Genomic DNA, 288358 nt, shown 5'->3' with positions numbered 1-288358 from the left:
TTATGAAAGGAAAATATATGTAAATTTAAATAGTCAAAGTTTTGCATAGTAACATAATATATTTAATCGATAGATCATTACAATTTCTATAAAAAAAGTAACGTTTAACGATACGAAGCATTTCAATGTTACATTCATAAAGGTAGATAAATACATAAGGTGGGAAAATTTTTCCTTACCACGGTTAACTGCACTGTATGTATTTTTTATATCCCAAGATGTCTTTTATGACTATCAGGGAGTAAACTTTCTGTGACCATGACTGTTAATTCATTAATAAAATATACCGGAAATTGAGGACAACAAGGTACAATTCTGCACTTGCAACAGTATGCTGACGGTAAAAGCAGGAAGGCTGGACTGCAAATTACAAGTTTTGTAGCGGTGATGTGTAATTTTATACTTAATTTTTAATTATACGTCTTTAAGTGCAATATCGTTGGTAGGTAGACTCATTTTCCGTAATTAGACACAAATTTGGTCCGTTTTGCGTAAAGTCCTGGGTAATTTAGCCAGCCTAGCTCCTTCCAGAAGCACAGAAGTCTCTTGGGCACTTCACAGGCTTCACGGAGCACTCTTCCGAGGATTTCCGTACGTTGTTTATCCACAGGCTCGCATTCCAGGGCTACGTGGGTGACTGTTTCCTCTGCGCTGAAACAGCCTCTGCACATGGGGCTGTCCATCGTGCCAAGGAGACAATGGCCCGTAATTGTCCCTATCATTGTTTTGAGATTGGTTCTGTTTAAGCTTAGAAGTCGCTTTGTCACAGGTACACTGCTGGCAGAGCCATTTTAACTGTTGGCCGCACTTCGCGACCATCGTGCAATATTGTAACAAACACAATAATAACATATAATCAATTGTATAACCTAAATGGATAGAAAGTAATAAAGATCATCTCATTTGGAGAGCATCAATTCCCAATGGCTCATCGTTAAAGTGTAGTATTAATTTCAACCAAAAGTGTACTTTAGACAGCTTATTCACAAAATGACATCGGACATTTCATCCGTAACGCGATGTGACATCCGATCATCTTAAAAGGTGGAAAAACATCAGGCAACGACAAGAAATTCTTGGTAAAATTAATTCAATACAGTCCGCGCGTCATAATTCATTGCCAGCGAAGGCTGTATTTATTTGATGCGGTGGGCTAATGTAAAATTCAGACCTGTTTATATTGTGTATTTATGAATTCATTATTTACTTATTGCTGTGACAATTATTTACGATCCAATGTAATATTAAGTAATTTTATATTCATTCTAAACATAACTGCTTGGAAATGTTTACATAAGTTCTGAGAAATTCCTTAAAATTTAAGAAATTGTTCTTTTTTTGTTGAGGGCAGTTGATTTCATTTTTTTTATAAATAGTCTATATCAAAGTAAGAATACTGGATTCTTATGTATATTCGTTAAATTATCGACAGATTTCATATCTGTTTCATGATCGTTTGTTTTTTTTAACAGGCGTGTAGTTGATCAGCTTTCTGTGCCTAAGACACGCCATCGACTTTTAAGGTCTAAGGTCTAACTGAATGTTATATGTGTTATATAAAGGCAGTAAATGCATTTATGTACATCCAGGTTCAAAACCATGGCCTCAAAGATTAGTGTCACTTATTGAATCCTCTAGAGTCTAGACAAACACTGCTTGGCCTCGAATATAACTAAACCTATATCGTAAATACGGAACTTCATTGGATTAATGTGTGATTATTTATGTATTTCGTAATCAGCTTACATAAATTATATAAAACAAAAAACAATTATACTAAAGAAATAGCCAAATACAAAAAGAAAAAAATCAATAATTATTAATAAATACATTTAACAAAGGAATACCTACTTCGGCTGTGTTATGTGACGTGAGAGTATGTATGTGAGTGTGTATGTGGGGTATGCTCATGAAGATTTTTAGCGTTATGGATATTCATAATACTCGTTTTAACAATATCCCATAATATTATATTAAACTATTCGACGCTTATATTTCAGCTTCCTATTAGAATGATATCCAAATTTTAAGTGTATTACACTTATAGAATCTTAAGAAAATTCTAGTCGTCAATCTCCACAGATTATAACTGGCAATAAAGCAAACGTTGCGGCATTTTTAAACTTGGAAACAAACACATGAATAACGGGCACCCGTTAATGGAACTAACGAAGGTGTAATGAACTTTTGTATCAAAATTAGTAACGCGTGTATCGACATTGTTAATAGCCGTGAAATATTTACTATGAGTCTTTGTAAATTATTTTTTTTATTAAGCAAAAACTATTGCTTGTATTTGTCGTGGATTCGACAGAGACACGTTTCTGCATCTTTTTGCCTTAAAGCCATGCCTCTCTCTCCCTTCAATTGGTAGCTTATATCTGACCGTCGAGGTCAAGAGAATCACCTGTAGCAGAATATCTGTTTCTGCCGGTTTTTGTCCAGCGCCTCTCTTACTGTATAGTTAGAGGATCATGAATCTTTCACTTGATCGGTCCATCAGGTTCGTGAATGAACACGTGTTCTTTTGCCAGTTCGAATCAGTTTCTCCAAGTTCTCATCGTAGTAGGCATATGGCAGACAGGCTAATCCGTTTTTCCAAAGTCATTTCTTTCAGCGTTTGATCAAGTGTGAATGGAAATAGAAAGAATAATCCATTGGTATATATACTTCGCGCATGGTCTTATAATCTATATAAAACAAAGATTTAGCTTTATTTTAAATATTCTTTGTCTCAAACCAGTTCTGTTAAACGGATTACATCATTGTTCGTCAGTGTTGTGGATTGACATTATGTCCAGCCTTGAGCCTATATTAATAGAATAAAAACTTAAGTAACAAAAGTTCAACTGTGGGCGATTTTAACGAAACTTAATGAAGTACATTGTTTTATTTCTATATGTGGTAAAACCAGTCTTTACCTTCTCCGGCCGAGCAAATAGTCGTGTGGGATGGTTTTCGCAGTTTTTTTGTAATAACGTTTAATGCTTTGGCGGCTACTATACCGGTACTACCTTAAAAATATGTTACACACAAAGTGATTTTTTTTAACGACAAAAAAAACTAATTGGGTTGGTACTTAAGACTATTCCGAACTTTTCCAACTATATCGACTTAAAATAGACTATCGTATGTAAGAAACGTCGTTGTGTTTGACAACGGGGAGTAATGGCAAACGGAGAGGAAAAACCACTTAACACAAAATGCTCCAACCCATGTTGTATAAAAAAGTAACCCATAAATCGGTTGATTCATTTATACTGACTCTAGGCAAGGCAACTCTGCTGATTTCCTGATGAACTGATTTCCAATGATTGAATCAAACTGCGCCAATAATTATTACATCCAACGACGACACCCAATTTTTACATCATGCTTCATTTAACGGGGTATGAAAACTGATGACTAAAATCGCTATTTATTTTACGGGGTTACTTCGTCACCTAAAAAACCCTCTTACTTCTTAGTAAAACATAAATGTTTACTTGTTAATATTAGTATAATTTTTACTTTATTTTACCCTTGAAACAACCTTCAAAACGAAGTCGTAGAAAACCTGAAACACCTTGAATTTTTTAAATTTTGTTGTAATTAACCAAAACATTTTACTTAATTATTTCTGCAATTAACTTAATGCAATGGTAACAAAAATACCCACATCGTATGCGAACCTATAAGATAATAGTAATTAGTTTTATAGCTAACTACATCCGAGCGATATCGGCGCCACAATCAATGCAATTTAAATAATATGATTTATGTATGTCTTCGGTCACTGTTTTAATGACACAATACACGTAATATATTACGTCCGTTTGTTTGAGATTTTTCCATTAAAACGTTGAAAGTAATTATTTAGGAAGTTGGTGGAACAGGTAGTCGGTGTCAGCCCAAATTTTCGTATATGTTAGACATCCTTCCCATCAGGATATTATAACCAGTAAAATTAATCTAGCTAAATTTTATTAAGCAATCCAATTTTTATTTTTATTTCATAGACAGGTGTCAGGTAGGTAATCATGATTCCGGTTTCGACAGGAGGCAAACGCGTAGAGTGATAACTCTGCCCTCCATGGGCGCACGACGACACTTTTATAATTGGTACGCTCTTTTCTTAAAGGAAGGGTCCTTTAAGAAAAGAGAGAGAAGAAGAGAGAAAAGAGAAGTCGAATTGGTTGTGAAGTACAACAATGGGTAGCTGGTTCCACATCGTGGTGGTGCGCGGCAAAAACTGGCTTAGGAAACGCTTAGTCACAGAACAGTTTTCTTCACTATACCGATCTAAGATTTGTATATAGAATAGTGGTAAACGGCTGAACCTGTTAGAAGGGCTCTAAAATAAAAACTACCAGTATAAAGTATTATTGCTTATGTATTTTGTCTGCCCTGCTACAATATCCCTATTTTGCTAAACTGTAATATAAATATTTAGAACTTATAGAACAAAGAAAACATTAGTAGAATTTATATAGACAGAGTTTCGGAACCTTTGGTTACCTTCAAAACAAACGCCAAACTTGTCAAAACGCAAAAATGTCATTGGGGTGAATGATATATGACAGATGCAGAATATGATCATACATAATCATAATAGAAATATGATTCTGTTATCAAATATTTTAATAAATCGATAATGAAATATTTCGTAATACTATGTTATTAAAATTAAATTTATTCATAATAATTGTTACAAAGTCATTGTATGCTAAGATCTAGTTACGTGTCATTGAGGTCATTGAGGATATAGAAATTGTTTTAATATAAAATTCATGAGTTTATGTAATACTTGGCGAAAACTTCTCTTCCCGTCTAGGTACAACTTTATCATGTTATATATATTTTTAATATATTATAAACTAACAGACTGGGCCAAGCGTCGCTGTGGCTAAGGTTTCTGTTATATTACATAGTAGTAAACTATTTAAGGGAAACGGTAGGAGAACTTATGTGAAAGGTAGATAGTTTATGTGAATCATTGGTAGGTACTTTTAACGCAGCGCCATCTGATAGAATTGTATCAAATAATAAACAAATATTTGCAATGAAATAATACTGCGGGTATAAATTAAGTGTAGGCTATCCTATCTTTTAAGTTAGATCAAACTGCTCACGGTGTGCAAATTTGATTGATATCGGTTCAGTAGTTTAGGAGTCCATCGCGGATAAACAACGTTACACATTATTTATATATTTTATAAAATATAATAAGATTATGATCAAAATAAATTTTTTACTATATTAATCATAAAGGCTAGTTTGTCTTCAAAAATTTCTGAGGTTGGTAGACGAAGTTCTCTGTCGTTCGCTCTCTTCTTAAGGAATTTTACAGTACTGTAAACACAAAGAGGCATAAAACAAAATATGTGAGACACATTTTTCCTAACAAGGGCAGACCTTGATGCCCACTCGGCGATATTGGCGGTTTTAATATGGGTAATTGCAGCCTGATTGAGAATTGTCCGTCAGGCGATCCACCCACGTTTAACCGATTAATAACAGTGATATATAGTTGTCTTTAGTAAGTTATCATGAGTTATAGATAATTCGGTTTTCATAATCATTCTTCCAAACATATCTTATGAAAAGCAAAAACAAAAGAAATTAAATTATTTTAAATATAAATTAATTTCTACCGGCATTATACTATAGTTAACATGTATTATTATTTTAATTTTCAGCCAGCAGTTGAGAGTTTCTATAATCGTATGGATCGTAAATTTCAGTTATTTGAAATTTAACATCGCAATGTTAATAAATTAAAAAATAATATAATAATTCTTTAAAAAACATAAACCTTCTGTTTGCGCCAATACAATTGAAATTAATACTATCATAAGACAAGGTAAGTAGATGATGAAAATAATTGGAATTTTCAAATACTGTTTCGTTTTTTCGTTTCGCCCTTTAACGTCTCCTACTAATATTAAAAACACGAAGGTTTGCAAGTATGAATTGTTGTTTGCTACTCTTTCACGTAAAACCTACCTAATGGATTAAAATGAAACTTTACTATACAGGCCAATATCTCTAAAGATATTGTATGAATTGTCCAAAATATCAAGTAAGTATTTATACATGTAATGTACAGTGGAAATGTTTATCTTAAATAGTCAATTAGTATTTTTCTACGCCACGTTAAAATAAGTTACTCGAAATACTAATCCTGTACAGAAGAAGTCGCGGGCTCCAGCTAGTATATGATATTGCTCATATATACCAAGACTCTTTGTAAGTCAATAATCTTCGAGTGACATTACAACCCTTTGATTTGTAATGTTAACAAAATAATTCGTAAAACCTTTAATATGCAGTCTTATGTCTATGATATTATAAAAGGGGATAATTTGTATTTTTCAATTAACAATACCGATTTCACAGTAATAAATCACTGTTCGTAAGTAAAAAATACCACGTATGTATTTGTAAAATAAACATTCAACCGTAGAAGACTTTATTCATAAAGGTATTCGAATTTCAAATCTGTGACTATTTGATCTGCACCTAGGACTTTTAAACAACTCCCAAAAAATGAAGGATGAAGTTATTGTAATATAACCTTTTGAATGACTTTCAAAGTCATTTTCAGGATCTTTGTTATCAGGTTAACAGTTACGTAATATATGAACTACATTTAGTATTAAGCATAATTTACATAAAAGAACAACTGAGTATGTGGCTCTTAACTATTGAGATGTGATGTCATCGACGTATTGTCAACTCAATATAAAGGTCAGTGCCGTATTAAATCAATCAACGAACGCGCCTTTATTAATAAAAGGTGTGTGATGTATGAAGAAACAATCTTATATAAGTAAGATTAAGTTATATGCAACAAAGAGCAGTGTTCTCCTTGGATTCAGCGTGCGACTATCACCCGGAGGTCGTACGTTCAAATCCCAGTTTAGGAACCTGGCTTGTGAGGACATCTTAAAATTAGATGGCGTGTCTCGCACAGAATTAATTAACGGGTACATAAATCTGAGGCCGAGACTTAAAAGGTTTTAGCACCATATTATATTTAAGTCTCTTTTCACATATGCGACTCTTTTCTGTTGTTAACAGCATTTTATTCCTCACAGATCTTTACATCTAGTGGGAGTGCCATGCTGTTGCTTTCGGGCTTCAGCCAAATGGGCAGGCACGACCGGGGCAGTACCACTGTCTCACAGAAAACCGGCGTGAAGTGATGCAATAGGTTTATCTTATTGTACTCGCGTTTCGTTCGGTGAGTGAGACTCCCGGAGCCCATCCCCCCCCCTTCCCCAGAGTATGACGGTGCAGTTTAAAGAAAGATTACCCCAGGGGGGTACCACACGTGGAGAATCCCCCTCTGGGCGTCCATCATCGGAACAATCAGTATCCGGTGGTGGATGCACAGGCTGCCCTTCGTATTCTGGGGTGGGCAAAAACTGCGCTCTAAACAAAACATCCAGTTCTAGTTTTAGGTTCCGATCTCGGGGCAAACGGAAGAATTCGCCGAAGGCAACCCCTTCCACGCTCACAGTGGACTTCACCAATGTTAGGGGGCTCAACTCAAACCTAAGCGCGGTTCACTTTCACCTTGAATCTGCGAAGCCGGCCTTATTCTTCCTCACTGAGACTCAGATATCCTCCCCGGCTGATACTTCTTACCTCTCCTACCCGGGGTACAAATTGGAACATTCATTTGTGCCGCGGGCGGGAGTTTGCGTGTACGTCAGAGAGGATATCTGTTCTCGTCGCCTTGGGACGCTTGAAGGAAGGGACCTATCTAATAACCTCTGGCTCCGCATAGACTGCGATGACCATCCGCGATTCTATGCGTGCCTGTATAGGTCCCATAGCGGAAATGACGAAACTGACCGACTCATCGAGCACATCCAAATGGCTACAGATTCCCTGCTTGAAAGGGTTCCTACCGCCGAAATCGTGATACTTGGCGATTTTAACGCTCACCATGCCGATTGGCTGGGTTCTGAAACCACCGATCACGCGGGAAGATCCTTTCACGACTTTGCTTTAGCCTACGACCTGACACAAATGGTCCCTGCGATTACGCGAATACCAGATGTGGACGGTCATAAACCCTCTTTGTTGGACCTTCTGCTGACTTCGCATCCGGAGAACTATCAAGTCTCCGTTGACCCGCCATTGGGTTCATCGGATCATTGTGTGGTCCGGAGTACTGTGCCATCTACGCGCCCTTCGCGGTCGCGCTTTTTGGGTTTTCGCCGTATTTGGCACTACAAGTCAGCAGATTGGGACGGGATGCGGTCTTTCTTTGCGTCCTACCCTTGGGGGCCTATTTGCTTTTCGTCTGAAGCTCCAGATTCCGTCGCTGCCTCTGTCGCCGAAGTGGTTCTGCAGGGAATGGAACTCTTTATTCCTTTTTCTGCGGTGCCGATCGGTGGCAAGTCTCAGCCCTGGTTTAAGCATTCTTGCAAGACAGCCTCGCGTCGAAAGCGAGAATGCTTTAAGGCATGGGCAGAAGCGGCGAAATCTCGTGATGCTAATACCAGCGAACTCAAAAAAGCATATAACTCAGCCTCCAGGTCCTTCAAACGGGAAATCACTAAAGCAAAGTCAGAGCACATTGCCAGATTTGGCGAGAGATTGGCCCAACTCCCTTCGGGGACTCGAGCCTTCTGGTCTCTAGCCAAAGCTGTCCAAGGGAATTTTTGTCAGCCCTCCATTCCACCATTGCACAGGGAGGATGACTCGCTGGCCCACACTGCGAAGGAGAAGGCCGACCTTTTAGGCTGTCTCTTCGCGTCCAACTCGACTTTGGATGACCGAGGGAGATCACCACCGAGCATTTCACGGTGTGATTCTTCGATGCCGGAAGTTACATTCCGGCAACGTGCTGTCCGTAAAGCATTATCTTCCTTGGACATACATAAGTCGAGCGGGCCGGATGGTATTCCTCCAATTGTGCTGCGTACTTGTGCTCCCGAGTTGGCTCCGGTCTTAACGCGCCTTTTCCGGTACCTGTACTCGCTTGGCACTGTCCCGGAGTGCTGGAAGATCGCATCGATACATCCGATCCCTAAAAAAGGCGATCGCTCCGATCCGTCCAACTATCGCCCAATAGCGATAACCTCCTTGTTCTCCAAATTAATGGAATCCATTATTAATTGCCAGCTCCTGGAGTATCTGGAGGGCCACCAGCTGATAAGTGACTCTCAGTACGGCTTTCGTCGTGGTCGTTCGGCTGGTGACCTTCTTGTATACCTTACGCATAGATGGGCGGAGGCAATTGAGTCCAAGGGGGAGGCTCTAGCGGTTAGTTTGGACATAGCGAAAGCCTTCGATCGGGTGTGGCACAGAGCACTACTCTCGAAGCTTCCAGCCTATGGGCTTCCCGAGAAATTATGCGATTGGATCTCCAGCTTTCTGGCCGATCGGAGCATCAAGGTCGTCATCGACGGAGCATGTTCCGACCTTAAACCCGTGAACGCTGGGGTCCCACAAGGCTGTGTTTTATCCCCGACCCTGTTTCTTCTGCATATCAATGATATGTTGCAACTTAGCAACATTCACTGCTATGCGGATGACAGCACTGGGGACACTCTTTACACTGGCCGGGCAAGTATTTCTCGGGCAGATGTCGATGAGTACCGGAACAAACTTGTGTCTGAAGTAGAAACCCTACTACGTGGAGTCTCTGACTGGGGCAGACTAAACCTAGTCCAATTTAACCCCAAAAAGACACAAGTTTGCGCGTTTTCCGCTAAAAAAACACCCTTTGTCGCTACTCCTCTTTTCGAAAACACTCTCCTTAAAGCCACAGCCAGCATTGGAATACTTGGCGTTGACATATCGAACGACGTTCAGTTTCGCGGTCACTTGGAGGGAAAGGCAAAATTAGCCTCCAAAAAGCTCGGTGTGCTCAGCAGGGCGAGACGGTACTTCACTCCGGGCCACCGCTTGCAACTATATAAAGCGCAAATTCGGCCCCACATGGAGTACTGTTCCCACCTTTGGGCGGGTGCTCCCCAGTACCAGCTTCTTCCACTTGACCGTATTCAACGAAGAGCGGTTCGAATCGTTGACGACCAAAATCTCTCCAAGCGGCTTGATCCTTTGGCGTTGCGTAGAGATGTGGGGTCTCTCTGCATCTTCTACCGCATTTACCATGGAGAGTGTTCAGAGGAGTTGTTCGGATTAATACCTGCAGCTGAGTTTCATCATCGGACGTCGAGGCAGAATACGAAATTCCACCCGTATCACCTCGACGTCCGCCGTTCCACAACTGCACGTTTTTCCAGGCAGTTTTTGCCGCGCACCACCACTCTGTGGAACCAGCTGCCAACTGAAGTATTTCCGAACCAATTCGACTTAGGGTCCTTCAAGAAAAGAGCGTACCAATTCTTAAAAGGCCGGCAACGCACTCGCGAGCCCTCTGGCATTGAGGGTGTCCATGGGCGGCGGTATCACTTAACATCAGGTGAGCCTCCTGCCCGTTTGCCCCCTGTTCTATAAAAAAAAAAAAAAAAAAAAAAAAACATATATTCCGTATGTGGGTGCTGGAATAATACTAACTATAACTTTGACACTAATGATGAGGATATTTTTCTCCTCCCCAAAGAGGATGTGAGGAAATATTTGAAGAGGTGGGAGGACTTTGACAGTAACAATCTAGTTTTTTCTTTGAAATATAATGCTTTAATTCTCGTTTGTTTAATGTTAAATTTCAGTTTTCTTAAAAAAATGTACTTACTTATGTTTCTCTTTCATATATTGCTAATTTATATAATCTGTTTTGGCTTTTTATATTGTCTAAGTAATTGTTTTATAATGTGTATGTAAAATTACTAAATAATAAATAAATTACTCCTCTGGGTCTTACATCACAGAATTGCTCTCTGCACGAATAGGTTTCGGAGTTACTTTTTCTTTATAGTGTAACCAGCGGGGTACATCACTTAACATCAGATGAGCCTTCTGCCCGTTTGCCCCCTATTCTATAAAAAAAAATACGTTTTATTTAAGTCTGCGCGGCCCCATGAAAAAGTTACTCGTATAAGAATTAAATTTCATGTCTGATACACCGCAGTATAAACATTGTATTAAAAAGCCTTATTACCCGTATTTGAAGTAATCTACTGGTGTCCTCAATAGCTCATTTCCTACTCATGTAATATTTAATTTCTAATATCTAATCAAGTAACGGTGGGGTACATTTCTTTGATTTGCGGTAAACGCAGGGCAGTTTACGTAATATACTTTCACCATATATAGATCCTCAGATGGCTAGTTTGGCGTTAGGTAAGAGCCGGATATTTTAGGGCTTTATTTTAATGTTATCGTATCGACTGTGATCTGCAGAGCAATCTTAATGGGAGAGAAAGATTTGTATTAAAATTGATTTCAGTATATTATTTGTGTAGTTGTGAGGCTTGAATGCCAACCATGATTTACCAGAAGCTTATGATGGCGGAAAGCTAGATAATGCGCAACATCCTGGGTCCCACAAGAAGAGTTCAAAATAATACCAAAATATAAGAATTGCTATACAGTTGTATATGCGAATATTAGGCCCGAGGAATACGATGGCACACCTTGACTGCATGGGCCAAAATTGATGTAGTGAAGGAAGCAGACAGGTCTCCGACCACAAAGCCAGCTTATGTTCTCCCTTGGAGTTTGTGTATGTGAACTTTTTCAGCGCCTTTTCTATATCCGGGTCGGCCAATTGGAGTTCCCAGATATCTATTTGAATCTTCTCTCAGACTTATTAAAATATCTTAATCATTATTTTGAATTCTGTATTTTTTCACACACAGCCCAAACTCATTTAGTCCAAAAAAGAAGACTCGATTTCATATTTTAATAATTTAATTCGAAATATGAAATATAAGTTATATTACCTAGCTAATAAATTCTTATTTATTCTTGTATTCATTTACAAAGCATTATTATATATCGTTATCTGTTTTGCAAACCTTGTTTGCATAACATGTGACGAGTGACGCAAATAGAAATTATATTGTCATATTTACTGTCTTGGTCAAGTTTTTAATATAAATATTACTAACAATTTACATTAAATCTGAAACTGTGGTCCATTATTGATCAGGCAACAAATTATTTAAAACCTTATATTGTTTTATGAATATTCTATCTCCACACGAGAGCAGTTTAGTTCATCCTTGCATACGTAGGTTCGAACCCCGGCTCTACGCCAATGTACTTTCTTCCTATGTGCACATTTAACACTCGCTCTCACGCTGAAGAAAAACATAATGAGGATACCGGCATGCCTTAGACTCAAAAAGTCGACGGCGCGTGTCAGGTATACAAGAATAATCTTGCCAATAAAATAAATTATCAGTAAACAATTGCAGAAATCTAGTTTCATAAGTTTTCTCCTAAAGGCGGTATATTGGATATAAATAAATTTATTATTATTTATTAAGTACCCTAACGAAAAATACAAAATAACTTTAACTTATCATTTATGCTACAAAAACTACAAAAAGCAAATAACAAACACTTAATAAACATACCATACTACTAAAAGCGCCCCTGAAGAGCATTATCAGACAAAAACAAATCCTTTTTTACTTACTTAGGCAGTGAATAGGATATGTCTGAATTTAAAACTGACAGAAAAAGAATATTGTCTTTGAACGAGGGCAGCTAGCGATGAGCAAGGTTTTCCGTTCAGGAAGGAGGAAAAATTACTCTCGCAATTGTCAAGCCTTGGACCTTGGCTGTGATGTACAGATGGATTTATTTGTTAACGGGTAATTATTAATTTTATTACTTAACTTAAAGTGATGAAAGGTCAAAGTTGCAATGATTTTGCGAATTTACATTACGAAAATATTATAATCGTAATAGTTCCTCCTAGGCTTCGTTAAGTAAATAAAATAAACATTAGTTACAATAAATTAGTTTAAGTAATTATCTATTTTATTTTTGTAGCCTAAAAATTATTTCCGTTTCAACGTAATAATAATAAAATTTTATTCTTGACAGAAATATGGTTGGTCTAACATTGTGTTGTGGGTAGCTAGATACAGCTATTCCTTGGTACATGACGCACGTTTAAAACAGTTTTTCAAAAAAAACTAGTCTTAGTGATACATATAATAAAAAAAAAATTTTATAAGACCTTAATGTGTGTGAATGTGTGCGTATAATACGCTCTACTTGGGAGTTGTATTGAGCGTGCGCTGCGTCTTAGTTTTTGGAACCTCCAAAATATAGTAAGGCATAGAACATATATTCATAGAGAAATATTTAGGTTGCTATATTTATTTGTTACAGTATACATTGGTACCTTTAAGGAAAGATAATATGCATGATCTACAATGGCTCTAATGAGAAATTTTTACACATTCAAGGATCATTCGGCGTTGCCTTTTTTATCGTTAACAGCGTTTTAAACAGGAAAATATACTTGTATGTGTAAATAATACACACAAGTATATAGAAATCATAGAATCTACTTTCAGAAGGTTGGAGACGGACAAAGGAAGGTTTCGGAAGGTTGGACAAAGTATATCAATGAAATCGAGTACATAAAAGATTACAAAGTTGGATTATTGCGATGACAAGTAGACAATAACGCAGAGTTTGTGGTCGGATGATTTATGTAGCAACTCATTCGCACGGCGGCGTTTACAGTTTACAAACGGTGATTGTAATCTTTGATATAAGTTTCAATCTCCCAAGCGGAACAACTACCGACATTTTTTCACTAGAAATAGCGGACTCTGATGATATTATCTATGCACGATTTTCATTAATGCAAGTTATTTAAAATGATATTTTCGAATTTAGAACGGAATAGAGGCTTTATCGAATCGGTAAAAACAAGATAAAGCAAATACTATCTCAGTACACAAGTTAACACATCTCTTTCGCAGTTTGAAAATAGATTTAATTTAAATTTAGAAGACTTATAATATATATTTTCTTTAAATTAAGAAAATTAAAATTTTGTTCGAAATTTAAAATGCATCACCTCTGTATAAATCCCTTTTCGAATATACTTTAAGATACAAAATAATTGCATCTAATAAAACTGGTAAAACAAATGCTATGAAAATCTATGTATGGTAAATACATTAGCCAGTGTCCAGCGCAGGCGCAACTCAGTACAGCGCATATCGGAAAGGATCGGATTCTCACGGCCAACCACGATATTCGCGGTCATTTGTCGCCGAGCAAGTGAATCTGATGGATATGGCATATGTTTTATTTTTCTTTAGTAAAAATTCGTAATAAACTACCAGAGAAGTATGAATTATTTTTATTCTTCAGAGCCAATAACCAATTATGATTAAATAGTTTTCTAATTACAAAATGTTAAAATCTTAACTGTGATTTTCAGTAAATTAGCTAATAATTAACAAATATTAGTTCCTAATAATAATTAAATTATTTGTTTGCTTAATATTTATAATTAGTGGACTCAACAGACACTGTCCTGTGTCTGAATACAAAATCAAACAATCTCGAGTCTACTAGAACGCATACAAAAAATTTCCTCAAAGTCGGTCCAGCCGTTTGGGAGGAGTTTAATTAAATACATGCATAGTAAGATCTGCGAATGGCAATAAAATTTTAAGGTTTATGCTCTATATATATCTATATATGCTCTCTTATAAGTGACTTGGCATTTAAATCTTTAATCTTATCTAAAAAGAAACTTAGAGTTTCTACAACCGCTTGTATCTATTGGCATACCTGTAAGTCTCAATTAGTTATAGAATTTGTTCACATTAATGTGACAATTCACTAAATATTAAATAGCAAAATAAATTAATGTAAATTATTTCTTTAAAATACAAACAACTCTACTTCAGTTAGTTGCCTCATCCAAAGTTCGCCATCACCTAGAATCATTACAGTGCGCGTACGCCTCTTCGCTCTTCTTGCTCAGCTTATTTATTTAAATATGCGTGAACTTCGCTCGAACTCCTTTGTCTAGTGCTTTGTTACTTAAACAGGCTTCTTCCTATTGCTATTTTAGTTATTGGCAATTACGTTTACTTTATTTCAAATTAGGTAAGAAATAACCATTTATCTACTAGAAGAGGCCACGCAATGAATTTTTCGTGTTACAATAGTGTTGCTGATATATTATCTTTTAACATCTAAACGGGATAGGCACTTTTGTGACCTTTAAATTAACAAGGTGACCAGACTAGTAGCTGTCCGTTTATTTTTGAGTTAAACAAATTGTAAACTACCTTACACAAGTGATAATTCTAAGTTATTATTTATTTAATTATTATATCATTATTATGTAGGTTAAGATATAAATAATGTATAATTGTGTCGTTCTATTTCAAGTAACGAACTCTGTGTATGAGTTTACAATTTGAGTACGGATTGTACAATCGTAAACTCAACTTCAACTCAAACAGTTGAATCATAAAATATTTTGCGAACCTTAAATAAAATAATACCATTACCGCGGCAAAATTCCTGACCCATGCTACAACGTTACTTAATTTAAACTTTTAAATTATCCCTTGAGTCGTTGTCAATAGGGTCCATGTTTACGAGCGATTGTTTTCTGCTAACACAAATGTTTGTAAGGTACGTCTTTCAGTACTCAAAAGGCGTTTTAAAGGTTTTCTTGGGACCAGTAAATTAATGAAGAGGTGAATATGAAACGAATAATTTGTGGGACGACTCATCCCTCAGGCACGTCAATGATTGTCCCACATAAAGGGTAACTTAATTGCAAATTATTGTACCCACTTTTCGAAGCGGCATTTTTTTTCCTTAAATATTCTGTTAAATCAATTACAATATTTTTATTAATAGTTATGTAGTTCTGTCAATATATTACTGTTATATATGTTACTGTGAAACCTTAGAATTACGCGGTTATGGTATTCAACAAGTTTTTTATGTTACAGGGGGCAAACGGGCAGGTGGTTCATCTCATACCGCCTATGGAGCCTCTCAACGCCAGTGGGCTCGTTGTGAGCGTTGGTGAGCGGTGAGCTGCCGGCCTTTTAAAAATTAATACTTACGCTCTTTTCTTGAAGGAACTTAAGTCGAATTGGTTTTTAAATACTTCAGAGAATAGCTGGTTTCACAAAGTGGTGGTGCGCGGCAAAAACTGCCTTAGAAAACGTTCAGTTGTGGAACGACGGACGTCAAGGTGATACAGGTGGTATTTCGTATTCTGCTCAGACGCTCGAACCACTCCTCTGAACACTCTCCATGGTTATGAGGATCTAGCAACTGAATGTTACGATGTAACCTTACAGCCATCTTCTTTCTTAGCCCGTTAATACAAAGGTAAATAATTGGTAAGTGTAATTACAAAGTTATCTTTAATTAACATTACATTAAAATAATGAAGTCAATACGATTTAACCGAATTCGCGGTTAAACAAAAGCTTTCACGGAATAAATACTAAGAATGTTTAGACTTAACCAATATAATAAATAAATGTTCCAAACACATTGAGAAGTAAAGGCATTATTTCAATGGTGAGAATTTACAGCCAAGGGTTCGTCGTCTTGGCATCACAACTATAAGCATAAAATTGGCTGCGATTACTGACCAAGGTAAATGTGTGGGTGAATATTATTGGCAGGTCTCCGACGGAAAAAGCTCGCTATACCCTCACCGATTACCGGACCACACTAATATGTCCTCATATAGGGATATAATCTGGGTATAATGGTATAGTCGCAATGTGTGAGCCAAGCCTTAGATTCTGGATCCAGGAAGGTTCCACAAATAAAATATGTGACTGAGGCGACGGCGAGGTGCCGGCGAGATGAGGCTGCACAGCCTGGAGCGAAAGAGAGAAAACATGGAATTTACTTAGTGGAAAGGAGAAAGTTATATCACTTGGCTATCTAGAGAAACGCGAGCACCTCATTTAATCGGTACGCGCTTCGTTCTTATAGTATACGGAATAATTTCAGATGGCATTTGAGATTTAAGCACTATAAAGTACATATCATATTTTCCTGGCAAAATAACTATGTTGATGACCTATATACCAAAGACATATATGTTTATAATAAATCAATAAATTGATATTTAAAAGGCAGCCATTTATACATTCTATATAAAAGCTTAGATACTTTTAATTGATATTTATTTATATACAAACTTTACAATCAACAAATTTAATTTTTGTTAAAAAAAACCGGTTGAAACCGGTTCGAGAATGACATTTGAAAGTTTAATTTCTGGAAAGGACTGACTTTTTTCGACGAACAAAGTTAGGAAGATATATTTTATAAATATTTCTCAATAAACGTATCTGGTATGTTACAAATTTGAACTAAATTTTACTACAAAAATTAAACAAAATAATTCATAAATATTCCATATACTATAGTTTTAAGCGCTTACAAACAAAAGTAACTTATTGCGAGATGCCGGCGGCTCAGCACAGGTTACATATTGTCATAAACCCACACAGTGTCGGGGACTATTATCCGGCCGAGTTGTATTACGAGGAAACACTACTAAACGTCGTTCAATACGCAGCAATTCATCTTGGCTGGGTAGTACTTAACATTGCGGGGAAACGGCCGCTGTACCTTGATCTCTATTGGATAGTGAGCTCTTACATTTCGAAATCGATTTTCTATATTAACCTGTATTAGGCTTAATTATTATAATAACCTCAGATTTCTTTGTATCTCATTCTCACACAATGACCATCCATTACTATAGTTATTATTGTGTGTAATAAAATATTCAACAGTAATCTTTAAAAAATATCTAACTGTTTTATATGTTTGAACTGAAGTTATAGCATCAAGGCTTATTTTAATAATAGACTATTCCAGAAGGCCAATTAATTGTCGAATGGCAATAATATTATTAGTGTAACAATCCTGAGTGATCAAATAAAGGATTTTGAACAAAGAGGTCGGATCAATGAAACGGATGCATACTAATGTGGGATAAATACCAACACATCACGGCCTCCGCACACATACATACATTCTGCACTGTTAACACAACACACGGGCATTTCAGGGCTACCGCTTTTTGGTCGATTTTGGTTATTTTTTAACGTCGGTGGACTGGATACAATAATTTCTTGTTTTGAACAGCCTTTCACGTTGATGCTTTTGTTTTGGGATCTAAGTGCTATCATCAACCTCAGGTTTCAGTCGTTATAATTTTATATTTTAGAACTGATGGCCGTGTTCGTCTGCATGAAATCCAGTTAGCTATTCTTAATACTGAAACTTATATCATGTTAATCAAAGGCTAAGACAACGTTTAGTTATTAAAGTTAGTTAGTTATATGTTTGTAACTAAACAATACGTTTAGTTACAAACATATTGGGAATATTTGATTAATTAAACATTATTGAACTGCTTTAATATGTGATGAGAAGCCTGGTGTAATACTTTCTGGTTTCAGGTGCTTAAAAACATTCAAAAATAAACCTTGGCGATTTAAAAGACTGACGAGTTTATAGCCATTTTTTCTCATCCGTTCTACGTCCTTAATTTTAGAAACTGCCTGTATATAAATATAGTTTACATTACAATCATATTCTTTAGATTTAAAGTAATCTAGGCCCAACCCATTGGATTTTCCTAATAGATTGGCATTACAATGTGAAGTATCAATTCTGTCAAAACAAATAATATAAACATAATATTTTAAAAGTTCTCAATAACAAGTTCTGCAACCCTAAGCTAAGTTTGCGTCATTGTAAAAATTATGTGCTTTTGGTAAATGCTACCGGCTCCCGCAGTAACAAACTCATACATTACAGTCACTCGGATCTGATGCTCACTGGTTTTTGTTTCTCTTTGTTATATTACGGAACTAAATTCTCATGGACACTACGACGTGTACGTTCTTTATAATACGAATTACTTTGATAGCTTAAAGCTCTATACAAGTGCTTTATAATGAAGTTTTATTAAGGGAACTACAATTATTTTAACTATACAAAGTGATATGAATTAGCCAAATTGAGTAAAGCAGTCTGGATGAGATTTCCATACCTAAAGCAAAACTCTATAGAAAGGGGTATCAAAAGTATTTTTTATTAATATGAAAATAATGATTATGCAACTATTTTAATATCACTATTAATTGAGGCTTTTGTTGTATATATCATTACCATACATATTCACGAGTTGCACATTAAAAAAATGGTGTTACCAAGACATTTAAAATCGTAAATATTTAGTATGCATTCACACATGTTATAATGTAATATTGAGTAAATATTTGTATGTATAACTCTTCACTTACAAATGATTCATTGCATTGTTTTATGCATTCAAAAAACGCTTAATGCATCTAAATCTCCACTTAAAGCGTGTCGATCGGACACAATAAATAGTGCAATCGGCGCCAGTTCTAATTCGTTATGCCGACTTGTGTTTTGCCAGATCCTTTCAATATTCTTCGGGAGTACGAAGGGTCACCGCGTTCCCTTGAGCCCGGAGGCAAACCAGTTCCAACATTTCAATATCACACCGATATAAGCGATACAGCCAACCCGTTTATTTACGCCTCGTACATCACATCTCCGTGCCCTTCGACTAATAGTGAGCATTGACTTGACTATGGAATGTTCCGGGACTGGTATTAATTTATTGACTTACCTTTAAAGCTGCCCGCGAGTACTTGGCCTATGTTTTGTTTCTAATACTTTTCACATCAATACTGCTACAGAAATTTAGGCATAATGTTATAAACACTGAACAATTTTTGAACTTTTTTTCTTTTCATAATTAATCAATAAATTCTATTGTCAATGTATTTACGATTTATACTATGATAGGTAAAATTGTTTTTCCTGTGGTATTTTGGTAATAAATTGTATCAATATTTCAAAGTTCTTTGCTGTAAAGAAATAAACGTAAACCATATTGTTTATCAACCATAAAACATAATATTGTAACAGGACGATGTAAAACTACAATAAATTATAAGTTTCATAGTACCAGCAAAGCTGGTAAGGCTACATTTCTCTCAAGAATCCCGTAAATCAAAGACAATGTTATCTATTAAGGAAGTTCAGTACATCCAATAAATTTGAAACAGGCTGAGTATTCAAACAGCTAATTCCAGAAACCTGCCGCGCTCTCTATTAAAATAAAACTATTGAGAAACATTTTGAATTTAAATATTACGTCGATCACTGAACCCTAAAGACGTGATCATTAACCACTTTTCATAGGCTGAGTAGAAAGTCAATATAACTATTTAATGAACATAATTTACGGATTTAGTAGTAAACAGTTATGTATACATAAATGCAAAAAATTATATTATTTTTGACACCTAAAAACCGATTTTGTATCAAACATTTGCCTATACTATTATATAGAAGGGCTACACTAGGTGTACTATATTAAGACATATAGCCAAAAGCTCCTAAATCGTAGTCGATACAAAATGAAATCTTTAAATTTTGTAAAAGCTCTTGTGGTATTTTAAATATCGAATTCCAATTTCAAATTTCAATTGTTGTGGACGCACTTATTGGCGTATATTCGATAATAGTGAGCAAATACGAGGATGAGTTATCGTTGATCTAAGGTCGTCGGCCGCAGTACCGTTCTACTTGCCCCTCAACGCGACGAAACTAAACACAATGATACAGTTCTGTAACTATTTTGGATACGGCATTATTTGTTTATAATTTTGATATTATGTGGCTCGTATTACAACTAACGATTATGAGCAGAGTTAACCTAGTAGTTACATCGTCTTTCAGGACGTACGTTCGATACCCAGCTGTGCATCAATGGACTTTCTGTCTAAGTGTGCATTTAATATTCGCTCGAACGGTAAAGAAAATCATCGCGAGGAAGCCGTAAGCGCCTTATACACGAATAACAACGATGTGTGTCAGGCACAGAAGGACTACCAAATTGCCTAGAAATTATCATGGAATCTGTGATATGTCTAGACAGGTTCAAACTAAACCATCAATTAATGGCTATCCAGCTCCTTCTGAGCCTTAGCTTCCACAAGTACACTTCGTAATCGCAATCTATCCAGTCCTTCCCGCGTCCAACATCGAACCCTAATTTCAAGGTCCTTGACAAGTCCATCCCCCCAACGCAGCCATTGGGTTAGACATTTGGGTTCTGACGTCCGCAATTCGTTGTGTATGTCCAAAAACCTGTTGCACTTTATGAATTGGACGATGTTGATGTCGTCATGAAAGTTATCAAAATCTAAATTGTAGGGAATACGCCAAACACCATTGTTGCAAACAAGGCCATCATCACATTGATCAAAGAAAATTCCGCTCCAAAATAAGGAGATCAGTTTCAGGATTTTTAAATTATCTGGCCTAAAATCAATAAATCGTTATTAATATTTAAACTCATTCAAAACAGGTCAAGTGTATGAATACGTATTCTGACAAGATAAAATTTCAATAACATTTATGAATCTTTCATGACGCATCCAAATATTGGCTGCTCCGAAATCTATTAGAAGAATTTCAACGTGACCATTCTGCTAATCAAATTTTGTAACTGCGGTTACAATATCATTATTTTTTCAGAGGATCAATTATTTTATACCGTTAAGTACAAGAATATACTCGACCGTTGTTTATTACAATCAATTATGTGCTGAGAAATCCATAAAGCTTTGATCAATTCCATAGACACTAAGATAAGGCCAAATAAGTAAGTTAATAAGTTATCCTGTTTATTCAGGACGGGTAGAAATTTTGAAAAATATTAGGAAAATGCGTTTTGGAACCACTGTAAAAAAAAAATATAAAATATAACATGTTATAAAAATAATTTAATAACTAAATAAGTTGTGTGACTCATGGAAATATTAATTTTTTTTCAAAATTAATAAGTTATAATAAATTAATTAAATAAGCTTTATATTTTTTGCATCAAAACCTACATCTCAGTATCTCCATTTAAATTTATTCCTTTATTATACGCCAAATAAATAGACTCGTACACCTTCGAATTTTATATTGCATGTAATTTATAGTTATTTAAACCTAAATTCATTTTAGTTAGAGAGAGTAATAATAATCAATTACAAAAATAACATTAACGACGTGATAATAGCATTACAAAAGAAGTGTTAAGTTGTGAAAGCGTGAAGTGGCGCCATCTCTATTCATAACTAGGAAACTGGTCTTTGTGAACTTTCGCGATCTGTGACACGGATTATACACATTGTACTTATTTCCCCATGATAAGCGTTGTATTATCTATGCGAGGAAATAATCATAACTTTCCCTACTTTCAATTCCTTAACAAATTGTTGTGTACTTTTAATTACGCATTCATTTAATACTTTTATAATAAAATTATGATTAGGTATGAATTATATTACTGATGTAGTGAGTTCAATTTGTGCATAAAAGAAATACGCACTTGATAATTTAGATTTAATTACTTTACGTTACTAGTGCTTTGTAAGCACTAGAAACGTCAGGACATAATAATACACAATTAAAAATCGCGATTTGAAATACGAATAATTAAATATTACTATTACAGTTTAGTATCAGAATTTAAATCTACAATTATATCAAAGTTTGCTTACGTGGTCACGGTTAACTGTCACCGTTGCTCGGTAAAAACAACAATATTACTGTTAAAGGTTCGCTTAAAGCTTACCGTTAGCTCATTCAAATAAGTTTAAACCTATTGCCTTAACCGTGGAAAAGACCTGCGGACATCACGACGTACGTTATTAATTTTGTATATTTTATTGATATTGTTGGAAATACATAATTTTTCGATAAATAAATAAATAAATATAGCCTTTATTTACAATGTTGTAAGTTACATTTTAATCTTATTTCTACTTTATATACAACTTATACTTATTAACGAAATTTAGTTAAGGTAAATTTAAATATTATCATAATATTTCTTTTTAGACACCGGTTTCTTGATTGTCTTTCTTTTCAGCATAGGCCTCCTCATTTGCAAAAATCTCCAAATTGCAGTAAATCCTAAAATTTAACAGCCCCTTAGTCGAATTTTTAAATCTATCGATATCCTTGCCTACTCCGATAATATTAAAGTTATTTCATCTAAAAAAAAAACATTCACTCCTTAGATCGTGTAAGTTAATTCGACAATTGAAATCCACCTTTATTAATATCAGTTTTGAGACAACACACTAAGCTCATATTTGGTTCACATAATATTAATATCCAATTACTCAGAAGTTATCAACAATGGCCGCAATAAAAGCCATAAACGTCACGATCTTTGGTGTCCCGTGGTGTGCGGGAGATCTCTTAACGAGGCTAAACCACGTTCTACACAGAAAATTTGCTAATAGATACGCCATAGTATGGACGAATGATTTACCCTCCATTTACACATGACTAATATACGCTAATTTTATTCATAAACCTATCCTTAAAGACAAAGCTTATTGTAGTCTCTTTTTGTTAATAGTACTTACGCTGTAATGGATAGAGACAGCATTGTTTTACTTTTTGCAAAGGAATGTAAATTTAAACCAATTCTACGATTGACATAGAGAATGTCACAAAAAATAAATATTCAATTGTTATTGTAGTCGAAAACCGAATATGTATATTTTATATACAATATAAAACTAATTTGCCGCGCCTTTTTAAAAAAAATTAATAAAAATTAAAACTTTAGTCTATATTTTTGATTGTCAGCACATTACTTATAATTTATTAATGTAAATTGTACCTTTAAAAAGCACTGTAGTAGAAGTTGATCTGTTGGATAGTCTATGGGTGGCCTAGTATGGCGACGACAGGCGCGCGCGCAGGTCAGTGGGGTCGTTGACCGGCCCGTTACGCGACTTACGTAACGTAGCTTACGGGCTCGTAGCTCGCATTAGTTCAATCCCGTAGCGCTTATATTTTGCAACACCATTCTTGCGCTGTAGAACGGTTAATAATAAGTGGCGCTACAACTCTGAATGGTTCTTGGCCTCAGATTCTGTGTCATTAATCTATGATTATTTTCTGTATTAGTAGACGATCTTCAGTGCGTCACAGGTTAATAATTTTTGAATCTGCCTAGTTCCGTACAATCTATACTAACAGGCAATGTTCATGGCCATAAAAGACAAATTAGTGCAAAACCGTCTAAACCTTCGACTTCAAGTAATCTAACACTTAACCTCTAAGCTGTCTTGACGTAATGTTTACTTCAATATTACCATACTATTTAAATACTTTAGTTAAAATTCAACAATCCCTTAAAAGCACTGATTGCTTTTGGCTATAATTTAATTTTGAAAAGCTTTATGCGTGAGATTGGTTTTCACAAATAATGTTTAGGTGATATATTCGAAAACACTTTATTATAAATTATGCCAATTTTAGTGGTTATTCACTGAGTGCAGTGTATATACTTCTTAACATCGTTATAATTACTACTTTACTTTAATATTAACATCGTAAATATTAATTACAATAAACATTAAGTAAATATATTCGTCATACAAATTGTTAATTTAAGCTTGTGGCACAATTAACTTCAAATTATTGTTACACTCGTGATACAATCTAATCTCAAAATGAGTGTTTATGTTTCTTAATACTTTGCTAAATGATGTTAATCTGTTTGTACTTATTGTTATCGTTTCACGAACGTTGTAAAAAGTGTCCGTTATTATGTGAATGTTATTTTTATTGTACTTTTCACTGCTTGCTTTTGTGTAGCGATCGTGTGACTTTACTTTATACGCGAAGAAATAACGTAAACTATTAGGGATCGTAAAGTGTTATCGATATGTAACAAAACTAAACTTAGTCGTAATAGGATACATTATTTAAACTCATTATGAATAGAAACATCGAATTAGTTCAAAGTCTAATAGCTCGTCATTTCGTTTATTGATTTATTCCATTGTTAAATTACTTAATTAAATAATTATAATGATTTCTCATAAGTGAACAGAAGCTTAAACGTATTTGTATTAGGAGAAACCTTAAGTGTAACTGAATTAAAAGTTCTACTTTTCAAATCGGTTTATGTTTATGTTTAGGTCTGGTCTGGTCTGGTTTTAGGTCTGGGCCTCAGATTTCTGTATTTGTTTCATGTTAAATTGTGCTTGACATACGCCATAGACTTTTTGGGTCTAAGGCAACCCAGTTTCCTCACGATGTTTTCCTTCATCGCTCGAGCGAACTCTAAATGCGCACATAGAAAGTAAACATTGGTGCACAGCCAGGATCGAACCTACGACCTCAGGGATGAGAGGTGCCCGCTAAAACCCACTAGGCCTACAGTGCTCACTGCTCACCTATTAACAATAACTGTGTTACAAATTATAACAGCTTTAACATTGCATAATATTATATAAATCGTGATATACAAGATTTAACAGCGCATCTATACATCGAAATAACATCAATTTGCTATAAATTAGACGTAATAAATCAAAATGAACACATTAATAATTTTATCCCCTTTATGAAGAGAGGACCAGGCGACTCAAACTATTATGAGGATCAATAACGAATACAATGGCTCTCTAAAAGGGGGCTCATATTTTTATACTCACAAAAACCTAACTCTTCCGTGGACCCTCTTTGGATGTTGTGAAGGTTCTTTGTTAAGAAATAAGATTGAATATTGTTTAACAGGATACTTGATGTTCGCAGTCTCGAGATAGCGCTGTGATCATGTGAGCTTTATGCAGCTTTTATACGGTGCAATATCGGTTGAGCTTTGAAGGAGGAAGCTTTTAAATCATCTAGTATTGATTGTAGTGACTACCGTTAGGTTTTTACATAATATCTGTCTTTTTCGAGGGTGAATACGCAGACACGCTTACTAGGGGTCCAAAGTACTTTATTTGTCATAATACTTTTTCCATATTTTAATATTTTGCCATAGTTAGATTTATACTTTGATTTCGTAGAAAATGGAAAACGTTCATCAATACTAGATAGGTCTGCTAAGTATTTATCGATCGTGGCTTTGTTGCTTGTTCTAAGACCTGTATGAATACTTTAACAAAATTAGTATTGTTATAGAAATAGTTATTATAGAAAATTGATACACATTTCGTTTTTTTTTCCTTTTTAACGATTAATATCTAAAGTTTTTGAATGCCGTCGTTGACTGTAAAACCTATGTTTCCAGTGAATATTTTTTCTGGTTAACAAGTAAAAACATTATTCAAATCATTTTATAGAACCGTAATATACTAGTAGGCTTCCAGAACTACCACAAACTAATAAATATTCTGTCATAAAAAACAGATTTTTATTTTCACAAACAGTTAAAATCTTTCCCTATTATGGTTATAATATAGCAATGGCGCTACCAGATTTTAAGGACTGGGCTTCAGATTTCTGTATCTATTTCAGGATCATTTCTCAATGTAACAGCAACTTAGTGATCACTAAGCTTTCTGCGCCTGACAAATTCCGGTTTCCTCACAGTGTTTTCCTACACAATTCGAGCGAACGTTAAATGCCCACTTAGAAAGAAAGTGCACAGCCGGGCGGGATCGAACCTACGACCTCAGGGATGTAAGTCGCACGCTGAAGCCACTAGGCCAACACTGCTGCACTATTTGTCTTATAAACACTATATATATCACTGCTACATCTGCTGCACTGATATATATAGTGTTTATAAGACATATCTCATAAATTTTCGATTAAAAAGCAGCATATTGTGAAAAGATTTACATGGCATGTAATATGAAATAATACGCCATAAAACCATTGTATAGGAATAATTATAGTTGCGTGATGTGGCATGTGAGTTGAAGTGGAAGCCTCAAGGCCACTGGACGTTGGCAATCTGTCACCTCATCTGTTGCGCGTACGTTCGTGTACTTGATTTCTCAATACTATTAATTACTCTATGAGGAAACTGTAATCTTATTGTTCTCGTATGATTCGATTGTATATATATTGTTCTAGAATAATCGTTTTTGGAATTTAAAACTTTGAATTAGTATGAGAAAACGATCGTTGTATTTTTAGAAAATTATTAATTACATTTAAAAAAATGTTTGTTTAATTTTAACCGACGAATAAAAAGGCCAAGAAACCTTTGTCGTGTCCAACGTTCCAAATTTAAAAACACAATAATTCACTTTCCATGAAATTCCACTAAATATGACCCCAAGTGAACGGGAAAAGTATGAAAACTGTCGTATTGAGGTCGCTTACGACAAACCGTCTCCCTTTATTGCCCCTTTATTTATTACTATGAAGATTGAAAGGGGAGTTGTGGACGGCGAGATGATTGTGACGAGCCCTTTACAGCTTGCCATATGGGTTAGGTACAAAACATGTGCACTATGTACCTACGCCCTTGATGAATCAATAAAATGCAATCATAACATCCAGCCATGCGTGCTAACTGTTCGTACTATGCACATTTATATGAACTGGTTGAATGCTCAGATAAGGTACGATTTCGAATGTGATTGATATGAATATTATATAAATACAAAAACAACCTTGAAAATATAAATATAAACATACATATATTTTCTTAAATGCCCCAAATTGTACCGTTCATCGATTTTGTTTAAAAGTCCTAAATGTATATGAAATCTATTATGTATAAAAAATTATCGATTTGATAATGATCCTCAGTTATTTTTTTATATAATGGTGAGGCTTTCAATGTACTGGAAATTCTTATCAAGCGTAACAGAATTTACAAACGATGGTTGTAGATCTGTATTTTTTAATTAAAGGGTAATAATTTATTAACCTTAAGATAACAAAGAATAAAGCATTTACAATTTTCTTAACCTACATAGTAATAACATAAAGAAAAAAAAAGTTATTACAACATAAAGAAAAAAAAAGTTTGGTCCCTGCAGTGTACCTATACTGTATAACTTACTATTTGCCTGACCAATCGTCTGATTTAGAACGCACCTGTATATCAAACCACCCAAACTCAATACGTTGATACATTTTAACTTTTCATAAAACCAATGCACTTCACCAAATTTATGTATGGGGTGGCTCCCCATAAAGTTCAAATGTGCAATAACGACTCGGCCAGTTTAAACCGATATTACCCGCTCATATGAAATATTGATGATCTATAACCGTTAACATAGTGAAGCGTACAGAACGCTGCATTATAATCGGTAATAATGCATTTTGTTTTAATTGAAAATCAGTTCTCAAAATTATATACAGAAAGGAATCTTTAGGGGATATAGTTAATGAAGCCCTGGGCTTGATTCTCTGGGAAATGTATGGTTAACTATGCTCAAGGCTGACTTCAAATTACTATAAGATGGACTAATACGTAATTCAGATTTGTTATTAATCATGGTTATTCCATCCATCCAGTTTGATTTTATTTGAGTGACTTTTAACATTGCAACTGATATTAAAAAACGAAGACAATACCCAAACACATCATGTGTCCTAACATGATTCACGGTAAAGGTTGGGGCGATTTCCCAATACAATATTCAAACAAGATATAAAAGACGTACTCTCAAAGATTAAAGTTGCGCAGATATGGTACATTTTGCTGTTTTTATAAAATCCATTTTTATAATATAGGGCATGGTGTGTTTGCAGCGTCGAGTGTTCCAAATTCAAATTTAGATTTAACTGGACTTTTCACAAGTTCTTGGTTTATCATTTTAAAGACTGTAAGATATGGTTGAAGTGAAAGCAGGCCTGGCTAAAACTCGGCGCTGGCTACTCCCAAGATTTGCCAGGTGCATGCTTTCTGGCAATACGACTTCCGTATAAAATGTATAGCAATATTAAGTATAAGATTTTTTTTTGTTTATCTAAAATGTATAAGTGACTAACACATTTAACTTTAAAGAAACCATTTGATACGTGAGTAAATAATTAATAACAGATTATACTTTAGATATCGTTCTGTGCAAATAATCTGTTTGGAAGGTAACTGGATTACAGTCCGCCATAGTGCGTATCAGCGCAATATATCGTTTCGATTGAGCTTTTGGCGTATCATTCGCGGAATTATGCCATCCCCTCGTCACCCTCATAAGGGGTGATCGACGTCACTTCGATCTTTAGTTACATTTTCTTTTTGTATCGTCATTCTTGTTTTTAAATCGATTTTTACAGTGTTAAATCAACGTGGATTTTAAATAACGCTTCATTACTTTGGACGCATATTTAGCATTTTAAAGTTTCGATTAGTCTTGCTTAGCGAAAGACAAAATGCCAAAAGACATGTAATAATAATAATAGTAATAAATTTTTTTCCAATTTTTTGATTGTATAGGAAAATGGTTAAGATTTGTTGTACAAACTTCTTGCTTGTTACTCTTTCTCCATACGCTTCTTGCTGACGCATATATATCTTTCCCTTGGTCCATTCCATGGACAGGATACCTGTCCACCTTTTAGCTGTGCATCTGCCACTTCTGTTTTGGATATATTGCAGAATATCTATTCTAGACTATATTTATTCGTATTTTTCGTATCCGTAGCCGAGGCATTCTTTTTTTTTAATTCAAAACAATTCTGTTATTTTATCAAATAAAAAAAATACCCTTGATAATCCATCCATTATTAGCTATTTATGTTTTAAGTTGTGTGAATTTTTGCTTAGTTTATTCTAATGATGAGTCAATAAAAAATTTATTGTTTATTATTATAAGTTTTTTACGAATTATATGACGATATAATCAAATACTTTGTACTGTTTAATTTTTATTAGTCGGTAGAAACACCTAAAGCAATATCAACAAACTCCTTTGACGATACGGAAAATGAGGAAATCCCAAGCATAACATTTCCAAACGATTTTTCTTTTCTTTTAAATCTCGGCGATTAGATTAGCATTATGACGTTTCCAAGCAACCAAATACATATATAAATAAGGTGTGCGTTAAAAGTGCAAAGCCACATTAGATATATAGTTACAATTACCTAGAATGGAACAAAACAAAAACATATGTAGACACTGAAAAGGACTTAATAAAGTAGTTATCGAACTCTCGAAGCTCTCATTAATTGAAAATATTTCTTGCCTATGAAGAAGAGGATTGAACATCACGCCGCTGACTAATGGGTGAACCTGTCCGCTTACGCTTACGGTTACGATGTAATCGTACTCAAACGGGAATTGGTATGTATTGGACGTTTAGGACGTACAACACTTTCATTTACAAAAATATTCGCTAAAGTGGTTAAAATAAAGAATGTTTGTGCAATGACTCGTACGGCGAGACAAAGAGATCGAAGCGAAGTCCGTCAATAAGTCTCGCCTCGGTCAGGGTTGGTAATTGACGGGGGTGAGGAGAATTATTTAGGGTTGACAAACACGATAACTTAATAAACTGAGTGCTATTATATCGTGTTATTGGTTTTGTGTGTGATTTACTTTTGTTTTATAAGAGGATGACAGGAAATGCGTTTTAGTATTGTTTTCTATAAATAAACATACATTGTTGAGATTAAAAAACCAATGCATTGACATTATAGACAAATTAGTACGGTCCAATATAATTATTTTAACCGGCTTAAAACACGGAAAGTGGTTATCAATTGAATGTTTAACTTTTCCGTTTTATAATTATAATGAAAAATGCCACCTGTTCATCCTTCTATATTTAATTCATAAATTAATAATGCAATTTTTTTTCGCTGAGTTTCATACCAGGAGACAGCCCTACAACACGGGCAGTTACACAGCTCCTTCCCCTAAAACATTGTCATCTGAATTTGTGCCCGAAGTAAATAAGAGTCCTGGGGAGTCCTTCGGTTTAATGGCGGCAGATTTATAGATTTTCCTGATGCCCCGCCGGGCCGGGATTAAATTACGCCAGCGTATTGGCCGGGGATATTAGCGCTACCATTTGTTTCGCACTTCGCTTTCAACTCATTAAACGATCACTTGGATTTGTATCTTAATTGTTGAATCTTAAGGGAATATACTTTATTGAGATCGGCTTGCCCAATACTAATGGGTCAAGCCTGAATCAGTTCCATAGAAACGAAATTAAAAATAACCCAAGCCAAAATATCGACTCGGGAATAATAAAATGTTAAATTTATATTTCATATTTCTTTTGTTAAGTGACTAAGAAATATTCTTTAACTGATAGATTACTTTAATGATCCTTGGAGCTCCGAAAAATTCTACAGTGTATAGAAATAACACTGGCTAAATTTGGAAAAAATAATTAAGTATTTATTAAATACCATATATACAATTTAACAACAAATCTTAAATTCTCATTTTAAAAATAATCTACCTAATGCTGTCTAGGTACACCACATATACAAATGCTTTTTTATATCTATCAACCAATTACTATATAAATAAATTATATTAAAAATATAGTTATCATTATAATATTAGAGAACAAAATAGTTTAGAGCTTCATTGCGTTGATACAAAAGGCTATTATTTATTCTTCTGCGAACCGTCGAAGTCATTTTCAAGATTAAAACCTACCTGATGCAAAAAGAAATAAGACTGACATCTAAGTACCGTTAAACGGCGCTTAAAAACAAAAATATCTAGTCTGTAATCTCGAGCGTTTTAATAACAGTTTTCTTCTGTTTTGTCCCCTCGTTCGCAACCCTTCTGGGGGCAACACCCCCACCTGATTTTTAAAATCGCAGACGGGTTAAGTCGTGGGACCCGAGCCATTAACAGTACGCTGAATTTAACTATGTTTTTTTACGTTTTATTAATTATAAGTATTGGGGTTGGTGTCTGTTTAATTTTTTAGTTTATTACGTTATATTTCAGAGGTATGAAAAATTTAACATAAGTTATAATTTTGTCGGAGAAAAACAAAACAATCCATTTAGTGACCTAATATTTTCTGTAAACGAATGTTGTTTAATTCGATAAAACTTATGTCGTAAAAACGTCACCATAAACCCATAAAAGCTACGCATCGGATGTCTAGACAATGCTCGTATATTAGCGTCATATATTTTATTTATATAAAAGTACTTGTACTAACACCCCTGTTAGGCTTTTTGCATCGGCCGCCCCTTAGCTTCAAGAGACAAATACTTGTGTCCCTTCAGACGAGACAGTCGTCTAATTTACATTTCTACCACTATATTTATCAAGAGGTATATTTGAGGGAGCCTTCTGATCATACCCTCCCTTTGATATGTAACTCACATTATGCCTTAGTGTTTACATTTGAACAAAGAATCTCGATTTCAACTCCGTGAAATGCTTAAAATTTATTTATATATGAATATTGATGTCACATTGAAAAGCAATTAGTTTCTTCTCAATATCAGAAATATTCGATTGTTCCTCTTAAATTATGTTCCCAATGAATCATAAATCAAAAGAGTTGCGGATCAACCTCTTGTTCCTATTACAAGATGTACAAACGCATTAATCATTTACAATTACGTTAAACGAGCGAAGGCTCTGACGGGATAGACTGTGGCCGCATTGTGAATAGTACTCAACTGACAGTGGACAAATAACAAAACTAGGTTAATCTTTTGCCTCCCGGAACGTCGGGGTTTGAGTATCACCCCTCGTGGCTCTCTTTCCGCAACCGTTGAATCTGAAAGGGACGGGAAATCACGCCTACTTCGAAAAGGCTTTTACAAACGGGAAGTTACACCATATTTTGCCTTTATCACCCGGTAATACAGTTTACATTCAATTGCTGCGACCTCATTCACCTCAGGAATCCGAAAAAATTTCAGTGAGCTGTAAAAATCTGAACTCTGCTTCGTTACCGATTGAAGTCTTTTTTGGATGTTTTGATCGGGATTTGTGTATTATTCATATATTTGCTCTATCACGTCTGTGTCGGGAGATGAAAATGCCATGAAAACTTTGGCCTTGTTTCGTTTATGATATTGAATTTAAAACTCATGTTTCGAAACACACATTTAGTAGTAAGGTTTCATAACAATGTAAATGCAATAAAGGGATTATATAAAGGAAGATTTAATAAAAAGAAGAGCATTAACAGTTTAATTCTTTGATTGCTTTAAAAAGAAAACTCCAGAGCGATTTTGGCCCGTCTAGACCGTTTAAATTATACCAAGATACGAATTCGAATAATAAAAAGGTAACATTCCACGATCGAGGTGTATTGAAATATTATAATACAGTTTAACCTATAATTTGATTAAAGCGAAAAAGAAGGATGATGGATCATCAGATTGGGGTCGGTAATGATCCAGACGCATTTTGTTTGGTTTTATGTTAGGTCAAAACAAGATTCGAGATTGCATCATCTTGATGAAATTTAAAACTTAGCTCAGTGTTGAATTGTTTAGCTTGTGTCAGTGCAAAGCTTATTTCTACATTATGACATTTTACTTCCCTTATGAATACTGTTTTGTAAACATAATAATAGGACTTATAAGGTTGGTTTAAGTTTTAAATAGGTTCGCGTCGGTACGCTATGAATGTGTTAATAGTATAATTACAGAAATGTAATACACGAAATAAGAGTAATATTACAATAGTTTTTGGTTTTAAAATTACACTATATGGGGGAGGGCCTTAAATATGTATATAAAATAAGAATATGTTTATTCATTTAACAAGAATTCGTGATAATGTGTAAGATTTGGGAACCCTTTTAAGTAAAAAATTCCTATGTGATTTTACATGATTTCCAAATCTTCCATAACAAACTTCACTAAAAAATTCCTAATAAAATCTATAGTTTAATTATTTTTGCTTTTTCAACAGTTTTTAACACGCAGTTTTTAACTGAGAGTGTGAGTGTGTGAAAGCTTATAAGAAAGTGTGTCGGTGCAAGAATACAAAATACCATCCGTAACACCTTGAAGTGCCCATGGGCGGCGGGGCGGTAGCACGTAACATCAGAAGAGTCTCCTGCCCGTCTGCCTCCTGTAACATAAAAAGAAAGTGATTGACTGAGTGAGTGAATGAATGAAATAATCTTCATATTAGGTTTCAAGATCAGATGCTCCTCCTTAAGGAGATTCTGAATGTTGGGTGTATACTTAATTAAACACAAACTTAATTAATATTTTCAATCATTTAGTTGGTTTTGTGCCAGCTAAGGCACTTTCATTTATTTATTTCATATATACCATGTGCAGTATCACCTGTAAAGCCATCACGTAACATTCATCAATAGCCTTGACTTCTGTGTTGTCTATTTCAAAGTTGATGCCATACAAGTTTTTCGTTAATGTGTCAGCAAAATCTATTTATTGTCTTATTATAGAATTAATCATGAAAACTGTTTTTTGTAAGTTTAATATATTTATGATAGCCAAATTAGATACATTAAAATGGATTTATCTGCAGTGTGCATTTTTAGCTAAAACGAGAAAAACCCCGGCTTGGCACCGGATTATACTCTGCAGTGAATGAGAGTAGGAACGGAAAAATTTTAAGACGATAACTTGGCATGTTATAACGACAAATAATTCCAAGTGCTCACGTTTTTACTGTGATTATTTGTAGCATTTTCGTGGTTTTAATAGAGAATGTACTAGCTTGTTTCGACTTCGCACTGGACATTGTAAAATATTTTAGAAATAAAAACATGCTACTTATGAAGGAGGATTCACATTTTTTAAACAGCTTTTCAATTGCAAAAATATAATGCTTTGTAATTAGTATAATATTTCGTCTTTTAAAAGCATTGTTTTATTATTATTTCCTTCAGCTTGTTAATATTAAGTACACACATAGGTCTTGAAATTTCACATTTTTTATTTCTTCATCAATTTGTGCCTGATGATACATTTCAATTGTGGTTTCGTTTGCTTAGCTCCTGCGTCCGTGGACGGATCTGGATGAACGAGGTATTGTTGATTTGCAGCAAGCTATGAAGATCCTATTAGAGTATTTCTGTTCCAGATTTTTTAAATGTCTTCTATATAAATAAAATTTATTAAGTCAATTTATTTTTTTTTTCCAAAAATGCGAAATATTGTTATTTGATAGATTTTAGTGCATTACAAAATAACAACACTTACAAAACCACTTTAGCAGAACATATTCAAACTCCTATAGATGTGTACACATAATACATATAAACATATAATTCATGTTATCTATATTGTAGTCTTACTATTTCAATATACAGTTTACATTACAAACAAAGGATCTAAAACGAGCCAAAGTGCGCGGGCGCCGCATATCTATCATAATGTTAACTCGAAATAATTTAATTTTCCGCGTAATTGATGCTCGTAAGTTATTTCGACATATGCATAGGGTATCCATGATATCATTGGAGTACAGTAAAAGCAATTTCGAGCGGAGACGGTTGGCAGACAGCCAGGAGAAATAAGCTTGCTACACTCTGAAAACACCAATACATACCTTGCACGTATAAATCATAAAAATATGTACATAATGTTTTAAATCGTGACCTCTGTTTTCAGAACTATAGTGCTCAATAAGTTCGCCATCTTTTTTCTGCTGAAAGAACACGCGCGAAGCTTTCACAATGCAAAATCTGGCTACGCCGAATTATTAACGATGCGCATAGCAGATCCGTTTTTATAGAAATAATCTATGACGTCCTTAGGCTTCGAAGATACAGATTACATGTATATGATTATTTACTTTCAAATTTAGAATTAAATTTACCTACGGAAATATAAGAATTGAAGAGCTGGCTTTTAATTAAAATACAGACTTTTTACTTCTACTACAGTCTACCTTTATATTCTAGTCAACAAAGCAAAAGGCGCCGTATTCTGATCTCTTTCACTGTTAAAACGTCAGAGATCCTTAAAACTAACAATCGACCTTCGAAATATTTGATCGATTCTCACAAAATTTTCATGAACATTAACGTCAGACCTTTATTTAGAACCAACGTATCGTATTAATAAGTAAGTAAAGTAAGTAAAAAAATGGCGACATCGTCTTCATAGAATTGTGTTGTTTAATAATTAGAACGCAAAAAAACAACTACTGAATGCCATACGTGACCAATACTTTTCTTTTAATATTTGATACATATTATTTTGATATAGCTATAATTCTTTCATTCGCATGTCATCCTCGATTCAACTATTGAATTGTTCCATTTAGATAGACATAAAACCTCCTTGCTTCAAAGTGACAAATTCACGCAGATTTTGTACTTTTGAGGGTTATGATACTTCAAAAAGTGTATTTGTCAATGTTTCTAGTTGAGAAACGCATACAATTTAAGATCATTGGCGTACAGCCAGACACATCTTCCTTAAGTTATGTGCCTCCTAGATAAAAGTTAACATAACTTTTAAGCACTACAGTTGTCGCTTAGCAAATCAGCTATTATCATGCATCTGTTGGCACTAGGGCTCAAGTACTTGTAAGATGATAACTGGTTTTCTTGGCTATAACAAGAATACCGTAATTTTATATCATTTTTAGTATAAAACCCGCTGTTAATGGCACGAGGAACATGGAAGCTTTAATTTTGTAATTTGATAAATAACAATGAATTGCTCTTAAAAAAAAAATATTTTTTTTCACACAATTGTGAAAGCTAACGACACAAATTTATTTTATTATATTCTTTATTTTATGATTCCCATAAGAAATATCTGAGATTTATACTGCTTAAAAAGTATATACAATTAATTATAAATCAATACGTCCTATCAATTTTTAGTTCTTTAATGTTTAGTTATTTCCCAAATGATACCTTTTAAAAAATCCAAAGTGTTAAAATAATCAAATTCACAATACATGAATAAATTCAATCCAATTTCTATTAAAGTAAGACGAACGAAAAACGAGTAGTGTTGGTCTGTCTAATAGCTTCAGCATGTGACTCCCATCCCTGAGGTCTACGTCGTGCCGTTGGTGCTGTCTCTTTTAAGTGTGCTTTACCACTCGCTCAAATGGTGGGCACTCTGCAACCGACCGTCGTCCCGTGCGGACGTCTGCTCCAGTGCTCTCACGCTCGCTCCGTGTGAGTCATCGCCGCTTGCCACTGTGTACAGTGCGCACGCGCTCTCCGACTGCTGCCTTTGCCGCCTGCTGCGCTCTCATTGGTCGCTTCGCGCCTTCGGTGGACAACGGGCTTTGAAGGCTGCAATTTATGATCGCGGGTTTACCTGCGGCCGCTCAGATAGCCACCTAACGGTGCCAAACGGTTATCTGTCGGTTAACGCCTTGTGCGGGAGTGTTTTGTCCGGGGTGCAATCACCGTGCCTTTTTCAAGGCGCGTAACAGCCCCTCCGCTTCCTCCAAGTCCTGTTGGCGGCCGGGCCTCTTAGTAGGCACGCGATAGGGAGTAGGTACTCCAACTACTTTCCTTGCAACCGGCTAAAAACAGGTCCACTGTTGGACGGGTCCTGTCACATCCGTAGGGGCTCTATTTACCCAAACTCCTACGGGCTGGTTAGGTCGGTGACAAACCACACCTCCGCTATCACCAGCGGAGACGCATACACGTTAGGGCAAATCACTAGCTTAGGTACTCACTACCAGTAGGCTTAGGTACACACTCGTCGTCAAACTGTTGGCTTCCCGCCTTCAGAATGGCGTCCGAGGACCCACCTGACATGAGCAGTTTAATGCTCTTTTTAAACAAACGTTATCCAGACGTTATTCGGGCCTTTAATGAGTCCGTTGTCGCTGACTCGCCGCGTTCGCCGTCACCGCCGCCGCGTAAGGTGAATAATAAAAATGCCTCCGCGAAGGCATCGCGATTAATTATCGACCAATCCGGTTCTCGCACGCGCATCGATGAATGCGGCACTACCTCACGCACCGACCAATCAGGGTCTCGCTCGCGCTCGCGCTCACCGCTCCGTGCGGAAAGCGTAAGCGATGAGTTAATAAGCCAATCACGGCCTTCGTCGCGCATGTCGACTCAATCCGCCCGGGCGGAATCATTAAACGAAACGTCGTCGAACGAGTCAGACGGCTTCGAAACGGTAGGGCGCAAGAAAAAGCGCTCGGCTAAAGGCGGTCCTCCGGCCAAGAGGCCAACTCAGCCCTCAAGCCCTCCTAAGAGGGATCTTAGCTCCCTTTTATCGGGAAAACCCGCGCCGTCCGCTCCCGCGGACCGTATTAAAACACCGCCGCCCGTTTACATTAGGGACAAGGGTGTATGGCCCGCCCTCTCTAAGCTCCTCGACACTAAGTCGATAAATTACAAAGCCCGTACGCTGCGGGATAATTTATGCGTACAGGTGTTTTCATCGGATCACCACCGCTTTCTAACCTCCCACCTTCGCTCTGAAGGTATCGGAGGACATACTTTCCCCCTACCCGAGGAGCGCGTCCTCAGGGTAGTTATCAAGGGCATTCCGAAGGAAATAGACTCCGGGATAGTCCAAACCGACTTAGTTGAGCAAGGGTACCCCGTTAGGGAGGTATTCAGAATGCTCCAACGCACTACCAAAGAAGAGTACGATATGGTACTCGTAGTGCTAGATCTCACTCCGAGCGGGAAAAAGATATTCGGTCTCAGAGAGTGTTGCAAGCTCTCCGGACTGAGGGTCGAAACTCCCCTCAAACATTCATTTACACGACAGTGTCATCGCTGTCAACTCTACGGGCACGCAGCCCGTAACTGTTTCGCCAGGGCGCGTTGCGTTAAGTGCTTAGGCGACCATGGCACCGCGGACTGCAAGCGTACACTTCCGTGCGCCGAGCCGCCGGCGTGCGTGCTTTGCGGGCAACGGGGGCACCCAGCGAATTATCGCGGTTGTCCTCGAGCCCCCAAGGCGCATAAGCCGACGTCTAGGCGCGCGGCGGGGCGTGACGCGGCCCGCCGTGGCACGGGAGCAAAGCCCACTTACGTGCCGGCCCCGCAGCCCGAAAATAGTCCCTGGGTCAAGCCCCCGGCAACGGAGGGCCCTCCCCAGCTCACGTCAGAGGCCTTCCCGCCTCTACCAACCAAAGCGGCACCTGCGGCGCCTTCCCAGGCGCCAGCGCTAACACCCGCCATAACGGAGAGGACCACCCCTAAGGCGAGCCCTCCTCCTCAAGCCCCCCGCCCTCCCGCGGAGGCATCTGCGGAGTCCGCAAAAGTTCACAGCGCATTTAATCTTGCGCTTAGCGTTGTAGGCGCGTTAGACTTGGATGCCCTAGTTGCATTCCACGAAGCCTATACGTCAGCTAAAGATGTGACCGCTAAGGTTGACGTCGTTTCTCAGCATGCCCTGCTACTTCAATCCGTGCGGCAATTTGTACAATCTAACACACCGAAATAGCTACGACCACGTCTAGGGTCAAGGCTCGATCGCTGTCCGTAGTGACATTTAACGCAAACGGTTTCAAGCCGCAGGCAGATTTGGTCCGAGATTTCCTCGTTCGCCACCAAATAGATATTTTCCTCGTACAGGAAACGTTTCTTAAACCCAGCGTCCGCGCACCTAGATTCGCGAATTACGTCGCGGTTAGAAACGACCGACCTACGGCGAAAGGCGGAACGCTCATCTACTATAGACGTGCGCTTCACTGCTCGCCGCTAGACCCGCCGTCGCTAACAAACATAGAGTGCTCTGTGTTACGCGTGGCTATGACCGGTCATCAGCCGATTATTATCGTGTCGGTGTATCTCCCTCCATCTAAGGACATCCTAGAGAGCGATCTTAGGACTCTGTTTGCGCTGGGCCCCTCGGTCTTATTGGTCGGGGATCTCAATAGCAAGCACGGGGACTGGAATAGCTCAAAAGAAAACCCTAACGGGCGAGCCCTCAGTAGGCTTATTGACGTGCTCAATTTCAATGTCATAGCCCCCATTCAACCGACTCGTCGCGGCATAACTTGTAACGGCCTTCTCTCAACGGACGTCTTAGACGTAGCGGTTCTACGAAACGTAGCACTACAGCCGCGTAGCGTAGAAGTGCTACACGAATTAGACTCAGATCATTTCCCGGTTCAATTTGAATTCGGCCCACCTAATACCCAAGAGAAGAGGTACAAGTCCATTGTCGACTGGCAGAAGCTAGACGAGGCCCTCAAGCCCGTCGAAACTTCTGACCTCTCTAACATCCCCGACGATTTAGTCTCGTCCGCTCACGCGTTAGACGCGATCTCCTCGGTCACAAATTACATTCAGACCAAGGTCGCCGAATCGTCCCGGAAGGTCCCAGATGAGTTCGCTCAACGCTGGGAGCTTCCCCCGGACGCGAGGCGTCTGTTGACCGAGAAGAACGCGGCGACTCGCGCCTTCGCCAGAGCGCCGACCGACGATAACCGCAGAGCACTCCGCGCCTCGCAGCGCCGAGTCAAAGAGCGCATGCGTGAAATAAGAAACGAACGCTGGGACCGTCTTACCAGCGAATTGTCACCTTCGCATACGGCCTATTGGTCTCTCGCGCGTTCCCTTAAAACCGACACGGTGGCTTCTATGCCCCCTCTCAAGCGTCCAAATCTGACTGACGCATTCGATGACGACGAAAAAGCCGAGTGCTTAGCCGTCAACCTAGTGGAGCAGTGCACGCCGTATCTCGACCATAGCGACCCGGCGCACGTCGAACACGTGAACCGCGAAGTCGAACGCATAGTCGCACTGCCCCTCTCTCCCGAGCCGCTCCCGCCTACGTCGATCGCCGAGGTCAAAACTCTAATCAAGAGTTCACTGCCTCGTAAATCTCCAGGTCTCGACGCCATCTCGAATAAGGTCCTCCGGTGCCTCCCGCCCCATCTGATATGCTTGCTAGTGGCCATATTCAATTGCCTACTCGAAAACTGCACCTTCCCGGCGCAGTGGAAAGAGGCCATTGTCATAGGTATTCACAAGCCGGGCAAGCCTCGTAACAATCCCACCAGTTACCGCCCTATCAGCCTTCTCAACACGCTGAGCAAGCTGTACGAGAAGGTAGTGAAAAAGCGCCTCCTAGACTATGCCCTAGAGAAGGGGCTCTTTCCCGATGAGCAGTTTGGCTTTAGGCCGGCCCACTCGTGCGTCCATCAAGTCCATCGGATCACGGAGCACATCCTTTCAGGGATGAACAGCTCACTGAAACCGAGAGCCACGGGTGCGCTCTTCTTCGACATAGCGAAGGCGTTCGACAAGGTGTGGCACAACGGCTTGATTTACAAGCTCTACCACCTTCAAGTGCCACTGAGACTCGTGCGTATCGTACACGACTTCTTGTCCGACCGTTCAATTCGCTATCGCGTGGAAGGAACGTTATCGTCTCCTCGTCCAATCAGGGCCGGAGTACCGCAAGGCTCGGTCCTTTCGCCCCTTCTCTTCACGCTGTATACCGGCGACATCCCTAGGGCTCCGAATGTGGAGCTAGCCCTCTATGCCGACGACACCGCTCTCTATACCACTCATAAAGACAGAGGTGTCATCGTGGATAGACTCCAGACCGCAACCACGTCGCTAGGCGAATGGTTCCGGAAATGGGGCTTCCAATTAAATCCCGAGAAAAGCGTTGCAGTTCTCTTTGCCAGGGGCAACCCCGGTGCTAACGCTAATACTCGGGAAAAATTTCTCCTCAAAAAAGAGCCATTCCAAGCCATTCCATGGCAAAAGTCCGTCAAATATCTAGGAGTCACGCTCGACAGCGGCATGTATTTTCGTAAGCATGTAGCCGCCGTTCGCAAGAAGGCCGCTTTTGTCCTCTCTCGCCTCCATTACCTCCTAAATAAAAGGAGTCACATGTCCCTTAGACACAAGGTAACCTTGTACAAGGCCTGCGTCCGACCGTGCATGACTTACGCTAGCGTAGTCTTCGCGCACTGTGCCCCCTCGTACATCCACCGGTTACAGGTGCTACAGTCGCGTTTCATGAGAATCGCGACCGGCGCACCCTTCTACGTGAGAAACGTCGATCTCCACTATGACCTGGAGCTCCCTACCATAGCCCAATGGATGAAGTTGGCGTCCAAACGCCACTTCGACAAGACTAAACACCATCCCAACCCACTGGTGCGTAAAAGCATCAATTACTACCCCTTCCCGACTAAAAAGGCTCGTAGGAGGCCCCGACACGTACTAACGGATCCGGATGATCCAATCACAGTAGCTAACGATAAATTAAAAGCCGCCCGCGCGGCCAATAATAATAGCAGTAGCAATAGACAGATTAGGGTAAAAAACCGCCTTCACCGGGGAAGGCGAGGACCTTTACTTCGCACTTCGCTCACTCCAGTGAGCTTCCGTCCTGCCCTTCAGGCGATTGACCCCCCCGCGACGGCCCAAGCCGAGGTTCGAGTCTCACAGGAGACGCCCTTGCGCGAGTCGCGGGAAACCCCCCCTTTCCGGCTGAGCTAAGCTCGCCAAACAGCCCGTGCTGAGCTGTAAAGGCCCTTAAGGCCAACAGCGAGATTCCATTCAAAAAAAAAAAAAAAAAAAGCTCAAATGGTGGAAGGACCCTAAGTAGTAGTCAACTTTTTGGGTCTAAGGCATACCAAGGATATTGGTATGCCTTAGACCCAAAAAGTTGACTGGGTGTTTTAAGCACTGATAACTGATCGCCTTGTCTTATGCCTTGAATAAAACAATGGTCAGGAAACGGATACAAAAAACTAAGGTCTAGACCTAAAAAGCTTAAACCGCTATTCTTTTTTAATATGAACATCCATTTGCTCCATTTATCAGATTTTGAAGATTAGGTGATTGCTCTTCTGTACCATCAACAATATCTGTTTTATCTAGTATATCTGCTAGCTACAGCGGCGAGACTTGCCAATTAAAACGATGACAATTTTAATTGAAATCTGTATTATATAGGAAAATTAATTTACGTGCCTAATATACGCAGCGGGAGTAAAGAGTTTTGGGTACAACACCGGCAAAATCAATTTGAAAGCGGAATATTGGCAAATGGCCAGCGTCCACAAACGGACAGCCGCAAACCTGAATATTATAATACAATACTCGATCATCAATCACGTTATATTTACTCCTCGCTGTATCGATTGGCCAATGCAAGGTTTGGAAAATCTTAGTACATCGATGTATCCTTCTGCCGCATAATACGACTCTTAGTGGTACTTTACGTTCTGTTATTTTTAGCGCGTTGCAACAACGAAATTTAATTTGATAAGCTAACGATTGGTTTAAGGAAGAATAATAATTTTTAGGTTTTGAATGGATTTTTTATTATTTAATAATAATATTTTTTCAAGCCAAACCTAACTATTTATTATTTTATTTTATTTTTATAGAGCAGGGGCAGGAGACTCACTTGATGTTAAGTGATACCGCCGCCCATGGACACTCTCGATGCCAGAGGGTTCGCGAGTGCGTTGCCGGCCTTTTAAGAATTTGTACGCTCCTTTCTTGCAGGACCCTAAGTCGAACTAATGATTTATGCATTCGTAACCATAATAAACGTAATTTAAGACTAAAAAACCTGGATCAACGAAATAATGTATATATTATACAGGAAAAAAGTCGAAAATTTATATCGAATGAATCAATTATATCGAAATAACGACCATTAAAATTACTGCGAAATTCTTTGGTGAAAGATTTAAAAAATGCGAGTGATTGGTATGAATTTGCCTGAAGGCATGTCTGTCATTTGGTAAATATCTTTGGTGAGATATGCGTGCATGTAAGGCTTCTGAGGAAGCCGACGGCTACGAATCAAAAATCGAAATATTTATAGTTAACTAACGCGATTTTTACAATTTCATGCTAATTTTACGTGAGATATTCTCAACTTTTGTAAGACTTTTTATCGAAACGAAGATCTACAGAAATATCACGCTTGTTTAAAAGAAAATATTTTCTTACAAATTGTAAAATGTAATTAAAATAAATAAGAAAACCATCATATTATTTAACTAGTTCAAGAGAAACGCCAGAGAAAAAATTGCAGGGTTGTGTGTTATTCTTAAAATGTGCATTTTTTAAACTTTTTTCATCGTAAATTGGCATGCCATAGACGCAAATTTTAACTGCTTCTATCTGGTGCTGGATGAAGAAAAAAACAGGTCCGAAACATGGAAGACAGGACTAAGGATCGTAGCACCACAGTTTTCTTAATAAGTTTTGATTGTAATTGTAACTATTGATTTTGATCAAGTAGGATTTTTAAAAGCCGGCAACGCATTTGCGATCCCTCTGGCACTTACATCAAGTTTTTCTTCCCGTTTGCCCCCTGCTACATAAAAAAGTACAAGAGAGATCCCCAATGACGGGAATTATTTTAAATATTTTTTTTTATGTAGAAGCATTAGCCGTATACCGTATTTTATTATGTTTTGTATTAGTTTGCTCTGCCCTGCGATACTGCATAGAATAAATATGTAATCGAAATTTAAATTCAAATTCTAAATATTATTCTGATGTATGAATAGCATATTGAAGTGTCATGAAGATTCAAAGAAATATATATTTTACCTCCAACCTAATCGTTACAAGTAGCTGGGGTTGCTATCCTCCACACTCTACAGACAGGCAATGTTCTAATAAACGCTATTTTATAAAACTGCTCCCCATCTAGACTGTAGTCTATGGTACTTATTTCTTTTGCTTGTATATTATTCGATAAGTATTAAAGGTAATCTGTATTTACATTATTGGAATTTAGGTTGCTTTATTAAGTTTCTAATTTTTGATTGAATTTAGTCCTTAGCTAGTTTATTATGAATCTTTTTATTTTCTTTATTGTATAATTTTGTGTATATATTGATTTTGTTTCTATTATAATTCAGCAGCAAATGTTGGCCTAGTGATGCGACATGCAACTCTCATCCCTCATATGAGTGGTCATAAGTACGATCCCGGTTGTGCACCAATGGTCAATATATATATATTTAACTCTTGCTCGTTTAAGAGCATAATGAGGAAACCGGAATGCTTTAGAGATAATCATGGAATAAATATAGTTATACGGTTCCCGCCCTAAAAAGTCTTAGCGCCATTGGTATGTTATTAGTATTTTCAAAATGTTTATCAAAACTTATTCTGGAAGGATTAGGGTTCAGCAATATGGCCAATTATGAGTAATTTGGTGAATGTTAAATATTTAATTAATAATTATATTTTGTGAATTTCTCCAAACATAACAAAAATTATTAGGCCCAGTAAATTTCGAATGTTCGACATGTAAATTCCACCAGCACCCAATAAATGATATTAATTCTGTGAAAAAGAATTTTCAACCGCTATTCTTCGATACTTTACAAACATTATAAAGTCGATATTCAGAGCGAGAACATCGATTATAATCGTTCCGGTACTTTACGACTTTATTTCTGGCCGGCATGTTTTCTTTGACTGCGTCAGTTAGGTTGGGACTGAACGTTCGCTGTATCGGATAAATATTAATAAAGCTGCCGGCCTCGTTTCTGAGAAGTTGGGAGGATCTTATTTTAACCGCAATAGCACCTATAATTAGCAACATCCAAATTACTCGTGGCGTAGGTACGACTTGCGCCAGTTTGGTATTACGTGTCGAATATTTGAATCACTTCTAATATTATAACTAATTGATCTTTAAACGACCTACCCGCGACTCTTTATCCTTTTTGACATTGAAGAATTATAGCCAAATACCCGGAGCGGCAATGACAGGCGCATTCGTGGAAGTCTTTATCGAGTACTCGTGAAGCAACAGGCAAATAACGCGCAGGTGTGTCGACTACAAAAGATTTACTTTATCCTCCCCTTATCAAAAGAACGATCAAACTAAAACAAATGAATGAGTCAAGAGAGCCAACGACCGCAGTTCCAGGGTGATCTCTCGAAATTCCCGAATAATTGTCGACGCGTAAGGTGACGCCGAAAATAACCCACGGCATGAGTCGTTCCCTCTTTCAATTAATTTTATTTTTATATTGACGAAATGGCTTATTTGTTTCATATAGGGTGAAATTGCGGTCTCGAGTGTTTGGATCTAGGCCAAAGATCCTTTATATATTGTCGAGATAATTAAGCTCTAGTTTTCATTGTTTGGTATTTCTCGCTGGAAATCGTCCTGTTTTATTATGAAATAATAAATATAAATGCAAGCGGCGTAAATAAGGTAATAAAGTGTTCCACTTTGGATTCCAGTATCGTAGTGGTACAAGTGAGACCACCGCACGAGGCGGCCGTTGGGAAGCGATGCACACCGCCGACTGACCGTGGGAACGCTACCGTATACGGTATGTTGATAGTAGACATATATTGTACTAGCGGAACTGACCTTTTTGGTCATTAGTCACAAATTAAAACAAGAACTGGATACACCAGTCATTCAAATTCATAGTAAATATAAAAGACGGTATCTAAATCAGAACAAATGAACGAAATGCTCGTTTAATATAAACTAGGTCGTGTTATATAAAAATATATTTCAATCACCTTTCGAAATGGATTAGATTTGCTTGCTATTTATGTAAATTATTTGTTTGCCTTTACAAAATTTTATATTAAAAAGAACGTTTTTAATTAAGCCAAGTAGACAACGCAAGTGGATACTCATTAGGATAATTATATTGGCGATTTACTGCGTGTTTATGCCCACAATGCCACATATCTTAGTGTGTCCGAATCGAGGTTACACACAAACAACAGATCGTACAAGTACACTCGGTTCGCGTGGTAACAACGTTCACGTAGTTACAGTATAACCTGACTAGAGACTTTTGGCCTGCAGAAAAGCATCTCTCTCACCCGTTCGACACCGGTTTCCTAAGCGGGGGAGGCAGAGGAGCGGATCAAGCTATACTGGCCATTGAAGCGTGCGGCAGACGTCATCCGCACACGAGCCCAGCTCACTCACACATGTAGACTTGACCGTGGCATTCCATCAGCATCCACACTTACATGCACACAGCGCACCTTATTAAAACGAGACGCGAATCGACGACTTATCGGGCAATTAGTCGTGGTCGGCGTCAAACGGTGCGGCGATCCGGATTCTTGTTCACCTTACACTGTCCCTTATCTTATCTGTTTGAATTGTTAACGTATTTGGACGCGACTATATGTAGAGGTCGCTTCTTAATGAATCCGTAATTAACTTGAAGTCTAATTGAGGTGGTTAATTAGGCGTTATCTGCATATGCTTTTTGGAAATAATTAAAGTTAAAAAAATAGTGGCATAAGGGTTGTTTATTGTATTTTTATTTTAATGATCGTATGTGTTAATAGCTTAATAAAAATGTAAAGTGGTAATGTAAATCGTGCTTATATACACAGTCGTCATTGCAAGTGATTCAAGTACGTTGGTGAGGGCGCATGTAGTCGGCACGCGCGCCGTTTCCACTGCGCAAGTACAGTTGATAACAGCCTCTCAAATTGTCAACTTATGAATTATTATTCTGGTAATCCGATTAAAATAAAACATTACGTGCCACTGTTAATTACATCTGCTGTCTGTTTTCACTTAATTGTTCATTACAATATGCGTATTCATTTCGCTATTGTAATGTTTACCACATTGTACTGCCAAATGACAAATTGCTTGGATTAAAACCTGTTTTAAAGTATACTTCATCTAAAACAAACATGCAATGAATAGTTAATTGGCTCATATCCGGACCTCAACAGGTTTGAACATACGAATTAACGTGATTAAATCACATCGGATAACTATCGCTTGGATCGCGTTAAAGTGTTAACTTCTAACAGCTTGTCATACCGTGTTACGATTGTTGATATTATACGAAGATAAAAAGATAAACTATGTGCCTTAACGCTTACATCATAAAAATAAACAGGCGTGGCTAAATTTATACGAAGGGAGCATTTTGTAATTACAGAGATAAATCTATTAAGACATTCGAAGAGGGTTTGATATATTTTCAGTTGTAATCGATTATTTATAAAAATTACTATTTTAAGTACAAAGGAGTACGATTTGTTTTCGCAAAGAAATTGTTCAAATACATCAACTGACCGCAGATGACAACTTTGATTTGTAAATGCAATTGCGTACCAATTCTTAAAAGGCCGGCAACGCACTCGCGAGCCCTCTGGCATTGAGGGTGTCCATGGGCGGCGGTATCACTTAACATCAGGTGAGCCTCCTGCCCGTTTGCCCCCTGTTCTATAAAAAAAAAAAAAAAAAAAGATACAGAAGAATGTCCGTTTTTATAACTGTAACAATTTCAAATAAAATTACTACGTTTGCTTGTTATTTGTACGCTGTCGTGCTTGCATGTTTGTTTTACTTATCTTTGATTCCCAGTACGATATCCCGCGAAAATTTTGAGGATGGCACATTGATACCGCTGATCTCCAACTTTTTTTTTGTAAATTGAACAGATACAGAAGTGTGTCTGTTTTATACGTTGAAAAAATATAAAAACTTAAACACTATGTCGATATATATTTAAATGAAATAAACAGTAATGTCGAAACCAAAGCAGCCAATTATGCTAAATTTATAGTATTTTCTTGATAACGCCTAACTTTATTTACAATTTTATTAGACCACCCGCGGTTTAACGGACCTGTCTTAATCTATGATACTATTTAATTTGTACAATATGCCAAGAAACCGTCGTAATAAATTATATTCGAATAACGAATGTCTTTATAAGATCTATAAATTAATTTGTCATTCTGGCGCGCATACATTGTAGCTGTAAGTAGTTATTTCGTGTCAATACTTTAAAATATTATTTAAATTTGTTGAATTTATTGTTAATATAATATTTAGTTTTCAGTTTTTTAAGAGAGAAGTGACTTGTAATTGTGATGTAATGATTGTGATTGTTTTGTTTATTAATTTTATAAAAACATGTCAATCTGTTCAAGAGGTCTATAAAAACTATGCAATGTTTTTTGAGCTAAAAATCATTAAGTTGCCTTTTTTGAATTTATTAACGTTAAAGAATTTTGTCTTGTATGAAGTAACTGTATTTAATTATTATTTAATTTATTAATCACTTCGTTTTGATGAATACAATCTGAAATTTGTGTTACAAAAGATTTAATAAATAAAAACTTTAAAGTCAATTAATTACAACTAAAAGGCTTAACTAGCAGTATCCAGTACACATGCCAGGAAACTTAAAACCAAGAAGCTTTATGATCAACACAGATAAGTAAAGACAGTACAGTATTCAGAATCTTGAATCTTAGAGCGCGGAGTACGGAGTGTAAGATAGGACATCGCTCGTAAACTCAGTGTAGAGACACAAACACAAATGATACCAAAGACCTAAGAAGAGAATAGATAGGTCACTACATCGATGACGGCAGTGGTTCAAACGTCATTGGGATATTATTGTTTATTGTTTGTTAGCTCCCCTTATCCGCTATTAGATAACATTACGCATACAACCTTATTTTAAACGCGTGCCACAGATGGTACCGTTTCCATGGTTGCAACATCTTTTTCACGGTAACTATGGTAACAATCGCAGTACCCAGTCCTCGCTTTATAATAAGGCCGTTAACGATCAAAGACAGGGCTGTCTTTTTTATTATGTTGCCAGTGTCTACAATTTATTTTATTTGTGTATATCATATGAGGCACAGATGAATAGATTTGGTTTTATATTAAATATAAGCGCTTTAGACATCTCTTTCTGATACACTGTAGATATAATTTGATAGAAAGAGATAGACAGTATAATTATAGGTTTTTAATGATTATGACTTGGTAAAGGGGTTATTTACCACCTATGAAAGTATAAGATAAAGTTTTGGTTACTTTAAACTTAAATGGGTACTAGTGAAACGGAATAATTTCGTACTAATTCTCTAATTAGATTTTTTAGGTCTATGGTGTTCTAGCTCTGTCTCGCTGAAGGTAGGCAGTTAGGCTCTGTCCGGTTTGCAGTAGGCAAGATCCTAACTTATATAGAGGGGTACTTTTACTTGTCTGCATAGCAATGTCCTCATAAGCGCAGTAGTATTTAGCTATTTTTTTTTAAATTTGTATTTAGCTTATAAAAGTTATTAAAAAAATACAATTAAATCCACACATTTTGCTTGCCAATGCACAGTGATATAATGGAACATATATATATTTTTTAATATGACAAGCACGAAGACAAAATAAAAAAATTATGACAAATTTGTATTTGAATTTAGAAAAGGTTCGTATTGATTGAATTATCATTACGATGTCAAGGCAATTCGCGATTATTGGTCAATCTTTATATTAAGTATTATTTAATTTGAGAATGGAACCTTCATACTAGATTAGTCTCATGAGTCAGAGGCTGTCATTGGTGGCCCCATTGATATTCCATGAGCGCCGAACGGCCTTATATTAACGTTGGTCACACCCACGCATCCAGATAAATTTCCTCGTTGTTTCTACATCTCATATAAACATCGAAACACTTTATATACAGTAGGCTCACGGTTAGTTCTGGTTTGACGCAAGTTGTAAGCGATTAGATAAAACACTACCTACGCGAACGGTTTCATATTCTGATAGAGATTAGACTTATTGTGTTCTAAAACTATTCATTAGAAGTAACAATAGCTGGGCTATTACATAGGTGGCAAAATACTTAAAATTTTAGTGTAATTACTCATTTAATGTAGTAAATGATTGACTCCAATTCGGCCTTTAAGCTAAATAGAGAAATTACAAGACATTATAGCACTTACTGTCTCAAGAATAAACGCCATACCGGTATGTTATATTCATGATATTTGCTTAGAATGAGTTATAAATAATCCTTATTTTTAACTTAACTATAAGCCTCAAATAACTAAATCTGGTTTACTCTTCTGAAATTAACTATGAATCGTGATACTGTTCTTTAAATATTGACGTGACGTTATTCGTTCAGTAACAATCATTTTTATTATCGTTTTTAAGTATTTTATTCCACACAACACAGTTTACATTTTTTTTCATAAAACAGCAAATAGGCAGATTGCTCACCTAATTTTGAGTTATACCAATGGTCATAGAAACATTTCCAAAAGGTAAGTGCCGGCTTTTAAGGCCCTTACATACACTAATATTGTCGAAGCTATAAGCAACATAAGATTAGTCTTGTCGTACATGTAGTTGGTCATCCTATCCCTAATACCCGCTCAGGCCTGTACCTTGTTCGTACCTCTAGCTAGACATGCGTATAGCACTATGCAGGCCGCAGTCAATGAACCGGCAGAGGTCAGGTGAAATTATCTCGTATGGACTGCCTTACGCGACATCTGACTCACAATGCCCGGATACTGTTTTATCTTCTGTTGTACTTGAATATTTGAGGTTGCGTTGATTTCCTCTAAGATACCTTAAAAGTTTAAAACGTTCTGAAAAAGTTTAATCAAAATAATCTTAAAACGCGTGAGAAGAATTAATTGGTTGACTGACTTGTTTGTGAGCTTTCATTGGCAGAGTGTCAATTATTGTTTTTTAGTATTGTGATGTCACTATATGTATGTTTATAGCGAGGTTATAAATGATCAATATAATGTGAGGGTCCAGGGGTCGGTTATACTGCGACTGTGCGCACGACATCTTGCCCCTTATCGCAAATCTTTAGCCGCTTTCGATGCAACATAGATACTCGTAAGAATACTGCGAAGGTTTCGCTTACTGTATCTATATAATCTAAGCACATAGCTACGTAGGCTTTATTTTGCTTATTATTTATGTAAAATTCGTAAATGTTTAATCTGAAGGAAGGATGGAGATCAGCTCGTGAAAGAATTGATTCGACTCATTGGACAAGATGAGGCCCGTGTCTCAAAACAAAATAGCTGCTGATTTGAGCTATAAAAGAAAAAAATCTTAAAATGTTATCGCTTAGATTAAAATTATGTTTATTTGGCCCAGTGGTTGTGATTCTCATGCCTGAAGCATGATGACCTCACACGCCGTTGTGTGACAAACAGTTGACGGCGTGGATCAGGCACAGAAGGCCGATCATCAACTTGTCTATTAAGAAAACTTAACAATCACGGCACTAGTTGACTAGTACGTAATTGACGAATTATAAATGCTTGCATAGAAATACGATATTTGAATTTTAACACAATATTATTAATAATTCATTGAATATGCTACTTATAAACGAATTCTAAAACTTTTAATTTTTCATACATCCGAACTGCGACTGAGGGCTCTTCAAGAAACAAGCGTACTGATACCTTATAGGTCGGCAACGGACTTCGGATAATTTAAATGTCCGACTTAACATCGTATGAATCTTCAGTCCTTTTGCCTTTTTTATAAAAAAACACGTTTATTTGTAAGTAAATTTATATTTCACACATACTTAACGAAATTTAAGAAATATAGGATAACGCGACATACATTACACAACAGTATTTCTCTCGTTATTCTAAAGAGCTTTCACTTTACATAACAATTATATGCCGCTTGTTGCGTTGACGAAATCAGTGCATCATTTTATGTAACTACTTAGGTAAGCATCGATGATGAAACCGCACTTGTATTGTTTGACACTTCCGTATATATTATCTAAAACGTGTGCCAATGTGGGATTATTTTATTTAATATAGAATCAATAAGTTTCATTTTAATTATATTTATAAAAATATAGTGAAAATAAATTTATAACACGCAATTATAATAGTATTTACAATATTCTTAACCTACTTCATTAGTTTTAATTTTCTATTGATCAATTATAATTACTATGTAGGTTTCGTTCATATTTTATAACATAACGCTGAGTTTTGACTCTAACTACCATAAAACAGCGTAAAATCAATTTCATGGTGTCATATTTATTTACCAGCCTAGCGGCTTCAGGGAGGGACTTTTACCCCATCGGTCGGTCGCAGGTTCAATAGCCGGCGATGCACCAATGGACTTTCTGTCTATGTGCACATCTACCAGTCGTAATACGTGAAGGAAAACATCGGGAGGAAATCAGCAAATCTGATGTCAAAAATCGACGACATATGTCAGACAGAATCCTTTTAGGTTCGGAGCGCCACGAGATTATTATTTATACTCGTTTAGTTTTTATAAATGAAGAGGTGTACACAAACATTACCTCGTACGTATTTTTTTACAGTAAACTGCACCACACAGAAGCTATAAGACCCTACAAAAAGCATAACATTAACGCCGAATAAAACTTTTCGTTTGAAATAATCAAGGTACAGTGCGATGATGCGGCATTGAAGTGTTCGCGAAAAAAAAGATCCAGTGCCAACCGAAATGTATAAAAATAAACGGCAAAGGTTTTACGGAGTGAAATCTACGAACAAAAATATCAACATGCTTCGTGCCCTGATGACGAGTGGATAGGGAGGTGACGCGAATTATAATTATCGACAAGGCTTTACGACGATACTTTTTTACTTTATCGTTTTATCGAAATGATTTATAAGGAACATCCATCATATTGACGACTCGTTTCTATGAAAAAAATTTAACGATAATATTTAATTAAATTCTGGGAGTTCAGGCTCTCATTAGAATTCTTCACGGTACTCATCAAGAGGTTGATATGTTCGGTAGTGAGCTGATCAAATTAAAAATTGTATTTAAGCATCCATCATGTAATCTTAAACTATGTAAAAAAGTTTTTTTTTATTTTTGGAAATGCAACATTTAGTTTCGTTCCATATTAAAACGCCCGTCAAACTCCAGAAAATATATCATGTCTTGTACTTTACAAAAAAAATCATCAATGTAACATACTGTCCAAATTCAATAAAACCTATTTAGAAACCCTATCGTTAAATACCAGCTACTAAAACAATTATCAAACAATACCGTATCGTATCTGTATTGTTCATTTTTTGTCACCACACTTGACACTCATAATTTAATCACTCACATACCTTTGTCACTCTTAATAACACAAACAATAAAAGCGAACCAGCAATTATATCAGTGAGTCGATTAATTGCTATTGTATTCATGATTTATCGATAGCTACATTTATTATGGTAGTCATGACTTAATAAGTGCACGTTATAATTACGCATTGATAGGACTTGTAAGTGATGACTGCATGCTTTAAGCTCGTGATAATTTTCGTTGTATTTAAATGTTAAAAATACTATTTATTGGGTTTGCTTCAAGCGTTGGCCTATTCACTTTTTCTGCTCAAAATAGCCTGCAACGCATCTTTGGATATGTTGGGTTAGTATGGGCTATAGTCGAAAAAATTAAAAACAAATTTGTCTTAATTCTTTTTTTAAACTTAGAGATACGTTGAAATGTGGGGTCACTCAGGATCTTCTACCGCATTTACCATGGAGAGTGTTCAGAGGAGTTGTTCGGATTAATACCTGCAGCTGAGTTTCATCATCGAACGTCGAGGCAGAATACGAAATTCCACCCGTATCACCTCGACGTCCGCCGTTCCACAAATGCGCGTTTTTCTAGGCAGTTTTTGCCGCGCACCACCACTTTGTGGAACCAGCTGCCCTCTGAAGTATTTCCGAACCAATTTGACTTAGGGTCCTTCAAGAAAAGAGCGTACCAATTCTTAAAAGGCCGGCAACACACTCGCAAGCCCTCTGGCATTGAGAGTGTTCATGGGCGGTATCACTTAACATCAGTTGAGCCTCCTGCCCGTTTGCTTCCTGATCTATAAACAAAATACAAACATAACTAATACTAATATTAAGGAACGTAAACTAACCAATTGTATGTATTAATAAAGCCTTAATAATAATAATCATGGGTTATAGTCAAACAAGTCCTTGTTAGCTATTTTTAAGGTATGTTTATGTATATTAATTGAGTTTCGGAGTGAAAATAAAAACTGCACTTATAAGAGATTCGCATTTAGTTTATTAGTACGTAAGTGAAGTATAAATTTATCATTTATCATAGATACAGTGGTAATATATTTCTTGCTACTTTATTGTACGTGATCTGATTTTTTAATTAGCTTAACAGCGAGTGGCGACTCAATCAATTGGACTCAGTGTGAACTTCACGCATTTCATAAATTTATTATTGTTTTTCGCCACATCCGATTAATAACTAGTTTTGTGAGTATTTATGGAATTCGACAACTTGCCGCGCATTATGATGCTCCTAGAGTTGATTGCAGAACATCATGCATACACGCTTATGTACTGACATTGTTTACTTAAATCTACTAAAATCGTGTTCGTTTAGACACTTCTAAAATATCGGAAATCGACTGGAGGACTTGGGTTGCCCCAAATAGATATAAAAGATAAAAATAGATAAAAATAGATACCTTTAACAAAGATATTGATTACCAGAGTAATATATTCACGAAAGCACTGAAAAATAAACCGTTGTTTCCCTTCACTAAAGGCGGTTGAATTCGACGCTGTTGCTTTTTCCCATTTACGAGTTTCACGGCGACCGTTGCCTGAAACTTAAACGTATCCGGAATATAAATGTTTGATCGCTCTATCCCGGTTGCACGTGAATGTTTTTGCTATTTGCATCCCTCTCTGTCACCAGATAAAAATGTAATGTCCGTTATAGTTAAAATTGAAAAATACAAGACAACAAAAGCATACATTCTAAATTGTGAGGTATGCAAGTGTAATAGATACGAATTCAGAAGCACGCTTCCATTTTCTAGTTCCATTTTGAAGTGGAAAGAGGAAGATGTTGTCTTTTTCGAACCAGTGGTATTTAAAATTCTCTATCCCTGTTAGATGATTCTAGATTCTGGACTTTCGAGTCTTGTAACAAACACAAAGAGACCAAACAATGACTAAAAGAATAATTCTAAAAGGAGTGGACGAATGAAGTTTAAACTCAGAATTCTATTTTTAAAATATCTTTAGAGCACATATTAAGCTAACACAAAAACAAAAATGTACTGAAATGTTGTCGCATACGACATGAATATTGAGTACTGACAATTTTCTTTCTTTTTAAATAAACACATTTCAATACAGATTATAAATGATAAACAGAGATATTCACACATAGTATAGATCATTGATCAGGAAGCGCAGACGCAGACGTTCATTAAGAAAGTTATTACGATATTATCTCCGATGAAGAGGCACGCGAAGAACTATATAATTGCGAAGCCCTGAGAAATCTCGGATCAAAGCTAGTTATTCCTCGGTAGCCATTCCGAAAGTTAGTAGGAAGATCATTGCACCGCGTTCGCAAAAGCGGGAATGTAGGGACATCGTCCTAGACCGGTTTCATACTTCGTCCACTTTGCAGTCTCATTTACTTGCTGAATACACTCAAATTTTGGTTCTATATATGAATTCAGATCTTTCATTTTAGACTAAATATTAGGAATCATATAGAATAGACAGTATCAAAGTTTCTGTGATGAACTCATTGGCGGGACATATTTTTTTTTTTTCGTTTAGTTTGAGATTAACGTCCGAAATATTTGTTTCTTGGAAGTCATACTATTCATGTTGAATATTTTATAAAAATACTATTTTATTTTACACTCCAAGTTCTGCGTAAAAGTAACGTTAGTATATTAACTATTAATAATAACGCGATGCATTCTAAAGTATACATATATGCTTAAAGTAATTATAATAGTTCCCGACACTCAATCAGTTATTCATTGCTTCATATGCCTTCATACATAATACAGTACATAAACCCTAAAGATGTTATTAAGCTAACATAAGGGTTAATTAAGGGAATAACGTGTTATCAAATTGTTCACTCAAAACCTCTTATTAAGGCCATGAAAAATACAACTTCGCCAATCTAAATAAAATAGCTCATACATTATGTACTATTCCGACATACACTCGAATTACATTAAAAATCATTATTTACTACTTCCAATGAAATTGGGGATTGACTTGTGAATTTGTGTTTAATTAACGTCATAGCAACAAAAGATTATAAATCAATTATACCAGGTCTTGATTATACTAAATGCATTAGAGGTTCCACGTGTCTCGCAACTCTGATGCCGTTAATTTGCGTACGTGATACCAATAATATCTCCGAGTGTATTCTAACTTATAACACCTTGTAAAACTTGGGTTTGTAGCTTATGGATTATTATAGATATGTAAATAAATTATATTACTTTATTTCCTTTAGCATAGACTGTAACATGAAGTTAAGGTTCTATATAATAAGGGATTAGCATTACTTTCAAGTATACAATTTGAAACCTTAGCCTATTTAATAAGTCTGTCTTTTCAGCAACGCGTTTTTGTCAATTTCCAATTTCTTTTAATTGCTTTGCTTTATGTTGGTCTAGTGACTTCAGCGTGCGACTCTTAACACTGGGATCGTATATTCGATTTCTGGGCGATGGAATGGACTATCTGTGTGCGTATTAACACTCGTACGGTGATGGAAAACATCGCGAGAAAACCGGCTTAAAACCAAAAAGTCAACGTTGTCTCTCAGACCCAGAAGATTGATCGCAGATCAAATACAGAAATCTGAGGCCCAGTCCAAATAGGTTGCAGCGCCATTGGTATATACACACATATATATATAGCTAGACTCTTGGTAATATGGCCCGTTTGTAAATGACAGATTTTTTTATAGAACAACGGAACGGAACAAGTGATACCGCTGCCCATGGACACTCTCGATGCCAGAGGGCTCGCGATATTTCTTACATAGTCATATTAAAAAATATAGAAAAAAAAGAAAAACTAAAATAACCTAATACAGTATATTAAGTTTATCTAATCATTTCTTTATAGTGCTATATATCTTATACAGCATTATAAAGAGTTAATAAAGCTAAAGAATAGTGCTCCTTGAATTACTATCACTTAAATGTATCTTCAAACAGCTATTCAATTATTTACTTGTACAAAAGCTGTTTACGTAGGTCAATGAAATGTGTGAGAAAAACTAGAGACTGAAACAATACTAATAATTTAACGCTTTCCCTTGTGATTGTCTCTTGGGAAGTATTTTTGATTATTTTAGAACCGTCAATAGACATGTTGTTTAACGAATCAAATCAAGTTTCATCTAGTAAGTACACTAACTTTGTTAACAAGCGAAAATCTTTAACAAATTATATATAACTTTATCTTAAAGTCTCAATAAATTTGTTTATATGCTTGGAAGCAATCCATATTGTATACCTACTAAAACTAACCTACAGGCTACCAACTACCGTATTAAATAATGAAGAGCGGTACCTACATTCTATATTCTGTACTAAAATAACAAATACAAACATGACACTTCTATAATAATTCTATGAATAGCAGAAATAATATATATAAACATCTAAGTTAATATAAGCAACGGAAATCTGATTATCCAAATTCAAACTTTAAATGTATTTGCTTATTTGATTTATAGAATCTTTTTAACTTAATGATCGCATTTTAAAGATAATAATGCGTAAAGATAAAGAGCTTCTTAGGACCATCAACTCATAAGTAAACTTAAAAGCTTGCGCCCATAGGCTATTAATTATGTGAAAGCTCATATAAAAAGTCAATACTGAGGACATGAAGCTCTAATGGCGCACTTTGTAATTAAAATGCTTCGTTTGAGTGGCTTATTAGCGAAATGGATACAAAAGCGGTGATAATGAGGTCACATTAGCTTTTTTATTTACCGATATTGGTATTTCCGAGGCAGTTTTCTTGCAAATTCAAAAAAGCAATTTAACATACGCAAAATACTTGTTTTATATACGTAGGCAGTATATAAGCCAGTTTTCACGTAATGATTTGTATAAAAGGTTTTTTTAATGTAATGAAATGTTTAAGTATTTTAAAAGATTTTTCTTTAGTTTTTTTGTAATTTTTTTTTTACATATTTGTTTTGTTTAATAATCGGTTGGTTTCATATTTGTCTGATCTCTTGAAATGTATTTATATATAATCTCTGAAATGCATCAGTGTACCGAGCATTGGCAAGCTTTTATCAATCAAAAACAATTTTATCTCCTAATGATTCCTAGATGGGAAAATTCGTATAAAAAGCGTATTTGGTCAATAAATTAAATATTACATTGTAACAATAAAGATAGTTAAAAATCGTCACTATTTGTGTAACAACAGCATCTAAATGATTGATTCTCAAGCCTTTTTATGCCATGCCTTTCTAAAATTCTTATGCCTCCCGAATCTAACATAATTTTAAATATTATAAACTAAGGTAATGACTATAACTATAATATACTTTACTTAAGAAACTCAAATAGGTGAAAGGAAGAAATTACTAAAAATGTTAACGAAACACAGTAGGTAAGTACATTTTATAAACATAATGAAAAACTGCTAATCTAATTCCAAATAATGTTAATTAATTTTGGTATATCCTCTTAACAATGGGACGTGGGCCTCACGTAAACATATTTATTATTAAAGGAAATCACCCGTAACCTATTTATTTATACCTGATATAAATTTAATTATCCATACACGATGAGAAACTATAGGTTCCTAAAAGTATGATTATGTACGAGATCCACTGAAGTGAGACCAAAGCCCAATAAGTGGACTAGACAGAAACCGTTGGAGAAACTTAGACACGACGTTCAGACGCAATAAACAGAAAGCAATTGATCAATACTAAAAATACTAAAGCATAATGTAACAGTGTGTCGTAACTGTAATTAAGCCAAGGTGGTGTAAGATGGAGGGATGCCTCCTTCAATGTTCTCAAATCTCATTTCCATGCAAATGAGGGGTGATGTGTTATACGATGATATAGTCAACTACTTGTTACTTAAGGCTATGGTGGTCAAATCTTGAATGATTTAGATAAATTAGAAGAAATTCAAATACGATATTGGTAAATGACAAGATTGTCGTTCTTGCTCTCGAAAGCACGGTTTAACAGTTCCATAATTATAAACAAATGGTTATAAATGGTGAAAAAAATCGTATTTAGTGAAATTTGTACGATACTTGAGTTATTTAACATTAGTTAAGTTACATATATATTTTGAGCAGTGTTGGCCTAGTGGCTTCAGCGTGCGACTGTCATACCTGAGGTCGTAGGTTCGATCCCCGGCTGTGCACCAATGGATTTTATTTCTATGTGCGCATTTAACGTTTGCTCGAACGCTGAAGAAAAACATCGTGAGGAAACCGACATGTCTTAGACCCATACAAGTCGACGACGTGTGTCAGGCACTGGAGGCTGATCACCGCCTATTAGATATAAAAATGATCATGAAACAGATTAAGAAATCTGAGGCCAAGACCTAGAGGTTGTAGTGCCACTGATTTATTTTTTATTTTTACTAATATTTTGGTAAATAATTGGAAGGGCAAACCAAAATTATGTAACAAATCAACGAACAATTTAAAAGTGCTACGTAAGAAGTACATTTCTATAAAATATTTTTTATTTCTTTTCAATAAAACATTAAATACATATGTAATAATACACTTACAATACAAAATTTGAATTCTTTTTGGAAAGGACAAAAATTTTGGTGAAAGACATTCTTGATGGTAATAAAAAATCTCGAACCCACTTCTTTTTTATTTTCTATCGGTTTCAGCAATTCAAACATAATATACCTATAACTTAATTTCTTAACGCTAAAATTCTATTGAGGTATAACAATAAACAGCGTAATTTCGCATCGGATCCAAGCAATGTCACTGTACCTTTAAAACAATGATCCATAATGCCGAGGAAATAAGGTTCATATTCTCGTTTTAATTTTCTGTTCCAGTGATTATGCGACGTAAGTCACGTATCCCACAGACCCCATGTCAACACAACCAAATTCGTGCGTTAATTGTAATGCGAATAGATTTGATGTTGTTCTTGATAATATATTGGATCTATGGAAAAATCTATAAGATCTACATTTAAAGGTTTTAGGTATTTATTTCACATTAAGAATACTAAAATAAAAAACTGTTTATTTTATACTATATTTATACTAGTACTATAGTAACTAAAATTATATACAATGTGGGTTTTTATGTAAATATAAATTACTTGTGCTAATCAAACATTCAGTTACATGAGAAAATATGCTTAGTAATAATACAATAATACAAAAGGCTAGCTTATAAGCTAGTAGTATATGAAAAAGTATAACAGTAATAGAAAAAAAACTTATTAAACAGACAACGTTTAAAAAATTAAGATTATACAATCATCGATCGATGTGACCGTATTTTAAAACAATATGCCTAGATTTTTTATATGAATTGATTGTTTATATTTGGGCAATGCTATATTATATTATATATATACCAGCTGTAAAGATAATGTGTGTATTTCTGTAATATATAATATATTTTTTTAATGAATTATTAGTTAGTTAATCAACCCAATTTTACCTCTTGACTATAGTAGGTTTCTAATAGTGAAATACTGGCCGTAAATTTTACAGTAAGTCATTTGTCCTCTACGCATATGGCGTAAGCATGGTTTTGCATTGATTCTTTGCTACATTTTATTGCGAGCATATAGCGGTCGCTTTATAAATCAAAACAGACACAGCAATGTACTTTGTTTATTTAGTGGTTACTTCAAAGGTCCACAAACGTTTATAGTTGAGTAAAACAGTATTATACTAATACAAAATCATTTACGTTATATTTTCTATCTATTTATGCGCCTTTCAAAATACCACCATAAAGGACTTGTATAACCATTTATTTTAAATAAAATTTAATTCAGATATCATTGTCCTCATCATTCAGACTTTTTATTAGACCCTTTAAATTTAAAAACTAAAATTGTTGTTTTTTGGGTGAAAATAAATAACGAATATTTTATTTACGAATAATATTAACGCTTCAGATTCCGTTGATAGATTGAATCTCGTATTTTATCATTTAATACTGACTATTTGACAATAGAAAATCGTTCCTAGTGTTGTGATTCGATAAGTTGGTTTAAAGAGACGAGGAAGTTTGTAGGAACCAATGATTTTTCTTACAATGTGATTGATTATAAAAGTAACAGATACAAATTGAGTCCAAGAATTCATATTTATTAAATACCAGGTACAACATCATGTAAACAACGTCTAATTCAAATTGTAATTAAACTGGTTAACATTACACATGAATAGAATTGTCCAGAATGGCCTCTGTAGCATAATGGATTAATAGCATAGACAAGTATTCCTATATCCAATTACCTTAGTTTACTTCAGATATTACATAAATGGGCCATAACCGACCCTTAAAAGGACGTTATTTTAAGACGTATAGTATTAAAGGCACATATGGACATAATTTTTCCATTTTACATAGAAATATGTTAACGCCATGTTAAAAATATTAAAAAAATAATATATATTTCTTAATTTACAAGTAAGATCTGTGAGTTATTTTAGTCTCTAAAACTACTTAAACAACATCGACGCTTTGTTAAATCTTAAAGACACTACCAGTGGAATGAAGCTCGCATTGAGTTTTGATAGTTAAAATTTACTTGTAATAAAAGTTGGTCAAAAATCGATATAAGCCGTCAAATCGATCGTGGCCACTCGACACTCGGCAGTCGTTAGCGCACCATCTGCAAAAGCACGTGCCCCGAACACCTTTTGTCTACGAGTTTTTTACCAAACTATTTTTACACTAAATGAACTGGCGCGCATTGCATTTATATTTTATTAAAAACTCCATCAAGTCGTATTGACTAGATAACCAAATATATATATATATACTAGTCCAATCGCCTAAATTTATAAAAAAAACCAGTGTCGTTACAAACCTCATAGACTTTACTCCATTATTAGTGCGAATACATACCATAAATTTAATGTCTTAATGGCACTCATACAATTCGTACTACAGCTCCGATTAAAACAATCTCACAATCGAGCGGGTTTAACCACTAAGCTTACACTGCTAATTGAATAATGAAAATTGATATCTGAAGCCGTACTGCTTTCATTCAACCTATGACTGATTCAAAACTTGTAAAACATTTCCAGTTAAAGCAATAAAATTATATGGCTCACTACGTGTGGCAAACTAAGGTAAGCCAGCATAATAACAGGAACTTAATAAGAACAAAATGAAGATATCACAAGCTTCTTGTTTTGAATCGGCAGGTGATTATAATAACAGACAGGTTCTAATAAAATTATCAAGCTAAAACTGCAGTATAAAAGATGCAAATGACAGAGTAAGTGATTAATTCTTATATGAAGGGCAAATACGAAGGTGCTGTTAAATGTCAAAAATAAAACTGTATTTAAAGAAAACACTTTTTTAACGGATTGAAGCTATGTATTATTGTAAACTTATAATTATTTAAACATAATTTTAAATTTATCCGACGTTTCGCGTGCTTTACAGCGTGCGTGGTCGCGGTGACTGAAGACAAAGTGTGCTGAAGAATATAACTAGTATTTAACAAAATACTACGGATAATATTTATTTTGTCATCTGTGATATGTAAATGATATCATCAGCGCTTTATTAGTATCTTGTTATTTGTTAGGTTCTGTTACAGTACTTCGCTAAACTAACAATTTATTGAATGGGTACAATTAGGTCAATTACTTTATAATTCTATTTCAATCAATAGTCAACCTATTTAAACACTCAATTTGAACAAAGCAGACATATGTTCGACACCTTTCATAACCGGTCGAACGAAGGACATCCGCTTTTTGGAGGGTAAAAAAATCGGGCTCAACATTCTCACAGGAACCGCCGCGTATCCGGTGCGCAGGCGCGGGCGAAATAAAAACGATCATTTGTTAATGTCGGACCATACTCCAGGTACATTACCGCGTCTCGAGGGTGCCTCGATACTTACCTGCTCTTGAATACCTTGTTATTTAATTTATGCCAATAACGATTGTTGTTTAATTTATACCAATTCGCTTTATTGATTTTACCAAATTTATAGGCAATTACATATAACGCGCGATGCCTCAAGAATTTACCAACAAAATGTCATGGAAAGTAGGTTCCCATGACCCATCCTACATTACATTCGATATGTATTACGAATGCAAGTACGCCTTTGACGCAATGGTGTCAAACGTCACACTTATTAATATTACGTAAATAATATCAATTTTACGCATTTAATAAACTTTCAACTTAAGCGATCCCCCCACTGATTAACACGGCACTGCCGAAATAATTAAGGTTAAACTTTCCAAATTGAAAAATTACAAAACAGTGATACTTAATATACCTTAACTAATACAAGTTGTATATGGCGAAAGCGGCAATTTTGTTTTAACACTCAAAAAGACCTCGACAGTACGGTATGATGACCCCTAATCTACATTCGTACAAATGACTTCCACGCATGGACAACAACAATAATTCGAATGTCTTCTGAGACCAAATGAGGAGAACACAATAACAACCTTTGTCACCTTAATATAAGATCGAAAATGGTACAAAAATGTCGCATGTTACTAAATTAGTTCTGTCAGTAGATTTGGTAATAGGTAAGTGAAAGGTTGTACGTGAGAAAAACATTGGTCTAACAATGAACACTTCGTCTTCTGGAACGGTGATCGATTAATATGAATATTTCATTGGCCGCTTGTGAAATGGAATCAAGTATGTATTGTACCTGTTCATATGAAATACTCGTTTGTATACAGTTGTTAACAGAAACAACAATAATATTGTTATATTTGTGAAGTATAAATAATATAATATAGTAATACCAAAATTAAGTCTTTATTCGAGTGTCATAACACATTTGAAGATCATCGATACAAGCTTGTGCCAATTAGTTTTTATGATCAAAAAAAACATAGGAAACCTTACTCTATGATGTTACAGCGTGAATCTTGGGCACGATATCAAATTCTGGAATTCCCGTTTAGCTGTAAATTGCAACTCTTTAGTCTTGACTCCACATTCTACATCAGTTTTATTGGTATATCATATAGCTAATCAACCGTCTGTTTCTTTTAGGCTTTCCTCAATTCACCATGATTTGAATGGGGCAAAATTTCATGGTTAAGGTTTACATAAAGAATTAAGTCTAATAAATACACGATAAAAATACGATAGTAATTCTTAAGACTAAACAAATGAACCACTGTTTTTGATGTTCTTTGTCTATCTGACTTTGTCCTTCTAACAGTCATGCAATGCCACACTTAACATTTCATGATTGACCTGCCCCGTCCTTGGTAAAATTGTCGAAGTCAATATTAACTGAAACCTATTTTCCAAGAAACCTGTCTACATTTAGGTTTTGTAAGTTTCGCAAGTTTATTTGCAAACGAATTATTAATTTTTGAATTTACTATAATGATAACAATTATTATTTAAAGATTTGTAATAAAATATTACTTATTGATGCCTTTTTACTTTCTAAGTACATAATAAGGTACATAACAGGTTTAATAATTGTATAAAGTTTAGTTCTTGAATTCTATTTGATATAACTAAAATATTTGTCCCTACACCTAAATATTTTAACTTTATTTCTACTGAATCTATGTATAGAATAGATTTGGTTTGACTCTATTCTACAGTCGTCAGACACTATCTCTTAACGATGGTCAGAAGGGTCGGACAAGATTTTGTAGATGCACCAAATGTCTCAAGACAACGTCTGTCCTAACCGCTAGTATTAGGGTTTTTTTGTTACTGTTTCACAATGTATGAATAAAGTACCAAATAGCTATGCAACACATAAATTATTCAGAAGATAAAAGTTCCCAATAAGAAACTTCGCGTTTCATGACGAATCTGTTAACAATAGTGTTTATCCAACCAATAAGTAATAAATAGCTTATTTGGAACTTATCAGGACATTGTGAAACAGATCCTTAATATATATATTATATATATTAATATTATATTATATATTTATTATGGTATATTGCGTAGTTGATACCCACTTTTTTGTATGCATGTTCTATGTAGTTCTCACAATATAATGTAACGCTGATTTTGTAACTTTGGAATCATGTGGAACAAAAACACATTTTTGGAATCGCCCCATTAGTTCAGTTACTTACAATAAATACCAGTTTACATACGAGATGTGGTTTGCATCACTTAAAAGCAATTAGTATTATTAAAAGCATTTATGTATAAACAAAAATATATCGTAATAAAAGCACCTCCATTACATACGTCGGGAGGATAAAAGAAGAAGATCGAAAATAAAACTCCCCGTGGGCGGTGGGGTTTAATCCCCAAACATATTAAGGGAATATACGCATGTCGACTGTGGACTGTACGATTTTTCGCAATAATCGGCAAGATATGACTGCTGATTTTATGAAGGACATTTTAGTAACAATATTAAGAAAATACAATCTGTAAGGCATTATGAGCATAATAAATTAATATGTTGTAAAGTACTATTTCCGTTCATTCCACGCTATTATTTAAGACGGTTCAAAATATATATTAAGTCTTTAGTGATTCAAGAAATCATCTGTTTAATTATTTATACATCGAATTCTACTTGTTTTCACTTTGTATTTCATAGAAAACTGTTATTTTAACCTAGTAAAGTCATTTACCCTTAAAAAAATATTAAAGTAAACCAAATAAGATTTATAAATTTTATCGATTTCAAATCTTTGTTTAACTATGAAGTTGACAAGACAAAACTTGCTCAATTGAAGATTATTTTACTTGAATAAAAGAAGATCGTAAAAAGTGTATTAACAGATTCAGTCGAAAGCGCTCCTGAAATGGCTTTTCTATTCAATTTTCGATAGAGATTTTTTACCAACCCACAGTTTTGCGTACGGCGGAACCAATAAATCTCCTCTTGAGGTAAGGGGCGACTTAATCACTCGACAAATCCGTCAACTAGTCACAAGATTTGCGACACATTCATAAGAAATTGCACTCAATGTCTCGCATATAAAGTCTATATTCCTGTATGAAATGTTTTGTTAGGAAGGTGAAAATAAGAAGTGGAAATAAATAGTATCTTCTGCAACCATACACTCAGAGGAGATTAAAGTGGATCGCTATAACATAAATTAGGGACGCCGCAACACATTACATCTAACAAAACAAATAAAATAACTAAACCACAAAAATGTACAAATTAAACGGGTGCACAATTAAAAAATCAAAAATCCAATTTCATTTAGCGTCGCCCTGAAATTTAAAAGCTGTGTTATTTCCGCCTATTAGGGGTAGGGCGGGCGGTGGGTTGGTATCGGGCACAAATTAATAAACATACCGGCCAAGGCCATCAGCCACACGACCTTTGCCTCATCCTTGCTCCCTTTAAGCGTTTAATCATATAACCGTTGAATTAACTAAACAGATCTTCAACTTACATAGTTAAACGTTAAACGTTTTTTTTTTTATAGAACCGGGGGCAAACGGGCAGGAGGCTCACCTGATGTTAAGTGATACCGCCGCCCATGGACACTCTCAATGCCAGAGGGCTCGCGAGTGCGTTGCCGACCTTTTAAGAATTGGTACGCTCTTTTCTTGAAGGACCCTAAGTCGAATTGGTATAATATAAAATACATTTTACATTGTAACGATTTTACATTATGTAAAATGGAGTAAATCCTCAATTCTCTATAACGGCGCAAAGAAAGTGGGCTCTTGCACGGCCAAAGAAAACGTTGTCATTCAAAATCAGACCACGTGTACAATATTTCATCATCAGGAAGGGTCTCCCCTTCCCAGAGCCTCCCCCGGCCCGACCCAAAAACTGTATCTGCACTTGACATGGGAGAGAACGAGACAGATTAACCGTAGAGTGAACAAAGCTGAAATATGTTTCAAGCTCTTACAGCATACGGATCTCATTAGCACTTCAATAGATATCTTTAAGTCTACAAGCTTTTTTATCAAAATAAATCTATCCATGTATACGTAACAATAATTACGTTGACTTTGCAGAATCAACGTGATGCAAATATTAATGTTAACATCGTAAATCCAAATACAATTTTGCCAAACCAATTGTGTCAAAATTAATCCACAAATCACTTAAAATTAATATTATAACTTATAAAAATAAAATACTTCCCTACATTACGCACACATCAACACCACTGTCATGAAAAGTTTGAGCAGTAATTTATATGACGGTTTAAATAATTACTTCGCGTTTTTGGCTCAATTTGTAGATGAGGTGGTGTATCCGTGCTGTTGACATTTATGCGAAACGCCGAGGTAAAATGATAGAGGGTGTTACATTTATTCATCATTTAATTGATTTTTATTTCAGCTGATATTATTATACTGTAACATCGTGTTGATGTGAATTATTTTACTGTTTTGCTACTAAGAGATAGATTCTTTCTTTACAAAACTTTATGAAAGTAATCAAGAATTAATTGTAGACGTTCAGATCAATCACCTCATAAAATTATTAATTGAATAAACACAATCGTGATTTTGTTTTGTAACTTGTAAAAGTTATTATTATTTATTCATTTTTATAAATTGTCTATTTTTTAATAATAATTATTATATTTTCCCCCCATTTGCCACAAAAAATACGATCATAGTTAAGAAGGTATTGGGAGACAGGTTTCCAAACTAGGTAAGAATCTGTGATATGGATAACCAGGCTTCCATTCCACAACAAAGTCATACTGAGTGATAACATAAAGGAGATACATACATATAGGTATGGGTAATCAAACCAATTTAAATGTAAAAAAAAACAAAACAGTCAACTAGATAAGTGTGTAGAAATAATGTATAGGTGTATGCTAGGGTGTGTGTGTGTGTGAGAGTGTGAGTGACTGTGTGTGAATGAGTGTGTGGGAGGCAATTTGCTGTACAAAGACATTGTTTAACATTACGATCTAACCTAACATAACCAAGTTAGTAATAATTTAAAACTAACCATATTTACTAAAAAGGATATTTAATATAAGAAAGTGTCACTAATTACAGTCTCTATTAAGAAGAAGACTCTGTTCTTGTGTACATTTTTTTTCCAGTTACCACTGTTAACTTAAGACTAACGAGCACCTACATGCTATGTATATTCTTATATTATCCTCTTTAAATAAGAATTGTTTACTCCTTAATTTTCCGTCTTATTAAATCCTATTTCACTGCCATCTGCTGCGAAATAGATTGGTTGTCAATAAAAATGTAAATTCGTTTCAGCTCAGGGCTAATTCATTTCCCAATCGCACGTCACCGGAGATCGATGGATTTCGCTTAAATTTTTACATTTTCGCACTGACCAGACTTTAATTCACCTTTATGTTTTAAATCTCTAAAGTACATTTTGATTTGTGGTACTATAGAGGTCGCGCACCACCACTTTGTCGAACCAGCTGCCGACTAAAGTATTTCCAAACCAATTCGACTTAGGGTCCTTCAAGAAAAGAGCGTACCAATTCTTAAAAGGCCGGCAACGCACTCGCGAGCCCTCTGGCATTGAGAGTGTCCATGGGCGGCGGAATCACTTAACATCAGGTCTCCTGCCCGTTTACCACCTGTTCTATAAAAAAAAAGAGGTGATATGACTCTCAGACTATTTAATCCTTTAGCAGGAATGAAAATTAGTATAAACCTAGGACCTAGCGTTTAAGTTATTTAAAACTGACTATATACCGTATTTTTTAGTACATTAACCACACTTTATATGTATTAGTAACAAACAATCGAAAACGCAAATTTGATCCAAAACCAGGCTTACCGTAGTCGCGGCGATACGGCTGACACCCTAATCAAATAAGTACCTTTTACGGGGATCGGATACAAAAAGGTTGAAAGTGAACTCTAAGCGGTGGGAGCACAGTTTATAATGGGCATAACTGGCGGAGTCAGACTAGCTTCCGCATAAAACGTATTTGTAGGAAGGACGACCCAGAAAATGGGTATAATATACTCACACTACGCTTCCTCCTTTCCTCCCGTCCCCTAGGAGCCGGCTGAAATTTATATAACAAGCTATATCGCCCCGATTCGGTTATTGTCGACAAAATGCCTTAGATTATTTAACATTAAAAAACCGTCCGAGTAATCGCAATGATTTTCAACGCAAGTTTTAATAGCACTCTATATATAGTATGTCAGCTTAATTTTAATGACCTAACATACATATATTTATTTTCTTTTTACAGACAAGCAAGAAACATATTACAATAAATGAAATCATATTTGAAAACTTTGATTTTAAATAGAACCACTGGTCTCTATAAAATGTTATCGGTTTCAATACATTAATTTCTCATATCTCGCGCCTCATGTAATGAAATTAAAAAATCTGCTCCTTTAAACAATTTCCCACTCAATCACGTTAAATGAGAGGGGGAACCACCCGGGGCAGGCAGCTCGAATGTTCATACTGAGTGTAATCTGCCAACGCCTACTACTGGAACAATCGAGTTCACATCGAGTTTTCACGGGGATGATAAGTCATTCTTAATTTAAAAATCAGTCAATAATATATAAAGCTACCTTGCACAAAGAATTAGTCTAGCTATTCAAAGGGGGAACGCTGCTAGTATCTTCGGAACCTTGCCTAAAGGGACTCCTTTTAATAATATTTTTTAATAATTAAATTTTAAGGTTAGTTATTAGATATATTTTTAGTTTGTAATTGTATATTAATATAATTATAAGTACAAATATAAACAAATAATATTCTATATGATAGATTTTATTAATTACTGTTCCTTTCCATAATGTAGTATTTTGTATTAGAGATTGTTTTTTTCTATTTTAACCTGCTGATCCTTTATCCGATGCAATTTTCGTTCGATGTAAAATTATTTTTCTTTACTGTTCTGTTTCCTTATCTTTGTCTGTGGCAATAGGCTCTGCGTGAAGCTATAAAAACCAAAAAATACACTTTTAACTAAAATATAGAATTATGACCTCATTTAAAACACTAGCTCATTCACGTCGTATCTGAATATTATTTACATATTATTTTTATTAAATACTTACTAGCTGACACTTCGCACTTCCTTTCGCCTTAATATCTTATTTTTCCTTTTAGTAGCCATAGAAAAATGTTACATATGGAACGTTTTGCTAACAAAACCGAAATAATTTTTTTCATTTTTTTTACTCTCTATAAAACCTTCCTCAAAGTTCACAGGGTAAATAAAAAAATACTCGAAATTGTCCAGCCATACGCTTGGCAACATATTTTCCGATTCAATTTTATTTACATATAGATAGACAGCACTCTATTATATCGTTTTACATCTCGAAGGATAAATAAATTACCTCCGATAAAAATATGGTTCATATGCTCAGATCTCTTGCGACCCTTAGACGACCTGCAGACGATCATATGAGCCTAATAAAGATTATTGACAGAATGTAACCTTGACTTTTGTAATAATTGTATAAAAAACTTAATAGATATTTATATTTTATCAAAGATATCTCATAACAAAGAAAGCAATTAAATACAATTTGATGTTTGAAAACGCAAGTGTTTAAAATTACTAAGTGTGTTCTATTTGCGCAATACATAAAGAAGCTTAGAGGTTCACAATGGCTGGAATCGCATCTTATGTAGTACGTGATCTGCAAGACAACTTCCGCATCCGGTCTGTCCGACCCTCGTACTTACCACTATTACAATTTATACCAATGTACTCATAAATTGTTAATAACATAGTTTGAACGATTTTATTGGAATGGTTCGTGGTTCTCTCGATATCATATGTCTATAATAAGTTAGACAAATACTTACGTCCATTTATAAACTCAATTTTATTGCTGTTACTATAGTACTCTTTTGCTTCTTTGTAAGAGAAAGAGAGTAGAGAAGTCTTGCTTGATTTTGCTAGGCACCAACACTATGTGGAAGGTAGCTAGCAGCTAACTACAGAAGTATATCCGAACCAATTAAACTTAGTATCCATCAACAAAACAGACAACAGTAGCTACTCGGTAGCTATGTGAGCGTCCATGGGCAGCGGTAGGTTATAAAAAAAGAGATTTTACATTGTGATAAAAAGAGACAGAAGTACTCGATGAAGAAGAAGAGCGTGGCGTGATATATATAACATACAAGGTATTCTCTACCAATCACAACTATGTTGTAATAGGATTAGTATCATTATTATTAAATTTACTCAATCGTAATGTCTGTTGCATTATTATTAAGGGTACAAAAAGGGTATTGTATGCTATAATTTTTACTTAGTTGACCAGCTTTACATTGAATTAGTCAAAGTTTCATCGTTCCATGCTTCAGTCTTCTGCGCACCAATATGTTATGTTTTCGTCACTCTAATCTCTTCAAGTTCTTTTTATTAAATTACTATCTGCCCCCGCCAACTTAGTTTCGCCATAATATGATTATTTTACATAGCCTACCATTATATATGTAATACATACATATGAAACACTTTTCTAAGCCTTACCATACATTAGCCTTACCAGCCATACAGTTTGCTTTTTCGAAATTAAAAGTTTTTTTGGGTATTTCTATGCAATTTATCCAATTTGTCTCTCCATAACACCGGTTTTTTCAAAGGAATAAATTTAAAAGTGTTGCACGAGATATTTGTGCTTTTTGACAAAAGTTTTGAGGAAAAATCGATATTTTAATTGACTCAACAGTCGAATAGGTTAAACGTTAACAAGCAGGCGACTACAACTATGACCTAAATAAACTGCGAGCATCGCACCAATTCAATTCAATCCAATTACTGCACATATATCGTTAGTGCTGCGATCACACTAGAGGCAAATAATTCCTTTAATACACAGAAAGGAATATTAACAATGTAACTTTAATTCCGTCGTAGTTAGTTTTATACCATAGTTAATCTTAAGACATTATTTAAAATCTTAAGATATATTCCAGTATTTAACGATCTGTCATATGTCCAAAATGTATATTGTCAAATTAGAAAACGGTCAAAAGCATGCGTGAAATGACAGCTCTGTTTTCGCCAATAGTTGTAGTCCCTTCCACCAAATGTTGGTTAGTCCTAGATGCCAAGTTTAAATCAACTATGTATAAATCTACTCTATCTTACACAAGCACCGCTATAGCCATTTCTGGACTCAAAATCAAATTTAATAATAAAATAGACAAAATTATTACTCCAGTTGTGACCTAAGCATAACGAGTGCCTCGGTCAGTTAACGGAATACGTATATAATATGCTATCACAATATTTTACATGCACATAGTATTGATTATAAAAAGCTTTTAATATTGCCACAGCAATTCGCTTTGTATCTGCGATCACTATTTGTTTATTTCAACGAGTTTTTGTAATCGCTAAATGTAGCGAAAAGCAATTACTTACATACTATGGGTGAATTTTGAATTTAGAAAAATTTTTGCTATTACCTATTATTGGTTTTATTTTAACTTATTTAATTTTATAATTACTTAATTAACTTATATAATTGTTTTATTTTTTACTATTTGCTATTATTCGTTGTTAAATACGTATCAAAAACGACCACTACTTATCAATGATCTCCTTTTTATTTATAAGTTACCGCATTGTCCGGAGGTCCAGTGTTCAATTGACGACTAAAACTAGAGACTTATCTTTGTCTATTATTTTAATGGCACAGATTGACATGACAATATATGTATGATGAAATGGTAGGGAAGAGAAGAAGTCACAGGAAGGTGGAACGAGAACAACACCTTGATAATGGTAGGTTATGGAGGAGGAGAGGATGTATCTAACGTGTCGAAAAAGGAATTCGATAATGAATTGGGTTTTTAAAAACATTATTACCCTATGAAGACCCATAGGCTTAAATGCTCATATTGAAAGCAAAATTCATTGGTGCACAGCCCAGATTCGAGCACACGACCTCAGGGTTAAGAGGCTCACATTCGAGCACTAGGCCAACACTGCTCTAATTTTAACATACACAAAAGTAATAAGTATCTTGATTAAGACGTAATAGTAGTTTACTGTTAGTCCCCAAAATTGGATGAACGAGGGTTACACGAGTATAATATGTGCACAGAGGTCAGGTCTAACGGTGACCTAAATACGATCCCGACAACTCAATTACAAAGTACGATTCGTTATGCTACTTAAACTGACACTGATGTAGTAAAATGGCTTCTAGATGTCTATTTAATACAGAACTTTTTAAAGGTAAAAACGGCCAGTAACTTTTCCAATCAACCATGTATAATGGATATGTAACTCGTAGAAGATGAGAAAATTAAAAAAAAAAAACTTAAGGGCACCAACCCCTCGAGGCCGATCTCCTTCTGGAACATACGTACGTCATGCCATCACGCAGAGCTTTGCCCAGTACAGAGGGAAGTGGATATAGTTGTGCGCCATTAACACTACCGTCAGAAATGAAGAGTATGCTACGCTGTATCATTGGCGTCAACATGGAGTCATATTGTGAATATATGAAAGCTTTTACTGGCAGAAACTAACTTGATGTTTCTGACAGTTTACATGAACGTTATATATTCGTTCGGATTTATTACTGTACTCAGTTCCACAGACTATATGGTCTATAGGGGACCAAGACTTTATTGCTACTTGATACTAAACTATATTCGTGAATAATAGGCGTAATTGAAATTTTCCACGATTAAATAACTTACAGACATGGCGCATTTAAAAAGGCGGTGATGCTACCACTATTGCCCTTCAAGTCTGGATATAAGATTTCTGTATGTTTCGTGATCATTTGTTTTTTTTACTTGGTAGGTGGGTGATCAGCGTCCTGTGCCTGACTCACGCCGTCGGATTTAAGAATCTAACATTTTTTTTTAGACAAAAAGTCTATTTGTTGTGACATACGACCTCGGGGGCCAACTGATCTTTATTCCTTATCGGAATGAAGGTAGCGTTCGATTATAATTCATAATTATGTAATCTATGCTAAGAGTATCAGAGACAGTATTGTATTGACACATACCAATACTTGACAAAACTATAAGTGTTTAACCTTTGTAAAATTTTGCATGGTCGTACTTGGGACTGCTTGTATAAATCTTATACTTATACCTATAATTGTGAGGCATCTATCTATATCTAATCAGTTAATAGAACATTGTTTCGTTTGCAGGTGTATGGCAAGGACGGCCCAGCTTGAAATATTCATACCCAGATCGATATGAGCTTGCCCGAGGACCGAGAGCACTAATCAAAAGGTAATTCCAAGCTAATATTGTATTCGGAGCAATATTTGCTACTACACAAATGCTAGACATACTTCAATGAATTTTAATGTGTTCGCTTTACGGTCGATACAAAACCTTCTGTAAGGGAAAGGTCGAGTTGAATTGCGCGAATAATTGCATAGTGCACTTAAAATGTCTAAATTCACGCGCATCTCTAGTTAAACTAAAACAGTGTAAATAAGTTTAGCGTGGTTTAAACCCTGCGTAGTCAATTGCTTTGAATTAAGTTGCAAATTTAGTATGTGTATTATATTGTATGAATATACTGATCCTTATAATTAAAGATTTATGAGTTCTTGACAATCAAATAAGCAGTATTTACAATTTTCTAAAAAAAAATCTATTTTTTTAGTTTTTATTCAAGTTGATATTCAACTATGGTATCCATGTCATCACAGAGTTTTGTATGTATTCAACTAGAAAAGACGAACTGATATTGGCTTAATAGGCAGGATTTATTTAATGAGCAAAAACTCGTGTTATATATAAAGAAGTTAATTAAGTGAATTTATTCTTCCGGTCTATTTTCTTTTCTTCTTTATTTTCTTTTCCTCTTAACTTTATAATTGCGCCTTATATCCAAGTCACATATCGCTTTTTTAAAACACAAAACGTACTTGTATCATCTAAGAAAATACGAAAAGGTTTCTCGTGGGCACAAAAATAGATCCAGTAGGCGTCGGATATCAAACGTAAAGGTCGGGAGTGACGATCTTATATTTCATCTCTTAACCATTTAATAAGTAAAGGTCAGAATAATAGTTATATATATATATAATGTTTCAGCGCCTTTCAGTGTATTAATTACAGCCTTTTGACTTAGTGGATGACATTTTTTCGTCGATTACGAGCGACGTTAAAATATATTTTTTGTTAATTTTTGAACACGTCTGGCTTATATTTACCGCCACTGGCTTTTTATTACTGTTATAATTAAAATATTCTCTTCATTTCAGCCAAGGAAGATGGTGCGTCATCGTGACCTCTATTAGATGTCCACCGCAATCGTGCCTCAAATAAAACATAAATAGATAGTTACCCACCTCGTTAAATTTACTATACAATTTAATTCTATATATCCACAGTTAATATTTCTATCCAATTTTCCTGAAATACTTAGAGGAAAACTGCGGTATTGTAATAATGATATCAGGAGAACATTAAACGAATCTAAGGTAAGCCTCCACTCTGTTGCAGTTGAGACGGTAGGCTGTGGCGCCTCTCGCTTCCAGAATTAATAACTTTCTCGACCCCTTACCACCCACACCCTAAAACACCCACGTATCCACCTCGCCACGTTGCTCTTACTATGATCATGTAGGTCGACGGGTATTATCAAACTTAATTTTCACCATAATTTAAAATTTGTAATACAATTATACAAGGCTAGTATAGTGAGGGTAGGATGTAAAGATAGTACGCTTCTGGAACAAATAATAAAGTGGTAAAAAATTTTTCTCAAAATTCACAATGTTATTATGCCTAGCGTTTACATTCTTATTGCTGTTATTATTTTTAAGATTTTGGTGTAGTTTATTGTTAGATATTATTTCTAGTGTTTAATTTGAGTTTTTTATGTTAATTTTACAGCACTTCTTGTATTTCACCCTCAGTTGGTGTTTTTTATAAGTTTTCCAAAGAAATTGCCTGGAAAAAATTGCTTGTTAGCGATAAGGGCACTCTTAAAGCCTTATAGACTTATGCAAAACAAACCAGTATAGTCTTTATCACCGCCAGCTTGCTTTTAGGATTTGTTTCTGAGACCTTGCTATTAGGAAAAATATTTTTAGCCATATCTGTATACAAAATATAAACTATTTGCTCATACTGCAATGAAATTCAATGAAACTCACTACTAAACGTAAAGACGGCTTATATAATAAAATTTTAAGTTTTCGTAACATAAGTTCCTAATATTTTAAATTTATAACTCGAGCTTTCGTAGTAGAAGACATCGTTCATCTCTCTCTAGGGGTCGGAAAGCCTTCGGAAGTTTCAGGAGTATTTCGGTTTGCCTCTTTGACTCTATTTGGCTGTGTAATGATTTGGCACGCATGTAATTCGCTGAAAAATTTATTTCTTTGTAGTGTCTGATAATGCAGGGTTTGACACTAGCATTTTGTAGATATTTCTAATTCCTTATTTAACACAATAATAATTTAACAATAAAAAACATTCCATTAAAATTTACCTTATTAACGATCATCAGGATTATTTATTAGGTATAAGGAAATATTTTTATTAAAATATAATAACAAAAAAATTTAAGCTAAACAATAATTTTTTTACAGCAAAAATATTTTATCTAATTTTTTATTACCGTTTTAAAGTTAAGTTGTTTCAATGAACCATTGATTTTATACCAAACAATACTTTATATCAAGAACTCTAAGGTACAACATTGCATAATATTTTCAATGTCAAACAATTCCTTTTGCACATTTCTTTCTTTAAAGTGGCGGAGAGCCAGTTCTTCTCTTCCGTTCTTCACTTTTCACTTAATTTGAGAACTGGCAGTAAATGTAAAATGAGAAGCATTCAATGTATATTCATTTTTTGACGTTCATAAGTGTACATGCTACCTACATGAATAAATGATTTTTAAATTTGAATTTAACCTGAACGATTATTTTGTAGGTATAAAAGCTATACAGACTATTTTGTAATTTTGCTATCGTGATACATCGTACTTAATATATGTATTGTCATAAGCTAGTAATCCCATAAATAGAAAAATATAAATTAGGTATAATATACAAGTTAACTTACGGCAAATAAAATTATTATTTATTTTAAAACGTGTTTTACCTTCAGTATCGCGCGTTGAAGTCTTTCACTCAGTGCCAATTAATTTTGAAATTTCTTAAAATGATTAAACTTAAATTTGACCGTCCTCATAATGTATAAAAATATATGTTTACTAATCACAAGAAGCCATTAGTGTACTAATGATATTAGAATTTAAAAAAAAACAGGTTTAGGACTGATAGGACTCAGAAATATGTCCATATTTAGTCGAAGTAGGTTCCGTTATGATTCCGTTGATCCAGTTTTCACCACCTTGTCTTTTTATTTCATCCATCCATTCAAATAAATATTTTTTTTTGCAATGATGTCAAATATTGAATTTTATAATTACCATAACCTAAAGACTTTTTAATTACACAATATTAACATATGACTATCGCAGGTTTAATTGCTAGCTAAAACAAAAGGCTAGGAAGCGTCAGGTAGCGGTGGGGGGCAAGTAGGGAGAGGGGGGTATACGATATGCATCACTGCAGTCGTTGAGCTGCATTCCACGCGCGGGCGAACGATAATATTATTATGGATAATCTTATCTTAAAATGTTAATCCATATATGTAGATATATAAGTCACAATTTGATTTTGGAACTAAATTAATCTTTACGTTCTAAATTCAAATTCTGTGTAACGAGCTTTACTGTTTGAGATTTCTGTCTTTTTGGTGGGTGCTTTTATATGTGAGGTAAATATATAGCATTAGGTAAGGGCTAAAATAATTTGTGTTAATACACTATAAAACTTAATATACTTTAATGCGATTTTAGACAAATAAGTGTTTTTTTCGTTTTATAAGAAAAAAAAATATTTTTAAGAAAGGCGAATAAAAAAGGTTATTTATTATTTCACAACTGCAAAACCAATTCATAATTTTCTTTCAAATTAATTAATTATAATTCAATAGGTGAAGGAGTATAGAAACATGGGTACTCCCCCCATCATATTATTTTAACAGTTAAAAGTGTCTCTTTTCATCATAGTATAAACACAATTTGACAGAAAGGGATAAATAATTTGTATCATGTATTTTGGCTGGTGGCGATAGAAACCTAGCAAATGTCTCTGACACTTAAGATTGTTAAAGTAAAATAGGATCAAATAGAACATACGTAATATTATCATATTATTGACTTGTGGACAGGCGTTATCCTGAACACTTCTCTCACTCAAATTTCGACATTTCATTAATAACAAACATATAAATATTAAATAGGATTATCCACATATCACACAATTAACTTTCAGAATCGTCAGTCGCACTTAGTCCGGTCTTTCTAATTTACTCGACGGCCGATCGTGAACACATTGATGCGACCTTTAATATTAATATTGCAAAGGATTGCGTTTAAAGTGCTGGACTGAGAAAATAGTAAGCATTTAACAACAACGTGTTGTTCTGTGGGCTTGTCGGACACAGGCTGATCTTCATTTGTCTTTAAACGATGATAAAGAGATAAATGTAATCCAAACTAAACAACTATACCAAAAATCTGATCTGATAGAATATTATTTATAAGGCTCGTTTTTTAAAAGAACGTGTTTGCCGTTAGCAAATAAAATGTACACATGCACTTGTCAAGTATTCATAGATTGTCGATTAATTCTTTAAACACCCCCGGGATCAATACTCGGAGAAATAATAATTTATGTAGGATTGTCAGCCGATTATTCCTTTAATAAACTATGATTGTTTAAGGCAGTTTTTGCCGTGCACAATCACTATGTGGAACCAACTGCCCACATATGTAGTTTAAATTAAACCAATTCGACTTATGGTCTTTTAAGTAAAGAGCGAACTAAAATGCCCTTTACTTCAACACACACCCACGCTAGCGTGACCCCTGAAACGAGGTTAAAAAGGTGTCAAATATATGTATATCAAGTCGAATTGTAAAGCCAAAAGCAAGACTTCTGCGCTCCTATTCACTTCTGATTCACGCAGTGAAGGCTATACGTATAATAACTTAATTATTATATTCTCTCTTATAATCATTATGGCATCGTTAAATTTTACGTTTTATGCGTGAACTTACTCATTTTATTTGCCGTAGATACATTTGAATTAAGACAAACATTTATACGACACTTTGATAACATGTAAGCAAATTAAATTGTTATAAATAATTGTATTCGAAGTCCATTTGTATCTACTATAAACTCAATTAAAGCTAAAACTCGCTCAACAATGTTAGTTATTGGTTTAAATACTTTTTTAAGAAAATAGTATTAACAAAATAAACAGCTCTATATCCAGCCTCAAAAGAGATTCGTTTGATAACATTAAAAAATATATTGTCAAAAACCAACTAAAAACATTTCAATAACGTTGTTGCTATGTCGAAAGTCATATCGCGGGCCACTCCAAAATCCAAATTGTGATTAAAGTAACCTAATACACACAATAACAACTCACACGTTTACCGCCAACCGTGCTCAATTTGAATCAAAAGATTATAAGCCAATTTAATACTATAACTGCGATTATATAATCTATTACCGGGAAATAAAGCTCAACGTTGTATGACAGTCAGTGATGAAATATCATGATATGGCTGTGTGCCTCCGTGAAAGCTACACATTTCATTTATAATAGGTACAATGAGCGCGTCATATTGTACACAACACGTCCACTACCGAATTCATTGACTCGTCTGTGTGTGCTGTCAAGCTAATCTACACCTTCATCTGCTAATGATAAGATCTTTATTAGCGTATTTTGTTGTGTATGGAGAATATGTTGCTTTGTTTGTGTGAACCGCAACGGTTCGAAGTATCGAAGAATGCAGAGCGTGAATTACCATGTTTAGGGACTTGTCAGTTTGACAATTTTGCTCTTATTTGGTTTTGTTTGGATTAACGAGAGCAATTAATTGTACAAATCTTGTATATTTATTGGCGTTGTTTTGGTTATACTGTGATCACTGGTTGTTTACTATCAGTTTTTATTTATGTGTGACCTAATTTAAAATTCTTATTAGGTTATGTAAGTAATTTATATTAAATTTGTATAAAATTATATGTAATTCAAAAATATACTTCAAACTTTAGAAAAAGCTTTAACTGAAAAATAATTTTATTCGGTTACTATCGAATAAACAATTAAATTATTTATTTATTAAAAATTATAGTGACAATCGAAGAAGCGACAATGTTAACCGACCAACGTATCAATTACTAAATTGAATTAGCGCTGTAAACCGCGCGGGCGCTCTTCGCCTGCCGCTACAATAGCGATCACAACGCATCGTTCGCATTAGCTACTGACAGTTTACGTACATGTGTGTATCACACTAGTTACGTTTACGTGACGCTCACACATATTTACCAATTTATACATGCAACAGATTCAAACAAATATGTACTTTAACTCTCAGAAATAGCGGCACTAAAGTGTTGTCAAAGTTGCAGTTTTATAAAGTCTCGCCTGCCACCGCAACGGGTGGCGCGGTACGGCAACGTCGCTCGAAAATTTATTGTGACATTTATTTCACACAATACTTAAAACAACTACCGCTAGCGACATCTATCCACGCTGTGAGGATTTTAAGTTCGGCCTTTAGACAGAGACGGCAGCATTTTGACTATATCACTTTCACGGTCTCGTACTTATAGCTAAGCGGTTTGCAGTGTACAGTTTGTTTGTGTCTGTAAACAGCGCGCCCGCCGAGGTGTACCGCGCATGAATGAAATGGATGACCCGGAGAATGAGAGGGCGTTCTACGATTTATTTATGAGGAAAAGGGATAGATTGCGAGCGCGAAGCGTGCAGCGTACATCGTTTATCAGATTACATGCGAAGTATCGCGAGCGTGGCGATGTTTTGACACGCGATAATCATGAGATAATGCGGGCGATCTCAGCGTCGTTTAGGTTTATATTTGCTTTTTATAGGAGCAAGTGGAGTGTTGGCACTAGCGTGTAGGTAGAATAATACCAAAACAAAAATAGCATGCGTTGTATAAATGACGTACGCCGCCAGGTGACTTTTCAACTTCGCACGCGATCTTCGCAAATTAGCCCGACTTACGCACTTGACAAATGTTTCCTTCGCTGCGCTGTTTAGCTCACCAATCATAACAGCTAATTTTCATTATAATTTATTGCTCAGATTTATATGTTTATTTCCCTTAATTTTATTGCCATCAATATATTTAATAATATAATTAGTTGTTATTTATGTGATATAAAATTGTCAAAGCCAACATCCCCATTAAAATAATATTATGCCAATTATTGGTATATTGAAATCTATAGAAATAAGAAAATTCTTCATTATGTATGTTTTTTAATATTTATAAGTTTTATAAATAGTTACCTAATGTAAAAGGTTTAAATAAATAAAAATAGAGTAATAAAATTAAGTGCAGAGTTTTGTTTCTTTTAAATTACAATAAAATAACCGTACTTTTTGCAATTTGATTATCAATTTTTCTCACCAACGCCATCTATTATCAAGTAGCACTGAATAATACTAGGACTTTTACTAAATTCAATAAAATTTGTCCTAACTATTTAAATCGTCGGTTATAATATTCCATTCAATATTTCACATATTTTATCCACAAATTATATTTGACGTAAGCAGTAATAGCATTCAATAATCAATTATTTTTTAAGTATGTCGCAGTAAAATAATTTAGTTTCAATGCAGATCTTAAAACGTTTCAGTCGTTATCAAAGTACAGCGTATATGTATAATGTTAATGGAATATTTCCGTACGTAAAACAAATATAAATAGAGTATGTAACATTTAGTTTATGCATTACAAATTCCTTGACCGTTATTTCTGGACTGATGTTTATCTTACCGCGTGCTTCGTAACATGTTGTTCTAGTATTGAATTTGCTATTGATTTCAGTACTTTTATTTATTAATTGTACTTATTAAATAGATATTTTCATTTGTCTGTATTCATTTTCTGCTATTAACAAATCTTAAACTTATCTTTTGGCACTTATTAATAAAAAATATTATGACAGTAATTACTTAGAAAATAATTATTAGAATGACTACAAGTACCTGGACTAGATTTGTAATCAAAATATCATAGTATGTTATTGAATACCGCGTTTTAACAGCGTTCTTCCGAGAGTGATAGTTTTATTATCGTCAGGTCTGCTTTTGGCTCGGCTTACATATTCTGATGGCACGTAAATCTTCAATTGATTTACGCATTACCACGTACTTTAATTTATAACTAGTCAGATTTAGCTGAAACAGACGCGTTGCGACCGTATTAGACCGTTTCCTATAAGTCGTAAACTACAGAACAAGTCTATCGCACGTGTACGCTCAAGAATCTTCCACATATTAATTTCTCATCAATATCTATATATACTAATTGGGCTACAAACTTTGAGGCTGGGCCTCGGATTTTTGTATCAGCTTGATGATCATTTGCTAATCTAATAGGCGTAATAAGTACCTGACCACTGATCAACTTTCTATGTCTGAGATATTGTCAACTTTTTGGGTCTATGGCATGGCGGTTTCCTCACGTTATTTTCCACCTGTACGAGGGTTTCAACTGTCTGTCTATGTGTGCACTTATTTATGCAAGAGCTTCCTCTTGTTCACAACACGTTCTTGTGTACTATTATTTTCCACTTATTACTGTTTAGAACTTAAGACTGAGGTGCACTAACCCTAATTCACTAGTTCAAATGGTTTTCCACTATTGAAACTTCTCACTAGGCCCGTGGTGACAAGATGTTGAATCACTCCGACATTTAGTATAATTTACTTTTGTTATTCTTAATACGCTTCTTAGGCTTTCTTGTAGATTTTTCGTGCCTAGATTTTCGGGTGACTAAGTAATTTGGTCTTAATTAAAAATGCCTAACCTGTAAGACACCAACGCAAAAATGTATAATCTTTATCTATGGTACTTTCGCGCCACTTAAACGCTGCAATGATTTATACATTTCCAGAAGAAATTTGTACGATTGCAATACAAAATTGGCACTTGGTATTCTGGTCTCATGTGATTTACATTGAACAGACATCGTGACTTAGTTTTTGATCAATTTGACTGATTTATGAGTAATATAAAGAGTGATGTGTGCTTTACGACCTCGAATAGAGAAACTTTTGTGTGGTCCATTATAGCAAGGTTTCCCTTAAAACTTATTGTTAATAAGAATTCACTCATAGAGTAATTTAGGATTTTGAATTTCAATATTATACACTCTGAATACATGCGTATGGTAAATATTTTTTTCCTTTTTAACTTTGAACCAAAATTCTCGAAAGTATGAAAAAGTATGCCATATGTCAGAACTGAAAACAGGACATCAATATACATTACAAAATCAATATAGGTCAAATAGGTTTTGTACCATAGTGAAAATAATTCCTTCAGATTTTCACAGTTCAGTTATTGTAGTGTGAATAAATTATAAATGCGCGGAACTTTTCCCAACCAATTTCATTTGACCCACTTTCTGTCGATCGGCTCGTGAATTTTCAGGTGTTTCAGGGGAAATTATGAAGGTATGAGAGCTCAGGGTAAACTGGCTGTACAGCGACCCACTTATGTTAGCAGTCTCTCTTTTGTTGTACCCGATTCCAGGTAGAGCCAAGTAACTTTTGCGATTATTAACTCAGTACTAATACACACAATTTCCAAGTCGCAATTAAGGATTTAATATTTATATATAAATTATAGGTTTATTAATAATATTTTAGACAGAGTTACTATATATAACTAACAAGACTAGTTATTTTCTATTCTATAGAGTCAGTGGTAAATTTTACGCGGGAAAATAGTGGCTTAATGACAAGTCATTCATTTCTCGAAAAGCATATCTTCTATTCTATATTAATGTTGATCTGATATTATACCTGGTTAGAGTGAAAAGTGAGTACATTAAAATTTAATCAGCCTGTGATTACAAAACAGGCGCGAGCAAGGCGTTTAATGAAACAGTAAAACAATATTAATTAGACCGACTTTCTTATATAATATTTTATAGCTTCGGTGAAGTAAGTGTTTATATTAATTAGATGAGAGAAAAAAACATTTTAAAATTTATTTAAGGGTTATCTTTAAATTAAATTAACCCTAACATATTTTTTACAGGTGTGTTAAATATGATGTATGTGTTGATGCCACCCACTACTAGGTGGCGCTACCTCACCGCGTTTAACGACAAACTTTTAAAGGTTTTAATCAAATTATATAAAATGGTTCTGGTTGCCTACAGCAAAAATCCTGAACTAATTTGTAGAGTCTTAGAGTAGTGACTTTAATTTTCGGTTAAGTTAATTATTGAGGCATTTAGCAGCCACATTTTTTATCATTGATCGTTTTTGTCTAAGAAAAGAAAAAGATCTGTGCCTATGTAAAACCAGTATGGATTCGCCGAAAATTAAATCCAGAACTTCGGCTTATAAACCATGAAACTGCATGCATTGATGGTACGATGGTTAGTGTACAAAGGAACTTTATTTTGTATGAACATTTCAGCCCCGGAGGCATTTCAGGTTTCAGTTGTTTATGAGATTCAAAATGTGAAATAATAATTGTGGCATGTTTGCAGGACGATTTCTGAATAAAACGACTTCAAATATATCGAGAATCTAAAAATAAACCTGACAGAATGTTGCCACACGTTCACAATTTCCTCTCGATTCTCGTCAAATATGTAAGATATTGACGCCAAAAATAACATCTACCCAAGGTAAGAAATCTAACCTAAATTTAAACAAATTTGTTATATTACACTTAATCACTACATAGTATAAAAAAAGTCGCTTTCTCTGTCCCTATGTCCCTTTGTTTGCTTAAATCTTTGAAACTACGCAACGGATTTTGATGCGGTTTTTCTTAATAGATAGAGTGATTCAAGAGGAAGGTTTATATGTATAGTAACATCCATTAAATAGTGGAGAAGTACTGTTATTTTTAAGGTTTCTAATGTGATGTCGTAAATAATTACATTTTTTTCGATTACATTGCAAACGCAGGCTGAACCCTACGAGTTTTATCAAAATAATGTACTAAGTATTGTACACATTGAAAACTACTACACTACACTAAAAATGCACTAAAAATGTACTAAAATGCACTAAAATGTACTAAAAATGTAGGCTGATTAAATCACATCAAGGAGAAACGAAGTTCGAGGGGGCAGCTAGTATTATTATAAACTTAGATAATACTATAACATAATAAAGTACATCTAAACTATTATTTTCCAAAAAAAATCATAGACTAGCAGTGTGTAGTTATTTTATTTACACTTAATTGCCCATAGGATAAAATGTTATAAAGATCTTTGCAACAGATTTCTGTAATCTGTTTCGTAATTATTTGCAAGTTCATAGGCAAGTAGGTGACCAGCCATCCTTACCTGACCTGACCTAATCTAGTTTGACCGAGTCATAGATGCAGAAAAAAATACAAAGATCTATCTAAAGAAAATTCTATTGGTGCACAACCGAAGTCCAAACCTCTGGGATGAGAGTCACACACGGAACCAAACGTAACCCATTACTGCTGTAGTGAAATCAACCGCCCATATATCAGTGATATTTCCCAGACCAGCTAATGAATGATAAGGAATAAAATATTGGCAATTACCAATCTTTTGGAATGGTTTTCAGGTGCTGGAACTTCGGATACAAGGTCACACACACACATTTTTGCAAAGTAACATAATATACCTTAAAATACACCTTCATAAAAAAACCTTATTTATTTTGGGTAAATAAAAATAAGTGAAGTGAAGTTTGATTCAAGCGTAATATCTGAAACTATTTAAAAAAACTAGGGTGTTCCGAAATCACAAACGTTAGCACCGTCTCACCTCCCTCGGCCAAACATGAAATCTGTCGCTGCCGGAAAAATACAAGACTTTCTTCCAACTTTGACTTTGATCCCTTTGGTGTAGAAACTCTTAGGCCGGTGGGTTCTAGTGCTCAGGCGGTAATTTAAGTTGGTAGCCTGGTACCGGCTTCTTGTGCTTCCTCGCTCAACCAATAAGTAAGTAAGTATCGGAATACAGCGAGGAAATGCCGCTACAGGGACCAATGTTACTAAAAATATTTTGTATTATATTAATCGACTTTAATATTTGTATTAGATTGGGCGAGACACAAAAAGTGATTATTAATAAATGGTTTATATTTCTAATTATTTCGGATAAGTAATAAAATTACATTTGAAAGTCTGTGTTGTTAATTATTGGTTTATTTTTCTACTAATGTCCATAGCAAATACATACAGATCATCATACAGATATTATTGTATGTATTAGCTCAATGTCAATGCAACAGACACATATTGTAGTACCAGAGAGATATCTAATTTAAACACTTACTAACCAAATGAACGCGCTTAGTAAAATTCAATTTCATTCAAATCAGTGAAATCCACTGTTTTATTTACAAATTTGTTTCGTCTCTTCTCGATGTATGCAAATCACTTGCTTGCGCCACATTCGCACTACGGGGGACACCCTCCTAGTACAATTAAAATATGCAAATCGAAGTTATTACCCACTACTTCTTTCGAATTTGCTGGGGAAGTGTTATTATACTTTCGCATCGAAGTGTAATGTAATTGAGATCAGGTTATTTTTCGTTAAGTTCTGTTTTTAGAGTCAAACTTAGAAATATTCTTGAACTTTTAAAAAGTTGATGTAAATATAATATAAATAGTTTTTAACTCAGTATTTAAACATAATTGTTAATACGCCGGCAATGCACTAGCGAGCCCTCTGGCATTGAGAGTGTCCATGGGCGGCGGTATCACTTAACATCAGGTAAGCCCGTTTGCCCCCTGTACTATAAAAAAGTAGTTATAAATGTTATTTTGCTAATAATAATACCTATACCCAAATAAATAAATGAATACCTCTGACGACAATATTTAGCCAAAGAATATGATAAAAAAGTGGTTTTGTAGAAAGAAAGACGATTTTTATTTAATTCTGAAGTCAATAAGGGCAATAATGTGAGCAAAATTTCTTTAAAAATAAAATATATATACTTGAATATCCCGTCTTAAAAGCTTTAGACAAATTTACTTAACTTTAAAATATTAAAAGGCAACAATTGTAATTGATTTACATTTAATGGTAACCTAAATTATAATCGTAACATCGTAACTATAGGTTACACACATTATAGAGGTCAGATAGGGTAAGCTTCAGTGTAAATTAATAATATGTAAATTTCTCGTTCAGGCGCTGTAAACGGTGCTTCAGCAACAATTCTGTATCTTCATTATCATTATTAATTACTTACGTACTTTGATGTAGCATTTAATGATACATTAAATAGCTGACTAATTGCATAACTCAGATATTTAGATCCAAGGCAAAAGAAACCGAGGAAGACCAATGATCCGATGGGTCTATTTTAAAAAAGGAGCAAGTGCACTATAGAGAAGGACAACCAACGACAGACTACAGTAGAGAAATCTAAAAGATGCCTATATTTGAAGACAAGCAAAGACTGGCTCGACTAGATTAATTATAATATTAAGTAAATAAATCAGTGGCGCTAAAACCTCTTTAGGTCTTGGCCTTAGATTTTTGAATCTGTTTCATGATTATTTTTAAATCTAATAAGCAAGTAGCTGATCAGCCCCCAGTGCCTGAGACGCGTCGTCAACTTTTGGGTCTATGACTTGTCGATTTCCTCACGATGTTTTTCTTCACCGTTCGAGCAAATGTTAAATGTGCACATACACACACACACAAAGTCCATTGGTGCACAGCCCGGGATCGAACCTACAACCTCAGGTATGAGAGTCGAACGCTGAAGCCACTAGGCCAACACTGCTCATCAATTATAATATTTAATATACCAATATATGTATAAGATAGGTGTAATAACTTGGTTGTTAGGAATAAAGTCTTCATTCATTCAAATAGAAAACTTTGTTTAAAACTGCGCGTCGTTACGTTTTAGTTCCTTTTTGTTTGTTTGTAGGTCCTTGTTGCCAAATAGATTATTGCAAAGTGTAAAAGCAATACGCCGTTATAAATAGCCGGAAATCGAACTCTCAACTTATATGTTACACTATAACGGATAACCACTATGTCTCTTTAAGCTTTTATTTCATATAAGCCAACCAAATCACGATTATACATTTATACTCAATTCTCCACATTAGTCACTAATTAAGTTACGTCCTCCAATAGTTGCCAGTGGGATGATTCATAAAGTGATCACAATTCACATTGAGTCACAGGTCAATACTCGTAGGGGATGCATAGAGGGTGCAGTCCACGTGTCGAAGGGCCATAATCCCGGAATAAAATACGCTCGTGTCTGGCTTAATTGAAAACCTAAAAAACACATATGTATCGTGGAAAAAGAATCACAGTTTCTTGAATGCTTTAAATTTTATTCGATAATATAGAAAATATAATAATAAGTATTTCCACGACTTATTTATTTATTGTTGTTTATTTAAGAAAAAAATACAGTACAATAGGTACATCTCTATACAATTAGAAAAATAAAACATTCGTTATATCCACAAAAATTTTCACTGATAAAAATTAAGATTAAAGCTAAGCAAAAAAAACATGACAGCACAAAATGTATAAACCAGAAGAACGATAAACATGCTAGTAATAAAGAAGAAAGATACATATAAGTCTTAGGACATTAATGGTAGTTTTAACTTATTTTTCAACGAAGCAGTGCGAAAAAGAGTCGATTTTAGTTGCAGAATCAAAAGCAGAGCACAATCTGTGAAGTGGTTCGCCGAACCCAATGTTGGTTCTGGGAGTTAGGTTAAAGGACTTTCGAGAAGTTTTGTCCTACGACTATCAACCCTGAGGGCGTGCTTTCAAATCATGGTTGTGCACAAATACTGGCACATTCGGTGAAGGCGAAGATTGATCGACGATGACGATGAAATATATCAGAGTGCAGGTATCACCTGTGTCTAGAAAAAAAAAATTATAAAAAATCGGATGCATCTGAAACCAAGATACAGAGATAATTAAAATATTTATTTGGATTAATATTTCTCCAGTTGTAAAACACAAACTAACCCCAAACAAAAACCTAACCTTTCCTAACAAAAGCAAATCAACTAAGGACGAAATCCTTTCGATGTTGTTCACTCTCTTGGAATTAGGAAAACTCACTATTATCGCTTTTCAAACTTATGTATTGATTGTAGTGTGCGCGAGAATTTTTCTTTAACAGTTTGAAAAAGGCTTAATAGCTAGGTAAAAGCAAACGATACTGGACAAACATCATGGTAATTTACATTAAGTCCCGCCATTGGAGCAGACATTCTGAATACATCGATTTGATTATGTCATTATTATTGTATTTTAATTTGTCAATTATTTGGTGACATACTTCCTAATTAACGACCATAGTGTTATAACGATTGCCACAAAAAAAAACGACTAAGTTTTTCTCGCGCACGTACCGACCTATGCCGCCAATATTCGTGCTAAACAATAGACAAACACTAAACACCATTGGAGGTACAACCCTTGCTTCCCACACGCCTGAGACAGCAGGCTTCTTGCAAGTCGCCTGACATACGCCATCGACGTTTAACACATGTGGGTTTTCTCGCAATATCCCTTTTCCGAAAGTCAAACATACAAAAATACCATGTAAAACTTTTAATCGATATCCCTATTACCGTCAATAAGGTTCCATTTACAATCATTAATTATATTATACCTGTCGTATTCAATGGCCGAGAGTAATTAGCTTCTATAATAGATAAACATATGTACAATCCACAAACAGTATTAGCGAATATATGTGTATGGTATCGATTGCATATCAATGAACACTTTGCATTAATGAAATTATTGCGTATTATGTAATTGTACCGAAATGTTTAGCTGGTATATAGGCTATGTAAATTAGTTAAGATATCGAGTAAATAGATAGGCTAGTGTCCTGATCGTGAGGAGGTCTGTTCGAATTATCGCTATGCAATTGGATTTTCTTTCTGCGATCGCAACTAGCTCGTAGGGTAAAAGAAAATATATTGAGGAAACCAGGCTTAGACCCATGTCGAGGTCATCAGGCTACTAGTCTATTACGAAAAAATGATCACGAACCAGCTACAGAACTCTGAGATGACACTTGAGTGTTAAACATCGTTAGAAGAGAAAATCACTAAATGAAAATCGACTATCTAATCCTTCTGCCCTTATGATTAAAAGTATGGATAGATTTTCTAATATATTTACATAGTACATAATCTGCAGCTTAGTAATTGAACGTGAATTAGTACTTCTAGATAAGGCATATTAAAAATTTAAATAAACTGTGTTCATCCGTAACACCTTACATTCTAGCTAAATAAACTATTCTATAAACGTATACTTATTTATTTATTTATTCAGAAGATTCACAGCACAATACAGAAATAGATTTATATATACATATATAACATTGTGGGCCAGTTACAAACCTTCACAAATAGTTCATTTTTTTATATATATATAACAAGAAGGTAAACATTTCAAACATTTTTAGTGTCAAACAACAATAAAAAAAAAGAAAAAGAAAAGCAAATGAATACTACTACTATACCAATGTACAAAAAGAATTCATATATAACATTTATTTATTAGTACATAAAAAATAAAATACAAGATTTAATGTGACATACACCTACAGGGAAACTTAAAAAAACACGTCGAGATAAAAATAAATAAAAAAAAAAGGAAAAAATGATTTCAAAGTGTGCTCTATCTAGGTGCCAGAACATCTAGACGAGACAATAATGTAAAGGTACTAGTCATATTCTAGTAGTCTCCCAAATCCTAACCAGTTATAGCATATTCTTTCCAAATCTCAATAATTGTAAGGACAAAATTTACGTTGACAAGTCCATAGTAGCCAATATAGTAAAGCTTCTACAAATAAACAATAAAGGTTTCATTTCTATAGTAGAAAAAAACTTTGCGATTTTAAGACAGTGGATAATTGCCAGTTATTCTCGTCCATTCATCACCACTTGATAACTGGCAGTACTTATGAATTTAGAATCATACTTTTTTTCATAAGTGTACATTACCTACATGAATAAATACACATCTAGTTTAACTCCAACACACAATATTGTATTTATATAAATAAATTATATTTTGTCATTTCCAAATTCATACCTAATACCTTTGAAAGACAATAATCGGATGAAGCCTTGTCTTATCTAGATATTCATAGAAATATTGTGTGAATCGTCGACAGACGGGGGGCAATCGAATTATGTTCCCATTATTATTTGGGAACGCTTTGCTGTGTTATAACAGGGGTGATTTGTGTCCAACGTAATATCAATAGCTTCAAACCAATTACTTAACTTTGATTCGTTTACATTAATAATATTTTCGCTATTCCTTTTGAATACTAATTAAAGTATTAAACTCACTTAGTGGAACATAACGCGCCCACTGAATAACAAAAATATTTACAAGGACAAGGACATGTCTAGTTGTGTTGGCGCAGTGCTGCTATCGTTAAGGTCCCGTAAACTAAAATCAAAGTATCATTTATTCATATAGGCCATGTACGTTGTGAATGTATGAAAAATAATTGTTATTACAGTTACTACCAGTTCTTCAATCTTTTCTAGATTGTCAAGTTTTTTATAAAAATGTAAGCACTTAAAGCTATTCCATCATGCTCCTCATCATATAAATCTGTCGAGTCCCTATAAAGATAATGAAATAATATAAATATAGCAACAATATATCTTTAAGTTCTTGTTCTTAAATAAAATTTTGCAAGATTCAAATTCGATAAATTGTTCTTTTTTTTTGAAGTTCTATTCAATTAGGACACGACGCGCGCTCAAAAACATTGATCAAGTACAATAAAGTGCAAGTGACCATCAAAGATAATTAAATTAACCGACCAACAAATATTTAACTAAAACCCGCATCGCGTGGCCACAACCTTGATATTGTTTATAGAATTAAATTCTTCCCTATCCGTGAACCAAATAAGTTATATAATTACATATCACTTCATTGTCGTGATAAATACTTTCTCACACTTATCATTTACCAAATCTACGCCACTGTCCATTTTAGATAATGGTGCGAAAGGGATGGCACCAAGGGAGATCCCCTGAGCGAGAACGGAACAGCAATATAATAACATATATTATTATAGTGCCCACAAGCCAAGCGGATATTGATTATCTGCCACAGTTGAGAGCCAACACCCCCTCCCACTGCCTCCACCCTGGGTATCAATATGTCGTATAAAATCCCGTTCAAGCCCGAGTTTCCACCGTATACCGGCTACAAATGGTGCATTTTCCTGCTTTTCTCTGAAACGATATAACCCTTTTCTGAACGTGTTGGATCTTCAATATTTGATCTCTGTCTAGCAGGCTGAGCGGCATGTGACTGCAATATTTCTATCTCACTCGAACACATTCCGTAATCATTTTCAATGCATTCCCTTGCCATGATTTTCCCGCGGCACTTGCGAACACAAGTATTCTACCATTTTGCGTTCATAACACTCCGAAACAAAGAACTCGGAATTACAAATTTTGACTTTTTATTTCTAATTAAAAATTACAAATTTATATAAAAAAATTAAACTGCATTAAATCGCTATTGAAACTTTTATTCGTCTCCATGATAACAATTGATTTGAAATATAAATAGTGTTTACATAACAAAAACGAATTAGCTTACAGTTATAGTTAAATTCAAAACCTTTCCGATAACTTCGAGCGGGGATTAAAACTTAGTAATTATTCGTTTCAAGTTCACCCAATAAGTCTCGCAAGATTCACCTCTAACTTAAAAGCATGGCATGTCTAGACACAACTAGCGAACAAATTTTGTACTACAAAAGTTTTCGTGGGGACGCCCACATTGATATCGTTACATCTGTGTGTGTAAATGTAACCTGTGAAAAATTGCTTTGCCTCCGTAAGTGGCACACAGATGTCGCTACAAGGGGGTGTTGTTTTCGTCGTGTGCGTGTGGGGACAGGGCGGGAAAGGGGTCCGAGTCGTGAACTAAATAGCTTAGTGTTAACACATATTGACATCAAATTCACCGCGATGTTATCATTTATTCAGGTAGCTGTAAATTCATTGTACTTTTCGTTAAGGTTTAAATAATTTTGCGTGCCGCTTAATTCCCGCGGTGCGACATTTTTACTGCACGAGCGTGTCAGCGATTAATTATTTTCGCCGCTTTGTTTAACTTACGTTGACTTTGCTTCAGAGTTATTACGAATTTTAATTGCCCGCTAAAAGTTCTTTAGTGAATCTTGTATGTATAATTTGTAATTATACACGCTAGAAGCAGGCGTAATGTTCTTTTTCGTGCTTTTGAGAATAAAATTAGAGTTAATATTTACAAATTAGTTGAGTTGAATTTTAAGTTTTGTTATAGTTTGCTAGTTGCCCGCTCCGTTCATGGCTCAACTAATACTTTTATTACGAATGATATAAGATGCTTTAGCTGCTGCTTTATTTTAATTAAACTCAGGGTTAATATGATGACGTCATGATGATGTGAATATTATATAAAGTAACGAAAAATGGTATGGTAAAATTGTATTTTAGAATTTGTAGAATAATTCACCCATTAATGCGATAATTAAATATGTAAGATGGCGCCTGGATAGATAGTACGGGTGACCTCACAGCTGGTACTTTCTTGACTCAACGAATAAGTATCGCAATACTCAGAAGAAATGCTGCCATCTTTAAATGTACACCTGCAATAGGGACCTTTTAAAATTTGTTTTAATTTTTTTCTGTGACCTACATAGTATAACTTACATAGTAATTAAAATAATTAATTTTTAATTATTTTAATTACTATGTAGGTTAAGAAAATTTTAAATACTTTTTCATTGCTGTGATATCACTTTGACCAATTAATTATAAATAAGGTTTAATAATAATAATCAGTTACACTACAACCTCTTTAGGTCTTGGCCTCAGATTTCTGAATCTGTTTCATAATCATTTTTTAAATCTAATAGGCAAGTATGTGATCAGCCTCCAGTGCCTGATACACGTCGTCGACTTTTTGGATCTAAGACATGTCGGTTTCCTCACGATGTTTTCTTTCACCGTTCGAGCAAATGTTAAATGCGCACATAGAAAGAAAGTCCATTGGTGCACAGCCGGGGATCGAACCTACGACCTCAGGAATGAGAGTCGCACGCTGAAGCCACTAGGTAATAAATAAGGTTTAAATTATAAATAAACTTTATGGAAAATCTATATTACTGTAAAGTTAGCGTTTCGTGGCCTATTATGAACAAAGAACTGTTCACTTGAACGCCGTTAAATATAATATTCGTACACATTTAATATCTGTTTGACTTGATACCTCAAAAGCCTTCAGTCTCGTATTAAGGGACAGATAATAGCAAAAATCATATTACAAATCGTTTTATCACAAGCTGTGGAGTTCTTTTTCGCGGTATAGGGATTTATCTCGTAATATGACGTTGACAGATAATACAAAAATATCTAGAATATACGGTCAAAACGGGTGCGGGTATCTTAATGAACTTGTAATAAAATTATTGGCCACACAGAGGGCAGTTAAGGCAACGCCCTAACTACGGAGAGTTAACCTGATAGTGAGGTAGGAGATTTTATCGATATCGATAGAAAGTGACCTGGAATTTAAAAGTAGCTATGATATTATGATTATAATATATTTACAAATATATAGAAATTTAATTATATTAATATACAAATATATTATATTGAAAATAAAATCTTCGTATTGTCTGACTTATGGTATTACTTTAGAGTTATCCCTCTATGAGCTTCTCTGTTATAATATAATTAAAATATAAAAACCTACACGTCAGCTAATGTATCAAGAGCCCCCGTCCAAATTCCCTTTAGAAGTATGGAGAGTAATTAGACCATAACTTTTAACAACAAAAAAAATAACTTAACTATTTTTATTATTATTACATTATCATTTATATTTTTATACGGCTGATTATGTGGGTTTTTATAATTAATAAACTTGGATCTACCACTTTCTTAAAAATTAATACATCATTTATTTGCAAAGTTGCATTTTATTAAATACTACTTTTTCAAGAAACTGACTTACATACATCGACAAAACAGCACAACACTACCCCAGTAGTATCCAGAGAGGCTACAATAAAATGTACCGAGTGAGCTACAAGCCTGAGCAGTTACTCCGTTCCCCACACTCACACCACCACCACCCTGTAGACATACGCGCAACCACCCCACGCACACATCCATACATATGCATATCAATCTATGCACAAATCGTAACTTCAGTTATTAACAGTCTGTTATCTGCATGAATCTGCCTCTATTAGTTGACTAACCTGTGTTTAATTAGATTTAATACGTAATCTGTGTTGATACTGTTAATATTAAATTGTTCTCATATATTATTACTCAAAGTTGTTTATTAATAGCTAAGGGTTACATCAGCTAAAATATTTCTAGGTATAGGGCTACGCCGTCAAAATTCAGCAAGCAGCTAATTTAAAAAAATAATGAGCCTCAGATTTTTTATCTGTTCCGCGGACATTTGTTGTTCTATTAAACTCATGTGTAGGCGAAGAGACTTTTGTGCCTGACAGCGTCGACTTTTTGAGTCTAAAGCCGGTTTTCTCAGGACGTTTTCCTTGTGCGAACGAGTGCTTATACGCACATAGACAGTTCATTGGTGCACAGCCACTTGGCAAAAATTGCTCTTAGCGAGAACTATGATAATCATAACGTTTTTGACCTACGAGAGTCATCTAGAAGTCATATTTCTTGCTAAGTCATAATCATAACCATATATGGGACGATCAATGTGACGTAGAAATTCTTAATTGGACAAACTCCTCCATTTTCTTTTTTCCAATTATTCGGTACCATTATAGTTACTCCACTTCTTTCTTTACTCTTCTCTCTTTTTTCCTCGCAAGGTGTGTTCGGTCCGACTCTTGTCCTCTCAAATGTTTTCTAACCTTTTCACTTTCATAATATAAGTATTTCTAACCCTATCTTTTTTTGTTTATGTCTAACTTCTCTTTGACTCCTATATATATAAGGAATATAAAAGGAATATATAATCCTAAATTACATGGTGCCCTAATAGATGTGAAACAAAAAAGTATTTTTCCTAATATACCATTGAAAGAAATACTAATAAATATATTTAATAACTTAATTTGTACAAATTGTTTGCTACATAATATGTATTAATCAAAAATCTATCACGTAACACTTAAGAAATTACTTTTATTAGCCTCATTAAGGCGTATAATTGTTTATAAACATTTTGCTTATAAAATGTTAACATGAAAGGTTTCCTACTTGGGAAGTTTTGAGGAAAAATGATTTCATCAGGTTTCTCTTCTTTGTTTAGGAATTCCAAATTCAATGTTTACATGGGTAACACTGGAAATGTTTAAAACTGTTAGAAACATTGCTAATGAAAATTTTTTTGAAATTAAATTTTAGAACTTTATCGAAACCTAATGAGGTACGCAAAATTGGAAGAAAAAAAATTTAGTATACTGCATTGCTAAACTCTTGTTACTTATTAAAATTTTCGGTCAATGATTTATAATGGCTTTCGTTGTGGGTGGGTTGTGGGTTCTCAACAACATAGCTATGATATATAGATATATGATAGGCTGCGAACAGCATTTCTTAATGAAGCACCATCTCGTGCCACTATTCACAATTGGTTTAACGAATTTAAGCGTGGACGCAATCTCAACGATGATCCGCCTGAGGGATGTCGTTTAACAGCGACTACTGAAGATAATATCAGTGCTGTGCGACGCATGATAGAGGAAAATATGACCTATGAGCAGATACGGGCAAGCCTAGCCATTGGTATCAAAAAGAGTCAAGTTCAAAAATTAATGAGGTGACAGCGTACGAAAATGCCATAAAGAAAAATAGGCCCACTGCTTTTCTCAGCGGTTTCATCGAATGCGACGATGTATATAGAGTAACGAAGATTACTTCGAAGAACAAAAGTATTGGCAACTTTCTGCACTAAGACGTTTTTCATTTTATTTAAAAGCTACTACATGACCAATGCTGGTAAATCGTTCTAGGCCACTACTGCTTCAAGACAACGTTAAACCTCACACTGCTGCGTATTGAATCCCACATAGCACCACTAGATTAAGATTATTCAAATATATGAATCGATAAATTAAAGAAGTAATCAGTTACACGGTTAATTATAAGTAATTAAAACATCTTCAACCCTGGCCCTTCTACAAATCATAACCTTAAAAGTCTACCCTACTTCAATGACAAAAAATATACAAGCAATAATCTACTCTATGTCTAAACAATACAGTCAATACTTTTAATCGACATCGGGCGAGGTCGCAAACATCTACATTGTATAGTTATGCTGGTAACAGGTCGCGCACCGACTTACACCCTCCGCCCGCCAGACGGAGTACATCGAGCTACAAAAATACATTTAAATATCAAAATATTACAGATAAATGACATAAATCTACGTGGTTTATGGAACAATCATATGGACTGCCTTGAATTTCTTAAAATATTAAACTTAAATGAATCTGATCACAGGATGTTATACTGAGGTATTTCATATTCCCTATCTTGCTACAAACTGCTCAAATATTGTGAATCTATATAAGAAGTTAGCGAACCTCAACTTTTCCCTTTTTATCTCCAAACGCGTCTTCGAAGGCGTAAAGTAAATAGAATTTTTAGATTACATAAAAAGCATACACATACTAACACATCGCACTCATCATACATTTCAACACACGCAACCAAAAAATGATTACTAAATTGTATATTGGATTATTAATAAACTGTTAAATAACAATTTTTTTAGACCTTTGTTCTTTTTAACAACTCTTCTTGAGTAAAAATACTTATTATTATTCTCGCAAATTGTGTTCGGGCTCTAACCTTTTGGTAATATAGATATTTGTACTTTCTTAAACATGGTAGGTTACTGGCCTTACGTCATCTGTTAATGATATGCGGAAATCTACTGAAAGTAACAGTAAAATATTGTATAACATTAAAGTAGGGATCCCTACGAAAGTTATAAAGACCGGCCCTATGATTCGTAATGTTAAAATTTGTAGAGTTCCAAGGTCGCATTAGCATTAAGAATTTTGAGAGAACTTAATCAAAAGTGCATACAATAACGTCGGGATCGGTTATCTCTGTTGAAAGTTTGGAGAATTTTGGAGAAAGGACTTTGTGAGACTAACATCACATAGAGCCAGCCAACTATACTCTGTAGGTGTCTCCAAGTTGGCGAGTCATATACTCATCGCCATTACTTTACCTAATAAACTCTATAAAATTACATAGTCCTTCAAACATTGAATGTTTTTAACAATACAAACAGGTTTTTCATTAAAATATAATTTAATACGTTATCAAGTATGTTTTTGTATCGTAAATTTTTTGTGTTTATAATTACATATTTTCTTACCCTTTAAGGTGTCAAAATACTTATTAAATGAGTATAAACCACACAATTTAATATTTTCAAATTATTTAATTTATATTTCGTTAACCGTGCATAATGACCATCTAAAATACATTGATCCCTACGTGCGTCATCATGTTTTTATATAAAAATGTTTGACTTGTTTTTTACTACATATACAATCATTTTTTAATATAATGTACCAGTAACTTAAAAAATCCAATAAAAAATGAGAGCATGGTAAACCTCATCCAATGAAGTTTTAAGTGATGGGGCATGGCACATTTCTTCTGATTCATTGCTAATTTTATTTTATAGATCAACTAGAAGAAAAGATACTTCAGCTCTTGAATCCTACATGTTGTAGACCAACCGCCCGCTTACATCTTGATTATAAATTTAGGTTTTTGGCCTTGATTGGCATTAAAGGATAAGAAGTTAACAATCCGAAGGTAAAATTATAATCGCCTGAACTGTCTGACGGCGTGTGTCTTTAGAAAATTGATCTAATCGCCTATGAAAATTGACGTTATAGTTTCTTGCTTACCTTGCAAAGGCACCAATATCCAATATAGGCCTATACATACATTACGTGTGTATGTGTAATATTCTTGTTACTGTTAACTTTATACCCATAATCTTTTAAATATTACTGTATAATAATAAAAGGTAAAATAATTAAAAGGTCCTTTAAAAATCGTTGAAAAATATTTCTCATTTTTTATTTTTACCATAAAATTACATAGTGCAAAATGTTTTTGCCGCATCCATAATATTCGTAAGTTATTGTGATTCAGTCTGAAAGTGGTCATCTGAAGGAGAAATTACAATAACAGAAGATGTGAACACCCTTCAATATACATTCCATTAAATTCTGAGTGCATTGATTCTCGTAAGAAGATTAATAAGAATAGATTTATTTGATCAAAAACGATACGATTAGTAAGTACAGGGTCACCCCAGGCAATTATTTACATATACATTATAAACTATACATGTACATTACATATAATATTATGTACAAATCGAATTTAACAGAAAAAGATTTAAATATTTAAAAAAAATATCTATATAAATCCTCAGTCTATCACTGTCAGTTTACTCAAAAGACAATTGAAAAGGCCCGTTTATGTATGAAGTTCGTTGAGTATTTTAATGTATAGTCATGTATGCCCTATTCAAACCGTTTGTTTTCGCTGAGGGTACAAATAGTAAGTTATAAAACTATTCGGACATAACATACCAAGGCCTGTGTTTCGCGCTTACTGTTAAAGTGATGTGAAAATATTTAATATAATTATAAATATATTATTTAAAAATTGGTGTAACGGGAGACACAGTATTATTATTATGAAGTATTTACAAAAAATATAATAATATTAATTAAAAATTCATAAATAGGTAAAATAAATTTTAAAAGTTTAGTCACTTTGACCTTTAATGATGGTGGAATTTCTGAAACTGGTACAATACCTGGCGTTAACTTAAATATTCAATTTAGTGAGACTCTAAATCTCTAAAACCACAAAGAGAACAAAATTAATTTATAAATGTTTAACAAATTATTATGAGACTTGCAACTACAGTTTTTGACTTACAAACTTATTAATTTTATATGGGGTATTTTTTAACTGGTATCGATCTGGGAAATGGAGCTTTTTGCTTTTTGTATTTATGATTTGAAATCACCTTAAGCTTTAATTTTATTATAATGACAGCTAGTACAGTTAAACTTCTATATATAATGCACATAGAACCATAAAGGCGACCATCAACTAAACTTACACGGTCTGCCACGCCGTTAAATATTTGGGTCTAGAGTATGCCGGTTTCACACCCTGTCGTCTAGTACGATCGAGATAGCAATTAGTTTATTAATAAGAGTTGCACGCTCTGGCCACTAGGCCAACACAGCTCAAATATCTGCAGTTATTAAAAATTACAAGAGACGACACGAAAGTGAGACCCCTTTTATCAAATAATTCAGAATCTTTTCGCGTTTGACAAACCAAAGATGAAAGAAGTTTAAGTGTTCTTGTAAACGTGGCTGAGATGGGGAGAATCGTTACATCCCGTAGGGTTACCAGGTTTCCAAATTTAATTCGCAGGACATAACCCCGTATGTAACTCTTGACATTACGTCTTGTCTATGCTACGTCTGGGACTAAACCATCATTAGTTATCATATGAAAATTAGTTCAATCGTGTTTCTTAAATTAAACACGGAGGTGATAAAGAGAAAACATGTTGCGTGTTTGTTATTTAAAATTATATAATTCCATTCAAATTAATAGAATCATTCCCATCCCAGAGTTTGGATAGTATCCATAATTGTAAATTTTTGGTTCATGACGACAAAATTCAATTAAAATTTAATATAAAGGTATACAAAATATAGTTCTTCTAACAATAAAAGCAGATTAGTTTTTAATTAACCCGGGCAGTCAATCGTCTCAAATAATCAACGTTTTATTCGACGTGAAAACAGTTTTCCTTTATTTTTCCATTCTGGCAACCTTATTCCCGGAAAAATTCCCTGAAAGTGAGCGGGTGGGCGAGGCGGGACCCAGTTAATGATCAAAACGCCTTCAATATTGCGAAAGCATGCCCTTATCATTATAATTTATTCACGAAATAGAAACTTTGTTCGTTGTCTTTTCAGGCTTTTGATTTGAAAAGATCATTCTATTTACATACTTAATTAGTATAAGTTTTGAACGGGCTTCTAGTAAGAAAATTCTTCTTCCTTACAACTCTTGTCAGGCATGTCCTATAAAAACTCCTTTTCTTTTAATCAATGTTGAACACTGTTTTTACTGATAAAATTATTCAGCATGTTCATAGATTTCATATAAACAACAATAAGTATATCACTTTAACAAATGTAGAGTTTGGGTATGAATTACATTACTCTTATAAAGGTCTAAACCAAGTGTTCAGAGTCTAAGCGGCTGAAACTTTCCTTTCCGCAGTAAAACTTAATGTAAAACTAACAGATGCGCAAACGATACTTGTTTTTGCTGTTATTACACTGCTGCTCTAGTTGGAAGCGCAAATAGAACTCAAACATATAAGAAGCAGTGGAAGTGAAGAAGGCTTTGTTATCGTGGATCCGCAAATGCTCGACGAAGACATTAGATGAAGCCGATTTTGGAATTACATAGAGTGGCAAAATCTCTACGGCAGTTGTGGCACATGTACCGTAGCAGTCGTCCGTTATTGGAAACAATTATGTTTGTCTTTTTTGTATGGAGAATAATAAATTAATTATCGCATTATTAAATATTAAAGTAATATTTTTTTTTAATTTCTCTCAATCTAAAAGCAACTTCATAATATTACTAAATGACAGTGGCAACATAATTATGACGAGTTGATACAACATTCTATTTACAGTAAAGTACGTGGAATCTTATTTGGATAATGAATTGTATCAAGACACCATGCTACCTAAAAGAAATAGATTATCGAACTCACTCTATATAAATACATACTCAATTTCACTCACAGAAGTTAAGGAAAGGTTAAAGCCGCCCGCCCAAGCTCTCCCACCGCCCAACATTCCCGAATTTTCCCAAAGTATCGCTTAATGCAAGTTTATTATCTCTCATCGTTGAACATTAATTAATTCTTTACCAAAGCGTCACTTTTTAATTTTTTGTGAAGGATTTTATTCAATGCTCTGTTTTTATTCAAATGATGTCTAGACAATGCACCGATGTGGAATTTTTACTGAGATAGACTAAAATATCGATTTTTATAGTTATAAACATTTTTCATACGAATGTATTTTTGTAAAGGTTATTGAACTTTTTACCCTACCGATATAACTTTAAGATAGTATAACTTTTAATCCAGTTTAATGACTGTAATTATTAATTAACTTTACGGTCAAATATATATTATGAAAATTGTAACAAAAAAGACAATCGAGCTATCTAGATAAAATTGCCTTTGTGTTAAAACAGTTTTATTTAAATATCAGTATTAAGTTTACAAAGACAGTAAATTATAATATTAATATACAGAACGGACCAAATCAAAACAAAAAATATTCGGCATATTTTTGAAAAATTAATTGTATTATCTAAATTTCCATGTGTCATAATTATTAAGTACAAGACAAATAATCAAATTGATCGTAAGCCAGGCCGATATAAGCATTATTAATTCAAAACCCGGGTCGGCCTCCCGCTCCCCGACCCACCCCAAACTCGGTCTCCAGTGATTGCGGGGATGGCCCAAAAAGTTACTATACCATCTTGTAATGGAAAGTATGGGTCTAAGATTTAGCAAAATCTTATCAATTTCTCTTTAAAAATGAAAACGTGATTTTATTTGATAACTACATTTTTGAAACATCATCGTCACTGTAGTCATAAAATTTCATTAAAGTTAAATATAAGAGTCAATTTACTTTTATGAAATTGCGTCTAAATTTCTTAAAATGTGTACTCGGTTTAATATGTGAAAATACATGTAATAAATCAAATCTCATCTTGATAATGATTACTGTTGGCATGCTCCAAAGAAAGCTACTAACTTTAATACAAACGAATATGACATTGAAAGTAAATCCCAAAATCAAATGAGGACAAAACTTTGATCAAGTATTTAAAGAAATCGACTCGCACAATATGTCATTAGAATATGAATCGCGGCGCAATTTACCTTTTCCCACGTCATAAGGTGGAAGTTCGCATGAAAACTTATTTTCCATTCGCAGACTTCGATACTATCTGTCACGGAATGCAAACTAATTTACCGATGAATTGTGTATTAATAGCCCCTATTCCTGAAGCGTTAGAGTCAAGTATTGCATGAATGTGTTTGTAGGGGTTTTTTTGTTTGCGAGCTCGGGGAGTCATCCGCCCTCCACCCTGCCGGCACTCTACATGTTATTTACGTGTGAACACAACACCACCAAGGGTTCAATTTATCTGACCTACTGGGCCTCTAACTAATATTACGTCCGAAATGGTTCTACATTTTTTCCGGGACAATTTTCGGATCTAAATGATAACCGTTTTTAACTGTATTTATAATAAATCATCGCTTACAAAAGTTTATAAGTATGCTAGTTAAACAAGGTTTGCGAAGATCTATCAATTATTTAAAACAACCGCTTGTAAGCGAACTTTATAGCCGAGTGGCTAAAGCTGTTTATTAAAAATGTATTAAATTGGTTATAGCAAATAAGCCCGAATGTGCTGTTTTGAGACACTGGGTTCATATACATGCCCATGTACCGGGTGTCTCAAATCAACGTAGACTAATGAATTAAATATTTAAATATTTTTAATAATTTTACTAACATAGTTATTAGTTTTACTATACTAACAACATATGGACTTATTAATTGGTCTAAAATATATGATTTTCTTTTATTTATTATATTTTAAAAACCAGACAATTTCATATTCTCGCTCTTAACTGATACAAAGATTTCGTAAAAGAAAGTTCACATGGAGTGCGAGTTACCACAGTGTGAGTGGGCTCACACCTCCATCCCAACAAGCGAGCAAGTGGCGAGCAGATTCACGATTACAGTAATTTAAGGGAACCCGTAATGTATGATGGACTGGAAATATTCCATAATATCACAAGTGTCGTTACAAAACCTAAGCGAAATATTTTTCTCGGGTAGAAAGCCGATATTCCCCCAAGAGTTACGACATTTCAATTTGCCAAGGCGGGCGGAAAATGGAATTACGATTGAAGCGAGTATGGCCGACTGTCGCCGAGGGCTCCATGCTCGCAACCGACTATACCCGAGCTTACACGAAGTTCCACGAAAGCGCACACTCCCGCCGCACCAAAGCTCTGTATTGATTAGATGCGGAACGCCCGATGCTATATAAATTAGGCCGCAAAATCTGAATTAAAAAATAAAAATAAGTAATCAAAAAAACAATTTTTCGTAATTGTACTGTTTTAAGTTTTGGGCTAAATTATGTCAAAATGTTTTTTTTATAGAATAATATAAGTTTCTACTAATTACGTAGTAAGTGTTTAAAGAAAACCTGGTATTTATTTTATTAAAGTTATAAAAAGACAATGTATGTTGTTATTTTTTTATGTAATTAAAAATATTATTTGAATTAAACTGTACTTTGCTCCAACAAAAAAGTAATAAATGCTTCTTAAGATTTAATAATTAATAAACTGTTTTCTGAAAATAATTAATGTAAAAGCCTACTAAAAGTAACCAGCGTCGGTATTCGGTAGAATAATGTAGACGAATAAATATACATTACATTATTAACGAATGTTGGCCTCGTTTCCCGCTCTCTTTGTTCGTTTCACAATTTTCCCGTGCGATTAATTGAGAATAGGTTTTCTCGTGCGAGACTCGAAGGTTCAAAATAATTTGTCGTTTGTAGCATTTTGTTCCCGTTGATCGGCGCCCTTCTTCAATTGAACTTTGAACTTTAATAAATAGGATATAGAGTTTAAATTCTATTGATAGCTTGTACAGCGAGTTTCATGATTTGTGAGTTTATAGCAACGGTGAAGTGTCGGTGGTTAATGGTGGCAGAGTGTGGCTCTCGCGACGACGCGACGTATTGAAAAAGTTTAACGCAAAAAAGGCGTTTATGAATACCAGATTTTAATATCGCTATTGTTTCACATATACGATTTATTGCTTGGGTTTTAACATAACGTTAATTAACGAAATTAAATATTACTCTCGACTCTGGAGGAGGTATATTCTATCTATGACTTATTTTCTCAGCTTTAGTCAGTGGTTCCCTGTTCCGATAACATACCGTCAAACAAGATCACAAACGTTAGCAGTAATAAAAGCAAAATATTTTTTTAATATTTTTCGTTTTAAAATCTATGACGCATTCATGATCTGATCTTGATAATAAATAAATATAAAATAAACATAAAACATTGTTGTTAAATTTATTTCGCAGCGTCCCTAAAACCTATCACCTTTTCAGTAATTCAGCTCAGTATCTCTGGGTGGGGTAGAGTAGGGGCCCTCCCTGGGGTCATGAAAGAAACCCTTGTTTTTCAGAAACCCTCACAAATTGTACTATTGTATCTTTATTTATCTGTAAATCAATGTCTTGTGGATTGCAATTTTGTACTAAATTATTATCAAATAAAATAACACGCGTTCGTCGTAGTGATTTTAATAATGTAGTAAATTGTTTTTTTTTTGTCAATATAGATTAGTTAAAATTCAGTTAATTATAACAATCCTAACATATACTATTAAACCATGTTTTAAATTTAAAAAGCGAAGTACACATTTCGACCAATCACAATTCACAACGACGATAAGTCGTTATGTTTTTGTTTTTATATTTTTAAATATCAGATTAATATCAAAATAAATATGTGCTATATAAAAAGCGAGACTTTTATCATGTTTTTGAAACAGTCAAAGTTGCATATTAAAAAACATTTGTAAACAATAAAACTCGTTCGCAAATCTATAGTAGGGGCTTCTAAATGGGTCGATTGCGTAAGTAATATTATGATGCCTTCCCTTATTACTGGGCTGGAAGAATAACTAATATATTAACAAGAATCAGCTTTTTATTATATAGTAATGCCTGTTTACAGAGTTACATAATTCATACATTAGATAAATTAAGTTACAAATTAAGAAGTAATAAAATCAAATATGTTTGCGGCAGTAAAATTTTCTATATTTATTTGTTTAGTTTGCAGAAAACGTTTTCTCAACTTTTAAGCATTAACCATTGTAATATATATATGCTAACGATAAATAATAACATTGGAGTTTACAAATAAATAAAAAACAACTCAATAAACATAATATGTAGATGCTAGTTACACTATTTTACTCAGACTAGAGTTTGACGCCCGGGAAAGAATTCATTTGAAAAATAAAATGTTGCATTGTTCGAGCGACGAGCTAATTGCAAGAAATTGCGATTATCGAACAGAATCAGAAATTGTATTACCCTATGTCGTGTTTGGTTATATAATGCCACTTTACTATTATACAATATATACCTATATATGTATGTATAATAAAAAGTCCTTGTATCCATGTTTTGCTCACATAGCCTATCAGATTAGTGAGGGCGAATGTAACGTTATAAAAACGTAAAAATCAACAAAAAGATTACGTTCACGCTAAACAGAACTTCCATTTCAGCAAAGGATCCGCATATAACCTTAGGGCCTCTGATATATTAAATACAATACTGAGCTATGCTATACATAATAATGTGTGTTATGCGTTCCTAATAAACTTACTTTGATCTCCACGTAAAATATATTTTAGTTGAATTAGATGTTTTTTTCGTTTGTATGCCTGTTGCCTCTTCAAGAAAATAAATATTTAAAAATATTACAATTAAAACATAATGCTGTATTTAAAACACTTAGTATTGAAACCAGTATTTTAAAAGTGGCGCGAATGTATTCGCTTTAAAAATAAATATCTTTTTAATTATATACACCAAAATTACATAGTAAATACTAAAGGAAGCTGGATCCAGTTAAGATTTAACTACGTATCCTATGAGTTAAATCTTAACTGGCACCAGCGACAATTAACAATTATTGTAAGACTTTAAAAAATCTTTCCATATATGTATACATTTTTTTATTCTTTTACGAGGGCTACCGGAACACATTTATTTTAATCAATAAAGATTGCCACTATTTTCACTTTTACTTATATATATATCCATAATGTTTATTTCAAGGCTCCAAAGTTATAAAGACCGTCTCTGTTAGCGGGGGATGTGGGGTACACCCCTTCTGATTTATGGTAACATGTCGCGAGGAGCTACCGCGTACAGCAAGCTTGCTTTTTGTCATTAACCGATTTTTATTCTATTTCGTTCCTCTCATAACTGACGATGTTATCATTGATTTAGCTTTCTCATATTACTAAAAGATTATGTACATATAACGTTCCTTTTAAATAGCGTTTAAACTTCATAAAACTATTGTATATATATGATAATAGATGGCACTGTTGTCAATCGTATTTAAGTGTATAATAATGTATGAATTTAAACCAATTGTAAATTGATATCATCTTCAATAAAAGTTATTTTAACTTACCTAATATTTACAATTTGGAGTATTCATTTTACTTTTGTATTCATTATTTATTAAAGAAACTAGACGAACAACACGCCATCTATGGTCCAGTAGCTTAAATAAACCAACATAGAATTTATAAAAAGGACATCTAACGGCAGATGTGTACACTTGTACAAAATTATTTAATCTCACAACTGCGACTGGTGCTTGTGAAAGTAGTGTAAGAAAATCACAACATTTTTAAGCCTTCTATTTTTACGGGTAGTTGCCATAATTGTGACCATATAATGTATATTTTATAATTTTACATATATAGTACAGTTATAACATTTTAATCATATTAATTTGACCTATTTCCATCACAACGCAGTATATCAAACGATAAACACAAAACAGGAAGCCTTTCTATCTAATTGGAACTTGTTAAACTTTTTGCACTTAACCTATCCACTACACAATTGCATTTATATGTATATACACCTTTGCTATAAGTTACTGTTGAAACATTTGGTACCTATAGGATATAAAACAGATTGCGAAGACATGCAATGGCCAAACTTCCTGCGCCTAATGTAACACAGGTTGTAATCCACACTAAATATTTGCAAACAAGGACTATTACAAAATGGCTGTTTTCACTTATCAATCAGATTATTGGTAATATAAGTGAAATATATACATATTTCATTTGTTTATTTTCACGTGATGGCCTAGTGTTTGACCATGGCAGTATTGGCTAAAGCGTGTCTCTCTCACAGAGCTATTGCGTTCGAATTATAGCCGTCGCGTAAATAATCGTATCGTATTTTCAACTTCAGGGTCCTTATTAACCTGACTGAAAACTGACTGTTTGTTTTCAAAAAGCCGGCAACGCACTCGCGAACCCTCTGGAGATTGAGAGTGTCCTTGGGCTTGACAAGTCTCTTACCCATTTGTCCCTGTTCTATAAAAAAAGGAACCAGGTCTACCTTAGGCTTTTAATAAGCGTATTCAACTCTCATAGCCATGAGCTTAATTATAAAGTTAAGGCCCTTAATACCCAAAATGATTAAAATAAAGCTTTATTATCCTCGATTGATTATGATAAAAAAACAAAAGTGGCAATGGGCAGGTCATATAGCAAGATGCACAGATAAAAGGTGGACCTTTAAGATGATATGGAAAGAGGAAAAAGCAGCAGAGAGCAACCTAAAAAGATGTTAAGAAGATTTGAAAAAAAGATATGAAGGGAAATTTGGAAAAAAGCTTTTTTACTCGTGACCACAATCAGTTGTAGGAAGGAAGTTAGGATATCAAGTATAAAAAAAATGATTAAGAGGGCTTTATTATTTTATTATTAAATTAAAGTAATTATTAAATTAGTTTTTTAATTTTTTTTAACCTTTTAAACCTGGTAAATTTCATACAAACATTAGAACAACAATTGAAATATTTCAGTGAATATCGCTTTCAATAAATTGCCGATTGAATTTATATAATATATGAATAACACTTTCACGATACATAACTGCAAAAGTTATTCTTGATCATTCAGCGATTAGTTCCGTTAATATGTAATAACACGTAATATATAAATGTAACATTCGAGTAAGATTTTTATTGTATGGATAAATGTAAAGAAAAAGTAAAATTTACTTCAACTCGAGTTCGAGTGTAGAAAAATAATATGTACCTATTAATATTCTATATTTATTGCACATACACAAAAGATATGTTGCATATGCTTGGTTCAAAAAAATTATGAGGTATTCGAAAGAAAAATCAAAATAAAATAAGGGAATTTTAATTGGGACTTTAAATGTTGTTAAATACCTATTAACTACACCTATAGACGACCGGAGACGTCTCTATATTGTATATATACTTACATATCAAAATAATGATCTTCAAAAAAACTCTTAGGACATTTATTACAGCCAAATAAACCTTTTCTTTATAACTTTCTCAATATTACATACATATAGGTTAAACTTTGTTTTTTGAAAGTGTTTATAATGCAAATATTTTGAAGATTTCTCCATGTTTTTAATACTCTACGAAACCAGTTATGTCTAAGGGCTTACGGCAGCAATAAACCAGTACAATAAACCATTAGTTACAACTTTAGCAAGAATACATATGTCGTTTAATGTTGAGTTTCTGTTGACTTATCTTAGTGCATCCATGGCTTTAAGCATTATCATAAACTGCAGAAAATTTCATTGTGATTTTTTATAGCAAACGGGCAAGAAGCTCACTATGTTTTAAGTGATACCGCCTATGGACCCTCTCAATGCCAGAGGGACCGAAAGTGCGTTGCCGGTCTTTTAATAATTGGTACGCTCTTTCGAAATACTTCAGTGGGCAAATGTTGCCACATACTGTTATTGCGTTCAGTTGTACAAGGGACAGGCTGTAGGCACTTTTCTGCATGTGTTTCATTAAACAACTTTAAAGGGTATATGCCTACTATGAAAGCATAGACAATTTTGAACACACGACATTAAGAGTCACGCTGCACTAGGCGCTGCGTGTACTTTCCTCACTATGTACAAACTCTGATGCTGTCGGAGCGTCGTTAGTTTGTCGGAATCTAAGTCACTCCGCGCACTGATGTCGGACGCGCGCGCGTCTTTTTTTCGTATATACTTTCTATCAGTTATAACGCGATAAAACTGTGAGTAAAATCATTTCTTATTTTCGGCAATATATTATATATTTATCGATATAAGTTGACAAAAATGTGACAAAGGTATATGACTACATATACCATTTAATGGAAGTTTTTTTTTAGAAGATGAATTTCAGATTTAAAATTAGTTAGTTTTAGTCTAATTCATTAGATTTCTTTTTTATAAATTCCAATGAATATGTAATGATTAAACATTTGCCCTTAATATGTCGCGGTGCTATTGTTTCAAGAAAAAAATACACTTTAATAATGGGGTTATTATTTGCCTTATTTCAAAATCTGACAACAATTTACATTTCGGTTTAGATATAACGTAACAGATTAAAAAATATGCATTCTCTACTGGTTTGGGAGAAACTGCTTTTAGTAGTAACACCGTCCATACGACCTCTATTTTTTTCCTGTTTTTTGTTATTGTGATCTTAATTAAGTATCGAATTATGCCTTATGATGAATGAAGTACGTAAATAATAAACATAATAAGCCCAGATCTGGTGCTTTTATTGCATCTTATACATGCGTGGACGCTAGATGTAAAATACAGCGTGTAAATAATTAATAATAATGCTGCTAGAAATCAGGGTCAACTAAAGAAACTTAACCAAGAGTGTTAGTAATAAAGTATTTAGATTATATATTTACCTATTATATGTATATAATAAACCATACTACTAAGATTATGCCACGTTAGTTAGAAGGGAATTGCCTATAAATAAAAGCATATGTTCAAGAATCAGATAAAGACATCTGGGGCCTCGGCTTAGAGATTGTAGCGCCACTGGTTAGGTTTTATAGTTCGAAGAGTTTCGAGTTTATAGAAATTTTCTCATTTCAATTTCACAATAAATTATCGAAGAAAGCGTCGCAGTTTGTAAACCTGACTAGCACAATAATTGTAAAATAGAAAGTACAACAGTTACCGTGTCAAGTATAATGCGGTCTCTGGATATACCTCAATCGACAATTAAATTCTAATAAACTGTTAACTTCTATAAAACCTTCCTTACTTTGACTACAATTAATAATAACAACTTATCTAATTTGATTTACTACTTATATAATCGTAGTACAAAGTCAAAATATATTAGGTAACTTTTGTAAATACGCAAAAAAGTTAATGACACTAAATTTACATTAACTGCCAGCTCCCAAAAGAAGACCGTATAACACACACATGCTGGCAAGAAATTCGCCACAGTTTACATATTATAACTGCAAGCATTTGAGTTCTCGTGACACGTAATTATGATAACCTGAAAACAATGTTTAGTCTTTATCAGCTGTGGAAAATATCAAATGTTCCAGCCCAAATGTCCTTGAGTCCTTGAATGCACCAAATAAAATAACATTTGTTTATAAGTCTTAGGGCCTGTTGCACAATGTCCGGGTAATTTCCAAATAAGTTATTTATTACTTATTGGTAGGATACACAGTATTTTTGCGTTTCACGACTGTCAGATAGTGCTATTCGTCATGAAATGCCAAGTATCTTATTTTAAACGTTTATCTTTCGAATAATTCATGTGTTGCATAGCTATTTGGTACTTTATCCATACATCGTGAAACAGGCCCTGAACAAAGTAACATACATATGTAGATAAAACCTTAATACCTGAGTTGTTTACTCATTTAAAACATTAAGCCGTTTCGATAATAAATAAAGTATTTATTTGAAAGTCATAATAGATTTTGACCTTAACAAAAAAACAGGTAATCTTTAATTGTTTTCATTAAAATAAAATACAACTTTATATACAGAGTTGACCTAGTAAGCTAGTAGTCATCGTGTGTCTCTAATCCTTAAGTAGCAGGTTCGAATTCTGGCTATGCTCTAATGGATATACCTTCTATGTGCGTATTTGACACTTGCTCGTATGGTGAATGAAAACAACGCGGGGAAACTTGCCTATTTGACAAAAAAAACTATCATAAAGCAGATTTTTTCTCATAGAACAGGGGCCAAACGGGCAGGAGGCTCATCTGATGTTAATACCGCGGCCCATGGACACGGCCATGGCACATGGCTTTTTAAGAATTGGTAAAGAAAGTAATGGATATAGAAATCTGAAGCCAAAAGCGAACCCAGTTTTTTTATACGTCGAAGCGCAAAATTACATAGTTCACGCACGTAGCAGTAAGAAATCCGAAATTACCTCCATTTAGATATATCTTGTTTAAACTTTGAAGGGGTTCGATAAAAAGAAACTTATACCTTATACGAAATAACACGCTTCGCCGATTTTGTTGATAAATCTCTCTTATAACCACCGTATCTGGGTTATAAAAATATCATCATTGATTCGAACTATAGAAATCGTGGTGAAAGACGATAATTTAATATAGGTACGTGAAACATGTACGAATAAGTGCAAACTGTACTTTGAGGTATTTTTTTTATTGATAAAAAAGCTTGCCAACGCTTGGCACACTGTTACATCGCTTAAAAAAAGAAAATCACTAAATACAATTTTAAATGTAACAAACACATATAGGCAAACATGACATACACGAAGAGATCCAACATTAAACAAAACAAAAAAAAACACTAGTAAAAAAAATAAACTTAAAGAAACTAAACAAGTTAAATGAGTATTATATTTGGTCCTTGATATATATTTATCTTATTACATATTACATTATATATTGATAAGAGTACTATAATTATTAAGATTGAACCGAAAATATTAGGAATTACTCGTATTTCGTACTGAGCTTGAAACTTATAAACTAAACTATAAATTTATTATTTGAAGAAATAACTGCATTGGTCGTTAAGCACATAAGTAGAATAACTAAAATATTATTACGGGTTTGACAGTATTCTGTAATAAACCTATTTTTGCGTAAGTCATGTCGTGGTTTTAACAATGTTGCTCAACACGAAACATTACCATTGTCGTATCATAAAGACTTGTTTTATTTCCGGTAGTTTTTACTTGAACACCAATAAACACTCATTTGAAGTTTTGTTCAAAACTAGATTTCTTTTAAAGCCTTTTTGTGCAATAAGAGGCAACCGGGCAAAAGGCGCCTGTTAAGTAATACAGTCCACCGAATCAGGACATTTACTTTTTCGTATTTTAAAGTAGTGGTCGTACTATGAGAAAATACTATAAATTATATGGATAATTTTATTTAGATATTCTTTAAAGGTTACTAAATCAGACAAAACTGACTGAATACTGTTATGTAGAGTTAATGCTAAAAATGTGCCATTATGCAAATTTAATTTTAGACTTTGTTTAGTCTAAAATTAAATTTTAGACTAGACGACTAAAAAGTAGCGAACAAAAAATTTGTAAGTGTTTGGAATTATTTTGAAATATTAATATTTCGACAATTCTTATACGTATTAATATTATCTATTTATCTGTTGGTTTATAAGACCGTATTGACCTAATAATATAATTCAAAGACAACTTCCCTACTATTTTAACTTTGCGAACTCTAAGCTAACATTTAACTTATTTTGAAATATGAATGAAAGGTTTACTGTGACACTCCAATGTCAACGAAAACCAGATCTAGCTTTCTAGTTAGTCGAACATTTACTTCCAGACATTGCTCTGAAGACATACTACTATAACATTAAAGCGTCGTTTTGTGATAGGAATGCAGAAAGACTAGATTTTACGTACGTATTTATGTCGTAAACTAAACATTACCACTAATTAAACTTGCATACCTTGATCCGTTAAACAATATTAGTTTTATGTGAATTGCATATTAATTATATAAAATTATATTGAAAACATAAGAAAATTTGCATTGCTCAGAGATATTGAAAGTTCACGAAAATGATATAATTTTATGTATCACAGTATCGCTTATTACCTACCAAAATCAATACTTTGTTGCTACAATTGTTCGGACAGTTAAGTTACGAATTCGTGCATTTACACGGCACTATTAGCATGTAGAAATAACAGCCATAGCAAATGTTTAATACCACGGAAGTTGTATGTAACAAATCTTGTAAATAGACTAAAACAAATATTCTATGAAATGCGTAAGAACCACCGTAAAATGTTTGCACAGCGCGTGGTGCAATACTGGACGAATGACGCTAAAGGCTGTTGTAATTTGTGCAATTTCCACACCGTGGGCTGTAGTTAGACCTATGTGTACATATGTTCTTTAATAACGAAGCGTAAATGCTTCGATCAGTACTGTATTTGAGCGTTTGTCTCTTAACCCTGGGTTTGTCAATTTAAATTACGGTTCTTAATAATTTACACTTGCTCGATGCTCGATTACACGATGAAGGGACACATCGAAAAAGCGACCAGATGACACGTCACGTTTTAAGAATAATAAAATTATGTACCGGCACACTTTTGTGCCGAGACCGTCCAAGCACCTCGCGACGTCCCAAGCAACGGCCAAACGAGTCTCGCAGGAGACGCCCTTGCGCTAGCTGGGAAAAAAACGGAATTTCAGGCCGAGCTATGCTCCCCAAAACAGCCCGAGCTAAGCTGTAAAGGCCCTTAAGGCCAAAAGCAAGATTCCATTTTTTTTAAATCACCCCACTTTTATTTTAACTTCATACTAGATCAATGTCTTGATAACAGAACAGAACTTTAAAGTGTCGTAGGTCTTTTAAAGGATGTTTAATCGAATTTTGAAAAATCTATAGATCCGACTATTTTATTCCATACAATCCAAATTGATAAATTTGGTCAATGTTTTGAGTTTATATGTCATTTTATCTCCTATTCTATGATTGTGATAGGCAAGTTGACATTTATGTGATTTTAATTTTCATTGTACTCTCTTTGAACGATGTACCTACGGTTGCTGTAAAGGGATAAGAAAATGATAAAAACGTGACAGATACGCATTTAATATTATATAACAATTTTATTAATTATGTAATTATATTAATTATCAGCACGTTGTTTGAATGATATAAATAATTTCGCAACTTCATTATTGAGATAAAGTGTCTGCTGTATATAGCTTACATTTGATAGCGTCGTGTAGCATATGTATTTGTTTATTTCAAGTTATTGGGAATATTTAATTGTACTATATTTTTACGGCAGGTAAGATAATTTTATATATATATATAGCTATGTACTCGTGTTGTTTTCCTATATACAAATACATAAATATAAACTTGCTATAACTTATTTTGCGTTTAAATTTAAAATCTTATACAAAAAATTCAGTTGACAATCTTTAAGTTTTAATATTCTTAAGTTAATAAAACTTTGAACAATAATATTGTAATAGATATTTAATATGTTATATATTAGAACTAAGATAACATTATCTTCAACAGCTGTGCAACTATCAGACGTACTGAAGTCGCTCGTGTTACTTTCATATTATAAATAAAAAGTGATAATATATTATGACCTCATAATGATAAAAAATTCAATCTTTGGTGTGTGGTTGCAGGCTATTTTAGTCATTATTTGTCGTGTTATTTTAATAGTATTGAGTTCAAGCGTGTATCATGCATTTATTGTGGTGGAAATATTATTGAATTCTATTATCTATCAACAAAGGCTGACGAAGATATTAAATCAAATTAATTACGTTTTGATAAGTGGAGTGACTATTGTTTTTCAAATATTTTCTAAGAAGGTAATGTTATAAATATATATGGGAAATGATCCTAGCTTATAAAAAAATCTTATTTTAAATACGAAAAAATGTTTAATAGCTGTGTTAGCCTGTGGGGTATGGTCGATCTGAGAAACTCGAACCCCGGCCACTAATGGAACATTGTGCCTATGTGCGGAATTTATATTTAAAACTTGCTCTCATCTTGCGGAAATCAACACGTCTTAAAACAAAAAAATTAAACCACCATTTCTCTTATATTTTTTAAGAACTGTATTTGAGAATTACCTTAATTTATTTGTTCTAAACAGTGATCGTAAATAATTTATGCGTCAATGATTATTATAATTACCAATTAATAGTACTAGTATGACCTATGAAATGACCCTAAGATCAGCATTTAATATCTATAGCATATAGAACTTCATTCTTTGAGGATTCTTCTAAATCACACTACGGAAACATATAAAACCTACTTACTACAAACACTTAATAGTTATATAATTACTTTTTTGGGTAGGGAGGTTTTAACAAATTTGATTATATTAATAGAGCTTGATATCTTAGTAGATAATTTACTGATGATGAGAAGATATTTGGGATTTTTGGGAGACATACTCAGCTAATTTGATATCTGAATCATGATTTACATAAACCATTTTGCCTCTCTGACTTCTTGCTGCTATGTTAAGATTTGTTAAAAAGTATACGTATATATTATGCATGTTGTGGTACACATTACCGTGTATTGTTTTTTTCGAATAATAATAAATATTCTGGTGTACCTTCAAGGATATTAATAAATGTAAACAACAACAACCAACCAACTTTGCACAAAAAATCAGTTTTATATCGCGCAACGGAGACGTAAACAGACCAATATTTCAGCATTGACATGTTAAAACTATCGCGTAATATACTAATTATAATATAATTATAGGTATTTACTCCATGTATTAAAAATATCCATAGCGCTAAATCATCTGCATCATGAGCAAATCCGACATACACATTTACGTACATTCCCTCACTTTTGCACCATCACACAATACAGACGAATTAGGTATATGTATTGAATAATTTTTACTAATTTTTACATTTTGTAAATGTTGTATTGCATAATGTAAAACATACAGAAGACAAACAAAATCTCAATAATGAGCAAATTAGGAACAAAATATCGATCAATTGACTCGATCAGTACATTTACTGATAATCGGAGCATTCCCTGACAGATATCTCTATATAAATTATATAGATTTGATATAATCATCATATCTATGTAATTTATGTTAGCTGTAGTTTTACGAAATAAATAAATATTATTAAGACAAACAATTTAAATGGTATCAAGGTGATTGCATTCTTATAATCAAGAATCCAATTATTATTTACCCAAATAAATTTATGTTAGCACAGCTGTTGGATTGCATTGCTATTAAATTATTTTCTTTATTTCAGACAATCATGATGAACACATTGATGCAGTGGCTTTTGCGGTTTCTCGTTTCTCTATTGGCGATCATAGTCTACCCTTTGACGTACTTGTTGAATTTAAGAAGAAACAGAAAATGCCCACCGCCAAGAAACCCAATACTCTTAAAATCTGCTACAACTCTGGCGATGATGATAAGAAACAAACAGGTAATTATTTTTGTGGTAATTAATCGTTAAGCAATAAAATTGATTTTTTTAGTATTTAGTCCAACGGCACTTCTAAAACCCAGAAATCAATGACGTGTCTCAGACACAGAAGGTTAATCACCTATTAATATTAAATAAAACGCATATATCGAAGGCCAAGACTCATTTAGGGTTGCCATTGTATTATTATTATTATTAAGCGTAAGATTCCGCTAAAACTATGACTCCCTTGTGTCAAAATCCAATAAGATACTTTAAGAGAGCAACTCTCAACCCAAGTCTCCCGATTATGCACTTTGTTGTACGGTTGAATTCCCTGAGAAAGCAGGCATGTATATAAAAATAATCATAAAAACAGATGAAGTGTGAAATTATGCGTAATTTAAATTTCTTATTACAACCAACCATAAAGAGTTTTAAAGTATTTAACAGATTAAATAATCTTACTATTTACCAATATTTATAATAATATTCGTAAACAATTAGATTAGATTTAGTGATTGATAATTTCGTAAGAGAGTATATAACACGTAACAAGCAAGCTCCTGAGACAAAATACCAAAACTAATTTATAAAACACCAAATGCAATTGAATAAACGAAATACAATGCAAGAGAAATCGTAAATTATAAAGTTATACGGGCGGAAGTAACTCTATTACGAAGTACCAACACGTGCGCACGCTATACGTAAAATTGTAATCACATAATATTTACCTATAACGATAAGTTTCATCCACATTTCTATATATATCTATAAGCTTTAATTAAAATAACGTTTACATTATAGATAACTTCAGAAGACGTAGTACGAGCCTACATAGAAAGGTGTAAAGAAGTTAATCCGTACCTAAATGCTATTGTGGAACCTCGATATGATATAGCCATAAGAGAAGCAAAGTCCATAGATAAGATGATCAGTTCTAACGATCGTTCTACAGAAGTTCTTGAAAAGGAGTTCCCATTACTAGGCGTTCCTATGACAGTGAAAGAAAGTATTGCTGTGGAAGGTAAGGATTTGAAAACTTTTGTTCCACGCTTGTATGTAGTAATTGGTATAAATGGTCTATTTGACTATAACGTTTTGTTAAAATTCGTTCAGCGGTCGAAAACAAAACATAATATAATATCGTTACTTATTATTTTTTTGTACTCTTCTCTTCATCTAAAAGAAAAGTTAAATCTTGTAATTTTATTAAATTTCGTATAAATATTCAGTCAATGGTATTATTTATTTTAAAGGTAGCAGAGAAAGTTGTTCCACTATTGAATACCGGTCTTAGTATGTAGATTTCTAGGCTTATGTAAATTAAATTTTGCCCTATTTTTTGTTTAATTGATGTTTATTAGTCCAACTAGCATGTTCGTATACGGAAGCATTTTCAACTTCTGCAGTCTCAATCTCAATGGGAATATTACCCAAAACATACGTCCAATTATATTTTGAATCACACATAAGCATGTCTTGCCTTATCACAAGCCTATAACGACTTTTCTTCCATATTTTACTATATAATTCCACAATGTTGTTAACATCTCTCATATTTCTGTCTTATTAAGTACATGTGTACGGATTTTTAGGTATGAGCAATGACGCCGGTACAGTCCACTCTTACCGTAAGCCGGCCACAAAGGACGCTGAGATTGTACGCCTAGCGAGAGCAGCCGGGGCCATACCTATAGCTGTGACTAATGCTCCTCAATTGTGCATGAATTGGGAGACTTATAACAACGTCACAGGACTTACAATGAACCCTTATGACCAGAAGCGAACCGCGGGCGGCTCTTCAGGCGGCGAGGTATATTTTTATTGTTTTACAACCGAGAAAGTACCTATCGTATGGAGAACTTGTAGGAATCATAATCCTCTTTTGATCCATTTTATTTGATTAAAATTTGATGTATTAGGCAGGAGGGATGTAGAAGTTAATACCTACTGCCCAATCTCTAATACCTATCTCTACAGCTTTCTACTGCTTGGATAGAAAAAACTTGACATTTTTTTACATTTTTATTTCATTTAAGTCAACATCCAAGAAGCTTATTTAGTATGTACGAATATATATAATCTAATTTAAAAGATGCTCAATATAGCAAAAAAATGAATGAATGGTTTGTTTATGTTTTTGTAAGCATCAAAGCCGCATCTAGCCTCCTTGTAACAAATATAAAAATACTTTACGAATTTACGACGCTTTGAAGCACTTATTATACTTTTATTTAAGACTGAAGTATTGCAAAAGTTTGGGTTTTCTTTTCAGTCGGTGCTTATAGCAGCTGCTGCGTCGGTGATCGGTGTGGGTTCGGATATTGCTGGTTCTTTACGTCTTCCTCCTATGTTCAATGGAATTTTTGGACATAAACCTACCCCCAGGCTTTTATCTACTGAAGGTAAGCGTTTAAACAACGTTTACATTGAGCATGTTCTATAATTTTCAGAAAATTAGAGTTATTTTATATTACACTTCTCAAAAACAATAAAATAAGAATTTCTAGTTCAATAAGTGCATACTAATAAGGGACACAATTATATATTTTTTTACTTAAATTACTCAGGAATTCATAGTTTCATTGCTTTGTAGGTCATGTACCAGATTGCCTGGATCCTGATTTTGAAGAATACTTTACACTCGGCCCTATAACCAGATATGCTGAGGATTTGACGTTATTACTCAAAGTATTGAGGCAACCGACCGGCCCTGAAGTACCTTTAGAAAAACCGGTAAGTTTATTTAAGTATATTTTGCCATATACACGTTTTAAGACATAGATAATCTTATTTTTGCCCATGTACCATTAAAAAAAAGTTAACTTGTTTTAACCATTGTCAGATAGTACTTACAGCCTGACAAGGATTACTTATTATTATATTTCGAAAATATATTGGTGTAACCTAGTCTTACACATATGTAAGACTAACAGACAGTAGTCTGATAGCTTCAAAATAATAGGTAAATAAAAATACAATTTCACGTAATTATACCTTTATTTTATATGTAAAAATTAATAAAATTTTGTTTTAACAGGTAGACCTGACACGATTGAAATACTATTATATGGAAGGCGATGGTGGCAATGTACTAAATAAAATAGGACCAGATGTACGAAAGGCTATGGATAAAGCAAAAGCCTATATTAACAGTACTTACAATTTAGACGTTCAAAAGGTAAAATTACTGCGGCTTTAATGATTCAATTTTAATTGCTTGTTAAGGACTATGTTATTGATTGCGTTTGTCATTAAATATACACTGTCAAGGTTTCAAACAAATGTTTATTAAAAATATAAAGAGTGGAGGATATAAATAATTGCAAAATATTCTACTACTCTATGACTTGACCAATTCGAGTATTTTTCTTATTTATTCCTTGAACTCTGAGGAAGTTTCTTATGAACACTTTGTTTTTAGTGGAAAAATATAAATTATAAATATAGTTTACACTTAGGTTTTTAACCCGTAAAAGTGAACAATCTCTATGAGATAGCAAAATATTTCATATGTTGGTAAAAAATGGAACCCTAAACTTAAAAAAAATATACTAGGGTTATAGAACACCCCCCGTGTTCTATAACCCTAGTATATTACATACAGTTAATATAAAAATAATAAATAATATAAAAAACAAAGCTGTGAATTGAATGAATCTTATTACACTGTTGTAGCTAAATCAAAGTCAGTAGCGTTACAACTCTAAAATTTCGTAATTTGTTTTACAAATAGACAAGATATCTAGATTACAGCTCTGTGCCTAAGTTGTTAAAATTATATATTTTTAAGACATCAACGCGCTCAGCCTTTTGCGTTTGTAACAATGTATTGTTTGACTTTTATTAATATATTTTTCAGCTCCAAATCGAAAATATACATCACATGTGGGAGATAAGTGTCAGAGTTTTGTTTAAAATCAAACACGTTAGAAATATTTACACTGACCCAAAAGAGAGGGAGCAGTTGATATCAATGTGGCCTGAAGTATTGAAAAAGTTCTTAGGAATGTCTGACCATAACTTAACATGTGTCGCATATGGGCCGGTTCAGAAATTCTTTGACAGTCTACCAGATAGGTACTATACAAAGTTACTGTCAATATTCGAACAAATTAAAAGGGATATAGCAGTAAGTGTATTTTTGTCTCGTTACATACATTACATACGGTTTTCCTTTGCCTACGGTAATTTAAAAAGTATTATTTATTAATAAATCCTTCACACGTTTAATTATTAATAACTTTTCGCGGGAAAAAGCACGTAAGCGTCTATAAGATTTCAAAACTCAATACATCGTTATCGATTCAACGACAGGTACAAAAAACGTCGCCTACCGAGTTTTCTATGACAAATAGATTAATAATAAAATCCATCAAAAGTACTGCTCCACGATAAAAGTGAAATACCTAGTTAATATTCAGATGGGTGTTTCATTATACGTTTTATTTATATTTTTTTTTGATAATATTAATGTTATTAAAGGTCTATTATAACATAATTATAATAGACATTCAATAAGTATTTCAGGTGTAAATTTTGGACAAAATGCTTTATTTATTAGGGACATAAGCAGAAACATTCATATATTACGATATTTAAAAAAGTCTATGTAAGAAAATAATTCATATTTACTTTAATAAGTCATTAATAAATTATGTACATATTTTCCACAGAAAGCGCTGTCAGACGACGCTGTGCTCTTTTTCCCGACGTTCCCGAATCCAGCGCATCTACACTACAGAATATTCTATAAATTCTTGGACTGTGGATATTTGACGATATTTAACGCGCTGGGGTTGCCATCTACCAATTGCCCACTAGGTTTAACCGATAATGGGTTACCAGTGGGAATGCAGATAGTTTCAAATAGGTGTAATGACCACCTCACTATTGCAGTGGCTAAAGAATTTGAGAAGGCCTTTGGTGGCTGGGTCCCGCCGAATAAAGAAGTTTTCGAAAGTGTTAAGACTGCATGAATTAAGTCTAAAATTGAGTAGAAAATTATACGAAGGTCCTATATAGTTTTCTAGGCGTTAGGCGTCTCTTTCACGATCTACGTTTATTATAATAGGTATATAATTTATGTCATGCCAGTACAATTTGACAGTTACCAGGCCATAAACACTTATAAAAAGAAAAGAATTTGACAGTACTTAACATTGATTTTTCTTTTATTGTGCAAAAGAGCATTGTGATATTTAAAGTCTTGCGTTAATAAATTCAAAATTAACAATAATGTTAGAAAAAATATTATTGTGATGTTAGTGGATCTGACTCAATCAACCTTACTTGTAGGAAACTTGAAAAGATTGACTTCTTAATTATCACTGTGATTAGTTAGACATAATGTAGGTGTATTATAATGTAAAACCCTAAGAAATACCAAAAAATATATCACAAATTAAAATTATGAATCAGTATAATTTATAGATTTAAGTTTTTTTAATGTCTTAGTAAAAAATCTGAGATTTTTTATCTAACTTTAGATATACCTAAAACCTTGGGCAGGAAACTTCAGGCACAAGGATCTCACTAAATTAAAATAAGTAATGAATATAGCAAAATCTATATTAAAATTATTTGGAATTCAAGTTTTAGTTTTTCATTATATGTTTAGAAATTTAAGTACTGTGTTTTGTTTACAATTTCCTAAAATCTATCATTTAAATTTCTTAAGTGAAAAATTCCATCTTTTACTTTTAAACATTATGTATGTTACATTGGGGACATAATACAAGAAAGGCCAAGGTGGGGCATGTTACAATAAAGATGGGAAAACACTGGTTTAGAGAGTAACAGCTACGTACATAGATTATGTTGAAGTCCTGTAACACCCTATGGAGAGCTATAAGGCTAACACATAATGCGTTGCACATAATGTTTCTTGAGTGATCTATTACAATGGGTGATCAAATCCAATACCTTCTGATTATTTGTCATGAGCGTTATGAGAACCACTAAACCACAGAGGTAATCGACAGACGTTATAATAATCAACTAATTATTACCTATCACAAAAGTTACTAACCTATAACATGTTAGCCGCATGAATATTTTTTTTCTAAAATATGATTAAGATCTAGAAATTTTCTAGAAGTATTCTAGTGAGAATTTGAAATCTAACAAGATATAAAACATTTTAACAATACATATTATATTCATTTCCCGTCACACGAATTATTGCGCTTCTGCACAGTTAGCTTTTACTAGACTTCAATCTACTTATACATAAATTTAACATTATAGTTATGTTATTGAATCGTGAGTCGCGAATCGCGATTGAAATTCAAATGTCCATTGTAAATTCATAAATCTACGTAATCATTCATCCATCACCTTAGTGAAATGATAATTGACATCGGTGCAAGCGTCCGCAACTAAAGTGTCAACCGTCAATATTGTCAATAGTCAAATAAAACCATGAATATGAAAATTAAAAACTTGACGCCAGATTTTTACACATAATTTACGCACCATAAAATCATACATTACACTCAATTTTATATTGTTTTATTGATTTATAATATCTAAAAGCATTATTTTAATTTATTTGTTAAAACTGGCACGACGCACGCGCACTAGTTCCATTACCCAAAATCTCCCAGCGCCATATTGAGAGAGGCGGACGTTTTACGATTTCAGTGATAAAAATTGTGGTTAGTGCAATAACTTGAAGTGAAAGACTTGATCGTGCCCTATGGATATATATTTGGGTACGTAAGGTGAAAGAAAATGGATCCTTTAAGTAGCTAAGAGCGTAAATTGATATTAACAAATGATATCGTAACCTAGACAGGAGACATAGGCCGTTCTAGTTATCAGTAGATTACCATCAATCCGCTGTTTGCTCACAGTTTTAATTATATTATTACACACGTGCGGGGAATAGCTATAGGTTTCTTGAATCTAGTTACATTAATAAGATTAAACGAATGCTTCACAAGGTTCCACGGTCGTATATAAACGGATTTCGAAGTGTTTATGTCGGCAGTTGACAGAAGCGTATATGTATATGACCGATCATAAGTCACCACACCCAGTGACCGGATTGTCGGTTTTAGTATTTATTGGTTTCTAGTTCGGATGATTGTTCACGCGCTATCGAGTCGGTGTGTGATTTTGTGAACGTTCGTGAACTTATATCGAAACGTTTGGTGATGTATGCAGTGAATTGATATGTCGTTTCTAGGAGTGGTGTGCCTCGGTTGATAGGCCTGCCGAAAGGACACGGCTCCACGCACGAGGACGGTGTGCGGCCCTCCGCCCAAAGGAAACATGGAGTGCTGCATGTCAGAAGAGGCCAAAGAACAGAAAAGAATCAATCAGGAAATAGAGCGGCAACTCCGAAAGGACAAACGCGATGCGAGGAGAGAACTCAAATTGCTTCTCCTGGGTGAGTCATCTCCAGAATTTGTTATTTATAAAAAAAACGTATAAATCAATTATATTGGTAGCCTCATTCAACACACAAAAGGTAAATATTAAATTATGGCAATTACTTCTTACAATAACTGATTATTAATTGATAATTCTAGGAAATCTGTAGGAAACTAAGATCTTTTCTTTTAACCTTAATAATTAATGCATATAGATTGATAGGTATACAACTATATAATTAATTTAGGTTTCCTCCTGTAAATGATTCATTGTTTGCAGTTAATAAGGATATAGATATGGGGATCATAAAAGAAACCCTTTCAGTTATTGCTAATTTATTACAAGCAAAATATTTTAAATATCAATATAGATTTAATTAGTATATGAGATACGCTATATTTCAGTTTTGGGTGGTAATTATAAATTGCTAGTTAAGAATTCTCTGTTGCTTTCATGGTCTCTCCTTGACTATCTGCTCTAGTACCATGTCTTATAAGAAACTAATCAATTTTCTTGCAAAAATAAAATTTAAAAGTCCTTTAGACTATGTTTAATCTTAGTGACAAAGTCACATTATGAATTTTGAATGCTTTTCAAATATGTATTTATTTTATCTGTTAATTATCCATTGTCACTAGGTATGTATTTTACATATCTATATGTTTTCTCTTTAGCTATGATAGTAGTATATAGATAACCTGTAAAAAATAATGCAATATGATTTCAAATAAGAAATACATTATCTTGTCTATTACTTAGTTAGTTTTAATATTTGGTGTTAATTTTGAACTTATAAAAATATTACTTAATTTAAAATTTAAATTATAATAATTTAGGGAACATACTAGACTAAAATATTATATTTTTTTTAATTAAGTAATTGAGCTAACAATGCTGTAATCTGTATTTCATGACATTTATTATAGGGAAGTATTTAGATTAACTAGGAAAATTATAGTTTAAAAACTTTTAAAACAGCCAGTTGTGAAGGTTATTTTTTGTTGAATTTCATTGTAATTTTGAATATTAAACATTAATGTATATTATGTTCTCGAAGCTTTGTATATAATCTAGCATCTTTTATAATCACACAAATGACTACGCTTGTTGTATTTATCCAAAGAACTTAATTATATTATCTATGAATTACTGAAAATTTTAGTTAGTTATTTCAAATACATGTCTACTGAGTGACAACAAACATATATGAAACATGTTTTTAAGGAATCTAGATAATTTTTGTTCCCACTATATCTTTCTGTCTGGTTGCTCATGATCAAGAATATAAATTTATGAAATATAATTTAATGATTTGTCATGACTCTTCAGTTCGTATATGTAAATAGCCAAATAACTTATGTCAATCATTATAATTAAAGGTATAAGTTTCTAGTGCAAATAATTTTAATAATGCGTAAAGATATTCATAATAAGAGGTTAATTAAATTAATAAATATACAAATGAAATCTTTAGAAAACATTCCAAAACTAAACCACCTCTGTGACTCAAACTTTTGTTGACTTATTCTAAGTATATGCTGAGTTCATGTTAAGGCAAAACAAAATTGTTCTGAGTCAGAAGTAGGAGATAGCTGAACAAAACATAACAGATATATATATATAGTTTATTTTCACCGTATGAGGTAGAAGTCCTGTGAATTTTAGAGAAAAATTAAAAATCTATGCACAGTCAGGTTTAAACATAGGACAGTAATAGAGTAGTACTGCTTTATACGTTCAAAATATATCCTTTGCAAAATACAACAACAGGTATTTACCCTCTTATTCAAAGAAACAAAATCCCTTGTGCGGTTTTAACTAACATACTAGTTAGTCTTGTTTGTTAAAATTTATTTACTGTGATTAGTGCTTAACTGTTCCAAAATCTTTAACTGCCTACAAGCAGAGATACCATAAATGTTAGACACTTTATTTTATAATTATTTAAATGCCTCAATTACAATTGGTTACACACCCAGTGTTAAAACATCGATTCTTAAATATTATGTAAGTGTACATATAACAAAAAAAATACTATCCCATAGATACTATCTGTTTACTACATACATACATACAACAGATAGATATACTATCTATCTGTTTTTATCATACATTGTGACCTGGTCCAGGTACTGGCGAGTCGGGCAAATCCACATTCATCAAGCAGATGAGAATCATCCATGGCTCGGGTTACAGCGACGAAGACAAGCGTGGCTTCATCAAACTTGTCTACCAGAACATCTTCATGGCCATGCAGAGTATGATACGCGCCATGGATCTTCTCAAAATATCATATGGAAATCCGTCCAATGGAGTAAGTACAATTTTCAATTCAGTTGACGTATTTAGACAAAGAAAGATTAACTTCTTATTTTCTAAGTAATGCTTGGTCCTTATAGACTTGATATAACAATTAATCGACCCTGCAATTGTATCACAGTGAAACAAACATACAGATTTTCTGTTTATATTTTACTCTATGTATATATTATTAAACAAGCAGCAAACTCACCACTTAGTATAATTTTCTAAGAAAAAAATCGATTCAGCCGTTAAATAAAGCAGGCTAAAATCCTTGCACCCAGGAACTATTAATAGAAATATAATCTTTTATTAAATATAGACAGGATAACTGCCTATCTATTCTCATTACCATTTTGCTACAGAATATTGTGCAATAATGATAATACCTAAATAATGGTTTAAAAAGTGATTTTTCTAAATGTATATTAAGATAATCAAATAAAAATAGGTAAACAAAAAGTTTGAAACGAGCAAAAATAAAATGACAATATAATGTAGAAGATTATAATAATTAGTAGGAAATATAAATTCGATTTTTAATAAATACGTTCTTCAGTATATTCTCTTTACAAGACTCTCTTCTCACGTACTTATTTGTAGTAGTTAGGCCTTATTGATTTTTTTGAAGATTAGAATATCCTACAAGAAAATTTTAAAACTTTGTATGTAATCTAAAAAATTCTGAACATGGATGTTTTAATCTTTGTTACTTGCTTTAGTTTACATTAACGAAGAGTCACGGGGGTTCCAAAACCTTACAGATATATTTAAGTGATTTGATTTGACAACGACAATTTAAATCAATCTATGTTATAAACCCGTTGTTATGACCGTTGAAAAAATAAGATAGGCAAGACCATATGACAACGCATTTACAAAAACTTTAGCCATGAATCATGATTTATATAACAAATTTCTAATAAAAATATATATTGTCACTAAACTTGATAGAATATTGACATCGCTTTTAATAATACCTTGGTTTTAAATTTGTAATAGGATATTCATGGAACATGACCAGATACCGCGCTATCTTTCACCTCTTACGAAATGTTTTACTAAACGCGAGGTAAAAATTGAGATAATTCTAAGAATTATATAGATATGAAGATAGGAATGATATACGAGGACGAATGATATGAAACTCGTAAGAATTTTTAATAGATAACTCTACATAATAATGTCATGAAAAAATGCGACTCGCTACAGTACATCTGTGTAGAGAGTCCTATTTTGAATAGGTACAGATCTAAAGATTATCTATGGTAAAGAGGTTATTTTTTTTGGTATACTGTAAAAAAAGATGCCTATATTGTCTATGCTATGTGCCTGAGGTAAATGCATTTATTCTATATTTAAAAAAAAGCCCGGAATGGCGCCTTTATATAATTCTGCGTGTTCAAACAAGAGCTAGTTGCGTACCTGACATACGATTTTTCTGGACTATGTGTCAGTTTGTCCACAAATATATAGTTATATATAGTTTTGTTTAAAGAATAAAAGTATTAAATTTGACAAACACAAGTGTCCATACTTTCATTACTGCCCTTAAAACAGGCGGAGGTAGTTCACAAATTTACTTCACAAAAATGGTACCGAGATTCTCGCAGCAATGACTCCTATCGTCTCATAATAAATCTTATTAAATTACGACATACAAATCTGTGATGTATTGGATTTAATTAGAAAAATACATAATTAAATCTATTTAAATAACTAACGCGTTTCAATTACTTTTCAACAATAATGGTTAGCAAGTTGTGTTGTACGCGCGTTGTAATTAAATCTGGTTCATAAAACCAAAATATGAGACTGCGAGGTATTTAAACAGTAATAGTAGACAATGAGGCAAATTGCAATAATAATTGATAAGGTTTTTGTGGTCCGATTTTGGTTAAGTACGGAAATTATAAAGCTATCCAAGTCAACAAATTGCTATTAGACAACCTTGAGGAAATCCCACTGATTTGTGTGTGTGATTTGTTAAAAATACTTAACACAACACAAATTATGAGTATCGCTTATAGTCTATAATGAGTAGCTCAAACATCACATTTTTTATAATATAAATCTCAATAAGACGTTCATTTAATTGCAAATTAATACGAGAGTAAAAAGGACAAAACAGTTTTAAACCTATTTATTGTTAAAATATATATTGTTTCTGAAACTCCTTTATCTTGGAAAAAGCTTAGTATCGATGTAATTTACGAAGGTGGTAAATATATATTTTGCGAATATATTGTATGTACATTATACATACAAAAATTTGTGTATCGACCTATGTATTATTAATGTAAGTCCTTTTAGCCTTGATTAAATACTTTGAAAGTTTAATTCTTTGACTATTTTTATTATAATTACTTACAAGACAGTAAATCACTAATGTAATCGTAGACGTTAATTTTTTAAAACTACGGTTAAACATTAAAATATAAAATGATTACTAACGCATGTTTTTTACGTTATGTTATAATTAATAGCAATCAACGAGCTTATAATTATCATCTAATTTGTTAGCAATAAGACTGAATATATTTGCATTTTCAAATAAAACCATATTTTGTACCATCTTCGTTCGTAGCTAGTAGTAAACATATAATGCGTATGTTTGGTTCTATCCCTGGCTATCAAGTAATTTAGCTTAGACTAGATTTATTTGCTTATAATGAAAAATGACCAATGTTAGAGTCATGTAAATAATGTTCCAAATGTTTTCAAATTATTCATTATTTTAAAAACAATTGTTAATACACAATTTTTTATGGAAGAGCTTGATTTGCATTGTTAGTTGCTCAGTAGAGAAATAATTTCCGACTTTAAAATTAGTAAAGTTTTACCGGACTTTAGCTAAGATTTCAGGGTCAAAGATGGATAAATATATTCTTGTACAGCTATATAGAAGTCTCTACCTCGCAGACAAGTATCAAAGTGAAAGACCTGATTTTAACAGTACCATCAAAAATTTCCAGGAACAGGCGGAGTTGATATCGGCGATCGACTTTGAGAGCGTGACAACATTCGAGAGTCCCTATGTCGAGGCCATCAAGGGACTATGGGCCGACTCCGGTATTCAGGAGTGCTACGATCGCAGGCGGGAGTACCAACTCACCGATTCAGCCAAATAGTAAGTGTCATAAAAAAACGTATTTATATCTTCACTTAGCAATTAATTTCAAATGAACTAGATTTTGAGTTAAGTCTGCAAACTTTTGAATATTAAAGTTTACAAATTATTTGTGATTTAGTACATATAACTAATAGAATTTTTAATTACAGTACTGTTTCTAGACCTACAAATATGTATGACAATACAATTTTTATACCTTAACACGTTTGTTTAAAATAACAAACATCAATTGTCTAGCGAACATAAACTATGATTAATGTCTGTTAATGTATGAATTATCATACTGACATCAATATTTTGTTTCATAATCAACACAATCGCATTAGGTGTAATATACCCACGTCATATTTTATATTCACCCAATTAATCACACAAAAATCTTAGCGGTACGAGTTCGATTCACAAGGATATAAATGTTAAGGCTTACATAAGTCTTCAAATAAGAATAGTAGAACCTCTGGAGGATTTTTAAGGTGATAAAATGACAATGGGTTCGATTCCCAGAGTGAGAAATGTTTATAATTCCGTATGTAAGGGACCGTTTTTCTATAGCTACTTGCAGGAGATTGATCGTGTCGCGGCACCAAACTACTTACCGACCGAACAAGACATTCTGCGCGTCAGAGTGCCTACAACGGGCATCATCGAATACCCATTTGACTTGGAAGAGATACGATTTAGGTAAAATGGTGGCAAAATAATGCATGATCGGATCTCTTCTACGGGTATGGGGCATCGCGTGCATGTGCTTTAGATGTTGCATGAATTTACAGCTATTTAAGTGATCTGGAGAGAATCGAAAAAGCCGATTTTCTACCCACGGAGCAGGACATTCTCCGAGCTCGACAGCCGACTACAGGCATTCTTGAATATCCTTTCGATCTAGACGGCATTATATTTAGGTACGTTTGGACCGTAGCTTGCACGTTTTGATTAGTTGGCTAAAGATTTCATAATAGGTTTTGGAAACCTTACAATAATGTAATCAGCTTATTGTAGGCAAGGTCGGATATGGACCTCGTGTGACGCGATAATCTTAAATACAATTATATTCTTATGTACGTAAAACATGCCATTTATATATACGTACTGCTCGTTAGTAGTTAAATTTGCTAAATGGTCGTTTGTCTTACGAAAATAGTTATTTGATGCAACATAAAAAAATGTTGTTTCAAAATCACAGACGAATCTGATTCTCCATTAGTTATTACGTTGAAGTAAAATTTAAAACCAAATATCCTTGCCACGAGGCCAAGGGATGAATCGATTTAAATCTTGTAATATGTTATTAGTAAGTTTTTCTCTGTACATCAAACTTGCATATATCAAAAAAGCTAAATTTATAATTGACAAAAATTGCTTTGTTTAAGATTTCAAAATCATACACAAATAAAACCACGGAAATTTTATAGTTCTATTTTCTTAAATTCTAGACTAAAAATAATATAAAATATTTAATTTAATTACAGTTTTTTTACTGTTATATAACGAAAATATTAAATAACTTTGAATATTTAATTTAATAAACTTGTTTGGTCTATAAAATGGTCATTGCACTTGAAAAACTAATAAAAATACTAAGAATTAAATATATTTAATTCTTGGATTCACAAAAATCGCGTTTTACGATACGTGCCGGGCTATTAGCAATTTTGATACGAAGTATGTATAAAAAATATCTAGTGAAATCATTTATAAGATCAAAGCTTATCGCTAAATAGCACAAGTAATGCTTAAGCCTTCAAAATTTGCTTTGTGATAATATCGCGCTTTCTATTGTAAGTTTTGCAAATCAGGCATATTTGGTGAAGAGACATTTTGATACTGTTAGTTCGAATGTTTGTTTTCGTTTGAGTGCATATTTATAAAACTCATACTGAAATAAGAGGGTTTGAAAATTATGCCATATACTAGCATAGCATTTTCCATATTATTATGAGCTTTGTAAAAAACTTGCCAATTAGAACGTACACAGCAATGATCACTAATTGTCAACGGTTTATTTATATAGTCTTGTTAACCCCTATCGATTTACCATTTGCTCGAACGGTGAAGGAAAACATCGTGAGGAAACCGACATGTCTTAGACCCAAAAAGTGGATGACGTGGGTCAGGCACTGGAGGCTGATCACCTATTTGCCTATTCAATTTAAAAATGGTCATGAAACAGATTCCAAAATCTGTGGCCAGGACCTAAAGAGGTTGAAGCGCCACTGATTTATGTTTTATTATCCCCTATCAAAGCATGGGAAATAAATCCTGTAGCTAGGTTAGCTTCATGTCTGATACAGGTCGTCAATTTTTACAAGTGTAAATCTACAAAAATAATTTCGACCTTGGTCAAACAAAAAAACAATTCCTTCACCAAATCTGCCTGTTGTCGTGTTACATCTTGAGAATATTTTAATTATTATATGATCTTTAATGATTTCATTAGTCCCTGGTTTACTGAATTTATCGACGACGATTCGCTACTCGCCTGCGTCAAAAGATTGACTGTAAAAAGGGAAACGTTCTGTTATAGGTATTATAATCATATGTATGATTAACATTGTGAATAACTGTAAAATAACAAAAACTGATTTTAAAAACCGGGGTGGTGTATCATGGTCGCAAGTTGGCAGGTTTTAATGCAATTTTCCGACAGTTAAAATTAAAAAAGTAAAATTATTAAATACAGTGTGTTTCACATTAAAATTATAACGCACAAGAGCTCAACGTTATTAAACAATTCAAATTATGAATTAAATCAAGGTTTACAAAAAAACATGATATTGGACATAGTAAAAATACAATGCATGGTTCCTATTGATAATAATAATTCCTTTTTACAAGAGACCTTGCCATTGTGTGTTACTCCTCTGTGCGAAAAGTAAGGAAACGTTTAAAACTCATTGTATACGTACATCGTAGGCCGATAGCAGAATTCATTGTTTTAAATATGTGAAACTCCAGACCACGTTCGGCCGGTTTGTTTTACATTAATAAAAATTTCTATAAATCTTGATCTTTTAAACCTTCCTATGAACCATTCAGGACTAAATAATCTGTCATGAGTTTCATACCTAATCTATGTCGCACTGATGCGTCGGTAAAAGCGAAAGTATTAACATATTTAGGCCGAATAATTATGTCCGGAAATCTCATAACAAAAATTAAACAGCACGCGTTAAAATATCTTATTACTGAGTTATGGATGGGGTAATGTTTAAACGCTTCAACTAGGACACGCACCGATATGGCATATATCTTGCACGTATACTAATTGTTCGCTAACGAGATATTGTTTTTAATATATACACAAACGAAGCGTAAAAGGTAATGTAATCTCAGTAGTTGTTTTTAACGCTTTACAGACGTTGCTTTACTAATATTGATGCCAGTCTCTATAACTTCTTTTTATGTTTAGAGTTATAAACTAAAAAACCAGTGTTGCTGCTATCGCGTCATGGCCTCAGGTTTCTGTATCTCTTGAATATGGTAATAAGCCGTAGATTTTTATGATCAAAGAAGCCGGTTTTTCTAACTATAATATCCTTCACCGTAAAAAATAGTGTCTGAAGTTATTATACAGGTGAAAAAAAAAGTGTAGTATGTACACATGAACTGTTAAAATGTTAAGAAGCACCACGAGCTATAGAGATTGGTATGGTAGGAATTTTTTGATTTTCTCTGCTTTGTGTATTGCTAATGCTTGGTGTAAGTTAATATAGTTAATAACATATGTTTGTTTCTTTATACGTGTTTAATGTAAGTAAATGGGTAATTTTTGTATACGTTTGGCGATATAAATTGAATTAACTTTACAATACTGACAGTTTTTTTGTGAATACAATTTTTTTTAATGTAAGGAAAAAGTTTTGCGCGTAACAAACGCTTGCAGATTACGTATACATATTTGTCGTATTAGTATTTTAATATTTTGTCAAATTTAGTAAAACTACTGTTAACCAATTTTTACTTAAAGGGCTTCAAAATTAAATTTTGGCTAGTGATATGATACTGAACTCTTGTCATTATCTTAAATAAATTCTTAAGAACCCAAATAGCGGGATTTCTAGTTTGTGATGTTGATTTTTGTAGATTTTTGAGGTAATAATAATTTTATGTATAGAATGGTGGACGTCGGCGGACAAAGATCGGAGAGAAGGAAGTGGATTCACTGTTTCGAAAATGTCACATCCATCATTTTCTTAGTAGCACTTAGCGAATACGATCAAATTTTATTCGAGTCTGAAAATGAGGTGAGTGAAAAAGTTATTCCTTTAACAATTATTGTAGATGTTTTTTGCAGTTTACTTTTTTAAAGCTTGATTCGCACATATTATAAGAGTATAGCTCTTAGCGTAAACTCAGTCATAGCAATAATAAGTCATAAATATAAACGGAATGAATGTTTGCATCTCTGTTTCATTAAACTGTATTACATCTATTTCATAAATAGTTTACGGTAATCGAAGCCTATAGTTCGGAGTGCATCAATACTTATCACAATTGAATGCAATTTCAGAATCGAATGGAAGAATCAAAGGCATTGTTCAAGACGATCATCACGTATCCCTGGTTCCAGCACTCGTCGGTTATTTTGTTCCTCAACAAAAAGGATTTGCTCGAAGAAAAAATCATGTATTCGCATCTCGTCGACTATTTCCCCGAATACGACGGTAGGCTTTCGTTAATATTGTATTTTTCAAATCAGTCACTTTATTATTTCACAGAATCAATAATAATTGTCCCCCAAAACCTAATATAACCTCGCCATATAAATAGGTTTTTGCAATTAGCGCCATCTGTTGGCTTGATATGATAAAATAGTCTTAGCCAGTTATAACATCAAACTTGGTTCAGCAGTCAGTTTTTTATTATTTATTTGAACCACAAGTTAAACACACATACATACGTACATACGTTTGTGTGTTATAGTGGATATAATCGATATGAACTATACTACTATATTCGGCGTACTACTCTCATCTCTGAGGTCGTAGAGTCGAACCCCGGCTGCGTACCTACCGATTTTCTATGGACTCTCTTCACACCAGCGAGTACGGTGAAGGATTACATCCACCTTATTCCAACTCGCCTTAGAGCCAAAAAGTCGAGGGCGTGTGTCAGGCACACAATTATCACCTACTTGCCTATTAGAAATAGCAAATTATCACGAAACATTCAGAGGCATAAACGTTGTAGCACCACTTGTTTTTCTTCATAAGTGATTTATATAAAACATGTTTTAACTTCATTTGCTTAACACACGTAAATGTTATTTAAAATGCCACGTATTTATAACAAAATTCGTTTAGATAAATAATTGTATGAGTGACTTTATTAGGGCCGAAATGCGATCCGGTCCCTGCGCGGGAGTATATACTTAAGAAATACCTCAGAGAGAACCCAGACCCCGACAGGACGTGTTATTCGCATTTTACAACAGCAACAGGTTTATATCGTGTAGTATGCTAGACGTGTGCGCTAGTACGCTGTGTACGCTAGTACGTACAACACGTACGTAAACGTAACTTGGCTAGATTAAGAAACTAACTTTGTTCGCTAATTATTGATTTAAATATAATTATTTAAGTACTGTTTCGTCGATTAGCTTCAATTTAAAAAAAATAGGCCAAATACTTGGCTTATATATGCAGTACTTAAATTTTTTTTAAGTCAGTAATGATAAGAAAAGGATCGTAGCTAACGCTAGTTGCACTGTTAGGTCCGCAACGCGATGCCAGCACTGCGCGTGAGTTTATTCTGCGAATGTTCGTCGATCTGAATCCCGACGCTGAGAAGATAATTTACTCGCATTTCACCTGTGCGACGGGTAAGTTGTTTCAATTATTTCATGAAAGTTTCAAAGATATAAAAAACCTAAGGCAATTATGGAACTATCATTGAAACCTGCACTTGATATATGTGTATTGTGTATTTAAGATTACTTAATGGTTGTGTAAAATCATGTTCTATTTGACTTTATATAATGGTAATGAGAGTGAGAGATACAACTTCATACAGGTTTACATGCGAGTCAACACAGTTTATCATTGACAATTTTGCTGTAAGTTTAAGTAATGAAATAATTTTAAAAGGTGTATTTAGTTAAGTTCTAGTGCGTTTTGAATATTCAAGGATTGAGTAAGAGCAGTGCAGTTGGTAAGTCCTTTGTTATTTAGATTTTGCGCTAAAATTTGAGTAGTTTGCTTTGTGTGTGTATATAGAGTATGCATATATATTTATTAATTGCGATTATACATGTATAATAATATATTTTATATGTCCAACAGTATAGTTTCAAACAGCTCCGATGTCCTTTTTATTTATTTCTTTTAAATATTTAAGCTGTGTTTCATGTAAATCGGTTTACCAAGATGGTGTAAGCCAGACTGTGGGGCATAAATGATAAATATTTATGTTTCGTCTCTTTTTTTCTTTTTCAAAATCTAGCAAGAGTGATAAGGACAAAATCGTTTTTTAAGTTTATTACTATATGGTTTATATGTTTCTATGTACATATTTTCTGTCATACGTAGGATTTTATTTACTTCTATTTATTTTTTATATTTTGCATGCTGCTTTGGATATTTATAAAGACACTGAAAATATTAAATTAGTGTTCTGTGCCGTGAAGGACACAATTATGCAATCAGCGCTAAAAGAATTCAATTTGGCATGAAGCGGTTGTTTAGTTAAGGTGTTTAATAATAAATATTTATTGCGTATTTTTTAATATTCTTTTATTTGCCCTAACAACTCATGCACAAAACAAAGGTAAGGATTTTTTCTATTTTCTGTATACATTATTTTTTATACTTTTATTTCTGTTAATGTTTCGCATGCAAGTGATTTCAGCGCAAAATCTAAACAAAAAAAGTATTTCCCTCTTAACTTAAGCACTCTATTGTCTCTTTCTGTCAAATTGTTTCTACGCTGTGTTGAGAAAGACATGATAACTAAATTATAAGATTGTAGTTAGAGTCTAGAGTGTAGAGAATCTATAACTGCCACATTAAACATGGGTCCTTGAATATTAAGCATCTATGGGACCATCCCAAACCATTTCGGAAGAAAACGTTTATTTTAGACATTATAATGGCAAATATATTAATTAAGCAAGCGATAAAAATGGAGGAGGAGATGTAATGTTTGAATTGTGTTTGCAGACACCGAAAACATCCGATTTGTGTTCGCGGCGGTGAAGGACACGATCCTGCAGTCCAACCTGAAGGAGTACAACCTGGTGTAAGGCCGCGTCTGGCGCCCGCACAAATCTGTGATTGTGTATAACACGTAATTTAAACATCATCATTTCACGACAAAATGTAAAAAATTCGCGAACTGATCGGGTGGACGAAAGTTATTCATCTTAAACAGATTTATGACAAGTAAGGTTAGATTGTAAGTCATTTAACCTAATTAATGGGCACCGGCGGGCGGTGCCGTTTCAGGAACTTTTTGACATGTTTTTTTTTTATGATGAGGTAATTCACAATTTATGTACGTGTCTGTATCGGTGAATATTAAATTGTGCATTTTTTTTAAAGCGAGCGGCGAGCCGTGGCCTCGCCGTCGCTGCTTTTAGTCATTGTTTTAGGATTTTTGTAAAGTTTGTTGCCATAATCTTTCTACTAGTATACGTGAACGTCCAGAGGAATGGATTCGAACAAACTAGTCGGTCGAAGGGCGTGCCGCGGCCCCTTCGTATTGTATATCGTATTTATTTAAGCGACGAAGCCTGTCCTTCCTCCCTCGCGTCCCGCGCACTACTGATTCTCTTCGTTTTGTACATTGGAATTCTATTGACATGTGTATCGTTTGAGCTGTTTTGTTTCTACAAGAAATGAATTGACTTAAAGTTTGCGTTACTAAGGCTTCGCGTTCGCGACGGTGTCTCTTCTCACGTCTGTTGGAGAGTCGGAGCCGACGGGCGTACGTTAGTTGTGTAAGGACATTTTTAAATGCATTTGATATAAACTTTTTTTACTAGGAACCCAATACAATGCGATAACTGTTAAACTGAAACTGATGTTTTTTTGCACGAAAGCTTAACACGGAATGTAATATATTGTACATTTGGGTCTAAATGTGCCGAGTGAATTGAGCTGACAGGTCAACGCCGAGTTTTGCTATTGGCACACGACTGACGAACGATGTCGTTGCGTGCTCGCACTGAAGCGCGAACATTTTATACGTTGTTTTTGATCTTCCATATTTTAGAGAATATTTTTATTATTATATGCTTAATTTAGTGTGTTGCTTCGTGTTTACGGTTAGTTATTTTATGTATAGTAAGGAAACCGAGTTTCTATTTCGAACATGTAACTTATTTGTATTAACTTATTTGTTGTTGTGACTCTGTAATATTCTTGGTTATTTTAAGCGAGGACCGATACCCGATACTGTCAATAGCAAAACTGTTTGCTTCTCGATATACATACATCTGTCCGAAATGCTCAAAATCATGTGAATTTGGAACTTAGCGCACAATATTGGAGTCTTTCTATTCATGTTACCCATTGCAATCTCTGTGTATGCCATGTACATAGTTGTTTGTACAGCGATGTTTTTTTTCTGTTCGGCGCACGGTCAATTCCTAAAACGCTTGCGTGCCGAGCGATTCCACCATCTGTGACAGTCGCTTATATATTTTTGTTATACTTATTGTTGAATGCGTATATATTTTTATTTACGAGGTGGGCACCGTGTGCCTCGCGAAGCGTCGAAGTGTTAACGATGACGTCAATTTCATGAGATTGTTTTAATGTAAACCAAAGATATAGCAACTTTATTAAATTCTGTTTCGACTTTTATTTACAGTCTCTTAAATCGACGTCACTGGACTATTCAGATAACAGTACATTAGTGTACGTATAGTCTACGCTGGGTCCTAGGGAAACTATCGTATACTATAACGAATCTGGCCCTTACGAGTTGTAATCGTTTAATTTTCTATGACTATTTGATCTTTAACTGTCCGTTTAATTAATGTTCCCTTGTTTACGCGATTGTTTACTTAGGGTCCATCCATTCTCACAGGCTTTACTTGTAAGTGTGAAGCATACATTATACGACAGTAACGCTAGTTTAACGGACTGATTATTTAATTATAAACGTACTTATAAACACCAACACAGAGGACCAATAAGAATATCTTAAAATTATCTCTTATTTTGGTCGTATAGTATATGTCGGAATATTAATTGCTCGAGCACAAATTATTTTAAGCTTCACTAAGTTACCCTTCAAGCACAAATGACAGAATGAGATTTTATTTATACGTGTTAATTTATGAATGTTGAGATGCGACTCGAGATGGTCTCGGCACGCAACGCCTGCGCCGAACGATGCCGATCTTCCTTTCAATGACTGAATTTACCGGTGTGATTTTTTTACGATTGGGCGATAACTACACAATATTGCTAAACTATACTATAGTCTAACGTTGCTTTACCTTTTGCGTGAGATTGTGAGAATTTTAGCTTAAGTTTCGACTGAAGATGGATGCCTGTATGTAATATTGTAAATTATAATTTCTCATAAAATATAATTTTTTTCAGCTACGTTGTTTGTTTTCTTTACTGCGTCATTTAATTTAAGTTTAAATCTAATTTATAATCCATGACCATTTCATGGAAACAATAAAGTAATAGCGATTCGTTTTACAGTTAATTATTTTACAGCAGTCATTTGCTTTATGGAACTGATTTTACCATATGATAGTACTGCTCGTTTAGTGCAAGCGTGAAACGATGCAAATTATCATTGAACATTTTATTGCACGAACATGACGTTCATAGACAGACCTTCACCAGACAATTGTTCAGTTTTTGACACGCTCGCAATAAGTGCGGCAGAAGTGGCTTTAAACAATTTTAGATGGCAGTACGCCTCGTTAATCCTATTTAACCCGTCATTTTTCTGTGGTGTCAACGTTTTCTTAAAATTTTATCAAAAAAGCATAATTATAGGACAGAGCACATTCAACCCATGGGTTTTGGAACACACTAAACAATTCGTCTTATTCATAAGTGATTTAACGGATCTGTTGGATTTCTTGGACTGGTTAAGAACTCAAAGATTTAATAACACAGGAAAATATCTGGTGATATGTAACACTATAGCTGGATGGACCTGTGATGAATCTGTTGCCGTTAATTTACTTTGGAAATATAGGATAGCAAATGTTATTTTTATCAAATACGACGACTTTCAAAAGCCAATTGGCTATACCTATTTCCAAGATTCCACATGTCGCAACGGCCCACCCATAGAAGTAGAAAATTGGACCACATGTATTCGATCCAAAAACTCAACAAAATGCCAGGATATGTTTCCTATAAAGTTTAAGAATTTGCACCAGTGTCCTTTAATAGTTTCGACTTTTGAACAAACCCCATACATGATGCTAGAGAATGGTACTCCGACTGGAGCCGATGGTGATCTTCTAAGAGTTATCATCAAGGCCTTGAACGCCAGCCTTATAATGGTAACACCAAAACTTGGCTCTGGTTGGGGAAAACTCGAAGAGAACGGTACTTGGTCGGGTTCTCTTAGTGACGTTTACTACGACTGGGCCAACTTTTCAATGACATCAGCCAGTATCACCCTTCACCGATATAGATATTTTCAAATGTCCAAAGATTATAACACTGTCACGATTGTCTGGATCACGCACCCCTCAAACCCAGAACCGTCATTATTTAAACTTTTGAGGCCATACAGGAAGGACGCTAAAATAATTTTGTTTTTAAACTTTATTGTTATCATGATCGTAGTCGCCATCTTAAAAAGTAAGTATTGGGCAAGTATTCGAAATAGGTTTAAAATTAATGATATTCCTGATGGAATAGTCTTTTATTCTTGGGAAATCTGTGTAGGCTTGCCAGCGTCTAAGTTGCCGAAAAAGTGGAGTTTGTTGTATTTTACATTTCTATGGATATTGCATTGTTATTTATTGAGAACGTTATATCAAGTTTACCTCATAAGCTCATTACAGTCTGATGTGCGCATAGATGGCTTTGTGCGTATTGAGGATGCCATTACTGCTGGTTATCCATATGGAGGCGGCCTGGCTCTTAAAGATTATTTCATAGACAATCCTTTGGTCTATAACAACTATAAAAATATCGAAAGTAATCAAGTATATCCCACAATGAAAGAGATATCTAAAGGCTTAAAATTCGTCGCAGCCGTTAATAGCGAGGCTACCAAATTGTTTCTTAGAAAACCGAAAAGAAAATTGCACATCTTGCCTGAAAGAGTTATAAAAAGCCCTACAGTAATATTTTTTAAAAAGTACTCCTCGCTAGCCCAATCTATTAATTTAATTTTGACAAATCTAATAGAAGCAGGGGTTGTGCAGAAAATTTATAAAGATAATAGTTATCTTCGCAATGATGTGGATAAAGACGCCCCCAAACCAATAGCATTACACGACTATTCCGGTTGTTTTATGATATTAGTAGGTGGTTGGCTAGCTTCCTTAATTATGTTTTTAATTGAAAAATATATGTATCACAAAAAACATACACTGATGAATAAAAGGAATGCCATTAAATCAATTTAAGTTAAAGCCTATACCTAATGGTATAACGTAGTTATTAAAGTTTGTAAATGTAGAAAACCGCTATTAAGAATTTTCCGACACGCAAACATGTAATCACTGCACACTAAGGGACTCCTTAAATAAAAGTAATAAAATGTAATTCGTACAATATTCCTTTTTCAATTTACCCTAAAAATGATAAATAGTAAGATAATTGTATTTCATTGGAAAATACATTAATAACAGTTTATCTGTAACATCACTTTATTAATTTATAGATTAATGGACCTTCTGTCACTTCACTTATAATAAAATATTGTAGTGACCCCTAATGTAATGCATATATTTCGTAGTTAGTGGTCAAAATCATTCAGACTGAATGTGAATTATATTGTGTTTAGGCTGGTTAGCGAACCTTTGAATAATAATATGTTTGAAAGATATCCAGTTGAAGAAATAATAGAATTAATGGCACAAAACGCTGCTCAAGTTGCTTACCATAGTTTCAAGTGGCAATACACAACTTTGATATTATTTAACGCTTCATGTTTATACGGACTTGACGTATTTGTGAAATTATACGACAAAAATATTAAACTATACAATGTGATTGAATCCGTACCGGACTTAAAAAGTGTAGATGTTAATCAGTTCATCTTATTCGTAGCTGATGTGGCAGAGACACAGGCGGTCATAAATGCAATAGAAAGACAAAATCTTAATGCAAATGCTAAATTTATAATAATTTGTAAACATCGTACCGAATGTAACGAGGCTCAAGCCGTAAAAATACTGTGGACTTATAGAATTTTTAACGTAATATTTATTAAAAACGAAGATTCTTTGATTAGTGGGTATACATACTTTCGAAATGAACGTTGTGATCACCCAATACCCCGGAGGCTTGAACATTGGGACAAATGCATTAATTTTTCTAAAAAAGTTATAAAGCTTTGCAAGAAGCAGATGTTTCCACCAAAATTTAGGAATTTTCACCGCTGTCCTTTGATTGTTTCGACATTTGAACAACGTCCCTTCATGTACATTAATGATGGTGTACCGTATGGTGCTGATGGAGATTTGCTACGTTGCATAGTGCATACTCTGAATGCAACGCTTGTCCTGATTTCACCGCGTGATGATGGCGGCTGGGGAAGTTTTGAGAATAATACTTGGACTGGTTCTCTTGGTGATGTTTACAACGACCTGGCCAATGTTTCAATGACATCAGCCTCAATTACTTTCAATCGATTAAAATACTTCGATATATCTATAAATTATAATAGTTTGGATTTAGTTTGGGTCACCCATCTGTCAGAATTTGAATCTTCATCGCATAAGTTGTTAAAACCGTTCACTGGAAAAGCAAGAGGGCTCTTTGTAGTTACATTTATGATTCCCCTTATTATACACATCCTTTTAAAATTGAGAATTATGGAAAAGATCAAGACAAGATTCAATATAGGTTTATCATCAGATTCTTTTCTTATCTATGCATTACAAATAAGTTTGGGTTTTTCTGTAACCAAGTATCCGAAGAATTTTTATAAACACGTGTTTCTATTTTGGGTATGGTACTGGTTCTTTGTAAGAACTTTGTATCAAGTATACCTTATACATTCCCTGCATGCAGATGTACCTCTAAATACTATAAATACTTTAAGAGATGCTATCGAAGAAGGATACCAGTATGGAAGCAGTCCGGCTATAAGAGATTATTTTGTTGATGATCAATTTATATATAATAATTGGGTATTTATAGATACCGATGAAATGTTTTCTACTATGATAGATTTGTCTAAAGGTAAGAAATTTGTCTTTGCTATTAACTCGGTGTTCGTTAAATTGTTTACGCGTAATACGCGTCTATCATTACGTATTCTGCCACGTAAAATATTGAATAGTCCGACAGTATTGTTTTTTAAAAAACATTCGTGTTTGACACACGATGTTAATCATGTACTGACGCGTTTTTTTGAAGCTGGTATACCAGATGCATTATATGACAACTACGTTTATAGGCCTAAACAGAAAAATAATACACAAGAAGTACTTTTTTTTAAACATTTTCATACTTGTTTTGCAATATTGGTATTCGGTTATATATTATCCATCGCTGTTTTTATATTAGAGAAACTGTTTGGCACAGATTGTAAAATATTCAGAAATGTCTATCGGTAAATTAACATTTTAAAATAATTCTACCTTGTTGCGTGTCTTTAGCATATATTTCTTGTACTAAAATGTATGTTATTCAATCACTACAAATCACCATGAATAAAATATAATCACTAACTGTCGTATGTAATTGATAGCTTTTCGTAAATTATGAAGCATAATAACTATTCTGCTTTATTCATTATTTTGTAAGTATTAGGCGTTTTAAAATTTTTGAGTTGATACTAAAGAGTTGATTAACGAACACCTTTGAAACTGCTCTACAAGTAGACTTACGTTTAACTTAATTATCTATTAGTTAAAAAAAATAAAAATACGTAACCTGATTAAGTAAAAAAATCTTTAATGAAAAGCATTCAACCGTACAAATTATCCGGCTAGTTTAAAAATGTCTGGTGTATTAGAAAAAGATATTATAGAAAGTTTAAACACTGACTTATTGGCTGAAAGTGCTGGATATATTGCGTACCATACATTGAAATGGCAATTTGCAACCTTAGTTTTATTTAATGCTACCTATTTATATGGAGTTGGTGTTTTTGTGAAAGTATACGGTAAAAAAGTTAAGTTGAACACTATTTCAAGATCCATGAATGATAATCATTTCGTAGATGACACAATACAATACGTGCTATTTTTAAACGATATTCCAGATATTGTTTTGACGTTAGAAGCACTGAAATTCCAAAAATTTGACCCAAATTCGAAATTTATTATTGTATGTTATGATGAAAATGAATGTGATGAGAACGAAACTATACCAATGTTGTGGAGTTATAAAATCTTAAACGTCATCTTTATCAAATACGAAGATAAATCTGTAAGTGGCTATGTCTATTTTCCAAACGAAAATTGTTACCATCCTACGCCTGAAAGACTTCAAAATTGGGAAGACTGCATTCATTCATACAAAGATAGTAAGCAAGTTTGCACAACACGAAGAATTTTTCCTCTAAAGCTAATGAATTTCCATCGTTGCCCGCTAATAGTTTCAACCTTTGAATTGAATCCATATATGTTTATTAAAGATGGCATCCCATCCGGAACTGATGGTGATGTGTTGCGGATTACTGGAGAAGCTGTCAATGCAAGTCTAGTTGTCATCTCACCCCGTGATGGCATGGGCTGGGGATATCTTGTCAATAATTCATGGATTGGTTCTCTTGGTGATCTTGACAAAAATATAGCAAACCTTTCCTTCACTGCTTCTGCTACCATGAATTTAGAACGCTACCACGATTTTGATATATCTACGATCTTTAACACAATAACAATGGTCTGGCTTATTCATCCATTGAGATTAGAATCATCTTCAGTAAAATTATTAAAACCTTTTACTACCAGTGCATGGTGTTTTATATCGATAACATTCGGGATCTTCGTTTTATCACATTATTTTATCGATCACAGTGTATGGAGAATCTTGAATAAAGTGAAACGAATTGATAAATTTTCTCATTATTTTATTGTCTATACAATCCAAATAACTTTGGGCGTGTCCGTTACCAACTATCCTGTAAACTTTTGCAAAAATCTGATTTTATATTGGATCTGGTATTGGTTTCTAGTAAGAACATTTTATCAGGTTAACCTAATATATTTCTTGCAAACTGATGTTAAAGTCGATAATATTCACAGTATTCAAGATGCCATAGCTGAAGGATATAAATTTGGAGGCGGTAAACCTCTTAAAGAATTTTATTCAAATGATCCATTTATTTACAATAATTGGATATCTGGAAATAGTAACATAACTAATATATATGCTAGTTTGGCATATGTAACAACAACTGAAGGTGAAAAGTTTGTATACGGGGCTAATATTGTATTCGCAAAAGTATTCCGGCGTAATACTCATGTGGAGATTCATGCGCTTCCCAAAAAAATTGTAGAAAGTTACTCAGTGGCTTATTATACAAAGAACTCTTCAGTGACGCGTCCAATTAATTTGGTGTTTACTCGATTATTTGAAGCTGGAATCGTGAAAAAAATATTTCAAGATTATACAACTATTTTGCCTGAACCTCAGGAGAACGCTAACATTCCCCTTACGTTAAACCATTTTACAGGATGCTTCGGAATATTAATATTAGGATGGGTTTTGTCTTTTATCGCATTTATTTTTGAGATACTTAACAGTAGACGATTGCGTAAAAAGCAGAAAATGTTTGCTAGTTAAAATATTGGTAATGTTTTAAAATGTAAGACTCCCTTACTAATATTGTATGCGTAATAAATCATGTAATTATAAAAAAATACGGGGTATTTTTATTTCCACTTGAAACTGTTTTCGAAATTCCACCGGCATAAAATGTATGTTGTATATTATTGTGCACACCATTGAATAAAAAAAATTACAACTTTGCAATAATTTACAATAAACTATGTATTGAATAAAACATATTTTTACAAATTTTTTATCTTCTATGCCGTTGTAATTTTTAATGATTTCACAATCAAAGGAATATAAACGACCAGGGAAATATATTTATTTATCTATTTAAGTTAATCCAGCTTACCGAAGTTTAAATACATATGTACAGGGGATATTTTAATCACACGTTTAGCAGTAGTTAAGTATATCAGCGGTGGTGCAGGGTTTAAGACAGCATTCATCAGCCAAACCGCCCCTTTTGTATCGGTTCCAATCAGCACTTATAGCGGCACGACGCCCTCCCCACATGAGTTCTTCAATCCATTTATCGCCACTTGCTAATGCGGCTGTAAAATCAGTTGATTAATTACAAGATATTTGATAGATGCAAGTATATCGAAGGTAGACTAAAATGCAAAATGACGAGATATGTTAATTTAGCCAGAGTTCAAACATGATTCCATTTCTTTTATGAATAGCCTCTTAAAGAAATAAAAAATAAACCTGAAGGTTTATAATAAAATGTACTAACCGACAATAGATTGTGGTGACGCTCGTTTAGAGACGAACTCAGCGCCATAGCAAACTAACACTCTGGCATTGGCAAGTTCCCTTCCACATAGCACCACAGGTGTTTCCTGATCGGCTCGCGAAAACGTCATCACACAAAAAACTATCACGGCAAGCTTCATGTTCCAATTCTAAAAGATTAAAAAAACAAATAATACTGAGAGCAATCTACGCCCTTGTCCTTTAAGCAATCTATCAAGCCTATTAAGTCGGTTGTTATGCAAGGAACGTCTACGAAAAATAGAGAATAAACTTGTCTAAATTAAAAAGACTTTATTGCTAGTAACTAGCATTTCTTCGCATCATTTTAAGACGTTAGTCTAAATCTCGTTTGCCTTTTTAGTATTTCAATTCTTACCATTAGATAAAAGCTTATATTAAGATGTAGCTTCTCTAGGTATTGAAATATATGTTTTGATATGATAAGATTGGGAAGCCCAGGTTTATATAGAGCGCTTTAAATTTTAATATTCCTATTCCATGGTCATGTTGTATAGGCTAGCGGAAAGCGGGTTTATATCTTTCAAGAGTTCTTCTTTGTATATGAAGCTTCAGTTGTTATCGTATTAGATTATTATTAGTATTAAATATTTTTAATTTATAATTTTAGAGTTCATAAGTATGAAGCCTGTTTGCTTACGTCGTTCTGTTAGTAAATGTTGTAAACGGGAAAAGGGACTGTGCATACATGTATATAGGCATAGCTTAAGTAAATGTTGTCATTATTTTAGCAAGTTAGATTAGTTTTTACTCGAGTTTTCCCTTCCGCCGTTAAACACTTAAAGCTATCAGTTGAGGGCCTGATTTTGTGAAACACCAGTCGAGTGAAACTAATCAATCTAGCTAATCGCTAAGAAAGCGCCCGAGTGCGGCGTTTAATAATGCGCTTAAAGCTAGCAAAATTCATTATTTTACCCGCGCGTTCCTGCACTCGCCTTAGAGACGACAGCAATCATCGCGGAGCAACGGTCGCACATCCACAGGGCTGGGTCACTCGAGGGCATTCTGTACGATTTGTAGTATATGCTATACTTAGATAAAATAGTAATATTCGGCTTACTATTTGTGGGTAGGAGAGGGCTACGACTAGAGATTGTGAAATAACCAGTGTGGGATTAACCAGGTGGCGAGAGTAAAAACTGCTGATCTGCTGAAACTTATCCAAATCTGCATTTTGCATCTGTAATCTGTAATTGTTAGTGCCGAACAAAAGCTTAAGTAATCTATTGCACTTATAAAACACCAACAAAATTCTCACCTATAAATCGCAAAAAAGTAAGTATCACCTCAATATTATGTTTTAGTTTGGCTATTAGTTTATTATTTGTGTCATTTGTTGTTTGAAAGTATTTAATTATAATGAAAAATTCAACGTAAAATTTGGAAATGTAGGTACGTATAGAATATATAAATTAAATATAGAAATTGATTAACACCTAATAAGCGCCAAATAAAATAAAGGTATCATTTTCAATAAAATAATCATATAATATCTGTTTAGTTAATATAAACTATGTGGTTTATATATATGTATCTTTCTTTTCTATTGAACAATTACATATTATAACATATTCTATAGATTAGTTTTTTGTAATGGTATTTATTATAACGTTGTGTGTGTCGAGCGCTGGCGCAAAGAAGCGTAGTGTCCTCATCATAATGAAGCGATAGCGACTGACAATTGACAAACAAACGTATGCCCGAAGTTCGCGGAACAAAAATGAAGTAAGCGCCAAATGCTTTTTAACTCGTAAAATATATATTTAATAAAATCCTTAGTAACAACTCTAGATTAAACTCATGTCATGTATTAAACATTTTGGCTCAATAATCGGCATATTTGCAAATTATATAATAATTACACTTTGTGATTATTTTAAATCGAAGAATTACCTGTTTTTCATCAGAGTAATCTTATAATATCAAAATTATAGTGAAATATCAATAAGTTGTGTTTGTTTCAAACATCACGTTCACATAAAATTCAAATTTATGAGTGATTTAGAATTATTCCCCGTCTTAAGAAGGCATTCTTGTTAGTAGTTTAAGTACTATTTGATATGTATGCTGTAACTAAAAAAATAAGTGTGCATTTAACAACTACTGTGTAGTTTGCAAGCTTCACTATAAATTTGCCGTCCAATCCAAATTTGTCGGAAAGATGTTTTAATGTTATCGTATAATAACGTGACCAGGCGTCCCGTTTTGAGTCCCTTTTTCCAATTACAAGTCCCGGTGTCCCCGGAATGAACTATGGGACGCAAAATTGTCTCGTTTTCAGAAACCGATCGAAAATTTAAGCAGCTGAATATAAAAAAAGAACGCGCCAAGAGTTTCATTCTTATTTGAAATCGTCACCAGCTTTTTAAAACAAATTTGTGCTTATGAAAAATATAAATATAACTAGACATTTTGGGTAAGTAAAATTTTGCCATTCGTAAATTTTAAGCCAACTTATTAAATAAATAACTTTAACAAAGTGTTTTATTTTTCATTGATCACTTATTACTTGACCTAAATTAAACCAATGTCCTGTTTGGAGTCAAAGAATCAGGTCACTTATTTTTCCTTTATTTTACAAAATAATATTATACATCACAAAATGTTACATTAGAAAACCGCTGTGTAATGTAGGTAACCATGGCAGTCTTGTTTAGATGCGCGACAAATGCATGTAAAAGTAATTTTTTAATTTATAGTTTATGTTGGTTAGTGTCCAACACTGCAGATAATTGAAAGCCTACTATCTAATATCTGCTTGGGTAGACTATTTATAAGACGCGGTAGCAAATACCGCAACGTTCTCTCGCCATATACGTTGTTTGCTCTCGATGTACCGAGCCGAACTTGCGTTACCGCTCGAGTCTGTACGTCATGCTCCACACATTTTTATGTATGTACGTATGTCATCTCGAAAAAAGTGCTCGACTAGAAGACATTTACTTTTTCTGTTATGGGCAGTACTTTGCAGTGTTTAAAAATTCCTGGATATAACCCTATACGCTTTAAACTCTAAACCTACCAAGTAAGCGTTGATTATTATTTGTATTTGCTATGTTCATCACTATAACCATACCCGAATTGTCACATCGATTACTCATCTAGAATTCTGTGTCTAAATTATCATATTCATGTAATTTATTGAACCCTATGAACAGCGTCATTTCCCCTGAAATTATTAATTCTCCCAAAATAACTAACCTTGAGACATGACGCGTTTAAGCAAATCTAAATTCTTCTAAATTTAGCATCAAGTACTAGACATGTACTAAATGTTTTGGGTTTGAATGTGATTTCTAATTTCATCTGTGAATAATTTTAGAAGTCCCATATTAAGATGTTGGTGGTGTTAAAACACAACGCCAAAGATTAGTGATAATCCAGTTGTGTGGTGTTGGAGTTATGGAATAAAAACTGGATGTGTCAATCTGTGTTTAATCTAATGAAGTAAGAAATACTATGTATACTTTTTCAGTTTTAGTTTTTGCTTAGTAAACAAACCGTATGTTATGAATTCTATTCCATCGTTTCTCAAACATTGTTATGGCGCGACCCCGTCTTGAGAAACGACGCCTTAATTTAAAAGCCTCGAAAATATGTTTGACGAAAGTTATCTATGAAAACTTGTATTAGACATTTGAAATATTTTTTATTACACTATATTTTAGTGCTGCTTCGTTCGCAATTCTGTACAGCTCATTCGCTGATGGTATAGCTTCTGAATTACCAAAGGTATTACTTTAAAATGCAAATATTGGTCGGATTAGCCGAGCATGGGTAAATTTAGTTATGAGTCTAAAAAATTAAGATAGTTTAATAATAAAACACACAGATAATCATCTTGCAGCGTTCTTATAAAATTGAAGTCGACTAAAGAACTTTCGTAATCTTTTAAATATTATAAAGTAATAAACAAATATATATTTGGGGTATTAAATAAAATTAGAAAAGTTTAATCATTTTATTATCAGTTGTGCCCGAAGTGCTATTCGATTATTTAACCCAGTCCTAAATATATCAAAATATTAATTTAACCACGAACTAGATGAATACTGTTGGAAGAATCTTTCGTCGACGTACCAATGTCGCGGCTACGAATTACACCCGAAATTACACCGACCAATCAGAGTGCATTTAACTTACGTCGCGCTTGCGATTGGTCGGTGTCAACTGAATAAAATACGCAGTAAATTAATTTCGGTAATTCTTTAATAGATTTGACGACGAGTGTGTATTGTATATTATAATAGATACGTCTGCATTCCAACAACTTTAGTTTGATGGATTTTGAATAAATATTCAGAATCTCACTATCTTATTTCATACATGTGCCAAATCTATAAGATGTGATTATTTAATCTACCCTTTACTTATACATGCCTACATTACAATTCCAACCGTATTTATCTATTTCGTAAATTCTCATTATATCACTTTATTTGCTTGTTAATTTTATTGACTTAATCCCGCATTTATAAAAAGTTCAAGTCCAACATAAAAAATTCTGTTCTATCAATTCATGGAATGCCTTTGCTAAAGTGATTCTGCAGTCTTAAGGTCATGGTTTACTCCATTTAACCAAAGATATGGGGGTTTTCTTTAATCACTTTGGAGTTTTCGGGGCAGTACAAAATGATGTTGCTGATAGTACATGCTTCCACGCAGCACTCAGTCGCGACTTGCCTACGCAACCGACGCCATTTCTCTTCAGCTAGAAACCGACGTCTATTCACACTCTTCTGAATATCGCGAGGTGTGAGTTTTTCTAGAACAGACAAAATAAAGACAAATTAATGCTAACACGTAATATTATATAAAAATATAGTTAAAAATCCGGCCTGTGTATTATTTATAGTAGTGCATTTTATTTTGTTATTAATTCTTCGCATAAAAGTTCGCACATATGCGATCACTTTATTGTAAATGACGTAACATTAACGGAGAGCTTTGTACATATGGTACATCTATACTAATATTAATATGAAGTAAGAACTTGATGGAATTGACTTTGAACATTCTATAACCAATATAAAATCTTATCGTCACTAAGCCGAAAACTGAAAAGGCTTTTTCTTAATAGTTCGATTTGCAGTTTGAGAAACAGCGCTTAAATGAAAACGTTTCTTGCGTAAGAAACTACAATTTACAAGAAATATGACAGCTTATATCTAACTTTTATATTGAAGTTACAAAAAGAAGCCTAACGATGTGGGCAAGTCGCTGCGAGCATTTAACAAAGTAACAAGAGATTATCGTTATATAAAATAAGGTGCTATTTTTCTATGTGCGCATAACATTTGCTTGAACGGTGAAGGAAAACATCGTGAGGAAACCGACATGTCTTAGACCCAAAAAGTCGATGACGTGTGTCTGGCACTGGAGGCTGATCACCTACTTGCATATTAGATTTAAAAATGATCATGAAACAGATTCATAAATCTAAGGCCAACCTAAAGAGATTCTAAAAGTAGCGACACTGATTTATTTTTTAAAATAAGGTACAGTATCGTAGTAAGAAAGTTACTTAGAATACTAAGTTTATGTTTTGTTTAATTTGAACATATATCCTTCTAATTCATGTAAGTATATTAGAAGTCTTGGGTTCGAGTCGTGACCAATCGACAGTGTTATTATTAGTAAAACTTTACGATTGTGGGTTATACTTCATTTCATAACCTTAATACATATATACAAATTACGTTTGTCCGCTATGGACTCCTAAACTACCGAACCGATATCAATCAAATATGCACACCGTGTGCAGTTTGATCTAACTTAAAAAATAGGATAGCTTACATCTCAATTTATTTTATTGCAAATATTTCTTTATTATTTGATACAATAACAGATGGCGCTGTGTTAAAAGTACCAACGTTTCACATATTAACCTTTCATATAAGGTCTCCTACCTATGTAATATAACAAAAATCTTAGCCACCGCAACGCTTCGCCGAGTCTGTTAGTTGGTATATATATTCTATGTTTTAAGCATATTTTATTGTTAATTAAATATTGAAAACGTACTTTGTGAACGTGATTCATTTGTTTTAATCACTACTTAGTATAAAACAAAGTCGCTTTCTCTGTCCCTATGTCCCTTTGTATGCTTAAATCTTTGAAAATACGCAACGGATTTTGATGCGATTTTTTTGAATAGATATAGTGATTCAAAAGGAAGGTTTATATGTATAATAACATCCATTAAATAGTGGTAAAGTACTGTTATTTTTGAGGTTTCTAATGTGATGCCGTAAATAATTACATTTTTTCCGCTTACATTGCAAACGCAGGCTGAACCCTACGAGTTTTATCAAAATAATGTACTAAGTATTGTACACATTGAAAAGGTCTACAGAAATCTAGTCTAATCAGTCTATCTCTTATGGATAACCCACAATATTTTTTTTACGACAAATAATGGCTAATTTTCGAAGCGATTTTGACCAATACATCATTAATCCTTAACCAATTAAATACCTTGAATACATTGTTCATTTAATATAGATCTATACAGCCCATTACAGCTTTTATTTCATTAGCAGCGATCGAACGCATATATTATCGGAGCTTTCCAGCGACGGAAATAACAATACATAATAAAAACCTGCTTTTCATCAGCATTGCACCCGTGCGAAGCTGGGGCGGGTCACACTAGTATTTTATATAACGCTATAGCTATATGCTTACTTCACTCACGTGTGTAATAAAATTTAATTTTTGTTAATCTTTGTTTATTTTCATTTTGTTTTCGTTTATTTTCGTGTATATTCGTGTATTTTCGTTAATCTTCGTGTGTCTTCGTGTATTTTCGTAAATCTTCGTGTATTCTCGTTAATCTTCGTGTATTTTCGTTTATTTTCGTTAATCTTTGTGTATTTTCGTTTATTTCCGTAAATCTTCGTGTATTTTCGTTAATATTCGTGTATTTTCGTTAATTTCGTGTATTTTCGCTAATATTCATGTATTTTCGTTAATCTTCGTGTATCTTCGTTAATCTTCGTGTATTTTCGTTAATCTTCGTGTATCTTCGTGTTTTTTCGTTAATCTTCGTGTATTTTCGTTATATCTTCGTTAATCTTCGTGTATTTTCGTTAATCTTCGTGTATCTTCGTGTTTTTTCGTTAATCTTCGTGTGTTTTCGTTAATATTCGTGTATTTTCGTTAATCTTCGTTTAATTAATCGACCACGTATATACAAATTTAAGAAATGACTGTTTTCATATGGCATTTATTAAGACTGGAATGTCTGACCATAGGCAACTTTCTTAATACTCCTTTTATAATATAGGTCATGAGCATACCCTACATACACACCTTCACGTACTTACCCTCACGAACACACCATCACCTACAGATGGATCGTATACCTACAGGTTACAACATAAATTACCAGCAAATCGATATATTGAATGTGATAAACAAAAACTGATCTTAAACTGAACTTAAACTGATAAAAATCTTTTACTAATAATGGCTTTGTTTGTTCCTTTATATTCAATATATATTATAATCTATCAATAAATCAATCTTATATAGAACTTATAAACTAGAATTTAATATGAATTTGTGATTTGTAAAATTGTGCTTTATGTTTATATTTGAATGTGTATTCCGTTTTGCGCTTTTGTGTGTAAAATAATTATTTGGATATTGTTTGATGAGTAGCTGTAGGAATACTTTAATAAAATAAATAAATAAATCACACAAAACAGCCAAATAACGTATCACTTAGTTAAATGTATTGAATATTTTTCATTGTTTTGTTGCCTTTTGTAAAAGTTAAACCTTTTTAAATATCATGTGTATGGAATACATATCTCTCTGAATATATTTTCTTTGTATTTATTACGAAAGTTAATTTATTATCAAATCAACATTATTTAAAGCACAATTATTTATAGGCTTCAGTTATCGTTCGTTTAATGAAAATTAAAGTAACCCCAAAGTTTACACGAACCAAAATAGTTGGGCGCATCCGGTTCTAACAATGGCTTTAAGTTTTATTCAGAGAATTAGTCCGGTCTCGCCAGACTCACCACTTAGTTACAATTCGCGACGGTATTCATTCGCTCATGTTATCCTGGTAAGTGTGCCCAATTTGTGAAAGTTTCTTTGATTCATCTTAACCCCTCAATTGGCACCATTTAGATAATTTTAAATTCTAAAAGATATTATGGTTATCAGAACCTATCATCTCATGAAATTTTGTGTGCATATTGGGTATGTCTGAGAATCAGAGAACATCTATTTTTCATCCCCCTAAATGTTAAGGGTAGTCCACCCCTAATTATTTTTTTAATTTTTAGATAATTTTTCATATTTTTTATCAACTGTATCAACAGCATTAAAAAATACATACAACCCTAAATTTTCAACCCTCTACGGTCAACCCCTATTTTTTATTATAAATTATATACATGGCAAAACGACGTTTGCCAGGTCAGCTAGTTAATAATATAGTAAGGTTGTGACAATATTCATATATCAATAGGGAGTTGTGTTGTGGGTAACTGGACAATAATTAGTCAGTGTTACTTAGTACAGTTTATGAGTAAAAGTAGGTTTAGTGTTACAACTAATCAAACACAAGTCTTATTAGACATGAATAGGTGTGTGTGCATGTGCGCATGTTTTTGCAATTCTAACCATACTTTTATTTAAAAGCGTGCGACTTTTGACCGTCATCCATTTAAATCCTGTCAGCGTTTTCACTAACAGAGTCATCTATTCATACAGTAGGTAAACAATTATAACAACTATATTTTTTTCGATTTTTCGGCGTGGTGCACGTAATTAAAGACAAGAAAATAAAATTCCTAATAACAAAACTAAAAAAAATCAATATGAAATCTTTTGCACGTGAAAACGTTAAAATAATTTCAATTTGATTCAGTTACTAATACGTTAAAATCATTTACAAAATAATTCCTAATAACAAAACTACATTAAGAAATTATTTTGTCGATGCTTTTAACATATTTGTAACTGAATCGAATTAAAATTATTTTTACGTCCTCACGTGAAATGAAATTGAATAAATCGTTTAATAGATATGAAACAGCATTGATTATAAAAAAATATCCACCTAGATTTTTGGTAATACATATTCAAAAGTGAATTAAAAATCATTGTAATACATAACGACGAAAATAAAAACATATATTAAGAACTTAAAACGCCTATATTCCACCTATTAAATTTATTAAGTAAATCGATCTAACTAATTGATACTTAAAAATACTCACCCATCAATAACGATGTGTCTCTCTTAACAATTCTGTAGACGTTATTGCAAAGGTTTTCAATAACTGAGGAAAGCCATTTGCTACAAGTAAAAACGTGATCCGTCATTCTGTATGTTTCCGTGTCAGCTTCGACAGGATTGAAGGCGCTGTGTAGTAGAAGAATGATGTACACCTGTAACAATTATTAATTATAAAAAAAATTGATTTCAAACACCTCTACAAAATTCAAATAGCAAGTATAATTCAAGTCACATAGAACTCGCAGATGTAATTCCATTTTCAAATCGCATAGTTTAAATTTCGAACGAACAAAACAAATTTAAATATTTTTGTTATTAAATTAAATCGAAAAAATTACGCACATAATATTTCGGATCCATTTTCACTAAGAGCACAACAGATGTTTGATCCCTCAAGACGTTATGAATGATGTGTCTGAAATTGAGAATAGAATAACGATCTAATGGCCCATAGTCAATTTAAGTTGTTTACATCGTTTACAAAATATTGTATTGGCATTAAGATAACGGGAGTCATAAACAAACCAAATTCAAACATCAAAAGTGCATTCCAATTCATTATGATAGCGATTTTAAATACAGCTTTATATTTGATATAAAAAAATATGTGTTTTATAATATATCGCTCACTCCCTTCTAAAGTATCTTCTTAATATACTTTAAATTACCTGACTTTTCTTCTTCGTTTTCAATACTTGATTGAACATTGAATTCTTCCAAACCACGTCTTTCAAGTAAAAATATCCCGATTATATTCTATATATATGTAGAAATTCTACCTTAAGTCCTATAGATATCATTTTCTTTGTTCACAAAATGTGTATTTAAAAAAGAATAGTCATATGAAAATCTATCTGCCTGCGTTTCGATTATACTTAAGATGGAAAAAAAATATCACAGAATATAGGTAACACCCTTTGATATAAATTTGGTTACTAAGCAAAGAATGAATATCAAAGTACATTTTTCGTGCACATAGCAACAGTATTATCTTTAGCGCCACAGTAATCAGTCAACATAAATTAAAAATAAAAGGTCCTTAGGTCACTGTTTACTCAGACAGATTGTGACATAACGTAAACAACATTAGTATCGTACAAAACAAGTCTGTCCTTGTCTATATTATATCCTATAGCTAATTACTGAACATTTGAACAACTCTAGTATTTATTTTTAGACAAAAAGTAAAAAGTCAGCAAAAAGCCAATTTTTTCGACCCAACACACATACAATACCGCGTTTTTAATAACGTTTTATTTGTTTCAGATAAGTTCAATTTTTAACCTCTCGATTAACATAAGCAAGTGCAATAGAATAATAGAAAACATGAAGACTTTTTACAATATAGGTTAGGTCTAGAAATTGTAGGAATTTCTCAGAGTACAGTGTATAGTAGTCGGTACACATACTTAGTAGAAAAAAGTAGTCAGAAATTTTTACTAAGTTAGACCGAGCTCCTTGTTTAAATTTCTATTCCTCAATGTTCTGTCACTAAATGAAATTTATCATTACATATGTAATAATAGTATATATCTATTGACACCCCTATGTAGACAGCGAAGGCGACAGACGGATAAATTGTGATAAGTGATAACATCAATTAACATCCTAGAAATAATGGTTTTTTGTAATCATAAATATATCTTTATTTGATTTTTATATAATAAATGTTTTTAACTTTACATAATTAACAAATATAGGCCATAGTATCGTTGCCTCGTAAAATGTAACACTAAACATAACATTTGGTTTATATATGAAAACTCAGAAACTATTCGGCGTTCCGTTTGACCCATTTTTTAAATGATAACTGCCAAAGTTAAGCAATTAAATAATTTTATTGTTGAATACATTTGATAGAGTGGCGGGAACAATACAACAATACACAATTGATAACGATTAGACGGCATGAGCTATTAAAATTAACTTGTTCGGAGATTACTAATATTTAATATTAGCTTAGACATAAGCTAAGGAGGTAATTTTTGCTGGTTTTGCTTGGGCTATGGAAATGTTATTTTAGTTTAATCGTCATAACCAATTATAATTCGCCATTGCGCATTTTGTGGCTGATATATAGTGTGATTCTAAACCCCTAGGAAAATCATTAGAACGTATGCTTAACTTGTATGCGGTGTAAACTTAATTCAACCGCCATATCTTACTGACACCCAAAATCGGTGTTTCACGCCAAGAAGAACTTACCTATGAAGAACATTCAACAAAACAGACACAGATATATGAGGCTAAAATAAGGTTTATAATATTTCCTGCGGTGCGTGAAGGAAGGAAGGTGCTCCTAAAGGAAGGATCGTCGACAAATCTAACCATTGTCTGGCCAGAAGAAGCTGAGAAATTGTATAACCCTAGCGGCTGGAATGGCTTGTTAGAGAGTGCTGGTTTAATTATAGGTGCATCTAAAACAATATATTTCATATTGTATATTAAACCAGCTGCCCCCGCGAAGTTCGTTTCTCCTTAATGCCTATTCTACCGTTTATTGCGTACGTAGTACCAACATGGAACATTTTGCTATGCTACCCCAGACGGTTTTTTGTGATTTTTCTTTAAATAATCCTCAGAGTTCAAAGTATAAGTTTTTAAAGAAAAAATAAGGTGCTGATTGTAGAGGGTTAATGAAAATTAAAGGTTGTGTGTATTTTTGTACGCTGTATCATTATTACATATTATTATATAAAAAAAACAATAAAAAATAAGGATTAAAATTTTGGTGTGGACGTCTTATCACTTAGGGGTTTGAAAGATAGTAGCCGATTCTCAGACTTACTGAATATGGATAAAAAAATACATAAGAATCGGTCGAGCCTTTTTGTATGGGAACGAACATTGTGACACGAGATTTTTTTTATATTATATATTATAATATTAAAATTCTAAATTCTAGTGAAATTTTATTAAATCAATTGTAATTTTACGTGGGGCCGCGTTGAAAATGATTGATATCTAGTTGTAGATTAAATCGTTGAAGTACATTGACACGATATTTCAAGTGTATCCTGTTCGGATAAAATTCATTTGACCAAAATAGATGTTTGATAAGGATATAAGAAAATCTATTAGTCCTGATTTTCGTAACCGATAAAATGGTCCCAATGTAATCGTTAATGTCGATAGATATTAGGCATAAAAACACCTGATCTCTACGTAACTAGTATTTATTTAAAACTTGACATTAACGTGTTAAATTCTTTAATACAAATATTTGTTTATTAAATATAATAAATAGTAAGACTACATTATAGTTAAATAACAAGATTTTTGTTTCAATTTACTGTTTAAAGACTATACACTGTTGAAAGGAGGTGAAACCAGAGAGATGCTGTGCTGAATCCGGTGGAAACAGACAGTGCGCTTCAGATGTTCCCTGGCTGATCATGACGGTACGAAATGAACTTCCGATCGAAGAGAATATCTTTCTAAGAAAAAGAGGCCCAGATATTCTACCATTATATTTATTGAACATCCCTCAGCATCCTATTTTCCTTAAGTGGGACACAGAAGATCCAAAATAGTAAATGAATCAAACTTGGGCTGCTCTATGAATTTATTTGTATTTATCGTTTTCAGTTTCAAAGCAAAAATTTTTTTTTCCTTCCGATTCAACAAATAAACCGATATTATTTTCAGCATGTATATTCCAAGATACAATTGGCAATTGGCGGTACACGAAGACCTAGAAAAAATTTTACAGTCGACACGTATGTCAAATTATGTTATGAACAATACTTACCCCTTCTTTATTAGCTAAGTAATACTTACAATTCCTTACTAATTTTATATTTACATCATACATATCTATAGGGTTTCTTGACCCTCATGTCGATGGAATATTATATATAATGTATATTATAATACATCAAATATATAATATTTTTATGTAGATGGTATAAATTTGAAAATAGATGATTTGTGATATTTATATCACTACACACACATACACATATTAGATTTATCTAAAAACTTATTTTTGTGAACTATCATACTATCTTCCAAAAAAATAATGTTGTAATATGTATAACATTTTTTAACAATTACTTATTATAAAACGTGGCGTGACTCGATATTAATAAATAAATGATGTACTGCCTGTTTGTCAAATATTTGCTTTTTGTATAAGTATGGTTATTGTCATATTATAGTGAATTGATGTGACTTCACCTCATCTGTTTATCATCCATAGGACAAGTGCCTAGTGATTAAGATTATCACATATCATACAATCTAAACATGATTGATTAGTCTTAATTTAAATAAATAAAACGAAAATACTTTTAAAATTAGTATAAAATTCTTCTTGATTTAAGCAATACAGATAGAAAATATCCGATGTAAACCTCCGTTCCGTTCTCTGAAAAATATATAAATGAAAATTTAATTTTTGGATCGTAGTGATCCAAAAATTAAATTTTTGAGGTCAAATCACACGTATTCGAAACTCCTTGTGACGTCGGAAAAAATCTACTTTAATTTTTATACGAATGTTTGCTGAACATTTGTCAACAATTCTTTCTACCGTCAAGGTTATAATACAACCTTTCCGTACAACTTAAATGATATTTGCTTACATTATGTGACGCGAAAACGATAAACTATCGCGACTCAGCCCATCTTTGATAACACTATCAGTATATTTTAGCGCATTAAAACTGTGTACATGTAACGTTCTGTGTTCTTTATAAAATTTCATTATTTCTACCCAGAGTATGTAACATAATGTTAGTTTTGTTATTTTATACATGCATCACTATCACAATAACCAGTGCACTACCAGGTGAAACTATTAAAAGTCAAGGTATTGTTCATATATTCGCTTTTATATTTTATCTGTCTATATATATCAGTTATGTATATGTTAATTCTGTGATACGTAAACGTGGAACATTCGTTGTTTATTAATAATTTATTAATAGTTAATAAATAGCGATAAATAAATGCCCTGATCTATAAACAGAACCAAACCGAGGTTCAATGCATAAACATGCTTTTACTAATGATAGATAAATATTTAATTAGCGGATATAATACTCAAATAAATCTCAATATTATTAGCTTGCGTATGTAGCTTTTATAAAAGACGAAACTTTTAAAACTCACGCGCATGAATTTCAATAGTGAAAATAGTTTCTTTGTTTCATAAGTGAGACGTCTTGTATGAAAATGTGGAGTAAGATTATTTTTCATTTCTTTATATCGCTTTATAAAAGTACATGTTATATTATGAAATGTTCTTTAGAAATCTAGAAGTCGTTAGTCTTCCGTACAAGACCGATTATTTAAATTTCCTGTTCTTGGAGATTTGCACATGATTCCTCCGCTATTAGCCCTTTCTAAATTATGACTGCTTTATTTATATTGATTTTTTATTATGTAAAATATAAGTAATTAGTCTTTACTACTTTTTTTATACATTATTTTATAAATAATATAGGAAAGGTTCCAAACAGTCCCTTATTCATTTGTGATGTGATTTCAAAACTAAAAACTGTTTCACAACAAAAATTGTAATAATTTTAAATAATCGTTTTGTTACGGGCAGTGAAAGCCAAATGGTTAATCATGCGATTTTAACCGTAAAGATATAATATATAAATATATATGTCAAGCTCAAATATGTATACATAGCTGGAGCCTGGAAAACAACTAAACGGTTTGGAGGAAAGTAATAGAGTGCAGTTAAACTTTGTTCATGGGTTGCTTACGCTTAAACTTAATCAAGTTCTTTTGCAGTGTCGAATCTCAGTTTGTATTTATCTTTTTCTCATAGAACTGAGTCGCTGCATGTTTTACTAAAATGAATGCAGTCAAAAGCCTTACTATTAACATAACTCCGACGACGACATTACTAGTTTAGCAAATGGCAGTTTAGAATGCTTAGAGGATTGTCGTAGTGTTATTATTATATACTACCTTATTTGGTATTTGTATGTCCTTATAAGGCTCTGAGTATTTTAATGAAACGACGCTCTACAGGAAACGTCTATTGAATATGAGTATTAGTACAATACTGATCGATATAAATGCATTAATACATTTACATTTAAATTATGCCATGTAGGCACAGTACATCCCACTTACTAAAATTAAAATACATAGCAAATAGTACATTAACAAGGTAGAAAAATTTCATGACCCACTCAAGAACTTAATGTAACATTGATATAACAATACAAAAAGTATATTTGATTCCGTAAACTGGATTAAACATCCTTAATAAGTTTAAATAAAAGTCAAAATCAGTAAGATATAATATGTTATTATCATCATTATTACTCAACATCTGACTAGTTGTACCCTACATTTATATTTTTTTTTTAATTTTAGGTGAATGCCCAACATTTTGCGAAGGGTTGGCTTATAAATGTATAAAGGGACAATGTTATTGTGCAAATGGATTCGCCCCGAACTATTACCAGACACAATGTGTAAAATGTCCAGGTAAATATATAATATTAAATTATTTCTCTATCTTTACATAAGTTCGCTGTAAAAGAAAACTTTTTTAGCGGAATATGAATTCAGTTATTTCGAATTACATTATTCAAATTACTGGAGCAGTGCAAACACGAAGCATCGTGATATCTGTGGAAAAAGCGTTTATATCCAATAGATAAGTTTTATTAAAGTACGTTTTGATAACATACATAAACGATCCAAAAATGAGAATAAAATAGAATATTGTTTACAAGTAAATATTGTATAAAACCTTATTTGGCTTGTTTTTAAAAAAATACGCCTATTCTAACTAAAGATTCAAAACAGGCTATCCCTGCTCTACGCTCCCTTAACTATTCGCTAATCACTCATTAAATTCTATTCCTTAGTTTGCGCCGTTCTGAGATATATTAAAATTATTAATGTATCATTAGAGGTAATGTGAACTTTAATAGAATTTTAAATAGTAGTTTTGAGTATATGTAATGAAATGACTACCATGTAATCATGACCGTGCTAGTACTATGTTAGACTAAATATATTCTTTGTATGAAATAGAAAGAGAATACAGCCAACGTCGGGATACTGGACATATAGAACAAACAGTTTCGCGGTCGCTCGGCTAAAAGCTAAATTTGCTTCTAAAAAGCTTCGTGTGCTTTGCAAGGCAACCGTATAAAGCGCAAATTCGCCCCAACGGAGTACTGCTTTTACATCTGGGTGGGAGCTCCCCAGTACCAGCTCCTTCCGTTGGCCGTAATGTACAAATAGTGGCTTGATCCATTGACGTTGCGTAGATATGTGGGACCTCTGCATTTACGATGAAGTTTTCAGTCCATTCCCTTTTCGGATTAATACCTGCAGCTGGGTTTCATCATCGGACATCGAGGTAGAATACGACATTTCTACCCGTTTGACCTGTATGTCCATCGTCAACTCAACGTCCCTGCGGCTATGATGTGTTTTAAGTATATTGTCTTTCAGGATTAGGAGAGGCCTGTTATGGACCGTGCTGCGGTGATAATATTACTCTGCATTGTTGGAACGGAGTCTGCCAATCATGTTACGGACCAAACGGAAACTGGGTGTGCCGGTAACTTGTTCTTACTAACTTTCGTTCGTGCTCTCGTCTAAACCTCAAATCAAAAAGAAAAGTAGGTAGGCCAATTTGTGGTTTAAATGTTATACGTATATAGCAATGTCAAAAGATAGGTTGTTTGATATTTTTAGTATTTACTTCCTAAATTGTCATCTGTTCTCTGTAAGTGTTTGTATGTGTGCCTTTTAAAATAAATACGTAAATTATGTTCGTGTACTTCCGTTATTTTGATTGCGCATAAGTCGAGTCAAATTAAGCTAGCTACTATACCTTATCTTTTTATTCATTATATTCAAGGCTCGCATTATCTTCCTAGGCCATTTATATCTAGTATTCGATTATACCAAATATTATAAAGCTTTATTATCTATGGTTAACGCAATTACTGAATTTTTAAAATTGAAATGAGCATGTTATCACTTGAACCAAGATCATTAATCAAACTTTTTTCTTCCATTACTTCACATTCAAAACTCCTTTGTGACACTACAACCCTTTGGGGCCTCAGATAGCGTCCGTGTCTATGATCATTTTTATTTGAAGAGAAGTAGGCGGTCTACCGTATGTCTGACACATATCAACGATTTTGTAAACATACATGTTGCCTTACGCTCAAAAATCAAAATACGCCATGTAGCGAGTGTTATATACGCACATATACAGAGAATAGATTGGTAATCGGCAAGGGACGAACCTATGATATAAATGTTTACGTTTAAAAAATAATAAAACCATTATGAGATACACCTTAATATATAATTTTACTAGTAGAAGATGACAAGATATGTTTACCTGAGTGATATTTTTTTCAGAGATTCAGTGGATCACATAGTACTTGTATCTGGTACTCAGATTGTGATGGCAAGTGCGCTGGTGTTAGGAATAATTGCCACCTTCGTACTCCTTTATAAACTTTGTGCTGCTACTACGATCAGGTTAGTTCCATATTTCATGCATTTTTTGGTAATTATGAACAAAATTTAGCCTGTTACGACGGGATTCACTCGCTAGGAGCACCTGGCTCAACATGAGAATCAGTCACCTAATACATAATAGCAATACTGTAAAATTGAGCCTAATCAATGCTTAAAAAACAAACAATAAAATAATTCCTCATAGTACTAGTGTAGATGAAGAGCATTCTACCCTTTGAGGATTAAAAGAATATTAAAAGAAAAAAAAAATCAATGACCTATTTCAGACCTGTGGGAAGAAGTGTAAATGGGTCAACGGATGGAGGAAGGCTATCCGTCGGAAGCTTACAAATTTACGTCGATGAACGATTACGTGATGCACCCCCAAGGTAAGCTTCTTAAGATTCTAGTAATTAAACTAGAAACATATCACATCTTTCTTCCTTGTTGCATTGCTCTAATTATTTATACATGCGCCTAGCCCACCTCATTTTAAATATAGTGTTACAAAAATAGACAAACATCAAAAGAATAGTAGAAAAATGTTAATGTCAGTTCTGATTACTACCAAGAGATGGCGTTCTAATCTATTTAAATCCAATCATGGGCAACGATATAATTTATTACCTAACCAGTACCGGCCGTAAGGCAAAATAATGAGCTCCTGATTATTTTTATCAAGCAATGTTTTTTTTCCTACAATCAGTGACAGGCTCTTGTACGTTGTTTTAATTATAATAATTATTTGTAATTATATTAATTTTATACTTTCCTGTTTCAGATACACCAGAACAGCGCCTTCAGAGTCATTAATTTGCCCGGCACCTCACTATCTTAATTCTGGTTTTGTGAGTATTTTAATAACTATTTGTATAAATCGATAATATTAAATAAGCTAAAGTATAATGAAACAAAACAATCTACAAGTATGATTTTAAAAACCGGAATAAACATAAGTTTTATAGCTCAAATGTGAAACCATGCTATAGTCGCTAGAACGTGATTGGGGTTTTTCAGGCATATTAAAGAAGACGCAGAAGTAGCATCAGCAGACAAATATTATTTAGGAGGAGTTATAATTAATTATTATTTTGACAATTAGCAAATTTTATTGGTTTTGAATTAGAAAAACATATTTATTGCAAAATTAAGCCAAACAATTCTCAGGAGAAGAAATAAAGAATCTTCCTCTTCAACCAACTTATTTAGCTGGTTATGATTTTCGTTTACATGGTAACGGATGAAAAAAATAACTAAAAACCCCATTACCTTTTCAATATTAAAATTTATATAACGAACAATATTTTTCAGATTCACGACAATAGTCTACCACCGCCTGCTTACACTCCACCTGAAAGAAAAGAAGAGAGTCCAAATGGAATAGTTCATATGTGATAAAGTATTGTGATATTGTTGTTATTGCAAAAATCGATCTTATAAGATACTAATATTAAGTGTAAATATTTTATAAATACATTTATTAAAATATAAAATTTCCTCTCCCCGTAAAATTGCAGCAAAATCGAATACTACTGAATGTGTTAGTATTTACGTCAATGATACAATGAGGGTAATTATTATTTTATTAAAAATAAGATTCAATGACGCAAAATTTACATGATTTATGAGGAAGGGAAGTACATTATATCTCCTATTGTGTAGTATGCACAGGGCAGGTAATATAAATAAATAGTATGTGAAAGTATAGAAGATAGTATATTTTAAGACTTTGCAAATTGGTAATGATGTAAAATTCCAGGGGTATTCCATAAAAAGTTCATTATATTCATTATATGGTCATTATGTACTTTTGAAGCAATTATATTTTATTAAATTTTATTTTATTTTACGAAATGTACCCGTCAGGTTTATATGCATGGATATAGTTTTCCTAAAACTGCCCCTATTGAAAAATCTTCTTCCTGGTCCTTTAAAAAATCGTGAACCGAGGCGACTACTGCGGCATCAACTTCAAATTGATGGCCCCTAAGACACCCGCAGTAGTAGATATAAATCAGTCTAAGCCAAGTCCGGTGAATATGGAAGATATTTCATGAATTCGAAGCCATCTTAAACGGCAGCCATTGCAACTGTGGACTTGTACGTAACCCACACGTAGGACGTTATCTTGGTGAAACAAAGAACTTGTGCAAGTTTTCAACACCGTATTTTGAATAACGCGTTGCAACACGACGCAAACAATTGACTGCTATAAAAAGAAATAAAAGATAATTGAATGTTGTTTATTATTACTATTATATTTAATGCCAGTACTCATTTTTTCAAGGAAAATGTACCGCATTATCACTATTTATATATAATATAACTGAGCTATCAGGAAGGTAGCAACCATAGAGGAATAATTTGTACTGGGAACTGATGGCAACATTATTTATTATCATTTTATCAAATCTCGTCAGAACTCTGAATTCTATAATTTTTAAATATAGCATCTGTATGCCATTATGGTGATAGTAGTCTGTACCTGTAGGTGATAGTGTGTACACTGTGGCTGCATCAACTTGAAGTTTGAACTCAATCTGTGATTCTGCACGCTGTAGTGTACTGTGCAATTGGCAAGTTTCTCAAATTGTATTTTTATTAAATTATCATTAAATGAAAATTTAAATTATAACTTTCTATTTAACACTTACAGATAAACATATTACCTTGTATTATACGTAAAGACGGTAACTATTTATACAAATGGCAGATGAAGAAATTAATGGAGATACCGATGATATCCAGCATGACAAAGATAAAAACCAAAAAAAAACTGCAAAACACGATAGCGGAGTAGCAGATCTAGAAAAAGTTACAGATTATGCAGAAGAAAAGGAAATATCATCTCAAGATATATCGGGCGTAAGTATTCAAATTAAATTGGATATGTTAACTATTTAAGCAAGGTTATATCAAGTTCAGTATGGCAACTCAAATAATATTAACATCAAATTTTGGTATAAAGATAAATAATTCAAAATGTTTTTGGATTACCTTAAAATCTCTTATTCACTATTTATTTGAAAGACATAATATATGTATCATATTGATGTATTCCTCATATTCTGTAAGTCCCTGATTAGTGTTTTTGTTTGCTTTACATATCTCTTTTGTACCTTAACATATTTTTTGTTTTACTTTCCAGGCCCTTTCATTGATTGGTGATAGAAGAAATAAAGAAGCGGCAGAAAGGTTGGAAAAAGAAAAGGAACTGCAAAAAGTTTCAGTTAAAAAAGAAGATATTGCACTAATTGTATGTATACACATATTTCTATTATCAAAAGTTTATTTCCTGTATTATGGATAATCACCTAGCTAGGAGAAAGAAAATTTAATGGATTATAAATATTTCACCAATAATATCAACATCTAACTGGATGAATAAATTGATTAGGAATTCCATTAGGAGAATTGTGAAGTATGAACTCATATTTAAAGGCCTGATCATAGCATTTAACTAAATTAATCAGTAATGATTGGCCATATGATTAAGTAGTTCTGTTTTTAGCTGTTTATTTTGTTTAAGATTGTTTTTTTATTAATGACTAGCTGACCTGGCAAACGTCGTCTTGCCAAACTACTACCTTTAACTCAGCGCCATCTGTTAGAATTGTATCAAATAATAAACAAATGTTAATGTTATCGTAATTTTAGTAAGGATGCCTATTTTTTTGAAAATGAAATATAGCCTATGTCACTCAGGAATGATGTAGCTTTCCAACAGTGAAAGAATTTTTCAAATCTGCCAAGTAGTTTCGGAGCCTATTCAATTCATACAAACAAACAAACAAAAAATCAAACCTTTCCTCTTTATAATATTAGTATAGATAAATTATGTCTAATATACCATGGCATCAATAAAACATTTATTTTTAGATATTTAAATTTGTAGCAACTTCAGTGTTAAGACATAATTAATTGAACATGTTTTATCAAATTCCCTATGAGGGAATGGAATTAATTTGTACTTGTTCTAACATGAGACTGTATTAAGCTACATATGAGGCCCACACTATTGCATTGCACTCCAGATGACATCTAAAGACATTCACAAGACAATGTATAAAGCTTTGATAACATTGCTATTAAATGAAGCCACAAGCTATTTGTAATATGAACCCAGTATGTCTAAAATCAAGATCCGCATTAAAATATACATACATATAAATGAAAGACAAAAATTTGCATTTACAGGTAAATGAAATGGAAATCTCAAAGTTTTTAGCAGAGAGAACACTAAGGGAACACAGAGGTGATGTTGTTGCTGCATTGACAACACTTACAAATTAAAGTTAAAATAGACTTATCTACAATTTTATTTTTGTTTTATTCAATTTTGGTTTAAAAAAATATTTTTTGTATAAAACATATACACATTTATTGTTTTAAATTTATTGTAAAACAAAATAAATACCATATAATGTAATTGACTGCGGTAAATTTGAGTTAGGTACTAATACTTATGAATTATTAATGTGCACATAGTACATGATTTTAATTATATTTGTGGTGTTATTCTAAAATGTAAGCTCTCGTAAGATATGGTCAACTTAATTTAGAATGTTTATAAAAACATTTCCAAAATTCTTACCAGTAAGTCCTGAGATGAGCCTGTTCAAAAAAACAATCTTCAGCTTATTACAGATATATTTTCAAAAGCAAGTAAGCAAATGCTTTTGTTGCCAATTGTGAGGAAATTAGCAAAATATGTGGGCAATAAAACATTTTCAATTTGTTGTACTGGGGAGTACTTTTCTATATTTCCATTAAAAACCACTGGACTACAGCTAGTTGGAGTTATTTGGTGGATAACAATTACAACTTAGTATATAAGTATGAAAAAATTATTACACTAAATGGAGGCCAGGAGAGGTACATTCAGATTAGTTTAAAGTAAGATTTTGTATTGAAACTTCTTGAGGGTAAAATGTTTACGGATGAAACATCACAAAGATGTGCAGCGATTTTATTGAAAAAAAGAAAGAGAATGATTGAGACCTATTGAGAGACTGAGAAAGGGAGATTGAGAAGAAATACTCACTATTGGTTTATGTTACGTTTAGTAGTTACATACTTGGCATTTCCATCACATAACCTTGTGTCCATCATCTATAGAGGATTAAGTTAGTAATAATTAATTAATAAAGAAGTATCACTTCTGACATGTGCACTTTATAAGCACGCACTTTTGTTGGATTACAAAAAGTGCTTAGTATCTTACGAAGCAGAATTAATATACACAATAAACAGAAGAGATAAAACAGTTTTTCAAGTTTGTGTAACATCAGAACAAGACTAATATAGATTCGTTAGTTTGTCGTATGTCCGTCTCAACTCAGAGGTCGTGTATTTGCACCCTGTAAATACACCCATCGATTGTTTCATCATTGGGCAGATAAATTAAGATAGATTGTCCAAACATAGGTACCTTATGGTACAATCGGTGAAATAAACATGTATCAGGAGCACACGTAATGATCCCTTATTCCAGATAGTGATAACAGACCCAGACATGTAAATACCCTGCCTAAGCCTTTCCTTCCCCTCCACCCCATAACGCTCTTATGAGGGTACTTGAACATAGTGATCACCTTTCCTGTATAAAAAAAATAAACGATACCATGATGTTTAAATAACGTTGTGGCGCCAGCTGTCGCTCACTTATCTAACTATATCATTCACTACGTGACTACGCTATCACAAATATATTTGTACCAAAGTAACATTAGTTAAATACGCCACGGAAAGGCGAGATATTTTTTGGAATATAACCCTTGTTCATTAAGAATATTTTGAGTGTTTGTAATAAATTCAACAACCTAATTGAAGATACATATTTAAGTTGTTTGTTGATAGACAAGCAGCTCACCTCATCATGAGTTAAAAAAAATATATTTAATTATTAGCCTCACTAGTCTTATTGTAATAAATCCGCAAAAGAATTTCACGAACTATTTATCTGTAATTAAAAAACAAGCATTGAAATCTGATTGCATTGATTGAATCTGTGACTGGTTAAAGTCTAGTCTGTGACTGACGTTTCGTATTGTGTGTGTTTTCTACGTTTATTTTATTTTTTCTAACTAAACCTACTTAACTTCCATTCTCTTATTTATTTATAAATTTTATTAATTTGGCTTATTTAGTGAAAATTGCTCCAATAATATCCTGCAACTTCACGGCGGTAAGTAAATTTCATAAATGTCAATCTAGCCATGAACACCCTACTGCTGATCGTATGCATGCCTATATTAAATAGTAGTATGGCCTTGACGTTTTTTTAACTAAAATTTTTAAATTTAATAACATTTTTTAACCCAGAAAGCAACATTTATAGGTTAGTTTTACTTTGTTATGGTTTAAGCAGTGAAAAAATCTAAAACCAAATAGCCTAGAATTTATTTAATAAATTAGATCATTTATGTTGGTAGCTATGCTAGCCTCGGTGTTCATTTGTTTAGAGATACCTGAATTCTCATAAGTTTATAGTGTACCATTAAATATATATTTAATTATTTATTTGTATAATAAGTTATATTGATTAAGATAATGGTTCAATCTAAAATAACAAATATTATATTGCTGTTAGTTTCCCAATAAATGTGCAAATTAAGAAGTACCTGTTTTCTTACTTTGAGTTGTGAATGATTCCAAACTATTACTCCCATATATTGATATGGTTTTGACACACAGGTCATTTGTGCTCAAAATTGCCATTCTGAATCTTAGCCTTAAACTATTGTCTTTTACTAGCTGAATTATTTATATAATTAGTTAAAATCATCTATTTCTGTAGGCTTCATTCAAAATAAATTTTGTGCTTAAAATTCACAAAGTTTAATTTCATGGATAAAACATGCTCTGAAGATAACTTATAAGCTATGTTTCTTAGGTTTAGGGTGGGATTTTGATATCAAATTTCTCTTTATATTAAAATAATCTTTAGTTTTCAGTATTTATTATTATTTTGATTAATTTAATTTATATTATATAATATTACAAATTGCATATTGTGCATCCTCTCCTAAAAATTGAAAGTTGAAACTCTCAAATGTTTATAATAATCTATAATCTGAAATTATGTGCTAGTCACAATTGTCCAAAAATAGTTTTTAAAAATGCCTAAGCATTGAATACATTTTTGTTGCAATTTCATTATTTAAAACATGCAATTTTGGGGATACATTTTTTCTACAAAATTAACTGCTGAACAGTTGTATCAGATCATCAACAGTTTTATACATTATATACTTAAATACTTTTAAACCTGAAACCATAGAAGAGAAATGAGCTTTTTTCATTATTTATTTATAGAAATGCTTATGGAATGTGGACTCTGTTTCTGCACTTAGACGCTCAACTAAAACAGGCCCATGTACATATAGAAATCCTTATATTTACCTCTTATTCATATAAGTTAAAATCAGTCTTATTACAGTGTTTTAACTAAATTAATGTTTTTTTTTATCTTTCTGTCGAATTGTGTTTATCTTGTGATGAAAAGAGACTAATTTGTACTTTAATTAAAATGGTACTTACAATTTAATTAATGGACACATTACTGATTTATTTGTTATTAATAAGGTATTTAGAAATTAGAATGCATATGAATCTAATCAGTTCTCATTTGAAAAAAATCTCTGTCACTGTAGTATAGATATTTTATTGCACAATATACTTAGTATACATAATGCAGTTTAGTTCATAGCTTAATAAGCTCTAAATTGTGTATTAATGTGTAAAACAAAATTATACAATATTTATTTTAAAAGCTACATGTTTGATGCCATCTGTATATATTTAAATAGTAATAGTAGTATAATATAAATTATATATATCAATTGTAGAAATGTATTAATAAGAATAATTTTCTATATTATTACCATTCGTTCATTCGTTTTTCAGCTTGTAATTGCTTAGGTTGAAGGATATTTCCGGGAACGAGGCCTTGAATAACTTCGTCCCAAGGACTGAGGGTGCGCGTTAACGAAAATCTTTTACTCATTTCTAGGTCGTCCCCTCGTTACGTCCCTGTCCTTAATATACAGTTTCATCCAAAGTAATTTACCTACTTACGGCGTGTCGTTTGGAATTAGTATAATTTTGACCTATATTTAAGTGGTAGTAAATTATATTGCGGTGACGTACCATCTCCCCTCTAAAAATATGAGGCGTTTAGATGTAGATAGATTAGGTGGACATTACCTTCGTATACTTAAAAGCCAAATAAATCACCGTTAATTTGAAATAATATGGATTTTTACTGTTTTGACGAATTATGATAAAAATATTAATACCTTCCCATTCGATTTGTGACACGACTTTATTTATATTTTATGAGTGTTATCATTACGTTATCGTTATTGTAATCATTGACACACTCGATCTAATTCGGCACGCAGATGGTACTATAAATAATTATCCAATAGTCTAATACTGCCCTAGTATATTGTGTGATTAATATTTATTGATAATTCTTACTTATCCTGTTAAAATAGGTACAAAACAAACGAGGGAAACAATTTTATCAAATACTTATATTAAAAATAAGTAGGTTTTTTAAATAAATTTTATATAACTACTTATACTTAACTGTGTCTCGCTCTCACTTTGAAATACAAAATTAAACTTATCTGAGAATAGAGGCGATGTTACACGGAGCAGAGAAATATTCCGGTTAGCTATTGATGTCCATACAGGTATACAGGCGCAATATGTATATGATATAGATTGCACCGATTGCCAATCATAAGTGCAGTAAGTGGACTGCAGTGTTTAGGGACGGGTCACTATCCCGTAGTTAATTCAACTTCGGCCATCGACCTCGCCTGGACGCATGCATTGTCGCATTAGTCGCGTGCTTTGTATGAAAGCTCCATATTTGATTATGCACTGTCATTAATAACGTCATTTCTGCCGTTCGCGGCTTTGCTTAATAAAAGTAAGGATTAAATATGATCTCTATGAATGATCGAGACGATACGTAGTATTATATGGTTTAATGGTTATGATATTTAATGTTTTACAAAAAAATGCGTTTCCATACAAATATCATTCTTAACTTTACCATTTGAGTCGGAGATTATAAATGGTATCGCTAAGTTTTCTGGTGTATGTAGTCGAGGCACGTATTTCATTTTACTATCAAATGAATGATGCCTTAAGAAATTACTCTACCAGTGTTCCATATCTTTTATTTTAGTTGATATATTCAAGTAGACTTGCAAATATTTGCAGTTTAAAGTAATTTAATTATATATTAATAATTGTTTAAAGTTATAAGTTTAGTGTAATAACTCAAACAGCACTAAATATACTATTGTAAATCGAGATAATATAAAAAAAATAATTAAATAATCTGGCTATGTTTTTGTTCGCCTCTACAAGTTGACTAAATTACGTTGAAATTTTACTTTAAAATTAAATAAGAGCGGGTGTCCGATATGAACAATGATGTTTAAACAAATAAGTAGTTTATTCCATGAAATTTATACTAAATCTACAGGATATCGATTTGTGGTAGAGCTGCGAGGTGCGACACAGGCGGGGCGACGACCCTCACCATCAGGGCAAATGGTTAGTTGGGGTAATTTTCAAAACAAGCACATTATTACTTGCAAAGGTAGGACGTAGGTACGCCAGTAAGTTTAATGTGATCGGATTTGAGACCGAATCAGTAATTGTTGTATTAACAATGGTACATGAGTACCCGAGAAATATTTATAGTAGAATGGGCAGAAATTTAGCTGCCTCACTTTCGTGCTTTGATACAATTCAGTTATTGTTCAAGATATAAATATGATCAAGTAAATAGACGCAAGAACTTCAATAATGAATAATACCATACAAAAGTTTTTGAAGAAAAACGCATAATTATATACATATTTTGTATTAAAATAATTTTTATTAATTTAAATGAATATTTAAAGTCAACGTTGCAAACTGTAATTTTATTTTACGCTCGTATACGTGTTGCAATATCAACAGGTGTCAATATAACAATATTTGTTATGAACTTACAGGCGTTTTTATAAAGATCACCGCAGTTTTGCATCGTCTTCGATGAAAGTGCCGTAATTGATGGAACGAATAGTTTCTCTTGCGAAAACTGAAACGGCCAATAAGTAGCGCATATGGAATAGAGAGTGGATTGCACGAGAGCTCTTATCTAACAAAGTTAGTTACTATTATAGAAGGCGGGGACCGGGTCACGAATTTTACGTTTACGGGTACTCTCGACCCTACCGTTGTATGTGTGCCACAGATGTAGGTTAACATGAACCGCGCTCGATACGCTACCGCTCGCGCTGCCACCGATGTCGACCACCTAACCTAGATCAGGGTGCGGAGAGATCGCTTATGAAATCTGGCGCACACTGCATAAATGACATAGAATTTAATACCTTTATTCGGCTCATTTTATCATGTAACGTTTACATCGACTTTCGCCTACATAACCTTCGCACTTTCTCCCTATAATTTTGCTGTGAATGTAAAATTTAATATTTTTGTGTTTGCCGATTCAAAGGGACGATAAGCGATTGAGCGCAATGGGTTATTGCAAAACTCAAACGTTCTTATCGTCAAAAATTGGTCAAGTGCTATTTATAGTGAAGCGTAACACATAAACGTAATTTAAACCTTGAATACTTCCATGAAAGTAGGCGTGTTTCATTGTACGAACACTTTTTATATATCTAACACATCATTGGCTTAACGGCAACAGTTATTCTTGAGTATAGTCGATTTTAGCTTTGTTTATTAGAATTCCGGTTTATGGATTTGATTTTTGTATACCTACTAAAATTCCAGAAATAGAAGAATTAAACAATACTTAAACTATTCATTTTAATATTTACCACCTAGTTGTGTTTGTTACCCTAACATTAAGCTATGTAATAAATTAATTTCCTATAACTATTATGGACACTGAAAAACAACATTGAACATATAAATTATATTAAGCCGAAAATTATAATAATTATGTATATTACACATACGCACATTCGTCACATAAACTTACGTACATGTTATCCTAAATTCTTAGTTGTCATTGCCACGAGTTTCTTTCAGTGGAAAGCGCAGTTGACAGGCGTTCAGGAAAAATTTTAAAGAACCCGCCGTAAGATAATACTTTCATTGTATTCTTATCTCAACTGAGATTTAGAAAAGAAACATAAGAGAGATTGGAATGCGTTGCTGACACTGTTCATCAACTGCTGGTAGCTCGATACGGCCAATTGTGCGAGCCGATTTCAAAACGAAAGTACCGCGCATCTAGGACGGTGAACGTATTTCTCGCTGTGATCTCTTGCAATTTACCAACATTTGAATGTGAAATATACCTACTCAATTATTAAGAATTGGTCGTCTAATGTGCTTTCTAAGTCTACCTTTAATGGAGTCTACTGTGTGAGACTAAAACTGCCATAAGCATCTGTAGTTTCTTTAGAAGGTTTAATAGTGAGCATCGTTTTTATATAATTATTTACAGCTTATGTATGGCAAAATTTTAAATACAAATATTAGAAAACTTTATACAATTAAGTATTTTCTAAAAAAGTATCAGATTTTTTTATTTTTAAATCGCAGTATATTACAATACGCTTCACAAATAGGTCGCTCCGGCGAAGAGTCAAGAAAACTATTGAGCAACTATATTCTATAGTTTGGATTTGGGGTCCTGCAGGTTTATAAGTGAACGATATTTTTTGTCTTGTGACAATAATAAAGATGATAAAAACTTATCACTCGTGCAAATGAAATAAATAATTATTTATCTATATAGAATGCTATGAGCTATCTATCTTAAGTATGCATATTTTCCGTATTACAAGACAAGTACTTACACATTAAATGTGATTTAAATTGAGGAGGAAGTGATAAAATATAATTTCTTTAGACGATACACGCGGGTGTAATCTCAATTGAAAGTTGGCGAAGAACATTTACTGTTTTCAGAAGATGACAAAGATAGCGTTAGCGCCGTTCTACCGAATGGTTATTATATCACCAGAGATATCGTAACTTTTGCCCAGTACCACTAGAAAGCGCAACGGGCCATTCGCTTTTCTGATACTATTTATTGCCTAGGAAACTTCGATCGTTGCTTTTCAATTTAGTTCTGTTCAGCATAAAGTAACTTTCGCCACTCTAATTGCAATTTTGCTTTGGAAAGTTCGGTTTTATCATTTGCTGTTGCAGAGGCAGTTTAATATGACGTTCTATTGTCTTTTTAATGCAATAATGAAAATTATCGTATAATTCAAAAGGCGTAGTCTATTTACAAGATTTAAAGATAACTTTTATATTTATCAAAAAAACAATTATTTGTTATGAATGCTATAGTAAAATGACACTACATATTTATAACAATTAGGTCCTCAACTAAAATGTAACATGGCATTGAAATGGGCGGCGGTTAACATCAGGCGAGCCTCCTGCCCGTTTGCCCCCTGTTCTATAAAAAAAAAACTGTATGCAACATATTTTATGTTAAGTAGCCCATAAGCTTAACGTGGGACCTCTTTGGAAAAAGTCAGAAAATCTAAGTAAACTGAAGAGTTAAACATTACTCAAGTAACAAATATGGTATCGGATAGGAACGTATATTGCTATAGAATAATGAATCTTATCGTCGCGGATAAAAGAACAGATTAATATGTACAGGATGTTGCCGAACATTGTACATGTTCCATTCAACCATGAACTCCTTTGAGCGTCCCGCGTAGCTAAGACCTCAATTTTTTAACTCTTACTTATTGGTCAATCAATGTAACATTTGCATTGTGTTGTACCTACCTACTGACATTGTTTCATGTTCCGCACATTTTTGCTTCTAATATATTAACATTTATATATATGTTTACAATATACACGTGTAAGTGGTATGACGTAGATTTTTTATGGAAATTAATTATATGCAGAGAATATTAAATACATATAGTCTATTGTTGAAAAGGTGTGACTTCGCCTATAAGCAGCAAAAGTTTCCTTCAGCACTGGTACACTCACATATTTTTATGCATGTAAGCAATGAGTTATGGTATGTATATACCTTAAGTTCATCGCTGATCTCACAATATATTAGGCAACTGACCCTAAGAGTTATTATTATTCAGACAGATTGAGACACAGTGCGAAGTATGTATGGTGTAGTATGTCAAATCTAATACCTTTATGACAAACAGGAGTCAAACTCTAGAATCTTAATCTTTCTCGAAGTCTGTTTGAGGATGAGACTAAGAATTGAATAAAAGTAATAAGAAAATTTAATCCGTATACGTAAACTTCAAACTATGTACTGTATTATATTTATATATGATCACAATACCTCCAGAAATGCTTGAATATCTCCAAAACTACTAAACCGATTCTGATGATGTTCCCTAAATAAAATTATACCAGATTTAAATGAATGGATATCACTATTTATCTCTATCTCTTGTAGTTTTCGAGGAGTCTCTGGAAAATGTACAAATACTTTGAAATATCTACACGTGCTTCGAAGCCTAAACCATATTCAAATATTATGACTCTGACATGTCAAGGTCATACTAACAACTTTGTTTTTGAAGTCGGTTAAAAACCTCCACATTAACCAACCAGTAGATTCATCGGGGTTCTGGCAGTGATGAGTTTTAAATTAAGGTTAACTATAAAATGAATCGCAAATTTACTTCTTCATAATTAAAACTTTTGTAGTATATAATAATTATACCCTCACTTATACAACACTAATGATATATGTATTACCTATTTCAGGTACGATCATCCAGTCTTCGCGCTACGAAAGTGTAAGCCTATGTATTAACTAGACGTAAGTAATTGTTAAGTAACATTTAATCAGGCATGCCTAGATATCGAAAGCACAACGTTTCTAGTTGTGTAAGCTGTGAAGTAGACGTCATTGCTCAATTAGATGCATCTCGTTTATGTCGTGAGAGCCGAGTTTCCTAATGTTGAGCGCTTGCTGCAACTGTTTCCCAATAGAAAGTCTTCCCATACAGGAAGCATTGCATTGCACGTGCAGCCGCCCTCTCGTTGCACGAGAGGGGCGGCGGCCGATGCACTTTCATGTTAGTGACGTCACACGATACCTTCCGTCAGCGTCACGCCGTGCCCAGTAAGAGCTATTACGCAACTCACGCGCACCACTCGACTTTCCAATTTCGACAATGCTTTGTTTTGTGCTTTCAAATTTTGGTTTCAGTCTCCCGTTTATGATGCTTAGTGTTTCGCTGTGATATTTTTTTGTCTAATACATGGACAGCACGTGGTTGTATCCATCTTGGAGTCAGTAAATGAAGTCGCTGAAGTTTAGGTTGGAACTAGGAAGCTTAATTTATATTTCTTATATATCATATAATTCACCCCTTCCTGCACTTGCTTACGCCCATACGTCCTTCTCTGGCTAGAACGTGAAGAGTGAGAATGACAACAACCCTCTCTTAAAATACTCTGAATTCACGTGTTCGTCGAAATTTTATAAAGGAAATGAAACAAAAGCAGAAATGTTTGCTGTTTGTTACTTGTTTAATACTTGTTATTAAATTTAGACTTTTTGTTATTTCATTTGTTTGTTCTCCACGTGACACTTTGATGTCGTTATAAGGTTTTACCTTTCAAACAACGTCACGAGGTTGATTCTCTATATTTAAATGTTAAAAAGTCACTCAACACGTGAATAATGGTTAATAATAATTACAATATGGCTGAAAATTTCGTGTACCTTCGAATAAAACGCGAATTCAAGGAATTTTTATGTATGTGGTTATATTATACTCGATAAACCAGATGAGAAGACATAAAGCATATTTCATTTATTTATTTATAAGTTATCTTACACATATACATATTATAAAAAAGAAATCACTTTTTACACAATACAAAGATTAAACCGATTACATTGTTAAACAAAGTATATCAGCTGAAGCAGGCTAACCTAACATAATCTTTATAATGGCAATATTAAAAAAAATAATTCAGTTGTGTGTTAAATTTAATACTTAATTAATAATAATAATTAATAATAATAATAATAATTTGTTCGGTCGTAAAGCTCGTGGTCTCTTCCGAGTCCGCGGAATTATAGTGATGGTATTTCTGTAGTTTATATGTGAAACAGACCTACCAATTAATAACATATTATAGTATAGATAGTTATAAAAATGTATGGAAAATATATTTAATGCATTTATCATAGCACTAGCGGACCCGACACGCGTTGTCCCGTACAGTCGTTTAAACATAAAAATTACTTAAGTATACATCCAACCTTAAACACAAATCTAAACCATTCTCGGCACAAAACAACATCAAAAAAGTTATAAGCGCACACATCGGTCCAGAAGTTTAATAACACACGCTAAAGATTTTTATTATCAATTAAACCTATTGTCATCACTAAATTCGTGAATGTGTCAACTGTCAATACTCATGCCGATAATAGAGAATACAATGGCAGTGATGTGGTACTGAATTGACAATTGACCTGTGATACCGAGTGCTATAGAAAGGAAAGGTCATCTAAAATAGTAAATGAGAAAGTTAATCGTGGAAAGTGCACTCGGCCGATGCTGGCACTTGATTTCAATCAATGTAAAAATGTTTTCACTTAGCTGTCAAAATCATGTTAATCTTGCCACGCCGCTGAAAATTGCGTTTTGCTAGTAAATTTTTATCAGGTCATTTGAATTAACTTCAGCAATCAATACCCTCTCAGACGAGCTTTTATGGGACCTCATATGCGCGTCTTTTTAGTTGGTTAATGGTTTTTCAGCGCATGGTCGATTTGAGATATTCCAGTTTCCACGCGATGTTTTCTTCGTGTTCCAAGTGCTAATTGCACACATAAAAATCTGTTTCTGTGCAGCGCATATTTGGTCCATTGTGCATTAAGTGTTGGCTAATAAAGCCAGCCTAGCTCCTTCCAGAAGCTCAGAAGTTTCCTGGGCACTGCGCAGGCTTCAGGGAGCGACATCATTGCTCCGAGGATTTCTGTTTGGGTCACTCATTCATCTGCGCTGAACCCCGTAGATAAATAAATAACGTACAAATTTAGTTAGCAAAAAACAGTATATACCAACAAATTAATAAATTTAATATTTATATGTTATCTATCTAAATAGGATTCTTTAGTGACGTCACACAACCACATCGAATTGCGTGAATTAACGTGACGTGCGCATATAAATAAATTTAAATCCCGATTTTCTTGGTGATTCTTAAATCATTCATTCCCACATCACACCGCTTGCTCATGTGCCACCTCCCGACAACTGTCATCTTAAGCTTCCTTGACCGCCAGATATTGGGCCATTGCTCATGGTGACTGAACCATTTCGGATTTTTTTTGAATCTTCATTTCTTTGATTAATCATTAAAATACATATATAAAAAATACTTCAATTCATACGAATACATCGAAGTATACACGTGCTATAGATAGTCCTAGATTAACCCGAAAAGCAAATTTTATAAAATTAAAAGCACTCAGAAATTATATTCCTAGAATCATAACTAATATAGTTACAAATTAATAGTGTCAAATACATTATTAACCAAACGTAAATGTACAAAGACATGAGTCAAGCTTTCACCGAAAGAAACAGAGAAAGGGTCCGTAGTGCGCAGCTGTTCCTGTGGGCGCCCGCCCTCACCGGCCTGATAGAACTATACAGCGTGTTCGAGTTGATCGCTCTACTCGACGCCGTTAATACATAACCCGCTACGGCCAGTCGCCCGTCACTCGTGGAGTGCGCATAACGTCTGTCAGGCCACGCCGCGCGACGGGAAAACCATGTGGTGAAGTGAAACTGTCAAACGTGATACGCACTCGCACACAAGTTATTTCTATTTAGTGACTGAACTTTAATTTCACCATAGTGTTTTAGTGTTATTGAAGTGACATTTTGGAAAATTGGATTATACGAACGTATAATGGCCTTAGCTAGGTGAGCTATTTTGGTTGTTGAAGTCAACGCGGAACTAGTTTAATTTGCTCATCGAAGGATTTTTCCTTAATTATTATTTTTATACCAATCAAATATAATGTTTATTATACTTTGTGGTATTATCTTTAATTATCTACCAGTATTGTTTCATTTTATGTCTTTATATATGTTTAAAGTAATATGTATATATTTTTATTATAAAGAGCGAAAGTTACTAAGCACCGTGCAACGCTCGCGTTTTAACTTTCTTTGTTGTGTAAGCTGAACGTTTAACCGCTGACAGCAGGTAGAGGGAGCAACATAGAAATCGAATCACTTTTACAACAATTATTTTCCATTCAAAGTTTCATTTCTGCTTTCAATCTATGCATAGGTATGTAACATTTTGTCAGTTATATATTGGTTTAAATCCCCTAAACTTCCCCTCAGTATTCGTTAATGCGATGGCAATGTTTCTCTTCATCCTCACCCTTGTTGGCAAGAGTTACCCCAAACTGGTGGGGTCTACCCACTGTCGCTCGTTCGCGCGTTACTTTTTCCCAAACATATATTTACGTAGATATCATTTTATAATTTAAAATTACATAAAATGATCCATTTAAAACAAATTATAGTAATGAGATCATTACGTGATAACACTAATATAATATATTCCATTAAACTTTCATTTATTCAGGCAAATCGTATATTTAATCATTTGTTAAGTTTTTATTTGGATTCGAAATCGCGCAGGTAGAGCAGCCCAGGTCAAAATCGTTCCCGAGCGAGCTTTGAAAGCTTTTGCTTCTTTTTTGCTTCACATTTCATGTTTCTAAACCTTGATGCGTTGTAAAATCTGTAATTTGATTTTATTGTGCTGCTTTAGACTTAAATGCCTTGGTTTTGAATTGAAACTATGTCAAGTGGAAAGAATTGGCATTGAGATTTCATTAGAAGTATGTATACAAAAATAATTAATTGAGTGCATACATATTTTCATTCCTCTCTGAATCGAATGGGTTTATGAGGTTCTTAAAATTATCTTTGGAAAAATATTACGAATACGTATAGTTGAAGTCTCCTAATGTATTAACACAATGTTACAATCGTTTTCATTACATTAATCCGGATGACGGCGGCAGGTAGTCGATTTGTAAGTTTTCAATGAATAAAGGTCCTTCCCGTCTCACCTTTTCCCTTGTCCTTTGCGCCGTTCACGATTGTTGAATTATAGCTATACTTGTTGCGGTGGACATAAGATAAGAATTTGCGGGGATGCGTTTGTGCGGATTGAGGTCGTTGTCCCTTTGACTCGAACGACGTCTCAAAAACGAAGACAATTTCGTCTGGATTCGATTGGAAGGGCTTATAATAACCCCGATTTATGCGAATTATATTTATGTTTTTCTTTTTTTTCTATATATATATATATAAATATTGATTACTATAAATTGATGTATTTGTATAATATAATAGTGTGTAATGATTTCAAACAACTACATACTAAAATACTGTTCAAGGTACCTTATCCACAAAGAAAAAGTTGCCATGCCAAGAACGTAAGTAGTCACCCAAATTTTACTCTAATTGAATTGTAGAAAACGGACCACCTCTCTATTTTGATTGTGATCGGATAAGTTGGGCGAGGTTATTTCGCAATAGTGTATCAATTTAGCAACCGAGGGCCCAGGCGCGCTCACAAAGCGAAAGATTGCGGCTGAGCCCGCACTACTCCTGTTTCACTGCGCGGGCGCAAGGCGGAATGCGATAACTGAATTGGGTTGCGGCCCGTCGCTAGTGGCGAAACCGAATTTTAGTTTCAATAATATACTAATACTTATCTGACTAATGCTACGTAGAGCTTAGTAATCGGCCTGTAAGATGATAAAACGTGTTCGAAAACCTACATAGAAAATACCTAAAAATGTATACTTTTTACAACGTATTAGAGCAAATACAGGTAGTGTATGTATTTATTAAAAAGAACAAGAATATAATTTAACATATTCTTAGTTATTTTTATAAACACATACACATTTTACTTGTATTTATATAACTATATAGTTATCATTAAATTTTGTATATGTACTGAACAAGGTCGAGGTTCTTTTATGATTGCTATCTATAATTCAGGGCTTTGCCTGTAATTTTAAAATTATAAGCTATTATATTGCATAGGCTTTTGTTCAAACATACTTGACTGCTATTTCAGATTTTAACTCTGGCCATCTATGCAGATCTATGCACAGTTCACCCGTTTTATTAATGAAAAAACGGATTAGAATAAAACAAATCTAAAAAAATCTTTTGCACAAATCTTAGATAAAATACAAACAGTGCTTCAATTCTTGTACCTTTCCAAAAATAATACAAGAACAGATTGTTTTGTGACAAAGTCCGCAAAGTTCCACATTCACGTGTTGCCAGTAAAAGGTTGGCCCCGTAAAGTTATAACGATACCGGGTCACGTTACGTTCTCTCGGATTTTGAATGTTTTGAATGCTCTCATTGTGAAATTCAAAACATTTTACGCTTATAAAATACTAACTTGATCTTTGTAACGTACAGCGATGACAGCTGAAAGACTGTCAATGATGTTGCTATTGCGAGTATTACATGGATAATAAAATCTTTTCTTATAACAAACATCACTATTCTAACTATATTTTAATGGTCCAATAATTCATAATACTATATTATTATATAGTTTCTAGTAGTTATAGGTAGGTATATAGATATTAGTACGTAATTATTGTAAACACAATATGGTGCGCGGATTAATCGATGGCGTGTACCGACTCAAATTTGGAGGCCTCCGCGCGTTTCACTGATGTGTTGGGATCTGTGTCAGGGTCCTCCCCTGCTGTCCCTACACCCTACGCTCCCCACAGAACACCCTAAGCCAGCCCCTGCTTCAATTGACCCGTAAAACTCGAGCGTTTGTGTTTCAGCTCCTGAGTCTTATTAAATGATCGAGGTCACCGCTCATCGCTTTCTTACTGCGGGCCGAAGCACACTAAAATTTGGTGAAAGCTTTTAGAGTTGAAAACATTATTTAGACTCAATAACATTTTGTTGTAAGTAACTTCCGCTTTGTGATCGCATAATCATGTCGTGCAAATTATACTTTTATATTACTAATAAGTATTATGATTAAACTTCAGGGTAATAATAGATGGAATATATCTTACGAAAACGGTTAGGATATTTTGTTAAACTATAATATAACTTGAGTTAGTCCAGTGCCTGCTGACGACCTTTTATTTGTATGGCACCTTCACGTCAGTAGAAGGCATTGTCGATCCACGCCAATAGGAAGCGACACGGTCGGAGATTGCTATTGGGCTTAAGGCCACTTTCAATGCACCATCTTTTACCTTGTGCCCCTTATCGTACAAATTGACCCCAAACTGACGACACTTGTAATTATCGAAATCGTCTTCATAGCTTTTATAATATTTATTCTGAAAACATTTTTAACGTAAATCGACTTTTTATTAATTTTTTTTAACGTTTATAACTCGCTATTAATAAACTTATACGAAATCCACCTTCATTATACCAATTTTTTTCAAACGCTGCGCTAGAAATGTAGGTCAAACGCGTTACGATGTCAAATTTGACCCCGTTTCTACCTATGAACAAACTTGGCAATTGTATCATCAGATAATATTTTTTATATCTACTGATGATGAATACTTTTCGTGTTAGTCCAGATTTCAGTAAAGCTAAGCTAAATAATTGTAATATAATGAATGTATTGTGAAGATGTACTAAAGAAGTGGAACAGGGACGTAAAATTCAAGGTCTAGGACGTAGCTGAACTAATATCAATACATTACACATAAACTAAAATATTGCGTTTAACCTTGCCAGATTATAGAAAAACGCTTTGAATATTAATTTAAAATTTTGTGAAGATCAAATATTGTCTTTCGTAACATTTACTTGCTCACTGCCATGACATTAGGCCCTACTGTTCAAAACCGTGTTAGTGAATGGATAGCGATGGACTAGTTTTAGCCTCGCGCACAAGGAGACTCATTTTTGGGAACAAGCAATTCGCTAATAGCAACAAAGTAATAATCATATAATATTTATTGATACTGACTTCAAGGAAATCAAGCTATAAACATTCACAACACGGAAGTGATATAATGTCAGATGCTGATACAGTAGTTTCAAAGGATAACTAAATACGAAATCGACCGTTGATCAGTGAATGATTTATAAAGATTTATATGGCGTGATCAAGATTATCGAAGTGTACGTCCTCTTTGCCGTATGCGCGGCCTCAACCGAGTTTTGTAGATGCTTTCTCGATCGGCAAACCGGGTCGCGTTCTCGATGCCGCTGCTGTCGAGCTTGTACCAGCAGTACGCTGTCTTGACACGACTCACACATTTACGTTGTATTCATGCACACCCACACAATTACCTGTGATGTGTCAGGGCTAGTAAATATTTTAATATCTGAGCCACAACTCAATAAGTGCGTGGCCTTTTAACATATTTTACTTGGCCATTGTTCACAAAGTGCTGAATGTTAACTACTTGTATTAAATGTTAATTACCCCAGTTGCTATATATTTACAAATAGTTCGCACGTTTTATTGTTATATGTGTGATTATATTCAAAATATAATTGTATTTTGTGGTACCGATAATAATATATTGTGGCCATGGTTAACAAATTGATAATAGTCGTTATACAGCCAGCGACACTGATGACGACCCTCATAAACCTACCAGGAAGTAGGGTCACACTATTTGTACTGGCAGAAGTCAAGGTTTTGCCAATCGTTTACTAATCGTATTCATAGGTTAATAATACTTGAGGTCGAATTTATTTGGACGATTTAGTAGTAAATTACAGTATCCTATACAGTTCCTTGTGTATGTTTTTTCTGTGGACATTTAAGTTGTCTTGTGCATTCATTGTGAAACAATGTAGAGCGCAGTTGTTATAGGGCGGAGGTGGCATACTTTTCAGTAAGCGCTGTAAATCAGGCCGTTCTAGTTAGATATTTTTTGGTTTAAGTGGTGTTTCCCATGTTTGATGTTGAATGGTGTCGGTTCTCGCCCGCCTCCACAATGCGCCAGCGGCTTGCAAGTCGCTGTCGTTGGATGTTGCATAACTGTCTACTACTCTTTGTTTTTGCTATATATTAAATATTTAGTATCCATCTTTAAAATTTATTTCGTAAATATTTTCTAAATTATTACTACTTTCGATATACGATTGAAAGGTAATGGAGTTCTCATTAAAAATCGAAAAGTAAAAACGGACGGGCTGGATTGGTTTGTGAATCGGCTGAATGTCCTCGGCCTCGCTACGTTCGCTTCCGTCTTGAAGCTTTATCCTCGCTTAACAGTCTCAGTCTTTTTGCTATGGAGCCAGGCCTTCTACTTAATTCGTTGGCGCCAATATGAAGGAACTTTTTTTGAATAAAGCAATGTCTGTAATTATTTAAAAAAACTGGTAATAGTGACGTTTTTTGTATTAGAAGTTATATGCTTTTGCTAAACGCCATAAAACTGTGGGTAGGCGGGCGTGCGCCAACGTCATCACTATAAGACGAAGGTCGTGACGTAATACGTTCAGGCAATTATTAATAAGTCTCTAGATCCGTTGTTCCACTATACATTACGAGGCCGAACAATCTAATAAATATTCAAGTATATGCTATTTTGTCAAACAGTGATTGTAATAATCGCGTAAATGTATAATAATTACAATATGTACTTTTGCATAAATTCTCTAGGTACTTAAATGATTTCCAAATCGTTCCCCACAGTATCAAAGTTGTACGTTGCCAACCATGCGTTTTTATTAAGAATCACATGAGAATTACATTTCGTAAAACATAGACAATGCTGTTTCGAGATAAAGCATTAAATGTATCACATATTGAAATATTAATAATTTTGTTTACATTTACTGACACGTTTGGAGATTAAACTACATGATATAGCATTAAATAAACATCGTACGGCACGTAGTACGTTGTTTTGCACTAAAATGTATATTTTAATATATTTTTAGGTGAATTTTCTTGATTTTTTTTTCTATAAGTTTCACTAAAGAAATTTATACATTTAGTAAATTCGATTTTGCTGCTGTATGACCGTTTCACATAATTTTGTCACTATCAGTTGAATGACGTGCAAAAAATAATGTCAGTGTATAGGTGTTTATAAAGAACAATGCGATATATGTGGACGTGTCATATAAACATGATCTTATTGTGTATATTATGTATGTTGTATGGACACGCGTCGCGGTCACCTTGCGCGTCCTCGCACATCTCGGACGAATAGAGGTGCTAGTTTGCTTCTTAGTTCCGCGTTTGACTATAGTTTTGCCTTTACAAATAATTTAATAACTATTTATTAACAATTTTCGTATTTTTATGTATATTTTGTTAAAGCAAAGTCTAGAAACCTTCAGCCCGAAAACGAGTCTTCTAATTCGTCTGCCATAATTGTAACGGTGATGTAATATTTTCTAATACTCTTTTAGAAAACTCTTAGAAAGAAAACAATACTTTCTAAGAGTTTGGTATTACCAACATGTTGGTTAGATTTTATGATTATTCAAGTTTCTATGTAAATCACAAGCAGTTTAAAATTTTGGTATCTTAATACCGAATAGCCTTGCGCATTTTTTCTTTATTAGACAAACGCTGGCTATATCATACGGAAACTCGTACGCAAGGAGATCTATTAAGACTTCACAAGAATCGCAAGGTTATTTGCACTGTAAATAAACCAGCTTACTCATTATTACATAATCGATTATAAACAACTGCTTATTTAACGGTTACAGATATACGTTAGAACCATTATTTATGGCCCTTACAGAAAAGGTTCTAGGGGCTACTTTATAAGTATATGATAGTTCGTATCGCACATCGACTTTTGAAGCGTAATCTAATTAATAATTCTCTGACTGTGTAAACGAATAGGTTTGACATTGAGGAGTTATTGTTACAAATTGCCATGGATTGCGTCTGACGACCACGACAGCCTTGAGCACCTCATGTGTTTGGTCAATCAATACGTCATGCCCAACAATTACATATACCTATAATTGTTGCTATTCACAGCTATTAGGATCTTCTGACCTTCATTGGTTGTGAAAATCTTCAATTTCATTCTTTTTTCAATTTCATTTCTTTCTTATAATACAGAATCATATATATAATACATATTGTGCCTCAAAAAGATCAGATATTCTACAGATAGAGACAATTTTAACAAAAGGCTGGCCTCGTAAATCGCAACTTTAATATTTTATCAGACCTGAATATTGCTAGCTTTGAACTTTATCTAAGAAATCCTTCTAAAATTATTTTTATACTCGTTACTATTTGTAATACAAAAAGTGTAAATCCAATAATATCTGTCACTAATGAACTGACGAACCCGTACATTAGCGTCTTTATTGCCCAAATACTTTTGTTGAGACACTTCAAATGTTTTAAGACAAATTTATTGTTTTCTCTGTATTATTTCAATGTGACAAAGTTAATATGTCCTCTGTCTGATGGGTGCAATAAAACTGCACGATATCGCGTCTTGTGTAAACAAACCGTCCTTCAAAGTAACCCAGTCGAGGACCCTATTGTCAGGTCGTCCTCAGGGCGTCTGAGTCATAGCACGCAGTCGTCGTTAAGAGGGCATTGCTCACTTAGTTACTCCCCCCTGTTCCACCGACTGCAATTCAACATACCTTTGAAACAATATCATACCTTGAAGCCTTATTGTTCAACACCCTACTTTTATCATCATTGTCTAGCTAATCAGTGCCCATTTAATTTTGTATTGTTTTTCATTTATGGTTGTAAGTTTTTAGATTTCGCAGTGTCATTTTAGAACACGTGTTGCATGGATTATGGAGATGGTTTTGAATAGTAAGCGCAGTTAGTACCTATAAATAGAGAGAGATACTAGCAGGTCGGATGACATCTATAATAAGATCATGACAGACCAATGAAACGTACGACAAAGATTTCTCAAGATTCTACCGGTTGTTGACTTTTCCACGAAACGTATTTAATTTAACAAACGTTTTAATTCTGATGTGTATGAAATGCTTCTCTTATCACAGTTTAATTAATAGAATAGTGCTGTAGAAATTAAATCCAAAACCTATAATATACATGTGACTCAAGCTAGATAGTGTATGAAGCATGTGTTTAAAATCGAAACAGCTTTCAAGAAAGTTAAGAAAATTGTATGAGGCCGCCTATTGTTTGGTTGCATAAAGTCACCACGATGATCACTCAACATGGATACTTAGTATCCTAAATTTAAAGTAATTGAGGTGTTTCGGTAGTTGGTCTATTGTTAATCATAATAAAGCGGTTAACTGAAACTATGTAGGTCGGTCGGGCCGCTCTATTTGTTACAGTGGCAAATTTGTTAGTCGACCTCGAGCGGATCGCTGCGTGTGCCATATCTTATCGGTTTTCGTTGCTCCGGAAAATTTGACCATTTGTGAAAACCCCAAAATAACCGCTATTATATTTATAATAAATAATATATTCATTATTATTGTGCAATATATGTGTTCCGTTGTGTCATTCAACCATATATGGAACTTAATATGAAATACAATTAAGTATACTAAGCCAAATAAACAAAAAAAAAGAATCTCTGAATAAGTATGATTAATAAATTAGTTCAAATAAGAATGAATAAAAATTAAATGCTTACATTGTACGTTATAAGGAATGATGAAATTCACGATGATTCAGATGTGCTTAGGCGTTCTGTTTTCCTGCTTGTCCTCATTGCTTTGTAAAGACGTTTAAAGGAGGAGACTTAACTCCTGTCACTTTGGGTCGCCTCTGTCAACATCTTTAGTTTCTGGGTCGTGCCAATTAATAAAATTAATGTAGCCTACATTTAGTAGTGACTTGTTTAAGTTTCCTGCCCTGAACTGAGACACACGTTGACTGTAACTCGGTTATTTAATTGTCTCGTTCGCGTTTCGAGCGCGTGTTAAATGGGTGTGCCGGGAGAGACGAAATTTATATTTTTGATGTTATTAAATCAAATGCGTATAATATTTATGTACAAAAGTCATTTACAAATCTATATATATATTGTAATATGAGGCATTAATTTTTCTGCTCTTTAAGAAAAGAGCGTACCAATTCTTAAAAGGCCGGCAACGCACTCGCGAGCCCTCTGGCTTTGAGATTGTCCATGGGCGGCGGTATCACTAAACATCAGGTGAGCCTCGTGCCCGTTTGGCCCCTGGTCTATAAAAAAATAATAATAATAATATACTTAAATGTATTTTTTTAGTTACGTAACAGCCATAGTTTTTTTTAATAAAATATAGTCGGTAAATTCCAATATTTTATTTTTATAGTCAAGTTTTCCTTTTGGTTTTCGATTGACCTCTGCCTGTGCCTCTGGCATGACGCGACTTGCGGTTTCCGCTCCAACGTTATCGCATTGTACTGATTCCTTTGAATAATTTTATAATGGCCATTTGTATTTTGTTTTCGTTATCAAATTTAATTGCGCCGTGAATAAATTAGCATTGGCTAATCGATTACTTTTAATATTGGGGTAAAATTGAATTTTAATATTCTTTGTAATCTTTTCACCTCGAGACCGGTTTGGGAGTCCTACAACCGGTCGGCTATGTGCACATGTCGTCTTTAATAAAGGAGCGCAGGACATTGTTAGCCCCATGAGCTGTGCGTTCTGACCGCGCAGCTGCCAGCGAACATACGAACAAAGCAAGCGCACGCAACCTGTGAACGGATGCAGTATGGTGATGAAACTGACACAGATTCTAACGCGCATTTGGTAATCGAACCCCACCTCGTGAAAGTTTCACAGGACGGCCACAGTTCATGTATTGTCCGAGTCCTACTTAACACGACACCAAAACCAAGGATGCTGAACATACTTTTTCTTTTTTCGACTGTAGTTTAATACGCTCGTAGTTTAAAGTTATTCGTGTTTGAAGATAGCCGTTGATTGGTCGGTTTTTAGTGTCGCTACATAATTTTCATGAGAATTTGCAGGTATCGCCTGTCGGCCAGTAGGTCACTGCCTAGTGTATTAATAATGACGGATAGAAAGGTCGCCGGTATATTAGATCTTAATGTCTCGTATGACCATTTATTTTAGAAGTCTATTACGCAAATGCAAACTTTGTATTCGATTTTATAAAGACATAAGTAGTACAGGGTTATTCACCAATGTCCTGACCTTAGCTGATTTTGATCGTCCTGCTTCTTGTGCGGAAAAAGAATATTGCAAGAAATGTTTGCATTTACAAAGACCTCGTGTCGTGACGGTTGTCGCGGTTGTGGCCTACACCAGCCTTTCCGGTTTCTCCATTCTTTTCCCTACATTAAAAATAACATTGAATCTCTGTCGTACCTACCTGAGATAAATAATTTCATGGCATTGATGTCGCGATTTAGTAGAAAATAAAACAAAAATTAGGACACAATAATAAGACGTTACCACACATTCATAGTCATTCAGTCGCATATATTATTAGTTGCCTTATGCTCAAACCCTAGACATATTTATCCAAATATTGATAAAAGTGTGCCAATAACCATACACATATTGTAATAGCCATCTGTCGATACAAGCTACCCATGATAGCTCGGATCGGTGTATGTGGATAGACGTTTATATATCCTATCTTAAGATTTTAACTTACACCAGTTTTTAAAATAATTAAAAAGCTATTTGATATGTTTCAAATATAGACATGAATATTTTAATATTATTTGTAAGGTTATATGAACTTTATTTGGTTTATTGGGATGCAGATAGGAGATCGATCGACCGCATTGTCTGACAATCCACAATTTGAAAATTGAAAACAATCCGAGAATGTGGATTAATTTTTAAGTTCGGGCGTTAGACAACATGGGCAACACATTAGTTTGCTCAAGTAATAGTTATTTAATCGTTATTTATATAAAATTGTAGATAGTGTATCAAGTTAAGTAATTAAAATCATCGTCAAAGATGAACAATATTATTTTAAGTATCGAATACTTGTTTTCATCTCTTCGTGTATTCTCTTGATTGTATTTCATTCAAAGTTCCACTAACGCAAAATTTAAATAGAGACATAGCTAGTGCTCTTTCAATCTCTCAAGATTTTTTTAAAGCTCATTCCATGTATGCGTGTAGTCCTATATATATATTTTAGTCTTAAAAAAAAGGCTAATACGTGTATGCTTCGTTACAGGCTCGCGTCGGGCAGCGATTGCGGCGGTGGTGGGTCGGGCGGGGGCGCGCCCGCTCCGCAGTCGGCGCGCGTGTCCTCGAACGGCGCCGGTGGCATGGCGGTGAGCCGCGTGCCCAGCCCGTTGCACGACGGGAACACGCCCGTCGCTGAAAACTGGTGCTTTACACAGGTAAGGTTATCATGGTCAGGCGTATGTGGTATAGCAACTGTATGCCTACTGTAGAAGAAATATGCATATATCTTAATGTATATATTTCTTGTGTGCGTGTGTATGTGACTGAACTCCTCCTAAACGACTGGACCGATTTAGACGAAATTTTTTGTGTGTGTTCAAGGGGATCTGGGAATGGTTTAGATTCACAATTTTGTCCGCTGGACAATGTTTTTTTAATTAATTTTGATTGAGTCACAAAAACTGTTTTCCAGCCAGTTTCTCCGATCTTCTCCATTTACTCTATTCAATACTATACGTTGTCTCTTACGGTATTCTTGCTAGAAGTTGAGGCCCAAATTTAGTCGGTGAACCCTAAATCTCAAAGTTAGTCATAGTTTAGTGTATCGTTACATTTCAATAAGTGTTGCAACACCTAAAGTTATAATTAAATATTATCGATGTAGTACTACTAGTAGCGTTGATGCCTAAATTTCTGACACAGTAGTTTAAGACTGTTGGTTCAACGATAATGAATTCAAATTATAAAGGTTTCTATTTATTTTTAACTAACGCGAGTGATAAGGATAAATTTAATATCTATTTGATTTTTAGGTTGGATCTCTATATTTCATTTATTAAGATATAGCTTATCGTTTTACCATACATTTAAAGAATGTGTTTAACAATTGAGGTAACTGCTCCATATACAAGACCCGGAACACGTTATTTAAAGTTCTATGTTCGGTTACGTAAAGTTTTTCGACCCCACAAAGCGGGCTACACATATGGGTAACCTCTAAAATTACACATAGGAAATATATAAAAAATTATCCAACATTCGAGTAACAATACGTCAATTTATATGTATTACGAATATATTTTACCCATAGGAAAAACCTAATATTATTATCTACGGATTTAAATAAACATTGTTAATGTTTAATATAATAAAATTGGAAAATACTAGAATAGTTGCCCAATGACAAGAAAGATATATATATATATCTCTTATCGGCGATCTGAGCTAATCGTGTTAACGCGAAAAGCAACGTTTCCTGAAGATAGCTACAAGTATATACCGAATCGCACGTGTCAGATATTCCAATCAACACACCATTTCCTTTAAGGCTATAAATGAGGTTCTCAATGAAAATTAGTAAGAAAACCTTTTTTATTACATCTCGAATGCGCTTCGATTTTTGAAATTTTTGTTTCAAAGCGTACTTTTCCCAGGTCTCATGTTTGGATCACTTGATGAGGTCCAAAAAATATAGATAGATCATTACATTTTAGAGGACTTGGCTATTCTGTAATGTTTTTTACACACATAAATAGTTACTGATTGGTTAAATTAGCTAGTCATATTTCTCTGTTTAAAATTGTTGCTTATTTCATAGTATTTCTGTTTCTAATTGTGAATAAATATATATATATATATATATATATATATTCATATATATATATATATATATATATATATATATATATATTAAAGATGCTTAATAGCTCTAATTCAGGGCACATTTCATTTGAAGATATGTTCAAGTAAACGTAGATAAGCAGTAACTGTTAAACCAATTCACGTTTATTTTTTGTTCCCATAACACGGCTTTGTGTTGAAATTATTGTAGTGTTGTCTTTTATTTCCTGTCGGATATTGGTAGCAATACGTAGAAATTGGAACAACCGTTGCGAAGCTTCGACCTGCTATTGCCTTTTTGGTACTTTTTGCCAAAATCTATTTGGTTCGCGGGTAACTGTATATGAGAATGGATCTTATTAAGGTTTAATCATTTCACAAGATAACGGTGTTAATCTGTATTGTTATTATAATGAAAAACGTGGCTACTTCCTTGTATGTTTGTAGAATAATAACACGTTCCGACGTTGGTGTTGACGCGTGACTCTTCTTGCATACCTCGCGTTTTTATACATGACAGATAATTTACTTGAGTACTGTGTCCTTGATTAATTGCTATACAGTGATTAAATATGAGTCAATACATGTTTGTACTATCTTATTTTTCATTAATTCTTACCGTCGCGGGAATATTTTATGTAGTTTCATTTTAATTTCATTAACCATTTAAAAAGTAGTGAATTTTTTAATTCGCAAATGTTCAATATACCACGGAACCCCAAATTGGACTTAGATTTTGCACTGAAGAAGCATTGAGTCAAGTGGCGGGATGATGCGGGCGGCCTTGGCATGGGTCGGTGACCGGGCGAAGACCTCACCAGCGCCGCAAACCCGCAAGCTGGCAAGCAACGGTCGGGGCCAATGACCAGGGACCTGCCGCTCACCTAGTCCTGACCTTACAATATCACTAATTACCACAAAATATCCCTGAAACACCCCAAAATATTAAGGTCTAAAACAAATACCTAGACCTAATATTTTTTTAAGTAGTCAAACATTGAATTATCCGAATAATATTGTGTTAACAAGTCAATTAAATTATTTTTTTGGTAACTGTACTTGCCAAGTCAATAATAACTGGATCTTGAATTTTAATAGCCTTCATACCTCACGTTTATAATTTGTTTGTTCACTATATTTGACGCGAAATGTTGTTGAATATGTAACCGTATTTCCAAAGTAATAAAAATAGCGATTTTAATAGGAAATTATGGAGGAATGAAGACACGCTTCTTTGAACTGAAGTATTTCAAATTCTATTTGGTGTCAGTTGACGATTTATCAAGCAAATAATGACGCCTTTTTAGACTAAAGAAGACCCGACAATACTTTGCATTGTAAATATGGTGTCCATAATTTACGTCGTCTGATCGGACTTTGTATTAATGTAAAAACAAACGCTGACCTTGAACCTTTGTTGAGACGATAAAATTTTATTTGTAATAAATAAGCCGTAAAGCGTAGTCACCGCTTATTTCACAGTTTATTGAAGGTGATTATAGAGGGCACCTCAATGAAACCGTATTAGTTCAAAGCGTATTATGAAGTTAATTATAACTAGAAAAGTCGACATTGTTACACCTTGCTTGGGACTTATTTGGACATGTTAGAAACGTACACAACTAATTTACATACCTTACGTGTCATAAAAAAAAACAAAATTTTTGCGGGTATTTCGACATAGCATCCATCTAGTACCATATTTTTAGAGGCGAACCCAGAATGATTATAAGCTCTATTTTTATAATAAATGCAAAACTCGCTTTGTCTATCACTATCGCACTTTAGCTGAACTTATTTCGATGAATATTGGTATAAAGTTAAATATTAATAAGTATAAGATCCACTTCTGTATAAAATATAGATATGGTTAGACATTCTTGCCATTCGAATTACTTTCATGGGACAATTGGTATAAGTTTGCTAACGATGCTATCAACGTATGCTTGATTTTAGACGAATCGTAACTCGTTAGACGATAAAATTCCAGAGAAACTGTCTTAATATATAATTCCCTTTAATAGAACCGTTAAATGAATCGTAGCACAACTTAATATTATATTTCTCTTGTTTCAGGTGAAGGTGGTGAAGTTCAGTTATATGTGGACCATAAACAATTTTAGTTTTTGTAGAGAAGAAATGGGTGAAGTTTTAAAATCATCGACATTTTCGGCTGGTGCTAGTGACAAATTAAAGTGGTGCCTACGTGTTAACCCAAAAGGACTCGATGAGGAGAGCAAAGACTATTTATCGTTATATTTATTGTTAGTGTCGTGTAATAAATCAGAAGTGCGCGCAAAGTTCAAGTTTTCGATATTGAACGCGAAACGGGAAGAAACAAAGGCGATGGAGTCACAGCGGGCGTATAGATTCGTTCAAGGCAAGGACTGGGGATTCAAAAAGTTTATCAGAAGGTAAATATCCTTTTTCTCATCCAGTGGTTTTTCATTTCTATTTCTAATAAACAGAAAAATATTTTTTTATTATTCTGAAAGATTAATTTATGTGGATACTAAGATATAAATTATAAAATCCTACCAAAATTCATTTAACTTTTATATGCGAGAAAAAAATACATTTATTAATCTATAAGTTATCCTAACAACCGCAGAGTTCGTCGTATTAATTGCGCAATGCGTTCTGCGCATTCACTGATAAAATATTATTACGTGCAAAATGCTAATCTGCTATTAATTTGCGATAATTAACCGTTAACAGTCTCGAATTAACCCCCTTGTATTTAACTACTTTCATACTTTCTCTCCATACATATCCGCAGTACTTTAATGATCCATTAACCAATGTTTTCCTTACAATGAATGTCGTGTTATGTTTAAATTATAATAAGATATAATGCAAACATACATACATACATAGAATAATAAAGTGTTATATAAAAATCGGTATTTTTTCGCTTGGGAACCATGTTATGAATATTTTTTGAAATGTATGTATAAATGAGGATATGTGAATATAACAAATATAAGGCTCACTTATTATAGACATATAAGTTTCTCAACCATGTGTTTGATAAATGTACAAACGTACTCTCTAACAAAGAACGTAGACCAATACGATACAAGATTGTTTATTTATAAAACTTGGCAATTAATATAACATGCTTAGAACATTTGTTACTAATTTTTACTAAAACTAGACTGCTGTTATACTTAAATTTCTATTAATTTTGAATGAACGTCCATATTATAGAGTGTACACTTATAAAAATTGCTTTGGTTGCTGTTAAAGCGTTATACGTTTTACTGTATATAGGGTCGAACCTCAAATATACTTAAATGTTAGTTGGTGCGTTACCGACCTTTTAGTGAGAAGAACGCTCTTTTTTTTAAATGCTAAGTATTTCTTAGGAAAGACATCCACTGACAGCCAATTCCACAGTTCCTATTTCGTAAAAATAAATAAAATAATTAAAAGCAAATCTTAACTTTCCAGAGATTTCCTCCTGGACGAAGCAAACGGTCTCCTGCCAGAAGATAAACTGACTATATTTTGTGAAGTGTCAGTGGTAGCGGATAGTATCAATATTAGTGGGCAGAGTAATGTTGTACAATTCAAAGTGCCAGAATGCCGGTTGTCGGACGACCTAGGAGCTTTGTTTGATAGTGAAAGATTCTCTGATGTGACGTTAGCTGTCGGCGGGCGAGAGTTTCAAGCGCATAAAGCAATATTAGCAGGTAATTCACTTTTTCATGATTCTTTTTGATGGTTTATATTAAACGGTGAAGGAAGTTTTGGTTAACCATTCCTTGCCTATTCATAAAAGCTAAATCTGTCTTATTATCTATCATGTTGTAGTCGCTTTTTGTCACAGCGTAAAAACGATTTAAAAGAGAGAGACGAATTACTAGTTCAGTTAGTTTTTAAGAATGAGTGTTGGTGTCAGAAGAGAAGCTACGAAAAGTGCATTATCCTGGTCATGTTTTGGATCTTTGTATCCTATCCTTTGTATGAATTTATAATAATATCACAAAGGTCATGATTGCCGTAAAACAGTGTATATAAAACATTACATATGTTTACTTAATCTCGTTTTTTATGAAACAAACAAAATATTTCGAATTCAATTCCTAAATACCTAGAATCTTTATTCGTCTTTTTGTTATTGAGTTTTGCGATGAAAAGAGATGATTTCGCTTTTATGAATATGACATTTAGATGTATTTATTTGTTGCTTAATAAATAAATGAACATATACATTGCTCAGTGTTTATAATTTATATTCCTATGCTCATAGGTCATTAAAAAGAGGAAATTCTATTATACCAAATATCACGTCATCACTTTTAACGGCGTCAATGAATAGCAGTCATACGATATCATGGTTTCTCTGACGTCAAACATCATATTGTAATACTAGTATATCAAGTTTAGCTAACGTTACAAGAAATTTAAGATAGCATGCCCTAAACTACTTCTTGCTATTCTGACTGACGTTTTCTTCATCTTATAAAATGTAATAGGTGCTGTGAAACTACGCTTTTTCAAGATTAGTGAGGTTGTGAGTAGCTCTGCTAGCCCTAATTCGCAATGGCCATGTTTCCAGGAAAAAAAATCCTCTCTAAAAGATTAAGAGACACAATTTGTATGTAACAGCCAAAGAGCAAAACAATAATACATTGCGATGGGCTTGACACAAAACGAATCGTACCTCTATAAAAATAGTCACGTGACCAAGGTGGAGGGGATGTGACTTTGTTCTGTCACAAAGTATTCGGCTCAGGTAGAATTTTGAAAACGCTAATATACTGTGTTTCTCTTTTTAACCTCTCTTAGTATCAAACATTTCCTTAATATAAAACACGTTACTGTAGTCCACGTTTAATAATCTAAATTATCGTTCATAATCATCGCATTTTTCATAATGGTATCCTGTTATTTCCAGCGAGAAGTCCCGTGTTCGCAGCGATGTTCGAACACGAAATGGAGGAGCGGAAACGCAACAGAGTGGACATCACGGACGTTGATCACGAGGTGTTACGTGAAATGTTACGGTTTATTTACACGGATCGAGCGCCCAATCTAGACAAAATGGCCGACGACCTCCTCGCAGCAGCTGACAAGGTGAAATCAACTTCCCTCTTAAACATTAATAGAATTCGGAGAGAGTCCTTCAAGTTCAATATTAAGTGAACAAGGTGTTGTTAACTCAGTTATAAGGGATTTCTGCCTGGCATTTAATGAATTAAAAATGTATTTATAGCGTAAAATGTATTTACAAAACCAGTATGTAATAACAGGTAATATAAGACGTAGATATTGGTAGCAATATACACACATTTTGTATTCGTTATCTCTGTCCTTGGCTTTGAAATGTACAAACGAATTATCACGATATAAAATGAAGTCATAGCGCGTGATTTATGATGAAGTATATGAAAAGACACAGAAGTAAAGTTTTACTACGAGTACATAATATAGTCCATTGTCCATTACCCAGGGCCTTATCTTCATTTTAATTCGTTTGACAGCTGTTAAAATAATATTTAAGTTTATTTGACCATCTACATGACACTGGCGAAGTACCTCGTGCCCAAATTAAAGCCATTAAAAAAAAGGTTATTTGACGCTATAAAGGCCTAATACATTCAGACGTTAAAACGTTTGCTGTCGACAATATATATTAAAGCTTAGATACATTATAGATGACATTCGGTACATTTCACAAATGATTCATATATATAATGTTGTTTTTGTACTTAATTGTTATTTGCTATTTCAGTACGCGTTGGACCGGTTAAAGGTGATGTGCGAAGAAGCGTTGTGCCTCAGCCTATCAGTGGAGACGGCAGCGGACACACTCATACTCGCCGACCTTCACTCCGCTGACCAGCTTAAGGCGCAGACCATAGACTTTATAAACACGTCAGTCTCATTTATTACCTATCTATACGTCCTTTTTTTGTAACCTGGGTTAATTAATTTTCGATGAAAACAGAAATATAAAACATAAGGCTGGCCGTACCAAAGCTTAAAAATGACCTTCTGGCATGTGAGTGGCTATGGGCGGTATCACCGCAGATATAATATCAGATGAGCTTCCTGCCTGATTGCCCCCTGTTATATTTAAAAAAAGGTAGAAATTATTATGAGGATCTTTTATTATGGTCGATTACCATGATTTCCTAACAGCCGTACTCAGGGTACATTATGTCTAATTACTAATTATCTAATTATAAATTATCTATCTATTAACGAATTATAAAAAGCATTAAAATACCATTCTTAATTTCCGTTGTAATTGTGATGAGTTGATATAATTTAACTTAGTTTAACAAAATAAATAAATCACCTATCAGATATAGCCTTAATCAGTCATAGTATCACTAATGGGTTCCAACCATGATCCCTTCCTTGTTGGTGATAAATGAAATAATACAAAGGCCATGAAATAACACTTGTGTGATAAGATAGTGTTTTATTACAAACAGGAAGGATTCGACAAATATTTGACGGATCGTGACTTTATTTACAAGGTTAGGTAGATTATTTAATTTGAAAATGTTCAGTCTCTGTTAAAATATGTATTTGTTATTTGTAATGTAAGAAAGAATGAAAAGAAACTTACTGCCTTACTATCTTTTAGTCGACTGAAACTTTAAAAAATTTATATCAAAGCCAATGTATCTGGAACTATGATCAGGTTTTCACATTTTATGAGGACAAAGCTGTGTGTCAGTATATTCATTATATAAAGAAAGATATTATATTTTATAAAGCTGTTGGCATTTTAAACTAAATCATTATTCTCATTTGAAAAGCCAAATAAAGACTTAACTAGAAAATGATTGTGTGTCCATGGATGCCGGTTATTCAAAATTCTACACAAGCAAGTTATTAAATAAAATTCATGGAGCCTCAAGACTCTGATGGGATAATGAGTCAACCCCTAAACAACACTTATTTTATTTGTGTTATTTTCTGGATTTCAGGAGTCACGCAACAGATGTCATGGACACCACCGGATGGAAGAACATGATATCCTCTCACCCTCACCTCATAGCCGAAGCCTTCCGCGCCTTGGCGACTCAGCAGCAGCAGATTCCTCCCATTGGCCCTCCAAGGAAACGGGTGAAGCAGGCCTAGTGCAAAGCGAACACCCGCCTCTATACCAAAGATACCGACGGCGCTATTTTCGAATTCTACGCCGGATAGACAGGCACCAGCCGAGGTATAAGATTGACCTGTTTATGAGTACATTTTGGCAAGCGTCATCATTGAAAGGGAAATCCTGTGAAATATAGCTAACATATGACATTTTAACTTTCTATAAAATATATGTCATGTATTCATTTATGTCAACCGAGCTGTTGCATCTAATGTAGGGTAGTACAGATCAGCAGTAAATAACTATTTGCAGTTGTTATATTACTAAATTTTTAATTCGTTATTTCTTATCATGGAAAACACTAATTTACATTTCTCAACCCGACAGCTTATATTTTTTTAACTGGCAACATTATATGATAATTTTCTCAAACAAATAGCAAGGGTATGAAGGTTGTTTTAATTTTTGTGATTTGATCTATCAATGCTGAATTCGGTATAATAGTGAAAAAAATATTAAATTTAAAAGGTCTATTAAAGTTGGAAGGCGTTTATCGGAAGGTCTAGTTTTATAATTCGATTTTTATCAATGTAATATTTATTTGTGATTGTGATAAATATCTACGCGATTATTATCAACGACTGTTTTTATGCTATATTTTACAGGACATCGTCGACTAAATATTCTAAGCTCAAAAGAGATAAAAATTATATCTTTTGATAGCAGAAATTAGTTGTAGCATCTTAGTGTATTTAGACGGCGATATGTATGTATGTATGACGAATACAAATGTGCCAATAAGGGTATGGAATCCTATTAAAAGTGTCCGTTAGTCAGTACCGGCGCCGGTACCGTTTAACTTTCAATAGTGTTTGTGATTGTTGAGTTTTTGTATCGTATCTGCGCTACCAACTCGTCGCCATCCCTGTTGCGGTTGCAAGTTACCGAGTACCGGCGCAGCTGTCGTGGACGAATAGGCCGGTGTGTTGTGAATCTTTGGATTCGTTCTCTGATTGATCTCAAGACGTTCGCTCCATGTGCGTCGAGGCCCGCGCGCCATATTCATGAATTACGTATAATGGATGTTGGACGCTTTTTGCGCGTTGTAGATTTTCGAAGTAGGCATTTTAATATTTTACGTATTCTTTGTTTTTGTAAATTATTGCTTGTATATTTAAACAGTCTATGTCATTAAAATGATTTAACTATAAATATTTGGCTTGTATAGAGAACCACGAAAATTGTATTTGATAGAAGCGTTAAAAGTAGATTATACTTGAAGTAGGTGAATGCCGAACGCGCGACGGTTTTATACAAAGCGGTGAGGGTAGTTGTAAAAAGCCGTCACACGTCGACGTTTTAGGTGATTCGCGTGATTGTAATAAGTCTATGAAATCGTTGGTGTTGTATATAGATGATCTACGATCCCACCATTTAATACTATATCTAAGTACTAAATTTTAAGTGAATGACGGAGGACACCGTTATGTGTATGAATTTGTTGGTGTTATTCCAATGACATATTGTGATTTTCATTTGTAAGGTTATAAATAGTATTTTAATTACAAGCTTTGTTTGTTTGAATTTGTCTTTAGTATAATTTTTCTTCGGTTTGTTCGTTTGTTTGTATATCTTCCGAGTCATATTTATAGAAACGCACTTCATCTATGCTCACTTTCGCTCATCAATGAAAGAACTATTTTTTAAAAATTTATCTTATTCCTATTTGTATTAAGTAAACTGTTGCCTATTGATGGAAATGTTCACATTCGTTTGTAAATGGAGGGAGGTACCAATTATAAATAATAGGTTTACAAGCCAATGTGTAAGTACTGTGGCCAATAAAGTTTATAATACCATTTTATACCCACTACCCATAATAGCTGGCAGCTGACGTGTAATATGATAGTTACAATACAATTGTCAGAAGTAATAACTGTGATTTTCGAAATTGTCAATAAGATGAAATAAATGAAATGATGTAATATTATATTGGCTTTTTATTTTAGTCGATTCTTTGAAAATATAGCAGTAACCAAAGATGGCTTTATCATAGTAAACAAAATTAGTAGAGTATTATTTGCTATCGAGAATTTTCGTTGGGATAGGTTCACACAGTCAAAGTTTTGTTTCTTTATTTATTTTCCAGAATGTATATGTACAAGTGTGTTTATGATGTTTCATGTATATTGGTCTCTTAGTAGTAAAATTTAATTTAAAAAAAGTAGTAGTATAATAAAATTTTAAAAATAATAATTACGCAGAATGTGTAAATACCCACTAAAAAATAATTATTTTAAATAAAACCATCAAGTGTTTGCAACAAACATGAAAATCATCTATTGGATCAGATTAGGGCGTCAGCGGTTTTGATCATCATCATATTGTATACAAAGCAAGAACGACCAATAGCACTACTATTGGTCGTTCTTGCGTTGTCGTAAGTCGTAGTCGTAATCATTGTCCTAAGATTTGGAAAGATATAAAAATCCAGATTTTAAAATGGACAACCTATGGTTTCCACCCGGTTAATAAACATAGCGCTGCAGAATTGAAAAATCTATTGACCACGTTGTCCACATTTTTATTGGTGAAGCTGATGACAAGGTCAGTGCATTGAGTGGTACGTAAAATGGCATACAAAACAGGTTAAATATATTTAATTAAAAGCAGAGTTTTTAGCGCCAGTTATAATTTAAATTCGGTAGTAAACAGTGCCGTTGGAACTTCTGCAATACTCAGAAGTTTTTTGCAATAATTTAAGACTTGTATAATTTCTTTGTTAAGAGCATTACCCTTTTGTGAATCGAAAATAAATTTTGGGTAGGTAAATAAAGAGAATGTTGTTGTGATGTTGGCAACATTTTGCTATTCGTTGACAGGCAGAACATGAGGTATTTTAATTATTCGCCGGAAACAGCGTATAACAGGTACTTTTTAGAGTTGCCATATAATTTTTTTTTGCTGTTTTGATGAACCTTTTTTGATAGAAGTTTATTTTTCAAATGACTAAATTTAACAAATACATTAAACTAGGTAACTGAAATTAAAACATGTAAGTAGTACTAGTAGTAATAGTACATAAAATTAAAGTTACTATAATTTTTAATTGTTTTGATTTTTAATTATTTAATTGCAGGTGTGTCAGAGAAAACTGTAACAAGAATTACTAAAGGTATAAAAGCGGCGAGCATTTTGAAAAAAATTGTCAACCTAGGGAAAAGTCGCCCGCATCCGAAAAAGTTCGACTTAAAGGCTTATTACACCACGCGATATTCAGACAGTCTTATTAAGATTCAGCCTAGTGTAATAAGAGTTAGCCAGTTAGCCTGTCTAATAAGACCGACCGAATGGGTTCGGCGGTGCTTACTGGCTTACTTGCTGAATATCGTGTAGTGTAATAAGACTTAGCACGCTAAATCATTCAGTCAGCGCGCGGCAGTCGCAGAGCAAAGACGTTTGTACATGTTTGTTTTCTGTGGCCGCGTGCACCATGGCGTGTTCGCAAGAAAAAAAAGTACTTTGGAATGTTTTTTATTTTTTATAGATAAAGTTAGCCAACGCTCGACACACTGATACATTGGTAAAAACAAACATGAATCTTAAATTTAGAAAGAAGGTTCGGACAATCAATCTTATTATAGAATATCTTAGCTGCAAACGATGTGTCAATAAATTTAATTAATTTTCTGCGATTCTCTAATGACAACATACTAAAGTGTGCCAGCCTGGTTCTGTTCTTGATTTGTACCGAGACATGCCATTTTTATTGCCATATTGAATGTATGGAGTATCTATTAAATTACATATAATAATATAAATTACTAATATAACATTTTAATAGTCATTCAAACTCGGCAGCTCCTACTCTAAGGTAGTTTCTTAAGTCATGTGACATCCGTCACCGACTACGTACGCTTTGCAAATGAGTAAAAATGAGTTAGCATGCGGTATTCAGTCTAGTGTAATAGCGAGCTTGCTAATTAGATTTTAAGACAGTCATAAAGGCTTATTACACCACGCGATATTCAGACAGTCTTACTAAGATTCAGCCTAGTGTAATAAGAGTTAGCCAGTTAGCCTGTCTAATTAGACCGACCGAATGGGTTCGGCGGTGCTTACTGGCTTACTTGCTGAATATGTTTAGTGTAATAAGACTTAGCACGCTAAATCATTCAGTCAGCGCGCGGCAGTCGCAGAGCAAAGACGTTTGTACATGTTTGTTTTCTGTGGCCGCGTGCACCATGGCGTGTTCGCAAGAAAAAAAAGTACTTTGGAATGTTTTTTATTTTTTATAGATAAAGTTAGCCAACGCTCGACACACTGATACATTGGTAAAAACAAACATGAATCTTAAATTTAGAAAGAAGGTTCGGACAATCAATCTTATTATAGAATATCTTAGCTGCAAACGATGTGTCAATAAATTTAATTAATTTTCTGCGATTCTCTAATGACAACATACTAAAGTGTGCCAGCCTGGTTCTGTTCTTGATTTGTACCGAGACATGCCATTTTTATTGCCATATTGAATGTATGGAGTATCTATTAAATTACATATAATAATATAAATTACTAATATAACATTTTAATAGTCATTCAAACTCGGCAGCTCCTACTCTAAGGTAGTTTCTTAAGTCATGTGACATCCGTCACCGACTACGTACGCTTTGCAAATGAGTAAAAATGAGTTAGCATGCGGTATTCAGTCTAGTGTAATAGCGAGCTTGCTAATTAGATTTTAAGACAGTCTTACTAAGTCAGTCTGAATATCGCATAGTGTAATAAGCCTCTTACTAAGTCAGTCTGAATATCGCATAGTGTAATAAGCCTCTTAGATGGGTTCGATTTGTGCGCTATCTGGCAAAAAATTCACAGTTTTTACGTTGTACATAAAGAACTATCAACATTGGCTAAATAACGGGCAGCTCTGAGAGAAGACATCAATTTTCAGGGAAGCATCACAACATTGCACAGGATATTAAATAGGATTGGAATATGTCTACGGCTGACGGAAACAGAATCTGATTCTGTTTCCATCCTCTCTTCAGATAGTGATGTTCCTATTTCCACTGATCGCAATTATTCAATAAAACTGAAGAAAAAATTGTTACTTTTCTTTACCCTTTTTTCTCATCTATTACCTGTAAGTAGGTAGAACACCGCTTATATAAGTAAATAAAAATATACATAAATGTAATATAGGTAAATTGGCATTTTTGACGTGACAACGTCTTATAAATTGGTTTGCCGGGTGACACTTCAAGAAACTGCGTTACGCTCCGCTCACGTTATGCGCTCACAATGAGAGCGAGTGAGAGGCATGCATCCCTTCCACTCGGGCATGGTTAGCCCGCCTAAGAGCGAGAGAGACAGACATAAAAAGTGAAAGGCACGCGTCCCTTCCACTCGAGCACAGTTAGCCCGCCTAAGAGCGAGAGAGACAGAGCGAGAGAAAGAGAGTGAGAGAGATAGGCATACACACCGGTTCATGTCTTGCGCTTCTATTTCGCTTAGGCGCCTGTTTTACCACTCAAAGTCGTTGTCACGTAAAACTTTCGCCCGTATACCGACTTTACAGGCAACCAATTTTTTTTTATCAAAATGTCTACCAACCCACTCTGATAATATGTACTAATCTGAACTATTGTTATAGTATGGGCTTGAGTAATGAAATTATAGCCTATCTAAAATGTATTTATTTCTTAATACAATTTAGGAGCTTATTTTGTTTCATCGAAGTATGCAGGAAATCACATAAATGTAAAATTGGTAAATGTTTTACTCATAAATAGCAACAGTGTGTCACGCGAGTACAGCGGTGCGTCTGGGGGACTTCATACATAAAAGGACTCTAGAATAAAATTGGTCTGAAGTTCTACGAGTGGAATATGGGTTTAGATGTCATAATTTTCAGAACCTTACTTCGCCTGATTTATGATAGATTAAAGTTTAAAAAAATTACTTTGTACATCTGACAGTTCTTACCAAGTTATTTGTAGAAAAATATATTACTCGTTGAAAAGAAAGAAATACCAATAATTAGCTAACCATAACGATGGTGGAACAAGAAAATATTAAAAACGTACTATTCAAAATTTTCATTATACTTTATCTTAAATATGTATAGGTAATAAATTACAAAAAACTTAATAATTAATTTAACTGATAACATTTATAAGGTTTAATTCTTATGTATATAGTGGTTGTCTGGAAGAAAGCGATAAGGCCGCCAGTTGCTTTTCATTAAATTATGTAATCATTTTTTTCCTTTTATATAATGCAACGAAGTGTTAATAAATAGATAAAAATATATATAACATAGAATTTAATATTTTTAGGAGTTGGTAACATTAAGATTCGTGATCGTCTTTTCGCGCCATTTCGCGTCATCTGTACTGCTAACTGCATGCCGTCTACGGTATTTCGTCACATTTGAGCCCCGAATTGTAGCCCCAAACGTTTTTTTGTATGATAAACTTCAAAATATAAAATATCTAATTTTGTTAATTTACTTTATAAATTATTTATAACAGGAGAAATGAATTTAGGAAATACCTATGACAGTGCAAGTGATGGTATGTAAATATTTTGGTGTAAAAATACGTTTTTTGCTATTTCTTATGTAGTTACCATTAGAGGTTTGCAAATCTAAAAATATCATACATTATTGGAAAAGTGTATGGTTTTATTAGTTGCAAACTTTAAACACTAACAAATTTTTTTTTAAATCTTATTTTCTGAATAAAGGCAATATAGATTCACCAGTAACGCCAAGAAGAACTGTCAGAGTCAGAAATAAACCTAAAAAATACCAGGATTTTTTCGAGGCTACACCCACTAAACGCACAATTTCTACAAGGTATAGAAATATTACTTCTGACGAAAGTACTGATGATAGTATTGACGAACTGAATATTGAAACACTTACTATAAAACCTAAAGGTAAATAATATATATTTTTAAATATGCAACTTCATTAAATACTAAGCTTAACTTAACCCTTTTTTTTTAAATTTTAGCCCTCTTTGGTTCTGATGATGTTGAAGGACAAGATATGTTTAAATTTAAAAGTCGTCATACGAAGCTGGATCTTCAAAATAAAGTCAAGGAAGCCATTGGTTCCCCCATACCAAATACACCAAAGACACCAAAAAGAATTAAGCATTTGGTCACTAAAGATGAAGAAGCAACACCAAAACAAGTTGTCAACTTGTTAAAGAAAAGTAAGTTACAAAGTAGTAGTTCGTAGGTTTATATTTTATTATTGTTTAAATCAAATATATTAACTGACACCTTCATTGAAAAATAGATGTTTTTAATTTTAATCATTTGTTATTTACAGGAATTATAAAAAAATTGGAAAGTGATAGTGAAGAAAGTGATTTCTCTGCAAGCAGTAGTGATTTTGTACCAGATAAAAGTGAAAATGAGGTTATTATTAAAAGTTACTAAGATATTATGTTATATTGTCAATAGGAAAGAGCTCAAAGTAGTGCAACACAAAATTTTGTCTATTCTGTTTTTCTTATAACTTTGAAGTAACTGATTATACCATTAGGTATATGGAAAAAACAATGTTACCAATAAACTAAACCTACAACTGTTCTATAGAAAAAATATTTTCAGTCAAAAATTACTGATAATACAAATAACAGATGTCTGCCATATGAGGCATTATCTCCTGATGAAAATATATCAAGACATCACACAATTTTCTGAAAGTGACACAAATGAACAAAAAAAAACCAATTGCTTTCTTTTCAGTCTTCATCAGACTCAAGTTCCGAAACTGAAGCAGTTGAAAAACACATAGCCCCCATTGTGAGGAACAGATGTCATAAAGCCAAACAAAAGGATTCTGAATATATTGTAACTCCAGATAATTATTTCATGATGAACTCTAGCAAAAAGGTAACTTATCTAAACATAGTTTTTATTTACTTGTATAACAGTTTAATTGTTTTACTTTTTTATTTTTAAGATAACGACATCAGACCATACATTAGCAAGGTTAAAAAATATGAATCTAAATGAAAATTTTAGGGAAATGGATGCTCACATATCAAAGGAACACCAAAACCAAATTACAGATTTGTTACATGGCTATAATGAATTATTTGATAAATGGCTTTATGTTCTTGGTGAAAATTTTAACATAATCCTCTATGGTATAGGATCCAAGCGTGAAGTTTTGCATAGATTTCAAATAGAAAAACTAAAAAATGTACCATGTATCATCATAAATGGATTCTTTCCAAGTCTGATGATAAAGAATGTTTTAGAGGCAATATTGGTTGATTTATTGGGTAATTCACATGTACCCTCAAATTTAAGTGATGTTGTTAATTTAATTGATAGTCAATTGAAAGAGAGTGAGACTGACTTATTCCTAATAATACACAATATAGATGGCACAATGCTAAGAAATAGCAAAGCTCAGTCAACATTGGCCAGCATTTCTGAGTTAAAAAATGTTCATACCATAGCAACAATTGACCACATTAATGCACCACTGTGTGAGTATGGTACTTTTATATTAAATTTTTGCACTTTAATATTTAACTGAGCCTTGTTTGTCCTGCCAGTGTATTGTGTGCATGATGCACAACTGGTATTTGAACAACAACAAAACACTGGCTTGTTTCATGAAGAATAACATCTTAAGGGACTGATGAAAAATAATTAAAAGGCATGAATGATTTGTTTTAATTAATAAAAGTCGAAATAAAACCAAAAAACCTCAAGTAACTATTGAAGGTGCAAACAAGTTTGTCTTTCACAGATATAAAAATACTCTACCATCTTTTTATTCCGTTTTTTGTTAGTTCTGCTGATTTCATATTAATGCACTCTAATAGTATTCATTTATCAATTAATTTTACAGTATGGGACCATTCAAAATTAAGTAAATACAAATTCAGTTGGTGGGACATCACAACTTTTCTCCCTTATACAGAGGAGACATCATTTGAGAATTCTCTCATGACCCAAAGAAGTGGGGCTCTACAATTATCTTCATTGAAAAGTGTCTATCAGTCACTCACCACTAATGCCAAAGGAATTTTTAATGTTATTATTCAATATCAACTGGAAAATCAGAAACAAAATTATCAAGGTATTTACATTTAATGCTTAACTATATATATATATTAGCATATACTTGTTCTACAAATATAGTTTTTTTTTAAGGATTACCATTCAAGGATCTATATTCAAAATCCCGGGAGCAATTCTTGGTTAGTTCTGAACTTGCACTGAGAGCTCAGCTTACTGAATTTCTGGACCACAAACTAGTCAAATTCAAGAGAACTTTAGATGGCAGTGAAAATCTTGTGATTCCCATTGAAAGTGTACTCTTACAACAATTTTTAGAACAACAGAGTACATAATTTATAAGACATAATTATTTTGCCTTAAATAAAACAAAAAATATTGTTTTCACCTTTTATTTTACAATCCCAGAAATAAAGTCTTAATAGGATTATATAATATATATCAACAGGCCAAGTTGTAAATTACTTAAACTTAATGACTTACATAATACAATAAAGTTATTAACTAAAATTCTCTTCAACACATCTGGCACGATGACGCATCAACCAAACATTTCATAAATTATCATTGATATTAATACTTAAGTGCATAAAATTGCTCATTAATATTTAAAAAATAGTGTAGAAAAATATTCTCTGAACTCATCAGATGATCGACAATTTGGTCTAAATATTTGATTTATTTACTACGCCCGTTTGAATTTCTATATTTAACTGATGAGCATCTGTTATCTTTAGCAAGATTACTGACATCCCATTTTGTTCACATGGTTTTTCTCTTTATCAATATACAGGTTTTGCATTCAAGTATTTTGCCTTTATATTTGTACAATAAATCTATTAATATTACAAAGGTAAAAAAACTTATTTCTTTACTCTTGCCAATGAATCTATTTAATTGACAAATATTTTTTTATCATGAATTTATGAGAGATTTTATATTGTATTATAAATAAACACATTTTCTTTATATACTAGAAAGAGATATATCATTAAAGAAATAAATATTTTTTCAAATTAATTTAACCAGAGACAGGCGGAAATTTAGTCACAAAAGGAACGAGGGCACTACAAAGTCTCGCATTTATATACTCAAGTATCTCTTCACTTAATAATTAATTATCATAACATTATATGGTAGTTTGAATATCATCCTAAAATGCACATCCATTCATTATTCTAAAATTAAGCATGTCAAGAATAAAAAAATATAATAAACAAATTGGAACAGTAACTTGTCGGACAACAAACACTAAAAGGTACAACAGCCCTAAAATGGTGATAAAATATTCCCACAAACTGGCACATAGAAACTTCGGTAACAACACAAGGTGAGCGCTTTGGAATGACCTATCTCACAAATGACAACACTCTGTACCCGGCGAACTTATTAACCCAAACACGGTCAATATATTAATGAGATTATAAAGAATAACACGATCGTAATCTCGCATTTATTAATACAAGTGTGCCTTATACTTTATTAGTGATATTCCAACTTACCTACGAAATTACAGTAACATGATACATATGGTTCAAATAGACCAAAGTCAATCAAAATTTTGCTGCCTCAGTAGCATAAATAAAAGCTCACCATAAGTTTACTGTAATATTTGAGAGACTCTTGAATACTTGAACATGCCAGTTTAATGCATTCTCGTAAAGGAGATAATAGGTTCAGGGCTTTGAATAAGCAGTTTATTTCTCGTGTTATATTTTCTGTAACAACATGAGTAAAATATGTAGTTTAGCGAGATGAGTGTCATGTCTGTGTGCATTAACATATAGTAAGTTATGTGAAAACAGTCAGTTATTTGTGCAAACAAAACTTGCCACAAAATCTGATATCTAATCTACAAATTAAATGGCAACGAGTTACGATTTATATAAAAACAGCATTCAAAAGCACCTGAACGCATTAAATATGGGCGCATTTGTGCATTCGAAAAATAAAACTAATAACATAATTTTATCGTAAACTTTATATAATAGTGCCATAAATTAAACATAATGAGGGATATTACAAAATTTCTTGTACTTTATGGGATGAAGGTAAGGGGAAATACATAAGGGCAATCTTATCATCCGCGGTCGGATAGCGTCAAGGTTTATTGTCCGATGTCTCGGAGCTCTGTACACTTACGAACTAGTAAGATGACTCCGCGTAAGGCAACCACGATCAATTCTCGTCTTCGTCTTCGTGTTTTCGTTTCTTGCCCCGAGTGCTTTCCTCGGGCTCACCGTGAGAGTTCTCTTTTCCGGCTGAAATTTTTTATTATTATCTTATGAAACAGGACTTAGATTTTTTAAAATTATCTACATAATTGACATGGGATGCTAAGTTTAAAAATTCTGCCAATTTATACTAATGCCAAAATATGGTAAGCAAATTCTTTGAATTTAGCTTATAGCATTTTTGAACAGACTGAACAGATCAATTTAAATTAATTTATGTTATGCTATATTGTGCAAACACAAATCATTATCTATATAAAAACATAAGATAATATGAAAAGGTGCAAGTCAGTGCTTTAGATGTAGATTTAATTATTTATTGAATTGTTATATGCCTTGAAACACAAAAAAACGTCAAGGGGTTTTTTCTTAAATTTGGTCAAATGTTAAAGATACTTTTATGTTAACACTCAAAATCTTGAAATTCAATTGGGTTTGATTGTTTTTTTTGATCATTAGGTTTTTTCGTGATAATATTTTTTTAAACTATATTGAAATATTACTTAAAACAATGACTAAAGCAAGACGAGAAGAGATATTATATATATATATATATTTAAAAGTTGAAAATATTGTTTTTATAGAAGATGTGGCAAGGCAGGCAGGAGGCTCATCTGATGTTAGTGATACCGCCTATGGACTCGCGAGTGCGTTGCCAGCCAATAATTGGTATGCTCTTTTCTTGAAGGACCCTAAGTCAAATTGGTTTGGAAATACTTCAGTGGGCAGATGGTTCCACATAGTTGCCATGCGAGAAAAACTGCTTTAAAAACGCTCAGTTCTGGAAAGACGGATGTCGAGGTGATACGGGTGGAATTTCGTATTCTGCTTCGACATTGGATGATGAAACTAAAGCTAAAGGAAAGAGTTAGTACTGAAGAGCTCCTGCCTAGAGGTGAGTAAAGTATTCCATGTCGGGCTGAATTTGCTTTCTACCATTGGCCAAGTCAAGTACCGTCTTGTCTTGCTGAGCACACCAAGCTTTTTGGAGACCAATTTAACCATTCCCTAAACTAAACTTCGTTCGGATATGTCAACGCTAAGAATTCCGATCCTGGATATGGCTTTAATAAGAGCGTCTTCGAAAAGAGAAGCAACAAAGGGTGTTTTTCAATTCATACCATGTGCTTTGGAGTTTGGTTTGTCTGCATCATTATCTCCATCCCCATCTTCGTCATCTTCTTCTTCCACCTCCTCTTCCTCTGCACTACCTTCGTACAGGGAGCCCTCTGAACTCTCTTCCTCTGAAATATATAGCAATATTTTAGCAGTTGGACGATGATTAAGCATCTAAAAAAAATGATAATAATCCAGCAGATACAATATTTTTAGTGTTTGAGAAATTCATCTGAACATTACAAATTTAAAGCGACATTTTCTCTATACTGAAATATAAACATATCATATAAATCCTTCCAATAAGGCATGGAGACATCACTAGGTAACCATTTATTCATTAGAGTTATTTTATCCACCGACAGAGATGATAAAAGGATAATAAAAGCAAAACATCTACAATTGCCAATTCTCAGTCTTTGAAGAAGTCTGCTTACCCCATGTTCAGACCATAACACTGTACTAGTGACATTTTTACAAATGACCATATTGCACATGTATGAATTGAAATCTATCTAGTAAACACTGTTTCTAAAATTCATAAGTATATATTTCCTGATATGTGTAGTAAAAATAAAATAATACCTAATTTAGTATTGTAGACAGCACTTAGTGATAGATCATCATCTTCTTCATCATCAACATCTGAATCTGAAACAAGAAATATTCTTATTTTTATAAAATATAAATGGCAGGCATATAACAGGATTTGCTTGATGTATTTAATGTTTTCGTTTTAACTTCTTAGTTACTTAGTTTACACTCTTGTTTTATTTTATAGACTAACTATTTTTCCAGCATTGGGATGCCCAGTAGATAATTAATGTTAGTGATGAGGCTGCCAGTACTCATAAAACAATCAATAAAGGAAAATAAGCACCATCACAATATATATACACAATTCAGGATTTAATATGCCATTAACAATTTTAGGTACTTACGTATTATCGCCACCGCAACAAATTTAATGGTTAGCATGGACAACCTAAACTATTGATGATTATATAAAATCAATCACTTTTTATAAAATTAAAACACGACGAAAGCCAAAAGATTAGGTTGTCCACATTTGCTAACCATTAAATTTTTGCTATGCTTCTTTACAACAAGAAACTGCAAAGTTATTAAATTTAAAAGTGACTAAATCATTTTTGTTTAAGTTTTATTTACAAAAATTACAATTGAATAGAAGTTTGTAGTTCATATGCTGGTAAGCAAATATGTAATTTCATAATTTCTAGGGGTGTGTACTAAATGATAAGCTTTAAACTGTAAGCTGACCTAGAAGTTTTGGATAAACTTTCCAATATGGACCGTTGATTTGAAGCTTTTCATATTAAAAACAAAGGTCAGTTTGGCAATGATGCTTACTTTTTAAAAGATTGCCCATATGGAACAGAAGACCATAAACTGTGTATAGCGAAACAAGGAAAGATGACGTCATTTCTGGCGTTCTCTCTGAATAATCATCATCTATAACGAGTGGACCCAGGTCAATGCCAAGATCTGTAATATTATAAATGCGTTTGTTTTTCAGGTCTTAATGGACCAACTATTTAGGGAATTTTAGAAGCAAAAAGGAGAAATTCAACAGCAACCTATCAATTTTTTTTAATACATACTACAGAGTAGTATTGTCAGAGGTATGGTAAAAGGTAGTTTAAACTTAAGTATACAACAATTTTTAATATGTTTAGGACTCAACAAAAATATATTTGGATTTTATTTAATCAATTTAAGACATTCTTAGAAACAGATTTCACTATATGAAGAATTGAATCGTGAATTTTAAACATTTTTTGACGAAGAAACAATAGAAGAACCTCAGTCTTAGACATTTTCTTGGTCGAAATAAGCGCACATATTTCAATGACGCAACGCAGGTGACTACTGAGAGGTATTGCCATTTAAAACTGTGAGCCGAGTTACCTGTGCGACATTATAATACACCTCTAACAATTTGACATTGAGATAATATAGAAATATATATTATTCATTAAAATAAAGCAGTCTCATTGCACCTTTTTAACTAAATTAGCTGTCTCTTTTTATCAGAGTAAACACAATTTTACAGAGAGACATGGAAGAATACTTTAATTATAAAATTCAATTAGGCATTTCTTATAAATAATCTCACCTTCATTCATTTACCATCATATCATCCAAAACATATCAAACTTAGTACAGTTAGGAAGTAAATATATACACAATACAATAGATATATCCAGAGCCAGTATCTCAATGTTCTAAACCTAGAGAACTTGGGTTTAAATATAGGAGCTATTGGTAGGCTAAGAAGTGTTTGCTTCCCTCTAGTAAACAAAAGTTCAGTATTAGTTAAAATTATTCTATAAATACCTTCTTCTTCGCTGTCATTGTTGCCATTCATTTCATCTTCTTCCTCTCCACTGCTATCCTCGGCCTCTCCGTCTTCTTTGTCAAATCTGAAATTTTAATTTCTATAATAAAAAGCCAAACTTAGCATATTGTTTAATATTTAATTAGTCCAAGTTAGTTACATTAAAGTATAAAAAACAAGAAAACTTAAAAAGAATGATTAAGTATATAATTTTTATTAAAATTATCTTATCTTACCCATCTAAGTATTTCAGGGATGGATGCAAAGCAAACACTCTGTTCCTGTAGTCTTCAATATTGGTCACCTCATTGTTAAATAGATCAAGATTCTTTAAGTTCTCAAACTCCTCTAGAGGTTTCAATGTTTCTAGGTTTGCAATTTTGTTCCCAGAAAGGTTAAGATGTGTAAGTTTTTTGCAACCATTCAAAAAGTTTAGCCCATGAGATATTCTGTTATCAGAAAGTTCAAGTTTCCTCAGTTTGGGTAGTGTCGGGAAGCCCTTTAGTGTTGTGAGACCAGCATTGTTAAGACTGAGAATCTCCAAATTTATATATTCATCTGTGAGGCCCACTATAGTTGTGCTTCTACAGTTGTCCAAGTTTAATTCTTTGATCTGTAAATATAGTTCATGTTAAAGCTTTGTGGACTTTCCCAGTGTTTATGAGAGAGAGCTTGTGTATTATAACTTAATGCAATATAAATAACAAAACAGATAAGGCCTGATAATTCATGTTTAGTTCATATTTTTTACAATTAAGACTCTTAATTTGTTTTAATAAAAAACCTGGAAGTTTTAAATAAATTATATATAATCTACATAATATTGTCTGTAGCATAACAGAATCTATGTCATATGTTATAACCACATTCAAATGAGCTAGGAACATTATAAATGTATATATTATGTCATTATTGAAACGTGACCTATATTGAAATATTGAATTGTTTTTAAAAATTAAATAAAAAATTATGGAAACATTATCCAAGCTAAAGCTACATAATTCGACAAATCTCAAAAAATAAGTAGTGTTACTGGCTTGCAAGAAAAGCAACAGCAGTTCGCTAGACGTCAAAATGGTGCTAGTTGTCAGGCTTTTCTTTCTGTCGTAGTTTCAAAAATACGAAAAATAAGTGTATGGAATACGAAATTTTATGTATTAACATACAAGCAGTGTGTTTTTGTTTTTAAATTTAACGAAAGTAAAGCTTTTCGTGATGTACTTAGTTGAAATAACATAATTTTTTCATTTTGAAATGGCGGATGACACGAATCGTCGCGACGCAATAAATATGGCCGCTGAAATGGTAAGGCGTGCGACATAAAGATGAAACAAGTAAATATCTACACATACACATATTCAAATGTAAAATTATTATATTTATGAGTATAAAATAAAAAACACTATCCTATTAATAATATTCTATTTTAAAAATAAGCTAATAGGATACTCAAGTGAAAGGGCGCGAAATTATGTCGAATGACGAACGGGTCTCAATTTAAGGTTCTAAGAAATAAAAATTTCACGATTATGCAGGACATCTGTATTATTTTAGTTTCTAGAACGTTTTCGGTGTTTATGCATTAATTATAATGCATTGAGATTAATAATTATTAATAGCGCCTATAACTATATAAATATAATGAAGATGTCAAACCGATTTTTAGTGTTTAATTTACTTTATTAATTTTATCAATAAACGTTAATGACATTTAAGTGAACGACTAGATAATTGTAATATTAATGTAACAACAATTAAAAGTATTACATACAGAAAATATTACACACTTCACATTTGGATACAGTGTATTATCACTTAACCTCAAATAACCAATAGATAGAACGCAGAATAAATAATTTATTGTAAATATCTAATAAAACAATCATAAATGAATTGAATGGTTAGATTAAGTAGTAATATCGAATTTGAACAATACATTTTCGATAAATTGTAACGTGGATATGAGTGGACGTAACACAGCAACACGGCTAGCTATAAACAAGAACGCCACATCTTATAGGTGAAATTTAAGTACATCGTATATGTATTGCTTTTGATTATAATACACCTAATTATTGGGAATAGGCAAAGTGTGTTACGACAATATACGTGATAAAGGAAATATATATCGACAAAACATTCCAATAAAAAGATGCATAGATTTCATTTACCTGCGACGGGTTCCTTCCGCGTAGTTCCAGAGCGATTCTTTTTTCCATCTTGTTGGATTACCGAGTTTATCACTAGAAACACTATTTAAACTTAATCAGGGCACAAGAACAAATTCCCGAAGCTTGCTTGGGTTTCAAAACAGAAGGAACCTAAAGATACACACTCGAATGACGTTAAATAGCAAGCGCCGCCTAGCGGTGATTATTGTGGACCGGATAGTATCAGTTGACATACTTAATTTTTAAATTGTGTTATATATTTGAAAGATAACTATAGATTATTAAATTTTAAATAATTAATGTATTTTTTTGTTACTTTCAGGTTTATTTACGTGGCATTTAATCACAAATCTTTGATTTTTCGTCTAAAAGAGGATTACGTTTAATTACATATGAAGTTACGTTGGCAGTATTGGACACGCTTGAATGTTGGCAGTATACGAAAAGGCGGGCTTTTCAAAATATCGCTGTATAATTTGGTTCATTGAATCCTTTCTAGCTAAACTTTATTTTATTCAAAACATTAATTAATGTATATAATTAATGAAAGTGTATAATAAACAGCTAAATAAAACTATAAATTGTTTACAAATACATAAAATATATGTCATCCAAATACTAAAAAACATGGTGAAAGTAATTATTCAATAAATGCCCATTAATATTTCCCGATTATGATATTTGAAAAGAAAGTTTTTTCTAACATACAATAAAATAATAAGAAGAAAATTACGCTGGAAATGCCAGAAAATAAAATTTACTGTTTTCGGTTGCCACCAAGAGAACAGAATATTGCAATGGCATTACATATAGTTGCATTTTTTTCTAACTTTACTGCCTCTTAAATTATGTTTATTATGTTTCCTCTTATGTTTTAAACATTACTTTAACTTAATAAACTAGAAGTCATAATTTTACCCAAACATGAGCATTTGTAACAGTCAGTAAGGGTAAGAGTTTTGTAATTTTCTACATGAATTTTTTGTGGCTAAATTAGCAAACTCATCCTAAGTCCTGCCATTCAAACCTACCAACCTATCCACAGCCACAACTGAAACTTATGGCACTACAGGGCTAAAAGCAGTTGGGTTCGTCTAAATCTGATTGGATTATAAGGGATGCCGAAAAGCGAAACTTGCGGACTGCGATCGTGGTTAATAAATATTAAAAGGGGAGTATGCTAGTTATTAATATTTCTCTCGTCTAATCTAACAAACTGTTTAAAAATAAATATCATTTAAACAAGTATTTTCATTTAAATTAGATAGATGGCGCTGCAACTGATTAAGCTTCCAGCTTACCGAAATCGGCATGTTTATTTTTATTCTTTCCAATTTTTATATTAAGTAAATCAAGCGTAGTAAATTGAACGAATATAAAAGCAACATGCTTTATGAGTAAATTTTACCTCAGTACCTAGCATTTTTTATTTATAAGAAACTCCACGTAAGCGTACCAAAGCGTATGTAAGGATTTAAAAAAAAATTAATACATACATTGGCGCGAACTGCCTCTCGAAATGATATACCATCAATATTACGAAGGTCATTATTTTTCTTATTATTATTTAAATAAAACAGTAGTGTCATTTTGAAAAAGTTGTCTATGATATTCGTATGTTATAGGTTCGTAAGTCATAATGACGAAATTAATCTTGCTAATGATATTTTCTTTTGCCTACTATTACTTATTAGTATAAAAACAATTGTTTTTATATGTATTGTTCAATGTTTTTAAAAAGAAATATTTTACGTTTCGTTCGTAATTTACTGTGCTCCGTAGTTACATTATTTATAATAATTATTTATTTGGTACAACGTAATCACAAGACTTCATTGTTGGCTGAAATTCCTGAGACGGCATATAAATTCATTTTATTTGAACAAAGAGAAGCTCAGCATTTGGACATAACAACTTTGAAAAGATTAATTAAAAGGTATAATGAGGCGGAAAGAATTCATAACAACATAGAATTTGGGCCGGGTTTAAACGACACTACTGTTATTGTAATATTTGTCCACAAAATTTCATTGCAAATAAAATATCTGATCGCATCTTTAAGTAATGTACAAGGTATTCAAGATACTTTAGTGATTTTCTCTCATGCCTTCTATGACATTAATGTAAATAAATTGATAGAACAAATAGATTTTTGTCGTGTATTGCAAATATTTTATCCTTATTCGATTCAACTGTATCCTAACGTATTCCCTGGGCATGACGAGCAACAAAGACGGAACAGAAGCGTTCGTCGTGCGTGTTTAGGTTCTTGTATTGAAAGAAACTCACAAAAAGCCGAAAAGAAGCATCACTGGTGGTGGACCGCGAATAAGATATTTGAAAATCTCTCTTCGGTTGATGTGAGTAATGGCAATATTGTATTATTTCTAAACGAAGATCAATATTTACTTGAAGATTTTTTATACATGGTTATTTATATGAAAAAAGCTGCTAAGTCTATGCCACAGTGCGATATGATCTCATTAGGTTCATTAGGCACTATTGGTTCAAGTAATTTCGCTGTTGAAAATGATACATACCGCTTGGAATTAACCACGTGGGAACCGAAATATCATTCTGAAGTATTAGGATTTGACTTATCTACATGGAATACTATCGTCTCACATTTCGATCTATTCTGCCAAATAGACGATTACTCATGGGCCAGATCCCTACAGTACATTTCCATAAATCGACTAGAGGGTAACAAATTTAAAGTAATTTCAAGTAAAGTGCCGAGATCTTTTACGACAAATTGTGGGACATATGACCTAACAAATTGTGATGAGTTTGAAGGGATTTATAAAGCTTTACATATACAAAAGCTAATGAGAAGTAATATGTTTCCACCACTTTTGGAACTTAAAAATAATGTTGAATTGATTGATGACATTGAGAAGAAGACTGTTACGGAAAATAATGGTGGTTGGAACGATATCCGTGATAGGGAGTTTTGTAGTAACATGACAATATCAAAAGTCAAAAAACTACTGTTAGATATGAAAACACAGTTCATGTAAAGATTAAAAAAAAATTCTTGCCAATTACAATGTAATATTAATTTGTATCACGTTTTCAACTGTATTGTATGTAATCTGTTTATTATATTGTATTATTTATTATTATTAGGTACCATTACTTAAGTATGTGCTTTGATCTTAGGGATACACATCCAAAGGTTCAAAAGAGAAACCTGTTCCCACTCTAATATAGAGATTATTCAATTATTACATAGAAGAGATGCATTCACACATCCTATGTGATTACGATCAAATGTTATATAAAGTACTGTCCCAATTACCTGAGACAAAGCACGTAGGTTGTTCATGGCGCTGTGAGTACCTTAGCGTAGGAGCGGTTTGATTGAAGAAGGTGCGGGGGAGAAGAGGCTTCCACGCGTAGAGGCGCGCGCAACCTCGGCCCGGCCACGAGCAACAGTCTGCTCGTGTGAGCCATCGCTCGCGACTCGGCCTAAAACCTCCGAAAATGACAAACGGTAAGTCACCATATTACATTAACGCGATGTATAAACATAAAAAAAAATATTAATATTAATTTAAATATTTTGTATAATTTCTAAATTCTTCATTGCGGTCGTGTGATGATTTTGAAACTCGTATCCTTTGTCCGTTTTGATAAATATAGAGACTAATACTTTACGTATTTCATAGTTTCATTCACATTATGTCTATTGAAAATATTCTATTAATAAAAGTTACAAATTTAACTTAAATTTTAACATAAAAATTTAAACGTTTAGAATTCATTATTCGTTTAAAGATATAACAATAGTTTTAACACAGAAATACATATGTCCTTACTAATCTGTTATAAATAAAAGGATTTAAATATTAAAATTATTTTTACGTCACTAAAGTAGTCGGTTCCGTTTCCTACACCTAGACAAGAGATTATCGTAATCTCTAAAACAAACGTTATGTCATGAACATGGCTGTATATCTATGGTTTATTCCTATGTACGGCGCATTATAAATAAATAAAACTAATGGGGTACTCAGATACGAAAGGTATCGTTTTCGAAGCCATAAATATAGTGTTTATTTGAAATATTCTGTCAATATCGTATCTGCTACACTCAAGGATAATGTATTATTAAATTATGATTTGTATAATCGGAAACGTTTCAATCGTGGAACACAAACAGTAACAGGTCTTAGAATATTAGATATTAAATGGCGCGGACATGAATATCAAATACTATTGTGATTGGTAATTTACATTATTTTATTGTGTTGGAGAGTCAATCTCATTAATAAAATTTAAATTTATTAGTTAAATTGGTGTAGGTTTAAATATTTTAAAACTTCAAACGGTGTCTGTATACACGCCGAAAATAAAGTGCCCACAATTTTTAGTACATTACAAAAAGTGTTTATATGAATTTATATTTAATAATGCATAATATGCAATGAATTGGCCAAAAATATTTAAATTATCGAACTTATATTAATTAGATTTGGCGAACATCAATAGAAAAGGTTTAAGCTTGCGGTTAATAATGCAAAAACTAATAACATTTTATATTTCATGGCTTTCATAGCTTGGCCAGCGAACTCATAATTTCGTTTTATGAACTACAACTTGCTGAAAGCCTATTAATTTGGACATTCCGCACATACTTAATGCGTGATTATTTTATCCAAGATCAGTTTGACATTTTTATTAGGATATAATTATTGTTTCATAGAACAAATGTGTTAATACATATATAGTTTTACACTAAAGATAGTTGAAGTCTCATGTTCCTTACACAGTTATTCAAATTATTATTTATCATTTTTATTTAATCTAAAGCAATCATTGATCATAAAATAAATCCCAAAATGTTACCAAAACAATGATGTAATTTTACTTCTGGGATCCCACATGACCCGTTAAAGTTTTAAATGCTGCAGGTTCTATAAGTCTGATATACGAATTCAATTCAAATAAATATATTATGTTCAATCAATTAAATGTAGATAAACTAGTGTCAATTGAAAGAAAACCCTTGCAAGAAAATTGGTCTTATTATCAAGCCAAATTACCGTTTAGCGCCCTAATTAGCCACCTCTCTGCGGAAGCTTTTGGCTTTTATTAATTAAAGAGGTCCATTTAAGTTTAAGATCAGAACTTAGTTATGTGCGAATAATTGAAAGCAAACTTCCATGCTGCTTAAGATTAATACACGCCAGATTTCAAACTTATTATTATATCGCTTTAATGACGTTACAATAATGTATGTATTTTTTCCAAAAGGAGCACGACCGAGACATATTTATGAATAAATTTCACGGTCGTTTTGAAATAATTATTTCAAAATGAAATCAAGAATGCGAATAGCATTGACGCGATTTGCCGCTAAGCCACCGAAATTGCTCTTGCTTCGCTATAAGATTTTAAATAGAAAATTTCGAAAAATACTTACTCTAATATTTCATTATACTTTATTTTATACCAAGTCACAGTTAAGTTAAGGGTAACGCCTTCGCATAGTGTGTAAAATAGACATTATATTTAAAAAACTCATTACTGTGATTCTAAAAAATCTCTAAGTATCTGTATGCAGATACACAAATGCTGAAGAAATTCCATTGCATTTATATTATTTTAATTTGAAAATAGTACAGATTTCATCTTGATAGCATACCGTCCTAAAGCCGTACTTCATATGATAAATCTTACAGCGCTTCTCTTGGTTCGTTATAAAACTAATATTTGTCATATAAATACTTTACGTATATATAACGATTCGTATTTAGTCAAGATCTTGGTAGAGTAGAAACAGTGTTGGCCTAGCTTGGGCGGGAAACTCTCATCACTGAGAACGTAGCTTCGAAGCTTCGAACAGCTGTGCACCGATTGACTGTTAATGTGCGCATTTGCCTGTTCGTTGAATAAAAACGTGAGGATACTTACTAATTCTTTTTATTGATTATTAAATGGATTAATGAATCAACTTCGCTTAATATCAATATATAATTAAAATTGAAACTAATAAAGCCGTGGTAAAGTTTCGCTACGAAAGAAATAAAAGTTGTCAGAATTTGTCGGATATTCTGAAAGGTCCCTTAGGCCTAAATACGCATTCGCTTAATATTCTTTTTTACCAAAAGCTCGCTTTCAACGATGAGATTTGGATCCGCTCTGTACTAAATATTTTAGTGGATTCGGCTATACTGAATACTCTTAAACCCCCGTCTTCACGTAGGTATCTGAATATGTATGAATTTTATTACGTAACATCTTATTGCTACGGGCAGACTTGGTACTTGAAAATCCTGTGTAAAAGAATTCTTGACGTTTTTATTATAGTACTAAACCTCTGATTTGTTGGGTGTTTATGAAATTGTTATCAAAAAGGTTAGATGTTGAACCAATGCTAGTGTACATACATAGGTCTTGGAGAAGGACTTTAGTAACTCATGGTTACCTAATTTCAGAAACAAAATTATATCATGGCCACACTCATTTATACTACAGACAATAACCATATACGATTGGTTTCGTATAATATTTCCTTCTGAGTTTCTACATTTATATACTAATCAATAAATATTATTATTTGTACTTTAAAAAAAATAGTTGGTATATGATGTCCCTTTTTATTTCGTTGCAATTGTAATTTATTTTGTATTTAAAACAGAAAAATTAAATCTTGGAGGTAAATTGTATTATGCGAATGAAGACAATTTACTTTAATTGTCTTTGGAACGAAAGAAATTTAATAAAAAACGAGAATCCCGGCGGGAATATGATACCTACTATAGTTTTTTTTCAATCCTGATACAAAACTGCTCCGAAGTTAAAAATTAGTTGAGAATGTCGTAATATGTGCTTCATTCGTTGAGTATTTGTTATTTGTGATTCTCACATATACCTATATATAGAGTAATTTTTGAGACAAAATTCTTGCTTTCTGTACTATATATTTTCTTTTAAACTATGCAACTGATTTTACTGCAAAAAGTCATCCTTTAATATAAAGCTACATTACCATTGACAGACTTACTGATTTAGCTGAACATTTCTGGGTTCCTGGTGAGGAGGAGGAGATTGTCTACCATGGGGTGTATTGGGCAAAAACCGGGAATATAGGTTCACAGCCGAACTGTGACGGTGACGTGGAGAATTCTCGGAAACCAAAACCGTCTCACAGCTGGATTCGAGTATGTACGCGAACGAAGTCGTTTTATTTAATAAGACTAGTACAAAAAAATTAACATAGCCACAAATGTCCCATTTTGTTGTCAAAAATAATATTTTAAGTACAAAATACAAACAATGCGATGTTAACTTGAGCGATTCAAGTTTTTACATTCAACTTATTATACGGAGTTCTAAATGTACCGACATTTTTACGGTCGGTTTTTGTGTTTTTTTTACAGAAACAAGTGTAAAAACGGAGCCGTTAAGGGGTCATATTTACGATACTAATCCCCGTATAAAAACTTGTCAAGTACTGTTTACACTACGGTGATAAAAATAAAATACGTTTATTTTGGAACATAAAATCATCAAGGTATCACTTATTCCACGTCATTAAATTCGAACCTGTAGGCATACCTACTCATCGGCAAAGAACAGAGGGTAAAAGCTGGCATAAAAAACTCTCGGTACTCTTCTAAAAGCAGCAAATCATTAAACAATACTACAACATTTAAAACAAATATAGCAAATCAATTAGAAGTAGCCTGCCTATCACTAGTCCCAGGCCTAGTCCCTTTTATCAACTAGATAATCTCTAACTTTATATGTAGTAAGAAAAGAAAAGATATAGATATGTACTCACTAAATTAGTGCATTTGAACCGCAATAGTTTTAGAAATCTGTTGTCATGATAATGAACTGTTTTAAACATTAGTAGTTAGCTTATAAATAAAATATTACATACTAATTTATATTCTCGTAAAGACAAAAAACTCGTACGTACTTGGCCCATTTTATAAACTCGAACAATATAATATGCTAGCTATTGATTGCATTCACTCGCACATTTTAAGCTTTAGACTTATTAAAGATTGTCTATACGTTTTATATAGAGATTTTTGCTTCATTATCAATCATACGACGAGTATTTTATTTATACTGTCTCTTGTTTTAAATGCAAATTCTAGTTCATTTTAGAACTACAAATAATACCCGACAAATTTTCATCTGTTAAAGAATAATAGTTATTATGATTTTAACCTAATTAACATAGCCTGTTTGGAATTACAGTAGATATTTGTTTAAGCCAGCGGCAAATTTGTTTTTATTTTTTACACTTATTACTGTTAGGAACGCTTGCGGTTATGATTATTTATGACTTGATATATAAAAAAATATACTTGGTTAGTAGACTATTAGATGTTATTATAATAATTTTATTACGTATTTATCTTTCTCTGAATACAGTTTAACATTTGCATACATATGCATTTATGTTTTAAACTGTAGTGTGGAATTTGGTTACGAAAAAGACAAAGTTGTATGTCAAATTAAAGTCCAAAAGCCTTTATCCCTGGCCACAAATCTTTAAAAATAAACAAATCTAAGAAATGTCTGTAGTAATATTCTCACACGTTTGAATTTCGAACACTGTAAAGTTACGAGGAGAAATAGCACAGGTTCGGGCGGTCGTGTTTCCGGTGAACGTGGTCTAGTTTCAAGCTTCCTCTCGGGAATCCAACCACATTGTCCCACGTCCGCTATTAGCGCTGTCAATAATCTTGCTTCATGCTGAGCGCTGGTGATTGGTATATTAACGATGCATCGATTGTCATTACATAGATAGGTTACTTTTATCAAAATGAAGAAGACGAACTGAAATAAAACTTAACGTAGATTTGGTCCCATATGCAAATATAATATAAGGTTTCGTTCCATAATAACAAAATTTAATTATGGTGTAATAATAATAGTTTATAGAGCGCTATAGAGATGTTATTAACACGAGGCTCATCTGAAGATTATGATACCGCCGCCCATGGACACTCTTGCTAGGAGGCTCGCTATGTTTGTATTATTTAAGTACCTTCATATCATACCGCATCAAACCGATCGGAACAACACACAAAACTGTAAAAAAAAGTATATTTATTTATTTCCTTATTTTCTAGTCGTCCAATAACTTAATAATAATAAAATAGAAAACTTATTAATACAAAAATGAAACTAAGGACATAATATCGAATATAAACAAAAAAAGAAATCATTTGACCTATAACTATTATGAAAAATGCGATCGTCATGAATTCAGTCAATTGAATTCATCAGTTTCACATGCTTGTCTTGAGGGGGCGCAAGACACGCAAGATGGCGTTTCTGAAAATTTGTACGTGGTACTGAAAATTTGTACTACGTGCGGTAACGTGGTGCTTGTAATTGCGGCCGCTTACCACGCTGAGTGTTTGGCACTCTGTGGAACTCGTCGCCAGTCTCTCCAAAATTTTCCCATCTCTATGGATCTCAAAAATAATACTGCGAAAGCAAGGTCCCCTCTCCCTTTTAACTTGTTGTATCCTTCCATACCCAAGATAAACAAAGATAAATCTATTTCCATTTCACCTTCTGTAAATCTATCAGGTAAATTTGTTTTGAATTCGCTCCCCCATTAGGAAGTATTTCTTATGTTGTGGGACCCAAATCATAGAGTAACTATTACAATACTATTGTCGCTTTTACATTTGGAAATCCTTTGGTTATACAGAAAATAAACCCTAAATTCTTATAAGCTTATTTTCATTTTATTTAATGTTGTCCCAAAAAAAATCTAATTTAGTGTACATATATGGCCTAGCCTGCTGGAAGAAGCTGTTCCTCTTTGTAATAATAATTATTGAGAATCTTCTCAATGTAAAAATTATCCGTTCTAAATAAAATGACAGCACATTTTACGGAATTGCAGTCGATTTTTCTTGCAGCCGATCAATTTTCTCCTGCAATTGTAGACAATCTCGCTCGCTATTTATTGGCAGCGATAATTTAGTATCGTCTGCGGATAGAAAACATTTTGCATTTTCTGCTACTCCGGTTACGTCATTAACCATTAACAAATATTGTTATTGTCCCAAATTGTCTACAAAATACCATTCGTAACACCTCGACGTCGGTCGTTTCACAACTGAGCGGTTTTTAAGGCAGTTTTTGCCGCGCAACAACTCTATGTGGAATTGACTGCCTACTAAGTATTTCCGAACCAACTCGACTTCAGGTCAATTTTTTAGGTTCAATCCTTTAAAGGTCAGCAACGCACTTGCGTCTTCTGGAAATGTGAGTGTCCATGGGCGGCGGTATCACTTAACATCCTTCTGTGGCGGTATCTGTACTCCAGTCCGTTTGCCCCCTCTTATGTACATTAAAAGTAAATGAATTTCCAACATGGGGGAATGTTACACGGAGTATAATATAAATCCTACCAGGATATTCAATGTACCTACTGCACCCTATTCGCCATAAACCAAATCAATGAGACACTTATTTTACTTTATATTACTTTTGCTAATTTCTGCAAGATTTTACATCATTATCCACCATGTCAAACGGTTTACGTATATCGAAGTAGGCCTCAACTTGTCCTTCACTATTCACAACGGGTATTATGTTAGTCCAAAAGCCCAAGAAATTGTTCGTGGTACGCGAGCTTACATAGTATGGAATACACTTATGAAGCGCTAATTAATGATACAAAAAGTTTCCTAACTGAAGAGTTGTACAAGTCTTGCAAGCTACTGACGATACGCCAGCTCTATATTCTCCGTTGTGTTCTTAGGAGGCACGTAACCTCTCCACATAGTCCAGACACACCTCAAAAAAGGCCCCAACATAATACAAATAGCTACGCAAGCCTATTTTTCGCACATAATCATTTCAACAATCGCTCGGCCTATCTCTATCTACAATAGTTCTATCTATATCTGCAATAGTTTAAATAAAACCCTTAACTTGCATAATCTTATATACCATAAATATTAAACCCTTGGCTGGGGAAAATCAATTAGAACAAAACAGAAGCATTGTTGTAAAGAAGAGAAAAGTTTCCCTGCCACAGGTCTCTGACTTACTAGCCTAAATCTGAATCCTATTGTACATATTGCTAAACAAATAAAGAATTTATAATTTTTGTTTTTACTGATTCCATTACCTTCGCTGGCTTTAACAAAATTGCAACCAGCCTATAATTACTTACCTACATTTCCAAGGATATGGGAATGTTAATGCTTTAGCACATAGATGAATAGGGGTTTGTCGAGTTCGGACAGTACAGATATACAGATAAGACAGTATCCGAAGGTATTCCAGCACTGGGCCTTATTTCGTTCTTCTCTCTGGAACGTCTCGGCTTAAATGTCATAAGGAGTTCTGCATCTCCTAAAATTGCAATTGCTATTATTCCTAAAATATATTTACATATCGAATAATAGCCTATTGATTTTCCTATCTTTCAAATTCATAAAATAAATATTTGGAACTCCAAAGATAAGTTACTCGTAGTTATTAAATTTCATTTGTTGAAATCTTTTAATTCATCCATCCATCAATGGGTTTATCGAAATGAATGTTTTTAAAAGTTAAAATTCTTTTATTTAAACATTAAACTCTCTCGAGGACAAGTTTAAATTGATCATGTTAATTTTAAAGTAAGCTGAATCATACCTTGTTTAAATTCTATAAAGAATAAATAAATCGTTGTATTAAAACAGTTTAGGAAAACTTAAAATTAACTAGTAAGTCATAAGAAATAAACTATATACACCATATTCTATAAAATATATATTTTTTAAATCAATGGTACCTTACCAATTTTAGGTCTGGGCCTCAGATTTCTGTATGTGTTTCATGAACATTTGTGTAAAAGGCAAGTAGGTTATCAGTCTGCCTGATTGAGTTAAGCCGGTTTCGTCACGATGTTTTCCTTCACCGTTCGAGCGAATGTTAAATGTGCACATGGATATTCCATTGGAGCACAGCGTACGTCGAACCCACGACCTTAGGGATGAGAGAACGCACGCTAAAGCCACTAGGCCAGCACTGCTTATTATATTATATTATTAAATCTCTATTAAATACAACAGCAACATTGTTAAATTGTTTATACTAGAATCACAAGACTCGAAACGAATTTGTTTACCGTCCTAGTTCGTGAATAGCAATGTTTGTACGTTAAGGGCAAATTTACGACAACTTTTTATGGCATTGGATGGTTCCGAAAGCTATTTGTTGTAACGACCCTTCTATTTCTGCCTTGATTTGTGGTGTACCAAAAGTAATTGAGGTAATTTGACTGTCTAGTATGTCATCCAAGTTGATGAAAACATTAGTCCCAAGTATAGTTTTGTTGTTTTGCAACAATCTGAATTTTTTGTTAAATTCATTAGTAAGTGTCCAACAGAGTTAAGAATAACCAGCGACCATAAAGTTTGGATTGTGATTACTCGGGCATATAACAAGGCGTGTAAAATAGTTCTTTAATTTGTTTAAAGTTTAAACAACAATAAAACTCAACATCATTAAAAATCTAACTTTTAATTGACATCTGAAAATTAAACGCTAACAAAATTCAAGAGGCGCAAAGTTAGCCGTACTGAAAAACGTGATTCAATATAGAGGACCGGCCGTTGCCAAACCTTTGCCAGATGAAAGATAAAAGTGTGATTTAATCAAAAGTTCCAGCAATATTGTGCCTGCTCGTAACGGCGAGTCAATTTATTGGGCCCAAGTGTTACTTTCCAACAGATAAGAGATACTTTTATCTCTCGGCAAGTGAACAACAGCAAACTCAGTGTTATTTGAAAAAACAATACAGTTGCGATTGTTTTCAAATATTCTTATACTACATAATACGTTTGAATTACAGATTATACTTTCAATTAAATAGTTTTCTTTAAAAATTCGTGACTGTAATTTAAAATTTAACCTGAAAAATTTCTGCGTTAAACGCTGAAGTTTTTAATTACTTTTTAACAATCAGTTCATTTCTCTTGCGGGATGTAAGTTTAAAAAATAAAGTCGTATTAAATGTTAAAGAGAAATTTTAATATAAAACCTTCATGTTAGTAGTACGTAGAGTATTTTATTCAAGTTCCCGTGATACCTACATATATATATGATATATATATCAATGCTGAAATTTATCGATCCATGTATTTCATCCATGATCCATTATTGTAATATTAATTGTTATTTATGATGTTTTAGTAATAGAAGATATGTTTTAAAGCCATAAAATGATATCTGCGTAAATCACAAGGCTTAAAGAGCCGCTAGGTTGTCAGACCGCAATTTGTTATAAGCATATATTATCTTTGAATAAAATATTTTCAAGTAAGAAAAGTGTGCCTAATATGCCAAATGGCTACATCGTTTTACTACTCGAGTTAACATACATTAGTATGTTATCCATGTGACATAACACAGGCAAGAGATGGAGAAATAATATTATTATAATTTCCTTTTAAGCGTTAATATATTCCTTTTGTGACTGGGGCGGAAACTAGCAGATGTGGTCTCTGGCCGAATGACCAGCGCTGTGGAACATTCTACCTTTCAGCATAATGCTGAGCCAGGGCTATTTACAGCCACAGCACAGACGCATTACATGATTGAGACGAACCGAATGGGAAACGGGAAAAAATATGTACTATTAATATTATATTTTTTTCTCTTTGATTATTGTTATTTTGTGTGTTTATGTGTTTTTGTTTGTAATAAATGATATGTGTATGTCTATGTCTAAATAATTGTCAGGTAAAAAATATATAAAACAAAAAACCATGTATAATAAATCTGTCCATGAACTCGTTGTTTCGTAGCGGGCACATTAATTACTGTTGCACTTAAAATGAAGTGATATTAAGGTACTTTACTTTTACTGTGTTTTTCATATTAACGAATATTAACATATGAAAACATATATTTCCTAAGGTCAAGTGTACATAAGATTTAATCTAACTGTTAATCGCGACAGTTACTGCATATATTTAATATAATGTAGAATATTCCTAATTAGGATTAATTTAACTGTCAATGATCCTATGCAGTAAGGTCTAATACTTCCCAAATTCGGCTGTTATCTGGGGAAAGCGATTTCCACCCTCTATTACATATGAAACGCGAAGAACAAGGCAAAAATGAAAAAGGCTCCCCACGTCCCAATAATTAAAATTATTCAGTTTTAACGTGAGATCATCATAACAAGACAAGTAGATCTGAACAATGCATTGACAAAAATAAGAGAAAAATAGAAAAATATTGACCCTAAAAGAGCCCATATATAGCCCGCTAAAAAATCTAACTAAATTTTTTACAACTTGTACTAATTTATAACAAGAAATGTTAAGAACTTCTGTATGGATTCATTAATAAAGCTTTGATAAATTAATAAACTTCCTTTCAAAGTACAACGTTTGTTATATTGAACATTAATAGTACGTAATTGTTGAGATCTTTTTGCTTCTTATGGACGACCACACCCAATCCAGTTTCACTGAATCTGTTATAAAATATTTTATATTTGACCTATATTTAAAACATTATAACTAAGTGTTTGTGTGAATCGAATATATTTTTTGTTAGTAATGTAATTTGCCATGATACGAAAATAACACATCTAAACAAAAACTGTGATAAACATGTCTCGATATAAGCCTCATTCAAAAAACTGAAAAGAATTCTCCGATTTCATTTTGCTCGTAGATTTCTATGTAAAGATTAAATAAAGGATGAAATATGGCGAATAAAGTATTTACTGGTATAAAATGAAACGTATGCAGGCTCGTCCCATGAGGTCACATACGCCGGAAGGATATTCCACATTTATGAGAACCGAATTCATTTTCTCCTTGTTTAATGATGTTTTTTAGAAATATGTAGCTTCTGCCTACATCTGCGTACTGTTCTACTTACTGCACAATAAACTTTTTAAAATTATTGCGCGTATTTTTAATAGCACAGAAGTATGAAGGAGATCATTTTCATCCTATAACGGGGTAGTTAGTATAGAGTGAGACTATGATAAGACATTACTGCGGAAATCTACAGCAAGAAACATTTCAATACGACAGAAATGATTTAAACGAATACAAAATAAATAAATAAATATATATACTTTTTAGTCATGAAATGTTTCATGATATATATCTGTTTATACTAAATTGTAATTTTTTTCAAAAGTTCGTATAACTTTTGCGGTATTCGTTCTCGTAGTGTTAGAAATAGTGCCGAGTTCTGCACCAATCGAATTCGATTGAAACGAACACTAATCCTACTGAACGCTAAGTCTCTAAGAGTTAGATTTGAGACGAGAGCAAGTATGAACCGTATATCCAAAACGTATTGGGTTTTCGACATAGTTCGTGCTAAGTCTCGGATTCTCTTAAGTTTTGGTACAGCGTCTTAGAATGAAATGTTTGATCTCATACGTAAATACCATAAATGATACAAAAATCAAATTAAGGCGCATAACAAAGGTTTTGCTATGAAACAGGGCATACACGCCACGTAATTTTAGCTCGGTTTTAATTTATGATTATATTTGGTTTGCGAAAATGTAATTTTGTCGAGTTACCAGAGGTGATTCGGTCTACGACTGACTGTTCTGCTTCTAATTTATTTTCTACCACGATTTTTCAAGATTTTCTGTATAGCAAACATTGTTTTATATTTATACAAGAAATTAAACGTGATCGATCACACTACAATATTTTTAAGTAAATAAATATTTTCTATTTAATTCTAACATAAACGATAAGTATAATACTGAACCATGCCCTTTATGGCTGTGGTATGTTGATTGTCCTTTCGATATAATTATTACTGGCATGTTATTAGAATTCTTATTGCCAATTTCTTAAGAAAATATTTGAGACAATTCTTTTGTACCGCAGATTGTCGTGCCTTATTTAAATGTTAGTTCAAAGATGGGAAAGTTTGCTAAATTATACCTAACATTAGCGTCATATTGAAACCCGTCTACCAATATATATAAAAATACAAATGAATATCTGAAAAGAAAAAGTATGGTCGCTTTATTTTATACTAAAAACAGATAATGTATTTAAAGACTTCACTTAGGTTTTTAAACTGTGTGTAAAAATCTTGTATCATTTTTTAATAAAACGATACGCTAAATTACATTTGCAATAAATAAAAGTTTACCAGACTTGAAGACAAAAATACCTTCATTGGTATCGATTTACAAAGTAGAATTATTAATGTCATTGTTGGCCTATTTAGGTTTATAACAATGGATACATTTCAAAAGAAGACTTCGTGGACTAAACACATTCTGTTACTACAATTTAACAATTATTTATTACGAATTTTCATAAAATATTCCGAGGTTTCAAGGCTGAATGGCGCCAAAGTAACATTGTCGTATTAAAACGCGTTTTATACAATATTTATCTTAATATATATAAATCACTTGTCACGTTGTTTGTCCGCGATGACTAGTACGAAACTATCGAACCGATATCAATCAAATTTGCACATCGTGCAGTTTGATCTTACTTAAAAGATAGGATAGCTTACATCTCAATTAATTTTATTGCAAATATTAGTTTATTATTTGATTAAATTTTAACTGATGGCGCTGTGTTAAAAGTACCAACGTTTCACATAAGCTATCTACCTTTCACGCTCTCTATGGTTTGGAAATACTTGCCGCCCATGTACACTCATTACCAGAAGACTCGCGAGTGCTTTGCCGTCCTTTTAAGAATTGGTCTTTTCCTGAAAGACCCTAGGTAGAATTGGTTCGGAAATAGTGGGCAGCCGGTTCAACAATAAAAATGAACAAATTTTTAGATCTTTTGTGAATGACACTTTTAATTTTGTAAACATCAAAGTCTATCTAGTGGCGATGGTATATAATTCGATTTGTGGTTATAACATTGAACAAATGGTTTGTGCGGCAGAGTACTGATAATATTATCAGCTGTACTAAAATATATTATATCATCAAGATTACTATTAAAACTGTTAATTAACCTAGGTAACACTGAAAATGTTAAACGGCTTATTGTAGAAAGTTGCCAATACTTAATAATTATTATTATCTCCGTTTCTCTCTACACATCGTAGAATTCGATGGAACCACTGAGACAAGCAGTGGGCCCATTCTTCCTTTGCATTTAGATTAGATAACTCTCTTATCTTCTTCTGTCATACGTCGGACAACACTGATATATCTTCAGTAGTCACTGTTAAAGGACGTCCCTCACGCGGATCAGCATTGAGATTGCTACGTCCTCCTCGCTAAAATATCGAATCGAATTATAAAATTATTGATTTCAAACGTCATAAAATTACCGATGCTTTCAAAAGGTTTCATAAAAGTAGATTACGTATAAAATGCTGGCGTGCTTCGTTAACATCAGAATTTGCGAAATAAAAACGGTGTAAATTGGATTTTTCAGGACTCGGCTAGCAGTTTACAGTCATTTTCATGCAAATGAATCTCAACTGGTCAGTGAGACTGTTTGCATATTGGATAAGCCTCGAAATTATAAATATACCAAGCTCCGTGTATATCTCTGCAATGCGGTGAAAAGTATACTTCTACGGTCAATGTTCAGGGAGTTTTTAACGGTTCAGTTATTCAGGACTTTAGTGCAACTTGTAAACTTTACTGGGCACTTGAATTTAGATTTTTAGCATAGTGCGTTTTTCTATTTGTGCTTGCCTTACGAAATTAAAATTCTACATACATAAGGTAATGGACTATTGGGAATGGAGCGAGTATGTTGTCAATATTGGGAATTAAAACATTACTAATAAGAGTTGGCGTATTTTTCATTCCAGATGTATGCTGGGAGCCAATAGGGGCGAGGCGATGATCCGCCTTATGGGCCGGCCGCGGGCTCATCATGCGCCAGCAGTCGACCGATGTAAGTAATAATAATAATAATAATATATTTATTTGTAAAAGTCCTATGGGATCGATTAATCAATGGAACATTTATGTACCAGTAACTTTGCAACAGCTTTTGAATAGCAGCTAGCGTATTATTCCGAATAAAAATGATAATATCTTTTTGAAACTTAAAAACTTAAGTGATAAAATTATTCTACTTGAAGTCTGTATAACAGACACATTTTTTGTAGAGCGGGTTTCACCTGCAAACTAACGAGGACTTAGTTTATAATCGTTAAAAATTAATTATACGCAGTATCAGTTCATATTTTAAGTTACTTGATACTGTTTAATTGCCATATTGTTGACATGATAACTGAAAACCGAATGAAATTAAATAACCTTCAATATAATCGCAACAATAATTTGTATTTATGGAAAATGAAAAAAAAATGTCAATAGTGCAATAACAATAGGTACTTTTTGTAATTATAATCGGATAGATTAAACATTGAAGATGCAATGTTGTCTATACTTTTGACCTTAAAGCCAATAAACTAGGTACAATTATGAATTGAATGTTTGCTTTTGTATACTTCACTTATCGAGGAAGGGTTAGCATAACGCTTTCGACTAACGCAAATTACACAGGGCACAGTACAATTAACATCTCAATAATTAGACTTCAATCTGTCATTAAAACTACGGATCGAATCATCTTATACTCTTTGATCTATAAGCTTAAACGTGAATAGTTGGCTATTGAAATAACCCATATAAAGTATAATAAATCTTGAATAGTGTTACTACGTTGAATTTTGTATTCGGAATAGAATTTTAACAATAAAATTCATATACATTTTATTTTAACGTTATCATATATTTCCCATTTTTGTGGTTTTTTAGTGTGGTAAATTTATCATTGTATTCTAGTACAGTAAAGTAAATTTGTGTAGTTATATTATGTACCTGTGCTGTATAATTACCTTATTTTGTGTGTATGGAACACTCTTATTTTTAATATTATTTATACCAATGTTTATTTTTTACATTTTGGTACAGAAACAGAAAACAGATTGATTAGATATATACAGTTATACAATAAACATTATTTGAAAACCTAAATCCAATTACATCTGTTCACAGCATTTTAGTGGCATCTTCAATGCTGTTTCACTAAATATCAACCACACAACATACACATATAAATTATATGCAGGATACTGAATCTATTCGTTTAAGAAAACAAATGACAATCAATGATTTATTACCTACAAGTATAAGCACCTTTTAGGTAGACGTTAAATCTTTAACTGGCTAGGTCTGTACTTGGCTAGGTAGACGGTCTTTTTTTCATTTAATAATAATACTGTCAGAAAAGGGCCATTACTTTCTTTAAAACATGAAATAACAATACCTTATGCCCCTTTGATCACGGGAAAATAGGACTAGTTTAGACAAAGATAAGTTTCATAACTTTATTGTATAGGAAAGTTCACAATATTTCACAACTGAGTAACTTTAGTTTGTCTTAGAAAGTTCGTCTATAAGATCTCAATTGGCGTTTAGTTGCTAAGAGTTAAGCTCTAGTCATCCCTTTGTTACATGTATAATGTACACAACAACAATAACAACAAATGGAGGCTTCATTTACCTAGATTTTTATACGGCTTTGTAACTTTCACATTTCAAATTCTACAGATACATGTATTCTGTTTGATATTCTAGTTTTATTCAAACCTCATCCATACTGAGTTTTTAATTTTAATAATAGTAAAATAGTAGTTTGTACTTTTAATAGTATCTAGAACTACTTTTAATATAACAATATTGCAAGTGTCCTTAATGTACGACTCTTGTCTTAAAAGACAGCCGAGTTTGTACGCCCTTAAATATTATACATACATTTATTAATTGTACGCACACATTGTGTTAATTATAAATATATATTTTAATTTGCTTGGAGTTCGTGCGTTAAATCCCGGCATTGCAGAAATAATTTTTTCTTTCTATGTTCCGAATAGATATTTACGGTAAAGACCGTAACATGAGGAAACTGGCTTGTCTATTAAATGAAAATAATAAAACAAACAAATGCAAAATGAAACCCATTAGAGTTACTGCGTCACCCGATTATTATTATTATTAATCATATTTGCGGATGAGTAGGGATGCCAACAGGTTCGAATTTAATGACGTGGAATAAGTGATACCATGATGATGTTATGTTCCAAAATAACCGAATTAATTAGCAATTTGGTTATTCATATTATATTAAAAGTTCCATAACCACAGCAATACAGTTATATTGCGTCTGGTAGTCAGCATTCTGTATAGGAAGGCTGGAAATCGATTTCGAGTTGTGCCGTGTTGATAGCGGCGGTTCCATTATAAGGATTTCTATTATTTCCATTTCTGATTTGAGAATTCATTTAATTAGTCTATGGTTGACTTAAAGACCGAAGTAATCATTACTGAAGAAAATTTTGCGTGATTTTTATAATATTAAAAAGTTACTAGTCCAATTCTGATACATTCAACATGAATGAGTAATCGCAGAGAAGCGAGTATAATACATTAGTAGTAGGCATTGTGCCTCGGGTTTCTTAATCGATTATTAGAAAGTTGAGGAATGATTTCGCGTTTTTATTGGTCGATAGTGGTTAGGATAGATAGCTCCGGATTTTGACGTAAACCAATTTATTTATTTCGCCAAGGCGCTGGTAATGTGTAATACTATTTTACAGTAATATAAAAAAAACTTCCATAAAGATTTAGGTTTGGTGGTTGCGGGTTAAAATGCTGTACACGTAATTGTTATACACACATACACGGAAGGCTCTATTTTTTAAATATAAACAAATAATCATGCAATATAAATTATACAGGCGTTTTTTAAACTAGTTTTCGTCACTTGAAATGTAACTAAAGGATGTACATTAACAAAATATCTATTCGATTATATTAAGACGTACTATTTTGGTTTATAGACGGTCGACAAAGCGGTGTGGACGGAGGAATCAGGTGCGGCGCGTCTGGAGGCCGTACTCGTCGCGCTAGTAGAGCGGAAGTCACGTGCACTTCACGCGGAGCATGCGAGACGGCGCGCTCGCACACATCCCCTACTTCTGCTGTTACGGGACCATCTGCCTGACGGTAAATAGACTCCCCTACTCGCGACACCTGGAATGACAATGTATAATAGATTTTTTTTATCACCTGCACAGGTTTTATCGGCAATGAAATTCCTGAGTGTTTCTTAGGTCTATGATGTCCTCCTAGGTTTATTTCATAAATTTCATGTATACGGCGACAAGTGACAGGTTTAACCGTTCGGTTAGGTTAGGCAAATAGATCACAATTAATCTATGTTGCGACCGGGATCGAATACGATCATGTGATACATGGTATCTTTAGGAAAACATACTGTGACGTCATCCTTTTCTTTCAAACGCCTGTAGCCCTTAAATAATTATACATGTCATATCGGCAGTTCAGGTCCTGCTTTCAAGACATTGTTCAGGTTATCGTTTGTTGTTTTTCAACAATCGGTCCCCGCCTCTGTCTTCCTTCTCTTTCCTATCCTCAGTCCTTTTCGCGCATCTTCCTGCACTATTTGGGTGATACCCTCCTTCCTCACCACTAATCTCTCAGTCATACATATAAGAGGAAAATTCCAATGATTTATGTCACAACAACACTGAAATTGGTGCACCGGATATCAAACCTCTTAAGCATAAGGGTCACACGATGAAGTCCCTTGTCCAATATTTCTCTAAGAGTAGTGTAGATGTAGATATGATGTGTTTATTTAATTACTAGTTTTAAAAGCAATCCAAAGCTTTGCAAACTGTAAATTGCCACACTCCCGTATGAAAGCAAAGTAGGTAGCACTCTCACGGTGCTAATTGGTTCATTTCTGTCTACTTTATGCATATCAGCTAAAAAGTAATGCACTATTTCTCAAAAAACTAGTGAACCCATTTTAAAATAACTTCTAAATAATCAAATGTATAAATTGGCAAAAACAAATAAAATTAATTTTATATTTTTCTCACGGGATCGATCACAGATTACTCGAATCGACGATACGTATGTAACTAGTATATAATGCCTACTAGTGTCTTATTTTCATACTAAAATGGAGTGTAATTTTGTCGGATGCTGTTTTTGATTGAAAAATAATATATGGATAGAGTATTATTGTGTCTAATTATGTTTTTATTTCTCAAATACGAAAGCACAGCTAATTTTATACACACAAGGTGGTTGTATATTGTAACTAAATTATACGAAATTTATATTTATTAATATGTCATATCTAGACAAAACAATCATAGATTAATTTTCATAGTTCGAGGAACGTGAGGCTGTGCATTGTTTTATTTGAATTGATTATTTGTATTGTGTTCGCGTTATCTGCGCTTTCAAAGTTATCATACAATATTTGATGAAATGTGGGCGTGAAATTTAATCTAATCAATAAAAACCGAAATTCATATTTTATTTGTCTGAAAAAAGTAACACACGCGATAATACATATAAAGATCATAGCTTTTTGAATATAGGGCCGATTTTAAATTTTTATAAAAAAAACAACTTGTAATATTATATTTGCAGTAAATTATAATGTAATAGGTGCATTGTAAGTGCGGATCTTATGTTCAGAATATTACAACCTGCATGCCCTTCGTTGGGAAAAGCTTCCTTGTAATACCGCCATTTTTGTCTGTGCTGTAGCAGTTTCTGCCATGTACCACCTGTTTTTCCTTAATCTGGAAACAGAACTTTCTAAATGGTATTCCTCTTTTGCCTTAAATGTACGTTGGCCATCAGTTTAATACTTTGTTTGTCTTTAAAAAATAGAAGAATTATTATTTTTGGTCCATTGGCATCAATATTTTTTTTCATTTTGATAATTTGCTAATGTTGGTTCGATTCCCAGACGAAATAAGTAATTTTAAGAAAACCATTACTTACTTTTCAAAATAAAATAATGTCTTCTTTCAGCAAAATAATCCAAATCAATAATCAAAATCCTATATACTGACGATATTTAAGGTACTTTCCCTTGATGTCCCATAGTCTTGGGACACCCTGTATAGATGATAAAAAAGCCGGCTGAAAGGATAATATATAACTGTTCTTACATTGAAATAGTGTGTAATAAAGATCCTTTGTGAAATATACTTCCTATAGGTGACATGAATATATCTTTAACGCTCCAGTGAGTAAATAGGTTTCTAGGAAAACCTTTTGCGATTCAATTCAAACCTGTAAGAAGTGAATTATAATGTATGTATCTATATAATTAAATGCGATTCTACCGTTGTATATAGATCGGTTAATCGATAAGTATTAAATTAAGAAATAATATGGAAATATTCTGTAAATGTAATGTAGTAGGAACAGGATGTTTCGTATTGTTTATCAGAATTATATTATATTCTTAAAAATATATTAATTGCAGAGGAGGCATCTATAGTAGAGAGCCCCACTGGAGGAGTGAGACATTGGTGTGAACATGAGGGTCCTAAAAGAAAACATAAGAAACTGAAACTTAATACTCACCATGGGTAAGAGGTTTTCATAAGACTGTTACATTGTTAAGTATTAAAGGAAAATATCTCATTTGAGACCAAGACATATTCGGATTTATAAAATAATATAACTTAGCGCTAAAATAATATAAAAGTGACGGTGAAGGTTGCTTTTGATTTTTTTTATAAAAATACAAATCAACAATCAGGCGATTTACCAGTTTTAGCAGAGAGATAAAACTTTACAATACAACTAAAAGTTTTAATAATCAGTCGAAATATCCTCGTATTTACTAATACTTACTTACTTTGGTAAATGTTTTTATTATTATGAATAATCTCACCCATTTTTAGTTGGTGTCGTTGCCGACCTTTAAGGGAGGAGCCCATTTATGCCAGGCATAACACTGATTTTGTCTAAAAATAGAGAGAAACGGATACAATCTGAGGCCAAAACATATTTAAGAATGTAGCGCCATTTAATATATTTTTTTAATGAACTAGTAAATTAGGAACCGCAAAGTTATTTAAAAATATTTAAAATATAAATTAGCCTATTTAAGATATAATTGGAGGCTAAAGGCATTTTCTCTTTCAGTGTCACTAGAAGATCAGTCGTTATTTAATATAATATTAAAACATATATCAATATTGTAACCGTGTAGTTAGCTCGTAGTTTCTGGTGTTGTTATATTTGTAACCTCGGCAAATGTTGAGTCAAAACTATATTATGTTTCGTTCTACTTGAGGCACTCGTTTTTATTTTGCGTACCCTAGACGAAACCCAACTTAGTTAAGAGTCTTAGCCTAATTTTAGTTGTTTTCATCGCGTAGTAGGCAGCATTGTTTGGTTTAAGTTTTTCTTTCGTTGAAGGTTTTATCAACTTGTACTTAGCTCGATTTCAAACTGTGATACTACAGCTAAAATTAATAGATTTTTATAATATCATTCCACTAAAACAGGTATGGGCAACCTTTGCCATGTTGAGGGCCAAACTTATATATATTAATATGTTCGCGGGCCGCGTTTAAAAGTACTGATAAAAAGTGCATTTTAAAGTAGTGATAATATTTTTTGCGATAGATATTAGACATAAAGAAATGTTATTATAGTAAAATTTATTAAAAAACAAAATGATATTTACAAAAATGTAACATTATGGTTAAATCGTTTTATTTGCAATTGTTACAAACTACGAAAGCAAAATGCACCGAAATCAATAAGACCTTGCGCTTGAATTTGGAAAACTCATCTAACAAAATTTGGATTAATTTCACTTATACAAACACGTAAAGAATTGTCCAAATTATCGTCAGTCAGTCTTGTACGATGTGCATTGACTTTCATCAATAAAAAGAACTGTTCGCATTTATGACGACGACAAATGTTGTAGAAATCTTAGTATTATAATGTAAAAAAAATTAAATTGGGATTTTTCTAAAAATGTCTTGCGGTGGTTGCCCATATATGCACTAAAATATAACATTATATTATTAACAATTCGGTCCATATTTCATTTCATAACTGGACCAGTAACTTAGTTAATATTTTAGAAACTAAATTACTCAGATATAATGCGTTCTAAAGGTGATTTTTTTTTATGTAAGTAGTTTAGTTTATTCGGTAAAAACATAGATGAAATTCAACTCTTTCACTCTAACTTTGTAATCAATTAGACGTTGAAACGAAGTAAAGTGTGAAATCAGTTACATACATACTACAAAGTTGCCGTTAATAATGACTATTGACTAATTAATTATTATTAAAGTGAAATTCTAAAAAAATAAAAATACATAAGTAATTCGTGGAATTCAGATAATGAATAAATAATAATAATAAAGCCACTTTAATTTCTATTCTATAAAAATACAAATCAGATGGTTGTTATTATGCACTAAGTCTACGTTAGTTATTGTTATTTCAATTAGGTACTTCGTTACAACACGAAGTACATAATTGAAATAACACGTGCCCCTTTTGGGTAAAGTCCTCCTCCTAATTTTTCCATTTGGATCTATATGTATATATTATTTGCTTTCTTCATACATTTAAAATAAACAAATGAATAAAAATAAATTAAATTACAGTACGGTTGTAACGTGTGTATTTGTATTTTTACAGAGATATACACAGTCCCGAGAGTTATGAGATGGAGCGCAGAAGACGTAGGCGGAGACGTCACCACTCCCATGCACACAAGCCTAAGAAACATAGGACTCTTCTCGTATCCGCTATTGACGAACAGGCGAAAGTTATACACGTAATTAATATCCCTTTTTAAAGTATAATATCATATATTGTTATACAAAAGTTATTTAAAAGTAAAAACACTAAGCTTTTCTTAAGTAAAATCTTATGCTAAATTGTCATAAAATTAAACTAAGGTAGTACGTAGGTGTTTAATAATAAGGATTAAAATATATATTTTGCATCACGCGCCATCTATCTAAAACTATGGAAATGTTCTAAAATACCTTTTTCTCGTACAACGCGACAAATTGCACCAAAATATTGTTTCACAAAATTAATAGTAGGTGGCGTTTTTATACTTTACCCTCTACAATTCCGTCGGAAGTTCTGAAATTTTCATAGAAACTTTAAAGATAATATTTGTAAATCATTGCTTCTGTATCAACTAAAAGATAAAGAATACAAAAAAATAATAATAAACAGAAGTAACGTTCATGGTAAATACTGTACGAGCCAAAGCTTCATTTTGCTCACTCAGGCTTTCTTAGGCCCAAACCCAATAATCTATCTCAATCCATTTTTGACCACCTGACATAGATATCTTAATCCAATTATTGATAATAGTGTGCGAATAACCAATGGACGGATTGCAATATTTATCTGTCGATACAAGCTATCCATGATAGGTCCGATCGATGTATGTGGTTAGATCTTTGTATTAAAAAGCCAGTTCAACTGTGTCAATATCCTATCTTAAGATTTTAACTTACACCAGTCTTAAATAATTAAAAAGCTATTTAATATGTCTTAAAAATAGATTTGTATATTTTAATATTATTTGTACGCTTTTATTTACTTTATATATCTAGTGATTATGAAATATGAGTGTAAAGAGCACAGAGATTGCATTCTATTCGTGGACAAAAATGGATTGTCTACGTAGGGATATTTATTGGGGTGCGATTATTGAGATAGGAGATCGATTGACTGTTAAGGTCTGATTTCAGATAGTTTTCAATCTGAGATTGTAAATACATTATTGGGTTCGGGTCAAGTTTATAAGCGTGGTGATTACCTAAATCGCTGGAGTTACGCCCCGAGAATATAGCCAGACCGCACTATCTATAATAGTAAAAAGAGTACCGAGAGTTTTTTACGCCGGCTTTTTCTCTCGGCCAACACCCTCTGTCTTCTTTGCCGATGAGTAGGGATGCCAACGGGCTCGAATTTAATGACGTGGAATAAGTGATACCTACCATAATGATCCTATGTTCCAAAATAAACGTATTTATTTATTTTATTTTGTTTTATCTTCAACTGTTACTCTGCATTCAATCGTTACATAGCAATTAACATTTATTTATTTCGCATATATTGTATTGTTGTACGCGAGTGGTTAATATGTATATACTTATTAGGCTCTTAGTTTTTTAATACCTTCATATACGTTAAGACTTGTATTGTTAAGGTACGTTATTTGAATTGTTGTTCGGTCAAAAAAACAAATCTCATATCCAGGTATTGGACCCTGATGAGCTGCCCCGTCGAGCTCGCTATACCATCATGGTGACTGCTTGCTTGCTCCTCTTTCTTTGTCTATTACTTGTTGGCGTTACGCTTCGGATGGCGCCACTCATCGATGATATGGGTAAGTCCTTTACACATATTATTATGTAGATAAAAACACTAGCATCTTAATAAGCTGATGCGCACGTATTCGCGGATTTGGAAGAATTATCTAACCCGTTTTAGAGTTCAAAGAGGCTGCATTTTTCGGAACCTATTTCAGTCAGCCACTGCTCGGTTTCGAAGAAAAGAACGACGAAAAACTTTTTCTTTAGAGAAGAACTACCCCTATGTGTTCTCGATTAAAGTATAGAGCTTCACAATTCCAGAAACATTATTGTGACCAGTAAAGATTTTATACGTCTTGATGGCCTACTTTCTAAATCAGTAGGATCAAGTGCTTTCAAACGCTCATTATAAAGTTAGTTCCTTAGTGACGATTTTTAATTTTTCTTAAAACCCTTCCAAGTATGTCAATATCTTTTATGAAATAAGGATCAGAAATATATTTAGGAACCGACCTTCATCGCAATATTTATTAAGGGCATTGAACTCATGAAAATCATAAGTCCAGTCAGGTTTGTTTCTTGTAGCGCGACAGCTTTACGAGTTCATCACAACAAGTTAGGTCTGGATATCCAGAGTTGCTCCCCTCACACTTTAAAATCGATTTTGGTTTAGTTTTTTGTAATTGTTTCTTTTTTGTAATGTTTGTTTTGTTTAAAAATTGTTACGATTGATTTTTGTATGTGCTCTAAATGAATGTCATGTTTGCCTCTAATTGCTCATCACATTCAAAATTGTATTTTGTGTTTGTTTTTACCAAATGTATCAGTGTCCCGAGCGTTGGCAATCTTTATCAATAAAAAAAAATAAAAAAAAAATCACAGCACAATAAATAAAACTTTATATATCCCGCAACTTTTTAACGTCACCTTTGTTTAACTATAAAACTCTATTTAATGTTCATGGGGCGTCAATGAAAGTTTCGGGAACATGTCCAAAGAATGTGTTTTAATGATGCGGCCCATTCAATACACGATAGGTAACACTAATTATTGTCGTCAAAAGCCTTTTTAATGATCTTATATTTATAAAAAAAAACTGGTACAGTATTAAATACAATAGTTTTAGTTTATTTATTTTCAAACCATTTTTTAAAATTAAAACGTTATCTAAAATGAACTGTTTAGTATAATTAATTAATATTAAATGTTATAATCTTTTGTAGACTATATTTACAGATTTATGCTAAACCAGTAAATATATGAGTATTTATTTTTTCTATTTTTTCTGAATTATTTTAATTTATTATTCAGATTCTTCGCTTGATTTATGGAAACAATCTAAATGTGTTTACACCAATAAAACCATTTGTAAGTTTAATATAAAAGAAAAATACAACACAATACATGGCAATGCTGGTATTTTTATTTTTCTCTCTCTTAAAAAACCGGCAACGCACTAGCGACCCGGCATCGTGTGTTTCCATGACATGAGATGAGTCTGATGATGATTTGCTCCTTTATATAAAAAAACACGCGTACTTAGATTTTAATGATGTAACCATTCTACTGCTAACATTATAAAACTTTGTATAATAATAATCTATTTAAAAGGGGTCATTTAGGACTAAAAGCTAATACCTATAGTTATGTAGGTGTGAGTCGTTTAAAGCATACAGTTTGTAGCCTAGTTTTCGCCGTGAATGGCAGACTAAGCTTGCCTCGAAAGCTCATAATATACAGTTCCTAGTTTAAATTTTCGTTGTAAACCCCTTTCACGGCTATACTCGTTTTACGAAAGATGTATCGATCAACACATCTCTTTGTTACACGGGTGTATAATTTATGTATGCTAGCAGTGTATTTACTTATTTATTATTTAAACAGATCAAGTTCACACAGGTTTGTGTTTTGATCTGTTTATTTTTTTATAGAACAGGGGGAAAACGGGCAGGAGGCTCACCTGATGTTAAGTGATACCGCCGCTCATGGACACTCTCAATGCCAGAGGGCTCGCGAGTGCGTTGCCGGCCTTTTAAGAATTGGTACGCTCTTTCCTCTTTCCCTAAGCCGAATTGGTTCGGAAATACTTCAGTGGGCAACTGGTTCAAGAAAGTGGTGTTCCGCCCCGACGTCCAATGAAGAAACTAAGCTGCTAGTATTCATCCGAACGTTAGTAATATTGTATCGGAAGTTATAATGGTACTTTGGCGTATTTATAATAATGTCATTTTAATTTATTGAAGTGATAAATAATAATGGATCGACAATGATTGATGCTAAGTGATTTTATCGTGAAATGGCGACTCCTTGTCTGTTTGTATAAAAACCTTTTGAGCTTAATATGAGTTTATTAAAATAGGCATTAGTGACGACGTTACTCTGATAGCTTCACTAAATTAATCATATCTGCTTTTTATAACTTTAGATTGATGTAATATATTAATAGTATATCAAAAATAATACATTTTATTATTATTGATGAACTTATTTATCTATTTTCAGCATTGGTTTTTATTCTTTATTTTTGCTACTTTTAAATTATTGACGTGACTTGAAGAATCGAGACAAACGGGATTCAAACTTAGCGCTGTGTGTAACCAAATGTCAAAAACGACACAACGAATTATGAATAACATAGTTCGTAAGTCGTCTTACTTTTAGACTAGTGCCAACTCTTGACTCTCACTAGACCAATGAGGAAGTGTAGTCCCATTAGGTGTATAGAAAATAAAATCGCACTGCCGAGTTTTAATTTTGTGTCATGTCTAATCCACTTACGATATGTAGAAATTGATGGAACAAAACCAATTAAAACCCACCGCGTACTTCGCACCAAAGCTATTAAGATGCAAATTTGAATTATAGACTCGCATCGAAACTAGGACAAAAGGTAAAACAAGGCGGAGCCTTTGTTTTCCTTTTACATTTTACTTGCATGGTATCTAAATAATAAATTATAATCCAATGAAGCTACAATGTGGATTTCACATTGCATCCGTTTCTTTGATCAATTTTATTTTGTAGAGGCTGATCTTGAACTTTTTGTATTATTTATTAGTATTTTTGAAGATTAGTGTACCATATAAATATTTTACATAACATGTTTAATTGTTTTTCACAGAGCTGAACTACTTGAATCTACCTAGGAAACACTGAAAATGTTTAGAAAATGAAAAACGGCTTAACGTAGAAAGTTGAGTTGTACTATCAGTGGGCCCTATCGCATTCGATAGGACCGACTGCTTTTCTCAATGGTTCCGAGAAAAGCAGTGGGCCCTTTCGTCCTTCCATTGGTCTCTTCTATGGCATTTTCGTACACTTTAACCGTTAGGTTCATTTTCACGTGTAATAAGAGTTTTAGATTTGCCGCCAATTCACAAAAATGACAAATGAATGCAATATACTATATTATGTTACCAAAGATTTGTAAAATTGAAATTCAATAAAAGTTTTCATTAGTAATGTTTCTAACTGGCCAGTTCTAAACATTTTCAGTGTTACCCATGTATTAAGCTTTTTTAGTTGAATATTTATTTTATACAAAGGTACATAAAGAGCATATTAATTACAATTCAGAATTTTTAAGTTTTAAATTTAGATACAGTTTTACAAATTATTAAAACTAAATTGTACAAATAAATTAACGATTTTCTTTAAAGAATATGTAATACATCTTACCTAGAATCAATAATTTAAATCTATTATTTCTTCAAAACTTAAACAACCAACCAAATAATGCAATTATTTTACTATATACGACCTCGCTGTATAATCGATTTAAATTATAAATAGAGCAACAGTTGACACGACATTGAGAATTCTGCTAGAGTAGTTGGTGAACTCATGTAAGCAGGGAGGCTGCATAATCACCCGCTATTCACCCACTGCACACAGCTAAATAGATCTTTAATGCAACGGAAATAGCGACAAATTGTCACAAGATTTGATATTTAATTCGTCTGCTGAAACTGCTGAAAAGCACTCCAAACATCTTCGTCTTAAAATAGTATTTATATGTGTAATAGTCGCGTCAATTCGAACCAGTAATTCCAAACAAACTATGTATTCAGCTTAATAATATTTATTAAAGATTTCTCCATTATCATTACTAAACAAACTCATAGTTTATAGCTGATGCTTTTGTAGATAGCTATGAATGTTTGTCACATATTGCTTTTCTATGGTTTATTATATTATAAAATAAACAGCTATGATATTCAGTAGCTATAAAAACAGCAAAGTAATACATTTTAAATGATGTCTAACGGTGTGAAAACAGGGCGCTGTGATTACAAGATTGTCTTTAAAATGTTACAAACAAAAATAAATCCACGAAATAGCTATCATCAAAAAGTTGTTTGTTTGTATTTACTAAAGACGAGCTGTTTATTTTGCCCCGAGTCGGGTTTAATAAGCGATCTTCCACTAGAAATGAGTGAAGCTACTGATTATCGACGGTAACAAAATCATTATGGCTTGAAATTAAAGTCTCTCTATTATTATTTCGATTCGTGGTTTGCTAACCATAAAAATAGGGTACGATGCATATCTGCTTTCCTGCTTGTGACGACTGACAAGACTGAAGACTCTAGACACCTGGAACGAGCGATATGGCCAAAGGAAATTTCGCCAATTCCAAAGATTTTTTATGATACTCAATGTCGCTGTGTCGCTTAGAGCAGGCCTGGCCAGGCATTCCATATTGTAATTTGATAATGAAACCGAAAAATTTGTGAAATGGCGCAAAGTCGTTAGTAGTTTTTTAAAATAATATACGTGTTCCAAATTCAAAATACTTTAAATGTTAAAAAAAGGAAACCTTTTTAGTATTTATGGCTCGACTAATTAATAGTATAGTCCTCATTACACGTGGTCACAGATATATTAAACAAAAAAATATAAATGCATGAGCAATATGCCTTTGAATCCTTAGTATGTATCAACACAATAGGTATCCATTAATAATATGTAACATGATAATTAAGATGTAGACTTCATTACGTAGCGTTTCTCGATGTCTCGGCCAGACGTTACCCACGTATTCTGTTAATATTAATTAAATCTGTGCGCAATACAGTGATATTGAGATATGCGGTGTAAATATTTGTACTTATGGAATGTTATTAAACTAAAGCTTCAGTAAGTATATGCAAGAATTGAACATATAATTTTGTTAATAAAAAGCGAAATCCTCTCCATTAATGAGCGTGTGAATATGGTGTTGATTTTGGACAAGGTATTGAGTGCGACGCTAATTTGAGTATTATTAATAAGGTAACAAAATATTAAAAGGAATTTATTACTAACACTAACTACGCCCTTTCGGTTACGTCACGAAAAAAAATCATGAAAGATTCAAAGCTTAAAAGTTTCTTAAATTGACACTGAAATTTTTCAATTAATTTTTGGCAATCAATTTTCAAGTATAATAACTGCATGTTTGTTATGACGAAGGCGCTCACGTAGAACTAAACGTTCAACGTTTAAATTCGATTACCAGCACTCACCACTCGCCACTCGGAGATTGCAGAAATTGTTCCAAATAGATTAGATAAGAAATAAAGCTCACTAGATAGATTGAAACGTTGTATTTTGATCTTACTTTTGCCTAACACTTTTTTTAAATATACAGTTAATTTATAGAATACAAATACTAAAGATCCAATTATTTATTCTATATCTTATATTTTATATCTTTGGGATTATTATTAAAACTAGTATTAGTAAAACAAGAAAACAGAAAGTCCTGCTTTGTTTCACGTTTCTGACAACGACAACAACTACGCAAAAAACTCAGTTTTGTATCGAGCAGCCCGAACATACAACGATCATTATTGGAGCCTCGACTTGATTAATTAAACCATATAATTTATATGGATTTTTTCCGTTATATGTTTGAAACTTTTTTTTACGTATGTTTTCATCTATGCCTATATTTGCAGTGTATTTTTTTGTTATATAATGTTAGCTCGAAGAGCACGATATTAATAAAAATGTTAAAGAAATAAGTTTAATAAAGTATTGAAAGCTAACTGATATACGATTGTGACAAATTTGTATGAAACATTTTTTATTTTTCCACGTCTGGCGAGCGTGACGGTTTCATATCTTTGTGAAACGCCGGCATTATAGTACAGTAAATCCATTAAGAAGTTAATAATTGTCTTTTATTGCCTTATACATTTACAAGTTAGTCGGTGGCTTGGCAAATGTAATCGGTGGCTTCACATATAATTAACGTACAGAAATTGTCCAGTTACATTACAGCGTAGAGGTATGAATTTAACTTATCGTATAACAGGAACATAATTGGAAAATCTTGCTCGATCCTCACTTGAATTCTCAAATATCATTTTATTCGGAAACCCTCAGTTTTATCAAAAGAAAAATAGAACGAAAATTGAGGTAATTAAAAGCTTAGCAAACAGATTACTCAGATAATTTATTTGAGAACTTAACCTCGACGAAAGCTGCAAGTCACTCGCCATGATAACGTCATTCACACTTGATACCACCTTATTTAATCCTACGCCAGATTACGATACAGGGGTGGATTAACGTCAAAAATGTAAAAAATTGGGGTCTATAGCAACGCTTTACAGGTAATTGATATATTATGTATTATTGGTCATATCATACGGGAACACCGAACAAATTTGAGAAGTTTTAGAGAGTTAATTTCAACTCTGTCCCATTTTCATTTTTATAGAAGAGGTTTTCAACTATTTCAGCTTTACAGCGTTACAAAATGTACCTGATGATATAGACTAATTATAATTTAATCCGGACTTAAATACACGGTAGGCCGTAAGGGATGGTATAGTCAGGAAACTTGCACTATAAAGCCCAAAAATCGATAGTATGTCATGCACATAACAATGATTACCCTCTTACCTCTAAACAAAAATGTTGTGTGAGGCTAGGACCACGAGTTGTGACGCCACATTTTTCTTAGCATGGTCGGTACCTAATACTTTAAAATCCGGCCCTGCAAACCGCTTACGTAGCTGAAGAATGAGGCTTCATATTCCTTGCCATCATAATTTAACCCCAAAATAAACATTCTTTTAGAAGCGCTTATTTTTTGTTATAAATTCCTCAAATTACTTGGTACAAAGAAAATGTAAAGCAAATTATTATAGTACCATGAACAAATTCTTATTAACTTCGTTTGTAGACTTAGCCACCTGTTTTACAAAGTTTAATGCTTTGAAAACTATATGAAAACGGAATTTTCAGGTTTTATTTTTTTAAAACGATTATCTAGTTCATAAAAGGGCCTGGGACTAATGCTACGCAGGTTACTTCTAATTAATTTGCAATATTTGTTTGATAATAAGTGTTGCTTGATGTTTTGATATTTTAAAAAAGTACAGGAGATTGTTTCAGAGAGTTTACGCCGGCTTTTTCTCTCGGCCTACACCCTCTAAAATAATAAACAAGTCCATAATCATTGTCCTGGAAACAGCGCACAAGCCTAATATTTTTTCATTTGTTTTACAACAGTTCCTGTAGTTTCCAAAAAAGTCCACGTATGCGACATAAGATTTAATAGAACTCTAAAGTAGGTGCCATTCTTATACCGATATATGTATTATACGAATTGTATTTTTTTACACATTAAATGTATTTTGTATTATGGCCTATTATTAAATCTATCGTTGAATCAGTGTCGGTAAAAGTCAACTTATGAATAAAATATGACATACATTGTATTTTTTACTCAATCGACGACTTGTCATTTACATGAAAGAAGTTTTGTTTGAATGTGTAAAACCGCGTAAAACAAAGACAATATTTTGTAAAAATTCTCGCATAAAATGACGTCGGCGTAATTGAATTAACCATTCTTAATTTATAAAAACAGTCACGTTTCGGAGCGTAATTGATACATAAAGCCCCTATAGGCTATTTCAAAGGAATTTTTGTGAAATAAAACAACGATAAGGCGACTGGCCAAGTTATTCTAAACAGGAAAGTATAATTCTGACCTCGTGGTCATAAAGCTACTGTATTCCTGGCACGTAGCCGCATTGAGTTATGTCACGGAATTAAAATGTCTAATCAGCTGGAAGATTTATTTATCCTAATATTATAAACGACACTTTTTTGTATGCTAGGGTAAACAAGCCACGGTACAGCCACCTATGGACCATCTATCTTAGTGGGAGCGTGGCCAGTCTGTACGGGAAAAGTATAGTTATGTTTTTCACTCTTTCTATCTATGTTGTTTCTCACTCTCCTATGTATGTTCGGTACACACATTTGATACTTTAGAATACCTACACACTTTAGGATTACACTTCTTAAGGTACTGTTTTTTCATTAAAAAAGAGTGTGTGTACTTATGTACACGCGTTAGAAGTTATACTTCTTTGGCGTATGGAAAAAAAACTAAAATGCAGTATATGAAAATGATTTTAAAACAGCAAAATAAAATTTATTTATTCCCACTTGTTACGAAACAAGTGTTCTACATATATAAATACTAGAATATACAACTTGAACATAGTAATCGATTTCATGCACCTAGACCTAACTTTACGATGTAGAATTCAGGTGTCGGTGTGCGCGCGCATCGTAAAAATTCACTCTCATCATTTCTCTCCATCGCGTCAAAAGAAGTTTAACTTCAAAAAGATAAACATATCATACCTTTATTCTATATTTTTATTGTTGTTTATGTTTTATATATATGTCTTTAACATTTTCTATAGTTTCTCCAACAAACTCAATATCATTCTTACACTCCACATAGCTACTTACACGTAAAAATATAAGAGAGGTATGCCTTTGAGATTAAAATGCTTTCAGAGTTCTTTAGCGCAGCGGTCGAGTAAAGGAAAATACGCGTGGAAGCCCCACAAAAATCGTATTTACTTTATGAATAAAACATGAGTTTGGGTGTTGTACATAGACAGCATGCATTTCTCATTTCAGTCACAGCGTCAGAAATGGATTATAATAAAATTTTAATGGTCTACGCTTTGTTTATTATTAGATTACCGAGTGTTTCGAAGTGATTTCTATGTTTATCGGGCTTGAAATAACTGGCCAGACTTTAGGGAAGTAATTGGGTTGAAAGACGCAAATCCGTGCTGTGTAGGTTACTATTCCTTGTTTTTAATAGCCTGATTGCCTGCACGAATTGCCGACATAGAGAAATTGTAAATCTACTGGTATTCTAACCATTGGATCTGCAGACCAGTGCGTCTGACTTCTAGTCAGTAAGTCAAGGCCAGTTAAAGAAATTTATTGCTTTTTGTATTCTAATGTATTTGAAAGAAGAGTAAACAGTCTTTAATAATCATTGCAAAAACCGATAATTCGCCTATACTGAACTACATTAAAATTGCTTTTTTGATTTTATTTATTTTATAAGTCTTATTATTAAAGATAACAACAATAATGCTTAAACTTTAGATATTACTTTAACAGTTAAGATTACTAATGAGTATTTTTATAGTAATGAAATCTAAGGTTCAAATATTATATTATGAGACTTACATTTATTACAACATTCGGCAATGAACCTTGAACTTAAGATTAGATGGAGAAAGAAGAGAAAATCGCCAGTAGAGCATCTAAAATTGAATTTGGTTTCGTACAATACTTTTATAACATCCAAAGACTTACGGACTGATCTCCTTCAGTGCCTGCCAGCTGCTAATTTAATTTCTCTTCTTGTTTACGTCCCGTTTTGTCTCCAGGTTACCAGGGCAAACAGTTGTAAAAAGATAATTTTTTAAATTATTAAATAGGTAACCCGCACCTCACAAACTATTGTGTCAATATATCTTTAAGAATAGAGACGATACATTACGTGGTGATATTACAAACAGGTAATGTTAAATATGCGGTAATAAACGTCAGGACCCTTGTCTGTACGCCCATAAGGGTTATGTTTATTTATTTGTCCATGAGTGGGTCGAGTCAGCAGTTTTGTCTGTTTTAACGTGGTTCGGATTTCGATACTCGGTGTGAGATAACGACAGTTATACAGCCGTTTCATTTAAATGATTATTATTGTATCGACATTTTTTTATATTTAAACACGTAAGCAGTTAATTTATACAAAAGTAACACTACAGAAGAGAGTAAGAAAATACAGTCAAACAACCACAACAGTCATTTACATTAATATACTTAAGAATTAATAGTAAAAAAGTGAAGAAGTAACAAGATTAAAATATTTTTAAAAATTTTAAAAATATTTTAATCAATACAAGCAGAATCTACCGACCTTAAAGGAAATACTACTAGATTCTCAAGATTTTACCATTATGTGGAACCAGCTGCCCGCGGAAGTATTTTCGAACCTTGTGTTCTAGAAAACGGCGTAACAATTTTTAAGAGGTCGGAAATGCACTCGTGAGCCCTTGGGCATTGAGAGCGTCCGTAGGGCGGGGCAGTATCACTTACTTGTTACATCAGATGAGCTTCCTGCCAGTGGTACATAAAAATGTCACGCAAAGGATACAACTACAAGAGAATAAGTATCTCATCGCTTTTTGAAAGTTTTTTTTTATTTATAGAACTGGGGCAAGGGGCAGAAGGCTCACCTGATGTTAAGTGATACCGCCGCCCATAGACACACTCAATGCCAGAGGTCTCGCGATTGCATTGCCGGCTTTTTAAGAATTGGTACGCTATTTTCTTGAAGGACCCTCAGTCGAATTGGTTAGTTATGATAAATGGTTTCGTAGTTAGGTTGGTACTCGTAAAAGTGACAAGGCCTATGTTTCCTCGCAAATTCACCAAATTACTTCACTATTTAATTAAATGAAAATCATTATTAACAATGAAATTTAATTTGTTGAGATCGCTACATGTAAAACAATGTCCAGTATTGCATTGTAATGAAATACTTCTCTGCAAATGTAACGTTGATTCGTTTTATATTTCCTTTCATACAACTCTGTTAAAATTTAAAATGTGCTTATCGCGCGCAAAAAGCTTCTCAAGTGATAATCGCTTCATAGTTTCTCAGTCTAGGTTTATGTACTTTATGTAACTGTCCCATAGAACTAGGAGAACGATATATAAATTCGAACAGAAACAAATGTTTCTTCATCGGGAATTAAAAAATACCGGCAATATTCTATTCAGTATTTTACAATTAATATTCCTCATAAATGCCCGAAGGATCACATCACAGTACAAATTCCTTAAACAATCTAAGACAATATCTCAATATATTATAACATCTATTTGGCCAAATTGTGGTTGCTGACAATGTGGTTCAGTCTGTGATCAGTCCGCATAAGTAGTTATATAAAGAGGTGTATGAACTCTATAATATCTGTCATAAATTGAAAAGAATCCCAAGTTGCCTTTTATCTGTGCTGTGACCTAACTTAAGATCGCTTCACGGAGTTTTACATTGAAACCTCACTAAAGGATTTCCATGAAGACAGAAGAGACCCATCTTGAACATCAAGTGAAATTTCAAGAAAAAGAAGTAGAATTTGTTTTAGGATTAATAGTTAAAAACTTTTAACGTTTACCGGTAAGGTCAAGAAAAATGGAGTTCGGGCTCAAAATGAGAACCCCGAAAAGCTTTTAGCAATGAACCGAATTGTCGCGATTTAATGTTTTTTATTACTCTTGGTTAAGGGCGGTCGTAAACAGATTTTACTGGGTTCTAAAGTTTTTCCATACATCCTCTTAACTTGATAATGATAAGGTACGTACTTTCCGTTTGTTTAACATGCTCGAAGTGTTCAGGGAGTCTTTATTGAATTTGTTATTGTTTAGAAACAAGTTTATATCACTTGGTGTCCTCGATGCCGATGACTCTCTTATATAGTAAATCGATACTAGCGTAAGATTTTCGAAGAATCTCTTGCTTCTTCTTTCGCTAAGATTATGTTACTAAAATCTGATTACAAACCTTTTTTTTTAATATTTTGATTTTTAAAGAGACGGTTTTTACATTAAGTTAAATCTATGTACTTTAATTGCTACTAAGCAAATAATGCATAATGGGTAATATTGTAATGAAACAATGAAATTAATTTAATATTAAAATTTAATATTTCTGAATACTTAATTGCCCAATTATAAAACTAATTTAAGTTAGAAATTTCAAATTTTCCATATAATAAATTGCGTACTCAATCATTCATAGCGGCCCAATCAATCTGTCTATAAGTTATATTGTACTGGTACTGTTTGCATCTGCGAATTAGTGTACCATTAGCAAATGTTGATAAAAATGCTTCTTTTATTTCGTAATCACGAGTGACACTTTTGACTTATATCAGTGAAAATGCAAGCTGATATCAAGAACTACAAGTGGTCGTAGCCTCACATTAAGTAGAAAAATACTAAGATATTTATTTTGTTAAAATTTACAAGCAAATAATTTACTCTAATTTCAATTAATTCAGAAACAAGAAACAAAGCTAATTTATTGTTGGACTGATTTTGTTTACTAATTTTGTATGTTTAAAATTAATTCAGCAGAATTATCAGCAGATAGTCCCTCTAATCACAGATAGTAAATATTTATTGAATGGATTGTTCTATATTCTTGTAGTGTTAATCAAGGATCGAAATCCTTTGATGCTACTAAATAATCTTTCCAAACACAAGTGGAACTCTTTTGCGTTTAATCATATTCAAAAGCGGGTTGGCGGGTACACTTATTTTTGTAAATAATTTGACAAACAATAATCTCTGTCTCTGTAAGGATATATCTGTAAGGATAATGTAGCATTGTGATGGTGAAAAAAGTTTTGGAATCGGTAAAGCAGTTTTTTTCTATACAAGCTGTTGCGGCTAACTTCGTTCCGCCTTACAGTCTCATGTTACTTTAGTTAAACTTATTTTTTTTAAGGTTTTCATTACGGTTATCATTAATACAACTTTTTCTGCAAAAATAGAAATGTTTAATAAAATATTTAAAGCAATAGCTTGCCATCGCGAAAGAAGATTGGCAGTTTTACACATTAGGCCTTTGAAGAATTCATCAAAAAAGAGATAACTAACATCGGTCCAGCCGATCTTGAATTATAAGTGGTGTAACTCATACGTCTTTTGTTTTATATATTTTGACATTAGATGAGTAAGGAAACTAGATTCGAAAGATAAATGTATAAACATTTCTATCGACAATAAAACTCGGAAGTCGATCTACTATGGTCCACTGAGTGGGTCCACCACGTTATAATTAAAAAAAAGTTTATGAAGAAACGTATGTGTTTTTTAATTGTGATTCTCATGAACTTAATCTGTATTTATACATTAATCCTTGGTCTTCATTGTCTTCGCTTAGGTAATTTTTGCAAAGACCGGATCTAAGGGAATATGTGTTTTATAAATTCTAAAGAACAAGCAAATGTAAAATTAAATTCATTTAATATTTCTTTTTTTTGACGTTCATAAGTGTACAGTGTACCAACAGGAATAAATAAGTTTTGAATTTTTGAATTTTTTTTGAAGCAACTCACCAACAAACTTTCATGACACAAGAAAGCATCGAGCAGTGTAACGCTAGCTTCAACTCTCAAAGGATTTATAATAATAAATACTACCTCAGAGATCAACTATAAAAGTAGAAAAGTCAAAGTAGGGCCTTGACAATATTTGGGATTTAAATATAGACTGTTCGCCACTTAGAACATCATTTTATCAAATTGCTGTTGAGGCTTGTGGAAATCGTGGAAATATTTTTTAAATTTTTGCCTGGAACAGAGAAGCAATTAAGTATTTGCATTACTGAGTTTTTCATTAGCGTATAAAACGAAAAATAAAAGGTACTTTACAAACAAATCAACATTCTTTTGCTGAAGGGTTGTGAGTATAAGGCTTTGTTTTAAAAGCGTCTACTTCATTAATGGTTCCTGGTAAATATTGGAACCGAGGTTTATGTAGATTAAAGACATAGTGCACAACTGATTATCAGTATAACCTTTGAGAGCAGTTTTTGTTTGCTATTCCGTAGCAATTTAAAATTTTACCTACTTAAAGCCGTATATAGTCACTCATTAAATGTTAACAGTGATAAGTATCTTTAATTTATTGGTCATATTAAAATGTACACCTAAGTTTAATGATTTTTTTATAATTTATCATGAATATAATCTCAACCTGAGCTAAACATAAATCGTAATGTGTTATCCATTCTTCATTAACCTGACTTAAAAAAAATTATGCAACTCTGCATTTTCATGATCCTGAACCCTGTTATAATAACCTAAATATTAAAACGTAACATTTATAAAATGAAACAGATTCACTCATTTGCACGTAATACATTGTCCTCAAGACATTTCTCATTTACGCTTGTGTGAACACTATGAGTGACAGACGTAATATTAAAGTATAAAAGACTGATAAAGGTGTATAAATTGACGAGGCCTTAAAGTCTTAATTAAAGTTTATTTCGAAGCCAGACAGAAGGTAATAGAATTTTTTTCAGCCACAATCTCTACAAAACCTTACACTGGACGGTTTCAAAAGGCTATGCATTATTCATGTCTCCTCTTAATAAGTGTCACCCTACAAATAATAGTACTTTTAGGAAATTCCGCGCTCTCGAGATACTGCAGTGATGAGGTCAAATAAAAATGTCGAACTCGTGATTAAATATTCATGGATGCAAAAGCATTAATTCGATTCACATTTTGTTACTTTCGTGACGTTACCAGGGTGAGTGGAAGCAAATACTCTCGAATATGGCCGCAAAAGAATATGTTTTATTAAGTCTAAAGAATATCTGTAGAAGCTTCTAATTTTTTAATTTTTCCGATCAAATTATATCTGGTCAGCGAGGTTTAAATTTATATGAATAATATACAAATAATATGTTGCGTTCAGAAAACGGTTCGAAAAGGTGAACGAAAAATAATATTTCAATGTTATTTATGAAATTTTAAATACGGCAACACTTTGTTATACAATATGTAATAATATGTAAATGGTATTGTGTTTTTTAAATAATATTTTATCGTAATTAGAGGTTACGCGTATGAGGGAAATCTGTAGGGATTCGTAGAGTTGTTAGGTTCTTACTCATTCTGTCATAATATATTTAGTTATCTAATCATAGTGCAGCTTGCTAACATACACTGTCTTCATAGATATACTTCTGACATTCATAGCATTACAATTTTTACCATTTCACCGTCCTTGTTGGCAAGTACACTGGTTTTAATTCAAACTCCATTTTGTAAATAAAATAATTGATGTAAGCATGATTGAAGCAACTGATTCAAGGTTGCTATGTATCGTATAGGCTACTGTGATGCAGTGGTCTACAGGTGTCGACATCCCGTAGCGTCATATTGAAAAGTGTCGATGTAGCCTCACAACTTGTTCACTATCTGTTACGCTTCCCGCCAACACAATTTAACTTGACAACGCATAACAAAAGCCGCTCGCTCTATTTACTGCACACTCTTCAATGGGAACAATATCGTAAATGCTTCCATCTAACCTCATTTTCCAGCCATTTTGGCCATGATATTTTAAAATGTAGTAAGACCATATGTGTATTTAGATAGTGGAGGAGCTCTTCAAAATCGATTTAAATACTCTAAGTTGTGTCAATATTATTTCGACAACATGCATTTGAAAGTAGTCTTCGACGGCGAAATATTTGTCAAGCTTCTTTATGCTAACTTCTATTGGGAGCGGTAGGGTTTGCATTCACATTTACAAAAAGGGACGTGATTTTTGGCATTCTTATAAAGAATTTCAATTGTACTGAATTACTAATTAAAAGTCACGGAAAAAATGTTACAAATCGATTAAAGTAAAAACTTTGTTTACTCATTCGTGTAATCAATCATTCCATAACGGCCAGGTCTGTGATCAATAATCGATTATAAATTAAGACTGGTAACAATGATTTATAGTTGTTTAATCTATAAATCTACGTGTCTTCAAATTGTGCGCAGTTAGTGACAGAAATGATCAAGAATAGATTTTTTTAAATGTAGGTGGTCGCTGTAGGCGTTCGGTCTACCATAAAACATGGCAACCCTAGTGTAAACACGATTGCGCGGCGAAGCGGCTTGGGCGGGCGGGGAGGCGCCGTCACTCGGGCGGGCGCCGCCGCGAGCTCCGGCCGCACCATGTCTGTGCGTGTGGAACATCGGGATCGAGACCGCGATCGCGAACGCTTTTCAAGACACTCGTCTCGCGCTTCAGTGGATCTAGCTTTTCCTAGCAGTTCCTCACGCGACCATTCCTTCCGATCGGTGCATTCCGGCCGAGTGCCGCGCGTCGCTAGCGATGACTTGATGGTGCCCGTGCGCACGTTACGATCGGCATCATGTCGTGCGACGTCAGGTGCGCCTCATCGGTTGCGGCGGCATCACTCATCGGCAGCAGAATGCGACAGAACCCGACGCCCCCGTCGACACACGCTGGAGTTGCCCAACAGCCGGGGTCCCAGTGTGAGAAGTCGCTCTCCAGAACCACCACCCCCGCAGCCTGTGGAGCCCGAGATTCCCCCAGAGGACGCCAGCAAGGAGGCGCGGCGGCGACGCGTAGTGGCAGCCGTGGCGGCCTCGTTCTTCATGCTGGCGCTGGCGTCAATCCTCGTCGTGGTGGTGACGCTCACCCACAGCTCCGTGATGCGCGCTCACAACCAAACAGCCAAGTACTACACGTTCTCCGTGCCGCCGCACCATCCTCTCAGTGAGCCCCGTTCATGTTGCCCCACCGTCGCCCCTCCCGCTTCGCATGAGACTGACTCCGACCCCGACAACGTGGGGCTGCGAACGACCCGCCGCGCCGACTGTCCAACAATATTTTTGGTACTTATTGGTACATTTACATTAGTAGCGTTTTCACTACTACCAAGCGATGTCCTAATTCACAGTGGACTGAACAGTTTTCAAACTATGCTGAGCTTTGTCTTCTTTCGAGCTTAAAGCACAACGCGCACGTTCGCAACCCCCTTCTGCATGTTTAGTTGTCATGTGTTATAGTATAGATTATAAGATCTTAATAGTTTAAGTTATACATAACCAATCATATCTGCACTCATTTCAAAAAAGTTCTAAACTTTTCAATATCTTCAATAAGTAGCGAAAGAATAAAATACAATTACCTTACTAATTACTGAAGAAGCTATCTAAAACAAATTATTGTAAATTTCAAATCAGAATCAATTTAAAATTAGCTCTCATCTGGTATTCTTAATTAGTTTTCAAGAACATTCTCCAAATTATGAAGGCGCCTAATTAAAGTTATATATCACACCGTATAATTATTAAGTACAGCAAAAGAAATCTTTGATTAGAATTTATTCACGACTCAATTGTTTAAAAATGTCTTACATTATCTTAGTCATTAATATTGCGAATTTTTAGCATTAATCACTGTGGCCATCCGCTTATAGGTCATTTATATAATCATTTTATAAGATAACAAAACTTAACAGATAGAATAAGACTTATACGAGCACACCTTTAAAACTATGTCATATATTATGTTTTTCATTTGCTAATGATCAATACGATTCTTAAAAAACGCCAACGTATTATGTATATTATTATTAGGTTAAAAATTTAAATAGAAAATTTTAGGACCCACTGGTAACATTAAATAAGGTTTTTTTTAGAAACACTGTATTAAAAATGTAATATTTTAATATTCAGTACTCGGATTCCACTTCACAGTTATTAAATTAGACGGGTCGTTTAGTTAAAAGCTTTACTTGTTTGTTGATTATATTGTATCTCATGGCTTCCATATACGCATGTGAATGGAAAATAACTTAATATATACAGGATTAGGTAAATCCTGGGTTATCCTAGGTTCGGCAAAATTTTAGTTATTAATGTTGAAAACATATATTGAAAAACGCTGTTTTACCTTAAATAACGCTATTTCATACATAATACGCAACTACAAAACTTGGTGTTTAATTTTTGATATTATAATATTGCTTAAAATAAATTATTGTGCAGCAGTTTGGTAAATATGAAAAGAGGAGTTTGAAACAAGGATGAAAAACAGAGCTTACGGTTGATATTTCTTAAGACGTAACCATAAAAATTACGTAAAAATTTGTATCAAATTATAGCGTAGCTTTAAATGAACGTAGCTCGAAATGTCTCGAAATAATGTAATATTGTCGAGGATAACTCGCGTATGCGGTTGAAATTTAAATGTTTCTCGTATCGTAATGGGTTTTCAAATATTTTTCGTCTGGATGTAATTATATTTCGCAGGCTAACAAAATACAGAAAAAAATATAGAATTTTTTGATTTTCAAGAAAACTTAACAAATAATGAGATTTTGAAACCACTTAAGAAACTCTCACCCAGCTTTGCCACTTAAGAAGCTTTAAGTACTACGGATAATGAAGTCATCGTTTTAATTTTATAATAATAAATATCACGATTTTCAGTGATTCTTATACCCCAGAGACTTGATTTATTATTTACGTTTCCTGCGATGTTTGGCTTTACTGAACGTTATCAACATTGATCTCGGTCTGTAATATTTGTTTTCACCGTTCCCCTTTATTATATTTCTTAACCTTTTCTTCAACTTTTTTTCACCAAAGAAAATATACAATAATCAAATGAAATTTAATTGAATGAAGTACGCCTGAAGTGGATTTTTAATGGATTTTAAAGTGCGGCCAAACAAAAGAAAAGAAGATTTTTTAGTTTATTAAATTAAATACAAATGTTAAACCTAATTATAAAGAAAAAGGGCTTATATATATGTTTCCGTGATTTACGTGATTTTTTTACATAAACACTTAGTATTATAAAATATAAGATGTCGCAAATTATAAAAAACTGAATCAGCATTTCTTCGCTGCGATAATAAGACCCGCTTGAAAAGTGCCATGTCCTTTGTCTGCGGTGTCCAGTTTAGGGTAATGTTAAGAATAAAAACTTAATGATAACTTAAAATCCAATACGTCATGACTCATGACATATGGAAGTCATACAACTAACCTAATCCTAATCTCAGTTCAACATAAAACAGAAAGAATTTCGCTGAGACAGTTATATGTTCTAGTTTCCGTTATTTCGATTTTTTTGCTACATTTACGAGCCGAATTTCTTATAAAACATAATCTAGGTAAAATAGATATTTTATTCTTGCGGTTATAAATCAGTATACTCGGATGTGGCTGTGTTTACGTACCCTATAAACAATGACGTCAGACTTTTTCGACATGTGTTATTATTTTTAGATCAGTAAGTGAACGCTGTAGAACATTATTAGTTTCACAAATAAAGAAGAACATATGGGATTTAACTATTCTCTCGAATAATATATTATACTCGAGTTGATTGATTATTGTTATTTCTTTACTTTCTTTTGTTTATGAGTACGAGCGTGACTGATTCCTTCATAGAAACAGAATTCGTATAACGTAGTAAATTAGAAAAAGAACAATTTTATTAACTGTTTTTGATTTGTTTTTAAGTAAAATAATTAGAGGGAATTTCGGTGACTAATTAATATTTTGATATCATTAATGTATGTCGTAATTATTACTAGTACGATTTTTGTTCTGCCTTTTACATTTGCTAATAAATAAAATTAGCCTTTTCTATAGTCCTTAAAATCTGGACGACCTACTTCCTGTCGAGTATTTAAACTAAAGTATCTAAATGTAAGTCAAGATGCTCTTACCGTAAAAGTGCATTAAAAGGCTGCAGATATTTCGTCATGAACATTTACATCGAAATTGCAACAGAACCAAACTAATCTATGCTTTTACAGTAAACACGTTAACAGTTAAAAAATAAAGCTATCAATTATATACTGCAGAGGTTTGAGGTAAATAAAACTCCGAAATCAACTCTTAAACCTTTACCTTTAATTACGTTACAGATTGAGACTTGAGAAGATTTTTGTATTTAAAATATTTAATAGAAACCACACTAATGTACGTTAATATATTGTTTTAGTCTTTGTCCATTGTCTTTCGTTTACACTTTGAATAAATAAATAAATCAGTGGCGCTACAACTTATTTAGGTCTTGGCCTCAGATTTCTGAATCTGTTTCGTGATCATTTTTAAATCTAATAGGCAAGTAGGTAATCAGCCTCCAGTGCCTGACACACGTCGTCGACTTTTTCGGGTCTAAGACATGTCGGTTTCCTCACGATGTTTTCCTTCACCGTTCGAGCAAATGTTAAATGCGCACATAGAAAGAAATTCCATTGGTGGACAGCCCGCGATCGAACCTACGACCTCAGGTATGAGAGTCGCACGCTGAAGCCCAAGCCGAGGTTCGAGTCTCACAGGAGACGCCCTTGCGCGAGTCGCGGGATCAGCCTGAAAGGGTGGGTCCCTTTCAGGCTGAGCTAAGCTTTACACACAAACTGAATACATTGGAAATGTCATGTAAATAATACCTTCCATAAAAACACTTAAATATATTAAATGATAAATCTGCTCATTCATTGACTGTTCGGTGGATTAGGGTTCAAGATTAAAAAAAATCGCGATAGTGACAGTTATAATTATTGATAAGTTTGACAGGTTAAGGGTCTGTTTCACAATGTATGGCTAAATTACCAAATAGCTATGCAACACATAAATTATTTGGAAGATAAAAGTTTTGAATAAGAACTTCGTGTTTCATGAGGAATAGCGCTATCTGACAGTCGTGAAACGCAAAAATACTTATCCATTGTGAAACAGACCCTAAATGTTATTTTTGGCAAATCTTTGTTTGATATATTTTATACCTCTGTAAGTTTTTAATCTTCACTGACTTAGAATCGCAAAATATTCAACTTCAAAACATTTCGAATTCTTTATAAACTTTGAAATATTTAATCTTTGTGAATACTTAAATACGAAGTAATTAATTGTATTTAAAATTAATTGGTAGACCAGTGTTATCGTAGTGGTTAAACCCAACCCTCTGTGCGTTTGAACCCCGCTAAACAACAATTCTCAATTATCGCAAAATATGACTTACGTAAAATCAGAAACGTACATAATCTCGACTCTAAATGTTGCCGCTAGAATCAAAAAATATCTTATGTCGTGCTAGCCTCCATCCTATTTATAAATAAGAATTATCAATTAAACGGAATCTGAATAATACCACTACCTGTATGACAATCTACAAAAATATACGCAATCTACATCTTAAAAGGAATCTTTCTGTCTTCGCCAAAAATATTATAAATTTTTCGAGACCTTTATTATCCGTGTAACTTGAATAACAACAAAAAATCTTGAGTGGATCTTATTTAACTTATTCAGTAATTTTTTTCCTAAATAAACTAGTACTATAATCAGGATTACATTAAATTTATGTTATTATACCCCGCTATCTCTATTATTTCATATTCCAAGGTTTCTGGTGGGCGTCCTCTTTTTTCTTTCTATTGGGCCATATAACGTGGGAGTCTTTTTGAACCATCTGTCATTACAAACGCGGGCAATGTGACCGACCCATTTAAATTGCCTCTTCTCAGGAGCGGACCGAAATGGAGCTTCGTTTAAACTATTTAGAATATAGAACGTGACTGTTTTTAAGCAAATTCAAAAAACTCGAATAAGAGCAAGGAGGTTTACATTTTTTTATAGTAAAAGTAAATTTTAAATACGTCGCTTCAATTCCGTGTCTTCGCTTTAATATTAAAATGTAGGAGTGTACCAAGTGATACATAGGGAGGTTTCGTTCGGTGTAGAAAATAAAACGTGACTGACTTATACGTGAAAATATATGAAATGGCACGTCAATAATTGCATTATTTTCTAAGCAAATTTGAAAAAAACCCGAACAACGACAAGGCAGTTTACCATACCTTTAAATTTTTTATAGTACAATAAAATATAAAAATACGTTGTTTCAATTTCGTGCATTCTGTTTAGTATTAAAATATAAGAGTGTAAAAACAAGCTCGTAATGAGTACTTAAATACTGATTTACAATAGATATGAAAATATGCACGCACATATGTGTATAGCATTCGTGTGCGAACCTTTTTCTTTTCGGCGATATTATATGCGTGCGCCTTTGACTGCGCCATTGTAAATCCGTGGTATCTAGCAAAGCTAGTTAATTCGATATGTAAATTACCGAAAATCGAGGTTTAAATTGTCAAGTTCCACAGTAGGTAAGGGGCTTATAAATATGTTTGACTAGCATTTGTACAAAATACTGACTTTGAGTATCAATTTGGGGAAAGCGTTCAAAGAATATAATTTAAGCTTATTTATGTAAAATTTTACTAAGAATCTTTAATTTAGTAAATCATTTTTTTTAACCTGTAAGAGCAACTAGAGGTTATAGAATGTATTTATTTTATAAATAAATAAAAAGAAAAAAAATATATTACACAATGACAGGATATTCAGGTAAAATAACATGCACTAGCCCCCCAGACTAGAAGTTCCTGTGTTGTAACTTGTAAGCAGCTAGTCTGATGCATTTGACATGTTAACTAAACTTTATGATTTCTAAAAAACACAAATTAAACTATTTTAGCACAATAAGAATATTTTCTGTATCAGCTTAGAACAGGTTGACTAGTTGTTGTTTGAGATTTTTAGTGAATGCATCTATCCATATTTAAAAACTTTCACATTTATAATATTAGTAGGATTCACTTACCATCTTAAGCAATATCTTCTAACCTGTCTTATACTTAATTCGAATCTATACTTGTTGTGCAACAACAGGAATAATTTGACTGTAAGAATTGACACTTGAGCATAAGAATCCTACTAATATAATAAATGCGAAAGTTTATGTATGGACAGATTATTGTTTTGTGTGTATGGCGAAACCGCTAGAGTTACACATAAAAAATGTACGATGGAAATGTTTTTCTTAAATAGTCTAATCTTTAGCAGCTTTTCTTCTACGCTATACCAATATAAGCTACTCGAAATACTAATCCAGCACATACTAAGTCGCGGGCACCAGGTCGGTGTAAATATATAGTCTTGAATCAATAGTGCTAATACGGTTTTTGAGAAAGTTGTTAAAATTGAAAAGTGCGAAAAATTTCTTTTGTAACAAACAAGTTTTAATAGTTAAAATTACGTAAGTACAATAATAATTATTAATTATTAATTTAATCTGCTCAATATCATGATCTTTGATTTTAGACAGTAGATGACTAATTTTAGTCTCGTTTAGTCTATTCCACGTACAGCATTTGCATCAATATAGTTCACGTCTCGCGAAAACAAATTTCTAGGCGACCTTTAATTATCTCTACAAGTATTGTATAATTGAAGAGTTTGTTTAGTTAATTGCGATAATCTCTGAAATTATTTGGTATTAATTATTTTAATATTAATCATTTATTTTATTCATGATTTGTTAATGTTTTATGTATACTATCAAGTGTTTTATTTAAAGAAAAAACTCATTAGAAAGAAAGTATATTTTTCCAAGTTCCTTATTTTGGCGTCTATATATTACGAATATTATTGTATTCAGTATGAACAATTAATAGATATGAAAATTATTGATGACATCGTTTTATATACATAGGATTATATAGAACAGTGTTCACCATATAAGCGATAAAGTTCGAATCTATTGATCCAATTAAAAATTACAATAGAGAAATTTCTGTTCTTTCCTTTTATATTCTATGTTTAATTTGACCGAAAGAAAAATAAATCTTAGTTAATAATGTGTACAAATGTATGAATAGAAAACTTTCTCTTCATAATTTTTGAAGACATTAAAAATTTCAGACATTTTCTGTTCTTGTAACTACCTTCAAAATATTCACATATTTTCTAGTAAATAAACGCTTAATATATATATATATATAATACATTTTTTTATATATTACTCTAATTATACACTTATATATCATGTACTCTTTATGATTTTTTTCTTTAATAAATAAATATAATAAAAGTCCTTTAATAGAGGAAGGCTAGGCTACATAAATAACGCGAAGGAAAGTATGGGACTCAACTAGTGGTATATAGAAGGCTGAAATTGTATGTGATATATGCATGGCTGATGTTTTCCACATGATTAATATTTACCAAGATGCAGAGACGTGTCACCCGAGGGTCAATCGGACACACCCGTTTGACGTCATAGCGGAATTTTCCCTTTGCCGGCAACAAAAAGCAATTTGTGGTCGTAAATAATATTTGTATTACTAGTCGATTATGGAATTGATAGTGTATTGCGATAACAAAGTATTCAAGAGAGAATATTAGTAAACCTGAATTCTGAACACCGTCAAAATAGTTTTCCTTTTAAGGGAAAATGTATGGAGTATTGCATAAACTTTACGCCGTTGCAGTTCACGCGAATTCTCAGTGAAACTCCAAAAACGTAGTTTACGCCTTTCTAGTTAACTCTAACGGGATAGCACCTATCCCAGTCTTGGGTTCGAGGTTTGGCGAAATAATATTGAGATTTTTAGGAGTTGGATCTATTTAAGACTCATGAGAGTCAGAGGTTTCCTTAGCGATTAGCTTAATATTTGTAAACAAATTCGTTTATAAATATTAAGTGCCAATTCTTAAAATACCGGCAACGCACTCGCGAGCCCTCTAGCATCGAGAGTGTCCATGGGCGGCGGTATCACTTAACATCAGGTGAGCCTCTTGCCCGTTTGCACCCTGTTCTATAAAAAAAAAAGTTATCAGCTAAATATACAAATATTGTCTCCTAAAAATATGATCTTAAATACGTAGGCATGTAACAGCTATTATATCAAAGAACATGTCGCCAATTTCCTATCGGCTCACAGACAGCGAAGAAACTTTTACGAATGAAGCGTAAAATTAAAAAAGTTCCATATTTCATTGAGGTGAACGCTACATTAAGTTAGCGGTATTTTTAGAACTCTAAAAAGCAATTAAGCTGTATTCTTTATTTATCCTTCTGAAAACACATTAATATTATTATTTCATCTGTGCTGTCCGGTACATAAAACAGCACAAATTCAAAGTTTTTATTTATCGTATTTTGTAAGTTAGTTTATCTACACAACTTTAAATCTATATACAAAAATTATCCTATGCTGGAATATTTATACACGAGTATTTCATGAGTACTTAGAATCGGTAGACTGCGAATGCGCATCTACCCGAAGTTAGTTTCATGAGGTTGGTCACCCTTTTTTTTACTTGGTGAAATGCATTGCGCATACCCTTCCGCGACTTTCGACTGCTTGGTGCAGAAGGGTTATGTGGGACTCGCCATTGTGCATACCCACTAAAACCCCAAGGTGCCACTAAAAATCGCCTTATGCGGGATGCGGTAATAGCAGAGCCTTATCCGCTTCCCGACATGCGATGCGGCGGTTGCGTCCGCCTCTTCACGCCCATTGTTGGTTTGTGAGGATGCTTGACACAGCAAGCATCTTTCACAGACCGGGCCATACGCATTTACAAATAGCTAGGGGAGATCGGGTCCAGTACTTGCAGGGATGGGTCATCATCCCTTCTTTTAAACGCATGGACCCCTGCTCCCCGCTTAGGCACTTTTTAGGTGGCGAGGTTGCTCACCCGTCTTATTAATCGTAAAGAGTCTGAACTGTGTCGAGTCTCATACACCAATAATTATTGCCGTGCGTGTATTTCCACCTCGGACATACAACAAATACACAGCTCTATAGATCTGTAGTCGAGGTCGGAAATCATGGAGGTTGTACGAAAAAGGTCGTAACTATGAAACATTCGCCCTAAGGTCCTTCCGGCCTTATTTATCTATCGTAAAAGAAGAATTTTACATAAAACAATAGAAAGTGTAGACCTCCTCAAAATGAGTGCTTTAAAAGTAGAACAAGCTTAATATAGTCTCATATTAACTTTACGACAAAAAATATTACACTGAAAATCCATTGTACACAATTCTAGCCTTTTATGAGTTTGCTACACTTTATTTAATTCACTTTAATGTCCATTTATTTATTTTTAATTATTATTTTTAGAATGTAGGTAATATTGTAAATACTCTATATTTGTGTGTTATGAAAAACAATATTGTACTCAATTTATCGTATTCTATATACAAATAAAAGTGGTTTATCTAGTTTATCAATATTTAAACAATACTAAAATTATTTTTATAAATAACTTAATATAAAAGCATATAAGTTAACACACTACTATAGTGTATAAGTTTTAAAAGTACTTCAGAACCAGCTAACTCACTAACTCAGAGTGCCAGGTGACCAATATCCACTAAAACACTTCTCAGGTGCATTTCCGCATAATCGCATAACAGTCATAGCTACTTATGAGTAATTTATGAAGATGTCTTTGAAGGCCTGTAATAATGTATAGCCAATTGCTTGCGAATTCCGTTTTTTATTAGTCTGTATAAACAGAAACATTAATAAATAGAAACAGAACCCATTGTTACTCGCTGGTGTATAAAAAAGGCAGTACTTTGGTTTAAATAAACCAATTTTAGTTGGTAAAATTCTTATAGGTTTTTTTTTGTTTCTATTTATTTAAAATTATATATTGACCTATTTAAATTTAATAACATTAAAAATATGTAACTAACCACCCAGACCGTACAGTATATAACTGTTATGTTATCTGGAAACTATTTCTTACCTTTGATACATCTTTTGTCGTTTATTTACTTACTTCAAAGCTCACTAAAAGTTAGGCCTTCGTTACCGACCCTCTTTAACCTCAAACAGCTTTTAACCATAATCAATTTGCAAAAATTACAAAATCCTACGGTGTTAATTTTGTTTAAAGAAAATCTTTTCAAATAAACATTCTTGCTGTTCTCAAAATCGTATGCTTGTTTTCTGAAAACTTTATCTTTTATATACATATATAATAAATATAGTCTTATTTGATTGTAATAAATTCTGTATATAGTATATATATATATACCTATAGGGTCTGATTTCGGAAAGTGGACGTAATGACGTCCTAGTACATTATAAAAAAATATATTAAATGAAAACTACTAAAGCTGTTTTTGTACACATATATATCACCAGAAAGTTTACGCAACCTGGAAGGTAGTTTAATGGTTGTCTAAAACAGAAGTCAAACTATATGAAGATATAAAGTAAAAGCCTTCGATTGGAGCCGTGAAAGCCTTTCGCCACGCTTCATTAGCTTGAAACTTGTTACCTGCCTGATAAATTTAATGTACACGGGTGCTTTTAATTCTTCACTAGCTAATTGCTTAACAATTCCTTTACCTAGGACTTAAAATCATTCAATCATAAAATCATAAATGTAAAATCATATACATATACTCAAAAATAGGTATGTTTAAGTAGTATTGTTGGACATTGTAATATGTAAAATATGCTTTTTAATATATTAAGTTAAACTTTACTTACTTATTAGTTAGGCTTGATTGAAACGTCAAATGATCTGTCTGTGCAGGGACAATTTATTAAAAAAAAATTTGCAAAATAATGCTGCTTAGAACGCAGCATGCGTTGTCAGGGTTGAGAGTTGCATTTTTAGTTCACTTCAACGGTTCTATTTCAATTGTTACGACTGTAATATCATGGATATTAGAGTGAAATACGTGAAACTAAGCGTTTATATTTCGCCTAAAAGAAAGTTAAAATATTTCAACAAATTTTAGGCTGCTTTAGGAATAAAATGTATTATTCGTTTGATTTTATCAAGATTCAATAAGTGCAATTTAACTTTACAATGCCCTTAGTACATTATTTACATGCTAGACAAGCAAGGATGATTCCGAGAGCGTGATTGGGTATTAACGAATATTATAGATAAATATTATAAACGTTTCATACAATAAGTTTTATTAACTAACTAATTAGAATACAACTCTTATAAATTACAGAAAAAGTGTTTAGTGGAGTTTTGAACATCGTAAACATGTTTTATTCTTATTCCGCCGACATGGCTAGGAGCATAAATCGAATGTAACCACAACTATTCATAAATCATGGATGAATTATGATGCTATGAAAAATGAAGTGCCTTTTAGCTTGTACGGGCTATTGACATGGAAAGATTTCAATGAATTTTTATATGAGTCATCCTTAATTCAAGTAATCTTTGGCGCGTATTCAGTAAACTTAAGTTCAATACTTTAAATGCTTGATAGGAATAGTAAAAAAATAGTACTTAGGGAATTTAACGGTCATCAAATACTTTTTCAGTCATTACTATGCAAACAAAATTGTGTGCTTGACACGAGTCTACATCATTATTAAGGCTTATAATTAAGAAAAAAATAAATTGTATTACACTCTGAGAACAACAGAAAAATTAAATAGTTCCTCATAGCTTAAAAGCTTCACACTTTGAGCAAGGTGCGTTAAAGTGGTGGGAGGTGGCCGAATTGTTGCAGAATATGAAAGTTTCTTGTTTCAATTTAGTGCCTAATTATCAATTAACAAAGACGCCCTAATATATAATCTGTGAAAAAGGATTCTCATATTTCTGTCTTTAAAGCTAGTCAGTAGTAAGTAAACGGTGACTTTTCACAAGGCATTTTCTTTTGCTAATTGTGGTATCGACTACCGGCGGGGATCTTCCTTGACAGATAAGACCTCCAACAATTCAAAATACGAGCTACTCCTCCCTTAAAGGCCGGCAACGCACCCACTAAAAATGGGTGTCTATGGGCTGCGACGACTGCCTTTTTGGGCGTCCCGCAGGCTCGTTTGCCTTTTATATATTAGCCATTATATAAAAAAATACGATTACCGTCGAATAAGTGAACAGAAATGTGCGTGTTTCCTAATGTTTTTATTGATTATATAGTCAAGTAATACCAAATGGTGCAAATGTAATTGACACGTTGCCCGAACGCATACTATTAATTATTCATAATGAAATATTGATTGTAAAAAAGTACTTTTTATTGCCATACTTTGTAATTCTTTATGCGTTATCAGCAGCACATACAGAGGAATACTAGTATATACTTAAAGTATAACATGTAGCGTAGTTGTTTCATATAGGAGGCAAGGTTCAAACTCCATACGAAACCCATACTATATATTACGTTCTGTGGCAAATCGAAGTAAAATTATAATGTTAAAGGGAAAGAAACATCGCAATCTTATCCATATTCAGTTAGTCAGTTCGTTGTCAGTTTCATGTCGTTCTCGAATAATTCCTAAGATATTATATCTTAATGATTAAGCGACTGGCCGTCGTCGCTCTTAATTACCCCGTACAGAGAGCACTAGAAATGGACTAGACTCTGTGTGGTCCAAGTAAACAAATGGGTTAGGATAATCAAAGCACAAAAATTCTATTGGTTAAAAAAAATAAGGAAAAGCCACATTAATTATAGCACGAATTTTTAATTTTATTAAAAACATTAATACATAAAGCAGGAGGTTGTATTTGAAAATTAATAAAAAATATTTAGAACAATATTTTTTTATTTTGCATATAAAAATATTGTTTTTGGCAAGAATCAAGCCGTGTTTGTATAAGCTGTAAAACACGGGAAAAGGCAAGTAAAAAGCAACCAAACAAATATCGTTGTAGCTTTATAAATAATAACGATTTCCATTGAGTTATCAAATACATCTAGTAAACAAATTAATATGGCAGTCACATATAACCTTTAATTATTTATTTTATTACATTTTATTTGACTCTTGATCTCAGTCATTCACAAAGGTATTCGTGTCTTCATTGTATATTGTATTGAAGCCTCTGAGTGTGCTCTCGCTTTGAGTTTTTGACAGTCATTGGAAATGATTTAGATTTGAGTGTCAAACAAGGCTTTGTCTTCAATACAATACTGTATATTATGCAGGTAAAACGCTTTATTTTATAACATACCTGGATGTTTGAATGCGTGATAACGTTTAAGAATGAATTAAGAATAGTAAAGAAAAGATGCAAAGAAATTTATATGAGCACATTTGAGACTCGTAAAGGAAAACATTACATATTAAGAAATCATATTGTCTTGCTCCACAAATCCACGGCGTATGTAGACAATAGTAGGCATAGAATAACTTACTCGGATATGAAGAAAAACAAACTATTTAGAAACAGATACAGAAATTAGAGGAACAAGACTAATGATTATTACGTCTCTGTAGTGTGTAAATAATTATTTTGAAGTAATAACGGGTTTTGACGCAGGTTTAGAATTTTGAAGCTTACTTTTTTTGACCTAAGACTGTGATAGTAATATTTAAAAGGAAAAGAACAACAACACACTATATACTAGTAGTAGAGTAGTTTTAGTAACACTGAAAATGTTTTTCTAAACATTTAAACCGGCCAGTTAGAAACATTGCTAATGAAAACTTTTTTGAATTTCAATTTTATAACTCTTTGATAACCTAATGTACCCGATCTACCAGAGACCAAAAGAAATTGTGTTTTGGTCCAACCAATTCAGTGGGTGCTTCCTTTCGAGGATCAAAAGGAAAACGGCCAACTAAGATAAAGAGAGGAGGAAGTCGAGGAAAAAAGATGATTGCCTCATTTTTTGGTCGGAAAGGACATTTTGCGATGGTGTGCTAGGAGATGGAAGAACAGTTACTGACTGTTATGTCAGTCGCTGTTTCCCTGTTGTCTTGGAAAAAAATAGACAAAGCAGGATCCTCCTTCACGACGACGATGCTTATTATATAAACGCGCGCTAAAAAGATGCGGTAAAAGCGTACGAAAATGCCATAAAAGATATTCCAAGGAAGAATGGGCCCGGTGCTTTTTTCAGTGGTTCTATCGAATGCAACGATGTGTGAGCAGAGAAAGAGAGGAATGGAGATTAGTTCGAAAAACAATAAAAGTATTGGCAACTTTCTACATTAAGCTGTTTTTAATTTTCAATGTTTGTTGTTGCTATGTAATTTAATCAAAGTAAAGGTTGGCTACACGTCGACAATATCATTTTCGCATATTTTTTAGATGTGTCATATTATTTAGAAATGAAGGTATCAAGTATTTATTCAATAAAGCTTAGTTTCAGTCAACCAGGTGCGCAGACCGATAAGGCATAATCCTAAAAGGACGAAATAAACCAATAGATTTATTGCTGTGCGAGACACAAAAGACTTTTTCACAAAATCTTGCCGTCGAAGTATAATGTCCATTACATTATACTACTATTCTAAGTAAAAACCTTAAGAAAATAGACATTTACTGTAATGGTATAACGAATTTTATTTATTTAAAAGTAATAAAGATTGGAAATTTGTGATCTAAATATTCTACAAAGATCCGTTTAATAAGAAAACTAAAATTACATACATTCTAAACAGTAGGTATATCATTAAGCTTCTGGCGACTCTTATAAAAATTATAAACTCAGTAACTAAATCATGTCTTCGTTTTTTGCCTCTAATTATAATTTTTTCATATACATCAATATCGACACAAAGTAAAAAAAAAGAATGTGTTTTAAGGAATATTCCCGCTATATTTTAAAGGAGATCATGATCAGAAGCGAAAAATTCAAATTATTCAAAAAGTAAGATACTTCCATTTCGGAAAACAAACAACGCTTGTCCAATAAAAGTTTAAATAAATCAACCGAATTGAATACATATTGTATAATATATATGTTTTGTTTTAATACATATACGTTTTTTATTCTGAAACATGCGATATAAAAACGTTTTATCTAATAGGTAAATCTTTTACTTTGTATTGTGACCTGAATTATGCAACACTTTCGATCATTTAGTCTGTGCACAATTTGTTGCGGCTTATGGCGATGGAACGAATTGTACTAAATATTAATTTAAGGTAGAAATTTTTTGAATCGGTAATTAAATAGCTATTTCAATTAGGCATTCATATATGTACCGACAACGTAGTTTTATAAATTTTTTTAGGTGTGTATGTACATTATGTAATGTAAGTGGGTGCAAGATAAAAAATTGGATAAGGAAACAAATCGCCTATAACACCAATTTTAATGTATTACGACGTTAAAATATATAGCGTCGAAGTTAGCCGTTAGTGCGTAATTTTCGATAATTTCTGCGTCGTGAATTTTTACGTTGTGTACTGTAACTTTAATTACAAGGTACGTGCGACTGTTTGACAGGAATATTTAATTATAGATTTTTGTTCTTAGTTACGAAATCACATCAAAATACGGCTATTTTTAGTAATTTAGGAAATATCTCAACTTTCCACCTTAATTCAAAAGAAAAATGACGTGGTCAGTGTCATACAAAAGTTCAGTTGTTCTAAAACTTTAAATGTTAACAGGAAATAAATTGGCAGCGTACCTAGTTGATATTTCCACGGGAAATATACGGGGGTATATATATTACGGAATATGCAATTATATAAAAATAATAAAAGCCCTTAATTCGCTGACCATTTTAACTTACATGCTATTCTTATCAAACCGTAGTATTCTTAATCTAATTATATAGCGAAAATAATAATTTATTCTCAACCGCTTTGGTCAGGTTGTCAGTCGACATAGGCCTCCCCCAATTGTTTCCCTGTCTCTCCATCCTTGGCAGGCCTTCTTCATCCTTTTGGTAGATCGTCCTGTGCAATGCAATATATAATATGCAATAATAAGTAAATATTGAATATTTTAAGATCTCATCTATCTAAATTTTTACATACAATAAAATTTTAGTTTTGCAATTAAATGGAAAGGCATCCATATCAGACATTGGCAATACCTAAAAAATGATATTAATTATAGTTGAAGGTATATCGTTTAATAATACCTAATTATTTAATAATTGCAATTGTTTCAATTCAGTATATATTATAAAATATTTGTGTTTTTGGCCCTAGAAGGTTGCGGTGGTAAGACTCGTATGACTGCCAATACTATGTGCTCTGTTCTTAAAAAGCGCTATTTTATATTATTTTTTATTTAATTATTCTCGTTACCTACTATTTAACGTCTTTTATAGCTTCCCTTATAACTCTAGATATTGATAAAATTACTTAATTAATTATTTAAGCTGATCTTGTCTTTCTTCATACTAGACGGTTGTACCATACATTCACTAAAATCTTAAGTATTAAAGTAATATTTGTAATATTAAAATGTCACGAGCGATTGGGACTGCATACAAAAACTTTAGGAGAAAATCTTTTACTAAATATACAAAGAATTATCTACTAAGGTAATTTAAGGAGACAATTTTGTTATGTTACGATAAACTTTGAACACGTCAAGAACAATTTTCTAGAATTTGATCGAAGCGGATACCTTGGAATCTTCGAAGTTTGAGTAATAAGTTCCTTAGTTACGTCGGCGTATAACTTTGTTTTCGTGTTCTTAATAATATGAGTATATTACGTAAATCGATCAATGTCAAATCTGACGGTATGTATAAGGATTAAGTGTGTTCAAAAACACAAATATACATAGAGCATTTCGACAAATATATAAATACATATAAGATATAAGTAACGATTTATACCTATAGAACCTACACCTAATGTTTGAACGTATTAAATAAACCAAAACTACTGAATCGCGAAGTCTGTATTGCCTAATTGAAACAAAAGCCTTAATAGTAATTTAATGTTTTAAGGAGAAAAATAACGCGCTATCCTAAACGTCGTAGTTAATTTTGATTAGTCTGTAATACGCTCTGTAACCAATGATTAATAAAATTGTGTGCCTCCACCGTGTGTAAAGACAGTAAATTTTTATTACGCTTGTCTAGACTCACTACTTCTTGTGGATCTTAGAACAAGACCGAAGGACGGCATATTATATTAATAAGTTATTAGAGTGCGTTAATAATGAATATTCCAAGTAAAACAATTATTTTAAAAGTTTCTTAAAACATAAGCTATATGGAAATTTCTACCTAATGCAGCCATAAGTTTTGCTACAAATGAAAATGCATTTTTAATGATGAGCAATTAGAAGATATTAGAAGTTATACCTACAAATTTATGTAAATGTCACCAAAATAATATAAAATATTCATAAATATATTATATTCGAAATACCTTTGGCTTTTATCCATATACTAAGGTAACATTGCAAACGTTTACAAAATAAAAACGGCTTAGTGTAGAAAGTTCCAATTATTGTTTTTCGAAGTAATCTCCATTCCTTTCCTACACATAGTTGCATTCGATAGAACCACAGAAAAGCACTGGGCCCATTCTTCCTTAGGGGTCTCTTCTATGGCATTTTCCTAAGCTTTCACCGCTCTACAGAGTTCTTAAAGCGAATACCTTGAATCTATCTTTAGTTCTGAATCATGCGTCGCACAGCACTGATGTTATCTTCATCATTGAGATTGCTATGTCCACGTTTAAACGCCTTACACCAATTGCATATAGTGGCACGAGTTGAGGCTTCATTATGAAATGCTAATCGCAGCCTATCATAGTTTTGTTATTGAGTAAGCCCACAACGAAAGTAATAATAATTCATTGAGCAAAAATTTTCTCGCATTAGGATCATTTTTACGTGTAACAAGAGTTTTAGATTTATCATGAATTCACAAAAACTAAGTACAAATGAAAGCAATTAACTAGATTAGGTTACCAAAGAGTACCATATTGCCTATTCAGGCACTAGTATTATTATTAGATAAGACAGGTTGCTAATAACCTAATTTGTCAACCACTTGTGCTATACAAAGTAAAGACGGATTCGTTTTAATATAAATGTCATGTGTCGTGTATTGTTGGACCTTAAACTCCTAAAATATTTATGGTTAGTAAGTAACGCCCAAGAATTTATGTTCCCGCAACTTACGCAAAATATTTGTTACGAAAATTAATTTAATACTGTAGAATCGTAGATTGTTTACTTTGTGAATAAAGTGAAATAATAGTTAAATTTAATACTTACGTAGTCTCCAGAAAATTGAATCTTTAAGTTAATCATTACACTACGTATACGATTAGTAAGGTCTAGCGTAACAAATGTGTTTCTGTTTAATTGTTCTCCTATAAACGGCATTAAGTATAATTATAATGCCGTCACAGAAATACATTTTTATTGATAATGAAATTGAGATTATAAAATATTATTGAACCCCCCAGTTAGAAATATTGCTAATGAAAAATTTTTAAATTTCAATTTTAGAACACTTTAGTAACCTAATGTACAATTTAGCTTTCATTTGTCATTTGTTTTTATGAATTAGCAGCAAATCTAAAACTATTGTTACACGTTAAAAATTAACCTAATGCGAGACATTTTTCGGTTAATGATTTATTATGGATTTCGTTGTGGGCTTACTCAACAACAAAGCTATGACAGGCTGAGATTAGCATTACTTAATGTAGCCCAATCTCGTGCCACTGTTTACATTTAGTTTACATTGGTTTTACGAGTTAAGTACAACTAAAGATTAAACTTGAGGTATTCCCTTCAGGAGCCCTGAAGTTGCGGTGAAAGTGTATGAAAATGCCACAATGGGCGTACTGGTTTTCTCAGTGGTTCCATCGCATGCGACGATGTATAGAGGGGAACAGATTTACTTAAAAACAATAAAAGTATTGGCAACTTTCTACGGCCGTTATTCATTTTCTAAAAAATTTCAGTGTTACCGAGGTATATGTGTTACCAGATAGATTTCTTTTGTATTTATTAGATTTTCTGTTAATAAAATTATATATAGAATAAAGATATCCAGATATATTCCCGAAACTACTAATTGAGCTGAACAGCATGATCAAAGCCTCAACGGTTCTTAGAATTTAATGTGAGGTTTAAATGTTTAAATTGATAGCCACCGATTTGCATGTAAAACAAACAGTTTAGACAAAAGTCTTATTTATACGAAGTTGTATGGTTTTTATCGTTCTATAAAAGATTACATTTAAAGATTAATGTTATTTGAGTGTGCTGCCCATGTCTTGTATTTTACCTTGTAAAGTCCAGTACAAATTTGTTTAAAAAACATTATTTACAATTGTAGCAAGTGAAAAGTAGACTACACTTTAAAATGTTATGATTCCTTTTTTCTAGCATACTCATAAACGTAAACTTGCTAAATATAAGATTGATTTACACTGTTTCTTTATTGACCGAAGCAACCATGGGCCAGCTGCTCAGAAAAATATTATTCTACAGAATAGTTTGTTCAGGAATTGTTCGTACTTTCAAATCGAATAAATTTTCATATTAGAATCTATTTATGAAGAGTCCTTGTTTACGAAGCTCGTTTTGGCCACTTATTTACACAGCAACTACTTTGGAACGAGGCCAGAACATCACATTTCTGTAAAGCAATGAGCAGGTTATCTCCGGATAAAAGTTTCTGTAGAATGATAGTAGTTAAACAGACGCGCTATTAAAAAGTCGACTGAGTAATAAACCTAGCCTTCTCCACGTTCATTTATATTATACTTTCTGTAGATTATAATAAATAAAACACTAGAAGGTTGACCAAGTATACTTTAAATTATTTCTTTTCGTTTTCATTACTTCAATTTTGTTTCGTGACGTCAAATGAAAATTTATATTTTTAAGTTTGTTCGTTATTAAAATAGAATTTAGCACATTTTAAAAATCCATCGATTTTAAACGCGATTTTGCGTAGTTTTTATTCCCAATGCGATCTTATAACAACTTTGAGACACTGTTTTATAGATTGATAAAGCAGTGAATTTTATTCACTTAGCATAATTTTGGTATTACCAAGTAGTTACCATTATTTTTAAGCAAGTTTATTCGTTTTTTAATGGAAATTTGCGCATTTTAAAAATCTATCGATTTTAAACGCGATTTCACGTAGTTTTTATTCCCAATGCGATCTTATAACAACTAACTTTAAAAACTTTAACTTAAAGCAATGTTTTATAGATTGATTGAGGATTTTTATCTTCGATATCATCGTGGCATTACAAAGTAGGTACCTTAAACACCACATTGTATATCTATTCTACTCGTAAAAAACAGGTATCTCTTCTGTTATACAGTTAACTCTTTAAGCTGTCAGGAAACTACACAAACAAATCACCTTGCGTTACATTGATAAATGCAAACATTTATTCAAACTGAGTTTTTCGGTTGTAAAAGTCAGATTGCGTTGCCTAAAAGCATCCATTAATCTTCAAAATCCATCGAACCATTGCGAAAACTTTATCTAAAGAACTTTGTGGATGACCACAGAGATATAAAGCGGAACTAAAAAGCTGTTTACGGAAATGACTTAAGGCGCCATAAAATAGGGGTATTCAATAACATCTTTTAATACTCTTCTGAGCTGTATACTGTATTGTGTGCTATAAAAATGTATATAATACTAGACCGTACTCTACATGAATTTTCTGATACATAGACGTGCAAGAAGATATACCAAGTGCAAGTGGCGGTCTTGTTGCCAATAATCTTTTCTTTACCGTTAATTTTATGGACGTAGTACAATATGTTGTAAAAATACGTAATTCGTACAACGAAATAGTCGTTATTACTTCATTAAGAGTAAGCATTGAAACATTACCTTGTATATTTAAATATGTATTTTAATTTAGTAAAACATGCATATTTATGCATATTTGCATACTTATAAACAATAGACTTGTATTAATTGATAATGAAACAAATGTACATTTAAAACAATAAATCTATTAAGCCGCTTATTTATATAAGTGCCTTCGCCCAGAAGACGCTAGAATTAAAAAATATATATAAACGCCCAGCGGCAATCCCAATTGGAGGACGGTTGATAGTGACACTGTTTTGTACAATACAATTATACAATTCACTATATAATACTATAGACCAAATCCTCAACTTAATTGCTATCCTTAAAGGGGTTAGGGAGAAGATAGCTTCTGGAAAAACGGATAGACACAGAAATGTCTGCCCCGTTGGAGGTTGACAGGAGTTCACTTAACCCAGCAGTTTTAACAGTGTTATCCCTAATTTCCCGCCGTGGCGTATAAAAGTCTCGTCATTTGCCTTACTTCACTAACTTTATTTGTTTAGGATAATTAATGTCGCTTTGCTACACTTTGAATACCGTTGAATGAAACTTTTGGTCCGAGTTAATTGTTTTTGTGACAGTAAAAGGAACCTGGTATCGAATTTGCGTTGTTCAAAGGCCTCTATTAAATTACTCTTGGAGCTCTCATTAAGAACCGATGTATAAATATGTCTTTAGTTATATGGTTCGGCATTCATATGGGAATCTTCAAACTGTTCTGTTATAGCTTGAACTAGTAATTTAAGTTGAAACTCACAAACCGATGACTGATATAACTGAATACTAATTATTAAAGCTATTTTACTCATCTAGAATAGAAGCAAAACCAACCAATTATATGTACTGAAAATAAATTGACTTTACAATCTATATCGACAATTTAAATTTCGTAAAAATTATTGGGCAATGTTCATACATTTTTCACTTATTTGAATATCCATAAATCGTTTTTCATCAGACTATTTTAAATAGTGACTTTATAACTCAATTTGTTTCGGTTTTCGATTCAATTTATTCATGTCGATCAAAAAAAAAACTGTTTCTATCACCAAAATGAACTGTCAAAATAAACAAATGTAATTCTTTGTGGAGCATATTCTATATATTTGTAGATGTTGCTTTATTGTTGTACGTAATGATATTTACAAATTATGATTTACGATTTTACGATAAGTAGGTAGTTCTATTTTGAACTTCGCCCCCGGCAAAGACGGGAGCTGTACCATAATTCACAAATTTGTGTAATGTTTATTGAAATCGTATTAAAAGTAGAGACGCTGAATTTTGTTAACAAAAGAATTCTATATTTTATTTTGAGGACTTAAATCTATCGACGTAAGTTATATTTCTACTTATACGAAGTCAAGCAAATTGCGATTGTAAATCTATTTTTAGTTCGCATGACATCATTATGATGTAAATTAGTTCAAATCAATCAAATGAATAGTTTTATTGGCTTTAAAAATTACTAGGGCGCACATAAATAGTATATTATTTATGGCGGATATATTTCTGCATTTGTTCCATTGTTATACTTACTGTGAGGACTGAAGACTTATTTTTTGTTTCACCGGGATTCAAAGTGTAGGCAATAATATTAAATATGAACTTAAGCAAACGCTGTAGCCTACATTTTATGTTTCCTTAGTTTTTCTTTCATATTCTATATAGATGTGGAATCAGTTTAATTAGGAAATGATATCAGTCTGCAAATGATAAATACACCAACAATGAATTATATACACAAACAATCAACAAAATGTCTTCCACCACTGCTGGTCCCCGAGGAAGATCTAGACCATCACCCTCTAACAAGAGTAAAAAACAAAAGCAATGAAAACAAGTTATACATAGCAACACTAAATCCCAAAATGGAGAAGGGATGCTAGAGATAGAGTACAATGGAAATTGTTGGAGGATAAACAGACACCACTATACAAAAAAAGAAGAAAGCCGTTCAGGATAAGAGGCTAATTATTATTATTATTATCAGTCTGCAGATGGAGCCATGATACATATAAAACCACTTCGTATTACCAACTTCCCCTTTAGGGTTTTCGGTATAAAAAGAATGAACAGTCGTAATGATATCATGTCATCCTTAGAAATAATTCTTGACATAAATGAAATGTTTTTATGAACCGATGGGTGAATAAAAATAGGTCAGCTTTCTGATTACGCCGGATATACTATTTGAATTTATTTTCATTCCCACGGTATCTTTGACGTTGTCATTTAGTTACAATTTTAAAGACACCATCCAAATAATCTGTATATATAAAAATTCTGTGAGTTTTTCTCGCTAAAACTCGAGATTGGCTCGACTGATTCAGCAAATGTAAAAACTATTTCTAGCTGAGACATTTTATGCCCTGTCATTTTAGAACAAAAAAATAGCACTGGGTAGTCATATATAGATGCCTTCAGGAATTCTTCATACTTGTGATATGAGATTCTTATTATATTTTGACACAAATATATGTAAATGAGTAGTGTTGGCCTAGTGACTTCATCGTCCAACTGTCATCCCTGAGGTCGTAGGTTCGATCCCGCCTGTACACCACTAGACTTTCTGCGTGCGCATTAAAAATTAGCTATCGGTAAAGGAAAACATCGTGAGGAAACCTGCCTTAGACCCAAACAGTCGACGGCGTCTGTTAGGCACGGGAGGCTATTTGCTTCTTAGATTGATAACTTGAAACAGATTCAAAAATCTGAGGTAGGTATTTTAATGTGTTGATGATTTAATTGTCAACGGGTCATCTAATACTTTATTATATTTCTTAACTCCGTTATACGTACTATATATTATAAAATGTTCGTAGCTGTAAATCTAACATAATCGTGGTATATAGGTACCACAATCAAGTTTAATTACTAACATTTAACTAATTTTCTTGCAGCTTTTGTACTAATATTCGTTTTTATCACCATAATTTTTAAATTACCTGATGTACTGTAAAATATGGTGAAAACTATCTGTTGTGACCGTTGTGAACATAATTCATAATTATTTCTGCAGTGCATTTTTCTCTTAATGCTGTATTGAAGCTCAAAACATCCGTTCGTAATAATTTACAGACAAAACTAGAGTTATACAAATCTATAGGATTAAGGAAAGTTCACCTTATTAGGACATCTACGTGAACTAAAGAGGTCATGAACCAACCCAGAATATTACTCATTTCAAAACACTTTTAAAAAATCTAAGAATCATTCTCTCACTCCGAAGACCTTCGAAACTTAAAGATTTTACTTATCCTTATTGAAAGTGTTTAGCCACAAAAGTAATGAAACGGAGAATCGTTTATCGATTTAAAATATATAATAGGACTACAACTTTCTAATAAAGGTTTATACAGTTAGCAATTCAGCTGTTATATTTGTCCACAGTACGGCAGGAGAACGAGCGACTGATGCACGACGTCCTTCAGGCGGGAATCGCCAATCGCACCCAGTTGTCGGCGGGATTGCGCTGACGCCGCGATACTCCCCTCGTCCAAGGCTTGATAACATCAGGCCGGCTGCCGCGCCACCCGAGGAACCACCAGAACCGTTGGAAACCCCTTATGGACAATCCAATAACGCTTCTGTACCGGTGAGCACAACATTAGCAGGCCCTGCGTGATTACGCAACACGCCTGCATTGACTATGGACTATCTAGATAGTTTATGTGAATTTGTGAATAACGTTGTTACTCGTTGGAGATTGGATACTCCAGTAGGTATTGTTAATGTCCGAGATATATGTGTAGTGTAAAGCTATATTTTGATTGATGACTTTTTCACTGTTTGATCTCTTGATTTTCAGTTTGCTGTTTCCTTTGTATAACTCGTTCACTCGGGAATGTTAGTTTAAAAATGTATTCTTATTTCAAAGGCATAGTCGCCTATTATTCTGCGCTAATTTATTTAAAATTAAAATTAAATGTTACACGTAAATATAAGATAATTTGTACTGAATGTAATGAAATAAGATTCATATAACACATGGGATCAAATTTTAAAAATCTCTGTTTAATTTACCATTTACTACAACAATAAATTTATTATAGATCTATTTAAGAAATTCTCTTATATTATTTGTAATTTATGTTGAGATTACTTACCATTTTGTTATAAAAGTATGCATTACTGATGCCTCTTGGCATCGCAATAAATGACACGTAGATGTTTTGTTTTTACCACAGAGTGTATTCAGTAATTCATTTAACGCATACATAGTATTTAAATATCAGTACAGTACAATATCAGTACTCGATGTGTAGACGTTTATGCTAACTTATATAAGATTCATTTCTGAGTCAAATGTAAACTTCAAACGAAAGTAACAGAAATGTTTAAAATTTTGAGAATTTATATTTTCTTTGAAGCTTAAGTAAAATAATCTTATATATGATTTATTATCATAAAAATATTTGCATTTGTCATACCATAAAACTATATTTCCACACAAAGCCAATGTAGTATAAAATCATACAAATATTGATCCATCCTAAAATCGTAAAGAGAGAATATTAAAATCTAACAATACTTTTATAATCTGTAATCGTCTAAATAATTTTAACCCTTTATACGTATTGAAAATTATTTTTATAAAAACTATACATTTTAAAAGTAGCAAATTTTATACCTCTTCTATTCTTTGTGACATTTAATCGCTCTCTCAAAGTATGACGCAATTCATGTTTGACCCCTAAACACTCTTCGACCCAAAAATATAAGTACCACAGCTTTTATTACTATATTATTTAACGTGGAGGGTTCTTACTTTTATCTATAAAAATATTTAATAAATTTAAAATTATCCTTGTATCACTTCATAGACAAAAACTAAACCAGTTTGATATTGTTTAAATATTGCAACTCATTTGTTTATTTCCCTCAATTGGTCACGCTGACGACAGGTGTAGGTAATAATTTAGTTTTTATGGCTATATAAAGGATGGCGTAGTTTTGCTCTTTCGCGAATTTTGTAAACGTTTTTGACATTCATAAGCATGCCCTAAGACGCATCTAAACTGAATACTTAACTAATTTTGATTTTGATTTTATGAGTTTCTCAAATCAAAGTAAATATTTTAATCCTGTTTATAAATTAGAAACCAACCATCGAGACGCGTGTATGTTTCAGCAGATACGGAAACCATATAATAAATATATATCGTTCACTTCTAAGCCGAATCTAGTCAAAGGAGCTTTTGAAACTGTGCTTATATGTAAGGGTAAGTTTTATATGTAGCTGTTG

At 33.3% G+C, this 288358-nt stretch overlaps 12 protein-coding genes and 1 long non-coding RNA gene across 33 annotated transcripts; 11 read left to right on the top strand and 2 right to left on the bottom strand.

Moving 5' to 3' along the window:
* Nucleotides 1–110392: 110392 nt before the first annotated feature.
* On the top strand, nt 110393–123358 carry LOC110998188 (fatty-acid amide hydrolase 2-B). Of its 3 annotated transcripts, none has more exons than XM_022266689.2 (9): nt 110393–110517; nt 117565–117747; nt 118537–118756; nt 119328–119545; nt 120008–120137; nt 120329–120468; nt 120773–120913; nt 121595–121864; nt 122409–123358. In XM_022266689.2, the coding sequence occupies exons 2-9, from the start codon at nt 117571–117573 to the stop codon at nt 122709–122711; spliced, it is 1599 nt and encodes a 532-aa protein (XP_022122381.2). In that variant the 5' UTR covers nt 110393–110517; nt 117565–117570; the 3' UTR covers nt 122712–123358. The 3 variants fall into 3 exon arrangements, with proteins under 3 accessions (XP_022122381.2, XP_022122382.2, XP_022122380.2); XM_022266690.2 differs by lacking the exon at nt 110393–110517 and adding an exon at nt 115485–115577; XM_022266688.2 differs by lacking the exon at nt 110393–110517 and adding an exon at nt 115820–116124.
* A 794-nt stretch (nt 123359–124152) lies between these two features.
* LOC110998195 (guanine nucleotide-binding protein G(q) subunit alpha) lies at nt 124153–138506 on the top strand. Of its 6 annotated transcripts, XM_045631625.1 has the most exons (10): nt 124156–124448; nt 124925–125128; nt 127242–127426; nt 130389–130543; nt 131099–131227; nt 131320–131448; nt 134661–134790; nt 135057–135210; nt 136260–136367; nt 137704–138506. In XM_045631625.1, the coding sequence occupies exons 2-10, from the start codon at nt 125011–125013 to the stop codon at nt 137784–137786; spliced, it is 1191 nt and encodes a 396-aa protein (XP_045487581.1). In that variant the 5' UTR covers nt 124156–124448; nt 124925–125010; the 3' UTR covers nt 137787–138506. The 6 variants fall into 6 exon arrangements, with proteins under 6 accessions (XP_022122397.1, XP_045487581.1, XP_022122395.1 ...); XM_022266705.2 differs by lacking the exons at nt 131099–131227; nt 136260–136367; nt 137704–138506 and adding exons at nt 135879–135986; nt 137134–137270 and having other exon boundaries at nt 124153–124448; XM_022266703.2 differs by lacking the exon at nt 131099–131227.
* A 1742-nt stretch (nt 138507–140248) lies between these two features.
* Nucleotides 140249–142106, top strand: LOC110998197. Its single transcript, XM_022266708.2, has one exon. The coding sequence runs from the start codon at nt 140325–140327 to the stop codon at nt 142104–142106; it is 1782 nt and encodes a 593-aa protein (XP_022122400.2). The 5' UTR covers nt 140249–140324.
* Nucleotides 142107–142514: 408 nt separating this feature from the next.
* Nucleotides 142515–143857, top strand: LOC123690055. The gene is made up of 2 exons (XM_045632644.1): nt 142515–143773; nt 143848–143857. The coding sequence occupies exons 1-2, from the start codon at nt 142515–142517 to the stop codon at nt 143855–143857; spliced, it is 1269 nt and encodes a 422-aa protein (XP_045488600.1).
* Nucleotides 143858–144651: 794 nt separating this feature from the next.
* Nucleotides 144652–146442, top strand: LOC110998198. Its single transcript, XM_022266709.2, has one exon. It carries the CDS (start codon nt 144652–144654, stop codon nt 146440–146442), a length of 1791 nt encoding a protein of 596 aa, XP_022122401.2.
* A 369-nt stretch (nt 146443–146811) lies between these two features.
* LOC110998185 lies at nt 146812–156939 on the bottom strand. Its single transcript, XM_022266686.2, has 5 exons — nt 156815–156939; nt 156453–156624; nt 151785–151972; nt 147170–147338; nt 146812–146984 (listed from the first exon to the last, which is right to left on the bottom strand). Exons 1-5 carry the CDS (start codon nt 156830–156832, stop codon nt 146827–146829), a joined length of 705 nt encoding a protein of 234 aa, XP_022122378.2. The 5' UTR covers nt 156833–156939; the 3' UTR covers nt 146812–146826.
* Nucleotides 156940–161108: 4169 nt separating this feature from the next.
* LOC111001002 lies at nt 161109–166777 on the top strand. The gene is made up of 7 exons (XM_022270657.2): nt 161109–161285; nt 162815–162928; nt 163910–164018; nt 164837–164959; nt 165226–165327; nt 165720–165786; nt 166250–166777. The coding sequence occupies exons 1-7, from the start codon at nt 161207–161209 to the stop codon at nt 166331–166333; spliced, it is 678 nt and encodes a 225-aa protein (XP_022126349.2). The 5' UTR covers nt 161109–161206; the 3' UTR covers nt 166334–166777.
* A 603-nt stretch (nt 166778–167380) lies between these two features.
* Nucleotides 167381–169259, top strand: LOC111001003 (huntingtin-interacting protein K). 2 transcript variants are annotated; one of them, XM_022270658.2, is made up of 4 exons: nt 167381–167514; nt 167595–167803; nt 168087–168194; nt 169136–169259. In XM_022270658.2, exons 2-4 carry the CDS (start codon nt 167645–167647, stop codon nt 169229–169231), a joined length of 363 nt encoding a protein of 120 aa, XP_022126350.1. In that variant the 5' UTR covers nt 167381–167514; nt 167595–167644; the 3' UTR covers nt 169232–169259. The 2 variants fall into 2 exon arrangements, with proteins under 2 accessions (XP_022126350.1, XP_045489318.1); XM_045633362.1 differs by lacking the exon at nt 167381–167514 and having other exon boundaries at nt 167528–167803.
* A 1716-nt stretch (nt 169260–170975) lies between these two features.
* Nucleotides 170976–203749, top strand: LOC111001000 (protein roadkill). Of its 6 annotated transcripts, none has more exons than XM_022270653.2 (9): nt 170976–171125; nt 178706–178737; nt 183396–183434; nt 193120–193288; nt 196770–197107; nt 198147–198388; nt 199597–199775; nt 200434–200576; nt 201644–203749. In XM_022270653.2, the coding sequence occupies exons 3-9, from the start codon at nt 183424–183426 to the stop codon at nt 201795–201797; spliced, it is 1236 nt and encodes a 411-aa protein (XP_022126345.1). In that variant the 5' UTR covers nt 170976–171125; nt 178706–178737; nt 183396–183423; the 3' UTR covers nt 201798–203749. The 6 variants fall into 6 exon arrangements, with proteins under 6 accessions (XP_022126345.1, XP_022126344.1, XP_022126346.1 ...); XM_022270652.2 differs by having other exon boundaries at nt 178706–178760; XM_022270654.2 differs by lacking the exon at nt 183396–183434.
* Nucleotides 203750–208136: 4387 nt separating this feature from the next.
* Nucleotides 208137–211200, top strand: LOC111000998 (origin recognition complex subunit 2). 3 transcript variants are annotated; one of them, XM_022270644.2, is made up of 8 exons: nt 208137–208337; nt 208510–208704; nt 208782–208985; nt 209105–209193; nt 209527–209673; nt 209744–210278; nt 210647–210877; nt 210952–211200. In XM_022270644.2, exons 1-8 carry the CDS (start codon nt 208301–208303, stop codon nt 211149–211151), a joined length of 1638 nt encoding a protein of 545 aa, XP_022126336.2. In that variant the 5' UTR covers nt 208137–208300; the 3' UTR covers nt 211152–211200. The 3 variants fall into 3 exon arrangements, with proteins under 3 accessions (XP_022126336.2, XP_045487831.1, XP_045487828.1); XM_045631875.1 differs by lacking the exons at nt 210647–210877; nt 210952–211200 and having other exon boundaries at nt 209806–210007; XM_045631872.1 differs by lacking the exons at nt 208137–208337; nt 208510–208704; nt 208782–208985; nt 209105–209193 and having other exon boundaries at nt 209534–209673; nt 209806–210278.
* Nucleotides 211201–212049: 849 nt separating this feature from the next.
* On the bottom strand, nt 212050–218885 carry LOC111000999 (acidic leucine-rich nuclear phosphoprotein 32 family member A). 3 transcript variants are annotated; one of them, XM_022270647.2, is made up of 7 exons: nt 218697–218883; nt 216762–217138; nt 216525–216610; nt 214752–214817; nt 214172–214294; nt 212959–213077; nt 212050–212534 (listed from the first exon to the last, which is right to left on the bottom strand). In XM_022270647.2, exons 1-6 carry the CDS (start codon nt 218742–218744, stop codon nt 212995–212997), a joined length of 783 nt encoding a protein of 260 aa, XP_022126339.1. In that variant the 5' UTR covers nt 218745–218883; the 3' UTR covers nt 212050–212534; nt 212959–212994. The 3 variants fall into 3 exon arrangements, with proteins under 3 accessions (XP_022126339.1, XP_022126338.1, XP_045487844.1); XM_022270646.2 differs by having other exon boundaries at nt 212050–213077; XM_045631888.1 differs by lacking the exons at nt 212050–212534; nt 212959–213077; nt 214172–214294; nt 214752–214817 and adding an exon at nt 215488–215672 and having other exon boundaries at nt 218697–218885.
* LOC123689907 lies at nt 217333–219277 on the top strand. The gene is made up of 2 exons (XR_006750778.1): nt 217333–217830; nt 219019–219277. It is a non-coding gene; the product is annotated as an uncharacterized LOC123689907 (long non-coding RNA).
* Nucleotides 219278–221879: 2602 nt separating this feature from the next.
* LOC111001001 lies at nt 221880–288106 on the top strand. Of its 4 annotated transcripts, XM_045634250.1 has the most exons (7): nt 221880–222192; nt 236481–236566; nt 239523–239688; nt 242003–242108; nt 244195–244333; nt 245782–245911; nt 286504–286713. In XM_045634250.1, exons 2-7 carry the CDS (start codon nt 236546–236548, stop codon nt 286587–286589), a joined length of 648 nt encoding a protein of 215 aa, XP_045490206.1. In that variant the 5' UTR covers nt 221880–222192; nt 236481–236545; the 3' UTR covers nt 286590–286713. The 4 variants fall into 4 exon arrangements, with proteins under 4 accessions (XP_045490206.1, XP_045490204.1, XP_045490203.1 ...); XM_045634248.1 differs by lacking the exons at nt 221880–222192; nt 236481–236566; nt 239523–239688; ... (1 more) ...; nt 244195–244333; nt 245782–245911 and adding an exon at nt 261863–262606 and having other exon boundaries at nt 286504–286654; XM_045634247.1 differs by lacking the exons at nt 221880–222192; nt 236481–236566; nt 239523–239688; ... (1 more) ...; nt 244195–244333; nt 245782–245911 and adding an exon at nt 261864–262449 and having other exon boundaries at nt 286504–288106.
* The last annotated feature ends 252 nt before the right edge of the window (nt 288107–288358 follow it).

The sequence above is a fragment of the Pieris rapae genome, chromosome 2, assembly GCF_905147795.1.
Source record: "Pieris rapae chromosome 2, ilPieRapa1.1, whole genome shotgun sequence".
Taxonomy (NCBI): Eukaryota; Metazoa; Arthropoda; class Insecta; order Lepidoptera; family Pieridae; genus Pieris; species Pieris rapae.
The sequence above is the reverse complement of the archived record's forward strand: the minus strand, read 5'-3'. Positions and strand labels throughout refer to the sequence as shown.

Coding starts and splice junctions, on each gene's coding strand:
- LOC110998185 (XM_022266686.2), bottom strand. Junction 147,339..151,784: donor AAAACCCCCATATCTTTGGT/TAAATGGAGTAA, acceptor TTAATCTTTTAG/AATTGGAACATGAAGCTTGC. Junction 146,985..147,169: donor GTCACCACAATCTATTGTCG/GTTAGTACATTT, acceptor CTGATTTTACAG/CCGCATTAGCAAGTGGCGAT.
- LOC111001003 (XM_022270658.2), top strand. CDS start 167,645: ATGGCAGATGAAGAAATTAATGGAGATACCGATGATATCCAGCATGAC. Junction 167,804..168,086: donor CATCTCAAGATATATCGGGC/GTAAGTATTCAA, acceptor TTTACTTTCCAG/GCCCTTTCATTGATTGGTGA. Junction 168,195..169,135: donor AAGAAGATATTGCACTAATT/GTATGTATACAC, acceptor TTGCATTTACAG/GTAAATGAAATGGAAATCTC.
- LOC123690055 (XM_045632644.1), top strand. CDS start 142,515: ATGTTTGAAAGATATCCAGTTGAAGAAATAATAGAATTAATGGCACAA.
- LOC110998195 (XM_045631625.1), top strand. CDS start 125,011: ATGGAGTGCTGCATGTCAGAAGAGGCCAAAGAACAGAAAAGAATCAAT. Junction 127,427..130,388: donor ATGGAAATCCGTCCAATGGA/GTAAGTACAATT, acceptor AAAAATTTCCAG/GAACAGGCGGAGTTGATATC. Junction 131,449..134,660: donor CTAGACGGCATTATATTTAG/GTACGTTTGGAC, acceptor TTTTATGTATAG/AATGGTGGACGTCGGCGGAC.
- LOC111001000 (XM_022270649.2), top strand. Junction 197,108..198,146: donor TTCAAAAAGTTTATCAGAAG/GTAAATATCCTT, acceptor TTAACTTTCCAG/AGATTTCCTCCTGGACGAAG. Junction 198,389..199,596: donor GCATAAAGCAATATTAGCAG/GTAATTCACTTT, acceptor TGTTATTTCCAG/CGAGAAGTCCCGTGTTCGCA.
- LOC111000998 (XM_022270644.2), top strand. CDS start 208,301: ATGAATTTAGGAAATACCTATGACAGTGCAAGTGATG. Junction 208,705..208,781: donor ACTTACTATAAAACCTAAAG/GTAAATAATATA, acceptor TTTAAATTTTAG/CCCTCTTTGGTTCTGATGAT. Junction 210,878..210,951: donor TCAGAAACAAAATTATCAAG/GTATTTACATTT, acceptor TTTTTTTTTAAG/GATTACCATTCAAGGATCTA.
- LOC110998198 (XM_022266709.2), top strand. CDS start 144,652: ATGTCTGGTGTATTAGAAAAAGATATTATAGAAAGTTTAAACACTGAC.
- LOC111001002 (XM_022270657.2), top strand. CDS start 161,207: ATGTTAGTTTTGTTATTTTATACATGCATCACTATCACAATAACCAGT. Junction 164,019..164,836: donor AACGGAAACTGGGTGTGCCG/GTAACTTGTTCT, acceptor TATTTTTTTCAG/AGATTCAGTGGATCACATAG. Junction 164,960..165,225: donor TGTGCTGCTACTACGATCAG/GTTAGTTCCATA, acceptor GACCTATTTCAG/ACCTGTGGGAAGAAGTGTAA.
- LOC110998188 (XM_022266688.2), top strand. CDS start 115,900: ATGATAAAAAATTCAATCTTTGGTGTGTGGTTGCAGGCTATTTTAGTC. Junction 119,546..120,007: donor GCGGCTCTTCAGGCGGCGAG/GTATATTTTTAT, acceptor TTTTCTTTTCAG/TCGGTGCTTATAGCAGCTGC. Junction 120,914..121,594: donor ACAATTTAGACGTTCAAAAG/GTAAAATTACTG, acceptor TATATTTTTCAG/CTCCAAATCGAAAATATACA.
- LOC111000999 (XM_022270646.2), bottom strand. CDS start 218,744: ATGGAAAAAAGAATCGCTCTGGAACTACGCGGAAGGAACCCGTCGCAG. Junction 216,611..216,761: donor TCCCTGAAATACTTAGATGG/GTAAGATAAGAT, acceptor TTAAAATTTCAG/ATTTGACAAAGAAGACGGAG. Junction 214,818..216,524: donor CAATGACAGCGAAGAAGAAG/GTATTTATAGAA, acceptor TTCTTGTTTCAG/ATTCAGATGTTGATGATGAA.
- LOC110998197 (XM_022266708.2), top strand. CDS start 140,325: ATGACGTTCATAGACAGACCTTCACCAGACAATTGTTCAGTTTTTGAC.
- LOC111001001 (XM_045634247.1), top strand. CDS start 261,920: ATGTCTGTGCGTGTGGAACATCGGGATCGAGACCGCGATCGCGAACGC. Junction 262,450..286,503: donor GCTCACAACCAAACAGCCAA/GTACTACACGTT, acceptor ATTTGTCCACAG/TACGGCAGGAGAACGAGCGA.